This window comes from Phycodurus eques, chromosome 7, assembly GCF_024500275.1.
Source record: "Phycodurus eques isolate BA_2022a chromosome 7, UOR_Pequ_1.1, whole genome shotgun sequence".
NCBI classification, from domain to species: Eukaryota; Metazoa; Chordata; class Actinopteri; order Syngnathiformes; family Syngnathidae; genus Phycodurus; species Phycodurus eques.
Genome location: NC_084531.1, coordinates 7,074,896 through 7,310,428, shown reverse-complemented (window position 1 = coordinate 7,310,428; position 235,533 = coordinate 7,074,896). Strand labels below are relative to the sequence as shown.

General features: G+C 41.4%; 13 protein-coding genes across 21 annotated transcripts; 5 read left to right on the top strand and 8 right to left on the bottom strand.

The window, feature by feature from the left end:
- The first annotated feature begins 7,050 nt into the window (after positions 1–7,050).
- bace1 (beta-secretase 1) lies at positions 7,051–19,955 on the top strand. Of its 2 annotated transcripts, none has more exons than XM_061682530.1 (9): positions 7,051–7,811; positions 9,069–9,157; positions 14,811–15,027; positions 15,253–15,390; positions 15,472–15,606; positions 15,699–15,800; positions 16,419–16,568; positions 17,494–17,665; positions 18,250–19,955. In XM_061682530.1, exons 1-9 carry the CDS (start codon positions 7,497–7,499, stop codon positions 18,486–18,488), a joined length of 1,557 nt encoding a protein of 518 aa, XP_061538514.1. In that variant the 5' UTR covers positions 7,051–7,496; the 3' UTR covers positions 18,489–19,955. The 2 variants fall into 2 exon arrangements, with proteins under 2 accessions (XP_061538514.1, XP_061538515.1); XM_061682531.1 differs by having other exon boundaries at positions 17,494–17,695; positions 18,250–18,336.
- A 1,457-nt stretch (positions 19,956–21,412) lies between these two features.
- pcsk7 (proprotein convertase subtilisin/kexin type 7) lies at positions 21,413–43,640 on the top strand. The gene is made up of 17 exons (XM_061681401.1): positions 21,413–21,550; positions 23,859–24,139; positions 28,919–29,149; positions 29,431–29,565; positions 30,552–30,717; positions 30,811–30,901; positions 31,022–31,076; positions 33,365–33,503; positions 33,602–33,702; positions 35,610–35,777; positions 36,276–36,380; positions 36,459–36,561; positions 38,313–38,469; positions 38,589–38,683; positions 38,792–38,897; positions 40,874–40,991; positions 42,427–43,640. Exons 2-17 carry the CDS (start codon positions 23,918–23,920, stop codon positions 42,700–42,702), a joined length of 2,268 nt encoding a protein of 755 aa, XP_061537385.1. The 5' UTR covers positions 21,413–21,550; positions 23,859–23,917; the 3' UTR covers positions 42,703–43,640.
- Positions 43,641–45,229: 1,589 nt separating this feature from the next.
- Positions 45,230–49,119, bottom strand: tagln (transgelin). Of its 2 annotated transcripts, XM_061681402.1 has the most exons (6): positions 48,910–49,119; positions 47,788–47,830; positions 46,909–47,097; positions 46,585–46,756; positions 46,034–46,136; positions 45,230–45,921 (listed from the first exon to the last, which is right to left on the bottom strand). In XM_061681402.1, the coding sequence occupies exons 2-6, from the start codon at positions 47,797–47,799 to the stop codon at positions 45,783–45,785; spliced, it is 615 nt and encodes a 204-aa protein (XP_061537386.1). In that variant the 5' UTR covers positions 47,800–47,830; positions 48,910–49,119; the 3' UTR covers positions 45,230–45,782. The 2 variants fall into 2 exon arrangements, with proteins under 2 accessions (XP_061537386.1, XP_061537388.1); XM_061681404.1 differs by lacking the exon at positions 47,788–47,830 and having other exon boundaries at positions 48,910–49,117.
- An 11,767-nt stretch (positions 49,120–60,886) lies between these two features.
- Positions 60,887–68,951, bottom strand: ftr86 (finTRIM family, member 86). 3 transcript variants are annotated; one of them, XM_061681524.1, is made up of 12 exons: positions 68,899–68,951; positions 66,824–67,394; positions 66,641–66,736; positions 66,197–66,430; positions 65,913–66,075; positions 65,752–65,841; positions 65,626–65,673; positions 65,433–65,465; positions 64,921–64,971; positions 63,797–63,865; positions 63,500–63,702; positions 60,887–61,514 (listed from the first exon to the last, which is right to left on the bottom strand). In XM_061681524.1, exons 2-12 carry the CDS (start codon positions 67,331–67,333, stop codon positions 61,179–61,181), a joined length of 1,833 nt encoding a protein of 610 aa, XP_061537508.1. In that variant the 5' UTR covers positions 67,334–67,394; positions 68,899–68,951; the 3' UTR covers positions 60,887–61,178. The 3 variants fall into 3 exon arrangements, with proteins under 3 accessions (XP_061537508.1, XP_061537510.1, XP_061537509.1); XM_061681526.1 differs by having other exon boundaries at positions 63,500–63,669; XM_061681525.1 differs by lacking the exon at positions 68,899–68,951 and having other exon boundaries at positions 66,824–67,431.
- Positions 68,469–74,831, top strand: nudt8 (nudix (nucleoside diphosphate linked moiety X)-type motif 8). Its single transcript, XM_061682160.1, has 5 exons — positions 68,469–68,566; positions 69,854–70,561; positions 70,636–70,768; positions 73,802–73,879; positions 74,081–74,831. Exons 1-5 carry the CDS (start codon positions 68,469–68,471, stop codon positions 74,273–74,275), a joined length of 1,212 nt encoding a protein of 403 aa, XP_061538144.1. The 3' UTR covers positions 74,276–74,831.
- On the bottom strand, positions 73,531–86,013 carry mfrp (membrane frizzled-related protein). Its single transcript, XM_061681527.1, is given in 14 exon segments — positions 73,531–75,543; positions 75,648–75,823; positions 76,020–76,140; positions 76,142–76,155; positions 76,568–76,698; positions 77,966–78,114; positions 78,210–78,286; positions 79,472–79,597; positions 79,737–79,867; positions 80,984–81,203; positions 81,302–81,460; positions 84,377–84,514; positions 84,761–84,869; positions 85,766–86,013. Coding segments are annotated over 14 exon segments (1,830 nt in total). The 5' UTR covers positions 85,820–86,013; the 3' UTR covers positions 73,531–75,318.
- Positions 86,014–87,396: 1,383 nt separating this feature from the next.
- On the bottom strand, positions 87,397–90,545 carry LOC133405306 (uncharacterized). Its single transcript, XM_061682159.1, has 3 exons — positions 90,540–90,545; positions 89,216–89,681; positions 87,397–88,875 (listed from the first exon to the last, which is right to left on the bottom strand). The coding sequence occupies exons 1-3, from the start codon at positions 90,543–90,545 to the stop codon at positions 88,373–88,375; spliced, it is 975 nt and encodes a 324-aa protein (XP_061538143.1). The 3' UTR covers positions 87,397–88,372.
- pnkp (polynucleotide kinase 3'-phosphatase) lies at positions 90,490–99,547 on the bottom strand. 2 transcript variants are annotated; one of them, XM_061681685.1, is made up of 17 exons: positions 99,315–99,547; positions 98,999–99,045; positions 98,462–98,737; positions 98,079–98,393; positions 97,744–97,823; positions 97,601–97,658; positions 97,360–97,467; positions 96,828–96,899; positions 96,591–96,639; positions 95,462–95,532; positions 95,232–95,324; positions 94,972–95,068; positions 94,824–94,885; positions 91,600–91,709; positions 91,151–91,238; positions 90,990–91,057; positions 90,490–90,874 (listed from the first exon to the last, which is right to left on the bottom strand). In XM_061681685.1, the coding sequence occupies exons 1-17, from the start codon at positions 99,433–99,435 to the stop codon at positions 90,754–90,756; spliced, it is 1,836 nt and encodes a 611-aa protein (XP_061537669.1). In that variant the 5' UTR covers positions 99,436–99,547; the 3' UTR covers positions 90,490–90,753. The 2 variants fall into 2 exon arrangements, with proteins under 2 accessions (XP_061537669.1, XP_061537670.1); XM_061681686.1 differs by having other exon boundaries at positions 98,999–99,040.
- Positions 99,548–99,929: 382 nt separating this feature from the next.
- zgc:162193 (TRPM8 channel-associated factor homolog) lies at positions 99,930–107,430 on the top strand. Its single transcript, XM_061682330.1, is given in 13 exon segments — positions 99,930–100,427; positions 100,605–101,261; positions 102,576–102,792; positions 102,925–103,216; positions 103,321–103,622; positions 103,767–103,941; positions 104,034–104,128; positions 104,893–105,103; positions 105,759–105,995; positions 106,267–106,490; positions 106,573–106,686; positions 106,820–107,017; positions 107,019–107,430. Coding segments are annotated over 12 exon segments (2,751 nt in total). The 5' UTR covers positions 99,930–100,427; positions 100,605–100,620; the 3' UTR covers positions 107,064–107,430.
- A 4,220-nt stretch (positions 107,431–111,650) lies between these two features.
- Positions 111,651–113,967, bottom strand: si:dkey-243k1.3 (endonuclease domain-containing 1 protein-like). The gene is made up of 5 exons (XM_061682158.1): positions 113,890–113,967; positions 113,688–113,788; positions 113,342–113,456; positions 112,646–112,802; positions 111,651–112,043 (listed from the first exon to the last, which is right to left on the bottom strand). Exons 1-5 carry the CDS (start codon positions 113,965–113,967, stop codon positions 111,652–111,654), a joined length of 843 nt encoding a protein of 280 aa, XP_061538142.1. The 3' UTR covers position 111,651.
- An 8,320-nt stretch (positions 113,968–122,287) lies between these two features.
- On the bottom strand, positions 122,288–171,327 carry dpf1 (double PHD fingers 1). 3 transcript variants are annotated; one of them, XM_061682503.1, is made up of 12 exons: positions 171,200–171,327; positions 160,175–160,204; positions 159,335–159,495; positions 158,681–158,788; positions 158,388–158,515; positions 156,418–156,507; positions 155,569–155,647; positions 155,333–155,464; positions 132,594–132,713; positions 128,263–128,375; positions 127,212–127,293; positions 122,288–126,102 (listed from the first exon to the last, which is right to left on the bottom strand). In XM_061682503.1, exons 1-12 carry the CDS (start codon positions 171,310–171,312, stop codon positions 126,032–126,034), a joined length of 1,227 nt encoding a protein of 408 aa, XP_061538487.1. In that variant the 5' UTR covers positions 171,313–171,327; the 3' UTR covers positions 122,288–126,031. The 3 variants fall into 3 exon arrangements, with proteins under 3 accessions (XP_061538487.1, XP_061538485.1, XP_061538486.1); XM_061682501.1 differs by having other exon boundaries at positions 158,681–158,794; positions 171,200–171,271; XM_061682502.1 differs by having other exon boundaries at positions 158,388–158,476; positions 158,681–158,794; positions 171,200–171,271.
- Positions 171,328–173,517: 2,190 nt separating this feature from the next.
- si:ch211-11n16.2 (zinc finger FYVE domain-containing protein 1) lies at positions 173,518–186,592 on the top strand. Of its 2 annotated transcripts, XM_061681453.1 has the most exons (12): positions 173,518–173,727; positions 174,880–175,161; positions 175,512–175,734; positions 176,928–177,145; positions 177,274–177,380; positions 181,266–181,374; positions 181,493–181,590; positions 181,655–181,772; positions 182,614–182,784; positions 184,057–184,249; positions 185,162–185,260; positions 185,406–186,592. In XM_061681453.1, exons 1-12 carry the CDS (start codon positions 173,611–173,613, stop codon positions 185,636–185,638), a joined length of 1,968 nt encoding a protein of 655 aa, XP_061537437.1. In that variant the 5' UTR covers positions 173,518–173,610; the 3' UTR covers positions 185,639–186,592. The 2 variants fall into 2 exon arrangements, with proteins under 2 accessions (XP_061537437.1, XP_061537438.1); XM_061681454.1 differs by lacking the exons at positions 173,518–173,727; positions 175,512–175,734 and having other exon boundaries at positions 175,080–175,161.
- A 5,005-nt stretch (positions 186,593–191,597) lies between these two features.
- numbl (NUMB like endocytic adaptor protein) lies at positions 191,598–225,968 on the bottom strand. The gene is given in 12 exon segments (XM_061682480.1): positions 191,598–195,251; positions 195,253–195,527; positions 195,618–195,753; positions 195,755–195,798; positions 196,255–196,506; positions 198,438–198,606; positions 198,608–198,646; positions 200,401–200,541; positions 202,902–202,976; positions 203,897–203,971; positions 207,798–207,948; positions 225,816–225,968. Coding segments are annotated over 12 exon segments (2,253 nt in total). The 5' UTR covers positions 225,857–225,968; the 3' UTR covers positions 191,598–194,396.
- Positions 225,969–235,533: the final 9,565 nt, after the last annotated feature.

Genomic DNA, 235,533 nt, shown 5'->3' with positions numbered 1-235,533 from the left:
CGGGCGTGCTGGAGCCTACCCCAGCTGTCATTGGGCAGGAGGCGGGGTACACCCTGAACTGGTTGCCAGCCAATCGCAGGGCACATAGAAACAAACAACCATTCGCACTCACAGTCATGCCTACAGGGCAATTTAGAGTCTCCAATTAATGCATGTTTTTGGTATGTGGAAGGAAACCGCAGTGAGTGCCCGGAGAAAACCCACACAGGCATGGGGAGAACATGCAAACTCCTCACAGGCGGGGCCGGGGATTGAACCAGGGTCCTCAGAACTGTGAGGCTGACGCTCTAACCAGTCGTCCACCGTGCCGCCGTTTATCTTTCCAGTGTAACAATATTGTTTTTTGGTGATTGATAGAAGAAGAATAGTTCTTCTGGGGAGCGGGAGAAAATGAGGATGTCGTCCAGGTGAACAAAAACGAACTGGTTTAACATGTCACGGAGAATGTCATTGATGAAGGCTTGGAAGACTGCAGGGGCATTGGTTAATCCGAATGGCATGACTAAATATTCAAAGTGTCCGAGAGGGGTATTGAAAGCGGTCTTCCATTCATCCCCCTCTCGGATACGGATGCATTGGCAGGCATTACGTATGTCCAATTTGGTGAATATTTGAGCATTGCACAGGGGTTCAAATGGCGGGTCAATGAGGGGTAGTGTTGATTTGTTTTTAATGGTGATGCCATTGAGTCCACGGTAATCTAGGCAGGGGCGGAGAGTGGTGTCTTTTTTCTCAAAAAAGAAAAAGCCGGCCCCAACCGGACACGAGGAAGGGCGAATGAGTCTAAAAGCCAGGGAATCACGGATGTAGTTCTCCATCATCTTTTTCTCCGGGCGGGGGAGATTGAAGAGATGGCTGTAGGGAAGAGGGGCTCCCGGCAGGAGATTTATTGCACAGTCGTAAGGGTGGTGGGGTAATGGGGGGGCGCGGGGACGACGACACCGGAGCGAGATCATGATACTCTTCAGGGACTCGGGAGAGGTCAACGGGGATGGCAGATGGTGGTGGGTTTCCAGAGGGTGGGATAGCAGACAGCAGGCAATGTGAATAGCAGTGAGGGCTCCATCCAGTTATTGACAAGTGTGTCCAGTCTATGGCGGGGTTATGTTGTTTAAGCCAGGGAATTCCGAGGAGTAACGGGGTCCCAGGGGAAGGGATAACGAAAACAGAAATATTTTCGCGGTGATTGCCAGAAATAAGCAAGGTGAGTGGCAATGTTTGGTGGGTGACAGGGGATGTGACTCGGCTATGCAGGGCTGTGACCTTTTTGGGAGATGAGAGTGGTTGGGGAGGTAGTTGGAGCTGATGTGCTATACCTTTGTGAATAAACTTATTGTCTACACCGTAATCTATTCGGGCTACTATGGGTGTGTTGTGAGTGGAATTTAGGATGCAAGCAGGGACGATCATACGGGAGGGACAGCTAGAGGAAATTGTGGTCTTTTTGGCCACAAGGGACATGTGATGATGAAATGACCTGATTTTCTGCAATAAATGCACAGCCGCTGGATGACACAACGCTGACGTTCCTGGGGTCAAGTTGGGTGTTACCAATTTGCGTGGGCTTATCAGGTGTAGTGGGGGGTGACGAAGGGGCAGTCGGAGGTGCAGAAGGCGTATGAGATGCTGAAAACGCAGTGCTCACAGTGGGAGTGAGTTTATGCGCTCGGACCCCCCTCTCTCGTGCTCTCTCTTGCAGTCTGTTATCTATGCGGATGGCGAGTGCTATAAGAGCCTCGAGAGAGGAGGGCTCGTCCCCGGCAGCGAGCTCATCTTTGAGTTCCTCAGAAAGTCCGTACAGAAAATTTCCCCTAACCGCAGCGTCATCCCACCCGCATTCACCTGCAAGTATCCTGAATTCAATGGAATACGCAGCGACGGAACTAGCATCCTGAGTGAGCGTAAGGAGGCGGCGGGTGGCTTCTCTGCCCTGAACGGGGTGATCGAATACTTTTTTAAGTTCAGCGGAAAACGAATCGAATGACTGGAGTACCAGGGAAGAGTTGTGCCATAACGAGGTGCAACCTTGGATTGTTTGGTGGGATAACTGTACAATTGAAGATTGAAAACTAGTGAGCATTTAAAAAGGAACTGGCTACATGCAGCGAGGTCCCCAGAGTAGGGCTTGGGCGGAGGGACATGAGATTCTTTGTACTGGAGGCGGGGTGGCTCGGAGGCTGCGGGCTCGGAAGGAGTACTTACTGGAGAGTGAGAGGGCGTGAAACGACACCCAGGCTCCAACAGAAGAACTGCAGGATGGCTCATGACATGTCTTGTGAAATGATCCTAAAAGATGATTATCCTTAAGTCTGATGTGTGTTAAGAGTGGGTTTCTCCCGATTAGAGAGTCCAAAATGGGTCGGGCCTGATAGCCTTACTTATTGAAGGTGTTCAATATTTACGACCAAAAATCTTTATGCGTGTAGGGAAAGCCGAGTCATGACGCCGTGAACTGTGACGTGGAACAGAATGTCGCCAATCAAGAAGCGCCCCGACTCAGGTACAAAGTAACGACCATAAATAAAAACAAGCAAATTCCTTCCCGATGAGGTTTTTTTTTTTTTTTTTGTATAAAAGTGGGTTCACCAGACAGCAAGAAGTATTTTCCAATGCAAGTCTTTGTCTTCTCATCTCCGTTTTTTTTTAGACCACGTGATCATGCAAGATTCCGAGATCGGTGGCAGAACATATGATGCAATGTGTTGAGATTATTGGACCACACCACACACAATATGACCAAAACTTTTAAATACATAATTTTTGTTGTCTTTATGCGTGGACTGTAACCGATTTAAAAATATATATAGTTTAAGTAAGTTTTTGTGGAAAGCACTGTGAAACAATGATGTATTGTGCGAGAGGTGAGCTAACCAGAGGAGCAAGCCACTTCCTGCATTATCTTGTTTGGTTGCCATTTCCAGTCCAACAAGGAAAATATTTTTCCCAGTGATAGGAGAAGGAGAAAGAAAGAAATGGGAAAATATCTGAGGATGAAAGAACTTCCAAAAGATGAGTTACCAAAATACTGTTGTCATATCCACAACCAGGCAAAACATCACTTACAGGTAGTCAGGGTGGTGACATCCGTACTTTCTACCAAAGTAATATTTTCACAAAAGTAACTCTATGTCCTCTTTGCTCTCTGAGGTTATGCAGACAGCCTATATAGAGGTCATCGTTGATCACAAAGCTGTGATTAATGAGCTCATAAATCCACAACATGACCTGGTCTATTGACAAACTTGTTCTTTATTAGAGTAAGCACCCCCAGGCTGAAAACCTTCAACGCCACCAAATATTAGGCAAACACACGCGCGTGCACACACACACACACACGCATGCAAATCGTGAAGACAAAATAACAATAAACTAACCTCTAGTTATTGTATTCAGTTTTAAATAATTAGTGACTGTACAATTATTGTGGGGATGAAACTCCAAAATTCCAAATGAAGAATGGAAGCAATGTGTTTCTGTCTTTATCTGTTCACACTAAGTAACTATAAGCTAATTTGAAAGTTAATAATGTGTTATAAGGCAACATTTATTCTTTGGGCTGAATCAAATAGGAGTTAACGTGAGCACGACTTGCTAAGTGCATATTTGTGATTTTATTTTATTTTTTTGCTAAAATGTGTTTAATTTGCACACTCTAATAATGACAGGTCTTGGGGCTACATTCATGTGTGTCCATGTCAGTGGCATTAAGTGTATTATAATGGGATTAGGAAGACGTTGTAGTCCCCAGTGAGAGTCCCAGGATGTATAAAACCTGCTTGCACTCCTGATGCTGCCGCCACTCTCTCACAAATGTTGGGATGTGCATTTGTGGCCCTGGACTTGGAGGGCGATTACCATTTTTAACCCAATGCTACACTGCTTTGGAAATCTGCTTTTGCTCTCTGTTGGTCTTGATGTAAGGAGAGGAGCTACAAGAGGAGCACAAAAAAATTCAAAAAAATTATACAGTATACAATACTGACTAAGCTTCAAAAGAATGTCTTCTGAGACAAGGAATGGTAAGTATAAACAAACAAACAAACAAACCATATATTCATGTGATGATAATTAACAAGCATTTTCTCTTTTCAGGTTCATCGCTGCCTCTGAGCTGTAAATTATCTTCAGTGCGTTGCACAAATGGTCCATCACTATTGAGCATTAAGGTCCCACCAGTCAATAGAATCAGAGTTCAGCTGGAGATGCATGCACTTTGGCAGCAGTTTGACCAGCTAGGCACCGAAATGATTATCACCAAAGCTGGAAGGTAACAGTTATACTTGTTGCTTCTGTCTAAAATCCCCTGTGATCCCTTTTCTGTTCCAAAACGGCAGGAGGATGTTTCCAACATTCCAGGTACGACTCTCAGGAATGGATCCTGGTGCTCAATATGTTCTGCTCATGGATTTTATTCCTGTTGATGATAAAAGATACAGGTAAACCTCAAACAAGAAATATCGACGGTGACTGAGAATAGTAATGATTCTAGCCTGCTCTTCTACAAATTCACTTGTATTATTATGAGTTTTATTATGTATATTGTGTGTGTGTGTGTGTGTGTGTGTGTGTGTGTGTGTGTGTGTGTGTGTGCGCGCGCGTTTGTCAGATATGCGTTCCACAGCTCATCCTGGTTGGTGGCAGGTCGAGCAGATATTGCAGCTCCAAGCCGGATGCACTTTCACCCAGACTCACCAGCTCGTGGAGCCCAGTGGATGAAGCAGACCGTGTCCTTTGACACGCTCAAGATGACCAACAACCTGCTTGATGACAATGGATACGTCAGTTCGTGTCATTGTGTTTACAAGGTTAAAAAGGTTGAGTAAAACCATAAAAGTCTATGTTCAAGATGATTTTCTCCTTTTCACTGGCAGATGATATTGAATTCTATGCATCGCTACCAGCCACGCTTCCATGTAGTGTATGTAGATACAGCACCCAACAGCCATTTAAATGCACACAGAAACTTTTGCTCCTTCTCCTTCCCTGAGACGCGCTTCATGGCAGTCACTGCCTATCAAAACCACAGGGTAGGAAAACCAGGACAGGTTTGGAATATAACATTTCCCAGGATTATGCTTTTTTTTGCCTTCTGTTACTGACGAATCCAATCTATCTTTCTGACAGATCACTCAGCTGAAGATAGCGAGCAATCCATTTGCTAAAGGCTTCAGAACAACAGACACACAGGATTGGTTCGTGACAGTGCATAATTAAAACAGAGTATAATTTGCCTCATCAAGAAGATGTCAGATGAATGCTTTATGTAAACACAGGGGGAACATTTCCAAGTCTCTTGGAGTGTGGTATCCACCAGAGGACAGGACTGAGCACAATGTCACCAAACCAGTAAGGGAAAGGGGCTTAACAGAGTCGACCGGTGAGTGTAATCAGAGGTGGGTCGTAACGCGTAACATTTACTCAGTTACATTTACTCAAGTAACATTTTGGATAAATTATCCTTGTCAGAGTAGTTTGAATGCACCATACTTTTTACTTTTACTCGCGTATTTATGTTAAGAAGAATCGATACTTTTTACTTTTACTTGAGTCATATTATTCTAAAGTAACAGTACTCTTACTTGAGTACAATATTTGGCTACTCTAGCCACCTCTGAGTGTAATAATGTATTTCTATATACTGTACATGGCTTTACTAACATAATATTTGAGAATAATATGATACATATAATCCTTCATCCTGATGTTTTCATAATTTAATTTCATCGTTAATTAATTCCTTGTTTTCAAACTTAATAGACAACAACAATTGTTCCTGCATTTTCAGCACAGGAGGTCTCGCATTTGATGGAGCAGAGTGGACAGTTTTGCAACTTCACAGACACAGCGGTCGGAAGCAACAATGGACACATTGCTTTTGGAACACCAGCTTCCTTCCTCAACCCCTTACCTTCATACTGGGAACGTGCCGGATCATCTCAGAGCAACAGCCTGTTGTAGAGAAAGAGATCAATGACTGTCACATAGTTAGTTGGACCTTTGCCAACATCCTGTTGTAGCATTAAAATTCAGCTGTATGGTATCATGGTATTGCCGTGACCAGTGGTGGGAAGTAACAAACTACAAATACTTACTACTATTATGTTACTGTAGTTGAGCAAAATTTTCAGGTATCTGTACTTCACTTGACTGTTTACTTTTTACTTTGAATCCCTACATTTGAGAAGAGATATCTGTACTTTCATTCTCCTTGTCAAAATAGGCTCATTACTTTTTTTGTCATGGTCAGTCTTGATTGATTGAGATCTTGGGGCCTTATAAGGTGGGGAAAAAAGAGGCACAGTAACACATGGAGGAATGTGAACAAGGGAGAATTAACGACGATGGCACCAGACCCGGAGAAGCAAGATATTCCACATCCATAGCTCTAGTTAAGAGAATTGTTTAATGCTCTTAGCTACAAGAATGTTTTTTTCACAAATGTGTTGTTTCTTGTGCCAGCCTAAAAATAACACAAGTTTATAGGCGTTCAGATATTCGCTGTCCAATTGGAGAAAAAGTCCACATATAAGTAAAGTGTTTGTTGTTGTCCTTCTTCTTGGCCAATTAAGCATTTTTGTTCATCAGGTCACAATGTTAGCAAAGCTATGGGAGGATCTCTCTTAAACATGTGATGTAATGTATTTTTCTTCTCCGAATGAGCACTAGGCCTTTGCTGTTAAGTCAATAAAAGAGGGAAACGAATTTGTGTGCAGACCTTTTCCAAGTTATCCAAATGGATATTTTATATCATTGGGATGGGCTCTAGCAGACTGGAGACCCTAATAAGGATATGCGATATGGAAAATGGATGAATGGATGGATAATAAAAGTACACGAGCAGGGCACATAGACAAAAAAAACAAACATTCCCACGTTAAGGAGTTTTCTATTAACCTAACACGCATGTTTTTAACCATTTTAGGATCACGGGTGACCTGGAGCCTATTGCCTGACTTTGAGCGAGATAACGTTTATTTGGAAAATGTATTTTTATTTTGAAAATTGTCGCAGGAAGTAAGTGCTCCTTCCCACCCACCCCCCAGTGGTAGGTGATGCTGGGACTTTCGGGGCTGAAGATGCAGTAGGGCGGATGGAGGAAGACCGGTAGGTGGGTTGGAAGAAAAAAGACCAACAAGATGAGCGACTCGGTAAGGAGCGCGGATGCGAATGTGTCAGCCTCCTTGTTATATGCAGCGATGGTAGAAAAGCCACAGGCCTTCGATTGTTGCTTCCCCGGAGCTGGGCCGTAACACCGAGGCTCGGCTGAGGATGAAGTCCACCGTTGAATACGAATTTGAGTAGTGTGAAGAAGATAGCTCCCTGTCTCTATTTTACGTCAGTACACCAAGGCAGAGCACGGTGAATTGTGTCATGGGTTTAGCCGGTCGCCATCTCCACTCTCCCGTGTCGCCGTAAACCGCACTTCAAATTGAACGGAAACCACCCGTCATCATCATCATCATCAACATCATCTCGAAGTCGCAGTGTGTTCCAACATGTACGCGTCGAGAGTACAACCTCGCCTGTTGCCAGCGTTTGTGGCGTGGGCCATACTGTGTCAGCTAGGCGGCGGCCAGTCGGCGCCGGACGCCTCGGGCCTGCCTCTAGCTATTCGCTTGCCTCTCAGCCAAGCAGCTCGCACCGAACCGTCGCCGCCTCTCGAGCGCGGTCACGCGAGGAGGCTGAGTGGTCGCCGGCGGAGGGGAGTCACAGCCAGCGGCATCAGCTTCGTGGACATGATCGACAACCTGCGCGGAAAGTCCGGGCAGGGCTACTACGTGGAGATGGCGGTGGGCTCTCCTCCCCAAAAGGTAACGCGCTAGCACTACACCACACGACTTTGCAGCGATACCAAACTCGTTTTCGTCTCGTGAACGAAAATGAGTATGGCTTTAAAAATTCAGCTGAATTGATTTACATGATATACAGCATTATCAGACAGCTCGTTTAATGACAATTTAACGTATGCTTTATTAGCCTTTTTTAAATTATTATTTTTTTATTCACAAAATTTATATATTGGTTCCGATTTGAAGTGGACTGGTACGGCGCATTTGTTTCGCACACGAAAAAAAGAGGATCTGAAGCGCGCATGCGAATGAAGTTGAATAAAGACGCAGTTGAACACTGTCCTGCCGTGTTGGAAGAAAGCAGAAATACATCACAACTAACTCATAACTGTAACCCGCTGCGTATCATTTTCCTGTTTTACCTATTTCCCAAATATTAACAAAGTTGTAATTATTTGTAATTCGTTAATTAATAACACTCATTACATTAAAAGGTACATCTCTGGATAACAAAGCTCCAAAACGTTTTTGAAGTTGTTATTATGGGGTGTTGTATGTAGAATTTTATGGGGAAAAAATTATTTAATCATTTTGGAATAAGGCTACAACATAATAAATTAATATAATAATAATAATATAGCATACACTACATCTAATATACCAATGATGCTGATGTTTCATGTAACTTTCATTCAGTAACTGTTTTATCTGACTGCAAAATATGATACTCACATCGAGATGGTGACTGAGGAGGAGCCGAATCAAGAGACTGGTAGTTGAATGGAAAACCTGAGAGGGCTAGAGGGTTCAACTGGAGAAAGAAGGGAAGGACATTTAAGGCAACAGGAAGCTCAGCTCAGTAAGCTGAGCTCAACAGCTCAGGACATTATAGAAGAGAACAAACTAGACAGTGGTGTTGGAGGTGATGAGTACACACAAGTGCAGAAAAAGAGAAGTTGGGACTGATATACTGTATACTTTTATTGTGCCAAATAGACAAGTACAAGTTGCAGGCAGATTGGAAAGAATAAATACAGAAAAAGTAGTAATATACTACTGTACCATTACTAAGACATGACTAACAAAGGTACATTGCTGTCTCGTAATGTTCTATGCCGTCAATAGGGTAAAGAATTACAATATGTTACATTTGAAAAGAAGAAAAAGAAAATATATATAATATAATGTACCTACTTTTGTGGTATATGAGCATATTTGAACATTAATAACAATAAAGATTTCAATTCTTATTCTAGTTTTTTTCTCTTGACTCACTAGCTGAACATCCTGGTGGATACAGGAAGCAGCAACTTTGCTGTTGGGGCAGCTGCTCATCCATTCCTGCGCAGATACTACCGTCGCTCACTGTGAGTACAGAAAAAATCTGCGGTAGGAATACACAATTTCTTGCATTATTTTTTATTCGTTGTACTCTACTGCATTGCTTGGTGATAGGGCCTTAAAATGTAATCTCCGATGAATTAATATATTTTTCAATAGATTTTTTTTGCCCCTTTGCTCAAAGAAAAATCTAATGACAATGACATTGAAAACAAGTTTTATTCTTTGTATCCCCCCCCCGGCATTTATATTAGCAATTGCTCCTGCTACCAAACAAGCTAAAACAATTTTTTTTCTGTGCATCAACTTCCACAATAATGGACATTAATATTTTTTGGTGAAAAATCATGTGAAAAAAAATCCCCTTTGTCAAACCATGATCCTTAATAAATTAATATTTTAAATATATAACAATTTAATATTATAAAATGAGCTGTCAAATTGCATGGATACACCCTCAAGCTCTCTCATGGTCTTTTCTCATGTATAGTTGTCCAGGTGAGGCAGCCAACTCACGCATAATATTTGAGGCATGGAAGCAAATGCCTCGCGTCTAAAGTTTCCAACATAAATCACTGCTTTTGCAATGCATACAGTAAATGTCTTTGGGTTTTGCTATGTTCAGTATGATTGACTCTGTGATTGCCTTCCACCAGGCTCCTTTCTTGTGACCCGGAACACAATGTTAACATGATTCTGCTCATGTTGTCTGTTTTTAGCAGGATTTGAAGTTGCTAGTCACTATCAGAAAAATACTTGCTGCAGGGGTTAGAAAAGTCCATAAAGCTAGAGCTTGAACTTAGAACTTGGACTCGCCGTTAAAATCCCCAATCACTATTCGCATTGACAGTAGCGAATGACTCGCAAATCGCAATCAAATCTCCCTGTACTAGTGTTGCACCAGGTACCGATACCAGTACCATACCGAGGTATTTTAAGGTTAAAAAATAGCACGATAGCAGTTATTTATTTATTTATTTTTTAGTTTATGTTTAGTTTTTAGTACCGGTAGTTAAATAAATAAATAAAAAATACTTATGCGACAGCGCTCAATTCATACGGTGTCTTAAAGGCCATTACACAAAAAGCCGACAGTCTGCCAATGACTGCCTGTCTTCCGATAAATTGTGGGCGTGCGAATGTGTGGGACCCGGGAGAATGAAATGGCTTCTAACTGCCGACTACTTTCCTGCGGACAAGTTACCATGCGTTCTCCTTAGCCACCGGGATGTAACCTCAGAGTCCCCAGCTCACAAGGCTATGTGAGCAAAGTCAGTGTAACTTAACAGTGAATTATCCTGCGCTGTTAGGGAAACTCTGCATTCAATGCACATGAGAGTCAGTGTTACCGGCAGGAGATCGATAGGATCGATAGCATGGGACGTCTTAGCACGGGTGTGCTTCGCACGGAAGCCCAGCTTGGAGCACTCCAACCCGGACACAGGTTGCATTTGTCGTCATCAATGACTGGAAATCGGGGAGTTCAAGAAGAATAAAAATCCACAAAAGGAAAAGCACTTATTATCCAAGTGGAGCCAAAAGGTCCACTTTTTGAATGTCGTGGCCCCGTGCGCAGTGAAAAATAGTACTGCACCGAGTGGGTGCACAATGTATTGTTTACATTGTGCAAAATCAGCCATCCATCCATTTTCTGAGCCGCTTCTCCTCACTAGGGTCGCGGGCGTGCTGGAGTCTATCCCAGCTGTCATCGGGCAGGAGGCGGGGTACACCCTGAACTGGTTGCCAGCCAATCACAGGGCACATAGAAACAAACAACCGTTCGCACTCACAGTCATGCCTACGGGCAATTTAGAGTCTCCAATTAATGCATGTTTTTGGGATGTGGGAGGAAACCGGAGTGCCTGGAGAAAACCCACGCAGGCACGGGGAGAACATGCAAACTCCACACAGGCGGGGGACGGGAATTGAACCCCGCACCTCAGAACTGTGAGGCTGACGCCCTAACCAGTTGTCCACCGTGCCGCCTGTGCAAAATCAAATGCAGTCAAATGCAAGAATACTGCACACTAAAAGCTTGAATAAAAAGCTTGAAAGCTTGAAATACACAGTATTAAATAGGAGTAAAGTATGTATAACTATAGAAAGAGAAATAGTTAATATAGTAATGGAAAAAATATTAGACCCCTTGTTTCTTCAGTTTCTTGTTCGTTTTTAACGCCAGGTGCAACTAAAGGTAGCTTTGTTTAGACACAGTGGCGAGCCCAGCTCACCCAAAGTTGACCCTATGAATTCGTTCTAAAATTTTATTTGAAAAAACATACATGAAGAAAAAAAATCTGTTGTGATAACACATGCTTTGGCGTTGACAAAAAAGTAATCATCGTAAAAATAGGTTGAGAAATGAGCAAGTTATGACTTAATTTCAATGTCCATGCATTGGCCTTTGAAGGGAACATCAACCTATCCAACATGGCTGTGACGTAGCCACGTCGGTTAGCTGGGCTGCTACAGCGCGCTGCGAATAGTCTTCAAATCTATGGTCTGAACAGCTATACACATTTCCAGCTGTGTTAACGCTAATGACCAGGTAACGCTTGATTTACAGCCCTGACACAATCGATGTATGAAATGACAGTTGACCGCACGGATTCATACGTGGTGTTTTGACATACCCTGCAAAAACTCAAAATCTTAACCAAGAATACAGTAGTTTATTTCAAGTCAAAACTAATTAGAATTAAGTGCATCACGTAAAAAAAAAAAAATTAAAACAAATTGCCAGTGGAGTATATAAAAAACTTACTCCCTTGGCAAACTGTTTGTCTTCTTATTTCAAGTAAAAAGGAGCTTGAAACAAGTGTAAATTGTCTAGAAGCAAGGTGATAAGTCTTGTTTTTTTTAGATTTTGAGTTTTTGCAGTAGTGGGTGTTTATTTTCAGTTTAAAAAAAAAAACGCTGGCAGTATCAGGTCGCTTTTATTGCCATAACTACATGTGCTGAATCTAATTAAATGCTAGTTTACGACAGGACATCTTATGAAGTACTGTTTGCAAATGTCTGCTTTTCAATACCCCTCCTGGAAGCCGTCACCTTATCGTGGTGGAGGGGTTTGTGTGTCCCAATGATCCTAGGAGCTAAGTTGTCTGGGGCTTCACGCCCCTGGTAGGGTCACCCATGGCAAACAGGTACTAGGTGAGGGACCAGACAAAGCATGGTTCCAAAAACCCCAATGAAGAAAGAAAAAAATGGATCGAGGTTTCCCTTGCCCGGACGCGGGTAACTGGGGCCCCCCTCTGGAGCCAGGCCTGGAGGTGGGGCTCGAAGCCGAGCGCCTGGTGGCCGGGCCTGCACCCATGGGGCCCGGCCGGGCATAGCCCGAAAGGGTAACATGGGTCCCCTTTCCCATGGGCTCACCACCTGTGGGAGGGGCCATAGGGGCCGGGTGCCGTGCGAGCTGGGCGGTGGCCGAAGGCAGGGACCTTGGCGATCCGATCCCCGGCTACAGAAGCTGGCTCTAGGGACGTGGAATGTCACCTCTCTGGCAGGGAAGGAGCCTGAGCTGGTGTGTGAGGACGAGACGTTCCGACTAGATATGGTCGGACTCGCCTCCACACACAGCTTGGGCTCTGGTACCAGTCCTATCCAGAGGGGTTGGACTCTCTTCCAATCTGGAGTTGCCCACGGTGAGAGGCGTCGAGCAGGTGTGGGTATACTTATTGCCCCCTGGCTCGGCGCCTGTACGTTGGGGTTCACCCCGGTGGACGAGAGGGTAGCCTCCCTCCGCCTTCGGGTGGGTGGACGGGTCCTAAGTGTTGTTTGTGCCTATGCACCAAACAGCAGTTCAGAGTACCCACCCTGTCCTTGGAGGGGGTGCTGGAGAGCGCTCCCGCTAGGGACTCCATCGTTCTGCTGGGGGACTTCAATGCTCACGTGGGCAATGGCAGTGAGACCTGGAAGGGTGTGATTGGGAGGAACCCCCACCCCCCTGATCAGAGCCCGAGTGGTGTTCTCTTATTGGACTTCTGTGCTCATCACGGATTGTCCATAACGAACACCATGTTCAAGCATAAGGGTGTCCACATGTTCAATTGGCACCAGGACACCCTTGGTCGCAGTTCGATGATCGACTTTGTGGTCGTGTCATCGGACTTGCCGCCGCATGTCTTGGACACTCGGGTGAAGAGAGGGGCGGAGCTGTCAACCGATCACCACCTGGTGGTGAGTTGGGTCCGATGGTGGGGGAAGATGCCGGTCCGACGTGACAGGCCCAAAGTTATTGTGAGGGTCTGCTGGAAATGTCTGGCAGAATCCCCTGTCAACTCCCACCTCCGACAGAACTCATGTTCCGGGGGAGGCGGTGGAGATCGAGCCCACGCCTCCATTGCTGAGGCGGCCGACCGGAGCTGTGGCCGTAAGGTGGTCGGTGCCTGTCGTGGCGGCAATCCCCGAACCCGTTGGTGGACACCAACGATGAGGGATGCCGTCAAGCTGAAGAAGGAGTCCTATCTGGCCTTTTTGGCCTGTGGGACTCCTGAGACAGCTGATGGGTACCGGCTGGCCAAGCGGTATGCAGGTTTGCTGGCCGGTGAAGCAAAAACCCGGGCGTGGAAGGAGTATGGTGTCAACGTCTGTGTAAACGTCCCTGATTATTGCTCAAATTCTCATAAAATAATAATAAATAGTAGCGTTGAGACATTGCAAGCATTTTCTGTTTATGGTAAATTGAACAATAGTTAAATAAACTATTATCCTTGACTTCTGATTTCAAAACTAGGTAGTCATCCATTAGTTGTGTGAATGTAATTATGAGGTAACTACATATTTATATGAAAAAATGTACCGGCATTACCAGATAGCTGGCAACCCTTTATTGCTCAGTGACTGTTTTTTTGTCAATTTCTTTATGTCTCAAAAGTGTTCTCTGTCAATTGACTGTCTGTTGTTGTACTAGAGCGGCTCCAACTACCGGAGACAAATTCCTTGTGTGTTTTTTGGACATACTTGGCAAATAAAGATGATTCTGATTCTGATTCTGATCTGCCATGATAAATGAATCTTGCATTACATTATCCAATGCATCTGCTGCGGTCGCAGTCTGTCATGATCCGCGCAGCTACCCACGGCAATAGGACGCCTCGTTTCGCGACGCTTTTTGCCTCGGGGGAGAGCACTGCTATTCGTGAGACTACTGAACTCCATGAACTCTGGCTACAACTGTCCATATGCGCATGCACAATTAGTCAAAATGGCGACAGAAGTAAACAAAAGTATTGCAGCTCTTCTCAGAATAAAATACGTACTTAGATCTGTTTTCATTTAACTGCGAAAATTATTATTTGGGATTTATTTTTTCATTGGAATTTGCTCGTCAATCCAAATTCCTACTGATTCGTTCATAGCACAAATAAATATAGTGACAAAGGCGGTGATTGTGCAACACTGACCTTTGATTGGGCTTTCCTGCTTGGTTTGCACCCATGTTGCTATTGAAAGCAGTCCACATTAGTGGGAATGTGCTTTGAACTATGAAGGCCACAAAAAAAAAATTCTGGAAAGAAAAAAATACAAACCCAAATTAATCTCAGATTGATTAATCGACCAGCCCTACTTCAACTGTCTTAATTTTGTTTGCATGGCTTACAGTACACACTGCTCCAGTCCATGCACTTGATGAACATCGGTAAATATACAGTATACTGTATCTCTGTGCATTCACAGCTCGACCTCTTACCGTGACCTTGGAAGGAGCGTGTATGTTCCCTATACCCAAGGTCGATGGGAAGGCGAGTTGGGTACCGATCTAGTTTCTGTTCCACACGGTCCTAATGCCACGCTCTGTGCCAACATAGCTGCAATCACCCAATCTGATCACTTTTTCATCAATGGATCCAACTGGGAAGGAATCCTTGGACTGGCCTATGCAGATATCGCACGGGTATGGGCTCTTATCATTAATTTTCCTTAATGTTGATCCAGGAAATTGGGTCAATTATCCATTCTCCCTTTTTATAGACTATGGCCGCAAAGTGCTTTATTAAGGCAGGAACAAGCAGCAGTTTACTGCTGCCTTGATATCTTTTGCAATGAATACTATATATTAAAACAAAGACTAAAATGTAAAACATTTTGCAAGTAAATTTCTACATATGTCTTTCTTCAGCCTGACGAGCGATTAGAGCCTTTCTTTGACTCCCTGGTTCGCCAGACGCCTGTCCCCAACCTCTTCTCTCTCCAGCTTTGTGGTGCTGGCTTTACCCAAAACTACTCTCTTGGCAGCACTACTGTTGGAGGCAGCATGGTGAGAGATACGCAGTGATACAAACACTACATCATCTAGTACCAGATGCATGGCCAACACAGTATAACATTTACTCTTTAGATCATTGGAGGCATAGATACATCCCTGTATGTGGGCGAGCTTTGGTATACTCCCATCCGTAGGGAGTGGTACTATGAGGTCATTATTGTGCGTATTGAGGTGAATGGACAGGACCTCAACATGGACTGTAAGGAGGTATGATGCCTGCATTAAGTCAAGATACAAGTATGTAGTAGTGTGCTGCTGATTGTAAAAGCTATGATTTGTGATTTTCCTCTCCTTGGCAGTATAACTACGATAAGAGCATTGTGGACAGTGGCACCACCAACCTTCGACTGCCCAGAAAAGTCTTCCAGGCTGCTGTCAAGGCTATTGAAGCAGCTTCCTCAGTCAGTCCCGTGTTATTGAATTTGTCTACAGATTGGTGTGAAATTCTGATTCTGATTCAGATTAGGAAATTGAAGGGAAAAACTGATAAATGAGCTGACCTACAGACTGAATTCAGCTGGTTTCTTGCATATGACACTGGTAGAGTTCCTTGTTTTGATGACTTAGTTGCTGGACACTAATGCACTTTATATAATGTTAATTAATCCCCTGTCTATATGCATCATAACACCTTAATATCATTCCTTTGTTATCAGGCACTCGGATTAAAGCAGATGATAGCATTATTTTGTTCAATTTTGATATATTTTCTCCCATTTTAGAAAATGTTTGGAAAGGTTTTCAATTTCTAAAGTATATTTTTAATGTTTTATGAATTATTTAGTTGAATTCAGTCAGATTTTATGTAATAGTTCTTAAATGTACATTTTACCAGTCAAATGTTTGTACATGTAGCATAATAGTGTGTACAAACGTTTTATGGGTACTGTAGAAGGTTGAATTTACAGTAGATGCTTTCAAATAGTATTATTACAGGTGTCTTCCTTTTCTGCTCCTGCCTCTACTATGTACTTAAGAAGATCAAATTGATTGTCCATGTTTCCTGACCTGTATTTCAGACAGAACAGTTTCCATCTGGTTTCTGGCTTGGTGAACAGCTGGTGTGTTGGCAGGCCGGCACTACACCCTGGCACATCTTCCCAGTCATCTCTCTCTATCTGATGAGTGAAAACCGTAACCAGTCCTTTAGAATCTCCATTCTGCCGCAGGTAAAGATACCGAACAGTTGTCTTCACCACATGTGGCCTCTGCTCTTGTATCTCTGAAAGTTAAAACAACTGATGCCTACCTCATAGGAAGGGTAATAAAATAATACTTCTGTTTTAACACTGTATTTGGGATCACGACAAAAGTATGGTACCACAGACCCAGTGGCCAGACCCACTGGTGTCTCCTGATTGGTCAACAGAAAATTGCAATTTTTGTGACAACAGGAGTGGAATGAGAAATACGCATGACATGCCGTTTCTCAAACAAATCTTGTCCGCTTGTAATAAATGGGAACATGCAAACAAAAAATGCTGCATGTCCTCTATTGTTATTCTTTGTTCACTTGTTGTGTTTTTCTTCTTTGTTGAATTCTATGTATGTTTACTCTTTGTGGATTGGTATGAGGCGGCACGGTAGGCCGACTGGTTAGAGCGTCAGCCTCACAGTTCTGAGGACCCAGGTTCAATCCCCGGCCCCGCCTGTGTGGAGTTTGCATGTTCTCCCCGTGCCTGCGTGGGTTTTTCTCCGGGCACTCCGGTTTCCTCCCACATCCCAAAAACATGCATTAATTGGAGACTCTAAATTGCCCGTAGGCATGACTGTGAGTGCGAATGGTTGTTTGTTTGTATGTGCCCTGCGATTGGCTGACAACCAGTTCAGGGTGTACCCCGCCTCCTGCCCGATGACAGCTGGGATAGGCTCCAGCATGCCCGCGACCCTAGTGAGGAGAAGCGGCTCAGAAAATGGATGGATGGATGGATGGATGGATTGGTATGACGTCACGCTAATGTAACTGACACAGCTATACCTCTTCCACTCTCCAAACTTTGCTGTGGACATTCAAGCCACATCGCTGTTAACTGTTCAGTGTTCTACTTTATAGAAATATCATTAGAGACATTTTTGTCTTTGTGTTCCATACAGCAATACCTCCGGCCAGTTGAGGATGTAGCTTCGGCTCAGGAAGACTGCTATAAGTTTGCCATGTCTCCATCTAGCACTGGCACAGTGATGGGGGCAGTTATTATGGAAGGCTTCTATGTGGTGTTTGATCGAGAGAAGAGTCTAATCGGTTTTGCTGTCAGCACCTGTCACGGTGAGTAAGACAGGATGGATTCATGTGGAGGTGAGGGCTTGAAAGAGAATGGATTTTTATTTTTTAAAGGATAAGCGGTTGGGAAAATGGATGGATGGATGCTCAACCTTAGCCTGTCAGGGATGCTCATTGTATACCCAATCATGACACTCACCTGTTTCCAATTAACCTGTTGACCTGTGGATTGTTGCAAGCAGGTGTTTTTGAGCATTGCTCAACTTTCCCAGTCTTTTGTCGCCACTGTCCCAGCTTTTTTAGGAACATAGTGCAGGCATCAAATTCAAAATAAGAGAATATTTGCAAAAAAAAAACAATAACGTTCATCAGTTTGAGCATTAAATATCTTCTCTCTGTAGTGTATTCAATTGATTATAAGTTGAAAATCATTTACAAATCGTTGTAGTCTGTTTTTATTCACGTTTTACCCAGTGTCCCAACTTCATTGGAATTGGGTTTTCTAAATCTTATACATATGCAATCAGAAATCAGGAAAGGGGCAAAAGCTTTTCCCCGGCACTGTATGTCAAATAAGCTTTTTTATTTTTTTCTCCTAATAACATGCCACCCATTTCTACCATTTCCAGTTCATGATGAGTTTCGCACAACCTCTGTGGAAGGCCCGTTCTATGGTATCGACTTGGAGGACTGTGGCTACAACATCCCCCAGACAGACGAGTCCACTCTTATGACTATTGCCTACATCATGGCGGGTATCTGTGCTCTATTTATGCTGCCATTGTGTCTCATGGTGTGCCAGTGGCGCTTTGCTCGCTGCCTTCACCCACATGGGGACTTCTCTGATGACATATCACTTCTTAAGTGAACTGGAGGACTCCTGGAATCATGGAGCCCTCAACTTGAAACATAGAAAAGGAATGGAATGTGTACAATGTTACAATGTAAAATATTTTCCAGCAATATAATCTGGAAAATAGATGCAGATATGAAGTAAATACACAGTACGATAACACATATTTTGACTCCTGCTTCTGGTACCTGGACTGCTCCATTTTTATTGTACTTTGAAATGTTATGGGTGGTTGTCATGGTGATGCAGCTGCGAAGATAAACTGCTGTTACTTATAACTGAAGGCTGTCTGTAAGCCAAAGCAAAAATAATTGAAGACGCAATTGTGAGAAAAATAAGGAATTTGAAAGATATGACCTACGATAAGACACAGACCTGTGATGGCAAAAATTATCTTACTCTCATGTGGCACTTTTTACGCATACTGAAGGGATTATCTCGAACAAATAGAATAGTTCCCGTCTCATGCAGGCTATTATGCAGATCCGACCTATGATATGAACAGAAGCCAAAAAGGGAAACAAATAGCATTCAGTAGCTATTATATATCAATTTATAATAAATACTTAATTAGAAACAGATATTTATTAGATTTGAAACCCAAGCGAAAAATAATAATGCTTTATACAATGATTTGACTGGGATGTTTACAGAGTCGAGCAAGCCATAATTGACATTGTGCACAATGGCATGACTATGTGTGGTTTTGGTGTGTTTTTAGATCTACTGTTAGTTGATTATGGTGAAAAGCAATGAGATGTGAGCATGTTTGCGTGTGTGTGCGTTCTCGCGTGTAGCTGTACTCGTGAAAAGTATTCAGATAGATATAATGAAAATTACACGACTGAAAATTATATAATAGTGTATATTAATAATTTTATTATTATTAATAACACTATTTCACACACTCCACCAAAGAATTCTTATGACAAACTGAAAACTTAAAAAGTCTAATTATATCACCTTGTAATCTGTTTTGCTTGAAACTACTGAACACCAGGTCAGTATCTGATGTCACTTGTTATATTGTAAGCTCAAGTGTCTATTGTACATAAACTTTGTTTTCAGATCTTCAGTTTGTGCTGAAATACTTTGTTATTGTTGCAAAGAAAATCTGAAGTATTGCACATCATCGATACTGTTTCTGAAATGTCATAATCTAAAACCTATAGGGCTTTTTTCATTACACAGACCCAGCCCAACTCAATTCAGAACGTTTTTTAAGAGGCTGGAAAACCAGCTCAAAATGTTATGAATGACTCGAGTTCAGCTACCGGCATACTGTACCCCCATGTTCTAATAAAGTACAGATTCTGTCATAGTTATTTATTTATTTATTTTTGTTTTTGCACTACAAGAAAAGTATGTGCAGGCACAGCATATGGTAAGCTCCAGAAATATGCAAATGTTTCAAATATATATACAAAGTGTTGGAAGTGATGATATTTTAAATTAAAGTCTTGTGGCATCCTTACCCAAATACATTTTATCCCTGAATATGTGTGTCACCTCTCATTGTGTATGTACTTGTAATAACATTTTTGTCGTGCACAGTGCAACTAGTCCATCAAAATATAAAAACGCGTATTTCGATGTAAACTCAGACCTGTGAAGGCACAGAAACATTTACAACTTCTGGACAATGGACTACACGTAGATTCAAATTATATTAACGAAATAATTATGAACTGTTGCATTTTGTAGGTTTCCTAAATTCCCAGAATACAACAATTTTACTGAATTATAACATTATTAGTTAATAAAAATTAACTAATTTTGGATTTTTTTTTTTTTTTTAATTATTTTCAACCCACATGTTAGAATAGGAAGATGACACACCCCTTTAGACTTGCATACCTACGGCAACGCCATCTTGAACCAGGACTCCCCAGCCGTTTCTTTCATTCACTTTGAGTCTGTTTGGCTCCAATAAATTAACCCTAACTCATTGAATTCTTAACGATTTTGACACATATCGGTTTGTAAAAAATATCAGAGATGTAGTTATGATACAAGAGGTGGGTAATTTAATAATTGCGGCTTTTACAAGAAATTGCTTTGTTTACAGTCAAGCAGCACCTGAAGTACGAAGATGCCGGAGTATTGTGTGGCTTAAGGTTCCACAAATGAGTGCAATGCAGAGAGCAAAGCATGGAAAATTACCTTTTACAAAAACGTTTGACCATTACATCTGTCCATCTTTGTCCTGAAAAAGCAATTTGAGTGCAACTCAATTGTAATTAGTGTCCACCAGAGAGTGAAAGATACAGCCCTCTCCAAAAGTGTTGGAGCGGCAAGGTCATGTGCTTTGTTTTTGTTGTATGCTGAAGACATTTGGGTTTCAGATCAAAAGATGAATATGAGACAAAAGTAAAGAATTCCAGCTTTTATTTCCTGGTATTCACATCTAGATGTGTTAAACAACTCAGGACAGAACACATTTTGTTTGAAGCCACCCACTTTTCAAGTGAGCAAAAAGTAATGGAGCTTGTGACTGATGGTTGTTGCTAGTTGCTCAGCTGTTGACATTTAGATTGATTGCTTAAACATTAGATAGTGCTTGTTTTTGGCTTTGTGTTTCAACTGTGAAAACTGCATTTTCTGTTAAGCAAACATTTGGACCAGAAAGCTGTCTGTGGGAGAAAGCAAATCATTTTGAAGCTGAGAGAAGAGGGAAATCGATTCAAGCTATTGCACAAACATTGGGCATAGCCAATAAAACAATTTGGAGTGTCCTGAAAACGAAAGAAAGCTTCGTTGAGAATTGAGCAAGTTACGGCATATTTTCAATGTCTATGCATTGTCTTTGACGGTAACGTCAACCTCCCCAACGTAGCCGTTGGTACGTCACGTTAGCCGTGACGTATATATGTTTTGGCCAATCAGGGGACGCGTATGACGTTTACTTGCGACGCACATCCGTATGTCGTGTCGTCAGACGTACAAGTAGCGACCTGTTCAGTGTGTTCACAGATTGCGGAATTGACTAACACAATTGATCATTTGAGTACATCATCAGGGTACAGTACTCATACATTTCACCAGAAACACATGAGAGGAAGGAGTTGGATTTTAAGGTATTTGACGATATAGCTTTTAAATTGTAATTTACAGTGACTACTCGTTTATGGGTTGAAAGACAAGGAAATGGACGCCGCTTTTACACTCATACGCTCGACGATTTCACTGTTTTTCTACAGCATGCTGATAAACTTCCGCACTTGTATCGGTATTTACCGAACACCAGCTTCCTTATCGCAGTTAGCTGTCTAACTTGCTTGTTGTCTTACTTGTCTTCCGAGCATAAACCAAATATAGCAACGGCTAAATTGGGAGCTAGATATGCTCGCTTGTAGCTTCAAAACTCCAAAAGATAACGGTGTCAAAACACGTTTTTGAACATATCCTGTGTCTCTAGTTGTATATGAGAAATTATATTTTAAAGTACCACGTGTTTTTGGAGCGTGTGCTTGTTAGATTAACCAATATATATTGAGTCCATATACTGTTACTGTTGAACGACTCGAATTCTGGTGAATGTCATTTGACTTATGAGATACTCTTTCAAAAAAATGTGAATATCATTGAAAATTGTATTTATTTCCATTCAAAACGTTAAACTTTCATAGATTGTAGATTCCGGGCCCACAATTCAAACAATTTCAAGTATTTATTTGTTTTTAAAATAATTTGGGCTTCCAGCTCATAAAACCCACAAAATCAGGAATTAAAAAAAATAGAATACTGTGAAGAAATCAACCCAAATTTGGCTGGCCATAAATGTTTTAAACTGTCACACACTAATCATTTACTAAACTCAAAGCACCTGCACAGGTTTCTGCAGGTGTCATTAAATTGCTTCAGTTTGGTTCAATTGTCTCAGTTGGGTTCAATATAGGGAAGACTGCAGACTTGACAATTGGCCAGAAGACCATCACTGATAGCCTCCATAGGATGGGAAAGCCACAAAAATTCATTGCTAAGGAGGCTGGCTGTTCACAGAGTGCTGTGTCCAAGCATATCAAAAGAAAGTCGAGTGGAAGGACAAAATGTGGCAGGAGAAGATGCACCAGCAAAATAGATGACCATGGGCTTCAGCGGATTATCAAACAGAGAAGATTCAAGAATCTAGCAGAGATCCACAAAGAGTGGAATGAGGCGGGAATCACAGCTTCAAAAACCACCACATTCCAACTCATCCGGGAGATGGGCTACAACTGTCGGGTTTCCTCGGGTCAAGCCACTTCTGAGCCTGAGCCGACGTAGGAAGCGTCTCAACTGGACCAAGGAGAAGGACTGGACTGTTGGCCAGTGGTCCAAGGTCCTCTTTTCCGATTGAAAGTACAGTGTGTCTTTCATTCGGGAATCAAGGTCCAAGGGTTGGGAGGAAGACTGGTGAAGAACAGAACCCCAGCTGCTTGAGGTCTAGTGTGAAATATCCACAGTCTTGGTTTGGGGTGCAATGTCCAGTGCAGTTGTTGGTAAACTGCTTTCTTAAATCCAAGGTCACCACAACAGTCTATCAGAGTGTTTTAGAGTACTTCATTATTCCTTCTGCTGAGGATCTGTATGGCGATGCAGGACCTGGCCCCTGCCCATACTGCCAGAAGCACCAAAACCTGCTTTGATGCCCATGCCATCACAGTGCTTGACTGCCCAGCCAACTTGCCGGATCTAAACCCCATTGAGACTCTATGGGGTGTTAACAAGAGGAAAATGAGGCACCAGACCCAAAAACAAACTCACAGCATGCATCAAGGAAATTTGGGCTTCCATAACTGCCAGGCAATGCCACAGGCTGATTGCCCCAATGCCAGGGCACATCGAGGCAGTGATTAAAGTAAACGGATTCCCAACCAAGTAGTGAAGATTAACATATCCTTTTGAATGCACCGTATTTTGATTTAATGTAACCCTAATTTCTTGCTTATATTTTTCTCCAAAAACTGAAATTATTTCTCATTTCTATTTTTTTTTTTTAATTCCGTATTTTGTGGGTTTTATGAGCTGGAAACCCAAATTATGTAAAAATAAACAAATACTTAAAATTGTTTAAATTGTGGGCCCTGAATCTATAATCTATGAAAGTTTCACTTTTTGAATGGAATTATTGAAATCAACTTTTCCATGATATTCTAATTTATTGGAAAGGGTCTCTCGTACAGACACTGGACGGACTATACAGCATGATGCAAAGAGGCTAAAATGTGACATTAACATGTTTTTCATGTTAATGTCACATTAGTATAACCCCTCTTAAGTGGGGTTGAATTTGTTTAGTCAACCTCTGAATGCATTATGATAGTTTGTATGCTGATCCAGCCCTTATTTAGAGATTGCCACTGACCGGGACTTTTGTCTTTTCTCTTTTTTCCTCACATCTAGCTTGTGATTCAGATGAGGAGGGCTTGTCCGTTTGGCCCTTGTGGTCATCCCCTGTTGTGATGGCGTCTCTCCATTTTACCACATTACTTTTCCTCCTCTTTCTCTTCTCTTTTGGTCTTTTACTTGTGACTCATCTGCCATCTGTCGCCCCGTCATTTCCTTATCCCCAGTCACCTTCATCACCGTCCTGCGATCCAGGTCAGTCATGGGCTGTCCGGCTCCATGCTGACACACATCATGAGGATCAACATTCTGAGGAACTTGATATAATTGCAAACCAGGTACTGTTTCAATATAATGACAGTGCAATGCCAACTAACTGTTGTCTGCTGCTAATTAGGGAATACTTAAACAGTGGTGTGAAAAAGTGTTTGCCCATTAATGATTTCTTATTTTTTGCACGTTTGTCACACTTAAATGTTTCCCATCATCAAACAAATTATAAGTACAAATATTAAAGACAACATAAGTAAACACAAAATGCAGTTTTTAAATGTTTTTTATTAAGGGAGAAAAAATCCAAACCTACATGGCCTTGTGTTAAAAGGTTATGGCCACCCTAAGCAGCATCGACAAGCATTTGCAATAACTTGCAATGAGTCTCTTACAGCCCTTTGGAGGAATTGTGCCCCACTCAACTTCACAGAATTGTTCTAATTCTGCCACACTGCCTTTGGAGCATGAACTGCCTTTTTAAGGTCGTGCCACAGCATCTCAATAGGATTCAGGACTTTGACTAGGCCGCTACAAAGTCTTCATTTTATTTTTCTTCAGCCATTCAGAGGTGGACTTGCTGGTGTTTTATGGATAATTTTCCTGCTGCAGTTCGTTTCAGCTTGAGGTCACGGACAGATGGCTAGACAATCTCCTTTTTAGGATTTTTTTTGGTAGCCAGCAGAATTTCTGGTTCCCTTTATCACAGTCTTCCAGGTCCTGAAACAGCTACAGCCCATCAAACTGCCACAACCATATTTTACTGTTATGATGTTCTTTTTCAGAAATGCGGTGTTACTTTTACGCGCGATGTAATGGGGGACACACTTTCCAAAAAGTTCAACTTTTGTCTCGTCAGATCAGAGTATTTTCCCAAAAGTCTTGGGGAGAATCAAGATGTCCATCCATCCCTCCATTTTCTGAACTGCTTCTCCGCACTAAGGTCACGGGCGTGCTGGAGCCTATCCCAGCTATCATCGGGCAGGAGGCGGGGTACACCCTGAACTGGTTGCCAGCCAATCGCAGGGCACATACAAACACAACCATTCGCACTCACATTCACACCTACGGGCAATTTTAGAGTCTCCAATTCATGCATGTTTTTGGGATGTGGGAGGAAACCGGAGTGCCCGGAGAAAACCCACGCAGGCACGGGGAGAACATGCAAACTCCACACAGGCGGGGCCGGGGATTGAACCCTGGGCCTCAGAACTTTAAGGCTGACGCTCTAACCAGTCGGCTACCGTGCCGCCGCATCAAGATGTCTTCTGGCAAATCTTGTCTTTGAAATCTGCAGTGCAGGCCGTTTTTGCCCGATCTCTTTCCCATGGTGGAGTCATGAACGCTGACCTTAACTGAGGCAAGTGAGCCCTGCAGTTCTTTGGATATTGTTGTGGAATCTTTTGTGACCTCTTGGATGGGTTGTTGTTGCACTCTTTGGGTAATTTTTGTATGCTGGCTACTTCTGGGAAGTTTCACCACTGTTCTATGTTTTGTCCATTTGAGGATGATGGCTCTCACTGTGGTTTGCTGGAATCCCAAATCTTTAGAAATTGCTTTACAACCTTTTCCACACTGATATATCTCAATTACTTTTTTTCAGAATGTCTTTACATCATCAGAATCAGAATCATCTTTATTTGCCAAGTATGTCCAAAACACACAAGGAATTTGTCTCCGGTAGTTGGAGCCGCCCTAGTACAACAAACAGTCAATTTACAGAACACTTTGGGGACATAAAGACATTGACAAAAAACAATTGTGCAAAAAGATGCAGAGTCCTCTAGCACTTAGAGCAGTTCGAACGACTAATATTGCAATAGTCCGGTGCAATGACCATTGTGCAAAGGGCGCTGAGACTTCGAGTGTATGCGGTTTAAAGTGACGAGTAGTGCGATCATCTGGGACAATGTCGGTTGTGCAAATGTTACAGATACTCCTCAATCAGTGTGCAAATGGAGCAGATGCTACTCTGGCATGGCATGATGTCTAGGTTTTGGGGATCTTTTGGTCTACTTTGTCGGGCAGCTCCTATTTAAGTGATTTCTTAAGAACAGGTCTGGCAGTATCAGGCCTGGGTGTGGTGAGATAAATTGAACTCTAGTATGATAAACTACAGTTATGTTTTAACAGGGGCATGTGGCAGACATGCTCCTGTGGAGCCACAGTGACTCCCCCGCAACTTGATAAGCTGCATTCTTCCAAGCCGTCCTGCTGTCCAAGACAGCCATTAAAAGACCTTAACCTAATTAGCAGCTTCCTGTCAAATCTTGATTCCCGTCTTCAAAAGAGTCCTTTCCTTCTTTTGAAGATGGCGACCAAAAGGTTGGGGGATCCTCTCTCCAATAAGAACAAGCTGGGACAGATCGACAATGGAACGCAAATACAGCAATGAACTATTTGCTTAATATTCAAACATGCACGCAAGGCACCACCGAATGCCCAATAGTAACAATTGTTGTAACATGGGCGTTCCCCCCCCCCCCCCCCCCCACACTGGTGTTTGAGAACTACTGACTGCGATGTGGGCTTCCATTGAGGGCTTTCTATAACTGAAGATAAAATGTCTGTTTTGATATTTCACGGATGCTCCAGAAATATTCCAAATGTATGCCTTGATGTCTGTGTCAGTGTGTCAACTTTACAGGTGCAGCTGTGAGATTTTGAGAACTGTTTGTCTTGATTTGAAGCCCAACGGCATGAAGTGTTTCATTGAACCATAAGCAGTTGATTTCCCAAGACTAAAATTAAAAAATCATTCTATATGCTTGATCTATTAGTAAGCGTACAGAGTTGGGAGTGTTTTAATGATTTTTAAACCCGTATTATGGGTCAAAATTGTAGACTAGATTCAAGCTGATGGGTGTGGTCTTTCTCCAGTTTCCTCAGTCTTCTTGGACACGCCTCCTGAATATTTAACATTTGACTCCCGCTTCTTCGCTCTCTCTTGTGTCTTACCCCCTTGTATCCTGTTTCTCTGCTGGTCCTGGTGGCTAATTTCTCCAGCCACCGGGAGGAGGGGGGGCTTCGGCCAACCCCCTCACCCTTTCTTTTCTTTTGTCCTCCGGCCACCACGTGCGCCCACCTCAACTAAGCCGATGGCGTTTTCGATCAAAGAAGCTGGCCATGCGGCTTCAATTGTTTTTCCTAGCGCACTCGGTCGGGGGAGCCTCAGCAAGCAACTACTGGCATCCCATACTGGTCACGCACGCAGCTGAGAGCAGGAGCTGGGCCCGCCACCAGTTCAATCGGCAGGAAAGTTATGAGCGCAGCCCGAGGGGACTACAAATTTTCTTCCTCTGCCACTTTTGTTTTTGTTTTATTTTTATGCATCCTTTTTCTTCCACTAAACCTGCTTCATTTTCCTCCTGAGATGCAAGGAAGAAAAGATCATCCCCACAGACCAACGAACCTACGGTCATGACTACCACAACATGCGTTGCTAGGCTGTACAATATTATTGCCTATTAATTTTGGGGAAATTGGTAGCTTCACACAAAATCCCAACTTTGCTCTCGCTTTGACTCAACGCACTAAACGCTCACATTTACTTTAGCCCCGCAACATACGATGCTCTATTTCCCTTTTCGTATGCGTGTTTTTCTTTATTTCACCATTATTTTCTTTCTGTAGTTAGAACTGTCTGTGTTTACATATAGGTCCCTCCTATATTTCATTAAATATTCTATAAAATACGACTCTTAGCTGTGTTTTGAGTTTAATAATGAAGCCTGTGTACTCTCTGACTCGTATTTCATAAAATGTAGCAACCTTTGTATTATGAGACTGATAACTGGTTTCTCGTCGCTTTTCCTACATGTTACACCTATAAACAGAGATGTGGTGCCCTTTTCGAGACAAAATTACTTTGATTCTGACTCTACACGTCAATCGGACTAAACCGGAAGTGAACGAAGACGGTCACCTTCGATGAATTTCTTTATTTCTACAGCAGTCACTTTTTCATACAGGCCCATGTCGATTAGGATTTGTTTCTCTCTTTATAATAAAAAACTTAATTTAAAAAAGAAAAATGCATTTTGTGTTTACTTGTGTTGTTTTTGACTAATATATTTAAATTTGTTTGATGATGGGAAACATTCAAGTGTGACAAACATGCAAAAAAGAATCGGGAAGGGGGCAAACACTTTCTCACCACTGTATGTGTGATGTTTTGAACAGCTACAAAGGCATATTTATTGAGCATTTTTCAGTGGGTGATATGAGATAATCAGTATGTCATATTCGAACATTGTGGCACATTATTAGGACACCGTTTTACATACGTGTAGAGGGGAAACGCACAATATGAGTGTTTGAGGTTACAGGTATGTGCGTTGGAACACATGCTTGCCAAGAGATGGAAACTACACAGATTCCTTTTGTTCTTTATTAAATAATAAATAGTAATTTAGAAAAGTATTGGAAGCATTCTATAGCATGCAGCACCTACATCTTTCCGGCTTTTATTTTGCCAGCACTACACCATTATTTTCCTGCAGCATGTTTTAGGCCAAAATCAATACACATTCAAAATAAGACGACCACATCCACTACCACAGCAAGAAAATGGTTCATGGTGCAAGGCAAAGAAACGTCGACATCATCTGCCTGCTCATTCCTGTAAATTATTGGTCAGGAGTAGATTTAACAGGACGCTGTACTTGGAGTGTTACACCAAAGTCATTATTAACTGGAAATCACAGTTCTCTAACTTTTCGGACTTAATTTTTTTACTTTATAGTTTGACGTGTGATATTGTCTCACATCACCAATTAGCAGCTGCAGTGGTTTTAATTTGGGGTGAGTTGCATTTGTACTTCTGATCTGTACTTTCACCATTCTAGGTAGCAAGACAGGCTGGGCTGCGCAACCAGGGCCAGATTGGACAGTTAGAAGGCCACTACTTACTGTGCTCTTCTCAAGCTGGTGATAATGTTTGGAGGAATAGTCTCCACCCTGGGAATGTGCTAGCAAGCCACCCTAATGTCCTTTGGTACTCCCAGGAGCGAGTGCTCAGTCGTTCGAAAAGATCTATGGCTTTCAATGACCCACGATACCCTAAACAGTGGCACCTGGTGAGGCTGTATAATATAGTATATATGCATCTTACTGTGTGATACTGTGTTCTGTGCATCTTACTGTGTGATACTGTGTTCTGTATAAATAAATTAGCAATGTGCTTGCTATACAAAGGGAAATTTTAAATGCTTGTAGTGCAAAGTACAACTTGTTTGAAAAGGCACAGATAAAAACCCTTAGTATATGTACATTATTAGCTCAGCTTGTCTTCAAACAAAACCTATTCCTTGATTAAATGAATCTCTCTCACCTTTTACATGATATGCTTGTATTGAAGCACAATGATGTAAACAAGGGCATGGACATCAATGTGACCGGGATATGGGAGCGCAACATTACTGGCGTGGGAGTTACTGTGGTGGTGGTAGATGACGGGGTACAACACACCCATCAAGACCTAAAACCCAATTATGTGAGTAACTGTTAATTCATTCCTTTAACAACAGTCACTGCAATTTCATTTCAGTCCGATTGCTAAATGAAAGTTACTTTTTACTATCAAGGTGGACATCAAACTCCCATCTTTGAATGACTTATTCTATGCATCAAATTAAAAAAAATTGCATTTTGCAGCTTTTGAGATGATTTTGTTGCTGCATTTTTCCTCAGCATAATGCTTTATTTTTTCTTGAGGCATGTTTGCAATAATAGGTCAGAGTTTATTTTCCTTGGACAGAGTGCCATTCTAGTTGTGATTGTGTCATTAAGATGCTGGCCAATTAGAATATAGATAGAATGATATAAATACTGCATATGAGCTACCTATCATAGAAGCAATAGTCACACATGAACACGCAGCATGTAGGTTATGCTACAGTTATATTTTGGCAAAATGGGAAGCATAATATTAAGTGATTACATAATTATACAATGATGAATTATAATACAGTGCATCCAGTTTGTACATATGTAAGCATAATATTGCATATTGAAAGTCAGATTTGAACAATGAATACAAATTGAGAGGTGTAAATATGGTATGGTATCAATTTATTATCAACACACAGAGGGCTGAATTTTCTTTTGAAGAGACCACTGTCACAAGAAAAAGAGAAACAAAACAAATAATCATAAACTTAAAAGACATTCAACATACATGCATACATACATGCTTTGTTGTATGAAGCGGTTAAAGAAGAGGTCCGGAGCCTTCCTCCCCCAGTTGATCATAGATTTTGCGATCACAGCGTACATGCTGTCACTCCCGTTCGCCACAAGCAAGTAGATTGTAATATAAACAATGTATAGTACGCATGTTAACATGCATGAAATTGATTCTACAGTGTACATATATGTGTAACATTTATTGCACAGTGTCCAGAAGTACTTTTCTCAGTTGTTTCATAAGAATATTCAAATGAATCGCATCAATTTACCCAAATTGATTTAATGTTATAGAGTCCAGAGGGCAGCTATGATCTGAACTCCAATGACCCCGACCCTATGCCCCACCCAGACGTGCACAGTGACAACCACCATGGGACTCGATGTGCCGGCGAGATCGCTGCTGTTCCAAACAACAGCTTTTGTGCTGTGGGGGTGGCGTATGGCAGTAAGGTGGCAGGTAAACAGTAGAAATATAATTTGTGGTAAATGCTCCATTTGAATGTGTTGAGTGAGGTATGTAGGTTGAAACATCGATCTTTTGCAACCCCAGGTATAAGGGTCCTGGACGGCCCACTGACTGATAGCCTGGAGGCCATAGCCTTCAACAAACACTATCAAGTCAACGACATCTACAGCTGCAGGTAGCACACGTGTGTCACTGTGACCCTTTTGTCAAATTTGTCTCTCTTGTCTTAAATGTAATTTTAAAACTAATGAATCCATCACACACTGTGGACGTGGTGTAAATTGTGTCTTCCTAGTTGGGGTCCTGATGATGATGGACACACAGTGGATGGGCCTCATCCCTTGGGCAAGGTAAGAATGTTCAAATATTAGGATTATTAGTTGTTCTGTTCCTGCTACTGTATATGTACTGCATCTTATATATGTCACCCAAGCTTTTATTTATGTTTTGTGATTAACTATTTATCTTTCACTGATGTACATAGTTGCCCTGGCACCAGGCATTACACCTTTCTTTCATAATTTTATACCTTGTTTTGTTCTTTTTGTTAATTTATCCATCCATTTTCTACCGCTTATCCGAGGTCGAGTCGTGGGGGCAGTAGCTTTAGCGGGGACGCCCAGACTTCCCTCTCCCCAGCCTCTTCATCCAGCTCTTCCGGGGGGATCCCAAGGCGTTCACAGGCCAGCCGAGAGACGTAGTCTCTCCAGCGTGTCCTGGGTCGTCCCCGGGGTCTCCTCCCGATAGGACGTGCCCGGAACACCTCACCAGGGAGGCGTTCGGGAGGCATCCGGATCGGATGCCACAGCCACCTCATCTGGCTCCTCCCGCAGTGGCTTTACTCTGAGATCATCCCCGATGACCGAGCTTCTCACCCTATCTCTAAGGGAGAGCCCAGACACCCTGCGGAGGAAACTCATTTCGGCCGCTTGTATCCGGGATCTTGTTCTTTCGGTCACGACCCACAGCTCGTGACCGTAGGTGACGGTAGGAACGTAGATCGACCGGTAAATTGAGAGCTTCGCCTTTTGCCTTAGCTCCTTCTTTACCACAATGGACCGATACAAAGTCCGCATCACTGCAGACGCGTGTGGTTTTCGTCCTGGCTGTGGTACAGTGGACCAGCTCTACACCCTCGGCAGGGTCCTCGAGGGTGCATGGGAGTTCATCCAACCAGTCTACATGTGTTTTGTGGACTTTGAGAAGGCGTTCGACCGTGTCTCTTGGGGAGTCCTGTGGGGGATGCTTCGGGAGTATGGGGTTCCGAACCCCCTGATACGGGTTGTTCGGTCCCTGTACGACTTTTCTTAGGCAGCGTCTTCCTCTTAAAAATCACCATAGGTAGCAGTTTCTGTCCATTACCATGGCAACCAAGCACAACAGTAAAAGGAGACTTCTCGTGCCCCGTTGTGCGTATCGCTACCGTGGTGGCCCCCTTCTTCTCTACAGTGTGGTTCACCGGGATGTCGAAAGTGAGCGGCACCTCGTCCATGTTGGTGATGTGGTTGGGCTGGATGTGTTTGTCTGCAATCTTTTTACTGCAGTAGGAGCGGAAGATGGCCAGGTTTTCCTTGTAATCCGCCGGGAGTTGCTGCGCCACGGTAGTCCTTGCCCGGATGGATGGATGGCGCCGTTTCATAAAACGAAAGCACCAAGATGGACCTCCTTGAAAATGTTTGATTTTCATTTCTTCTGCAAGCATCATTGCCCTCAGTCGAATGGTGACTGTAGAGACGCTTCTCCCGGCTGGTCTTTGATCATTAATCCATTGCTCAAGTTGGTCTCCCAACTCGGGCCACCTCTCCTTGTTTCCGCGGAAACTCCGCTTCGTCTTCTTGACTTGGCGAAGCTCGTTTTCCTGCTTCCTCCACTTGCGAACCATGGATTCGTTTACCTAGAATTCTCTCGCGGCTGCTCGATTCCCATGTTCCTCCGTGTAACTGATAGCTTGCAGTTTAAACTGTGCTTCGTAAGCGTGTCTCTTCGTAGGTGCCATTTTCGGGGGTCGTTAGCCAAACCGATGTTGTTTTGCACAATGCACATACCGGCGCTATATACCTACTGGGGGCGTGCCTTTAGCGTCCTCAGTCACGCGCACCCTTCCCCCTTTGCGTCCGCAAGCAGTCCTCAGCCACGTCCGCTTTTCCTCTGTATAAGCAGCGGGTCGTCAAGAAATGCTCCCAGTCAGTTAAGTGGAGCGGGTTATTTATGGTCGGGAAAATACGTTAATCTAGTTGTACTGGTTTACTCTAATTTGAAGGAGTTTTTAAACCAGATTTTCTAAACACAAAAATGTTGCCTAAAAAGGCTTTTTTTTTTTTTTGACCCACATGATTTTTGGAAATCTTGTCACTTTGCTATTCAAAATCAAATCAAATTCAAAGTGAGATGTGGACCAGCTTCCCAAAACTGGTTGTGATCAGGATTTTGAGGTTTAACTGTAATGGAAGATGAGTAGATAAATGTGAGGGGATGGCTGGTCATTTTGATACAGTGCACTGTTATTTTTCTCCCGCAGAGGGCAATACATCTCAACATTTACTCTGCCAGCTTTTGTGTGTTTTCACAGCTTCCGTTTTATCTTGGCTGTATAAAGGAACAGTCAGTATAGTTGAATTAAATCCAGTTTTCTTCACAGGCTGCACTTCAGCACGGGGTCATTGCAGGAAGACGTGGTTTTGGAAGCATCTTTGTGGTTGCCAGTGGGAATGGAGGTCAATTCAATGATAATTGCAACTATGACGGTTATGCCAACTCCATCTATACCATCACCATTGGTAAAGTAGATTTTTCAGTGTACATCTTTGAAGTGTACATTTACATTGTCCCAGGTGTGTCTGTTACTAATGGTTATATTAAACTGTCTCTGATGCAGGAGCTGTTGACGAGAATGGTAGGATGCCCTTTTACGCTGAAGAGTGTGCATCCATGTTGGCTGTTACTTTTAGCAGCGGGGGGAACAAGCTGAGGAGCATTGTAAGTCTTACTCGATAACAAAAAAGCATGCACCAAGTAACAGTTGAGTTTGATAATTTCATGAGCCCATGATACGATTGATAAACATTGTGGTGTGAAAACACAGCTGACAACTAATAGCTATTTCAATCGACTTAAAATCTGAAACAATTGATTGAGAAAAAGTTTGGTGTGTTAAGCTTGTTCGCTGTATTTTTAGCAGTCACCACATTACCAATACAGTCAGTTTAGCATTTATTGTAAATACTTCAGATGCTGATTAGGTGTGTAGAAAGTAGCTATTTTATTTGGTGCTGTTTGTCCTTTGTCACTATGGAAACAGTTTGGATGAGGAATGTCTTTGCCTGAGGAAAAAGATATTTGTCAAAATTGCCTTTCCCTAGAGGAGACTGAGCCACAAGTGCACTCATAGTCTAAGTTTTTACCTCACACTGGCATTTTCTAATTTAACTGTTGGACCCAATCGGAATTGACACAGGAATGGATGTCTTCCCAAATCTATAACTGTGATTGAAATAAAAAAGGCTGTATTCACATATACAAAGAATTATATATGTTAGGATTCTATAATAACTGGCCACATTACAGGAAGGAGGCTTACAAAGGAGTATCTGGTAAAAGTGATGTCTGTGCACTTTTAAACCTTGTTGTCCATTTTGGATTTAGGTCTTTTTGAGCGTATCATTTTTTGATAATTGACAGGTTCCGTCCTGATTAAGTTAAATTAACTAACACCTTCTTTGTTTGCATAGAATGCAATGATAGAGTTGTGTTTTTGTGTAACTACTTAGGTTGCCTTGTTGAACAACAACAAACATAGCACTGGAATTAGCAGCCTGAAACCTTCAACAGCTTGAACAGCTGTTAGGGAAGAGTGTTTACTCTTCATGTAAACACCAAGAGTGCTCAGAATTCCTCCCTCTATCAAATAGCCTGTTGTTAACTGCACACCACCAAGATGAAAATGGTTTCAGCTTTTTACAATAAATTGACTGTCGGGGTAATATATCAGAAGTTAGTTTAGCTCTCATACTATACACTACATAGACAAAAGCATTGCAATCTGAGAACTGAGAGTGGAAGAAAAAGTTGATTTGACCTCCCGTTTTCTGCCATTACAGTTTCCATTTTTCATTTTTGGGGTCACTGATGTTCAGTGACAGGACCGCACAATTGCTGTTGTAGTTCATTCATCCTGGAGGTGTTTAATGGAGTTGGCGTAAAAGTTGGCAAGAGTTGCACTCTGATCCCTTATTTATTAGGAGTTGCGTCCCATTACTTTCGTGTATATTTTGATGGATACACTCCTGATCATAAAGTTAGTTTCTCTCACTGACCCCCTGATACAGTAAGTGTACTTTATGGCTCTTTATTTTTACTTGGACACATTTCTGTTCTTGGCATGCTTTCTTCTTAAAAGCTAGACCTCCTGAATGTTGTTCAATCAGTATGATCATCTACAGACCTTTAGGGATGGTTGTTTGTCCAGGAAAGAACCCAATAACTTCTGAATCTTAGTCGATAATGTCAAAAGTAAAATGTGCTCCGCTTACCACAGTTGTCAATCGATCTTCAAACTTTTAGGAGTCCTTGTTGAGTACTTCAGTTAACAGTACATCTTTAAACTCTCTGGAGATAAGGCTTTTTGTTCAAGCAATAACTACTGAGTCTTTATACTGTAATGCAATCCCATTAAAGATGCACAGATCTGTGACAAAAGCTGTTGAGTTGTTAAGTCACTGCTGAGAACGGACAGTGGGTGATTTGGGTGGTCTGTGATGGATATAGATAGAAAGGCTGCTTCTCTGAGTTTCTGTTTGGTCGCAGAGCTGTTACCACTGCTTCACCATTTATACCATACAAGGATCTTCATGGTATATATAGCATCAACCCATCTGTCTCTGTAGGTAACATCGGACTGGTCCATGCAGCAGGGAAGAGGCTGTACAGAGGGCCACACTGGCACATCTGCTGCCGCCCCCCTGGCAGCCGGGATGGTGGCCCTCATGCTGCAGGTCCGACCCTGCCTCAGCTGGAGGGACGTCCAGCACATAATCACCTTCACTGCCACCAAGGTAAACCCTCTGATGCCTTGTGCCACTCTAAGCAATACTGTATATCAGTGGAGAGTATTTATAAACAGGCATGTGCACAGACAGGTCTTCAAGTAAAAAAAAACGGCACCCAATCGCCAAAAAGATTCATGTATTTAAGAAATAAAACAGTAGTATATATTTAACTTTTTCACAATCAACACAGTAAATAATACATCTATTAAATAAGGAGCTAACCATTAACAAATGTCAGTTTTTTTGTGATAGACAAACATTTTTCCACTATTAGTTAACCTGTACGGCTCAATTGGGGCGGGGGTGGGGCGGGTTGATGACATAGTGTTTTTAATAGTGATGAATGAAGGGAGGGGGGAAAGGCTGCAGCCAAAACTCTACTTCTTTGTCCTCTGCAAAAGGGCAGGTTCTAAAGCACCACCTTGTAGCTATGTCTGCACATGCCTCTTTGTAATTGTATATTTCTGCATGAGAATAAAATGGTAACCTTGACTGTTATAACAGTGTGACAACAGTTCAGACTGGAGGGAGAACGGAGCAGGTTTCCATCACAGCCATCAGCATGGTTTCGGACTCCTCAATGCATGGAAACTCGTTAATGCAGCCAAGGTACAGCAACCACTGTGTATTTTTTTAATAATTGTTCAACCAAGGAAATGCATATTATTGTTCTGCTGTGGTTTACAGGTGTGGGAGCCAGTGCCATTTCTTGTGTCCTATCAAAGCTCAGTAATAGAGAAGAAAGTGTCCATTCCATTATATCCCAGGGAGCTGGTTCACACCTGGACAGGTACAGTAATGTGTGGCTGCACTGTTCTTTCTCAGCTCTGCATTTGGTGTTTAACTACTACACTGCACCATGTAGCCACCTCCCTCCTGTCCCTCCTTTATTCTCATCAGTCTGACTTGGCCTCCATATAAGGCAATGTTCTGCTGTTTGTGTGTTGAGGCGTCCACATTTACTTACTGAGCCACATGCCCATATTGCCTTTGTGTCTTTGTTCTCTTATCTCTTACTTTTGTGCATTTGTAGGTCAGAAAGTCTGTTTATTTATTTGTTCTTTGTATGCTTGTGGATTGTATACTCAGATCCCCTCATGTTATTGCTTAATTTTTCCCATATTGATCTTGGTGTGATCTAATTGTACCAGAACCATTTCCTATCTCATATCTTTTCCTCCCCCCCTCAACTGTCTGTACTGTCACACATTTATGGGCTTTTAGTGGTCAGGCCCACTGCCAGAGGGCGCTGCGTGTTCAGCATTAGGTCTCATATATTACACATTTACCTCGACACTTGAATTATTATTTGTTCTCTAAACCTTCTCAAATTGAATCAGTGGAAAATATAACTGTGTATGTCTACAATGTTAATTTGTCTCCTATCTATGCCATATTAATCACACCCCTGCATTTGTTTACATATCCCGAGCCGCTTACCTTCTTGAAAATTTCTACCCATTGACTCGAAGTCTATACCTATGTTTATACTCTCCATCAAATCATGTCCTTCGCAAGCCCCAGGGTGTTTGCAACCTTACATGGTCAAAGACCAGATTAGCTTGTTAGTTGTCATCGTGAAGGAAGTAGTAACTTTTAAGAGACAGTCTTCCTCTCATTCTTGGGCGACGGCTGTGTAGCGTTTGAGGCACAATCCGGATTGTCACAAATAATTAATTAACAGCCGATCCAAATGCAGTGTGTAAAATGTAAATTTAAAAAGAATTACATTGTTTGCAATTCTTTTCATTTTAATACCAACTGATTGTGGCATATACAGTAAAGTGGCACTGTGGGTTTCTGGGTTTCTTGAGTTTGGTTGCCTGTGAAGTTGTTGACTGCTCTTTTTGTGTTTGTAGAGTGATGTATACTAATGATACAAAAGATATAAAACAACTTGTATTTTTCTTTATGCCCATAGCATTTCATGTTATCCAGCGTGAATTGCAAAAGATGAAATGCTCACTTAATGGGAATTGTTGTAATTAATCTTTTGAGAATGAACCTTCATTACACGCTTAGATCTGTATTCATTTTGATGGGTGTACAGTTATGAGTAGGCATACATGAAATTTGACCCTTAACCTCTCAACTGTGAGCCAGATGTGGCACATTTGTCATTGAAGAACAAACATACAGTATAAATATAGCAACCTTTTCCATCGGTTGCAAAATGCCTTTGAATCTCGGAAATACTATTTTTACAATTGTAGTTTTCCTAATGGTATTACCTGACTGATTTCCCCTAGTAAGCGTGTCAAATTCCCTCAGAGCGACGGTTACAAAGCATACCAAATGTATAATAATACATAAAAAATGTTTTACATACTGTATGTGCTCCAGTGGTTGGATATTGTTGTGTGCGAATCACAAACTCGTAATGTATTGTGGGACACATTGTTAATGGGCACTGAAATTAGTAACATTGACTTAGAATGTAAACAAATCAGGGCCTTGATTTTGGTACGTACAATAGCACATATAGCTGTACAGTATGTTGAGAAGGAATGACACCCACTTTCTGTCCAATTCCCCCCTCAGTCACTGCTGCTGACTTGGCACTGTCCGGGATGCAGACACTGGAGCATGTGGCCGTTACCGTGACAATAAACCACCCTTGTCGTGGCAACCTGGAAATTGTGTTGTTCTGTCCCAGCGGGATTCCATCAGTCATTGGGGCTCGACGGGCTATTGACAGGTGACCCTCCCACCCCCCTTTGCAACAACACTCACATATTTTGAATACTGTACATGAGTAGAGCATCTAAACCATACCAAATTAATGTTGTGGTCTGCCTGTGCTTCTTTCACACACAGAGACTCTGGAGGGTACCGGGACTGGACCTTTTCCACTGTGCGTTGCTGGGGAGAGAGTGCTCACGGCCAGTACCACCTCAAGATATCTGACCATAGTAAGCTGTGGCTGCGCAAGTCTCACACGCTCTGGATTGCACACAATTTTGTTGCTCCGTGTAATGAGCTACTTCCTTTCACAATGACCAATCTCTGTGCTCGTCTAGAGGAACCATTGTCTCAACAATGTGCCAACATGGGGGAGTTAAAGCAGTGGAAGTTGACTCTGTATGGATCTTCTATGACCTTCAAGGAAGTCAAGGACAGACAAATGTAAGACAAAGGCATTTCTTATCAGCTAAAATAATTGGAATTAAATTGTACATCTTTTAACTTAATCCCCATAATAAAAAGTGTACAAAGCTTGTTTCTACTCTGCAAAGAACTAAGAGACCAAGAAGAATTCCAATATACAGTGGTTGACATAATAAGTACTTCCCCTTGGAAAATTCAGCTTGGATGCATGGATGCTTTTTTTCATCCTGTGAGGGGCAAAGAGATTGTCACAGCAGCAATATTCACCATCACACCAACTAAAAATAATAGATTTAAAAAAAAATCAAAAACAGCATTTGAAGGTGACCCTCAAATAGCGGTAGCTACATATTATAAATTTCTTAGTCAGCACTAAAACTTTCTGAATTTCTTGCAAATTAAAATGTATTCATCTCAAATCTAGACATTCATTAGCATGTACCTTTGCAATATTGCAAAACTAAATATGATGTACAAAATATTGACTGTGAAAGGAAACTCAAGGTTTTCTAACAAGTCTGTTGGGGTTTACACATTCATGTTGAGCATTATACAATACATATATATTTTAGTGCAACTGTTGCAGTGAAGTTTTGTTGACTTAACTTTATTGAGCACTTAAAAAAACAACGGTTTGGATTATTTAAATGTAAATACCGCCTCCTGAAGTCAGTCACGTAAAGCAATGATGTTTTGATCATTAATTGAGGGTTGCTCAGTTCATAAACTACATAATTCATTGCCACAAAACGTTGTGGAGAGCGCAGAGCACAGCATTGTCTACCCATTGAATTTTATTGTTGCGAATCCAGATAAAGTTGTGGATTGAATAATAATCGTACCCCCCTCACCCCAGGTGGAATCTAGGGGTTTAAAAAAATTTATTACCGTATGTTAATCAAGCTGAACATTATCTTTGCACTTAAGGGAGTGGCCTGTCAGTGTGTAGGGAACAATAAAGCAAACGGATCATTTGAAAAATGTAACTTAAATGTTTGAAATAAACTCCTGAAATCAATGAAATGTTCTATGATATTCAATTTTGTTGAGATGCACGTATATACAGTCCAGGATTATAAACAATTGAGGAATACCTGGCTATGGCCACAGTTTTATTTTATATTCACCTTCCTGCTGTTTAAGTCACATTAATAGGACAACCAACGGCACAGATCAGCCTCGAATTAAAATGGCACTGTTTGTCCATTTATCATTTACCATTTATCCTCCAACATAGGCTTGTATATAGTGTGTTCAGCCGGGGTTCAGCTGTCATACTCTCCTTCGTTTATCATAAACGCCGTATTTGGCAACAGCTCTAGTGCGGCTGCTGCCGCCATTCAATGTTTACTTCGCAGCTGGTGAGTGCACGAGGTGGGTTCAGAGACACTGCTTCAATGGGAGTGAATGTGTTCTGTGGTAATACAGTACATAATTTAAATATTCATTACTGGGAAAATGATTTGTATCAGGTCTAGGGGAGGCGGGCTCCTCAAATGAAGAAATTATTAACAAAACTACTCTGCAAAGAAAAATATATATTTCGAGCCTTGTAAGGTGTGTGTGTGGGGGGGGGGGGGGGGAGGGGGGGGACATGTACTGTATGTGTTTAAATACATATGTACATGTTTACAAATGTAAGTGATCACGTATGTGCTCATTAAGGTGAGTAAATCATTTTTATTGGAAGGTGTACGAAAATGGACCGCTAAGCCTTTTTTGGAACGTGATGCAGGCATCACATTCAAAATGAGTGCATTTTTGTACAAAACCACAATAGTTTATCAGTTTGAACATGAAATATCTTGTCTTTGTAGTACATTTTGTTGAATATAGATTGAAAACAATTTGGAAATCATTGTATTCTATTTTTATTTACTTTTTACACAATGTCCCAACTTCACTGGAATTGGGGTTTGTATTTATTATGAGTGTTTCTCTTCTCTGACTTGCATGGATTATGTTTTACTGACCACTTGTCCTATAAATGACAGGTTGGTGGAGGATGCCATGAGTGGCAAATATCTGGACAGCAGCTTCTCTTTGCCTTGCTCCCCAGGCCTTGATATTCCATCAGAGATTATCAGTCCATTCAGCTCTTGCAGCCTTAGGGTAAGTTTCCTCAAAATCTGATGTTTACACTGTCCTTTCTTGGACCCAACCTCTGTGACATTTCCACCTAAGCTCCATCAAGAGGTGACGGGGTCTTTAGTTCTTAAATTTCAGTGTCTCTTTGGAACGTACTCAGAGAATATCAACGTTCTCAATGACATGAACGTTGACTTGTCTCAACTGAGTTTTCTTAACTATTGGAGAACATTTTATAGTGATAGATTTTCAAGGCTTGAAATATGTTTTATTCGTTGAGGAGTTTTAGTAATAACTTATTGATTTGAGGAGCAAATTCCAAATTTTGTGGAGCAATGTTTTGCAGGTTAATCACACAGGGACCCGAAGCAAGGGTTTTATTAGTAGAATGAAGGGCTGCAGCTACAGAATGTTTTAGTACTTGAGTATCCTATTGAAAATTCTATCGAACAATCGATTATTTGGTTAACTATATTTGTACTTGGTTAAAGAACAATTATGAATACATGAGAAAATTATACCCGTCACTTAATAACGAACGAGCAATCGGTTTCCTTTTTTTACATCATGTTTTATTTCTTAAATTCACATTTGTGAATAAAAGGTGAAGTATTAATTTCAAAAAAGGCATGAACAGCCTTTGTGAAACTTCACTTAAGCAACTAGCATAGTAGGTTCATGGCTGTGAGTTTATGAGCTTAGACCAGCTGACTAGGTATAAGACAAATATTCTTTATACTACTCAAAGTTTTGGAAGTGTTCAATTTGTTCAAACTAAAATTAAAACACTTCAAGAGGAAATCGATATTTCCTTCATTTGAATTCCCCCAAACCCTCCTCTGTTTGGGTACATGACCCATTTTACTCTTATTCCACTCTGACCACCTTTGCAATGTTTTTCACCTACATGACTCAAAGCGTTGCCACTCACATATCAGATGGTAGTACACACTGCCCAAATGTCACACAGGGCTCACGTTATGTTAATAAGGTAGATAAACGTTAATCTTATTAATTTGCACTACGTTAATTTTACCGTGTCTCGGGTTTTATGACGCGGCTTCATATGGGGGTCTTTGGCAGAGCGCAATGTCTGTGTTCCTCATGGGTGCTCGCCTTGCATTTCAATATGAAATGCTCCTACACATTCATCATTTGCTGTCTTTTACTTTCGTATTTTTCGTCTCAATTCCGCTTCTCCGTCTTCTTGCGCTACCAACCAAGCTTTGTTGACTATATATATATTTTTTATTTTGTAGTAATATTAGGGGTTGTAATGTATAGGTAGGCCATTTGATTGTTTTTACTTTTCACTTCTCAAAGCCTACACAATGTCATTGCATGATGACAGTTAGTCAAGTTTAGTGTTGCTTCATGGAGTAGCTTTAAAATGCAATCACAGGTCTGCCTGCCGGATGTGCTCTTCATATTTCTGTCTCTTGACTTACATCTTCCCCAGTTCCTGCTCTTGCTCGGCTGCTTTGCTCTGTTCTCGTCTCTCTACTACATACTGGAGGCCGCCATAGCCCACCTGGACCTCAGAAGCCTCAAATGCCTGTCCTGGAAGGAAACGGGTCACAGATTCAGGAAAGGTCGTCGAGGGAGAGGAGTGGAGGAGGCATTGGATGAAGAGAATGGAGAGGAAGAGGAGCCGGAGTCTGGAGTAGAACTACATGCAGTGCTGGACTCTGAGGCCAAAGTGCCACTTATTAATGGAGACATGCTGTCAACATAACAGAGCTTGGTAGGACAAAAGTGCTCTTTGGCTGTCTCAGGCTTCCATCCCAACATCCTCACCCACCCAGGTCACTGGAGTTTGTCTTACCGTGTTGTGTTGAAAGGTCAAGTGGTAAATTGTGGATTGAACTGTGAATGAAGTTCACCGTGGAGCATCGTGCACCACATGTGCTTCAAACGTCAGGCCTTCAATTAACGTCTTTTTCGAGCGGGTGTGTCTGTGCAGCTAACCCTCCCAAATATTTGAGAGAAAACCTAAAGGATTTCAAGGCTCAGTAAAACGATTTGTGCTACAGAAGAATGAGCTACTGTTGGTAAGGAATGTAATGTATGCACTTTATAAAGGTCACAATCTGATGTGAGTGAGAGCGTGCGCATGTGTGTGTGAGAGCGTGCGCACGTGTGTGAGAGCGCGCGCATGAGTGTGTGTGTGTGTGTCTGCGCGCACGCACGTGCGTGTGTGTGTGTGCGCGCGCATGCGTGAAGCAATTGTCAACTCGGTCTTCCTCTGAAGTGGCCTCAATTTAAAATTCCACTATGGTAAAGGCATATTTAAGGAATAACATTGTATTTTTGACACAGGATGATTTGCATTTGACATTAAAGCCCCAGAGTCCTACCTGTGTGTTACAACCAACTACTGAAAAAACTTGACATTTAAGTTGTGAAATATACACAACTACTGTATATTTGTATTGAAGGGTTATGTATTGTGGAATATTCACAACTATTTTTATTGAAGTGTTACATATAAAATATGCCTTATACACGGGACACAATTTGCGCTGCCTGTAAAACAATTGTTTTTATACCAAATGTTTTTCTCTACTGCAGTACAGTGAAAGAGTGGAGTTGCAAGTTGTGTTTTGCTATGCAAGTCAGATAATGTTGATAAAGGGTGATTAAATTTTTTTTTTTTTCTCGTTGTGGATTCTGTGATATATAATCATTTTTAAACCACAAACTATTATGATGATAATGGGATGGGAAAAAGTTTTTTTTTTTTTTTTTTTTTTTTTTTTTTTATAAATACTGAATTTTGCTTTGCACTTCACCACCACTGCAAAGAACATGATAGCACCACTTCATTACCAATAGACAAATGGACTTCAGACCTTCAAACGCATAACGAGCAAACAATTTGTATCCACGTTTTTCTTCCACGTCTAAAATACAGTTAACTGAAAACAAGATACTAGTAACGCGCTACATTTACTTCGTTACATGTACTCAACATTTTCCATAAACTGTACTTGTCAGTGTATTTTAAATGCACCGTACTTTTTACTTTTACTTATGTGAAGGATCGATACTTTTACTCCGTTACAATGATCAACATGCCGTTCGCTAATTTTATTTCTTCGTTCTTGCGTGTGCGTGTCTCTTTTTAGACTCCATCTTCGACTTCCGCATTGGGCGCCCATTGCGCCAATCAAACGGCATCACTAATGTCATTTGACTCCAATTCACCAATCTGATGATACAAGGCAGTAACATGACCGCGCACATAACCTAGCCAATATAGCCAATCAAAACGAATCATTTTGAGGGTTGGGGGGGAATAAAAAATTTGCCCTATCCCAATGGTGTCGGACATACACACACACAATAAGTCTCTCCAGCAAACAGCTTCTTCATGAAGTAATTTAAGCCAATACAGCAAATAATGTTTCAGTGGGGCCTAATGTACATGTTGGTTTTTGGGGAGTTAAAAATTTAAATGGTGGCAGCTGTGTGTCGACTCCCATATATAGTTTTTTTTAATTTAATTTGATGTTCATGCTCTTGATTTAAAAAAATATATATATCTGAAGTTACAATTTACTCATTACTTGAGTTTCTTTCCCATTGAGTATACTATCTTACTCTTAGGTAAATATTTGGATGACGTTTTACTTGTCATATTCTAAACTAACAGTACTCTTAATTGAGTACAATATTTGGCTGCTCTACCCACCTCTAGATAATACACAATGCACTTCGCTGCAAATAAATGCACCTAATGGGCTTCCAAAAATTATTAATTGGAAAGATTGCACAAATCATTTCTAAAACATTGGTATAACCTGATTACACAAGATTCAAATTTAGAAAAACTCACAGCTTCCATAAAAGACCAACAAATATAATAGCATGCATCCAAATTGATCCATTATTCATTTTTTTTTTTTTCTTTTACTTTTTTTCTTCATCTTCTTTCCACAAAGACTTCAGTACCCTCCAATGTTCCTACTCCCCTAGCACAACATGATCCACCACCTCGTCCTTTGTTTTGTACAATATATTCTTTGACCTGTTTTGTGCCTCCCCAAGGTTGGCTTGTTTTTTATTTATTTATTTATTTATTTACTTTTTTGTTATTGCCCCTTATCCCATACTTTTTTTTTTTTGTGCTTGTCAAATTTTCTTGTTTTGTGCATAAATGTTCATTAAAATAACCAACAACCTAAATAATTAGCCCTTTGTGGCAGATGCTACCAATCTACCCTTGGTGTTGCACAAATCACACAGCTTTTGCACACATGTACTTCCAAGTCATTATTAATATGAAAATGTACAAAACATATTAATGCTGATACAGCAGGCATAGATAGTGGGAGGTATGGATCCTTTTTTTCAAAGTGAATATCGAAATTTCCCCACGACGATAGTGTTGCCATACACAGTATCGTTGGTAACGTTTTTCTTCTTGAGACCAAATCCAAGATAATTCTATACAATGAAATTTGCAATAATGTTGCAGAACTCAACAGCTCAGTTTGTCACATAATCTGATTCCCCCCCTAGCAGTATGTCATTTGTACATTGACTGCTTTTTATAAACTGAATATAACTTAACTTTATAAACTGAGTTACAGAACAGCGCAAGGTGAGGCTCTGCGAAAGTCAGCAGTGTGGTTTGTGTCAAGAGTCGAGACTTGGGGTAGTTAATTAGAAAGTAGATATGCTATGAAGCAGCTAGGGGTTATTGAATTCTAAAGATTTTTTGAAGAACCTTTTTACCAAAGGCCAGTAAACACTGGCTCTCTGATGGTGCAATGGGCATCAGGTTGATGTAATTTCTATTGCTCGGGGATTTTAGAGAATTTGTCTTTGCCTTCCGTAGCTCATGCCTTCCTGACTGGCTCCCTTGTTCGACCCCATCTGGAGACCAATCACATTTTTGCCCGCCTTCATCTGATCATCTGAAAATTCTCGCTTGTTCTCCTGTGCTTTCCTGCAAGGCACATATAAATATAAAAATGAACGTTACTACTAAAAACATAAAAATTAACGTTACTACTCCTTGAGTATGTAAAAAGGATGAATAATATTACAAAGAGACTCACTTGAAGAACCAGTTTGGGTCACCCTGGTATGTGCCCTCATCCTTGGTAACGGCCAAGCTGCCAAGAGCTGACAGGGTCCTCTGCACTGCTGCCAGGTCCTTACCTGCCCACAAACACCACCACGATTTCCTCTGTTACATATGGCTCTAAGTGTACAGTCGAGTCTTACAATTCAAAATTTGACGAAAATCCTCAAGAAAACAAAAGCCACTGCACACAAAGCCTAAGTGCTTACTTATACTAACAGTGGTTACTTATACTATACCATAATATACTATACGATATTGTACTGTACTGTGCTAAATAAATGTTACTATATTGTATCACGACAGCTAAGAATTGTTTAAAAGCAATTGATGGTGGTAGTTTGACCTTGGAGTGGATTCACTCAATGACCATAATTTCCTATGGGAAAAATATAGGATCACATATTGCGTTGGAGTGTAGCCTTTCCATTCCATTTTCATACTTTAACAAATAAAATGTTAAAAGGTTGTGAGCCCTATAGCAATGTTTACAGTAACAGAGAAGTGAAAGCAAACACATCTAACCTTCCCAGAGGTCCACAGTCTGGAACATGTCAGTCTTGGTGACACCATACTTCTCAGCTGCATTGAGGAACTGAGAGATCTGCTCCATCTGTTTGAAGGCCATGGTTGAGCTCTGGATCTTCTTCACAGGTTTGTCTCCAGGAAAAAGACTGTTGATCAATTCACCTAGGACCTGAACCGAAGGGAGGTTATGACAAGTAACAGAGTGAAAATATGGAGGTAAAAAGACAGAAAGATCATTATGGTCAATATTCCTCACAAGTGGGTTACTTATGGAACATGCAGGTACACCTAAAAATCCAGTAATATATGAAGGGCACTCACACAGCCGTCTTTCAGCCAGGCCTGGAATCCAGCTTTGCCTGACTCTGGCCTCCCGACGCCAGATCCACACTGACGGCTGATCCACTCCACCAGAATCTGTTCCAGCTCCTGGTCATACTTGCTCTCGATCTTATCCTGAACCTGCCGGCTCATGCCGTAGGATGGACCTTTGTTTGCCATGCCAACTCCCTGGTGACATGGAATAGGTAAATCGGGAATTAGAAATGGGACAAAATGTGGAAATGACATACGCGTGATGTATTACTGCAATGTTCTGTATTTTCGAGTGGAACCTTGCCTGGAGCAGTGTGCTCAACATTCACAAGCAGAATTCACTTTTATTAGATTATTGCCCAGACCTCAAAGTACTTTGTGAAGTTCTGATTTATTGTGCATTCAATTTGGGTTTCAGGCATTACAAGCAAATGCTAACATCTTCTTTTTCAACCTGTAATTTGAAAGCTCAAACATGCAAAGGTGACGGTACTCATACAACAATACCAACAAATATAACTACCATATACGTCCATACAAACATCTTTGACATGCATGTCACAAGCGTGTAATGAAGCAAAGATGCTCAGCTGCTCAAGTGGATCTCCTGTTTCTCAGTAGAGTGACATTAACAGCATAGAGTCCATACTGCACACCATTTTGTCTTACTTGACGACTAAGGCAGCGTGGTGTACAAAGGGAGCTCTAAATCAGCCATCTTTGCAAGTTTCTTTTTTGTCATAGAGACCCATCATCACTCGTTGCTCTCTGCCAACATACACACACACGCAGAGTATGCTTGCTTGCCAGTGTTTTTCATTGCTACTGTATTGCTTTTTGCGCAAAACCCATATCAAGGTGCCGTCAGTGTCTGCACCATCCAACCTTTGCTGCCATCTTGACGTCAGGTCACTTCACCTTCCTGCTCCTGGGAAGGTTGAAAATTCAAATTTATTTGGGAGTAGAATAAGTCAATTAGCGTCTCTTTTTGTGGTTTTGTGTGTGTGTTTGCGCGTGCTGGGAGGGATATTGTTATGCTTGTGCTCGAGGCCTTAAGTCAAGATGACCTGCGCAAACAATCTTTGGTGCGGTCTGGCTGCATCCCCAAATACTAGACATATCCCAGAAAGCACATCAGTTTTACAGGGGCGTGTGGTACAACTTTAGTGAGTATGTTAAATGGCCTGCTTATAATTCCCAATGTGGTGCATCCCACAACTAGGACGTTTGCCACTTTCTATTCTTTCCTCTTCCCTCCCGCGCATACAGCTGTGTTTTCCTGCTGTGGTTAGCTGCTGCCATGGTCGAGTCTGCCAACAGCCAGGACAGGAAACCATTATTTCCAGCTGTGGCAACAGTGGCACTCTGTGGGGAGTCTGGGGGCATTGCGTCATGCAGCCCAGTGTGTTTAACAGAGGATGTAATAATCCACTAAAATGTTGACAGTTGAGCTCGTGAGCGTTGGCTTTTTTGTCCTTCACTGCTTTGTTCCAACTGCAGACAAAACTTGTGTTGGTGGAGAGCATTTTCTTGATTTCATTGTTAAGAGTATTCTAGTTGTTTTAAAATACAGTGCTGTCTGTCTAAACTGCGTACTGTACTGTAGTTGACAGTCTAATTCCAGGACTATTTTATATGAAAACTAGTTTGTAGTCACCGGCAGTTTAAAGTTAAAGAAGAAGAGGAAATTACCAAATTGCATTTTTGAATAAGTGCATGTCTGCTTGCCCCGCATGTAAACTACTAGTCTGCGTCTTCATTAAGGTCATTAAGGTCATGTAAACACCAAGAAGGTACATACGCTGCTTGTAACAGAGGATAATTGCATTCAACAGCAAACACACTGGGCAAAATACAACAGTCAGATCAGTTAAGAAAATAGTCACATTGCACAGCTGTATCTCTGTGTATTTGATAAAGAGGTCAAAAGGTCATTAATTGCATCTCAATGAAATGTGTGAGCTCTAAAATTTGACAACAGAGGAATAAAATTCAATGTATACTCACTGTGAGGGAATAGATCTGTTCTCTGCTGGTTGAAGCTGAAGCGGACTGTGGAGATTTTCTTTGTGGGGACTTCCCTCCTTAAAAATGCTGGCTAAAAAGGGGCAGACGATTTAATGACAGTAACATCTGAGAGTGTGGGTGTGGTGGACGGACGGCGTATCGAGGGGAAATAGGAGGCCCCGATGGGAAGGGGGAAAAAAAGGAAAGTTCATCCTAAAAAGGGCATGGCCTTTAGCAGCTCCCTGCCACTGCTTCCCACTGCATCAGCGCAGTTAAAAAGCCCAGCCTTATTTGGGAAGAGCTCCTCTATGCAAAGCACAGGCAGCAGCCCCGCAGTGCCAGGTTGCTCTACGGGAATTCTCCAAATACTTTCACCACATCCCTCATCATTTGGAATGGTCGCATGAGGGAGCTGGAAAAACAACGAAGTAATAATATGTGCACACTATGTCTTGTTAATCTAAATGGAGAACAAAACGGACTTTTTTTTTTTTAATACAGAAAGTGCTGGAAGGGAAATATTTCCAAGAGTTGAAAGTGTGTGTGTTTGTGGGCGTCTGTTCAAAGGCCAAAATGTCTTTTCCACTTACATTCCATTGCAGAGATGTCTTTGCACCGCTCTCTGACACCCCCCCCCGCCCCCACCACCTGCCAAAAAAAAGGGAAAAAAATGAGTAATGAGGGGGTTGAGCCAATAAGGTTGCAGTTGGAGTACACTCTGGACTGACCAGCTTCACAGGGCCATAGAGACAGAAAACCATTCACATTTACATCAACAGGAAATTCAGTGTCTTCGGTGAATCTAACACGCATGCTTTGGGAATGTGGGGGTAAACCTGAAGTACTCATTTTAACCTAAGCAATGTTAAAAGTGTCTTGTTTTTTCTAATCAGAGCCTTCACCTACAAATGCTTGTATGGAATTGCAGTTCATCCAAGCCCGAATAATCTTTTTGTGCGATGTGTGATTGGTTCTCTGTGTTTGAAATGCATTCACAGCGCTTCACTTTTTTCACATTTTGAATAATCACGTGCATTTATCTCTTTATTTTTCATAAATTTGCAAACGTTTCCATTTTGGAATGAGGTTGTAACATAATAAGATGTGGAAAAAGTGAAGCACTGTGACAACTTTCCAGATCCACTGTAACAAATATAATGGAAAAACCAAAAGACCCCTGCTGCTTTTTTATTATAAAACCATCCATACAAATGCAGAGACAGTTGTGTAATATGAGGGGGGGATTCTTTGTGCTCCCACACAGAACATATCAGGTAAACGACAAGAGCTGTAAGTGCCTTGCGCTTGAGCCAGCATGCCTATTCCGTAAACAAGCACAGTGCAGCTCAGCTCCTAGCAAGCAGATGTCACATATGAAAAACAGCCTCCTAGAATCTTCAGGTGGAGCAAAGCAGTAACTAGTTCCATTATTAGGGTTTTTATAGCATAATAATCACACTGTTAAAAATGTTATTGTTGCACTTGCCTGCCTTCCAAAAAAGAAAACACAATATTAATGTTGCACTCTCCTAAAGAGAAGATTTAAACTGTCGATGTTTCATTTTAAATGCCATGTAATCGGTTCGTGCTTCCGCAAATGTTGAGCTGTTCTGAATGTGAACTGAACCATGATCTTAAAACCAAGGTAGTGTACGTACCAAAATGGGATTTTCGGCATATGGTTACACCCTTAGCTAATATACATTGCACTTGGTACCCGTTCTATCAGTGGGGATTTACCTCATTTATAAACAGTTTTGCACTGACCAACCATTTAGAGGATGGGAAAAGGCCAATTTGAAATCTGATTGTTTAATGAAACTGCGCCATTGTTAATGAAGTTGAAGTTACATGGGGCAACACTACTGATTCTGAATGCCCTGGGCAGATTACATTGGCATGGCTGCACATTGAGGCTGAAATCTGATTGGACATATAATCCCAAATCTACATACGACATATACTGAAAGCAGTACAGCCAAGAGAAATGAGAATGAACTGTTGGGATGCCATTTTAGAGTATATTATAAATGAAGGTCGGCGCTTATGATAGTGTTTCAGTCGACAGAGAAGGCCTTCCTGGTCCTGTCGTCCACCACTGGGCTGCACCGTTATAACCTTTACCCACCAGGACAACCGTAACTATGATGAACAGCAATAATAGTCAAATGTTTAGATCCAAACATATCTAAATGATAACAGGTAAACAAAATACCATCCATCCACACTGCTGCTGCTTATACAGTTCTTATTCGTTCAGGTCTATCACGCAAACCTACCACAGATGACAGAACACAGGTCAGGCTAAGGACAAGTGTTTTATATGGGGAAAAAAATGGTGGATCATGGGCTAAAGGGACATGCGCATAGACTACGTATGTGGTACTGTAATTGTAACTCTGTTTTACTGCCTAATGTAAATCAGTGTTGCAAACTGCACAGACAAAAACTTTAACCGTCCTTTGATTATTATCTACATCAAAAACATTTCATGGGTCAAGGTGACCTGCTTCATTTATTTTTATTTTTATTATTTTTTTAATAGCTTTTAAAGGCTATTTTGGCCTAGTTCAGGCGATCTGAAGCCGATCCAGTCTGATTTGATACCCTACAGCCACAGGGTACATTGAGACCGACAGCTTTCAAATAACTATGCGGTCAGTGTACAGTACACACACAGTTTAGTAAATTAGTCATTGTTACATTCTATTAAAAATAAAAGTGTCAGAAACAAAAACTGCTGACTGAATCTGGTGGGGAACTGAGCCCCCTTGCCCTGGATTACAAATGAATATTCCTAGTTTGTAACCCCATTTGCCCTGTGTCAGCCAATCAGCTCCTTACCTAGGTAAGGAGCTGATTGGCTGACAGTAATGCTGCAATACAGTAATGCTGAAAACTTGCTTTGGGATGGTTGGTTTTCTGCTTCAAAATACTGTGGTGTGTATGTACCCTCTTAAAAGGATTGTACTTCACATTTAAACTCAGAAGACTTTATCGATCCCTATGGCACAATTAATTGCCTATAGATGCCACAAGATGGCGGCAAAGTACCACACCTATTAAACTATTATACTAACGTTGTGTTCATCCATCCATCCATTTTCTGAGCCGCTTCTCCTCACTCGGGTCGCGGGCGTGCCGGAGCCTATCCCAGCTGTCATCGGGCAGGAGGCGGGGTACACCCTGAACTGGTTGCCAGCCAATTCGCAGGGCACATACAAACAAACAAACAACCATGCGCACTCACATTCACACCTACGGGCAATTTAGAGTCTCCAATTAATGCATGTTTTTGGGATGTGGGAGGAAACCGGAGTGCCCGGAGAAAACCCACGCAGTCACGGGGAGAACATGCAAACTCCACACAGGCGGGGCCGGGGATTGAACCCGGGTCCTCAGAAACCAGTCGTCCACCGTGCCGCCCGTTGTGTTCATTTATTACACAAATTTGTGTTTTGCGGGCATTCCAAGCAAAGAACGTAAGTGCCTACATATATAAGTACACAAATGTATCTATCACCCTCAAAGAGGCAACTCCGATTTTTATTCAGATTGAGCACAAAAATAATCTCATACAGAGGCATACGGAATGTAACCAGTAAAGGTATTTAACTCGAGATGTTTACATAGTTTCCTCCCAGATTCCAGCTCCATGTAGACCTGATCGCCTCTCTGCATCTCTACCGTGAGAGTCTAAGAAAGCACATAACACGCAAAGGTTGCATAATTAACACGTTTCTTTCATCATGCTAGATCAATATCACTAATTACCTGGGTACCACTGTCTTGTCCGTCCTCTCGATTGTCCTCCCAAATGCTTGTCGTCACCTCCCCATTCGTCATCATCTGGACCTATGAGAAAACACCAACCAAAAAAGTCAACCAATAAAATTCATTCAGTAATAAGATATTTATGTTTACTTTGTCGTTAGTTCAGTTCCACAAACGAGTAGACCGTGTAGGAGAAGACATAAACTCCATCATGTGGTGCAGTGAAGAAACCTGCAGGAGAAGCTCAAGAGTTAGAGAAAGGGGAGCAACAAAACTGGAAATACCAAAAAATGAAGAAAGAAAGAAATGATAAGAAAGATGTTTTTCCTACCTAAGGAAGGGTTGTATCCATTGCCATCATTTAGAGTGACCATAGTGTAAGGCCCAAAGCAGCTAATAACAGAACTAATGAATAGTGTTGGGTCCATATTCGCTTTGAAGGCAACCTTTATGGCAGCTGAGGGGAAACAGAGAGGAATTCGTAACCTTCTGTCCCATAATCAGATCAATAAAACCGCAGTTTTGGTACATTTGATCCAATCAATTTAATGGTTAAATCGCCCACTTTGTTCTTCAACATTCTGATGTCACCCCACAAAGATGTCATCCTCTTAAAAGTGTCATCCTCTATTTGGAACATGTCGTTGGCTGCGCAACAGCAGCCGCGCTGACGATTAAAAGCGCAGTCGCATTCCAACTTGTCACAAGTCAAGGGTTCTTGCAGATTTACTTAGACAGGACGGAGAGGAGGACAGAAGGTCAGATGCTTATTTGAAAGCACTCGTTTGGTAAATTCCTCTGAGAAAATGTTCCAGTCCCAGGCCCAAACCTTTGGGACAACCTTGCAATCTCATATGAACTCATACACAAGCTGTAAAAACTAAAAGGTTCCATAGGAATAATAATGTTCATTGTGTATTTGTAATATTTAAAAACACGTTTACAGTTTAGACCTGTACTGCATTGGCTGGCGACCAGTTCAGGGTGTACCCCGCCTGGGATAGGCTCCAGCACGCCCGCGACCCTAGTGAGGACAAGCGGTGAAGAAAATGGATGGCTGGATGGATGGACGGATGCATCGTACTGAATTTGTCAAGTTTTGTTCTCAGGTGTACAGTTCTGCACCACTACAAAGTACAACCACAACAATAAACAGATGGTCAAACAAATACATCTACTTACTAATAATTAAAAGGAAGCAAATTCATGTCATCGTTTTGGATGCAGTAATACCTACAGTGTATGGGTCATTCCTGGATATTGTTGCCTCTACCATCCCCATAAAAAGACTATTAATATTTGATTTAAAGTAAATGTTTTGTTTGTAAACATTTCATCATAATTTGTGGTCTTCCTTCTCATATTCACACCAGGGCCGTTGCTATAGTCCTATTTTAGGGGGGGCTGAAGAACAAAACTTCGATATCCCCCCAATTAATTATTCATTAATAATACTCATTGTAATACTAATTAGGGCTGTCAATAAATTATTTTGAATAAGATTACTCACACTTTGAAATTGTGATAAATCATGATTAATCAAGGAATTACTTGCGTGCAGAATTTAAAATAACTTTAAAATAGACCCCGGTATTTTGACACAAAATAGATTTCTTTTAAAAATGTCATCTACGAACATGTTTTCAATGTTTTACTTGAATGTTGATTCATTCATTCATCTTCTGTACCGCTTCTCCTCACAAGGGTCGCGGGCGTGCTGGAGCCCATCCCAGCAACATTCGGGCGAGAGGCGGGGTACGCCCTGAACCGGTCGCCAGCCAATTGCAGGGCACATAGAAACAAACAACCATTGGCACTTACATTCACACCTACAGGCAATTTAGAGTCGCCAATTAACCTACCATGCATGGTTTTATGATATGGGAGGAAACCAGAGTACCTGGAGAAAACCTATGCAGGCACCGGGAGAACATGCAAACTCCACACAGACGCGGCCGGATTTGAACCCGGGTCCTCAGAACTGTGAGAGAGATGTGTTAACCAGTCGGTACAGAAAATGGACGGATGGATGGATAATTCATTGATATGGGTTCACAGTCATAAGGTCCCTCCGAGGGAAGTCCCAACTACAACGTGGCCCCTGACAAAAATTTGTTTGACACACTTGGCCTAGTGAGAACAAAGTGGCCATTTTGAACAATTCTGCAATGATATTGCAAACAAAGTGCCGATGAACAGCAATAGGTAATGTACTAAACACATCCATAAACATTTGTCATCGATTAGATGAGCAGTTACCCCAAGATAATTGCGGTTCCACACGTAAGTGCAATAGTCCTCGCTATCCATCCATCCATTTTCTGAGCCGCTTCTCCTCACTCGGGTCGCTGGAGCCTATCCCAGCTGTCATCGGGCAGGAGGCGGGGTACACCCTGAACTGGTGCACAGCCAATAGCAGGGCACATAGGAACAAACAACCATTCGCACTCACAGTCATGCCTACGGGCAATTTAGAGTCTCCAATTAATGCATGTTTTTGGGATGTGGGAGGAAACCGGCGTGCCCGGCGAAAACCCACGCAGGCACGGGGAGAACATGCAAACTCCACACAGGCGGGGCCGGGGATTGAACCCGGGTCCTCAGAAGTGTGAGGGTGACGCTCTAACCAGTCGGCCACCGTGCCATTTTAATCCCTATGAATACTTCGAAGACCTCCTTAATTCCACCAACACGTCTTCCCATGAAGAAGCAGAGTCTGGGGACTCTGAGGTGGGTTCTTCTATCTCTGCGGTTGAGGTCACCGAGGTGGTTAAAAAGCTCCTCGGTGGCAGGGCCACAGGGGTGGATGAGATCCGCCCTGAGTACCTAAAGGCTCTATATGTTGTGAGGCTGTCCTGGTTGTCTCTGCAACATCGCATGGACATCAGGGACAGTGGCTCTGGATTCGCAGCCCGGGAGTGTGATCCCCCTTTTTAACAAGAGGGACCAGACGGTGTGTTCCAACTATAGGGGATCACATTCCTTGGCCTCCCTGGTAAGGTTTATTCAGGGGTTCTGGAGGGGAGGGTCCATCGGGAAGTCGAATCTCAGATTCAGGAGGAGCAGAGTGGTTTTCGTCCTGGCCGTGGAACAGTGAACCAGCTCTACACCCTCAGATCCTCGAGGGTGGATGGGAGTTCGGTCAACCAGTCTACATGTAGTCTGGGCTTCCCTGCTTAAGCTGATGTCCCCGTGACCCACCTTGGATAAGTGGAGGAAAAAAGACGGATGGGCGTGGGGGGTACGTCGGGGTGGCTCCGCCTATGCCCTGCAATTGGCTGATATCCAGTCCAGGGTGTACCCCGGCTCTCATCTCAAGTCAGCTGGGATAGGCTCCAGCACACCCGCGACCCTAATGAGGATAAGCAGTATAGAAAGTAGATGGAAGAAATAAGGTAGTGATACCACCAGTGGTACGGGGGCTCCCTCTAGTGTTACATGAAATAATCATTGGATTAAATGTTGAATTCGTGCATAATGTTACAGTGACTTAAAAAAAAGTCAAGTACAGTTCAATTGTAGTACAATACAGTTGCATTTAATTTTTTAGGACTGTTTGTTTTCAGACTTTTTTTCAACATTTTTTTATTGAAGGCGATACATGGAGAGCTAAGTATTTTTTAAATGGTACTTGATGTGAAAAGTTTGAGAACTGCTGAACTAATGGGTTATGTGTATACTGTTGTTGTTGTTGTTTTTTTTTTTTTAAGAATAATGGCAGCAAAAAGTATAACACACACAAAAAAGCACCTAAGCAGTACAAAATGGATGCATGCAACGTATTCTAATTTCCCCCCCCCCCCCCCCCCCCCCCCCGGTTTGTCATTTGTGTGTATATTTTCTTCATTTGTATAACTAACATATTTTATTCAAAAGAAATGACCCTCGGTACTGTAACACACAATATTTTCTAATGCAAATAGACCACTGTACTTATGACTTTGCTGCACACTGAGGTGTGGCCACTGATTGGTGTAATTGCAATGTGTATTATAACTTGAACCTGTCCCCACCTGTCTTTTTGCCAAAGAAGCAATACAAATGCAATACATATTCTAGCGTGAATAAATACAATAAACTTACTGTTGGTGATCTTCTTTGTTCTGAAAGGTTATGTTCTGCAAGTGTTTGAAACTGACTCCTGGTCAAGGTTACGTTTTGTCATTTAGGTGATTCTCTCCTTTTGAGAAGGGCAACGAAACAAGCGCCACCTCTTCAATGTCACATGTGGTCACATAAAACTGATGCTCCACTTCTTCAATACACTTCCCTCATCAGCAGAGTTCAGTGCATGGTTTTACTTTACAAATGTCTGAAAGGGTGCTATTTAGTCACTCGGCCCCCTACCATTATTCGGAGGGGGTGTGGTTACCACCCTACCAGACAAATGATATATTGAACATTGTTTTTTGACCTACAGGAACAATGGTGTCCAAACAAGAGGGCAAATTTGCAAAAAGGAGCTGAGTAATAAGTCTTATCAATAGAGGCTCAGATGTCCCTCGAATACATAGTATCAGCTAATTCTCATGCTGAAATGAATACAATCATACAGCATCCTGTGAGGCTGATGTGTTAACCAGTTAAGTTGTTTCATTGTGTGGTTATCATGAAATGTGAAAGACACAAGCACCATCATTGACCATCTTTTGCTGCAATCAACCATGTGACTCATGTATAATATCTAACCTTGTTCGTTATGTTGGTCAAGTGACCGAACTAGACGGAGAGTAATTTTTGATTTGATTTGAAAAACACTCAAAACATGTTCCATCATTAACAGTTAAATTGTGAGCTATCTGTTACATCATTTAAAATATAAAGAAAGTTGAAAAATTATCCCATTAAAAAAAAAAAAAAAAAAAATGTATAATTTATTTATGTACAGGATGCACTGTGACATGTATTTGTATCACAACATCCTATGTAAATAAAGCTTCAAATTCAGATCCGGCCCACTGTCATTTTATGTGTTCTGTGAAGGTTTGCCACAATTTTTCAAAAGTAGCCATAAAAATGATAATAACCAAATGCAGGGGCAATTATGTCATGTGGTAGATGATTAATACGGGTCCCACACAGAACGTATCGGGACAAGAATGGTTGTAGTCCGTCAACCAGGGGTGACCAACATTGTACATGCAGGCACCGCGTAGCCCTCGAGCACCACATGAGTAGGCTGCAGGTCTGTTCCAAAAAATAAGATCACCAGTGATGTGACACTGTAATTTCCTAAGAATGTTGGAGAAGTGATCATTTGAAAATGTAAACACATTTAGAGATAAAGTGTTGCATATTGATATGTATGTTTCCTACCTTGTTAAATCATTGCTGATAATTGTATGAGAAATCAATAACTTGGTCAGTGTCTTCACATAGATGAATATTAATATTTAAAGAAAACATGAAGGTTATTTGAACAACTATGCTACTTCAGAAATATGTTTCAAACTGGTAGCCCTTCCCATGAATCAGTACCCTAAAATTTGCTCTCACTCTCATAAACCCAGTAAAAGTGACTAGTGTCATCACAAAGGAAGCACCCACTTGGTAGATTGACAGCCACCTTGTCCCCAGCCGACAGGTGGATGGCCACAGCAATTGAGGCACTATCTTCTTGGTCTTGTTTATTTTTCTCTTTTGGACCTGCCACCACTTGACCGTTGACTTGCAAGACTGGCACAGGCTGCCAGGCTGTTACCAGGGGAACCGGCATCGCTGTAGACAGCATCGCGAGGAGCAGTGAAGACTCCAGTGGCCGCATTGTAGCCCATTCCCAAGTTGACCAAAACTTGTTGGTAGGCGTTGAGCTCGTCGTCACGGAAGGGTCTGAAGCAGCTCAAAGAATCACTGTTAGTTAGAGCCACAGAGAAGGCACTGCGGCTCGCAGCAAGGAGACATTTTGGATAAATGAGTACTCCTAGTCATTGGGGAAAAGTGTTTTATTTCCTTTTGATCAGTCCATCTTTCTGACCTCTGATACTGTTGAGGGTGTTTTTTGGTTCTTACTAACTACACCTCCAGCTCGTTGGCGCTGGTGTTAAAGAACTCCTGCATCCTGTGTATCTGTTGCTGCCTCATGCAGCAGCCACACATCACCTTGTCTGTCACGCACTCACACACACACATGCAAAGCAGGTTGAAGACAGGTTAATCTTGACTGTAAGAAGAGTTTCACCATTTTCATAGAATCTTACCTTCCTCTTGGCTGGCACTGTCCTCTTCGGATGTTCCTGGACCGAACCAGGCAAAACGACTGTCAGAACTAACTCGCCCCAGAATACATAGGAATATAGTAGCTGGAAGACAGCAAGTGTGTAATATTACTCTCCAAGTAAGTTATCACATCATTGCCTCAATTTTTTAGTCACCAATTTCAAGCAAACCCTGTTTCTGCTCTTTTGATGGAACAAACTGTGAATACTTATCTCCTTTAAAAGAAATCAAGTCAGATCCATTTTAAGAGATGCTCATACTATATAATTCCATCTGGTCTCACCTTGCATGATGCCTGCTGTTTTGTACGGTCCTGTTATTCATAACACACTTACATAGAGTCTTTGTTTTGAAGTTATACAGCATGTCAGATTGTACAACCTCTTTTGGCCTCTGTGGAGTCTGCGCACCACCCTCGACACAGCAACTTGTCTTTTTAAGCAACAGTGACACATGCTAATTCAGCATTTCTCAAACTGGTTTGCAACATGGTTGGGTTTCAAGTAAATACATTTTATTGCAGAAGCATCTTGCATGCTTTCATATCAAGGGTGGGCCAAGATGCCAAGTGAGAAACTCAACAGTTGTCGAGAGCCACATCAAAATTCCAAGCTCAATTGTGTTCAATATTAATTTAAAGGAGACATTATGAATGATGAAGGATGTGAAAGCAGTGATGGGTACGTTTGGCACTCAGGAGAGGAAGATTAAGAAAGACAATGGAGAACAGAGAACCATGTAGTGGAAGCCGAGAAAGGAAGAGTGTTGTGCGGCTTTTCGAGAAGAGGTGAGACAGGCTCTCTGTGGACAGGAGGAGCTTCCAGAAGACTGGACCACGACAGCAAAGGTGATGAAAAAGACAGACAGGAGAGTACTTGGTGTATCTTCTGGTAAGAAAGGAGAGAAGGAAACTTGGTGGTGGAACGTCACAGTACAGGACATCATACAAGGTAAGAACTGGGACACTGAGAGGGCAGAGGGGAGGGGACAAAAATACATTGAGATGCGATGTAGGGCGAAGGTAGAGGTGGCAAAGCCCAAACAAGAGGCATATGATTACATGAGTGCCAGGTTGGACACTAAAGAAGGAGAGAACGATCTATACAGTTTGGCTAGACAGAAGGATAGAGGTGGGAAGGATGTGCAGCAGGTTAGGGTGATTAAGGATAGAGATGGAAATGTGTTGACTGGTGCCAATAGTGTGCTGGATAGATGGAAAGAATGCTTTGAGGAGTTGATAAATGAGGAAAATGAGAGAGGAGGAAGAGTAGAGGAGCCAAGTGTGGTGGACCAGGAAGAGGCAATGATTAGTAAGGGGGGAGCTAGAAAGGCATTACAGAGGATGGAAAATGGAAAGGCAGTTGGTCGTGATGACATTCCTGCGGAGGTATGGAAGCATCTAGAAGCAGTGGCCGTGGAGTTTTTGACCAGGTTGTTCAAGTGAATTTTAGAGGATGAGAAGACGCCGCAGGTATGGGCAGAGTTGTGTGAACTATGGAAGAATAAAGTTCATTACAACTTTGACAATGACATTATGAGAAAGAGTAGTGGAGGCTAGATTCAGGACAAAACTGAGTATCTGTGAGAAACGGTATGGTTCCATGACTAGTAGAAAGAGGTCCACAGACGCATTATTTGCTTTGTGGGTGTTGATGGAGAAGTACAGAGAACGCCAAGAGAGAGCTGCATTGTGTCTCTGGAGAGCTAGAGAAAGCCTATGAAAGGGGGTATGCTAACAAAAATATCTCAAAATCATCACATATGACAATTGTAATCTTTAGTACAGATTTTTGCAAGATTCATGGAAGTTGACTCTTGATTTGCTTTTGTGAGTCATAAAATGCAGCGGCAGGCCAGATCAGGCCCGCAGGCCCAGAGTTTGATGTGTAAGCACCAACTTTGAAATAAAACCACTGGACTTATTTTTAGATTTTATTTCCACTTTATTACTACCTCACGAGGGAGCAGGCCATATAATGACCTGGTCTACTCTATATTGGAAAAATAATTACAATTCTAGGAGGTCAGACATGATCTCATATGGCATTCGAAACATGTTGTCCTATTTTATACACTCTAATGTGATCTTTTAGCACTACCATGCAAAAAGAGTCATGTTTGTAGCATTACCATGAATATCAAGCAGTACTGACGAGGTGTATTTGCTTTTGAATGTTTATTATAACTTTTTATTTTTATTACATGAATTAGAAGTGTGGAAAAAAATCTCATTGCAAACAATTGAAAGCTAACCAAAGTACAGATACTTCATTTGTATTTCAATCCAACTGGCAGACTGTTACAGTAGCACCAACTCCACTCCAGAACCGGAATCCTGGGTACAGTGGACCGCTGAACTGGGTCTCGTGTCTGTGGATGAGGTGTGCCTGGTCGTTGGTGATGCGATAAAATGCCAAAATGCCTGCATGCTGGTCTAGATAAGTGCCAATCCGTTTGGCTTTGGGCGAGCCCAGGAGTTTTTCCTGGCCATTGTGCCAAAAGGAAAAACTGGACCCAGACCAGTACAAGCTCCAGGAAAGGGGATTGTGGCCCAAACGGCTTTTATCATCAGAAGACTGGCGATCCATGTCCTTGTATGCCACTCCAATTGTAATCTGGATAATGAGAAAGGGGAAATTCTAGTGACATTTTTTTTCTTGCAAATGTAATTGTTTATATTTATTACCGCCAACATGAACAAAAGGTTTGAAGAACATCACTTGCACAGAAAAAAACTGCAAATGCAACATTTTAATGAGCATCTAAATAAAAACATTAAGAGGAATTAATGCCATCATTTTGCAAGATGACATGTCACAATGGAAACGTTCCCTCGCCCCAGAATACAAATTGTAACATCCCATCCCTATTCCAAAAGTCATCCTCTATAAATTTTAAGCAGCAGCCTGCTAACTATTCACTCTTGTTTTTTAGATAATATTTTTAATAGGCTTTAGACAATCAGGATTTTTGGGGCAGAGTTTAAAAAAAAAAAACGATAACCGATCACTGATCCGATCATAAGATGGAGGAATGTGTCCATTTAAATTACCTGTTCATTTACTTTATATACTTGTGTACTTAATTGCTCAAAAAATTATATTGAAATAATGTCTTTGTTTTTCTATTAATGCAAGTGAGGCATAGTGACAGACAGAACAAATGAATGGTCTTCTATTAGATGGCAGGAAGTAAATACAGTAATTAATGTATCCACTTTTTGTGACATTTTTGTTTGTTGGTGTGCCGTGAGATTTTTCAATTGTAAAATATGTTCCTTGGCTCCATAAAGGGTGGAAACCACTGCTCTCGTCAGATCGTGTATTTTAATCAGCCAGGTCAAACCAACATTACATGACAGAACTAATGGGTGCTAACTTATTGTAATTAAATTATCCATCCTTCCATTTTCTGAGCCGCTTCTCCTCACTAGGGTCGCGGGGGTGCTGGAGCCTATCCCAGCTGTCATCGGGCAGGAGGCAGGGTACACCCTGAACTGGTTGCCAGCCAATCGCACGGGCACATAGGAACAAACAACCATTCGCACTCACAGTCATGCCTACGGGCAATTTAGAGTCTCCAATTCATACATGTTTTTGGGATGTGGGAGGAAACCGGAAACCGAAACCGGAGAAAATCCACGCAGGCACGGGGAGAACATGCAAACTCCACACAGGCGGGGCCGGGGATTGAACCCGGGTCCTCAGAACTGTGAGGCTGACGCTCTAACCAGTCGGCCACCGTGCCGCCGTAATTAAATTATTTTTAATTAAATTAATTCACCCACACCAAAACTTTAGAGCAGGATTCAACAGAACGGCGGCATGTTTACATCCAACGGTTCGTACATTTTATTGCCTGCTTGTGAGCCGTATCGTATTGAAACATACATCAAGCAAGGCTTAAACGAACGTCCTCTCCTGTCCTGAGCACCGGTGACCACCGATACACGTTTTCCCCCATTTTGTCCTTACAATACAGTTGGCTCGCTCCACTTTTGTTGTCGTCACCACGGTAACGAGTGTATCCGGTCGCATTTGAGTTGACAAGATAAAGCCCAATGATCGTAAAAAATGGGATGCGGTGGTATCAGAATACAAGATTTTATTGCAGTTGTCTGACATAGTGCAATCGTGAAAGAGCAAATGTGTCGTAGTCTGATCCGGGCATTACGTGTTGTCTGTCACCGACGTGTTGTCTGTACCACACCGCCGTTTTTTTTTTTTTTTTTTTTATTTTTATAAATAACTTCATTGGGCGTGAGATATTTATAGTACTACATCAAAAAGCACTCGACAAGGCTAAAAATAAACTAGCTTTTGGATTCAAATATACTGTGCATGCAGAGTAATGTCTTTTGCGGAGTCGATCAATGACGTCATTGATCGGATCGGGGAATTATAACATTAAAGCCGATCAGCATAAAATGCGAAATATCGGCCAATACCGATCAGCCCGATAAAATCGGTGTAAAGTCTAATTTTTAATAGTTGAACCTTGGAAGTCTAAATACTGCATTTCTCTTCTCTCCCCCACAATGAAATTCCTAACAGTGTGGGAAGAGTTTGTGCTTGCTGATGTGTAGTGCAAGTAGGATCACCTTCTGGCCAGTCCACTCCACCTCCCAGTAGTAAGGGCTGCCTCCCAGTGGCTCTCTGCAGAGAAGCTGTCGCCAATAGTGGAAGCGTTCCGGGTAGTCCACCGGGTTCAGGTTCTCTGCACGCAACGTGGCCTTATGGCCGCCATCTGACAGCCGTATATGCCGATACACTGTGTTGGGGTCAATGGTGGGCTCAAAGCGAACTCAAAGGAGAAAATACATTTTAGCAAAGACACTAGAACCACTTAAAGGCTTTCACAATTTACAGTATATATTCCTGAAATAAAATTGACTCACATTTCAGCAATTCTTCCCTCATCTTTGGTTCTGGGCTCACAAGTCCCACTGTTGTTACAGGCTTGGGTGCTAAAGACAAGAACAGGAAGAATAGGGTAAATGCACTGGATATGTAAATTTTCCTCGTTGTAAAGGCACGTTGTTACTAGCCTTTACACGATCAGGGTTTTTGGGGCCAATCACCGATCAGCAAGCTTAAAAAAACGATAACCGATCACCGATCCGATCACAAGATGGAACAATGTGTCCATTTACATGACTTGTTCATTTATTGTATATACTTGTGTACTTTATGACATGTTCATTGATTGTATATACTTTTGTACTTTACCCTGAGTACTGTATCCGTCCATCCATCCATCAATCCATTTTCTGTACCGCTTATCCTCACTAGGTTCGCGGGCGTGCTGGAGCCCATCCCAGCTAAAAAAAAGACCTCTAGGGGGCATTCAAGGTTTGTCCACTGACATAAGTTTAGGTCAGATCGACATTACAACATGACAGAAATAATGGCCGCTAACTTACTGTAATTAAATTACTTCAATAAATACTGTTCATGACATGCTTACTCTAATTTTCTTACTCTCCCGGCTATATGGACGGGTCTTGTCCAGAGTTTGCGTCCGTTTGGCTTTTCCTTTTGTTTTTTTTCCCCCCACACTGTGTTGCTTGAACGCGGCATGCGCCTCCTTGTGTACATTCTTCAGGTGCCCGATCAAATTTGTGTTGAATCGTTTAGATGACGTTCCCCACAACGTACTTCAGTTGTGCACAGACTGCAAATAACTTGCGTGTTGTTTGTCTGAGACACCGCAAAATAGTCCCACACCGATGACGTGTTTTTTTTTAACCGACAAAATTGAAAGAAAGTTTATTGGCCGTCAGATAGATACAGTACTGTGCCGCAAGATGCGTGGCAAGGCTAAAAATAAAATAGCTTTTGGATTAATAAACGACGGCGACGCGGAGTTAAATGTCTTGTGCGCAGTCGATCGATGACCTCATTGATCGGATCGACGAATTATGACATGAAAGCCGATCAGCATAAAATGCTAATTAGCGGCCGATACCAATCACACCGATCAGATTGGCGTAAAGTCTAGTTGTTACACATTGTTAGTCACCTTGTGGTTGACGCTGAGGGAATGGTGGCGCTGAAGCTTCATTGGCAGAGACTGAATAAATTGAAGACATCATTGACGTTCAGTAGCAATGAAGAAAACCATCACAAATGTGTATAAACATCCTCCTGTTTGTAATGTCATGTTCCTATCCCTTCTTTAAAAAAATGTAGCTCTACATAAAAATTGCCTCGGCTAGAAGAAAATGGAATTAAAAAGGAAAATGATTAAAATAAATAAATAAATAATAATAAATGTAAAACAAGAGTTCCCCCCCCGCCCCCTTTCTGCTGCTTAGCCTTACAGTGATCATGAGCAACAAACAAAAACTATTCATGGCTACTAGTAGTAATGTTGTATGCCAACTTCTGTGACTAATATTTAAATAATTGAATTAAGTTATTGCCAAGTCATTTTCACCGCAAAAAAATGGAATGAATGAAACAATGCCAATAGTCAGCATGTTAACCTCTTAAGTACTACTATAAACTCAACCAATGTTTGTCATTTCTCACCTAGTGGAGGTAGATGTGAAGACTTGGGTGACACTGCATTCCATAATATTTGGAATGAAAAAATATAAATTATTAGCAGACAGTAACATGGTTCGTGTCTAATAAAAATAAAAAAAAATTTTAAAAAAAACAGTTGGTCTTACTTGTCAAGAGTGTACATGATAATCAAGTACACAGCTTGATTATCACTTACCTGAGGGCCGTGGCAAGGGTAAAGGTATAGGATGTTGCGTCTCATAAACTACAGGAACAAAATTGTAAACAAAACAGTTTACTATGTAATGTAATATTAATAGACAATTGTGTTAAGTTACTTTACCTGTGTTTTGCACAGTAGAAAGGCCATTAACTGGGATAATGTTTTGTGCTGTGGCACCTTCACTTCTCAAGACTGTAGGGCCCTCATTCACTGCAGAGATAAAAGCATACTTAGTATCAAAGCAGGCCAGGAAAGAGGGTGGAAAACTAAACCAAACTGACCTAAAGTGACAAGTTTGGCAAGACTTGATTTGCAGAGCTCCTTTATTGACTCTTGCAGCTCCTTTAAGGCTGAGCAGACGTTCACTATCACCACTTCCTCATTGCTCATTATTGTCTCCTGTCTGGCACCAGTTGGACCTGCCAGCTCCACTGTGAGGAAATTCTGAACAAATAAATTGATCACACAATATAAGAATAATTACATGTGCCCATAACAATAATCAGCTCTCTCCAAAATGTTATTGAAATATGTATCAGCGATATTGCACTTCACACTCTACTACCTTTAAGAAGCAGATGTGGTCCTGCATGTCTCCCAGCCTGCTCAGCTCCTCTCCCTTCCAGTGAAGCTGGACCATCTCCTGCTCCAGTCTGTGGATACGGCCCTGAATGTGGCTGCCAAAAGACCGCTCATGTGTGCCGAGAAGCTCACCAACTTGAGTGCCGGTGAGAGTAATGACCTTCACAAGTTCGGAAAACAAATCCAGTCTCTCTTCCTGCAGAGACTGGACCAAAGCCTAAAAATAGAGGGAAGATAAAGTTTACAACATCCATCCATCCATTTTGTATACCACTCATACTGTATGCATGTTTTATGTCATGGAAAGCACAAAAGCCTCCCCCAGCAGACTTTAGGCGAAAGGTGGATCACACCCTTGATAACAGACAGAGCAACCCAAGGATGATAAATTTGTCTCAAAATATATACACATTAGAATGACTCATACCTTATGTTGACGGGCAACATTTGGGAGTTCCTTTAGTGTCTTCTCTGTCTCCTGGCCTCGCCTCTCCACCTCTGCTTGCATCTGAGTGAGTTCCTTCTATAAAAGAAGATGCACACCATCTTTTGTCTAGTACGGCAGTTGAAGAAATGCACATTAAAAAGTATGCTGTTAATTTACACATACTTGTCTCTCCTTCCTCTCATCTTCAGGCTTGAGAACACAGTGCCCTTTGTGTTCCTGCTGACAACACACCTCACACACACACTCCCTGTCGTCATGGCAAAACAGATCCAAAGGCTGGTTATGTTGAGGACAGGGTCTGGCAGATACGGTGGGAAGCTGAGGGTATACACTGCCTTGCCGCGGTCCGATTTGTGGAAGAAGCTCCAGGTAGATTGGTTCGGATGATGGAGCAGAGGAGACAGCTGTAGAGGGATTTGGATTGAGACGATTGCTCCTAAGCTTCTCCATGGCTTCCACTAGGACTGTGCTCTTTGCCAGGGAGGGTCGCGGCTTGAAGATCTGCCTGCACTGTGGGCAGCTGTACTGGCCCTTGCTGTTCCCTTTGTCCCAGTGACTCTGGATACAAGTCAAACAGTAAGAATGTCCACAGGGTAGAGTTGCTGGGTCTTTCAGGGTCTCCAGGCATACGGAGCAGACAAAAGCGTCCTCTTCAGACCAGGCTGAGGCCATGATGGGTTTGATGGGAGCAGGAAGTTTACTTGCCAAGGTCAGAACTGAACCCAACTGTTCCCTAAGCGTGACAAAACACACCGTATTACAGTGAGATTTAAAATACCAAGGCGTGTGATTCACATGCTGCTTAGAAACTGTAGCAGGTTCGACTCAGAATGAAACTGGTAAAACCTGTTCATGGGAGTTTCTCTCTTGAAATGGTCCCGTTTCTTTCTGACATTCAATTTGTTTGCAGGAATAAATTAAATGCTAATCCTAGGCCTTTAAAAAAAAAACTTATTTTAGTATCACCAATGATACAAATGGCAACCAATGCAGAGTCTTTAACACATTTTGTCACAAAAACATAGTCTGACTCTTTCTTTGGTAACACCACTTGAGCATTTTATCATGAGCACAGCACTGTTATTTTAACTTCTGTGTGTACCCCGCCTCTCGCCCGAAGATAGCTGGGATAGGCTCCAGCACACCCACGACCCGCGTGATGATTTCAAAACCAACAAATATTGTCTATATGTGATGAATGAAGCGATTATACATTTGTAACTTTGCACAATCCTAACAGCCCTATCTGAGGGAAACCCTAACTCTTAACTACAATGTGGCCTGTGATGAAAATTAATCCGACACCCCCACTTTACATAACCTGATAAAGATCCATTTTAAATCAGTTTATGGCACCTTGAGTAATTGTTGGTCCCACTCTCTGGAACTCTGCTACTTCTTTTAAACTGTAATGTCTTGATCAGAAAGTCCAGTGAAAATGGGGGTTTATTCTTGTTATGCCTGTAGTGGATATTCTTTTTTGTTATTTGTAAAGCCTATTGTCATAGCACATTTATCATCATAACGCTTCCGGAAATAAGATCTAATCCCCTCCGATGACCACCCGAAGAGCCATCATTTGCACTTTTTAGTTGTATTTGTGGTTGCAATGCAAAGACTGCACCCATCCACAAGGGCTGCCGTTGTGACCAGTGCCCGTACCAACACCATGTCATCCAATTTACCGTTCTTTCCCCATAGTATTATCATTACTTATGCCGTATGAAATGAGCTATGTAAATATAGTTGACTTGACTTGAATTTGAAAATGGTGTAAAGCAAGTTTTTGCGTCATGACTGCGCAGTGATGGCAACCGTGACGACCACGAACGCCATCTTGACTCCTGGCAGGCTGGCAGCCAGCTCGCCGGGCGGCAGGCTAACGCTAGCGATTCAACTTTCAAGGTGAGTTTCTTTAAAAGTACATTCTTCTCGAGGGACTGTTTAATTGTTGTCCACTGTTCCGCCTTATGTAGCGTATAACAACCTTCTACACGTAACCTTACGTATGGAACGACTTCCAACACATTTGTATTGCGCTAACGCGTTGTCCAACTAGCTGACAACTAACATTACTTTGATTCGAGTCAGTAATAGTAACACTGTAATTGATTAGGAATATACAAACCGACACAGTTGTGTGTACACGTCCACATTAAATACACGAATTGGGTGCATTTTCTGGCTGTGTAACGCAAACCCCAGAGCTCCTGCTACTCCCGAGTGTTTTAACTCACCATTTCGGCTTGACATGCAATCAGCCCGGGTCCTTAGCAGCTGAAGAGGTTGTTTCATCTTTTTAAATGATGGCTAGGCACTCCCTAGTTCGCTTGACAAAAAAAGAAAAGTAACGAGCCTATTTTAGCAACGTAGACTAGAAAGTACTGTACACGTATCTGTTTTTAAAAGGAAAATAAACTCTCAAGTGCAGTACAGCTACCTGAAAAATCTGCTGAAGTATAGTAACAAAGTATTTGTACTGCATTTCGTTTCTTCCCACCACTGTCAATCAAGAGTAGATTTGTCAGTGGAGGTGGTGTGAAGGTTTAATCACTTATAATTATAATTATTCAGACAACAATGCTAAAAAAATAAATAATGTAGCTCTAATAGTAAAAGTCTTGGAATGTGGGGAGTGTAACCATATTACTAGCATTAAGCAGAGGAAAAGAAACTACAGGATTCCCTTCGTAGCAACAAGGGAAATCTAAAATATGAAATAACAATATAAATTATAGAGGGCTAAATCAAATGGTAGACTTTTAGATCACACTACAATATATTGTCAGATTGCACAGCTGTACTCTAGTCTCAACTGTGAGACAGATGTGCAAACCACGATCACACCATCCTGGTCAAGCTTGAGAAAGTTCAAAGTTTTTACAAGCATGCTCCCTCACGACCATTTGCTCAAAATTGAACAGAAATGGGGGAAATGATCGGAGAAAAAGAGCCAATCCAGGTCATGAAATTCCAGATGATTTTAAAATGTAGGCATAAAAAGTCTGGGGCGGAGGAAGGGAACATCTATTTAAATAATAGATACCCTATTACCCTATTTAAATAAATAGCTATGATTGTTACATTAAATGGCTTTGATGTGAACTCACACCTCTTTATCATAACTTGCTTTACTAACCAGTGCTTGCTTTAACTTCTGTCTTTTTTTGTAATTTTATTTTATTTTTTTAGAATGTTTCGGGGTTCACGGCTGGTGATCAGGTCTTGTCCATTAAGGCCAATGCTGCGACTGAATGAGTGCAACTATGCACGCGCTCGATGGCATCGAAACGGATCGAGGCATGAAACCGTTAATGGAAGGAGGTCATTCTCCACAGAGACTGCATCCTGTCCAACAAAGAATTTTCTTTTTAACTTAAACTGTGAAAAGCAAAAGGCCTCATTACAATACCTGAAATCCAAAGATCCCAGGAAGTCCCCTTGGAAGCACCCCAAAACTGTGAACACTCAGGACTGTTTATCAAACACAACTTGCCGTCCACCTCAGAGAAAATTCTTGGATATTTGTCATCCTTCACACAGTTTAAACAATACAATTTACTCCCATAATATCTGTTACAGAAAAACCTTTGTTAGTTGGTTAGAAAATGTCCACAGTAGAGCACAAGCCTACAGCCTCACTTCTCACCAAACCAGAGCAGTTGATGGAGCTTGGAGTGAGTGTCTAACACTGGAAAATGAAAATAGGTGTCGCCGGAACCTGGTCCCCAATTTGAGGATGTATGATGCGGAGAAAGGGAGAAAAACTCAGAGCCAAGGAAAGAATCAGGGAAGATGGGCATCCATTCTGGTGTCTCTCTGCAGTGTAGGGGGACAACCAGCATTTCTCTTCACACTGCGCTCCAGCATGTTGAAAGGTAGACACAAAGGAGATGTCAGGTTAGTAGCGCCATGTGTGAAATATTCAGCACACTTCTTTGTGAGTGTGTGTTCTCATTTCCGCATTTGTGTAGCTTTGCAGGAGGAAAGAGTGATCCATCAGACTGTGATGTGGTGGCCACTGCGCTGAGGGAGGCCCGAGAGGAGCTTGGTGTTAATGTGTCAAACGAAAGTGTATGGGGTGTCCTCAAACCCCTTCGGGACACGGTGAGTTTAGGATGAGTGAGATTAAATTGACCAGATTTAGATCGCTGTGGGACACTCAGGGCCAAAAACAGAAAACAGCTTGTACCCACAGGCTGTTGAAACTGAAAAAAAAAAAAGGTTTATCTAATCTATCTATGCCCCACAATGGGAGCTCAGAATCAGTCTTGTAATGTAATGGAGTACAAATACTGTACTTTGTTACTGTTCTTCAGTAGAATTTTCACACATCTGTACTTTATTTTTATTATATATATTTTTGAATACTTATACATCCAATCTAAGTACTGTACATTTAATATCAGTAAATTAAATTTGTTCCTTGAGAACAGCAAATGTCAATTATTTACTTACTTATTACTTTTACTCAAGTAATATTCTTCAATATGACTAACTTTTACCTAAGGTATTTTATACAGTACTTTATACAATCCCTGGTTAAAAAAAACAAAAAATACAGTCCCCTCCATAAGTATGGAATGGCAAGGTCAATTCTTTTGTGCTTGTTGTATACTGAAGGCATTTGGGTTTCAGATCAAAAGATGAATATGAGACACAAGTTCAGAATTCCAGCTTTTATTTAATGGTATCTACATCCAGAAGTGTTAAACAACTCAGGACAGAGCTTCTTTTATTTGAAGCCACCCACTTTTCAAGTGAGCAAAACTATTGGAACATGTGACTGAAGGGTGTCTAGTTGCTCATGTGTTGCCTTTTAGATTGATTGTTTAAACATCAGAGTGCTTATTTTTGGCTTTAGGTTTCACCTGTGAAGACTGCATTTGCTGTTAAGCAAACATGAAGACCAAAGCGCTATATGGGAGAAAAGCAAAGCATTTTGTCTGCAGGACGATTATTTACATGTTTAATTTTGGAGAAAAAAGGCAAATCATGGATGTTCCACAAAACTATTTTTATTCAACATACCACGCTTCTGGCTTTAAGAAAGCCTGTGATAACAAATAAAATTGTCCTCAGTCACCTTTTTTTTTTTTTAGCAAGTAGAGGGGAAAAAATATGGAATTGCTCAATTCTGAGGAAAAAATGATGGAATCAGCTTGTAATTTTCAATTCCAAAACAAACCTCTACGTTAGATTGAATCTAATTAGTCAGCAGCTAAATAAGAGTGCTCACACCTTGGAGAGCTGTTGCACCAAGTGGATTGACACGAATCATGGCTCAAACAAACACACGAGAGGTGTCAGTTGAAACGAGAGAGAATTATAAAACTTCAAAAAGGTAAAACATCACGGAATGTTATAAAAGATGTTGGTTGTTGCCAGTCAGCAGAGTCTAAAATCTGGACCAAATACCAAAATGGGAAGGTTGTAAAAGGGAGGCATCCTTCTAGACCAAGGAAGACCTCAAACTGTTGGGTTAGAAAACTTAAAGCAGTGTCTACAAAATGCACAACAAAACATATTAGAAGAAGAAGAAGAATCACCTTTTATTGTCATGAACATGCATGCATGCACACGAAATTTGTTCTCTGCATTTAACCCATCACAGTGAACACATACACGTTAGTGGAACACACTGGAGCAGGGGGCAGCTGAAGCGCCCGGGGAGCATTTCGGGGTATCAGTGTCTTGCTCAAGGACACCACAGCCGTGAGTCCGGGGGATGTTGGCGGGTGGTCCAGTCGGGGTCTTAAACCTAGGTCCCCCACGGTGGCAAGTGATGATATTAACCTTAACCAAATGGGCGGAAACTAGAGTCAAACGCCTGTGACCGAACTGTTCATAAACCGCCTATAGGAAATGGGATTTACAAACAGAAAAGCCATATGAGAGACCTAAACAGAAGAAAAATAAGGTGATAGTCGGGTAAAGAAATGCAATAATGGACTGTGGATGACTGGATGAAAGTGATATTCAGTGATGAAATCTGCATTGGTCAAGGTGATGATGCTGGAACTTTTGTTTGGTGGTCCAATGAGATTTATGAAGATGACTGCCTGAAGAAAACATGCAAATTTCCACAGTCATTGATGATATTGGGCTGCATGTCAGGTAAAGGCACAAGGGGAGATGGCAGTCATGACATCTCCGAGAAAGTTTACATAGTGATTTGGGAAATTTTTCTGATTCCATCGATTGAAAGGATGTTTGCGATGACCTAATTTTTCAAGTTGATATTGCCATAGAGCAAAACCTGTTAAAACCTTCCTTCAAGAAAGATATAATATCAGTGTCATAGGGCCCTGTACTTTGCATTCATTCCTTTTTCCTTCTGATGTTGGAAGACAACAGGAAACAACCCTGTTTTTGTTTTGTTTTGATATATGTAAACAAAAAGTGGGAAACGAGTTGTCTCCAGTTTCTTGTTTGAAAATTGGACATTGAAAAATGGGAAACCGGCCTTTTATATGATTTTGTATGATGTGTTTATTTAACTCAAATCAGGAAATAAAATACAACCGAGACTCTAAATTGCCTGTAGGCATGACTGTGAGTGCGAATGGTTGTTTGTTTCTATGTGCCCTGCGATTGGCTGGCAACCAGTTCAGGGTGTACCCCGCCTCCTGCCCGATGACAGCTGGGATAGGCTCCAGCACGCCCGCGACCCTAGTGAGGAAAAGCGGCTTAGAAAATGGATGGATGGAAAATACAACCGTAATTGTTTTCCTCAAGCTTGTTTTGTGCGGCTTTAAAGCTTCATACGTAGTATGGAGTCGCAGCAGCAGTAGAAGAAGAAAGTCTTTGTCTCCCCGATTCCAGAATTTTTCCTTCAGAATTAACCGATTCAATATTTTTTTCCTCCACTTGCTCTTTTAAAAAAAAATTTTTGTGTGTTTCTTAAAACTAGAAGTATTTTCTATTAAGTATTTTTGAACAAAACATTTTTTTATGGAACATCTGTGATACGCCTTTTTTTCCCCCTCCAAAATAAAAAATTTAAATGAGCATCCTCCAGGAGCGGTGATTCCATAATTTATGTCAGTGTTTTTTTATAATGTATGAGTACTGAAGTAAATTGACTTTTCTACCGTATTCTAATTTACTGAGATGTACCTTTATTTTATTTTTCCTTAGTCAGGGATGTTGGTGGCTCCGGTGCTGGCTAACGTAGGTCGTCTTGAGGAGCTGTCCTTCAAACCAAACCCAGGAGAGGTAAAGTCATTGTGTGTTGCTGCCGAATGAATAGCCCCATCTGGCTCTTCTGTACAATATAATACTTATTTTTACTCGTTAAATGTCATCCACACTGCTGCACAAGTGTCTTATACTCCCATCTAACCTGTGAAGCAACATCCACACGACTCTTGTGGTAATTTCAAATTTTAAGAGATTCTCTTTTTCTCTGGTTCTCAGGTGGAGGAGATTTTTAGTTTGTCTTTGTCCCATTTGTGTGACCCTCAAAACCGTCGGTACACGCACTTTCGCACAGGGGACAAGTATGGATACACACTCCCAGTGTTTTGTAATGGGAAGCATCGTGTGTGGGGCCTGACCGCCGTTGCCTTAGATCACACACTAAAACTTCTTATCCCATCACATTTGCAGTGAAGCCCATTGATTGTGTGGCTCAGAGTTCATATTTGCTAATGTGCAATCAAGAAGAACATTTTCTTTCTTTTCTTTAATTCAAGTGGAGAGCTTTTGTATCAATACTACTACAGTTTTATGAGTTGTTACACATCTTGTTTTAGGTCACCTTCTGACTGACGGAATTGAATGAATTGATTAAATTAGTTCTCATGGGGTTTACAGACTATGAGCTAACCAGAGAATTTTTAATATTTAATTTACCCATATTATGTTTTTACCTCACTCAACATCAAACCGGTACTTTTTAACACAACATATATCACAATGTGGTCTGTTGAAGGACAAATGTATTAAAGATCATCTGAACATTTTCTTCCTGTAGTTTTTACTCCTCGTTCACTATTACCAAGGCAGTATCGTAAAGGGTGCTCATAGACATACTGGACTTTTATTGCAGTTAGATCCAGCTGATATAATCATCAGCATATCAGTTGATATTCAATTTAAATTTAATTTATTTAATTTGGATGATCTATCTTTTTACCCTCTGCCAAAATTACTTAGTGCTTTTTTTTTTTTTTACATAGTGCTTTACCTCATTAGTGACCAATCTCATTTTGCACTATATTGATGGGTTATTCCATGTAAAGTATTAGAACTGATATTGGTGAACATAGATGATAACCCAATATTAGTCTTTCAATACATAATTCAGCTCTGTACAGCACTTTGTTTCAGCTGAAGTTGAATTTTAAAGAGCTGTATAGGTAAAATTGAGTAAATTCTATTTAGAATTTTTGTTTGGTTTGGCAGAAATAAAATCAAACATAGTCAACCCACTATTAAAACACAACTCAGTGATTTTGATGTTTTCTTGCACCTTTCACCATGACAGTTGCTTTTTGGAAGGTTGCTGTTATTGAGATGTTCACTGGCCTCCTGGCCAGCAAATTACAATATTAGAAGTGCTGGAATGCTCGAGGGCTTTTCTAGTCAATTGAAATCTGTCAGTCTTTTTTTTTTTTTTTTTTTAAATTTCCAAGACACTTTTTTTGTGGCAATCAGGGTAGTGAGCACTCCATGGGGTCCAGTGTGTCGGGCAGGAGGTGGCAGTTGAAGGGCCAGCTGAAGGAGAAAAGGTCCAAGGCTTGGCTGCACTGCTGCTCAGCCGAGGAGCAGACAGCGCGGCACGGCTGCAGGACGCCTCCGCGAGGGCTGCACTGTGGCAAGAACATCCCACAAATGAGTCTCCGCAAGGGCTCGAAGCAGGCCAGTTCCATCAGGACCTTTGACCACAGAGGAATGAGTTATTCATTGAACTTTAAGTCATGACTGGAGCCCATTTTCCCAAAAAGAATGTAATGAGAGGGTAACGGTATTGACACTATACCCTGTACTGTCGCAGTAGTGTGGTAGCTTCTCTCTGATCAGCGATGGAGAGCCATATGTTGGGGAATGAGGTGAGGTTGTAGCTGAGACCCAGACACATCTCCACCTCTATGGATTCGCACGTGGAACCTGGTGGCATCAAGAAAATGGCATATTCCAGTCGAGTATTGACCTCTGCTAAAAAAAAAAAAAAAAAAAAAGGTCAGGGCCCATGTTTTTGCTATCCACTCCCTAGAAAGAAGCATATATCTTTTGTGTGAAAGGTGACAAAACGGCTCCATTTATTCTCTTGTCCATGGCTGCAGAAATAACAAAAAAGCTTTGAGTGACGGTCACACCCTCTGATTGGGGGTCAGACATTGCATTTACTCACTGAAGGGAGGGTAAGTGGAGTTGCCACAGTCTTGTTCATCTGCTCCATCGGGGCAGTCGTTCCAGCCGTCACACAACCACTGTGAATGAAGACACTCGCCGTTGCTGCAGGCAAACTGTCCTCGGTCCACATGTCCCTTTTAAGCAGCAAAGGACACCACAAAAGGGCACAGGAGGAGGGTATAGAAGGAAGAGATAAGTGTTCAACAAATTGAGTCACAATGGCACCTTATGCAGATCAGTAGAATTGCATCTGTAAAATATGAGTGATGAGCACATTGCCTTTGATTTGGAAGCATGCACCACTCACAAAAAGTGAGGGATATTTGACTTTAGAGTGAAATTTAAGGAAGAACCTAAAATGAACTCTTAACCTTTAGAGGACCTGTAAATTATATAGTACATTTTCAGTTCAAAAAAATAAAGTCCAATAGCCTTAATTTTATGAGTAGTGAGCAGCAGCACAGAACAGCATTGAATATAAAAGTTAACCAGTGTGAAAACCCATCTTAATGTATACAAAATATTATCTTGAGAGGAATAACTCACTATCCCGCAGAGACATGGACTGATACGTCGCGTTAAAGCCGCTGTCAGTCACTCCCTCGTCAGCCGCAAACAGCACAGTCATGTGCTGGCCGGACGAGGTCAGGTCTGGTGGGCGGGTGGTGCCACAAAACCTGAGACAGAAACCATAGAATTTGCCGCAGGCTACCAGAACGATTGCAGCGAAAGTTACAGTTCACAAAAATCAGATAAGTGAAACATGCACCTAATGTGCATTATGGGGACAAAAGTTTTGAGTCAAACTTCTTTTATCAACTGGGTTGGGCAAGACCCCATAGAATAAGGTTCAGCTTACCCTTAAGAAATTTTGGACTATTGTATTCTTCCAACTTTGTGGGAAGCGTTTAGGGAAGATCCTTTTCTGTTCCAGCACGTTTTCCAAACACCTTTGAGATGAACGAGAACAAAAATTTGGAGCCAGCAGAACCTGTCTCAGGTCCAACATAGATTTGACCTCAGAATTATGTTCTGGAAATGTCTGGCATGCAGGCTCGCTCGAGTAGTACTTGAAAGAATCACTGAATTAAATGTCCAAACTGTGCATAATATTACAGTGGTTGAAACTTTTTTTATTTATTTTTTAAAATCCAATACAGTACATTTGTTAAGTACAGTTAACGTGTACAGTATTTAATACATTTGCATTTAATCTTTTAGAAGTGTTTGCTTTCAAACATTTATTTAGGTTAAATTTTTTTAAAACTTTTATGTGCCATACATTTGTATTAGATCGGTATTTAAGCTTTTTTTTTTTTTTTTTTTTCATTTACCTATACTTCAGCGCAGTGTTAATGTTCAAACTGAGCATAATGATACAGTGGCTAAAAATAAGGAATAAAACATCTGTCTCATTTATGATGAACACTTGGGCCTACTATGCTACTGTATTTTAATGTTGGTCATTATAGTGGCACTGGGAGAGCCAAGCATTTTTTGAGGGGGGTACATGGTTTAAAAAGTTTGAGAACCACTATTCAATATAACAGTGTCAAAGTCAAGACGTGCGGGTTAAATCTGGCCCTCCACGTCATTTTAAGTAGCCCGCAAAAGCTTTCTTGGACTTGTGTTTCACACTGTACAAATTGTTACTGTTGCACTTGTCTGCATCCTTCATTTCCTAAAACGACAAACTATTGATGTAATGTTGCACTTTCCCAAATAAAAAAAATAAGATGTTGATGCTTAATTTTGAAATTCATTAAATCTGTTCCTGTTTACACAAAAGATCAGCAGTTTGTTTTTCATTTTTTCCTTCATGCACCAAATAAGAACCGAACCACGTATTAACAACCAAACATCATTACAAATTGTAATGGCCAGGAATCCCAACACTTCTGTCCACATAATATATTCCAATATTAAAACCAAAGTATGTCTTACCTTCCCAGAACTCTTCCAGCTCCAATGTTGTCGCTGTCATGCACCTCCACATAGTCGAACTCACACACATCTTGTGTCTCCAGGCTGAAGTTATTGAAGCGCAGCATGATGACGTGACCCTCCTCAACAGATATGTGCCATACACAAAACTAATGGCAAACGAGGGGACACAAGATGGAAATAAAATTGTCCTTTCATGGTTTGTTTAGAGTATGGTAACAGCAGACAATGGTTGTGAATGTACCTGCTGGTGAGGGTATGGCCTGGGGTGGTTTGGACTTGCCAGGAAGCCGTATGACCCAATTTTCTGCCCGCCGCATTCTGTGGGTGAACAGAACAGTTATACACTCATTGCCACCATTCTCAGGGCCCCATGACTGACAGGGGGCAGAGAAAATTGTATTTTAAATTTGGTTTTGCAGTAGTGTGAAGGGCGCCCTTGATTACTTCTGACAAGGAGTTCATGCTTTTGGTTGCATGTGTGTGGGTTTGTGTGTTATGACAAGTCCAGTAAAATACTGTGCAAAAGTCTTGGGCAACACTAGCTTTGCTGTTTAATGGATTTTTTTCCCTTACAGTGTATATTATATAGTAGGAAAGATTCAGTACAGTGTGTGGGTGTTAACAATGACATCAATTAAAGCCTTTCAATTTAAGTGGGGAGTTTTTTTTTCTGATATCTGCAGTATATTTTAGCCTCCAACAATTTTTCACTTTCTAGTTACATTCTCAAAGGGTTTTTTTGTCATCTCAGAAAAAAAGTGAAACAACGTACTGATTATCCAAGAGCTCTTCCAATATATACACACTACTGACAAGAAAAGCTCAGACAGTAAGAGAGAGAGGAATCTGATGCCACCCAAGGACCTTTGTACAATACTGTTTGTGAAAATGGAACAATTTTAATCAGATTTTGCGGCGTCCTGGAACATCCAATTATCCCACCCGTCTGTCTTGTGCAGAGTCGCCATAAAATTTATGGAGATGATCCAGATTGTTTTGTTTATCACCAAGATTATGCAAAAACTACTTTGCTACCAACTGTATTTTTTTTTTTTTACAGGGGTGGCGGCGCATGGGAAATGTTTGTTCTTGTCTGAGTGTGACTTTAATGGGACAGTTCAGGAATTTGTAGGTATTGTTACTGTTACTGAATTTGTAGTATTGTTACTGTGCAAAAGTCGTAGGACAGCAATTTTGTTTTAGTGTTGTCTTTGCACAAAGATAGTATGCTACAAATGGAAGCAAGGTATTCAGTGCTCTTTTTGGTGCAGTTTTGAAGCCTTCATTACCTCATTTATGAAAAACTTTTTTTAGACTCTGATGGTCAATAGAATATATTTTTCTGTCTCTCTCTGCTATACAGAAGGTGGGAACGTGGACAAAATGGTGCTTACTCAGATTAGAATTCTGGTACTCTGCGACACAAACGTTATCTTCTCAGCGTGTGTATTAAATTGAAATATAAATACATTTTAAAAAAGTGTTTATTTCATAATCTCTCACCACTGTGTTTATGGCTGCAGTTGGCCTCATCTTTCTGGTCATGGCAGTTTGGTTGACCGTCACACACAGACACGGGCAGCAGGCAGCGTCCACTGTCGCACATGAACTCTTCTCTGGAGCAACTTTCTGAGAAACAAACACACAAAGCACACAGATGGACATTACCAGATGGACACTGGCACACGCACATAATGTATACAGACAGGTAACAAACTAAAGGAAGGCTTTTCCTTTAGTTTGTCATCCATGCACACAAACCACTGACTGTGCCCAGGTGTGAAGGCCCTGTACTGAGCTGTGAAGCCATTGCCTGCAATGCTGCCATCAGAGTGGAAGGTCACCCATACGGTGCTGCTGTTTGTGTTGACTGTTGGTGGAGCGACGGCGCCACAGAACCTGCATAAGAGACAAATTGAGAATTTCAAAATCAATTCACCTTTTTACACCTAAATTTCAGCCAAGTCAAAGCCTAACATTAAACCATAAAAAGAAAAAGAAACAATTCTCTTCAGGAACATCAGTAAATAATTATCATTTGACCTATTAATCATGAAATAATAATGTGCCTTACAATTGTTTACACGCCCCCGCCATCCACCCCCCTCCCAGTAAATTAGAAGATGAATGGATAAAAACATACATTTAGCATTAGCTTCTACATACTGGTGTATTAACCATTACAGAAACAAACATACAAACAAACAAGAAAAACATTTTGCCAATCACCAATGCTGCTAAGTTAGGGTGGCTATGGCATAACGTACATTGGTTGGTACATTTGTTCAACACTACTACTACTGTATAGCAGTGATGGGAGGATAGAGGGCCAGTAAGGCCTTCTTTGCCGGACTACACTATAACAAACACTGACCAACATCCATCCATCCATTTTCTGAGCCGCTTCTCCTCACTCGGGTCGCGGGCGTGCTGTAGCCTATCCCAGCCATCATCGGGAAGGAGGCGGGGTACACCCTGAACTGGTTGCCAGCCAATCGCAGGGCACATTTAAGCAAACAAACAACCAACCATTCGCACTCACATTCACACCTACGGGCAATTTAGAGTCTCCAATTAATGCATGTTTTTGGGATGTGGGAGGAAACCGGAGTGCCCGGAGAAAACCCAAGCAGGCACGGGGAGAACATGCAAATTCCACACAGGCGGGGCCGGGGATTGAACCCTGGTCCTCAGAACTATGAGGCTGACGCTCTAACCAGTCGTCCACCGTGCCGCCCAACTGACCAACATTGATAATCTAAATTCTAATATTTGTTTCATGAAATTGTATTAAATTATTCCCAAAGGTCTATTTTCTTCATTTTGTAACATTTCTCTTGGCTGCACAGCACTTCCAGTACATGGACGTGGATGTTCACTTGTTGGTCCAATCAGATTTCAGACTTTAAGTGCTGCCATGTCGAGCTAATCGGCCAAGGGCATTCAGAATCAGTGCTTGAGTTATATTATTGTAGTACTGTATTGTGTATCTGTCAATTGGGAAGGTCCACTAACCTTGTGACCATGGAGCTGTGCTCTAAGTGGTCTTGCACCTCCAGCCAGTCAAACAAACAGGGATATGGACCCTCCACATTCAAAGAGGACACATGGATCTGAATTAAGTGAGGGGGTGTGGTTTGGATCACCCACACACACAAAATGTTGGGGGGATAGGAGCCAGGATGATTCGGTGAGCTGAAAAAGCCTTCGGAATCAGTCAAAACTCCGCCGCAGGCTGAGAGAAAAAATAATCATTTGTCTGCTCCATAACTGGAAATGTTAACAGCCTCAGATAATTAAAAGATGTCAGCAGGCATATAGTTTGTGTCGTACGTGTTTCAGTCGTGGGGGTGGTAACGGGGCGGGGTACTGCCGTACTGTCCTGCTGGCTTCTGTTTGCAGGAATTGTGGGTAATTCTCCACCCCCTGCACTGAACAGGTCTGAAGGGCTGGTAGACAACAACTGCTCCTCAAACTCTTGACCTTTAATCTCTACATCCAGAACAGAATCTAATATGAGATTTGAAGTCTTCTACATAATGTCATGATATAATCAATTTCAATAACACCCTTACCTGCAAAATACTCTTGCTACTGCTGTTCATTAATGTTTTAATGATACAAAATGTAGGCAAAGCAATCATTTGGGTAGGCAACAGACCAGGAAATTATACTATACTCTCTCTTACTGACTGATGTACTATTTTAAAAATTCTAATTTATCTTCCTGTGTCAATGTAATCACACTATTTGTGATGCATTATAAAACTTCACAGTCTCAACAACTCCTTTGGATGATTTACCGGTCACTTCACTCCAGAAACATTCATGTATTCATAGGGCTCACTCATTACAGCTTCATCACTGGGAGAAAAAAGAACGTATAACATATAACGTCACTCCTATAGTGTTTGAATGAAAAACTAGGGCCTGGCTAACAAACAGTCACAAAAATGTGACGATAAGTATTTCTGGACAAAGTCGTTTTCATTCATTTTGAAATTGATAACAGTTCTGTAACAGATACAAAGTATTTAGTTATATACTGAAAAACTATTAAAAGTTTTAAATACTTTTATATGACAATGATTTAAATTAGCAAGAAAAGTATTTGCAGTAAAGTATTTAGAATTTTGACTCTTCTCGGGCTACTGCTTCCCAGCCAAATACTGTATGTATTCATTCGTCTTCTGAACTGCTTATCCTCACAAGGGTTGCAGGCGTGCTGGAGCCTTTCCCAGCTATCTTCGGGCGAGAGGCGGGGTACACCCTGAACTGGTTGCTAGCCAATCACAGGGCACATACTGTAGAAACAAACCATTCGTACTCACATTCACACCTATGGGCAATTTGGAGTCTTCAATTAACCTACCACACATGTTTTTGGGATGTGGGAGGAAACCGGAGTGCCCGGAGAAAACCCACCCAGGCACGGGGAGAACATGCAAATTCAACACAGGCGGGGCCGGGATTTGAACACCGGTCCTCAGAACTGTGAGGCAGATGTGCTAACCAGTCGTCCACCGTGCTGTCAGCCAAATATGTATAAAAAATTATTATAACTCCTTATTACAACAATGTAGAAGCACAGACCCCTTGCAGAATTGCCACTATCACTAAATACAGTAATGTGTCAGTAGGCCACCACCCAATGAAAGGTTTATGCCATAAATTAACAGTGTTGGTAAACAAAACCCAAAACCAAAATATTCTTTTGTATCTATGATTTAATTGAAGCTCTATACTGAAATGATGCTAAAATATAATCAACATTGCTGTCCAAGAATTTTTGATTTTTTTTGTATACAACCCCAATTCCAATGAAGTTGGGACGTTGTGTTAAACATAAATAAAAATAGAATACAATGATTTGCAAGTCATGTTCAACCTATTTTTAATTGAATACACTACAAATACAAGATATTTAATGTTCATCATCGATGGTCCCTAATATCATCAAAAGGTTCAGAGAATCTGGAGAAATCACTGCATGTAAGCGGCAAGGCCGAAAACCAACATTGAATGCCCGTGACCTTCGATTCCTCAGGCGGTACTGCATCAAAAACCAACATCAATGTGTAAAGGATATCACCACGTGAGCTCAGGAACACTTCAGAAAACCAATGTCAGTCAATACAGTTCGGCGCTACATCTGTAAGTGCATCTTGAAACTCTACTATGCAAAGCAAAAGCCATTTATGAACAACACCCAGAAACACCGCCAGCTTCTCTGGGGCCGACCTCATCGAAGATGGACTGATGCAAAGTGGAAAAGTGTTCTGTGGTCCGACGAGTCCACATTTCAAATAGTTTTGGGAAAATGTGAACGTCGTGTCCTCCGGGCCAAAGAGGAAAAGAACCATCCGGACTGTTATGGACGCAAAGTTCAAAAGCCAGCATTTGTGATGGTATGGGGCTGTGTTAGTGCCAATGACATGGGTAACTTACACATCTGTGAAGGCACCATTAATGCTGAAAGGTACATACACGTTTCGGACAAACAGATGCTGCCATCCAAGCAATGTCTTTTTCATGGACGCCCCTGCTTATTTCTGCAAGACAATGCCAAACCACATTCTGCACGTGTTACAACAGCGTGGCTTCGTAGTAAAAGAGTGTGGGTACTATACTGGCCTGCCTGCAGTCCAGACCTGTCTCCCATTGAAAAGTTGTGGCGCATTATGAAGCGTAAAATACGACAATGGAGACCCCGGACTGTTGAACAGGTGAAGCTGTACATCAAGCAAGAATGGGAAAGACAATTAGTGTCCTCAGTTCCCAAACGTTTATTGAATGTTGTTAAAAGAAAAGGTGATGTAACACAGTGGTAAACATGACCGTGTCCCAGCTTTTTTGGAACATGCTGCAGCCATAAAATTCCAAGTTAATGATTATCTGCTAAAAACAATCAAGTTTATCAGTGTGAACATTAAATAGCTTGTCTTTGTAGTGTATTCAATTAAATATAGGCTGAACATGATTTGCAAATCATTGTATTCTGTTTTTATTTATGTTTAACACAACATCCCAACTTCATTGGAATTGGGGTTGTAATTCTCCCATATACCGTGTGTGTGTGTCAGATTATAGTTATATACTTAAATTCCAACAGAAAATGAGTTTTGGTTGTCGAATAGTATGCTTGATTGTGAGCTGGGTCGATTTTGGATAGAGTAAGGTGAATTCAGTTTGAAATTCCTCATTCTTGTTGAAAAAGGGAAAACACTGAGAAGTCACTGAAAATCAAAGAGTCCGATTAAAGCACTTGATGCTGCTGGATGTTCTCTGTGACAAATAAGCAGCGGCGGTCTGATGAATTTGTTCAGGTCTGTATACTGTATATGATATGTTTGTGATCAGGTTCTATTTTATTGTACTCTTGTATTTTCAGAAGAGGCAGAGACTCACGTGTGAGGATGAGGGCCAATGTCAGGCCGAGAGCTGCAACCAGGAGCGCGGCAGCAGCAGAGACCGCCAGCTTCCCCCAGCCGCAACCTGCACCCCGAAATAGAACAACACACACCACAAAGAGACCCCACCCTCGGCCTGAATGTTTACACGTAAACATTAATAGGGGCACGTGGAAAGACATTTGGAAGCATGCACTCGTACTAAAAATCATCTTGTACAATTCACAGATACTATTTGAACAACATTGCTCAGGAGATTCACGTTAGTACAGTCACTTGCGACTCTCAAACTGCTGTCATCTGTTTGTATGCTGAAATACTCTGCAGCTGCTATTTGATGCCCATGACACATTGTATTCATTGATTGCACTTGCAAACCTACCAGTTGTTGGTGGTTTGATTGGCTCAGGGGTGGATGAGGTCATTGGAAATCCCTCCACGCGCTCCTCTCGCTCCAGCTCCAGCTCAAAGGCAGGATTGCAGAACACATTCTGGACAAAGAACGGAAGAAGAAAAAAAAAAAAATAATATATATATATATATATATATATATATACATACACACTTGCGCGCACACACTTGAGACAATGGTTACATCTGCAATGTTATTATTGGATCTGATAAAGGGCTTGTGTCATGTTGTCACCATCAGAGAAGAACTGCAAGAACTTTCTAATAACTTGCTTATCTAAAGTAGCTAAAACAGGAAATCTATGTTGGCACCACTGCAAAGTACATTCAAAATAAGAAAAATGAACCGTTAAGTCAATATCTCTCTTAGTTTGATCGTCAGTAACGGGGCATTATTATGCTTATGAAGGAAGGATTTTTGATGCAGCTTATTGGCAGCTCGTTCAGAGGTGCAGAGAGTTTCCACTGTGCTCATTATTGTAAACACAGTCGTACATACATGAGGAAGCCCCTGGACCATTTATATCCAGTACTTGTTAGAAAAAGGAAAACTGTCTTTTTTGTTGTTGTTGTACTTGCTGTGTATGATCCTACACTGCATGCCAACTTCCAAAAATAAGGTAGTGTCACGGACAGTACACAACATAAAGTCAATTTAGTGATTTGGATTGCAAACACTGAACTACAACTGGTATAACAGTCTACTCTTCAGTGTTTTCCGCCATACGACTTTACTAATGCATATTTGCTATCAGACATGAATTCTCACCAAGGAAGGGCATATTCTACTGAAAATGTTGACCAATGCCAAATCATCAATAAATGACAAAGGTAGAGGAATATATCCCAACCAACTAAGCAGATAACAATTGACATTTTATAACAATAAAAGGTTAACTACATAATGATGATAAACGTTCTTATGTTACTTTGTCTTAAAGCAAGTACAACCACCATCATGATTGACCTTTCTCACCTTGTAAATGTCTGAGGCATCAGAGTCAATGACTACTTGGCTGAGATCAGACATCTTTGACCCACTGCTCCACTGTTAGCCAACCCAGAAGAACTCCATGCATCCATTAGAAAATGTTAATTAGTCCAAGTGGAGAGCTCCACTGATGTGAGACCTATAATGTGCAATAGAACAGTACTATGTTGTAAATATCCAAATAGGAATGTATTAAAAAATAATAATAGTAATAATCTGTTGGCCTCCAAAATATCTGCACTTCTCCTGGTTTGTGATGTTGTCAACGCTCACAAAATACTTGAAAAAAACTCTTTCCTCGTGTTGAACAAAGCCGAGTCAGCTGAGGACTAAGCCCTGAAGGAGGGGGCCCAGAAAGGTGGGGCTCCTCGTTCAAGTCCACTAATCCTCGGCTATTACTGATTTTCTACACTAACCTGTTTTATTCATTGGGGGGAGAATTGCAAGCTTAAATTCCCCATTGAGGAGATGTGGATAGAAGCATTTCTTATAAACCAAATCAATGTACATGACATGTACTCTTGGGCAATCATCTCAATGTCAGTCAGTTTATAAGCAAACCTCTTCCAAGGCGTTGTCACATAGAATCGGTCTTTAGGGGTCCCAGGGAGAAGAAACTAGTTTTCTTCTGAGACCTTCCAAAGAGGGGCGGCTTAAGGACACAAAGCAGGGAAAGAGAAGATCTGAATCTCAAGACGATATCCACGTCAGACCAATGATTCTGTCCTCAATCTCAAAACAATGTCCATTACAGACCAAATTAGTAATTGGAAACAAAGAGCTGCGTTTCTTCATAGTCTTCAATCTTAGTGTGGAAGTGGAACAAGGTAATTCTTCTGTGCTCACCTTGACGTGTTCATTTGTACATGTAGTTTTCACAGTGTTTGATGGGACCAATATGCATATAAAGTACATCTATAAACATGTGTGTCCACTGAGCTGAGGGACAGCTACAAAGAGGGTTTGAGTCAGCGCAGTAAAAGTACTCCAATCATCATTCTGAAGAGAGCTCGCGTTAAAATGTCACGAAAGAGACAAAAACAACTTTTGACCACAAAAATAAAAAAGCATTATAAAATACTTATAAACTGTGTACCGTACGTTCATGTCAAATTTAAAGCAACGGAGTTCCTCTCATACGTGCTTTACTGGAGGAAAATGTTGGGACACACCAATATTAATTAAATAGTTCACATAAGCACTCCAAAATCGTGTGTTCCAGAATAGTGGACACAGTCCCATCTGCACAGAAGCGACCAACTCCATATTTTCTTCTACAAGTAGATGTAATGGTCATGATAAGCTGTCCCAATACTTCAAAAATATCTTGGTTAAACCTCTCACCCTGCCTTCACACTTGTGCACCCGAATTTCAACATCAGAGCCTTTTAACACAGAAATGCAGCAGAATTCTATGAATAAAATGTAACTGTAGGACACCTGAATAAATGCATCCCCCTCTCCTGGAAGGTTAGGTGATGTGCTTGTGTCATGAACTGGAGTACACGTGTGTGCGCAGAAAATCGGCTACTACCAAACAAGGAGATCTTTGTCTTTTTGGAACTGCTTTTGCGGAGAAACAAATGTTTCCATGGAGAGTTTTTAATCACACACGGCAAAAAAACAACATCGCAAATCACCGGTCGGAACATGATGTCATACATGTGGAACAACCTCAAAGTGCAGGAGAGCAGACGTGTAATCATTTGATTCAAAGCCATTCTTCAAGAGCCATTTGAGGTATACAATCGTTAACATTTTTCATGCAGTAGGCCAACAACGAAAAAAGACCAGCAACATAAATGTGTTCTGGCTCGTATTCCCAACTAGGCTGAAACCTTAAAGGTTTTGCAGCTTAGCAAAAAAATAAAAAAATAAATTAAAACCCATAACATTCAGACAATTAAGGTGCTTTTCTGGAGTAAAAAGGAAACAAGTCAGCACGAAGCCGCAGGGATGTACTGGCAAGTGTGTGACACCTCATCAGTCACATGTTTTGTCTCTGATTGGTTGTATTTCCTCAGGCGTGGTGGGGTGACTGACAAGCTCGGTCGTCCTGGAGGGGCTTCGAGAAAACCCACTGCTTCTTCCGCATTGACAGGAGCCAGGTGAGGTTGCTCAGGCATCAAGGTAGGATGCCTCTCCCTTCTGAAGTGTTCCGGGCACAACCCACTGAGAGGAGGCCCCGGGGAAGACAGGACATGCTGGAGAAATGGTCTCCTGGCAACGTCTTGGGACACCCCTGGGAGAGCTGGAGAAGCGGCTGGGGAGATGGAAGTCAGGGCTTCTCCGCTTACGTTGCTGCCCCCGCAACCCGACCGCGGACAAGCGGGAAAACAAATGGATGGATGGACGGACGGTGGATTCTTGCAAATCAAATTGTCAATACTGTAGAGGTACAACATGGGCCATGGAGGGCTGATGATTTCATAGATCATTTTAATCATGTACTACGGTTAGGTCACACTGTCAGTTTTAATAAATATGACAGTGTTTGTGTTTTTCTTAAATTGCAAACTTCCCCTTTTAGCTGTCAGAGCACGGAAAACCCGGCCAAAATCTTAAAACAATGCTCATAGTGAAATTGCCCGGCTACGTATTTTTTGTCAAAATTGTTTCGTCCAATGGAGTTTTACGTTTTCGCAGGTTACGCTGTGGTTCACGTGAGCGTAATTCACATTCAGCTCCTCCTGCGCCCTCCACTTCCTCTTCATTTCCTGGCAGCTCAGTTGAGGGGCCACTGGAACAGAAGGACCTCTGGGTCCCGACTGTCCGTACCCCGTCTTCTATCACTCTTGTCAGGACATGGATGGCTGTCGTCAGGTCAGACACGGCACTGACCAGTTGCCTGGTCTGCGCAACGATGGCCTGAGTGTCCCGTCTGGACGCACGCATCACAGAGGACACAGCTCTCACCTCGTGTACAATGGACTGCAAACCATTTTGAAGTGCTGCAGACTGATTTTTCTGTTGCTGCAGCAACTCCTTGTCAATGTCCTCATAAGGTGCATGATTTTGGGGCTCTGCAGCAGTGTCAATTGGTGACTTTGGCTGACTTGAGTGCGGTGAGGATTCTGGAATTTCTAATGCAGACTCTGAAAAAAAACAAAACAATCGTCTTTTTACAGATCGTAAGGAAAACGGCATTGAAAATGTTGACTTATTTTGTTGTGACTCATGACTGCACAAAACTAACGTTTGTGTGCACCATGTTATTGAGTTGAGTCGTTTTGTTTTTCAACAATAAAAATACATGCTGCAGACTATCATTTTTCTATGTATGCCTACACAACTTGGGCAAACGGAAAACTCAGCGGTCTGTAATGCTGTGAAATAAAAACCACAGACTAATTTTGTAAATGAAATGAGGTGCACATTTATTGAAAAGATAACACATCATTTAAGGTAATAAATTGTTTGTTACCACGGACCCACCTTTGCGTTCAGTTTTTGATTGAAGGATGTCAAACTCCTCGATTCCAATGATGTTCTCATCGCAGAAGGTTAACTGCAACTGCTCCTCAATGGCAGACAGCGGTATGTCTTCCGCCGGTCCCCCAGCTGTTTTCTTTGCAGGCGTCTTATTCTGAGCCATTTTTTCCTTTGTTCTTCTTCGGATATCTTGCCACCTTTTCTTAACCTCATCTGGCGTTCTCCTTGTTTTACCCACGGCATTGACTTTCTTACAGATTGTCTCCCATATAGCATTTCTACGGGATATATTCAGATTTCTTTCCTGTAACTCACCAATATGTTTGTTTGCCTCTTCCACCAACACCGCCAACTCCCTCACTCCAAACTTCATTTTGCGCTTGCGGTTCTCTAATAGATTTTCCATGCTGGAAACTATTAGAGCGACCTGAGGCGCAAACCCGAAAGCGGTAAGAAAGCATCTATGTCGCTAACTTGTACATAAACTAGACTCCTTTTTCTTCTTCGGATATTATTTCTTCTTCATCTAGATTTATACGTCCTCTTTTCTTTTTTACACAGCGCCCCTAGTGTTCACACTGAGGCACCACAAACGCTCTTCACCACTACTTGCTGTTGCAAACAGCGCGCGCAATCTGAGTGAGTTAACATGCAATTTAACACCTGCTGTTTGAGATTTTATTAAATCAGGAATATAAGTAAGAAATTAAATAAAAGTAGATTACACGGAAAACTCCCCCCAAAAAACAACGAGCACAATTGGTTAGATTAAAATGAAATCTGAAGTGATGACGTGTTAGTGGAAAAGCCAAACCACCAATTGATATTTCCCCACCTTTTTGACCCACTTTGAATCAAACTCAAATTGCACATTATTATTTTTTTTAAATTCTTGTTGAGCTAGCCAATCAACATTACATAAATTAAAAAAAATACATTCCAATAATTTTGGGGAAGGCAGCAGCCGCGTAAAAGCTAAATTATGTTTGGTGGGCATCGTGGTAACAAAATCCGAGCTAGCTATTGGCTCGGCATTATATGGACTGAGTGTCCAGTCGCTTACTTGCATGTAATGGGGCCAACTTCAACATGGCAATTTCAGCTGGCCAACAAATAGGATGTTAAAGTGTATCTATGATTCTTAATTTTTGCGGTATTCTGATGAAAATATGTCACAGTTGTGTAACTGAGAGACCCGGGAACTGTTTCAATTGTGGAAAAGATGTCTCTTCAAAGCAAAAATGAAAAAGCACCTTTGCCCATAGACTACAAGTGTGTTGTACTGTTCTCTTTATTGCAAGTCGAAGTGTGATATCAAAACTCTCACAGCCATGTTGTAATACACAGTTTTAAGAAATTATTCACAACATTATGAAAATGTTCATTTTGCGCACTTCACTGCTAAACTTAATGTAAAGGTGAATAAGAAACCTTACCAATTTGTCTCAGTTGTGTCTTGCTTGCTGGCACAATTTCACCTCTCAAAGCTTAACCATTTAGAATAATTATTCTTACATAGTTCATCAACGTGATTGGGACCATCAGCCTTCAGTGAACTGTCGGAACAAGATTTCTGATTGGCTGTCTTTAAAGTTAGGGACAAAGTGGATATTGAGAATCTCGGAGAATCCCTCGGAGAGAGCCGGTGCCACAAAGTGTTTCCTGCTCATCACGAGAAAGACAGAGCAATAGTATAGTGCAACATATGCAAAACCAAAATGCAAAGACTGGACTAAAAGAGAACTAAAGGTAATTGTTCTTGGGTGATGTTACTCACTTGTAGCTTTGGAAAATCATGTCGTTAACTTTCATATGTTTGCTGTCTGAGGGCACCATCTCACGGAACTGATAAGAAAAATAACAACAATGCATTCTGAAAGAAAATGTAACCATTTCATCAACAGAATACCTGTGACAGTGCATAAAGATGAATCATACTCTATTGTTGTGTTTGGCTTGTTCCAGAGTGGCTGAGAAGTGAAAACAGCGACAGGACATGCCTGCTGCCTTGGCCACATCCACATAACTGGAAGAGAAAAACAGAATCAGAGCTTAGACAAACACAAAAATGATTCATTCAATATTCATTGAACCGGGGCATCCAGGAATAACAGAATTCTGGTGCAGCCAATATAAAACAAAAGTATTATGTCTGTGGATACCATGTGCAGGAAAAGATGAAATATTTTTAACATTTTACATTTTAAGATGAACTTTTTAAACCACTGGTTTACATCATATCTTAAAGTAATACAGAGAACTCCCCACCTGCAGAAGATACAGTACATTCGTCTCTCATCTTGCATTTTTTTTTAAAAATAACTGAAGCCTTCAATTGAAGTATGGATAAATATATCCCAGTATTTTAAGAAAAACACGTGGTCTACCGTTTGCGGGACTCGAGGTCAGGATTGGTGTTGTCTATGGCGACGCTGCGGCCCTCCTTCAGAGCACGCTCACATGCCGCCACACAGCTCTGCCATGAACCAAGCACATCCTGAAGAAGAGACAAAAAATTTAAAAAAAGCTCATCACATGCCAGAGACTTTAAATGTCCCAGACTTCTATCACATCAAGAGCTGTTATTGCAGTGAAAATGTGGAATTTGGCTCCGGCCCCACACCCTGCCATCTTCCTATCAAGACACGTGATTCCAATTTCCAGAGCTCCTTTCAATTGGATGGCAATGGGCAGCAGTAGGGTTTTGTAATTTGAAATATTTTCAACTTGTGTTAAAATCATATTAATTCTAAACCTTGTACTTTATCCTTGGGTATATGATGTTCTTTTATAATGTCCCTTCATAGACATTTATGACTGTCCTATTCATGCTTTAGACCTGGCTGCGCTGAAATCTCCGTTTCAAAATTCATGGCTTGCCTCATAGTGGCCCTAAATATAAGATGTCCCACTGTTCAAGTATTTTGCATTGCCTGGAAGAGCGAGAAGGGACGATAAAGAGGTGGTTACAGAGTGAGCAGGGAGAAACTAAGGCTCGACAAAAGTTGCTCACGATTTCACCCCAAAAGGGATCTCACGATTTGTTTGTAACTATTCTCCCTCTGGCGGCATGGTGGACGACTGGTTAGAGCGTCAGCCTCACAGTTCTGAGGACCGGGGTTCGATCCCCGGCCCCGCCTGTGTGGAGTTTGCATGTTCTTCCCGTGCCTGCGTGGGTTTTCTCCGGGCACTCCAGTTTCCTCCCACATCCCAAAAACATGCATGAATTGTACACACTAAATTGCCCATAGGTGTGAATGTGAGTGCGAATGGTTGTTTGTTTCTATGTGCCCTGCGATTGGCTGGCAACCAGTTCGAGGTGTACCCCGCCTCCTGCCCGATGATAGCTGGGATAGGCTCCAGCACGCCCGCGACCCTAGTGAGGAGAAGCGGTGAAGAAAATGGATGGATGGATGGATGGATATTCTCCCTCTATCCTTAGACTTAGGTGGGCGACTCAGATTTATAGTTTAGAAGACATACAGGTATTTGGGAGACTTTTATCCCTCTCCTTTCCTCCTTACAGTTGGAAACGTGTAAGAACAGTTCCCTCACTGTTGCTACTTGTAACTGCTTGCGGAGAATATTGAGACGTGTTGGGGAAAGTGAGGGAATGTCTGTCCCCCGGGAGACGTGTAATCTCCACACTTTTGTAACCTTTTTGCTTTTTACTAATGAACTGTAATTGTGATCACAACATCTGGCGCTCCAAGTCCTAGTTTTTTACAGATATTTCAGAGGGCGTAAAAGACTCCTCTCAGAGAAGGTTCCTCTGGTCTAAGGTTATCTTATCACCAATTTCCGGCATTAAGTTTGACTGTGAATCGTCTCCGCGGACATCCTCCCGCCGGATTTGAGGCTGAACGTGACCCGGCAGCAGGGGGCCTCTGACGCCATTTGCTGAACTCTCAAATCACATCTGCAAATCACTGAGGACCTTCCTAAATTAACAAAGCTGGTAAGTCATTCATTTTTTGCTCAACAGTAGCTCATCTGTCAGGACTTGGTTTTTGGAAGCAAAGGTCCACAGTTCAAGTCCTGCTGCAGACAAAATTAATTGCAACTAGTTGGATGTTAGTCTGCATCCTGACTGCTGTTATCATGTCCACGAGCAAGTGCCCCTCCAAGACAATTATGCCACGCTAACTAATACTGGAGTCTGCCTGCTGTGACCGCCTTCTTCCAAACCCACAAGACCAGTTGAAAACCTTCCAGGACATCTTCTGCTTGAGACTGTTGACCTGACACCTAACTAAGCTTCAGCTTCTTCATAGAAGACACACGTTTCCTCATGGAATTTACTGAAACTTGATTGAATCCATTTTTCCCTTTACAGTTGAGGCTGCTGCCCCTGCGACCCGACCTCGGATAAGCGGAGGAAAATTAATGAATGAATGAATGCTGTGGGTGTCTTGTCTTGTGGGTCAGTAGCACCTTGTGTATGTTTTTCAGACTTCAGGACAGGCTGTTCTACAAAGTAATAAAGATACTTGTAAAGATAGGGTTGAATAATTGTGAAATGGCATACTATTAACTGAAAGTGACATTCTGTGTTGAATTTGGAGATACGGCTTGTAATGTTAGTTGTGTTGAGATATTTAAATTACGTTTTTTGTTATGTCATTGCAAACTATTTGCGTGTGTATGAAGATGGTCCTCGGTTACTTCCTATGGCGGCGACGTTAACTTGAATGTGTACGTAAATCAGAACACGCTGTAGTCTATCACTAACTTATGCTAACTAACACAGTAGTAAGTAATACATGAGAAGCACTTACTACGTGACGTCAGCCGTGCAGCGGGTTAAACATGCTCACAGTCCGGACTACAGACGAAGTTGAAAGTTCTCACTTTTCATTGTAAATATTATTATTTAAGATATGTATTGTAAGTCATTCAGTGAGCCAGTCCTTGCGCTCCATGACAGATTTATGACCGCACACTTCAGTATGAATAATTAACCCACAATAATTTGCACGCTTAACACGACAGTAAAACTGTATTCTTAAGGTGTAAGTAAAAAAGTAACAACAATCAAATACACTTTTTACTAAGGGAAATAACAAAAATAGTGTGGCGATAGTGAAATTGTGCATTTCTTTGCACTTTTATGCTACTGTACATGTGCATTGTAGAATCAACAATCACCTCCCAATTGTTTTCTTCTGTTTTTTTTTAATTAATGGTCTGCGTGAATGGTTAAGTCCAATTGAATAGCTGTATCGCATTTTGTTCGCGTCACCAGCCACAAATTCATACTTGGCGAGAGACATTGATGACTCACAAGTAACTATTGTTGTTTTTAAGAAGTAAACTGAAGTCTAATTACTTTCCTTGGAAAAATAATACTATATTATAATATATAATAATAATAATAATAATATATTACTTTGCTCGTTACTTTGCTCGTTACTCAAAATGTTAGCATTTTGGAGTAACGCGTTACCGACATCTCAGGTAGCTACATTAGCTGCGAAGTCACGCAGTTCGGAACCTCAAATTATTGTATGAAGTAAACCGAGGACCCCTGTAAATATAATTTACCACAAGGATTGAGGATCATTTTTATTGCAACTCTATATAACCACATTGAGGGTTTGTGACTACTCACCCTGTTGACGTAGGCATAACCCTTTGGGACAATATGGGTTTGGAAGAATGTGGACTTGCCCGCTGAAAAGTAAAAACAAGCAATTAGGAGGATGTTGTTGAGTGATACACGCAAGACACACTGAGGATCACTCGGACCATTTACATACATGCGGGGAAACCCACGGCCACAATGACTTCTATCTTGCTCAAGGTGAGAGACGCAGACGGCGGGTCATACAGCCTGGCGGTGGAGTCAAGTTTTCTCTATGAATTCACATTTCAATTTCAAACAGAAATCTAGACAATTTGGATATTGCAGTATATATGGTATTGTGTGCCACGCAGTCAGACAGTGAAGTCGAGTAACTCAAAAACATTTTGATTCACGCATTAAGTCTTCAGATTGCAGTACGTAATTTTCACTCACAGGGTCAAATTGTGGTAGACTATATGAGGCGCTCTTCCAGCCCAGGAAGTACTCCTCTGGTGTGTGGAATTGCAAGCTGAGATTCAGAGCAAACTGCAGACGTGAAAAATACATTGAGTGATACAACATATTGCTATATTTTAGTCACCTATGCATGAATTTGTCAGGTGTTTTTTTTTTTAATGGGGGAAAAAAAACACACACTTAAGTATAGTACAAAGAGGTCTAACCAGTCGGTCACTGCAGGAGAAGTCCTTCTTCTTCTTCCCTGGAGCCCAGTTCTCAGGTCTACCTGCAGCATCTTCGGGGGAAAAGCAGATGATACAGTACTTTTGCTACACACACTCCAATATGCAATGCATCTTATAATACTATAACCGTCTCATAGTCTGAGATGTTTTAACCTGGAACATTTTGAAACAGTTTAACATAATTTTGCTTTTTATTACATGAAAATGAAATGTATTGAATGAAATGTGGACTTTTTTGTTCCAGTGCTTTCCCTACAGTTGTGAAGTCCAATTTACCAGAGCCAATATGGTAAATACAACTCTTTAAATGTGCATTTGTCAACAAAAAATGTACACTCAGTAACATTATCATTGATGCTAGCACTAACATGACAAACATGGTGTCCATAAAATTGATGATCCAGAGTCCCCATGGCTATAAGAGGGATCCCTTTCTCCTTAGAATGACTTTTTCAATAAAATTATTTTTAAGCCTCTGATTTCTTAAAGGTTAATTAGTGATATCCATGCAGCACGGTGGACGACTGGTTAGCACATCTGCCTCATAGTTCAGAGGACCGGGGTTCAAATCCTGTCCCCCGCCTGTGTGGGGTTTACCCGTTTTCCCCGTGCCTGCGTGGGTTTTCTCCGGGCGCTCCGGTTTCCTCCCACATCCCAAAAACATGCATGGTAGGTTGATTGAAAACTCTAAATTGCCCTTCGGTGTGAATGTGTGCGCGAATGGTTGTTTGTTTATATGTGCCCTGCGATTGACTTGCGACCAGTTCACGGTGTACCCCGCCTCTCGCCCGGAGTCAGCTGGGATAGGCTCCAGCATACGAGGATAAAGCACTACAGGAAATGGATGAATGGATAGTGATATCCAGTATTTTTGTTGTATGATGCAATAGTAATACAAATGGAAGAATGTAGTTAAAGGTGCCATATTTGGGCTATTTAAACCTCCATAGAGTGACTCTCTAACATGGACAGTATAAAGTCTCGATTTAATTAAAAAAACACCTTGGTTTTGTTATACTAGTGTCCAGAAAAGTATTTTTTATTATTGTAATGCATTGTTATTATTGTCACGCAGAAAAAGGTTTAAAAACTTCCTATACAGACTCACCTCCAACATAAAAACTTTGTGTGTTGTCCACATGAACACCATCATTGGCCTGTGTAGGAACAACACAAAATACAACAAATAACATGTGGTTGTGTTTACATTCCACTCACTTTAAGTCAAATGGTTTAAGGCTGCCACACAATATTGATCTGAGTTGTTGCAAGACATGCTTTAACTTCTACCTCAGAATAAATAATTTATGTGCTTTTCGTCTGAATGAGCTGTACCAAAATGTACCTTTTCACACAAGTGATTCCACATTCCCACTGCTGGTTTCCTGTAGATTCCCGGACCAGCTGCTACAAACACCTTTGAAACAGACCACAATCCACACATCAGCTTTGTGTATACTAAAACGAGAGAGCAAATTTTGACTACACATTTGCACAATATGAAAATTCATCTAATTTGGATTCAGGATATATTCAGAAAGCTGATTATACTTTATTTACACAAACAGCCGAAATGTACAAGCAACAATACTATTCCAAGATTAACTACACCCAAACAATATCAACCACAATTTGATGTTCAAAAAGGAAGGAAATTGAGAGGGTAAAAGGGGGTTCAATATGGTACAAGACAAGTATGCCCAAATAAAGTGGTCCGTAAAGGATGTATACCAACTGGCCACAATATTATGCACATTTATGGAATCTAATAATAATCGAACAATTATCTTTGTAAATGCATAATCTTTTGATAAATGCTCTTTATTTACAGTATATTGTTTCCTTTGCCATTCAAAAGTCATGAACTCAACCCATACCTGTACAGGTAGCTGTAGTGTGGTCAGGATGTCCTCCACTTTCGACTTGAAGACTTCTGGCCTCAGTTTTCCTCTAGCGATTCCCATCTGGTTTGTGAAAAAGACCACCTAGAGGAAGAGAAAAGGGGAATAAGAAAACAAACCAATACAACAACTGATTGTTTAAATAGGCTTTAATGTCTATGTCTTGTTTACAGTATATCTAATATCATAACAGTATGTCAAGTTTTGCTCCTCCCACCTTGTATCCTTTCTTAATTAAGCTGGCCAGACGTGGCTGAATTTCAGGGTAGAGAATTCTGTTAACGGTACACACAAATAAGACAAAACACAGGATGGGACAAGATACACTTGGATTTTGGGGCATCAGAGAAACAGACGTACTTCCAGTCATCCGGTGCAGTGGGAAAAACTTTGCCAGACTTAGTAGTGATAATGCAGCCATCTATGTCAAACCCAGCAATCTGGAGAAGACATTGCAATCGTTACTATAATTAATAATACCTCCACAATAGCATTAAATACCACCATGCGTCTTGATAGTTGGGGAAAAAAAAACTAAAGTCCATTATGATTTGGCAACCGACTCTAAACATTTAATAGCGAGACAATTGTATTAAATAATTAATTAAAAAATATGTTACATTTCATTTGTTGAATAATTCCACTGTTGTTATACTCATAAATGAATAAACAAACTTTTAAGGTTGGTGGCCCACCTTGTCACTTCCTCTGACGCCTCCTGCAGTATAAAGCATGAGATTGCCAATTTGCTGCCAAACGCTGTTTACACAGGCTGAGGAGGTAGAAGAAGATGATGATGATGATGATGCAGGCTGGGCGCTCTTGTTATATTTCTGACTCATGGCCATCTCTGCCAACTCCTGGAGCTGCTTGAGCTTTTCTTCTACTCGTTTCTCATCCTCATTTTCACTCGCCTCCTCCTTATTCCTTCCACTAGAGGCCTCCTCATCCCCTCTCTGGCGCTTTGCATCAGGATGCCCTCTCTCTGGGCTAAGTGGCCTTTTTGAAGACTAGACAGAGATGGCAGTCACAAATCTGCCTCTAAAATGCAGTTAAATAAGTAAGCAAATTAATTTACCTTCATGGGAGAGGTATGAAAGAAATCCTTCATACTGCGCTTAGGTAGACTCCAAGGTGACCTTTTTTCATTCCCGTTCTTCCCACCTTTTGATTTGTTTGTATCTTTGAGCCCTCCTTGTACCGTACTGGAAGCAGCTCGAGCCGAGCTCGAGGTGAAGCACAGTTGAAATGGGTATTGCTGGTTGACCAGGTAGAGGGTGCCCCCATGACTGAGTTTACCAGACTGCCCACGGCCAAGCTTCTCACCCTCCAGGAAACTTGGATTGGGACCAAGCTGTTAAAGAATAAGAATACTCGTGTTGTAGATTGTATACGGTTATCAAATGTACAACATGTAGGGTAGATCAAGACAATACAATCAAATATACCATCACTTGTTTCGACATGACGACACCTGAGGCGAAGATAAATATTAACTTTGCTGTCTTACAAGAGAGGAGGATCTTTATTTTTTTTTTTTTTTTAAAGAATAACAAAGCTACAGCTGACTACTTAATAGGGCAGGTACATAACGCTAAAGCGTTTGTTTTCCTACCTGAGTGACAACCACATCCTGGTCTTCAAAGCAAGCCACCACCTTCACTGGAACAAACACAGAAGATTGTCACAACCACACAAAATCACACAACAAAGGTTGATGATATTTTCAAATCGTATAATATTTGTGTGTTAAGAGAAACAAATGCAAGTTTGCGGAAGCGGCACATAATTACAGTCCACATTCAATATTGTTGCGAGTGTCGATCAGGCAGACTTTAAAACAACCACGTCTAATACTGTGATACACAACAAAATATCTATTTGAACAGCAGTGTGGTGGAAGCATTTAAACGCGTGAGTGTTGAATTCACCCTGGTGTCTCGAACACTTCTTGTCGACGACTCTGGTGTCGGGACCCCGACCCAACAGCAAGGCTCGCCCATCCTCCAGAAGGACCCGAGCCCCTGATGAACTAACCAGAACGCAGGACATTGCAGCAACACAACCTTAAAGTAACAACTAAAGTCGTGAATATCTGGAAGACAATGTTTTATTTTCACTTGGAACGGTATCTTAATTTCGGCAGAACTTATTGGTCTCTCTGTTGGGCTTTTTTTTTTTTTTTTTTACCCTCAGTCCCTCAGCGTAATAGGACCGTCTTGAAACGTGGTAAATTTGAAGGTTCCGGTCACGCCAAAGTTTTCCGGGATTCCAAGTCGAAAAGAATCTGGCTAAACTATTTGGTTTACATTAATTTTCTATCTTTCTCACGTGTCAGCCATCGTTATAAATATTTAAACTATACGCTATATTTTTGTAAAACGACCTTTGTTTTTTTATAAACTGCGCAGAGATTCGCGCTTCTGTTCGAGATTCATGTATCTGACTCCCATAATGATCGACTGACTTCCTTTCTCTTTAACAGGGAAGACAAGTGGATCAAGATAGCTAAGTAAGTTGAGTTGAGTAGTTTCATGTTTCCCTTTTTTTAGGATTAGAGCGTTTAACCTTGAGCTATACGAGCAGGTTATAGCCTATTTCATAACTTTTGGTGACGGCATTCACACAACACTGCACAATATACCTTAATATACAAAAATTGTAAGGTCATGATTAACCGTTTTGTCACTGTGATAGAGGCATTAATTTAACAAGACTCTATTGTTGATGCAGAGCTCGCACTGAAGGGCTTTTTGCAAATGTTGTATTTGGACTAATAGTGTTGGACTGTTTTGGATTACATGACATCAATATGGGAGTGGATGAGCAAGTTTACCGGGGCGTATCCCATGAAGAGTAAAAGATCAAACTCGGAAGAATCCTGATAGACACGTTATCATCTGTTTTGTCCAATAGTGTTTGTTCTTGGTCTTTGTCAAAAGTCTTGGTTATTCTCACTGCTGTCCCGCCTCTGTTCTGTTGCTTTCGTATACAGTACACATTTGCCTAGTGTCAGTTCCTAGACTTCAGGTGCGAGCTCTCAGGTAAATATATGACATTGTGATAACATGTAGACTTCGGAGTCACTCGGTAGAGAACAACTAATTTAGTCCTCTGAAATGTTTCTACTTGATGGGATGTAAGGTTTAACAATATCTTTCACTCATTTATGGTAATTTTGTTTTGAATTCACACTCTTTTCTCTTTGCACTTAATTGCAGTTATTCACTTTACACCATGTCGACTCAACAACATCTCCGTGAGGGAGACTATTTGTCCCTGATGAGAGGCTTGAGAGAGGTGGACCTCCGTGGCTCTTTTGTTCCCAGTGCCCTAGTACTGACTGGAGAACATGCATTTCCTTTGGTGATGAACAGCCAAGGCGAGGTCCTGATGGCTGCCTCCCAGTATGGCTCTGGAAGAATTGTGGTCCTGGGACATGTGGCGTACTTGACAACATTTTCCACTCTGGTAGAAAATGCAGTGATTTGGCTGAGAGGAGATAGCTCACGCAACCTGTCAGTGGGGGTCAACAAAAGCATTAAAGCAGTGGCTGATAATCTCAGCAGATCCAGCTTCCAAATTGAAGTTGTGGGGGCATTCCAAAAGAATATGGATGTTGGTGTTTATGTAACAGACACCTATAACTTGAATATAGATGGGAAGGACCTGGTGGCATTTCTGAAAAATGGCGGAGGAGTGTTGATTGGAGGGGAAGCGTGGAGTTGGGCCGCAGACCACCCGAAGGAGAACACATTGCTTCGGTTTGGAGGGAATAAAGTGTCTGGTGTGGCTGGGATCTACTTCTCTGAACATCCGGGTGAAGCTGAATTGTTGCCTGTCTATCCTCAGATTCCAGCCTCATGGATGCGAGTGGTGTATGTAAATTTTAATGTTATTTAACTGTAAGATATATATGACATTGATCTCTTACTTCTGGATTCACACTATTATTAATAATATACTATTACATTTTACAACTTTCCAGTCTGAATATTTTATTATACTTTTACAATTATGATTCTTTCCATAATTATCCTTGATTGAGCTTTACTGTTTACATTTGTAAGTGAAGTAGTGCAGTGTATGTTCATAGCTCAGATTACTATGGAATAGGCACGTACAGTATATTTGTTGTACTATATATACAATTATACTGTGCAACTATGTTAGTTCTGGTGTGCTTCAGTCACGTCCGTCGACATTTTGGGGCAAGGTGCTCTTGCCAAAAAAGGACACCCATTGCAAAAATGATTCATACAATTCAGAAAAAACAGGAGGAAACTGCATTCTAAATTATTATACAAATTATATTTTTTCTCAGATTTTCCTAAGTAGTAGATACAAATGACAGTCAGCATAATTTTCAACTCATCATCTGTCAGAAATGTTTTTAAAATGTTTTTGAACAAACCTGCCAATTATAACAGTATTTTTTTTAAAATACAAAACTTAAAATGTGCTGTTCAAAATCATTACGCACAACAGAATTTTTAGGTTTTAAAGAACTGTGAATAGTCATTTTTGGAATTTGCAGCATTAGGAGGTCATATTTAAATACAATCTAAAGCTATTTCAATTAAAAACATGTCAAGTTACATTTTTGACATAGGACCCCTTATTTTATAGCAGCTTCACAAGTCTTACATCCATTAAACTTGTGACTTTTTGGAGAGTTGCTGCTTGAATTTCTTTTGAGATGGATCTTTGTCATGCTTGAAGATGATTTTGTTTTATGAAAGCACGTTTTTTTCTTTTGGTACCAAGGAAGAAAGTGGTCAGTCAGAAAGTCCGCACACTTTTCAGAGGTCATTTTCACACCTTCAGGGGTCCTAAAACCTGTCAAATGTCTTGAAACTCTGTTATGCGTAATAATTTGTTCAAATGACAGGTTTTGATAGGAGGAGGACGGTGGCTGATGACAAGGCAGAAGCATATGTACAATTCTCCCAGGGACTCAAATAAATGTTGGTTAGATTTATAAACACTTTAGGTGAAATTGATGACAGAGAGGATAGTTTTTTCTTTGAAATATTGATGAAGAAAAAAATGGGATGCACCAAAAAGGGCACCTTTCTGGCTCAGGGCAAAAAGACAGGTGCTTGAGCACCACCTAGTGGCTATCTGTGCACATGCCTGGTTGTCTTTGTTTCAATCGGCTACTTAAACCTTTCGTTGTTCTTAAAATGCAGACTGGGTAAGGAGTTTGAGGGCGACCTGGAGTTCTTACTTCAGGGAATATCTGAGTTTGACATTACGGGCGGTGCGATTGCTTCTGAGATTCTGATTCACGGACGGCTCGCCTTCCCTATCGGAAAGACAGAAGATGGCCGGCCATTTCTGGCAGCCTCCTATTATGGGCTTGGACGCATTATTCTTGTGAGCCATGAAGGGTTTCTGGGACGAGAGGTAACGTTAATAAAAACATGGATCATGTCAGTGCTGTGTATTACCATGCGTCATTTCAAATAAATAGAGTTGTGTGCTGATCTGCCAAATGTTGTTATGTGATGAATACACTTTTTGTTCGGTTTATCACAGGAGCTGGCTCCATTTTGGACCAATGCTATTCACTGGTTGGATGATGGCCGACGTGGCACTGTTGGCGTCCTGCAACATAACGCCCTTGACGTTCTCAAGAAATCCGGGTTTAAGTGTGAGAAGAGCGACTTCAGGAAAGACCTGAGTGTGTTTGTATGTTCAGCCTACAGTGAAAAACATGCACAGGAGATCCAGAACTTTGTGGCGGAGGGAGGAGGCCTGCTGATTGGTGGCCATGCTTGGTACTGGTCACAGCAACACAGTGGCCAAAACCCACTCACAGAGTTCTCAGGTATTACACTCACCGTAAGAGTGATGATGTTTTTCTCAGCTCCTGTTGTAGTACTGTATATGATACATGCAGAACATCCTAAATGACACTGGTTGTCATGGCAGGGAACAAGATCCTGAACAAAATGGGCTTGAGCTTGTTGAGTGGAACCATTCGGGGAGGTCGCTTCAAAGCCCCTGTACCCAGCCAGACTTCCAAAGACACCTACCACTTCCGCCACCTTCTACAACGCTTTGCTGCTCATGTAACTGAGGGAGAGGATCTTACCAAGCATGAGGAGCAATGCCTTAAAAAGCTTGGCAAGGACTGCGCCGCCTTCCTAAAAATGAATGCCCACGATCGCTGTTCATACGCTCAGGTCCTGTCCACCCTTACGCATGTCGTGAAGAAATCTGGCATGCCACAGGTAGGTAGACAACATAAAGCTCAGTGGGTCAATCAGGTCCTTGGTTGCTGATGTTGGTTGACATATAGATGTAATTCTATACTGCAAATGGATAGTGCTTTCGTGTACTACATTTACCCAGCATTCCAATGTTCATTTTTTAAGGTGTGTGACACCTGCCCAGTGAAAAGTCCCAAAGACCATCTTCTGCTCAATGTGGGCTCAGAGGTTTATAAGGCTTGCCCCAATCCTGACAGCCTGCTGCCTTACCTCATCGAGCAGATCCCCTTGTTGCCTGTTGTCTATAATCACAGGATTCCATTGAATGTCAACACAGCAGGTTAGGCCTTATTGTTTGCCCATGTGAAGGTTCAACCTATATACAGTGCTATATTATATTGACAAGATTGTGTGTTTCACTTTATGTATCAGAAAGTGAAGAGTGGATCAGTACTGGTCTCTACCTCTCTCACGGTATGAAGACCTACATAGCAATGCCTCCACAGATTGTCAACAAAGGATGGAAGGTATGGCACACAAATATATGCAAATGATTATTATTATGATGTATTGTATTTCTGTTCATTTATGCTGCATCTCTTCCAGTGGCCCTATGCTCAAATCACTGTAATGCAGCAGCTTAATACTATGAACATCCAAGAATGCCTAAATTGACCTTGCTTTGTACACTGGGGAACAGAAACAGCCTTCTCCAAACTTTGTGCACAACGTTCAAGGCATTCAATTGTCCCAATTTGATGGAGAATTCCGAACTGAATTAGGGCTAAGCCCAACACCTACTTGATTGATGATTAAAATAACATCAAGCTGTGAAAACAGTTGTCAGTTAATATTTTTAAAAGACTGAACAGGTTCAGGGTTTGAATCTTGACTCAGGCCCTCCTGTGTGGAGTTTGCACATTTCCTCATGCTTGTGTAGGTTCCCCCCCAGATACTGCAGCTTCCTCCCACGTACCAAAAACAAGCGTGTTATGTTCATTGAGGACTGTAAATTGATTACATTGATTTTATTGTAAAGGACCCTAGTGAGGATAAGCAGTGTCGAAAATGGATGGATGGATGGTAATGCCCTGCAATTGACCAGATACCAGTCTAGCGTGTACCCCGCCTCTCACCCAAAGTCGGCTGGGATAAATTCAGCTCACCCGATACCCTGATAAAGACAAGCGCTACAGAAAATGAATAGATGGATTTACAGTACATAAGGAATTGCAGCTTGCATTGCTTCAGAATATTGTTTGTAAAAATCATCATTTCTGTTCCACCACAGGTCCAAATCGGTTGTCAAACAGACTATCTTAAGGCTGCCGAGCTGAAGAGAGCGCCCAGTGTTCATGAGCAATTTCCTATCAACACTGAGATGTTGCAGGTGTGGAATTTGTGGGGAGGTCTCATCTACTTGGTGGCCCCACCTAAAACCAAAATGGGAGGGTTAGAGGTCATAGTGCAGGTAGCTGTGCCGGCACCTTATTATAAATCTGGTGAGTATGATGTGATTGGTCTTCTCTGACTTCAGGGTTTTTTTTCTACTTGTGTGTCCTTATACCAATGATTCCCAACCAGTGTGCCGTGGCACATTACTGTGCCTTGAGAACTCTACAGGTGTGCCGTGGGAAATGATCAAATTTCATTTAATTGGTCAGAAAATTATTCTTTGCAAAAACTAATGGATCATTGCTCATCTGTCCATGCCAGCGATGTAGAGTGACAGACAGAACAAATAAATACTTTTCAATCAGATTGCAGAAAGTACATATTTGACAGGTGTATCCATTTTTTGTAGCGTTTTAGTTTGTAGGTGCGCTGTGAAATTTTTCAAATATAAAATATGTGCCTTGGCCCAATAAAGGTTGAATATCACTGAATATATCACTAAAACATTAAGTATAGCGGTAACTGTGTATGCCTCACCAACAATTGGCTGGCATGCACATTATAAAGTTTACAGTCACTTCTGCCAGTCCTTGTGAACAGCTTGTTCACATTTTTACAAGACGATACAAATATCCTACCCACATCCAAGAAGATCAATATTTCATGTACTTTTTTACCATGATACCATGAGGCAGTTTAAAAATGTTAAGCCTACTGTAGTTGGAAAACATAATATATACAGTATCCCTCTGCTCTTTTCAGGTGTGACAACACCAGGCGATTGGGCCATGCTGCGAACAGCTCCTTCCCCTTGGGCAGAGTTGGAGTTTGAAAATGTCGTACTCACTGTACCATCAGATGTCATTCGGAATCTGGATCAACCAGATTCGCTGGCAACAATCTGGGACACGATTATGAGAGGCATTGCTGACCTGGCTGCCAAACCACACAAATTTCCCCGCAAAGAACGCTTTGTAGCAGATGTGCAGATTTCTAATGGTATTTATGTTTGTTAACGGCCGTAAATGTTGTATAACGTGTTTCAAACACTATACTGGAACTGCCCTTCCATAACACTCTGGGACATAACTTACATAACCGTCCGTTTTATGGAGTCTATCCAAAACATAATATGGCTGTAAACCAGGAAGAGCGAGAAAAACATTTTGTGAAATAACTTTATGGACTCTTTTATAATGTTGATGTTAACTTTCACTTGACGAGAGAGTTGCGAAATACAGCATTGGCATTATTTTTTCTCTCTCTTCAGGTTGGATGCACTCTGGTTACCCCGTCATGATGCACAAGGCCTCAGCAAATGAACTGGTCAACATTAAGAATGCCAAGACTAAAGGCCTGTGGGGCCCAATCCACGAGCTCGGTCACAACCAGCAGAGAGATTGCTGGGAGTTCCGGCCACATACCACAGAGTGCACATGCAACCTTTGGTCAGTGTATGTACATGAGGAGGTGTTAGGGGTCAAAAAGGAAAAGGTGAACAAATTGTTCTTCTTTGACTGGGCAATATGATAGGATTATGGTGTTTTACATTCACATCATTGGTTCTTCAATACAGGCTCATGGAGATGTCACCCCAGAAAAAAGAAAGAGTCGATTGGAGCAATTTGTAAAAGAGGGCCGGCCACTCAGCAAGTGGGAGATATGGGTGGCTCTTGAAACATACTTGCAGGTAACAAACAGGGACCTCACTTTGTGAATTGCTTAAAGAATAAAAAGGCCCATGTGACTGTGAGATTTAAACACACCAGTTACACCTCATTCAGAACTGATGATGATGATGAATGAAACGTGCCCTTTCACAGCTCCAGGAAAGATTTGGCTGGGATGCCTTCAAGAGGGTGTTTGCCGCTTACCACATGCTAAGCAGTTATCCAAAGGACAATAACGGAAAGATGAACCTGTACGCAGAGACCTTCTCCAAAACTGTGGGAATGAACCTGTGTGGATTCTTTAAGGCCTGGAGCTGGCCCATAGAGAGAGCTACTGAGGAGAAACTATCCAACCTTACCTAGCTGGGTGGACCACCCCATGGTACAGTTTGGTTGAACGTTTGACTGCTAATGATTGGAGTGCAGAAAGCAAGGTTAAATGTGTCAAACTTAGTTTTTCCCCCCCCGTTTTTTTTCCATTGTGTTGCCATTTGTGTTGGTGTTGCACTACTTACAAACAACAAAAGTCAATAAAATTATTTAGTCTACGAAAAAGAAATTCTCACAGATGAACTTTTATTTTTCATATCAGGGTAGAAAAACAATGAAACTTTGGTTTATTAAAACACTTAAAAGAGTAATGAATCGTAAAATCAATTGTGAATAACCTAGTCGGGTTTTAAATGCATTTGAATGTATTGTGTATTTGTTCCCTGTTTTTGCTGTTCATGAAAAAAAGGACCAATAAACATCTACAAAAGCTATATTTGAATAAAAATTTGCTTCTTCGTTTTAGAAGTACAACATGGATGAGTGTAAATTTGTGTGGTTGTGTCTGTATGATTATTAGTGTAAGATTGCTGAATATCATCACCAAAATATTTTGTATTTTAGTTTATTGCAGGCAAAACTTACAGCGATTATAATGTCTGAATTTAATTCAAACTATTTTTTGCCTAATGCAAAATGATAATAGGGAAGTCCGACCTTCATCTACGGCTTTTAATAATTGACCGGTTATGTGAGAGTTTAGCAGTGAGCTGCAGTGAGCCGAATAAGAAAACCAAGGATCCACTGAAAGCATCTACAGCACTGGCATCCAATAAATCTAAGTGTAGGATCATGACAACGAGGATTAAAAAAAAAAAAAAAAAAAAAAAGGTTGGAATACGAACTGCACATAAAAAATTGTGAACAGCAATAATACTGGAGGCAGACATAGTTAAAGCTAAAGTACAGTTTAACAGTCAGTTGTTGTAAAAACAAAGGGCATTGTTGTCTTCTTTTCATCTGAAATCAGCTGGGGTGGGCTCCAGCTCCCTCCGACCCTGAACAGGATAAGTGGTATCGAAAATGGATGGATATTGCATGGCTATTTAGGTTACATCCGCTGGGAAAGATGTAAATGCTGGTGTGCTCACAGAACACATTTCAATGAATTAAATGTTATGACTAATCATTTAGGCTCAAAAGAATAAATCATTTGCCGTCGCAGGTGTCGTTATAATAACTCAATCAAAGAAGGCAGTCATTAACTTGGCAATGTAATGAGTATACAGGTTGAGCAGCATTTCAAGTTCCCCATCACAAATGTGTACTGTAGGTGTGGCGCAAGTACTTAAAGCAAGAGCATGGATAACAAGAAACTTGTTAAGGTTGTATTCATGTTCTTCCCGTGCCTGCGTGGGTTTTCTCCGGGCACTCCGGTTTCCTCCCACATCCCCAAGAAAGCATATTTAGGCAATTTGGGAAGCAGGAAAATAACATGTCAACTCCGCTCAGGAAGCTCAGAGCCGAGAATCGAACCCAAACCTCAGAACTGTGAGACATACGTGCTAACCGCTAATGCACCAAGATGACATTTAGAAACATAAATATATATATATATATTTCTTTTACTACATTCGGTCAGTTGTTCATTCAAAGTGCAAAAGTTCCTTTAAACAGCTGCCTTCCTTGAAATTATGATTGGCTGGCATCCTGTTCCATCCTCAATACTGTGATATCAGAGCTCATTTTGAAATGGTCAATAATAAACATCCGGAATAAAACAAGCACTGCAAATGAACGTGCCTTCTGGTTTGATTGCACTCGTCCCGTCGAGGATCACATCCTCGTTGTCGTCCCATTACACCTAAACAAAGGCACCACGTCACATAGTGTACATATATTACATACATGTGAGAGTTCATTGTGGTAGTTGTGTTCAAAATTCAACAGACAAGCCGGCGAACACTAGCCAACGTCACAAACGCTTGCGGGGCTACTTTGCGTCCATAGCACACAGGTCCACAGTTGAACAAATATTATGACTATGACTCGTAATGACACTCCTCAAATCAGCAATGCTAAATACATTTGCTCGCATGCAGTTAGCAGTCCAGCCGTCTTGAAAGCTGAAGGAGATGCTTCACTGGCATTCCTTCAACGGCTCTGCACTCCAAAGCGACAAGTTCAACTTCAACACGCTCTCTGTGACGTCACCGGTCAGTCGACTCACTTGGGAAAGTGGACATATTTGAAGGTTTTAGGGGACAGAATAGTTGCTGACGCTTAAAAAGCAGACGGGGCATTTGGAGAATGTCTTCGTGGACGAGCTCGGAGTCTTCAGCCTCATCTGTTTCTTCAAGTAAGTGCACATGGATGCATCTCTGCTAGCGTTTGCTGCAGCCCATTAAAAAAAAAAAAAAAAAAATATTCATTCAATATTTCAAAGAAAATCTACACTCTCAGGCTTCAATTTTACCCAAAGCGTTTTGAAATGTGACAAGCATTTATTTGAGTCCTTGGGACAATTGTTCATACAGTATGCTCGTGCCTTCCAAAAAGCTGCCATTTGAACAGGGGTGTGTTAACTTTTTATATCCACTCTAGCCTACTTCACCTCCATTGTTAAAAGTTGTATTATTGACCGTGTTGATAATGTTAACAGAACAAAATCCATGTTAAAAAAAAAAATACTCGATTTTTTTTGTATGAATCATTTTTGCGATGTGTGCCCTTTTTTTTTTTTTGGCTAGAGTACTTGCCCCCTAAAAGGTCTGCGCACATGACTGTCAAGCGGTATAGAAAATGGTTGGCTGATTATTAACAATAATAATAATTGTTGTTATTATTATTTATGATTATTATTGTAAAAAACTTTCTACTCTCAAATCAGTTTTCAATCATTATATTGTGTCAATTATCAACAGAGAGGGACTTTACATATTGAGCCGGTCCAGAACCGCACTTCTCTCAGACTTGACTACTGACTTGACAGCGGTGTCCTGTCCGTACTTGTTTTGCAGTGAAAGTGACTAGACCCGAAGTCAAGATTGGCAAGGTTTTGTACAGCAAGTCCAACGCTTACTCTGTCCTGGAATTCATCGGCGAAGGCTGCTACGGGAAAGTAGCGGTGTGCAAAAATCTGGACACGTCGGAGACGGTGGCTATTAAGATCTTGAAGAATGACGCTGCTGTCAAACAGGACACTGAGAAAGAGCTGTCGATGCTGAAGATGGTCAGTGTCCTGGACGTAGATAGCGCCAACGTGGTCAAGTTCTTTGAGCAGTTTGAGCACGAGGGAAACATCTGCTTGGTGTTTGAGGTATTGGACTGCGATCTCATCAATCTGCTGGAAGAGCGACAACGTCAGCCATTGTCTCTGGACGAAATCCGTGTCATTGCCCATCAGCTGCTGGTGGCCTTGGTCACCCTGAAGAGTGTCGGTATCCTGCATACTGACATCAAACCTGACAACATTATGATTGTTAATAGGAAAGAACAGCCCTTGAAGGTAAAACTGATTGACTTTGGCAATGCGCTTCCAGCATCCAAAATTAAGCAAGGGTTGGAGATTCAACCAGTAGGATATCGAGCTCCAGAAATTACCCTCGGCCTCCCTTACAATGAGAACATAGATGTCTGGAGCGTTGGCTGCATCATGGCCTTCCTCTTCCTGCCTGGAAATTTATTCGCTGTCAACTGTGAATATCAAATGATGAAGCATATCATCTGCGTTCTGGGCCAGCCAGACGACCACCTGCTTCATGCTGGGAAATACACTGAGAACTATTTCACGGAAGATAAGGAGGTTGGAGCTTCTCAATATAGGCTCAAGACACCTGAGGAGTTTGAAGCAGCGAACAATGAGAAACTCAAAAAGCAGGATTGTTGCAGAGAGCTTCCCAAACCCCTAGAAGATCTGATTCAGTTGCCGCTTGAGGAAGAGATTGCCGAGGGGGAGCTTGAGAAAAGGAAGGCTTTCTTGGACCTGCTCAAACAGATGTTGCATCTTGACGGGCGTCGGAGAATCTCTGCCTCACAAGCATTGCAGCATCCGTTCATCACAATGGCCCACCAGGCCGGCAGTGGCAGCTGGAGTCCTCCGACAAAGAAAGACGTCTCCCTTGATCAACAACGAACCCCTTCCTCAGACGCAAAGGCCGACTTTGAGTCTAACAAGAGCATGTTAAAGAGGATTCGCAAATTCCTACGCCGAGTGACCACTGCATTCTATCGCATACTTGACTGATTCCAGATTTGCATAGCTTTTACAATTAGCAAATGCTTTAGTTTATGTTAAGAATGAAATTGTGATTCAACAAATAGAGATGTTTAATTCATATCTTTACAAGTAGTTGTTATTGTTTTCTGCTGAGGTGATTTTGTACCTAATGTGTGAGTCATCTGATTACAGGTTGAATCGGAACCTTGATGGCCCAGGCATTTATTTGCACTGCGAGCAATGTCTAACAAAGGGCTACTTCCACAGATGATATTTCCCTATTGAAAAAATCAACAGTTACAGTACATATCAACAGTGGGAAAGAACACATGAATAAACTTGAACGCTCGTCTTTATTCATTTGTTATTAAGCTGATGCACAGCCTCAAGACTGTAAACGGGAATGATAAACCATTCCGTTTTGCCATTTTACAAAAATATTTCCTTACAATTTGCATTCATCTTTGGTATAATCCATCAAATATAAATCCTCAAATCAACTTTTGCAGCTATTGTGGAAAAGCTCTCCTACTGGATGATTTGAAAACTGCTGCAGGAACTCTTCAAACTCATTCAATGAGAGTTTCTCGACCCAGTTATCCTCTGTGTTCCTGGCTGCAGCGGCGCCCCCTTGAATGGGCCTGTCATTGTTGTCCACACAGCAGTAAGCATTCCACAGGTAGTCTGGGATGTTGACACGCCTCACATTGTTCTTGACAATCCAATTGCCCGCCGAAGGGACTGCCCCCACCAAAACGTAGGCCTTAGAGCATCTTTCGCGGAAAAGATCATTAAGCCGAGACTCGTGGATTCTCCATGCGTTCTGGTTTAGTTTGGGGTTCTGAGGAACCACATTGGTGAGGGTGAAAGTGGCATTGCGGCCAGGAACTGGCAGACGAGTGGAAAGGAATAAAAAAAGCGGTAGCAATTAATGCTTGAGAAGACAATTACATAATCCAGCAAATATACTGTATTATATTAACGTGCTTAGCACCAGTGGCAGTTCTACACCAATTAAACATGCACCCAGACACATTATAAGTTCTAAAGTGCTTCACTGTATTTATTTATTCATGGTATTTATTAATTGTATTAGTTGTATTTTTATTGTATTGAGTTCATTCTTTCATTGTATTCTAAAGCCTGACTAGGGACTAAGAATACGTAGTTGAAGTCAACACTTGATGCCCTATTACATTGACACAATGTAGTACAATACAAATCTTAATGACAGTACTGCATTGTAACTTAGGAAAGTAGACCAAAGGGAGGTCGAGGCACATTGTTCAGGCACTTCGAACCGCCACTGCTTAACACGTCTGCCTCACTGTCGAGAGGTTCTGAGTATTTGCATGTTACAACCGGTACAGAAAATGGATGGATGACAGCAGCAATTACGTCATAAGGTACTAAATATATTGTTGGTGTCGACTGGGGCTGCTGAAAAAAATAGATGCTGCTTTACATCAACGTTAGTTGAGTTTGCTTACCTGCATGGTGTCCATTGGGATTGAGGTGACCTCGGTCATAGCCAGAGTGTGTGTAGTCCTCATTGAGAGCCTGTCTCTCCCCCAGGTAGATCCCAGGGTGGTCTCTCCCCAGCCAGTAACCATCCTTCATCTCTGCTTGCCATGCTGTATTTACCAGCTAGAAGAACATCAGAAAGTCCTCTTGAGGCAAATGACACGCCAAACAATTCTACATTCATTAGCTGTAGGGTCATCAACATGGTGCCCCCAAGGACCACATGAATTGCCTGCAGGCCTGTTAAAAAAATGGCACACCAGTGATGGGACTTTGTGATTTGCTAGGAATGTTGTAGAAGTGACCGTTTGAAAATGTTTATATAGAGATTTGTAGAAATAAAGTGTTGCATATTAATATTTACATTCTCTTTTGCCTCCCTTGTAAAATTATTGTTGAGCATTCATGTGAGAAATCGTTCACGTGATCAGTCTTCACGTTGATAAATATCATTATTAATAATAACATAATTTAAGGAACATTTGTTATTTCAGAGGTATGTATATCCAACTGGTAGCTTTTCCGAGTTGCAGTTGCAAAAGGGTTGGAGACCTCTGCATTCGCTGTACTAAAACCATGTGTTGGTATTATTAAAAGATAAATATTTTATTTACAGCACTTTGTATCATTACTGTATTATAATTTTTCAACGTGGTACCAACCTGAGGCTCTACAAACCACCTTCTCTCCCGACCACCGCCATTGCTCGGCTGGAACACGTATGCTGAGTAAACTGCTATACGATGGTTTGTGTCATACAGTGTGGCAAAGTGGTACCTGGAAGTGTAAAGTTAGTTGTCACCAATGTATTTTTTACATACAGTACCAGTCAAGAATTTGGACACACTTGCTTATGGTTTTAAAGAGAAGTTGTCTCCAAAATATCGAACCAACTTATTTTGGATGAGTTTGGTGTGGAAGAAGTTGTCCAGGCCATTACCTCATCACCAACAAACACATTTGGGTGAAGGTAGAACAGAAATGGTGTACTGTCCCAAAACTTTTTACCGGTTGGCAAATCGCTGACAGAGACGAGCGGTTCCCGGTTTTGAAGCCCCCCATCCTGGTATTTTGCTTTTGTAGAAATACTTCAAGCATTCGGGCACATTCTGGGGCAAAACATGGATGCAGACAATTACAGGAAGAACAAATCTGTTTAAAGTATGTAGTTAAATGCTTCATTTTCCAGAAATGTACACAGGAAACAAACCTCAAATTGTTCCACAAGGTCTGCATGAACAAAAAATAGGAGCAACAGAAGAGTGCACAGAGTTGCCAAGGTATCCATTTTGAGTTTCTGAGAGTGAAGAGAATAAAACATGAGAAAGATTCAGCCAATATTTTTTTTACTGTGCTGTTTGTGCGTGTATTTCCACTCACCACGCTGCCACAGTGTTCACCGAGGAGAGCCGAGAGTCTTACATTTATATATATATATGACTTCACGTCACCTTTCACCTTTGCTAACCTTGTTTATCTCAACTTAAGCCAACACGTGAGGCTGTAGTGTGTCATTGTGTGTGTTCGCTGACACTAACATTAGGGGGACATGAATTTCAACTAGGTTCATATAAAGAAAATATTATTATATAAATATTTTAATAATGTTTTTGCAGTTATGGTTGAGGTATGATATAGTATATATGTGTCACAACTCATAAGTATTTAATAGCTGTCTATGACAACAGTGAAAATTATTATGGCATTACAAAATTAAAGTTTTTCTTATTATTTAGATGGTTTAAAATGAATAATTTCTTGCCTAATATAGCCTCTTATGCAAAACATTTTCAGGCTAACTGATAATTCATTGGAGGTTTTACACTGTTGGGTGATGACATAATATTTCAGTCATGGAGTACTGAAACAGATGTGTCAGAGTGGAATAAAAACATTCATAACAAGTGCGTTTGGAAGCTTTACTTACAAATTTGCACATGGCACCTCTAGGTTATCGTCACATGTTGTTTTTCCCACGATCGCAGCGCAGGTGGTGCATGCTAACATCGCTCAAAACTCTTGCCCTTACTTGAACCTTACATTTACATACACTGACTTTAAAAAAACGAAAACATTGCAAAAGGCTATTTATACTTTTCTACTGTCATCAAAGGTTTTGTAAAAATATACTGTATATTTCCCATGTGCTTAACGTTCTGTAATGGACCACCGTGTTTCTTTTAATGATTGTTAGTTTGTCAATTCTGGTATTGGAAAAAGTCATCTTTCTTTTTTTCTTTTTTAATTAGGATGGCAATATTTTCTCATAACAAGAGCTGTCTTTTAGTTTTTTTTCTTGCGAGAAGGACAGGTTGCACAGAGAAAATAGAAAGAAGGAAATATAACATGATTTCTGAGTAACACAGCAGCTGCTGCCACACACACTAAACATGTCGCCTTGTCACCCCAATCGTACAATTGTTCACAGTGACTTGAAATGGGGAGTACAAAACAACCTTGAGTCACGAGCAACATGCTGCTTCACCAAATCTAAACATTATTATCAGATCAAAGTAGCAAAAAATAAAAATAAATAAATAAACAAGCTAACAAAACAACAACAAAAACGTTTTTCCCAAATAAAACACATTTTTGTTGTTGCAGCGAGTTGGTCGGCATGTGAGGGTCATCAGGCAATCTGGCATTTGTTCTCCTGTTGTCTTGTTCAGCCACGCTTGTGCGGCTTGCTTTAGCTGCTGTTTCGTCTCTACCGTGTTTAGTATAGACAACCATAACATTAGATATGCTATCTTATTTCTTTCTTCCTTTTTTAAGTTTTATGTACAGATGTCAACTTTGTCAGAATCAGAGGTGAGGACTAGAGTCACATGACTTGGACTTGAGTCAGAGCCGAGTCATATGAATTTGATGACTTTAGACTTGACAATATGCAACTCGACTTGGACTTGAACACCAATGACTCGCGACTTCACTTGGACTTGAATGCATTGACTTGACCAAAGCACTGAGAAACCAATACTTTGTGGCTTCGCTTTCCATTTTTCTTTGTGTGCAACTTAGTGTTTTACTACAATACGACATGGTAAGTGTCAACGTACGTATTGCTGAAGGTCTTAATGATTATTTACTGAGTCAAAGCGTCTCACAGAACTACTGTTAATTTTTGTTGTTGTTGTCATGTAACAGAGGACGGTCAGAAATTGACCAAGACGTCATTCTTTCACACACTACCAAAAGTAATGGTTTCATTAAAAACAAAAACAGTACAACATAAAACAACAATAAATGGGACAGCTAAATAAGGTATACATTCCAGGAACCGCTGTGAACATACACAGAAATGACAATGACATTTAATCTAACAAAAAGGACGTTAATTATTGCAAGAAAAAAAAAACATTCACGTTGCATTGTAGGAATTGCGCGGCTTGATGTCACGTATGCTTGTTTTTGTTAGCATTAGCAGCTAGCTTTGTGAGCGATCACGCAAATAGTTACACGGTGCTGGTTTAGTCAGTGTCGAGTTCGCAAGAGTCAGTCTTGTACTGTATTTGTTTTTTATTCACTTTATTTACCAATTGATCAGCACACAGCTACCGTCTATTCGACATGAAACTACAGTCTCCTTCCTGTCCTTTTCTTTGCCTCTTTTTGACGTAATAATTTTACATAGTGCCCCCTAGTGTTCCGACTGAGATACCCCAGTTGGATAAAATTGCACCTGTATAACAAGATGACAAAGTTGTGCTCCTCCTTTTTAAATTAATGCCTTATGTTTTTGATATTCACAAGAAATGCCAAGTTTAAACTGAAATCTATTCATATTTGTGTTTGAAATTGCCTCACTAGGAATGTTCGAAGACAAGGAAATGCAGTTTCTTGCTATATGCACGATGTGAATTTAAGAAAAATACTGTTCATTATCTCAAAGAGGAAACCAGTTGGTTGTTCATTTGTAAGTGCAATGTCTCTTATCCCCTTGTGTATTCATGATTGCTCTTTAACCAAGCAAATGTATATTTTATCCTTTTACGTGATTATTCCGATAGAATTGCTACTACATTTGCTGTTTTTAGTAGTAGGAGTAACTTGTCAGCAATTGAGCTGCCTGAAGTACACCTCAAATGCTGATAATAATATCACGGTTACAGATATCGGTATGATTCGAGCCTTGCTATGGACAAAATCAACTGCAACTCATTGTTGGAGAGATGCTAGTCTGCATCCTGATTGGTGAAGTACCATTGAGCAAGAAACCCAAGGCCGCCACCCAAACCAAAGCACCCAAATTCCTTCATGCCCACTTAGCTAAACACACACATTCAGTTTTCACCTGTGGATGTTGGCCCGGTCGTCAGCACTCTTTTACTCTCCCTCCAGTATAAGTCAAGTTTAATTTATTCAGTTGGTGACGGTCGTTTGAATTAAAAGTACCAACTGAAGGTTGAATAATGATGATCTGAAATGAAGCCAAACAGAGCCTTGGAGGTGAGACAAAACAAACACAAAGTAAACCAGGCTTTATGTAATCAGCCTTGCATTTTCCCATTACTCTGCTCTGTATTAATTTTTCAAATTTACTACTCAGCATAAATCTTACTGTGAGACATTAAGCAACAGGACATGATGTGACTGTTTTACGATTAAGGACGCGGAATAAATCAAATGTTTCATGATCCATATTGTTTTGATTGCAATTGTTTTCCATGTGTTAACACAATAAACAAGTAAGGGCAGGCAGATAATAAAGTGTAAATCCATGGCAATTAGTTTGAATGATAAAACTGTATTGTCTGATACTGAAAGCAGAGAGGAACAAAATTCTAAGAAAGAAAAATGAAATAAATATTGTATTTTCTAATGTAACTTATTTGTCCTAATCAATAGTTCCTGGTGAATTGTGGTTACTTGGCTTTAATAATGTGAACCCATCCATGCAGGCAGTGCATGCATGCACTGTGAAATGCTTTTTTTGCCTGAGGGAAAGAAAGTTGATGTTGCTTAAGTCTGCCTCTAGGTTGCAGTGTTGAATTGTGTTTTTCCACTTCACCTGCTTGTTCTTTTTCCCTTTTAAATTGACATTGCAGATTATTCAAGTCCTCCTCAACCCGAAAAATGTGCTTCACAAATTCATGATCCAGTCTGTTGGGCTGTGTTATCAAAATATATATTTATATTTTGATCAGATTTGAGGGTTTGGTTTCACAAAGCATTATATATAACAGGGGAAAAAAATAAAGTTACTCAATAGCTTAAAGAAACCTGTCAATTCACACGGTCCTCACACTTAAACCACAAATGTAAAATTCCAACAAACTGTTAATTAGCATGGAATATTTATTTGATTTGATTAACTTCAGTTGAGACAAAGATCACATTTCACTCAATAATTTACCAACTAAAGACTTTATGAGGAGAATGTGCACAAATGAATGTGTTCCATTACAAGAGTTTTATAAACATTACATCATGCTTAGTTTTATTTTGGATTTAACAAGAATTATTAATTGAACAAGTTTCATTATTGTGGCTGCAGTTTGCAGTAGTATGAAATTGCAAAGCCTCATACTGTAAATGGTTTAATATCTGTACTATACTTTGGTTACCTTATTTAGCTACCACAGAAAACTAAAACATAACATGAAACTAAACTTCCAAAAAGAATTGCAATGCTCACTTGCAGTTTTGTTTTTGTACAGTATGTACATATAAGTAAAAGAGAGAGAGAGAGAGAGAGAGAGAGAGAGAGAGAGAGAGAGAGAGAGAGAGGTTCTCGGTATCACCAAAACCACCCAAAGAAAACTGGCATGTTTATTGAGCCATTACAGTAACATTGCATCATCAGGAGAGCAAGCCATTTTCAACACTTTTAGTTGGTCAGTAGTTTATCTCTCTCTCTCTCTCTCTCTCTCTCTCTCTCTCTATATATATATATATATATATATATATATATATATATATATATATCCATCCATCCATTTTCTGAGCCGCTTCTCCTCACTATGGTTGCGGGCGTGCTGGAGCCTATCCCAGCTGTCATCGGGCAGGAGGCGGGGTACACCCTGAACTGGTTGCCTCTCTCTCTCTCTCTCTCTCTCTCTCTCTCTCTCTCTCTCTCTCTCTCTCTCTCTCTCTCTCATATGCTTGTTAGTAGAGTAGGTTAGGCCAATCGAGACATCGACTGAGTTGGTTTAGTCTCCACAAATGATAGTTAAGACACCTCCATGGTGCAATATAGAAATAGAAAACTGGTTATTTACTGATTAGCATACCATGCTGAGGCTAATCGCTCAGGAGCAATTTATCAAGCAAGTACACAGTGCTAAATAATTGGAGGCAGGGGAGCTATTTGCAGAGGTAGGAGTAAGTCACAATATGAGAGTTGCAAGCTTCAAGTCCCAAGTTATTGTGGCAAAAATTAAGAAAAGCCATCCTGACTACATTTAAAGCATGTCAAGTCAAGTCATTACTTGATATAAGCAATACGGAAGTCAGGTCAGTCACAAAATTGCTCACAACATATTCGCGTGATAATAAACAAAAAATGTCCACCAATTATAACACAAAAAGTGCATTTATACCCATCCATCCATCCATCCATTTTCTGAGCCGCTTCTCCTCACTCGGGTCGCGGGCGTGCTGGAGCCTATCCCAGCTGTCATCGGGCAGGAGGCGGGGTACACCCTGAACTGGTTGCCAGCCAATCGCAGGGCACATACAAACAAACAAACAACCATGCGCACTCACATTCACACCTACGAGCAATTTAGAGTCTCCAATTAATGCATGTTTTCGGGATGTGGGAGGAAACCGGAGTGCCCGGAGAAAACCCACACAGGCACGGGGGAGAACATGCAAACTCCACACAGGCGGAGCCGGGGATTGAACCCGGGTCCTCAGAACTGTGAGGCTGACGCTCTAACCAGTCGCCCACCGTGCCGCCGCATTTATACCCATAAATGTTAAATGAACAACAACTTAAAGTATTAAATTATGTGTGTCATACACATAATTTAGTGTCATACACGTCAACATTTTCATGTGTTTACAGCTACCAATGCAGTAATTTACTGTGATGATGAATCTTGAAATATTTTGTAGCTATATGGCAGTAAACATTCCTTCAAAAACAAGTCATGCTCTCTTGTAAATTGCTCATATTTTGTCATTTGTTGTAATATTAATTGGGCATTGCTTTACATCTAAATGTATGTCAGCATTGTAATAACTAGTTTTAGTCGAACAACAGTATATTAAAGGTGCATTTTCCCCCCATTTTGTGACACGATCCCGTAGAAGTCACGGCATTCGCCTATTCCACCTATGTGGCGTGCCGGTGATGTACAGTATATACATGTACATGTTATATATATATCCATCTACATGGACAACTAACTAAACATATTGTTTGACTGGCCAGCTGAGATGCATGGAATTCCTCCCTTATTAGTCAAGTTCTGGTGGTTTGGAGATTCGTCCATGTTTATTACGAGTTGTAATTTCAGTTTTTTTTAAAAACCCGTCAAAACAATTGAGAAACTCTGTAATACATCTGGCAGTGATTTTCAATTTTATGTTGATCATTAAGATGCATGCAGAATTTATTTAAAACTCAAAACCCGTTTTTCACATAAAAGCTGCATGATTCTAGATACCATTTTCCACAGAGGTATTGTACATTTGAATGGTGGACATGCTACTGTATTGCTCGCGATCAAAAAGAATCATTCTCCATTCATCTTATGTGAAACTAATAAATCAATGTATACAGCAAAGCTTCCTCATCCAGAAAGTATGCAATAAAACACAATTTACTTGCTTTAATGCAAGGCTATTAATATCTACAGTAGCCTAGTTTTAAAAGCATATGTTTATTTCCAGATTTTCTCACCATTATCAAATATGCAATTCAAAGAGAATTATTTTTAAAAAATAAAAATAAATCATGGTATTGAATTTCTTTTGTGTTCTCTTTCAATTTTTAAGCAATAGCTTCTCCGACTCCACTGAAGGCAGATGGCTTGACAGAAATCTGAAGACAGACAGAGGAAAGAGTAAGATTTCCATCCCAAACTGATGAAATCCCGCTCCCAAACGCACCCACCAATCTACAAACTGAAATACAAACCCCTCCTCTATCCATTTCTCTCATTGTCCAGCCTCATTCATATTTCACTTTTAAGTCATTTCATTTCAGATGTATTCATTTTCAATATACTTATGTATGAGTCTTACTCTTTCACCACACTGCCTCTCCCCTCGTTATTTTTAAATTCCTCTCTTCCTTCCTTTCTTTTTTCTTTCTCCATCCTCACCTTCCCCTATCACCACCCCCTGCCCAAGACCATCCCATTACAGTAATCCATCACTCCTCCATCAGCCACCATGCAAACAGGCCTCCTGGTTTCCATAGAAACCACCTCCCAGCCTAGCACCGCATTGCCCCTTTCTGATTGGTTGGCAAAGGATTGGCGGTCACAGTCTGTCTGGGAGATGTGGTAATTGGCTGGTAAATCACACACAGCACACACACGCACGCACGCACACACACACACGCACACACGGCCGCACAAATATTTTCATAGTTATCAAAGGGAAACTGAGGTCAGCATGATGAAGCTGAATATGGTGGCTTTAGGCTGTGTGTGCGCGTGCATGCTTGTGTGCGTGCGTGCGTGTTAGTGTGTGTGCGTGCGTGCGTGCGTGTTAGTGTGTGTAGGCACGTGAATGTGCTGCATTCACTCAGGCATGGGGTTTTCTGAGGTTTTGGAGCTGGTGGCAGGGGGCTGTTTGAGCTTGGAAGGTTTTAGAAAAGTTGGAGTCCGGCCAAATATTGAATGGAGGAAGTATTTAAGCATGTTTTCAAAGCCTATTTCATATTTTAAATACCTATATTTCCTCAAGGAAGCCTTTTGGTGTTTGACTAGTGGAAAGAGGCAGAGAAGGGAAAAGGAAATGGTTGATCAGCTCAACTACACCCTGCTGCTGTCGGGTCTGGCCAACACAGACACTGTGATGAATGTCTCGTCTGCAGGAGTACACAAAGAGCAAAAAGTGGACCTGCGCTGAATAGCAAAGCATGTTCTCTTCTGCAGTGGTTTTCAAGAGTCAATTGCAGGCCCTGATGTTGACCTTTTATAGGATTTCAAGTCAGCAATAGACAAGAACACTTCCATGGTACATATTTTTGAGCCGTTGTTTTTGGACATAATTAATGGTTACTCAGATACCTTTGGAAAATTTTGGAAAGACAAATTAATGTCCATCCATCCATTTTCTATACTGTTTGTTGCCATTAATGTTGTGAATGAGCTGCAGCCTATCCAAACTGACTTTAGGCAGGAAGCAGGGTATACTGGACTGGTCACTTGTCCATGGCACAGTGAAGAAGAAAGCAATGTGGAGCCACCAAATGTGACTTATTTGCAGCATGTTATCGAGAAAATGTTTTTGGGCATTTTAGTACCTGTTAGATGAAAAGATGGTCATCTGTTTGCCTACAATTATAATTTTCCCAAATTGAATAACTTACATTTACATGCTCCGAGTCTGAGCACAAAAAAATAAACGCAAGCATACAAAAACACAAATGGACAACACAGACATTATTTTTCAGTCTCATCATTTTAATGGAAAAAAACTGAGTCAAGGGAAGAAAAAGGGGAGAATGTTGAATTTACAGACAACGATTGCAGTGATGACAGCATGAGAATAAAAAGTGTCGAAGAAGATTGCATCTTCCGCTCGAGTTAGAAAAGACAAATTAAAACTTTTTATCTGGGGTTATTTACAGAAGACAATCAGATTGGGGGGAAATGATACAAAAATAACAAGTGCACTCACTCACACGCATACGTACAGTTCTTACAATGATCTTCTTTTTGGTGGAAAAATTAAAAAGTGCAAGCAAAATCACAGAATGGGAATTTACAAGAGAAGCCGAGAATGGCCGAAAAAGCATCAACTCTCTGACCTTGCCAGTCCACATTTTTAAATTGGGTAGCAGGATGCTTTAAGTTTCAATTTACAATAACATGATGCCCATATTACAAAATGGCTGCCTTATCCTTCTCACATCGTACAATCAAAAATGACTCTATCATTAAGTGCCAGGAAAACTTTCATTTTAAAGGCTTTTCAGTTACCATCATCTTCATCCATCCAAAAAATGCAAACATTACATCTCTTATCAATCAAACAATCAGTCAGCTCTTTGCACTCAAATGAAGATTTCACAACCCAGATGACTGCTTAGTGGATTTAACCAGGACATTATGACAGCCTGTGATCAGAGAAGTTAGTAGGATTTCCAACAAAAGTACAATTAGCATGATATAAAGGTAAAAACAAAAAAGTTTCCTCCAAAAATGTACAAATCCATTTGCCCAAATCCCTCGGACATGATGGCAGAACATTGTTTTCATGGCAACATGAAAGCATTTTCAGCACAGCTTGATGGCCATGTTTGCGTTGAATGGAAGCCTCTTTTTGCGGAGGTGTGGTTGCTGGAAATGTTTTAACAAAGTACAGTATGTAACGCTTTTGTACTCGTTCCTGCTAATTTCAAATGAAGCGCAGTGAGAGATCAAATGGACCAAGATTGTGGGAAAAGAAAGACCAAAGAATGCAGATAATTATAATAGGGTTATAGTTTTGTCTCTGCTTGTTCACAAATAAATAATCATTGACTATCAAATGTGAAATTTGAAACATTTCAGGCGTCATTCATGTAAACAAAATTACTTTGGCCATCACATACAGTACAGTGCAAAAGTCTCTACCATTTTTGTTGCCTTTTTTTTTTTTTAAACCTTTCTCATAGCAGTTAATTCGACAAAGTACAAGTAGGACAGATACTGGATTATGCAAAACAAAACCAAACTCTATAAAGGTGCAGATACAGGATTGCATTTTCACCATTTGAGTTTGTATGGCATCAATGCAGCCCCCTAGAATGATAGTGGCACTGCCGATTGGTTCGTTATTCCCCACAAACCCGGAAATTACCTAACTAATGAACAGACGCAAAAACAAAACACTAGTAAGGCGCTCATCACTGATCGTTCCTTGTTGTTATTTGTTACTTTTGTTGACTTTGGTGGCAGTCTGTGCTGTACTGAGTGACATCTGAGTTCTACACGCTGACTACAGCATTGCTAAAACGACAAATCTAATGATGGATTAAGACTTTTCCACAGTACTGTACATTAAAAATTATATTTCCCCTTTTCTCTCTTTTAAAAAGACATCTTGCATCTCAAAGATAAAAGATTATTGGAATGATGCATCCTCACTGGTTAAAATCACCCTCCTAAATTATATTCTGCATTATCTTTCATGTTAACCAGACATGTTGTCTCAGGATATTATTTTTCCTCAATAGTAGACTCCCTCAAAATATAAACTAGTTTGTATCTTCAATGAAACATTGTTTTTTTTTTTTTCTCTGGTTGAGTGACACATATGTACATGCTGGTTTTGGTGGTTTATTGTGCAGAGACAGAGAGAAACGAATGACATGAGGCTTCGCTGGAACTTTGATCACCGCGCCCAAAGATGTGTATGTTATGTTATGCTACTGTACATGTGTCAACGGTGCAAATGACTGTGACACACAGGCAGACATATTTTGATGCAAATACAGCTGGTCATAATGAGCTTGCAAACAAGTAAACTTAAGTTATAGGAGTGGTTGCTATTAATAAATACAGTCCAACTAAATATTTGATCATGTCATGCCATTATTTTAGGCAGAGTAAATTGAATAATGAAGACAAAAACTGTTTATCAAACTGATGTTCATTCCGCAGTTTGAGCTCCTATTGAGTGTGTTGTAAAAAAGAATAAAGAGGCAGCGGAATAAGACCACATATAATTAAAAATAAACACGTCTCACTTAAGAGCTGTTTATGGAATGGCTGGTAGACGATGTGTATCACAGTGAGAACTCCAAGACTCAGCCATTTGAATTTGGTTTTGCACATAAGTAGTACTTGAGCATTAACTTGTGACATTTCCTGGTTAAAAGAATTACTTTGTGTCACCTGCATCATTGCCGGAATGCTTGAACAGGAAAATGTTGGTTTTCCTCACATTCAAATTACCTCCCTCATACTCAACGACTCACATACAGAAGCTCCCACTGAGTGTGGAGCCAGCTACAATGACTGCGCACACAAGTGCGCGCACGCATGAACGCGCGTGCACACACACACACACACGCACACACACACGCACACACACAGTTTAAAACACGGCTAATTTGGCCAAAACAGCTCTTATCACAAAGACATTATTGCGATTTAAGTGTGCTTTCTTCTCCAGTTCAATTATAAACATTTCCCAAGCAATCAAAATTAAGACATGCAGATGAAACGTAATAACAATAAAAAAAGAATCATTAAAAAAGCCAGACAAACTGCGTTATCCACACAGCAACCGTACATTCGCAACACACTGACAATACACAAGCACGTGGTGATGTGTTGGCTTCACAGTCATTGTCTCACAGAAGTGGAAGATGTTTGGAGAGTTCCTAAGTCTAAACAGTCATTTCACACCCCAAATACAGTGTTTTATCAGAGACAGCTGATTTGAGAAGATCCACTCTCTTCTTTCACATGTTGATATTAACTGGACAATATAGGCCTTCATAATCCACTGTGAAATCATTTATGGGGTAAAGTGGTTTGAGCTCCACACGAGAAATTGTCTGCAAGAGTTTAGAATGATTCTGAATTCTGTACAATTATTGGAAACTGCTCGAGGAAGCAAGATCTTACTGAAGAAGTTCACTGCAGCGTAAGCCGTAAGCGTTCATTGTCCACAGTTGTCGCCCCGTTGTTATCCAGGGTCTTCCAAGCCACGTCCTCTGCTTTGCACCTTTCCATCTTGTTAATTCTCATTCACTACTTGAATGAGTTGCAACCAGAGATCATTAGGGCTCTGCTGAGGGCCCTTGAGGGGAGCCAGTGGAGTAGTATTCCTCTAAGTACCCTTGACAGGCTGGAGTGTGTGTCTTGTGAGCAAACCTATTGCCATCTCATGAATTCTTCTGCACCAGAGGAGGACAGAATGTGTGTGTTTTCTGTGTTTGTGTTTGTGTTTGTGTGTGTGGTGGAAGTCGATTCACATTCATTCACAGCAGACGAGTGTGAGTGACAAATGGACGTTGGAAGTTACAGTGTACGTAGCTCTCCTCGAATGATGTTCAGATGAAGTTCCTGGATCCTGTGCTGAGTCAAAGGTCCCAAGGTCAGAACGTAGAGGTTGACCGGTGCCTGTCGACAGGGCAGTCGAGGCTCAAACAGAGAGACAGAGGGCGACAGAGGGAATGTTTGGGACAGGGTGAAGGGCCAAGAAGATGAGGCACGCAGAGCTAGCTCTCCAGATTAATTGAGGGTGATGTAGGCTGAGGCCTTCTCCTTCAGTTGTCTCAAACACAGATGACAGCTCCAGCTTCCTGAAACACACACACACACACACACACACACACACCAATCATGAGTTCAATCATTGCTATTGTAAAGCCTTGTGGATTAATCCCTCATTCAGAGTGTTAAGTAATGCTGTAAATGAAAGTTTGATGTCACAGCATCACATTTGGGCTTGTGGTTAGCGGGTGGAAGGGATTTGACAAGTAGGTTAGTATGGGTTTGGGATTTGTGACATTAAGTAAGAACCAACTGTGCAGCATATGTAAAATAGGAGTTTTATTAAGTGAGACTTCATTAATAACTGCTGAATCCTAACCTTATAATACTGTGTGTAATCAAAAATAAAAGATGTGCAGCCGCAACATTTCAGACGGCAAGTGTTGCACTATAGTGACACTGCTTCTGCAATCAGCCAAGTAACGCCATGGAAACCGACTACTGTAAATTTGTACTACTTATTTCCATGACAACAGCATTCAAAATCCTCATCCAGTACGATAAGCCTATGAATGTGCCCTACAAGGCAACTGAAGAAAATGAACCTGCTAAATTTCAGTAATGTGTAAAATGAAAATAAAATGCATCTGCTTACTGAACATTGCATGGGTAAACAAGCACAGACTATATAAAAACATATGTCCTTAAAAATATAATGCTTTTGTTGACTCAGTTTTGTGGTGCTATACTAAGTTAACAATGTTCATTATTGTGGTATAGTTTGTGGTGTTAGAAATGTACTGTATCACAAATACAGGTATTTCTGGTATTTTATTAGCTTGTAATGTAACGTTGGGGAGGCAAAGATATTAGAAACATCTGAGCCCATATGCCTTTTCTTCATTGGCCTACAGGGCAGTTATGATTGACTCCTGCTAACTCTGCCTGGAAACCTTTGGTGGACAAACATGTGACATTAACTGTCAAAAGAATCTGAGCAATTCAGTTGAACTATGTTGTTGCCTTTGCTAGATAGTCAACATCTAATTTCAGCTGTAAAGTTTGTTAATAAATCATGAATGATTTTTGTTGTTGATTTATATTAGTGTCACTTGAAATTGGAATAATAAAAAAAGAATACATCCAACGCGTAGTAGGCTGGTATGAAGTAGGTTTGGTTAGTAAAGGTAATAGATACCTTCTGGAGGTTCAGACATAGGAGGGCTCAGACAGTACATGTGGTAGCCTCTGTCACAATCATCACAAAACAACAGCTGATCCTGGAACAGAAAAATAAATGCTCAATTCAACAGATAATTTAGAGACTCATTTATTAAGTTGAATTTCCTTGAATGGAAATACCTGGATATAAGAATGCAGTGCATGGTTTTAACATACATCCATTCTGGAATTTCAAGTTAAACATGGACTTTTGAAAAGTTTAATAAATATACGTTTATTCTACTAATCGGAAACATAATATTTCTGTTAATCATGAATGTACACTTTTACCAAAATGAAGTTATTATTATTATTAACATTATCAGCTCAGATTGTCACAGCTTTTGTGCTGACAAATATTAATGCCAGCAATATCTGACATGAAAAACCTGTGTGTGTGTGTGTGTGTGTGTGTGTGTGTGTGTGTGTGTGTGTGCATGTTTGTTTTTGTGGAGATGTCGTATGCATACACGCCACAAAATGAGAACATTTTGAATTATGAGGACACAGCCAGAGTCCTCAATGCAGACAATGCAGAAGTGTTTCTAGGGGTGGAGAAAGCTAAAATCCAAAGTTTCAGCACATGTCCCCATAAACCATATAAACCTGAATTTTGTGTATTACTGTGTATGAGACCACTGGCCCTAGAGCTGGGATGTGGCATTGCACCCCCTAATGATGACTCTATGTGTGTGTGTGTGTGTGTGTGTGTGCTTGCAGTCAAACGTGTTCATGAGGACAATGAACTATACAATGAAATGGCCTGCAATGTTTAGTACAATGCTGTACAGAATACAGTCAGTAATTACTATACCAGAAAGCTTTGTTGATTTTCTTCTGCAATCATAAAATAATATGTCCAGCAGGACCACACAACAGCAGGCCTTTCTGTTTGCACATGTGCACAGAGCAGGTGCAGTGGCATTCCAGTTGCTAGGCAAATGTTTAATTCTGAATAAATTACAAAACTGCAAAGCCCTTGCATTTAAAAACATTTTCCACTAATTTCTGATTGAGTGAAATCTTACGTCATTCTCAGAGGTGCCACACAGGCTGCAGGACTTGCACTCGATGCACTGCCAGCGATAAGTCCTCACTGCAGCTGTCATGTTCACTGTGAACTGCAGACAGGACGGGTGGCCTGGGTTCGCCACATGCACATACACACGCACGCACACACGCACACAGAGGCAGACAGACAGACACGCACACACACACCAGCACGCACATGCCCACATAATTTTCACCACTACTGTGTACTTTGAATGTTGCCAGCCCTCTATCCATTAATTGGATTACTTCTTGGAAGTGATTTATTCCGATTTAAGAGATGCTCAACAGTGTACTTGACGTGAACATCTTATTTAATTAGATAATGGAAATTATTTTCTATTAGCATCTTTGTTGCATTGTTTTAAACTGATTATATAATATGAAATTTTATGGAAAAAGTATTTTGTGAACAATGATCAGGGTATTTGGTAATAAAGCCAAAACATTACCACACTTAAGCCATTCTTTCAGTTACTAGAGACAGGCATTGCTGTCCAAATGCTATCTTTTTCATTCAACACTTTTCCATCTTACTGTATTTACTTTCATATTAGTTGACCTACTGTAAGGACTTCAATTAACAAAAAACAACAACAACAAAAACTAGTTCATCCATATTTCCTGCAATATTCTGGTTTGAAGAAAAGGACCATACCAGTGTTTTGCATGCTTTAACCTATACATTACAAAGCACGTACATCTTTTTGGTTTTATTTTTTATTTTTAGATAAAAAGAAACATTGAATGGGTAATATATACATAGATATACTGTACATAAAATAAAAAAAATACAGCAAATCTGTCAGATGCAATCTGTGCATTTATAAATACTTCAAGAATTTACAATGTTTTTAAAATTCACACAACTCAAGAAACAAATGGACTGATAAGATAATAAATAGACGAAATGGTACATGTAGTAGAGACAACATCATACTTGATTAGAATGCACAGCCTAAATTCACGGTAGAAAATCATTCAATCAGAAAAAGAACAATGGTTAATGGAAAATGCATGCAGCTTACAACATGATTGCAAACATTTATTTCTGTTTCCAGACAATAAGGTGAACCCAAAAATATGGTTAACTTTATTGTAAAAAAAACAAAAACAAAAACAAACATTGTAATCAGTGAACTATTTAGAATTTGGACAGGAATATTATGTTTTCATTCTGAGCATGTGTCATCATATTAATGAGATGCGTAGGATCTTCTTAGTTTCATTTCTTTTGATCGTAGCTCAATGCTATGTTTAATCGATAAGAACATGTGTTCCAAAGAAACCAACAAAACAAACATTTTCTACTCATCAGTACAATAAAGATGGTAAAAGGTACTGTTTGTCATATTTTGTTCATATTACTAAGCAATGAATCATTAATAAATGGAATCTGGTCCGATTGAAAACGACTTGATATTGGACAATACACAGAATAAAAATGCATAACTTCAGGACACAGTTGACTTTTTCAATTTCACCAATTTATTCATGTCCACTAACACATTAGCATCAGGAAAATCAGATTATGTTTTATGACGATAAAAAAATTGGTGAAATAGAGATGAATCAACTTCTATCTCTAAAGATCTCCGTGTCGGCTTCCAGGTCACCTTGGTGATTTAGATTTATCCTCTCATTGTCAGATGCATACAGCATTGATATATTGTTAAGGTCTTACATCTTAACAGACAGGTTTTTTTTTTTATGTATACTTTTGAGTTGGGCCTATTGCTCAACTATATTTACATCAAATCCCTAAGTTATGTCACTGGGAAATGCTAATACAATGGGAACATTTTAAATCAGCTTAACATGTCATCAGCAAGTGATGTGGCAAGTTAAATATAGTCAAATCATCACAATTGTTATTTATGGTGAGTTAATGCGACTTAGTTTTACTCTATACTGTAATTATTCAATATAGTGTTACTTATATGTATGTTTCTAAACTAGAAGAACGCCATGCTCTCAATGGATATACAGTGGGTACGGAAAGTATTCAGACACCCTTAAAATTTTCACTCTTTTTTTTTTTATATTGCAGCCATTTGCTAAAAACATTTAAGTTCATTATTTTCCACATTAATGTACACACAGCACCCCCTATTGACAGAAAAAAACGGAATTGTTGAAATTTTTGCAGATTTATTAAAAAAGAAGAACTGAAATATCACAGGCGGCACGGTGGACGACTGGTTAGAGCGTCAGCCTCACAGTTCTGAGGACCCGGGTTCAATCCCCGGCCCCGCCTGTGTGGAGTTTGCATGTTCTCCCCGTGCCTGCGTGGATTTTCTCCGGGAACTCCGGTTTCCTCCCACATCCCAAAAAATTGGAGACTCTAAATTGCCCGTAAGTGTGAATGTGAGTGCAAATGGTTGTTTGTTTGTATGTGCCCTGCGATTGGCTGGCAACCATTTCAGGGTGTACCCCGCCTCCTGCCCAATGACAGCTGGGATATGCTCCAGCACGCCCGCGACCCTAGTGAGGAGAAGCGGCTCAGAAAATGGATGGAAGAAATATCACACAGCCGTAAGTATTCAGACCCTTTGCTAGGTATATAGTAGAAGCACCCTTTTGTGCGAAAACAGCCATGAGTCTTTTTGGAAATTATGCCACAAGTTCTTCACACCTGGATTTGGGGATCCTCTGCCATTCCTACTTGCAGATACTCACGAGTTCCGTCAGGTTGGATGGTGAATGTTGGTGGGCAGCCATTCTCAGGTTTTTCCAGAGATGCTCAATTGGGTTTAAGTCAGGGCTCTGTCTGGGCCATTCAAAATCAGTCACGGAGTTGTTCTGAAGCCACTCCTTTTGTATTTTAGCTGTGTGCTTAGGGTCACTGTATTTTTTTAAGGTCAACCTTCGTCCCAGTCTCAGGTTCTGAGCACTCTGGAGAAGGTTTTCGTCCAGGATTTCCCTGTACTTGGCCGCATTCATCTTTTCTTTGATTGCAAACAGTCTCCCTGTCCCTGCAGCTGAAAAAAAAAGCATGATGCTGCCACCACCATGCTTCACTGTTGGGACTGTACTAGGCCGGTGATGAGCAGTGTCTGGTTTTCTCCACACATGCCACTTAGAATTAAGGCCAACAATTTATATCTTGGTCTCATCAGACCAGAGAATCTTATTTCTCGCCATCTTGGAGTCCTTCAGGTGTTTCATGAGGGCTTTCATGTGTCTTACACTGAGGAGAGGCTTCCATTGGGCCACTCTGCCATCAAGCCCCGACTGGTGGAGGGCTGCAGTGATGGTTGACTTTCTAGAACTTTCTCCCATCTCCCGACTGCATCTCTGCAGCTAAGCCACAGTGATCTTTGGGTTCTTCTTTACCTCTCTCACCAAGGCTCTTCTCCCCCAATTGCTCAGTTTGGCCGGATGGCCAGCTCGAGGAAGGGTTCTGATCATCCGAAACGTCTTCCATTTCAGGATTATGGAGGCCACTGTGCTCTTAGGAACCTTATGTGCAGCAGGAGCCTATCCCAGCTATCATCTGGCAGGAGGCGGGGTACACCCTGAACTGGTTGCCAGCCAATCGCATGGGCACATACAAACAAACAACATTCGCACTCACATTCACACCTACGTGCAATTTAGAGTCCCCAATTAATGCATGTTTTTTGGGATGTGGGAGGAAACCGGAGTGCCCGGAGAAAACCCACGCAGGCACGGGGAGAACATGCAAACTCCACACAGGCGGGACCGGGGATTGAACCCCGCTCCTCAGAAGGCTGTGAGGCTGACGCTCTAACCAGTCGGCCACCGTGCCGCCCTTACTGCTACTACTGTGTGATATTTCAGTTTTTCGTTTTTAATAAACAAGTAAAGAATTCAACAATTAAATTTTTTTGTAATCAATATGGAGTGCTGTGTGTATATTAATGATGAAATAATTAACTTAAATTATTTTAACAAATGGCTGCAATATAACAAAGAGTGACAAATTTAAGGGGGTCTGAAAACTTTCCGTACCCACTGTAATTTGTTGAGAAGAGACTGGCACTTTAAAAAAAATCTCTTCATGTTTGTTTTTATACTGTGGTGAAAAACATACGATGAGAGCCATTTGAGCGTGGAGGGTGACATTTTAATCTCTCCAACATTTTGCCGTACATGATTGGTTGAAGATGGGCTAAAAACATTGGTATGGTCCATCTTTAAATATTGAGACTTGTGTTTGTTTTATTTGCATGTAGTCTATAATAAAGACTATATGATGTTTCGATGAGCAAAGGGGGGCAAGTCACTGTGCATCAACAGAGGACCACCTTGGTCCTTCCAAACATCCCCTTCATCTTTGCCCTACCTGAGCGTCCACAGTCCGCACAGGAAATAAGGTCCTCAGGACAGCCAGTCTTCTTTGAGCCACCAAGGCAAAAGTCGCAGTATCCATTGGCGATTACCGAGCCATCCGCTGCTTTCTTGGCTGTTGGAAGGGGAAAGAAGAGACGGCGGATTAGGAAGCAGGTTGCTGCACAGTGGAAGAAGAGTACTCTAAAAGGAAAACTCAGTGTGCTTTAATGTTGAGCAAGCAAGCTCGTGGTGTCAGCTTCTTGACAGCACAACAGATTTGCGAAGAGAAAAGTCATTACAAAACAGAATGACTGGAAAAAACATGTCGTCTTCTGACAACAAAATGTCAACGTTAAAACATATACCTGTGAGATATGAAAGAAACTTCTCAGCAGGAGATATTTCTTTTTACTATTCTATCTTTTTGCTTTTGCAAGGACCGCACCTGGTTCACCAAATGTTTGGTTCAGCCTATAGGAGATGTCCTCGGAGGGACATTGGCACAGGGGCGCAATGTGTGTGTGCGTGAATGTGAGACAGGCAGACAGAGAGAGAGAGAGAGAGAGAGAGAGAGAGAGAGAGAGAGAGAGAGAGAGAGAGAGAGAGAGAGAGAGAGAGAGAGGGCGAGGAGGAGTGTCAGTGAACAGTGTCTCAAATGACACTGTTCCACACTGTTATTTACTGAAGAGTCACAAGTCAAGAGGATTGACTGGTGACCAGTCCAGGGTGTTTTCTGCCTTTTGCCCAAAATCAGCTGGGATAGGCTCCAGCTCCACACAATCCTGAACCCGATAAGTGGTGTAAATAGATGAAATGCATTATAACTGTGGCTCAGACTCGCCCTCTAAATCCAGAGTTGTAATTTGTGTTGACAGTCATGAATAACTTCCAAATCTGAGTTGAATCCTTGTACTATTCCGAAATGAAGACATATCATATAGTCAAACAAATGAAAAATCTAATTTGATTATTTGAAAACTATTAATTGAAGCAGAAAGAGAGTAGCTACGCTGACACGTTTGGGCTGCCGCTTCTGCCTCTGGAAAAGTTTTTCTTTTTAGTTTAAATTGGCTTACTTTAACCAAGATCCCTCACCATACCATGATCAAAGTTTGAACCAGATATAAATTCTTGCTGTCTGGGACCAGCTGCCTCCTCTCTAGCTAGCTTCTTAGCTTGCGCAGATCAACTTTCTCTCATTCATTCTACTGCAGTTGCCTCTTTTCCGGCTTCGGCTGTGGTGCTGCTATGAATATCCGTACAGTTCCTCGGGCTTGACTATCGGACGCCTCCTTATGCAGAAGTCTCGGTGGAGGGCTACGGCTATTTGCATCCGTTATCCATGATCACCTTAACTGCAAGAAATAACTACAATTGCACACATGCGCAGAAACTGGCATTTTGACTTAGAAACTAAGTCAAAATGCCATCGGTCATAAACATAGGCTAAGAATCATTAATTTTTTGAATGTTTTAGGTAAATGCAATGTGGCAGCAGTTGCAGCTCTTGTCAGAAAAATGTCATATGCTATTCTAAGATTTATTCTGATTCGAGTCCAAAAATTCTGATCCGATGATCGTTTTTCCACGCCCACTCGAATCCCAGTTCGAGTCACCACCGATTTGTGCACAGCCCTCGCTATAACTAAAAACTGACAAAATAATAGATGTCCTTCAGATTAAAAAAAAAAAATCATGAATATGAGCACTGAGCAGCCATGAATGTATTTACCTATTAAGGCTGAAATAATAATAATAAGATGCCGGCACAGTGGTTAGCACATTTGCCTCACATTTCTGGGGATCGGGGTCTAAATCCCGGCCCCGCCTGTGTGGAGTTTGCATGTTCTCCCCGTGCCTGGGTGTGTTTTCTCCGGGCACTCTGGTTTCCTCCCACATCCCAAAAACATGCATGGTAGGTTAAATGGAAACTCTAAATTGCCCGTAGGTGTGAATGTGAGTGTGAATGGTTGTTTGTTTCTATGTGCTCTGCTATTGGCTGGCGACCGATTCAGGGTGTACTCCGCCTCCCGCCCGAAGATAGCTGGGATAGGCTCCAGCACCCCGCGACCCGAGTGAGGATGAGCGGTAAAGAAAATGGATGGATGGATGGATGGATAATAATAATAATATAATCCAGTGCCTACATCTAGAGATAAAAGCCACCCAGCCCATACAATTTGGAAAATTTGATTATTGAGGAAAAAAATTTGTCTAAAGTCACTCAGAACCAGCTCACTTCAAATCATAAGCAATCATAAGCATACAAACATTTATTGCATTTTCTTTGGTGTTTTTGGTGCTTTTTTTTTTTTTTTAACAACACTTATTCCAAAATAGGGCTCAGTCCCAACAAGATATGTTAAGAGAAGACAAACTAGAAGTTCATTCCTTAGAGTTTAGCAGGGGTATCAAACTTATTTTTGTCAGGGGCCACATCGTAATTATTACTTCCATCAGAGGGCCATTATGACTGTGAACCCATATAAATGAATTATCATCTCATATACACATATACACAGATACAGGGGCTGAAATAAGTATTTTAACATGGCACCATTTTTCTCCTTAAATATACGTCCAAAGGTGCTATTGACCTGAAAATTTCACCAGATGTTCGGAACAACCCAAGTAATCCATACATACAAAGAAAGTAGAAAACAACAGCTCAAAAATTTAGTTGTGTGTAAAAATTTGAAATGACACAGGGAAAAAGTATTGAACACATGAAGAAAGGGAGGTGCAAAAAGGTATGGAAAGCCAAGACAACACCTAAGGCCTCATTGCCAAGGTGTGAGTCAAGACACATCTCATGATGGGTAAGAGCAAAGAGCTGTCTCAAGACCATCGGAAAGTAATTGTTACAAAACATAACGATGGCATTGGTTACAGGCGCATAGCTAAGCTTCTGAACCTTCCAGTGAGCACGGTTGGGACCATAATACGTAAGTGGAAAGCCAATCATACCACCATAAATTTGCCTCGATCAGGTGCTCCTCGCAAGACTTGTGACAGAGGAGTGCAAATAACAATCAGGAGTTGTCCAAGAGCCAAGGACCACCTGTGGAGAGCTTAAAAAAGACCTGGAATTAGCACATACTATTGTCACAAGGAAAACGGTGAGAAATGTACTCCTGATTGATGGATGGATAACTATTTTGAAACCAGAAGCCTCTAAAAACAATGATTATTGCATTTATTTTAAAAGGGTGGATTGGCAACAAAAAATGCTTGTAATATCTAAAAGTTATTACAAGTGAAGACAATTTGCAATTTTGATACATTTGCAAAAAACGACGCAAAGGATTTGCTTTCGAGTGCCACATAAAATAATGTGGCGGGCCGGATCTGGCCCCCGGGCCACCAGTTTGACACCAGCGGTTTAGAAGTTAATACCATCCATCCATCTATGTTCTACTTCTTAACTGGAGCAGGGTCGCGAGTGAGCTGGAGGCTATCCGAGTGTCTGTGGGTGAGAGGTGGGGTACACCCTGCCCTGGTCGCCAGTCAATCACAAGGCACATATAGACAAACAATGGTTCACACACACATTCACACCTATGGGTAATTTAGATTCTTCAATTAACCTAACATGCTGAATATTTTTAAGAATGTGGGATGAAACCGTAAACCTACGCAAGTACAGGGAGAACATGCAAACTCGCAAAAAAAAAGGCGAATGCGCTGGCCACTTTAATAAAATCATATTCCATCACTGCAGGTCATGCCTTCCTCTCATTGTATGTATGCAGGTTCTTTTGAGTTTTTATTTTATTTCCCCTCATTTTACCAAGTGTTGTGCGTTCTAACCCACTGCCTGTCTTATTCGTCTGGCACGCACCCAACACCAAATCATGTCCTCCAACCACAAGAGGGCACAGAACACTTGGTGTGACAAACTCACAAGCTCCACTGCAAAGCAGTCCAGCCGCCATGTCCACATCTAATTACATATATAGAGTCTTGACTACTGTTTTGCTGTTGTACGCTTTATACCATTAATGGAAGCAATCACATGACCTCTGCAGACTGTTTTTGCATGCGTGTTCTTGTGCATATGTGAAAAGACTCAATGGATGGCCCTTTTTAATCTATCAGCGGATTATATTTAGGAATGCACACAGACACACTCACACAACCAAAAAAGAAACCATTTGTCATGAAGAAAAGCAAAAGCTAAACCCAGAGACACGCAGATAGACAATAGCATGTGATTGTGTGTGCGTGTGTGCGCGCGCGCGTGTGTGTGCGTGTGTGTGTGTGTGTATGGGCAAGGGGTCATTAATCCCTCTATTCCAGGGAGGAATTTTGTTTGGCCGAAAGGGGATAGGGGGTGAGGAGAGGGTGATAATGTGATTGAAAAGAGGGTGAGAAGGGAAGGAGAAGCAAGAGGGGGATAGATTTGGTATTGTGCCTCACAGGGTCTAGCTTTAATCCTTGGAGGAGTACAATAATTTAAACTAGTCTCTGATCAGAACGAGAGTCCAAGAGAGAGACAAAGAACATGAAATGACTATAGAAATACTGCTGAAGAATTTAACAAGGTTGCACTGTACACACACTAAAACTAAACAAGCAAGCGCTAGTCGTAACTATAAAAAATGACTGCTATACTGTGCACTGTTAAATAACACAAGGGTCGGATCAAAACAGTATTACATACAATAAAATACAATTATAGTTAGAAGATGCCTGTTACCACAATGTACACAAATTTAAATCACCACAGCCTTAGTATAAGGATATTATTAAAGGCGGATTTGTAGAGTTCTTGTGGCCATGGCTTCTCACTGTTACCTTAAATTCATAAGACAGATAGACAAAATTTTAATAATCTTTTTGCCGGAGATACCATTATGAGAGCTTGGTTGCATCAGCTTTTCATTATGGGAAATATTACCTGCATTTCATCAAACCTGTGATGGAAGGAGATACATGAGGACCTGGTTTGTGTTTTAGTTGATTAAAAATGTGATTTTTCATATCATCACTTCATATATGAGTTAGTGTAATATTATCGCTGTCATCACCTTTAGTACAGCAGTATTGACAACCCATTAAGTTACAAGTGGAAATTGCAGTAATGACGAATATTTACTTGCGTCATATTTGCAAAACAATACTCAGACACGGCGTGTCAATTTTGGTAATTTAGTACAAACAAAAGCTAACATTTCATATTACAATACAAAATAGTCTATACAAGTACTGCACTTAATTGCCAGAGATACTAAAATTCGTGGCAAGGGGTGCATTTTGCTATAATCTATGTCACTTGGCTATATCTAATTTGACAAGCTTCCACTGTGTTATAATACTTGCAGTAGTAAATGTGTCAAATCCGTTGCTGCTGCTGTTAAAACTGCCTAATTAGAAGTTCCTGTTGCAATTTAGTTCAGATTTTACAGTAGAGCATGTTTATTATATTATTATTATTATTGTTTGTAGTTTGCATGCAGTGGTGCTGTCATACAGAGAGCTGTTTCTACTATTTTGGTTACCTTATTTTAGCTACATAAGAGCGAAAATGTTACAATGCATGCAAAAAGCAGACTACACCCTGGACCGGTCGCCATGCAATCACAGAACAGGCACTAAGGAATTTACATTTAAAAAAGTGTTTTCATACATTTAAACATTTTTGAATAAGTTTAATTGTGTCTAAAGCCTGTTGAATGGCTTTTACCTACCGTATTTCATTTCCATACCGCTTATCCTCACCTGGGTTGCGGGCATGCTGGAGCCTATCCCAGCTGACTTTGGGCGAGAGGCGGGGTACACCCTGATCTGGTTGACAGCCCTACGCAGAGTACATATTAACAAGCAACCATTCGCACTCACATTCACACCTACGGGCAATTTAGAGTCTTCAATCAACCTACCATGCATGTTTTTGAGATGTGGGAGCAAACGGGAGTAGCCGGAGAAAACCCACGCAGGCACGGGGAGAACATACAAACTCCACACAGGCGAGGCCGGATTTGAACCCGGGTCCTTAGAACTGTGAGGCAGATGTGCAAACCACCAGGATTCAGCAGGGTTTTACCTATATACAGTGGGCACGGAAAGTTTTCAGACCCCCTTAAATTTTTCACTCTTTGTTATATTGCAGGCATTTGTTAAAATAATTTATTGCAGGCATTTGTTAAAATAATTTAAGTTTTTTCCTCATTAATCTACACACAGCACCCATATTGACAGAAAAAAACTTAATTGTTGAAATTTCTTGCTGATTTATTAAAAAAGAAAAACTGAAATATCACACAGCCATACGTATTCAGACCCTTTGCTGTGACACTCATATATTTAACTCAGGTCCTGTCCATTTCTTCTGATCATCCTTGAGATGGTTCTACACCTTCATTGGAGTCCAGCTGTGTTTGATTATATTGATTGGACTTGATTAGAAAAGCCACACACCTGTCAATATAAGACCTTACAGTTCACAGTGCATGTCAGAGCAAATGAGCATCATGAGGTAAAAGGAACTGCCTGAAGAGCTCAGAGACAGAATTGTGGCAAGGCACAGATCTGGCCAAGGTTACACAACAAAAAAGTCTGCTGCACTTAAGGTTCCTAAGAGCACAGAGACCTCCATAATCCTGAAATGGAAGACTTTTGGGACGACCAGAACCCTTCAAAGAACTGGCCGTCCGGCCAAACTGAGCAATTGGGAGAGAAGAACCTTGGTGAGAGAGGTAAAGAAGAACCCAAAGATCACTGTGGCTTAGCTCCAGAGATGCAGTCGGGAGATCAGAATCAGAATCAGAATCAGAATCAGAATCAACTTTATTTGCCAAGTATGTCCAAAACACACAAGGAATTTGTCTCCGGTAGTTGGAGCCGCTCTAGTACAACAAACAGTCAATTTACAGAACACTTTGGGGACATAAAGACATTGACAAAAAACAATTGTGCAAAAAGATGCAGAGTCCTCTAGCACTTAGAGCAGTTCGAACGACTAATATTGCAATAGTCCGGTGCAATGACCATTGTGCAAAGGGCGCTGAGACTTCAAGGAGTGTATGCGGTTTAAAGTGACGAGTAGTGCGATCATCTGGGACAATGTTGGTTGTGCAAATGTTACAGATACTTACAGATGGGAGAAAGTCCTAGAAAGTCAACCATCACTGCAGCCCTCCACCAGTCGGGGCTTTATGGCAGAGTGGCCCGACGGAAGCCTCTCCTCAGTGCAAGACACATGAAAGCCCGCATGGAGTTTGCTTCAAAAAAACAAACTCTGAAGGACACCAAGATGTTGAGAAATAAGATTCTCTGGTCTGATGAGACCAAGATAGAAATTGTTGATCTTAATTCTAAGTGGCATGGTGGAGAAAACCAGGCACTGCTCATCACCTGTCCAATACAGTTCCAACAGTGAAGCATGGTGGTGGGTGGTTTTCAGCTGCAGGGACAGGGAGACTGGTTGCAATTGAAGAAAAGATAAATGCGGCCAAGTACAGGGATATCCTGGACGAAAACCTTCTCCAGAGTGCTCAGAACCTCAGACTGGGCCGAAGGTTCACCTTCAAAAAGACAATGACCCTAAGCACACAGCTAAAATACCGAAGGAGTGGCTTCAGAACAACTTTGTCACGGTTTTTGAATGGCCCAGTCAGAGCCCTGACTTAAACCCAATTGAGCAGCTCTGGAAAGACAGAATTGGAGAGGACCTGACAGAATTGGAGAGGACCTGAAACAATTGGAGAGGATCTGCTAGGACGAATGGCAGATGATCCCCAAATCCAGGTGTGGAAAAACCTGTTGCATTATTCCCAAAAAGACTCATGGCTGTATTAGCACAAAAGGGTGCATCTACTAAATGAGGAAAGGGTCTGAATACTTATGGCTGTGTGATATTTCAGGTTTTCTTTTTTAATAAATCTTCCAAAATTTCAACAATTCCGTTTTTGTTTCTGTCAATATGTCCACCGTGCCGCCAAGTATTTTGATGTCGAGGAAAATCAACACTTTTTTCTGTGCATTTATAAAGCTTTGTTGTGCATGCCTAGAGCTAAAGCAAACACAAGTTTGTTTTCTTTTTAAATCTATCACTTTTAACTCTGCTATGTTTTTATGTTTGTTTCCACTGATTGGGCCTCAGAATCCCTGATGGGATACGCTAGACAGACACATGAAGACATACAACTGAAACACATTCCGGCTACATTTCAACTGTCTCCGCGCAACAGTAATATATGTGCATCTGTGTGTATCTTTCCTCGCTTTTTGTATTCCAGCCTGCAAACGTGTCTGAAGACCGCAGGGCGTGAATCAGCAGGTCTTGGTGTATTTGAGTAAGTCAAGGCTGTCTGCTGGCATATAGCGGAGGGGAAAAAAAATTCTGTCAATGATTAAAAGCCTGTGGCCTTGTTTCAGAACCAGCCTGAAACCGCTGACATGCCTCTGCTGGCCATACGAAGGATGAAGAGTGATAGAGAAGAGAATTGTAAATGGGAATGAGCAAAAACATGAGGCAAAACAAACATAAAACAATATCCATTTCAGCACTTCCTCCTTAGCGCCACACATTCAGTGCTCCACTAGGCCTTTTTTTGTCTCCATCTTCCCTGCCTTTCCATTTGTTGTACCCCCATATCTCCCCTTCTCTAACTGACCCTCCTCTCCCTCCTCCGTCTCCACCTATTCCGCCCTCCCTTCTTCCAATTACCAGGAGGGGTATGAGCAGAACCACACACTTCACAGCTTTCAAGTGTTGGAGAGACATCCTCCTGGGAATTATCCAGCAAGCGATGAATCCACAAATACCACCCACCCCTTCCTTAATTCTCCCCCTCCTCCTTTCCCCCAACACCTACAATGCCTCACCCCATTCTTCTCTTTTTGTTGCTCTCTGACCCCATTGGCTTATTTCTTTTTTCCTCTACATGGCCCAATTGCCATGTATGATAATACACTTGATCATTCTTTTTTTCAAACTCCTCTTAATATCATGAACAATAGGATACTGTGTGTATATTATGTACCACGGTATGTTTGTACAGTATCTGTTTTATATTTTAAAAAATGTCATAGAGCAATTAAAATGTCAGATTTGTTGACTAACGTTTGACTTATACTAACATAAGGAAGACAGTTTGAATTTACATGATTTGTTTAGATGGAATTAGGGTACTAAGATAAAATCATGTTCCACCATTGTGTATATTCCACTCTATATTAAATATATTGAATGAAATGCTATATTAAGTGGATGTAATTTGATGGCATAAAAACAATCTATCCTATGATTAATTCAATATTGACTTAAGTGCAAGTCAGTCTTAAAAGATTGCTTGCGCTGAAGAAAAGAAAAACACTATAGGGAGTGAAAGAAAACTATGTTGAGTAAAATTGGGTAGGCTTGTTTTGATTTTATTTCTGCAAAAAGTAACGCATGAATGTAAAGTGAGTAGTTGAGAAATGATTCAGCCAATTTGACTCTGTCGTGAGGATACATTTTACTGTAATTTGACTGGGACCTAATGTTATCCGTTTTAGAGTAAACACTGTCTATATTCTGTGTTATTGTGTGATAGGTCAAGATGACCCTCCATGAGCACCTCACCCAAAAAATGTAATGCATTTGAGTAACGTGACACAAGTGAGCCGATGCTGCACACAGCTTTTCTGGGTGTATAATTTGGATCGTGACATAGATGGAAAGCTGCATTTGAGTGGTCTCGCATCACGTCTGAATAAGGTCTGAGTCTGCAATGTCACATTCACACCTGTGCTGCTCATGTGTAACAGCATCACCGAAGATGTACCATATTTTCTGGTGTTATCTCCAAGCAATGCCAGTCATCGAGACCATCTAAGTATCTAAGTGCTATACTAAGGCAACTAGACGTCATCACAACAATTTAAGACAAAATTATGCTTTTAATAAGTGAAACATTTATTTATGTCTGCTCTGCATACTCACTCATCACAACACAGTTGCAAGAAATATATGAACCTTTTGGAATGACCTGGATTTTCCGCATTAATTGGTCATGAACTGTGATTTGATCTTTATCTATGTGTCGTTGGCCTGTTGCATCACCTACTGCATCAACTTTCCCCCCACCAGACTTCCTAATTGGGATAAAGTTTTGATCTTGGCGTGGTGACCTTTCCCTCCCCCAGACATAGCAATGGGTGTTCTTTCCAAACAACAACATTCTGGTTTCATGTGTTTGCCAGTAGGGCTACAAAAACTCCAGTTGTTCTTTTGCCAACTTCAGACCTGTAGCAACGGTCTTTTGGCGGCAGTGGCCACCTCCGTGGGGTCTTCCAAATACGTCCTTTCTTCTTCAAGGTTTTACTTATTGTAGATTTGTAAACAAAGATATTTCTGTAAGTCTTTTAGCCGACATTCAAGGATTTTTTTTCTTTACCTCGTTGAGCATTCGGCACTGTGCTCTTGCAGGCATCTTTACAGGACAGCCACTCCTAGGGAGAGTAGCAACAGTGCTGAACTTCTTCCTCTCATAGCCAATCTGTCTGGAGTGATGAACATCAAAGCTTTTAGAGATACTTTTCTGACCCTTTTCCCGCTTCATGTAAGTTAACAATTGCAATTTCTCAGGGATTTCTGAGAGTTCTTTTGTGCGAGGCATGGTTCACATCAGGCAATGCTTCTCGACAATAGAAATCTAAAAAAAACTGGTGTATTTCTTGAATAGGGCGAGGGCAGCTTTAACCAACACGCCCAATCTTGTCGCATTGATTGGACCCAAGGTTGGCGGACTCCTGAGTCCGATTAGCACTCGGAGAAGTCATTAGCCTCGGGGTTCACATTCTGCACTTTGAATGTTGCCATGGCATGTCCAATAAAAACATGAAAACATGGAATTGTTTGTGGTGTATTAGTCTAAGCAAACTGTGCTAGTTTATGGTTGCGACCTATATTTTATGACCAATTGAAACAGAAGTTCAGGTAATTCCAAAGAGAGGCTTCACATCCTTTTTGTTCTTGCAACTGTAAGTCACACCGGTTTGTTCAAAATCAAATGATACCATCCCATCATTTCTCAAAGCAGTTAATTTACTGTCACTATTGATGTTTACATATATACAGTACAGCTCTGTAAAAAATGTAGAGACCACTGCAAAATGATCAGTTCCTCCGGTTTTGGTATGTAAAAGGTAGGTATATAGTTGAGTAAAATAATTAGTTTTTTTTGTTTTGTTTGTTGTATAAAAAACTGACAAACCTAACTTCAAAATTTCAGGTTGTCATTTAGCGCATTTATTTGCTGAGAATGAAAAAATGGTTAAGATACCAAAAAAAAAAAAGGTCCACAGTGTTTTTGGTCAATGAATTTTTTTCCCAGTAAAACACAGCAGAAAACATCCTGTTCAGGCTCACGGGTGAGCTTGTGCCTCTCCCCACTGACTTTGGGTAAGAGGAGAGCTACATCCTGGACCACAATACCTAACATATACAACGACCAGCTACACAATTTTGCACAGTGAAAAGATATCCTATATGATGTCATATAAAATATTCTTCCTTTACAAAACTGTTCAGTTATGATTAACGCTGTCAGGGAGGTATTAATTTAATAATATGTAATACATTGTTGTAGTTGTAATTTGCAGTGCTGTATAACTGTACTGCATCACAGTGAGAGGAGAGCTATTCCTATCAATCATGTAACAAATTAAGGCAACCAAAACATTAAATAATAGCAACCGCTGTCATCATGACCCAGTACAGTTCTATACCACAACAAACCATAATAATATAGATTTTCTTGAATGAATAGCTCTACATTCTGAGAGGTTTAATTTTAAATTGAGCAATTTCTATATTTTAAGGCAGGATACAGCAACAGTTCTTGTATTGGATTTCATAACACTGTGCAAGTGCTCATATAGTCGCTTTAAATGAATACCTCTCCGTCAATCAAAACTGATCATCACCATCTTCTTCATTGTAAAGGTAGATTAACTGTTGTATAGAATTGTGCAAAATTGTGCAACGGTACATGATGTTGTGGTCAGTGGGCTTATTAGCCACACCAAGAACTACAAACATAGCGAATGAAAGGATACGTTTAAACAAGAAATTCAAGCACATCTATGAGATCGTATCTATTCTTCGCAAATGTATTTGCCAAAACAGAGACAAATAATTACCGGTGAGGGGAACAATGAAACGTGGAGAAGACGATACGAACACCACAAAGGAGATTTTCAGTGACGGATGACACAAAGGGCAAAGCAGAATGGGGAGAATGGAAGAAAAAGAAGTGCAAGATGAGGTGGAGGTACAAAGAGGAGTGCAAGGAGGGGAGGTGGGGGAAAAAAGTGCTCTGGTTGTATCGGAGCAGCCGTGTGTGAAAGCACACACTCTGCAATCCTGTCTCCTCGCTGCTTAATGAGGAGAACCTTTAGGAGTAACGAAAAGTACAGTACACACACACACACACACACATCACTCACACACCACATACACACAGAAATTTACAACCGAGCCAATGCTTAATAACTTTTGCTGTCCAGTTTCGACCCCATCCCCCACTTTCTCTCTATCATGTGATGAATGAGGGTCCCTGTGCTCCTCGTCTGTCCAGCCACACACAGACACACACGCACACATAGAACACATTCCTGATGAAGATACAGTCATTTCTATTTAATTTTGAAAGGCACATACCATACAGGTGCAATGTTCCAGACACAATAGAGAAAATGCTTAAGGAGACATTTAGAGCTTTTCTTGGCAGACGAGAATGCAGTCGGATGGAAGCCGTCAGTCACAGATGAAAAGTCACCGCCTTTCTCCCTCATCCCTTCTTCCTCCCCTCTGCCTATGTACCCCATCCTCATCCTCTCCCTTCCTCTTTGCACTTTCATATGTTCTCATTATTGCTGTTGTTCTCTCTTCTCTGCTTGTGCTCATTTTCCCCTCTACTTTTCCCTTATTTTGCTGTACCCTACCTGCAAGAATGAAATTGGAATTCTGTCCTGTACAATAAATATGGCCATTTCTGTCCCTTCTCCACTGTAGCCATCAAACATAGCTCAACCCCCAATGTGCGCGCGCACACACACACGCGCGCGCATACTTTCACGCACTCAGCAGGTTGCGTAACTCCCAAAGATGTGTGGCTCTGGATGCATGCACTTGCGCGTGTGTGTGTGCGTGCGTGTGTGTTTGCGTGCATGCATGCGCGCGTGTAATTGCATGAGCGTGTACACTGCCGTGTGTGTGTGTGTACATGCAGAGAGTGTGTGCGTTTCGAACACCAGCGCATGCAGAGATGACATTGCAAAATAAGGAGGACAGAAGCCGGTTTGGAGCATAATAAAACTGGATCTATGCCCGCTCTGCAATCACACCGACTTGAAGGGATATACACAAATTGATAATATTCTACAATCTGCATTTATGAGCTCATTTAGTAAATAGCCACAGATGGGTGCAAAGATGTACTACAGCCTTGCAATTCAGACAAAAAAAAAATGTGTTCATGTGTTTTGTGTACTCTTTCTTGCTGTCCCTTGAAAACAACCACTTTGCCAGCTCAGGCTTCTATCCCCACAGTTAGAATACAAATTATAGATCCTATTTTGTTCCAGGGTGAAATAGCTTTGAATGTGTGCACAAAACTCACAACTCAGCCTTTCACATGACAAATTGTCATTTAGGTGGAAGAAAAAAAGTAATCTTTTGGAAATTTTGAGACACAGTTGTCTAAATGGGTGTTGTGAACAACAATGTCCTGAAAAGGTGGTGGTGCTTTTGGAACCCTGCTATTTGTATTGTTCTGGCTATTGCTGCTTATGCTAACTAGAGAAAAAAATGGTGTGGTGAGAATTTCTGTGACTTTTTATCAGTTAGAAATAACAACAGCTTTTAATAAAGAACAATATAATTTTCAATCAAACGTGCAACAATTTTTAAACAGATTTCTTGTTTTTTTTTGCAGTTTTATGACATTTCGTCGTAAAGACCCAGACAAGATCCCAACAGACAGAGATTGGTTGTGGGTGAGGGTGGATTTGGAAGGTGCTCTGGGGAGCTGCTATTATTCTCTGTTGGTGTGCGTGTGTGCGTGCGTGTGTGGTTGGGGAGCGTGGCATATCCAAGCATGGCCGACACAAGTGTGGAACCACAAAACAAACAGCCAGCAAGCCACAGCACAGCATCTTGAAACAGAATACCAAATGAAGCAGACTCCAATATTACCCTTCCTTCACCAGCCCAACACACTGGGGGAATCTATATGATGAATCATGAAGAGTTTTTTTTTGGGGGGGGGGGGGGGGGGGGATTTTTTGCTTTTCTTTCAGTCTCTACAGCTCAAACTGCTTCTTCTCTTTGTCTGCGTAGTCCTCTCTCTATCTCGCATTGCTTTCTTGATGTTATTTTTAATGAACTCCCCTCCTTATAATTTGGCTTTGTCCATCTCATCGTTTCTCACTCCCCTCTTCCATCCTCATTACACTTCTCCTATTTTGTTCCATTTCTCTCTCTCTCTCTCTCTCTCTCTCCGTCTCTCTATGACTCTCTCTCTTTTTTCAATGTACATAACAGTTTAGTCTTTAGGTGGGAGCCCTGGCGGTATCCATGGCAACCACATTGCTAGGCAACAGCCATTTCCCTTCCTCTCCCGAGCCAAGCAGCAGTGGCAACAATCAACCAATCAACAGCCGAGGATAAATCTGTGTACATGAAAGTTCTCAACATGTCCATGAAGACATTATAACATGGCAAATATGCTATGAACAGCATTTCTGTCACTTATATTAGTTGACCAGGAAATACCCTCAACCATGACGGGAAAGAATTCCCATTTGCCAAAGTCGGTGTTGGCTGGTCTGTGTTTGGCAATGTGTCTGCTACATGCGACAGATGCATGGAGCCGTGCGCAAATTTTAACTGCAAGTTGGTGGCTTGATGATGAAGTGCCAGCTGAACAACATAAGTACAAGTGATTAAAAGTTTGGACTCTGGACTTTTCAGAAAACAGCTTTTTAAATGTTTTTTTAATGATTGCTTATTGTGAAGTGAAACGGAACGATAGCCAATTAGGAAGTGACCGAAAGCTTGCATTCTCGCCGCACTGAAATAGCAGAGCAACTGCTTGTGTTTAGTGTTTCGTATAACTTGTTACCCAAGTCGAATGACAATAAAAAAGACAAGAGTTTGTAACCGCAATGTAGTTGACAGATAAGTTAACAGATGGCCTTGCTTGTTCTTCAACTACTACTACTACTACTACTACTACTGTTCTTGAATGTATGTATTTTTAATATTTGATGTGTAAAGTCCCTGAATAATAGCACAGAAATACATTTTTCATCTTTCTTATAGTTCTTTGTATTTATATTTTTTAAAAAGAAAAGTGTTCTTAAACACACCCTGCTGTAGTGTAGAAGTTTTGAATTCATGACCTGGGTTATGTTCTCTTTTATTCAACTATCCATCCATTTTCTGTACCGCTTATCCTCACCGGGGTCGCCAGCCAATCACAGGGCACATATAAACAAACAACCATTTATACTCACATTCACACCTTACGGGCAATTTAGAGTCTTCAATTAACCTACCATGCATGCTTTTTGGGATGTGGGAGGAAACCGGAGCACCCGGAGCAAACTCACGCAGGCAAGGGGTGAACATGCAAACTCCACACACGTGAGGCCAGGATTTGAACACCAGTCCTCAGAACGGTGAGGCAGATGTCCTAATCAGTCGTCCACAGTGCCGGCTGTATTCAACTATTTATTTTAATTTATGTAAAAATGGTAAGGACATTTTAGTTCAAATTTTGGACATTTTGTTTTGAATATTACAGTACAGTATTATCACGTGTGGCTTGACCAAACTCAATGAAAACAATTATTTGTGGCTCTTCAAAATTTGCATTTCTGTACCCTTGCTCTAGATTGCTGTACATTTATCGTTATGTGTGTGGTGTATATATTAGTAAATATGAATTAAAATCATTCATTTTCTGCCGAGAGTCCTGAAATCAGGTCATTCGAATTTCTCGATCTTATTCACGTCACTACCAAAGATCTCCGCCTCCCTCTCCGTTCCCGAGCCAGTGCTGTCAACATAACACGTGTGCTCTTAGCAGTGGATCTTCTACACAGAGGCAACCAATCAGAGGAAAGGGGGCGGTCTTTCCCAAGTATGGACAAAGCGGATACAAAACTAGGTCTATCAGTGGGGCCTTTTCTGAAGACTCGTATGACAAAACAGAGGTGTTTTTTTTAAATGAAATTGACACTTTTATACTAGATCCATGATAGAGTCACTATCAAATTAAGTCTAAATAGCCAAAACATGGGACTTTTAAAAATAAATTATTCCCAGCATAGCAAGCGTGTGTCACCTATTAACAAAAATGTAACCGTACAAGCTTTTTACCATGAAACTACATGTTGCTATGGAGACAGAAGAAAGTAAATAAAAGAGGAGTAAGAGAAGGAGATGTGTAATGGATACAGAGTGGCCGTCTTATCTTTGAGCTATCTTTGTATGGATGTCGGCTGATCAGAATCTTTAAACCGAAGGTCTGTAGACCCTGGGAGGAGACCATTTCGAGGCATGAAAAGAATCACAACAACAACGATGCTGAGTCGAAACAGAGAAACTCTGACCTTGAAAGAGCTCGATTACATTCAACACACATAGATGTACACACCTGCGCACATGTCCAGACACACGCACACACACACACACACACACACACACACACACACACACACACCACGATTGCTCCTTTAACACACGCACACAACTCAAGGCCAATGACCAGACAGCACACACTCAGAGTGATCCTGCTGTTCCACGCTGGTGTGCTGTCTGTCTGTCTGTCCATATGAAGTAGCCTGTGAATCTCCATTCTGAGACGTGGAGGACAGTATATAATGAGCCCCCTCCCCTTTGCATCATTATTCCCTTATCTACATCAATATTGTCCCACTCTAGTTGTCTTATGCCAGTTCAATGTTTCATTTTCTGTCCTTATCAACATATAGGCCTGCCTGCCTCTTGATTCCAACCAAACCAATTTTCAGTTGGACACTGAGCACACCCCCTAACCCCCTCCCCCCTCCCCGTCCTTATTCATCCACCTCTCGTCATCCACATTCTCCCATCTGTCTTCTCCTCTCAACCCTCTCGCCATCACATCAATGCCAACACACAGGCACATCCTTTCCTTTCCTCCTTCCATACCATTTCATTCTCGTCTACCCCTATTGTATTTGGGGTATGAGAAACCACAAAAAAAAAAAAAAAAAAAAAAAACATTTAGCACCAATGAATTTTTAATGATAAATGTGAGTAAATAGCATATTGCTGGCTTTCCAGGGGAAGGCAAAGATTCATTTGGGTGACGGATGCAGTGACACAAGCAATATGGTTAAGGGGACTCAGAGGAGGATGAGAAAGGTAACTTTGACAAAAAAGAATAAATGGCTAAAAAATAATTTAGATGAAAAAATTTGTTATTAAAAAATGGCAATAAAAAGACTTAAACCCAAATAAAACAGTTTTGTGATACATTATTACTTAAAGAATATTGCAGACAGTGCTATAGTATAGACAGCCTGAATAAAACATGAATGCAGTGCTGTTCTCATTCAGTGAAGCCATATTAATATTATTACATATGGGGGAGTACTATTAATATGTCGTGTGGTGTGGGTCCTCCACGACACTCACACGATCGGGGAGCCATAATGCTGCAACATTGACATGAATGCATGCACAAGCGAATAGTCTCCACGTTTGTATGACCCCACTCACCCACACACACACATACACATACACACACACACACACACACACACACACACACACACACACACACACGTATAGCCATCAAGACAGCTAAGCTTCCTTTATTTATTTCAGCAGCGAAGATTGCATTTTCAAAGACTTTATGTGTGTATACACGTGCATGTGCCTCTGTTCGTGCGTGTGTGTGTGTGTGTGTGTGTGTGTGATTACTGACTTTGGCAGGGAAGGATGGGGGATATTAAACGATTTAAATTCACAGACGTACACACCTCGACACCCAAACAGACAGATTTGCTCATGCACACACACAGGCCCAAACCCATGCATACACACTGGGCTAGTCTGTTCAGTCAGATAGGCCAATCAAACATTGTCTGCTGTCAATTAACTGAGAGGCATGCAACTCATTTTCAGTGGGAACATTCTTAGAGTGCAACATATTGTGCATGCGTAGGTAACGGCTGTACTCACTGGCCACCTGATTAGCTACACTTGCACAATCTAATGAGATCCAATACAAGAGTTGCCAGATCTTTCCTTTGTGTTTGTCATTTACTTTGCTGCATTCCTTCTGTCTCCCATACGGAATAGTACACTTTGTTAGATGTTTTTCATGCTCTTAGTTCTCCCTGTAAGTTCTGCCGTTTTCCTGGTATTGCTCCTTGCTGTACTTCCTGTCTGAACTTTGTTGATTGCTATTTTCCCTACTTTTTAGTCGAACTTTGTTGATTCTTTTTTACTTTTTGCTTACTCATTGGTAGCGCTTTGTTTTTCAGTCTTTCATTTTTGTACATGCCCGTGATCGATTAGTGGCACATTTGCCTGACTTCAGTGTAAACAATGTGTGTCCAATTCCCACTCAGTGATGGTGTGAATTTGAGAGTGTCACCCTTAGACTGACTGGCCACCTTTCCAGGGCAGACATGCCTTTCTGCTTTGTGGTTCAACCACTTGCATATCAACACATGTATAAGAGTGTAAATTTACTTTACGCGCAAAATAACGCAACACTCTCTCAACCTCTGTCAAGGAAAGTGAATACAACCTGAAGTGAACCGCTAAATCTAGCCAGTGTTGTCCCATGAAAATATATTATTAGACCTTACACCGATTTGTCGGGCTGATCGGTATCGGCCGATATTTAGCATTTTATGCTGCTCGGCTTTAATGTCATAATTCGCCAATCCGATCAATGACATCATTGATCGGCTCCGCAAAAGACATTAACGCTGCGTCGCCGTGTGCACAGTATAATTGAATCCAAAAGCGAGTTTATTTTTAGCCTTGTCAGAATCAGAATCATATTTATTTACCAAGTATGTCCAAAAAAACACACAAGGAATTTGTCTCTGGTAGTTGGAGCCGCTCTCGTACGACAACAGACAGTCAATTGACAGAGAACACTTTGAGACATAAAGACATTGACAAAAAACAGTCACTGAGCAATAAAGGGTTGCTAGTTGTCTGGTAATGTCTTTTGACATAGTACTGTAAATATCTGACAGCCAATGAAGTTATTTAAAACAATTTTTTTTTTTAAAACGTCGGCGGTGTGGAACAGACAACACGTCGGAGACAGGCAACATGTAATGCCCGGAGCAGACTACAAGACAAATTTGCTCTTTCATGATTGCACTGTCAGTCTACTGCAATAAAATCTTGTATTCCGATACCACCGCATCCCGTTTTTTACGATCATTGGGCTTTATCTTGTCAACTCAAATGCGACCGGATACACTCGTTACCGTGGCGCTGACAACAAGAGTGGAGCGCGCCGACTGTATTATAAAAACAAAATGGGGAAAAACGTGTGTTGGTGGTCACCGGTGCTCAGGACAGGAGAGGACGTTCGTTTAAGGCTTGCTTGATGTATGTTCACGTACTTTGAATACAATACGGCTCACAAGCAGGCAATAAAATGTTATGTAGCCTAGCAAGCTAGCGGTAGCACGAACGGTTGGATGTAAACATGCCGGCGTTCTGTCGAATCATACTCTAACGTTTTGGTGTGGGTGAAGTCCATCCATCCATTTTCTGAGCCGCTTATCCTCACTAGGGTCGTGGGAGTGCTGGACCCTATCCCAGCTATCATCGGGCAGGAGGCGGGGTACACCCGGAACTGGTTGCCAGCCTGGTTGCCAGCCAATCACACATATAAACAAATACGGCAGCAAAAAAAAAGCACCCAAAAACACCAAAGAAAAAGCAAGAAATGTTTTGATGCTTATGATTTGAAGTGAGCTGGTTATGAGTGACTTTAGACACATTTTTTCCTCAATAATCTAATTTTCCAAATTGTATGGGCTGGGTAGCTTTTATCTCTAGATGTTGCACTGGATTGTATTATTATTACTATGCATCCATCCATCCATTTTCTTTACCGCTCATCCTCACTCAGGTCGCGGGCTGCTGGAGCCTATCCCAGCTATCTTCGGGCGGGAGGCGGAGTACACCCTGAACCGGTCGCCAGCCAATTGCAGGGCACATAGAAACAAACAACCCTTCGCACACACATTCACACCTACGGGCAATTCAGAGTCTTCAATTAACCTACCATGCATGTTTTTAGGATGTGGGAGGAAACCGGAGTGCCCGGAGAAAACCTACGCAGGGACGGGGAGAACATGCAAACTCCACACAGGCGGGGTCGGGGATTGAACCCCGGACCTCAGAACTGTGAGGCAGATGCTCTAACCAGTCGTCCACCGTATCCATACATCCATCCATTTTCTGAGCTGCCTCTCCTCAATATTGTCGCGGGCGTGCTGGAGCCTATCCCAGCTATCATCAGGCAGGAGGCAGGGTAGACCCTGAACTGGTTGCCAGCCAATCGCAGGGCACATACAAACAAACAACCATTCGCACTCACATCCACACCTATGGGCAATTTAGAGTCTCCAATTCGTGCATGTTTTTGGGATGTGGGAGGAGAACGGAGGCGGCACGGTGGACGAATGGTTATAGCGTCAGCCTCACAGTTCTGAGGACCCTGGTCCAATCCCCGTGGGACCCTGCCTGTGTGGAGTTTGCATGTTCTTCCCGTGCCTGCGTGGGTTTTCTCCGGGCACTCCGGTTTCCTCCCACATCCCAAAAACATGTATTAATTGGAGACTCTAAATTGCCCGTAGGCATGACTGTGAGTGCGAATGGTTGTTTGTTTGTATGTGCCCTGCGATTGGCTGACAACCAGTTCAGGGTGTACCCCGCCTCCTGCCCGATGACAGCTGGAATAGGCTCCAGCACGCCCGCGACCCGAGTGAGGAGAAGCGGCTCAGAAAATGGATGGATGGATGGGAGGAGAACGGAGTGCCCGGAGAAAACCCACACAGGCACGGGGAGAACATGCAAACTCCACACAGGCGGGACCGGGGATTGAACCCCGCTACTCAGAACTGTGAGGCTGACGCTCTAGGTGAGTGAAGTAATTTAATTACAAATAAAGTAACTTAATTACAGTAAGTTAGCACCCATTAGTTCTGTCATGTAATGTTGGTTTGACCTGACTGATTAGAAAACACGATTTGACAAGTGCAGTGATTTCCAACCTTTATGGAGCCAAGGAACATATTTTACAATTGGAAAATCTCACGGCACTCCAACAAACAAAAATGTCACAAAAAGTGGATACATTAATTACTGTATGTACTTCCTGCCATCTAAAAGAAGACCATTCATTTGTTCCGTCTGTCACTATACCTCAGTGTCATAAACAGAGGACCAACGATAAATTATTTATTGTAAATATAATTTTTGGAGCAATTAAGTACACAAGTATATACAGTAAATTAACAGGTCATTTAAATGGACACATTCCTCCATCTTGTGATCGGATCGGTGATCGCTTATCGTTCTTTTAAACTCGCTCAGTGATCGGCCCCAAAAATCCTGATCATCTAAAGCCTATATATTATAGCTTATTTACAAAATTCTGAGGAGCGTACTCACTTCTGTGAGATAGTGTCGCTATATATATTGAGATAGTGTCGCTATAAGTGTTGAACAATCGGCATTAATTTTCTATGGCCCGTTCCACACTGCACTAAGCACAGCGCAGTGCAACATCGCCGCGACTGCTTAGTTAGCAGTGCAAAAACTGGGCTAGCTTGCGCCGGGGCGCTGCCATCCTTCATCCTAGCCCGCAGTAAACACCACGAAAACCAAATGCAGTATGAAAAGGCCTTCGGGAATACAGTTGAGCTATAGAGCAGAGGTCACCAACCTTTTTGAAGCTCAACGCTACTTCTTGGGTACTGAATTCATCTCAGCAACCAGTTTGATAGACACACTTCTGAAATAACAAACTATTTGGTGGTAAATCATCTCATCGTCATGGTACCTGTTGGCTTATGCCTACGAATGCTATGGTTTGGTCATGCGCTACAATGCTGACCTTCAAATCATGTATACGAGATATTTTTCAATTGTTTTCATTTCCAAATTCACACCAATGCAAGTGTAATCTAAAAAAAAGAGAGAGAATAGCGACTAAAAAGAAATAGATGCAGCTCACTGGTAAGTGTTGCGATTCTTGCTTTTTAAAAAGAATAGCAATGCAATTTTTTTTTGACACATCTCACTGGTGAGCTATTTTTAGAACAGGCCCACGGGCTACTTATGTGGTCCTTGGGGGTTCCATGTTGCTGACCCCTGAGCCAACTGACTGGACGAGAGGCAGAGTACAACTTGGAAAGATCAGCAGTCAGTTGCAGGGCACATACAGTAAAGACAAACAACCATCCACACTCACATTAAAACACACGGAGAATTTTGAGTGCTAAGTTAACCAAACATGGCTGTTTGTGAAATATAAGTGAAAGCTGGAGAAAACCCACAAAGACATGGGAAGAACAAGGAAACTCCACACAGGAAGGCCCGAGTCAAGATTCAAACCCAGAACCTCAGAACTTCAAGGTAGTTGTATTAACCACTAGGTGCTGCCCCATTGAACAATCTCATGTCATTAAAGAGATAAATTTAACAGTCATCAGCAGACTTACGCTTGTGGTTGTTTTTGCGCTGGAAGGGGAGTGTGTGCCTCTCTGAGTCTTCCTCGCCCTCTTCGTCAGCCAGATGTGTGTGAGTGTAATGGTAACTCAGTCCTGGGCGGTTCTTATAGCGCTTTCCACATACTGGAATACAAAAACAGATACACAAAGAAAAACATAGTAAATAGTGAGTCGGTTTTTGTAACTAAAACAAATAAAAATAAAACTGCTCTTCGTGCAATACTCACTGTCACAGACATAAGGCTTGTCTCTGTCTTCTATAGCAGGTGGCTCTTGTCGCTTTCTCATGCCACCAACCCCATAGGCCTGACACACACACACACACACACACACACACACGATTTAGGCAATGGGCATGTGAAATGGACAGAACATTTCTAACTTTCATACTTGCACAAACACATTAAAAGAGCGGAGCAACACAGTCATCACTCCACATGTCAACACACGAACATGTTTGCATTTTAATCATCTGCTCTGAGTGCAAAGTTTCACTTCCAGCAGGAGGGGACTGATGACACCTAGCAGGGGACCAACAGCTCCAATTAACAAGCATGGTGTCTCTGTGAAACAGTGTGCATGTGTATGTGATCATTTTCAAGACACATTGTTAATACTTGATTATATTCCCACAGGATCCCCCGAAAGAGAAGAAAGAAGCGGCAACTGAGTAGTCTCATCAAAGCCGTAAGACAAAAACGGGAAAATGACTTTTGTTTTTTTGCAAGTTAGACACTTCTTTTAGTAACAAAACTTAAGAAGGAATAGTTCTCAAGCATCCTTTGAATTGCTTTTTTTCACTCTAACTGCTTTCTGAGCTCACCTAGCTGACTTTGGGCGAGAGGGGCTGTACACACTGGATTGATCGCCACTCAATCTCATGGCACACATAAAGACACACAGCCAATCCTACTCAAATATCACACTGCACTGAGTGGGAATTTAACCCACACTGCCTGCACGGAATCAGGCAAGTGAACCACGGTCACCATCAGTGACCTAATTTTTCTTTCCATTTTCCTAACAAAAGAAAAAAAACTACACATTTTATATGACGAGGTGTCGAGATGCCCTACCCGTGCTTTGGTACGGTTCTTGCGTTTGGGAACATCTTCTTCCATCTCGTCCACCTCCAGCTCATGAGGGAAATCTCCAACAAGCAATTTCTGTAGGGGAAATAGAGAGTCTCCAGTAAAGGAACTCAAGAATACACACTGGTGGCGGCTGTCATAGTTGTGTGAGTCTGGGTCACTCACATAATGCACGATGAAAACGTGGGAACAGGAAAATAAATACAGTATTGTCCAAAAACAAAACATTAGATGTGTTGCATTATCAATGCTGTAATGCACGTACACCCTGTATAATTGCTGTAAGTGTCTAGTCAAACAACCAACATTTTTTTTTTCTTTTATTAATGATTATGTCTATTAGTTTCCAGAACTATCCTTCAAACACATAGTCGTACTTCCACCTTAGACTACACTTCCTCCCACTCACTTCGGACTGCCGAATGCTGTGGTTTTGTTTTATTGAAGTGTTGACAACCTTAGATTATATACTAATCCGTTATTTTCTCCATCTTTCCAGTAAACCAATAGTAACTCAAGTGTCCAGGTCAGCATATGGAAATATGTATTGCTTTAAAGACATTCAGGTTTGTGGAAACACGTTGTTTTACTTAGCTACACATTGTTACACACTGAGAGGAACATAAACGAGTCATAAATGTTATATTCTCCATCATTATGCGGACGTTTGGTGTGGTGCTGACTGGTGACAATGTCTGCTACAAAATATCAAAACATTAAACTGCACATGTACAGCAACCAGCAGTTGTGAATTTTCTACTGCTAAATTTTACTGTTGTCATTTGTTTGTGGTGCGGTTGTATAAAACATGTTGATTTGCTCATGGAAAAAGAAATGCCATACACAGTTGTCATCAGACATGGACTACTAGACTGTATACTAAGGGTTGTAATGACTCGCTGACTTGTCAATTTGACTAGTTTACTACTCCACAATGATGTTGAGCGTGACGTCGACTCGTCAGTAATCACATGGTTTGTGGGTTGAGGAGGAGGCAGAGTGGCTTGCAGCAACAGATTTCAATTGTCTTATATTTTTAAATGCTTTGGTAAATGAGGGAGAACCAGTTAAGGGCAAAACGCCAAGCTTGATAAGGATTTTGAACAAATTTTTGGCGCACACTCAAAGTGGAAGGAGAGCGTGGAACGTCCGCGAGACCCTCTTGTAATGTGTATGTACTGCGTAATTTTGGTGTATGATCTGTCTGTTGTCGGCGAATATAGATTATTGCAAAGCATTTCCTCTGGTGATTTTTCAAAATGTATTATACAGTAGTACTGTCCTGAAAAAAAATATCAATATGTCATCAGTGACTAGTTGACCTCAATTTTACATTTATCACATTAATGCTGAATTACAACTCTGAAGTTGTGTAACCCCCCAGCTAGTATATACTGTAACTAGAAAGTCACTCAGCAGAGTGCCTACCTCTGCCAATTTGGCTCATCTGTTAACAAAATTGGAGAATAAATTGTGGAGCACTGCATTGTTAGCAGACTACTTTTTGCCTCAAGGGGATAATGAACACTGATGCCAGTGACTCACAACATCACTGTATGTACACCTTTATCCAGACCCTCACAAAATCTAATGGTTTTTTTCCCCAAAGAAATTAAATTGGCCCATCCCAGCTGACTTGGCATGGACTGGTCGCCACTCAATCAAAGGCCACTCATAGAGATAGACAGCCTTTCAAACTCAACCCATCCCTAAAATGGAATTAACCCCACACTTTAAAAGTCAGCCACATGAACATAATACATAATCAGCAAATCCCCTCGATATTGTTTACTCAAAATCAGCATTATATTTTTGTATAATCCTTCCATTTCCAGTTTTGCAATGTTAAGATGATTGAGAAAGAAGTTATTAAAACAACAGCAACTGTTTAAACAAAGATGAAGAAAACCACAAATAACAAAACCAAAGACATATGGCAAACGGACACGCCTTACCTGACACTCGCTCATTGGCTCTTCCTCTTTTGTTTCTACCTTCTTGTCCAATGTGTCCCCGGCAAGCAGCGACTCCAACACAGGACCATCTGGAATACCCCCCTCCTTCTTTAGGGAGGCCTCATAGTCTGATAAGGAGCCATTGCAATGAGAACGCATGCATGCTAGCATTTTCTAACCAGAGCAAATAAAAATATAGTTTGACATTAACAATATTGCCTGATCCCTGCTCCAACAATAGAACTTCTAAAATACTGTACATTATTATCGATTTCATTTAATGTTCTCCTTACCAATCTTGAACTCAATCGGTACAAGCCGCGGGTCCTCCAGGATGTTTAACCGCCTCTTTTTGCGCCAGCACCGAGCGGGATATGTGTACAGCTGACCTGGTGCATGACCTGAAACTCAAAACACAAAAAACACAGCTCGCTTTTGAGACAACCAAAGTGTATACAACACAATAAGTGCACACACATTTGATGCACTTTGAAAGATTTGATGCATGTACGTATTACCATAACAATACATTTGGAGGTGTTTTACAATTTACATTTAAAAGTAGGCAGACACATCTTATAGTGTGTTACTGAGCAAACTGGCAAAAACACAACTGGCATAATGTAAAGACAGCTTGTCTTCTCACACACACACACACACACACACACACACACACACACACACACACACAAGTATGTCTCTCAGGGGTACTTTGTGCCAGTGGCGTATCATCGCCACAGGGGTATTTGTTTCTCTGCCAAAATACACTAATGTTAGAGAGAGTAAAGGAAGAGAAGGAGATGGGCCACTATGTAGGGGGTAAGAAACAAGGCGCCCCCGTTGAGGAAAAAAGGAACGACATTATGGAGGGGTGTTTGAATGGCACATGCAGCTAGCTGTCACCAGGTATGAAACAACCAAAGTCCCATACACATACAGACACCCACCTGGTCCACGGTGGTTCTTCTCCATCCAGATGTAACAGTTGCTCTGGGCCACGCCTGTCTGGGAGTCCAGGAAGGGGAGACGCATGGAGCGCTCAGCACACAGACGGGCATTGTAGCTGCGACAGTGTTCAATGGCCTCCTTGTAGAACTCTTCTCCAAGACTGGACCAGAAGAAAGAGGAGAGGAGGAAAGAAATGTGTCACTCTTAAACCAGGGGAGAGGTAAAGTCAGCAACAAAGTGCTAAAATAATCTTTGACACCTATGATAGATCAAAACTACAGCCAAAGCATTGACCGTTAAACAGAGAAAACTATGGTCACCGGTGACCAGTGGATAAAAGCAGAGGTTACCTGCCTTTTTTTCAGAAACCATATATTTCCCTTGTCACTGGGTTAAGAATTTGAATTAAGTAATTCAATTCCACAAGCTGCAAACGCAGTGCAGTAGATGTACTCTGCTGGGGAAGTGTTCCAAGCACTTAACGCGTTATCAGTGCGGAGGTTCATTGTTGTTCTTTTGGTGAAAGATCTACGCACTGAAGATGTCCTCCATTTTCACACAATCACTGGAGTCCTATTTTAGTGTTTCAGTCTCCAAAATAATGTTATCGTTAAAACGAATAGCGATGAATAAGTTTAAATTGGGGCCATTTAAATGGTCTCAATTGTTGAGGCAAGCTGTGGAATTGCACACTCCCATTAAAGTGCGGCAGATGAATTGGCAAGGACTCACAACAGTAACATTTTGCGCAATTGTGAAGAACCCTAATGCATTTTTATTTTTTTCACTCAATAATTTAGTCTGATTATCATTCAGTGCCATGTTGCTCTCTCTCTTACCTGTTCTTGATGACTGCACCTCCAGATTGCCTGTGGGGGAGAGAAGAAGAAGAAGAAGAACCCCAACAGATGCAGTATGAGTCATTTTTCCTCTCAACCCTATTTCTCTCTCTCCATTCCAATGTTGGTTTGACTTTTCACTCCTTCCCCCACTGCCTTGCGCCTTCGGCTTCTTCCTCCTCTATAAGTAAATCTTTATTTACTTTTACACCCTCTCAACATTTATTTTACATTCACACCTCCCTCTTTGTCTTTACAGTTAATCATTTCTCTTGTGTCTTCCTGCTGAGTGCAGACGCCAAGGTCACTCTACTCTACACACACTAGATACATGACACACAAGCAAAGTCAAAGCCTGAGTGAACCAACTGTTACTACTACTACTTAAACAGGTTTGTTGAACTTATGCTCCAAAATCAATAGAAAAGTCACCATACACTTTATTAGGTATGCCTACCCTATCTAATGAAATCAATATGCAAGTGCACAAGTGTAATGCAAAGGGTTGGTTGGTTTATTTGTTATGCAAACACTAAAATCTGTTTCATAACACAACCCTTCAAATGTTGGTCCATATGTGGATACAAATGTGGTTACAGGAAAGGTTGTATTTATTTGAGTAATGATGGAACTGTTCCCCTCCCCCTGAACACCCTTCTGTTTTCACCCTAATTCTTCAGTCTTACGACATCAACCACCCTACTATTTTTGCTACTTTTAACAATTACAGGAATGTATTTTCTGTTTTAACTGAAACAAATATGGTTTTGGGCCCACGATTCTAAATGACCCTTATGGTTTTATTGAATTAGGGTTGTTTTTATGCTGTCTTGTGATGTCTTTTAATGACAAGATTTTTTTTGTGGCACTGGGAGATACAGTAACAGGCTGTCAGGAGGACAAGAGATGTGTCTCTTTGATATTACAAATTTTTTTTGTAAAATACACATATTTACAAAAACTAGAAATTACAGATGGAGAACACCAAGCAGCCTGTATTATGAGACAAAAGAAACACTCAAACTTGCAATTCCCCTTATTGTTATTGTCTATTTCATTCTCTTTCAGAAATGCCTAGCATGGAAACGAGCTGATTATAGCTGTGCTTTATGTGGAGCTTTTCAGTTTTTGAGTTCAGGATGATAACATACTTGTGGAATTTTCCAAGTAAAGATTGTGATTGGGCAGCACAATGGACTAGTGGTGAGCACATCTGCCACACAGTTCTGGGGTTCGAATCTCAGCGTTGCTCTTTCTGTGTAGAATTTGCATGTGTTTCTCCAGGTACTTCAGGATCCATCCACATTCCAAAAAAACACTTCTCGCCGAAAGTCAGCTGGTATGGGCTCGGGCTCACATGCATCCTTAGTGTGTATTGAAAATCTATGGACGGATGGATGCATGGAGGGGAGACTGTGATTGTTCTTCTATTGCTGAATGTGTCGTACAGAGCGTACATTAAGTCAAGTGAAGGTCTATCCATTTACTGTCAAGAAAAGCACAGCAGTAAACATAATATTTCATAGAATTATAAAATGTAGGGCAACTAGTATAGCCTGACATCCTCACTTGGAGAAGATAACAAAAATGGTGTTTGTGGTTAAAAGGTCTGAGAAGATCCATTTCTCTGAGAAAGGAAAATATGGAGGAAGGGACACATCCCTTGTGTAAATATTATTATTCAAAATGTGGACACATTCAACTATCAGACGTAGCAGAGCAGATGCTGACAGTGTGTGTGTGTGTGTGTGTGTGTATATATGTGTGTGTTGCATCTTTAAAAACTACTGAGCTAATCCTGCAACCTCTCTGGCCAACACTGGGAATGTGACATTTAAAGGATGTGATCGGGGCAACAATATGTGGGGCAAAACGTGCCCATGTTTGTTAATATGTCACTGCAAATGAGCTGTTCACTGTCTGTTGAAGAGAATGCATTTTTACACGGCTGCTCTTGGTTGTGCGTATGAGCATTTGAGGATCTCATTGCAGTGTAGGACACTTTTAAGAGCTTGCTTCACTATTTTAATGCTGTGCCAATGATGATCCCAGTAGTCTCAAGCAAATGAGAAGAATGGCACATGATAGAGGCCTGTTCAAACAAATGAGCAATTAAAGCCAATAATTATCCTCATAGATACAAATATACCTATAAGTAAACAGCAATTTTTGTAATATTTTCAGGGGGGGGGGGCAACAATGAATAGAAGACTTGGCATTTAAAGCTTCACTGGTGACCAAAGTAAAATACCAGGGAGCGAGAGTGACTGAGTGGAAAAAAAGGAACACATTCAAAATGTAAAACAGGCCACCAAAGCGCTCCCCATCCACCACCTCCCTAAACACCCTCTCACTTCAAATCCTCTACCCTCCATCACTTTTCTCCCTGCTGTCCATAGAGCTACTGAAATAAGTTCCTTGATAATATTGTAAGTTGACAGCTGGGGAAAATAGCTTCCATCAACTTAGGTGCGCCCTGTTTTATAATATTGAGAGAGGGAAGCTGCATGACTGTTTGCGAGATTGAAGGCAGAAGGAGCCAAAGAAGCGGGAGCTGAGAGGGAAATGCCTTAAAGGAAGGCGATTTGATTAAAACAAAGAAGGAATGGATGGGTAGAATATAGACAGGCAAGGGCAAAGGAGATGGAGAAGAGTGACAGATGATGGACAAAAAGAAAGGATGGGAGCACGATCCCCTGTGAAATGCTCATTTTTCGGCAAGGACATCACTCACAGATAGCACTTTTTTATCTTTTATCCCATCATTAAAAAAAAGGCTTGGAAACACATTACAGGCACCATGAAACCCATCATTCAGGTGCAAATGGTCAGCAGTGCAGTATCGAGCAGCAGTCATTCAGCAGCGGTTGGAAAAAATAGTTGTAAATTGCTTTCTGGTGATCTGATTATCAGTAAATATTTTGTTTATTTTTCTGCATGAAAGTGTATCAAGAATACTTAAATTAAAAATTAAATTAAATAAATTAAATTTAAAATGTGATAAAGATTTTTGGGAAAAATACACTGCTAAAGTGGCACAAGACTGGAGAGTTCAAAACGCTACCATGCATAATGTTAGGTTAATGTTTTAAGCCAATTGTACACTAGCACACCTTTTTTGACAAGCTGGTCGAGTAAGTTAGTACATATTTGCAACAAATCAACACGAAACAAAAACGTTTTATGACTTATTAGTTGAAATAATCTGGATTGACATTCCCCACCGGGCACAACCTTTTATGACCGTGTTTCTTTTTGAGAATTCATGTCCAACGACCAGTCAATATTTGACTAAACTCAATCAGAAGGAAATAATGCAGCCCTATGGCGGGCACAAGCCAGTGCAAATTGTAGGCCATATCTCAAGCCGGGATAAATGCAGAGGGTTGCATCAGGAAGGGCATCTGTCTTAACTTTGCCAAACAAATATGAGCGTTGATCCAAAGAATTCCACACCAGACCAGTCGTGGCCCTGGCTAACGACGTCCACCACCGGCGCTGTTAACCTGCAGGACGACGGTGGAAATTCAGCTACTCTGGATCGAAGACGAACGAGAGGTGGAAAGGAGGTTATTAGGCAGAAAGAGAAGAGGAAAGCACAGAGCCCAGAACTGAATCTGGGAACTTTGAATGTTTTGACTATGACAGGAAAAGCTCTGGAGTTGGTTGACATGATGATTAGGAGAAAGGTTGATATATTGTGTGTCCAGGAGAGCAGGTGGAACGGGAGTTAGGCTAGAAGTTTAGGCACACGGTTAAAATTATTTTAGCAAGGTGTAGATGGGAAAAAGAATGGAAATGGCTGTGGTTAACACTTTCTTCCAGAAGTGGGAAGAACAATGGAAGAGTGGCGGTAGAAGCACGCAGGTGGATTACATCTTGTGCAGACGATGTAATCTGAAGGAGTTTACTGATTGTAAGGTAGTGGTAGAGAGAGTGTGGCTAGACAGCATAGGATGGTGGTGTGTAAGATGACTCTGGTGGTGGGGAGGAAGATTAAGAAGACAAAGGCAGCTGAGAAAGGAAGAGTGTTGTGCAGCTTTTAGAGAAGAGCTGTGACAGACTCTCGGTGGACAGGAGGAGCTCCCACAACACTGGACCCCAACAGCCAAGGTGATCAGAGAGACAGGCAGCAGCGTACTTTGAGTACCTTCTGGTAGGAAGAAGGAGACTTGGTGGTGGAACCTCAAAGTACAGGAAATCATACAAGGAAAGAGGTTAGCTCAGAAGAAGTGGGACACTGAGAGGACCGAGGAGAGGAGACAAGAACACATGGAGATGCGATGTAGGGTGAAAGTACAGGTGGCAGAGGCCAAACAAGAGGCATGTATGCCATGGTTGGATACTAAGGAAGGAGAGAAAGTTCTATATAGTTTGGCCAGACAGAGGGATAGAAATGGGAAGGATATAAAGCAGGTTAGGGTGATTAAGGATAGAGATAGAAAAGTGTTGACTGGTGCCAGGAGTGTGCATAGATACACAAGAATACTTTGAGGAGTTGATGAATAAGAAAAATGAGAGGGAAGGAAGAGGAGAAGAGGCAAGTGTGGTGGACCAGGAAATGGCAATGATTAGTAAGGGGGAAGTTAGAGAGGCAGGCTGTGGAGTTTTTGACCAGGTTGTTCAACAGAATTCTAGCGGGTGAGATGAGATGCCTGAGGAATGGAGGAAAAGTGTGCTGGTGTCCATTTTTAAGAACAAGGATGATGTGCAGATCTGTGGGAACGAGAGGAAGAAAGATGATGAGCCGCACAACGGAGTTATGCGAAGGTGTAGTGGAGGTTAGACTCAGGACTGAGGTGAGTAATTGCGAGCAACAGTCTGGTTTCATACCTAGAAAGAGTAGCACAGATGTATTATTTGAGGGTGTTGATGGAGACGGACAGAGAAGGTCAGAAGGAGCTACATTGTGTCTTTGTAGATCTAGAGAAAGCCTATGACAGAGTACCCAGAGATGAACTGTGGTCCTGCATGCGGATGTCTGGAGTGGCAGAGAAGTATGTTAGAATAGTACAGGATATGTACGAGGACAGGAGAACAGTGGTGAGGTGTGCTGTAGGTGTGACAGAGGAGATTAAGGTGGAGGTGGGACTGCATCAGGGATCAGCCCTGAGCCCCTTCCTGTTTGCAGTGGTGATGGATAAGCTGACAGATGAGGTTAGACTGGAATCCCCGTGGACCATGATGTTCGCAGACGACATTGTGATGTGCAGTGAAAGCAGGGAGCAGGTGGAGGAACAGTTAGAAAGATGGAGGCATGCACTGGAAAGCAGAGGAATGAAGATTAGCCGAAGTAAGACAGAATATATGTGCATGAATGAGAGGGGTGGTGGGGAAGAGTGAGGCTATAGGGAGAAGAGATAGCAAGGGTGGAGGACTTTAAATACTTGGGGTCAACCGTCCAGAGCAATGGTGAGTGTGGTAAGGAAGTGAAGAAACGGGTCCAAGCAGGTTGGAACGGGTGGAGGAAGATGTCAGGTGTGTTGTGTGACAAAAGAGTCTCTGCTAGGATGAAGAGCAAAGTTTACAAGACAGCGGTGAGGCCAGCCATGATGTACGGATTAGAGACAGTGGCACTGAAGAGACAACAGGAAGCAGAGCTGGAGGTGGCGGAAATGAAAATGTTGAGGTTCGCTCTCGGAGTGACCAGGTTGGGATAAAATTAGAAATGAGCTCATCAGAGGGAAAGCCAAGGTTAGATGTTTTGGAGACAAAGTTAGAGAGAGCAGACTTTGATGCTTTGGACATATCTGGAGGAGCGAGAGTGAGTATATTGGTAGAAGGATGATGACGATAGAGCTGCCAGGCAAGAGTGCTAAAGGAAGACCAAAGAGAAGGTTGATGGATGTAGTGAGTGCAGTTGGTGTTAGAGAGGAGGTTGCAGGAGATAGGCTTACATGGAAACGATGACACACCGTGGCGACACCTAACGGGACAAGCCGAAAGGAAAAGAAGAAGAATCAGAAGGAAATAGAAGCAAATATAACGTGGGTAGTAAAATGAAATACATGTTAATAGCAATGCTAATACAACTTTCTGTGCTACTGTTGTTGTCATGACATGAAATAAATACCGTATGGCCATTTTAGTGTATGGTAAAGTTTGTGCAATCTCTGCAGCAATGAGAGGAGTCCTGGCTGGTTTGCCGACACAACAGGCGACAACCTTAGCGACAGCCATTACAATGACAAAAATGCTAATTATCCTTATTATGAGGAAGTATACTGTATCATCATATGTTTTGAAGCTGTTATTTTACGGTCATATTTTAAAAATGTATTGTTGCTTTAATCCCTTGATTGATTTACTGAAGTTTGTGGTTTTCACGCAACATATTTAGCTTTTTTACCTATTTTGCTGGCCCTTTTTTCCCCACACCTGTGCTAGGCTAAACAGTTTATATTCACAGCAGCGCTTCTCTTCTCCAGCTGGTCATGCAGGATGCTGAGCGCACACACCACAGTGAGCCTCATCCAGAAACTAAACTAGTCATCAGACTACAGATTTTAGGAAGAAATGCCACAACCACATTCATTCATGCAAAAAAGAACCAAAAAACTGAAATGTCTTTTTTTCTGTATTTTAATTATTTATTTTCTATTTTCAGGATTAATTTGGATAATTGTATACAGAAACTCTAAAGTGTGATTACAAATACATTCAGCCTTGCAGTAATTAACTGACAACAAAAATGTCCAGACAGAAACAATTAACACTCAGCCGTTTACTCTTCAATGCATACTGTATACCGTGTGTCCTTGACATGTACTGTAGACCATGCACACACACTTCATTCAGTGCATTTGCAGAACCTAACGAGAGCCAATAAAATAACTCATTTTTAAATGAGAGTTGCTGGACGTATTCATTTTCCAATAAGTTTATTGTTGCGGTTGTAGTTTGTAGTGTTGTTGAACTCCAAAGCATCATACTGAGAGGTGTTTCTAATATTTTATCATTTATCATTTATTGTTTAAATATTTTAAACTAGTCACTCCACCAGGCCCACCCAGAGGAAGCTATTGTCTAATTTTATGGGCGAACTGCGATTTCCTGTCCAGCAGAAGCAGTCTGCTTCAGCCCAGTCCAATGTTTCATCCTCCCTTTCTCTGCATGACACACTGCCAACTGTATTTCCCGGTTAGAGCAATTAACACTTATTAGGTTGCGAAAGGGGAACACAGAGCTCCTCCTAGCGGTAGAACACGATCATTGGAGCTGCTCATGAGAAATATTAGGGAATCACTCACCCAACCCAAATTAGTGCATAGACAGTAAAAACAACAATGCCGAGATCGTAGCTCTTCAATTGTGGTTTGTGAAATAAGAACAGGAGTGTTAGTGGATTTTGTGATGTATAGTAGGTGTCTTCATGAAAACAGAGGGCAGAGCGCAAGCCTTTAGCAGGTTTATCACATCCTGGTGAGATGCTTTGTATATGGGCATGTGTAAAGGCATTATTTGAAAGCTTGCAAAACACTTGTGCCAATTCTGTCAAGTCTACACACCTGTTTCACCCACTCTTGTCCATCTGTGCACTTGCACAAAAAGTCCACTCGTATTGGCAAATCCTGGCCTAAGGAGCTTTGCGTGTATGCGGTGCTAGTGTGTTTGCAGTCAAGAAGTAATATCAGGCGGCCTTCTGTACTGTTCTTCCCCTCCCCCAACTCAGCCCTTCCATGGCTGAACTCAACAGATTAAACTATGCAATATCACTCGTACCAATCCACCAGCACTCCTCCTCCCCACCACCCTCAATTCAATTTCTTTTCCACTGTCCTCCACTTTCTCGCTCACTGAAATGACTGCTCTTTCTCTCTCTCTCTTGCCCATTAATATATACAACTCTTGCAGTATGTGAAATGACTTTCTAGTTTTAGTGCAGCATATGGGAGGCCTACGAAAAGGACATACAATGTATTTTGAGTGTGTATTTGTGTCATATTTTAACACGACCACAGTTTGAACATTTTAATTACAGTGTTGTGTAGCTCCCATTTGTGGGTGCGTTGGTCTTGAATCTGTGTAAAAAATAAATAAATAAAAACCGTAAAAAAAGAAAGTTCCTTTCCCTTTATGTGCACACTTGCGTGTGCCTCTTTTTGTGTGTGCACACGTGCATGAACAGTCACATTGCTGAGTGTAGCCCCATGCATGCATGCATATCTGGTCTTTCTGTGTGGGTGTATACAGCGCATAGCTATAGCTGCAGTGTGTATTAGGGGCAGTGCATCGGGGTAAGGCAATCTGCCTCTGAGCAGCTCCTTCAGGTGAGATTTATTGCCACTGCACTTGGCCTGTTATAATGGCGATTGACTCCTTATCCCTGTTTCTGGCCCAGTGTGCGCATGTGAGTGTGTTGGTGGTGATTTCTTAGTTTCACCCCCTCCCACCCTCAGAAAACACACCACCATCACCAGGAACTCCTCCCCTGTCTGCATCCCTGTTTAAAAGCTGCAGAGAGAAGCAGTGTTGGTGTTGACTCCACCCTTGAGAACTCTTGATCGGAAGGTGCACTGGACCCACACAAACATTGGGATTCATATAAAAATTGGATAGATTTTAGCAGCTCGTGACTCTCTTCTTCTACAAGCATACCTCTCAATTTCGACAACTAGTTTGAACTGCAAATTCCTGGATGGAAATCACTTAAGGTCCCAAAGCAAGGCAGTGGAGTTAACTGACTATCAGTTAGGTAGCACTGGAGAAATAGGTCATAGAGCTAAAAATACTCTCTTTCTCTCTATCCCTCTCTCATGGTCTTTCTCCATCCTGTCTTCAAAAAATACAAAATAAAGCTGAAGTAGAATCCAAATAAAGAGATGATGAAAGGAATAATTTTGAAAAAGAAATACCCTTAAAAAACATCAGACCTTAGACTTGCTCCCTTATGAATAGAGAGTAGGAACAGGAGAGAGTGTGCATGTGCACGTGTCTACAGATGAGCAAGTGAAGGAATGACGGGGAGATTGTAAGGGAAAATGAAGATGTAGAACTGGCTGCTCAGGCTGCGATTCAGCCATTACATGGGGGCTGTTTGCACACACAGGTAACTCATTTATTCACTCAGTTTAGCTAGGCAGGCAGGGCAAAAAAAACAAAAACAATCCTGATAATACCATAAACACACCCATGAAGCTACACAGGAATTAAAGATATGAGAGAATTTATTTACAAATTATTTAAAAAATTGTAGTGAATATTACCCGCAGTATTTGGGATGGACAGTAAACGAGGTCCTGCTAAAATGACAAGACTCAACATGCAAAGAAGTTTGATGGGGGGTGGGGGGGTTGTGGGTGAGACCATGGTGGAAAAAAAGGAGCGCAACAATCAGGAAATTTGGAAATATCAGGATAAAGAGGGATACAGAATGAGTGATGGATGGAGTAAATGATGAAGGTGGAGGGCCTGAATGTGGAAGAGGGTGAGCAGGGGTGATGGGAGGAGAAAGGGAGGAGTGTAGAGGGAAGCAGAAGAGCACAGAGAGAGAGAGAGAGAAAGAGAGAGAGGGTGAGATTACTGTATCTCTAATCCAAGAGAGAGAGGAAGCAGAGTGATTTTTTTTGGAATGTCCCCAGTCGATTGGAGCGAGTCACCTCTCCTCTGCTGATTTGTCTTCACACACAAATGGAGACTCCACGTACACAGCTCATTGGACACGGAAAACGAAATGAATTAGCAGCTCGGTGGCCGTTTCGGCCGCAAGCTAAACCTGCTACAGGACACACCTAGAAACTAGGTACTGTCATTTGATAAATTGTGTAAACCTGATGGACACTTTGTTCTTCACAAAAATATGTACAGAAGGAAAAATCAAAATGCATAGATAGAGATCTTTTTTTGTTTCTTTCAAGCAACTAGACTAACTTTCTTCTTGCACTCTCCCTTGTCTTATTTTGTCCATGCAGCCTTGCCCTCACATCAGCACCATAATGATACAGTATCTTCCACGTCAATCAGACAGATTTAAATGCACGTGACATCACGTGACGGTGGGTCAGATGTGACAGAGTGACCACCAGATAGGAGGAGGAGGAGGAAGGAGAAGCAGCTCTGACCTCGGGTTTGGTTCTTTTTTTTGGGGGGGGGGGGGGGGGCGAGAGAGAAACTCGAAACAGGCTATGGAGGCACCACACCACAGACGTCCTGCCGCGTGGCAGGAGAGTCGTTCAGGGATGCCTGCATCTGCACACAGACAGGATCCCGTACAAACCTTTGCAAATGCGGTGAGCAAAACAACTCGGATGAGTGAAAGGGCGGTGCTGAAGCTATTGTGTGTGTCGTCCCCCCCACCCACCCACCCACCCTGTTACCTCTCTGGATGGCAGCCCCGACAGATAGTAGCACACATCAGCCACCTTTTTGGCCGGGTGCCTAAGCGGGTATAGCAGGCGTCTGCATTCCGCTGCAGCCAGTCACGGCAAAACAAAAAGACACGGCGTCGTCAAAAGATTTAGCCTCAGAGGAACTTTCATCTCCTGGAGCACGGCGTTGGTAAATTGCAATATAAATGCAAGACGCGGTGCTGCAATTAGGCTTTGATTGTCGACTTCATTGTAATAAAACAACCTCGGCCAGTGTATTGCCAAAATACCGGGCACTGAAGGTAAAGCCTCAACCTTCCAATGCTACCTGCTTCCACTCTGTCCCCATCGCAGGTAGCGTAAAGCGATCTAAACTGTCTGCCCGCCTCTGAGCGTGATCTTGGCTGGCCACACTGGCAAGGGACATACCGGGTCACCCAAATCCAGCCCCCGGCATTCCTGCGTGTTCCCGCTGACATGCATGCACGCCGCTCCGTGAAAACACCGCACAATCAACCCGGAGCGCCGACAGCACACAGAAAGGCAACTTTTGTGCATTTTTGATTGTCTCGTCTCTATTTGTGCTGTGTGCGCGGCATGCGTAGAGGTGCTGGCAATCGTGCTGAGGGTGCAACGGGAAATGTAATTACACTGACAACGTTCACCAATAGGGGAAGAAAAAAGAAAAAGAAAAAAAAAGCGAATGTGTTGTACTTACGATTTGAGGTGGTTCTGTACCGCTGTGGCCATTTTGGTGTAGTAGGATAGAATGCAACGCCGCGGAGCCCGGTATTGTACATGTAATGTAGCAGCTTTTTCAATTTCATTCATTCTCTGGGGCTGCGGCTGGAAGGGCCGGCCAATGGGAGACGGGAGCGCATGCGACAGCGGAGGGGAAGTGTAGTTTTTTACGCACGTCGACGTGAAACATGTCCAGGAGCGATGCACTACAAGTACCGGCGTGGGTAGCGAGTTCGAGGATGCCGCGGTCCCGCCTTGGATCTGAAAGGGCAAAACCAGCCATCCACATCCCAATTTTGCAACACATACAGTTGCCGATGCCGAGGTGGGTTACATGACTGGGTCACGCTCCTGAACATTTGGCTAGTGCCTTTCTGTGGCTCTTTACATTTCATGGCCATACAAAGTTGTAGTGTTTATTGATAGATTATGGGTCGAAAGAAATCCATTTTAAAAAATGATATTGGCACTCTGGTGCATGTTCCTGCAAAAACGGAAGAGAAATTATGTCTACATAACCTTTTATGAAATCCTACACACAGACATTTGAATTATTCATGAAACGGGAACAATGAGAGGAGAGCTATAATTGATTCTTTTAGACTTTCACGATTGAGTTAGGCTGCATGGGACCTTCTCTTCTCTAACTACCAGCATCCACTTTCATAAAAGCAGTACATTGTTGTCATGATGCTTCTTTTTTCCACTTGAGAACATACATTTATTTTGGCCTTGGAAATGCTCCAAACACTTCCCCTACAATCTACAGGTAAGCATTTGTCTTATTAGCCAGAAGAATGTGCCTTGAACAATACAGTGAAGAAGTGTCCACAAACCTCACACAGGCACTGACTGTCGTAATACAAACTCACGCTCACTGCAGTTTATGCCCCAACTCAGGTTCACAGTGCCCTTATTCTTTTTTATGACTTTACCTTCTTTTATTTATCCTGTCTGTTAATGTAATTACGTTTTTTTTTTTAATGTAATTACGTTTTATTAACGCTGCTGTTGCTGTTGTTGTTGTTGTTATTTTTTTTTACTGTGCACGTGACAATAAGCATCTTGAATCTTGAAATGTGGGAATATCACATCATAAGAACAATTTAGAGTCTTAAATTTACCTACCATGCATGTTTTTGGAAACATGCGGAAAACCCGCACAAAGGCAGGGAGAACAAGCAAAATCCACACAAACTCCAGATTCTAATCTGGAGTTTCTAACCCACAACCTCAAAACAGTGAAGCAGATTTGCTAACCAATTGTTCACCACACCACCGAGACTTGAACAATTAACTGTAATGCCAACATGAAGACTGTGTAAAAAATGAGAATGGGCAGATATTCCTAAGGATGCTCAGATCCTTCAATGTGTGCAGAAAGATTTTGGAGATCTTCGACAAGGCGGTGGAAGTAAATGTCATTTACTTTGCAGTTGTGTGCTGGAGGAGTACCATCAGTGCCAGGGGCAGCCAACGGATTAATAAACTCATTAGGAAAGCTGGTGGGAAAGCTGGGACTGAAGACAGCGACGTTTGAGTCCATGAGGGACGAGAGATCACTGAGCAGACATCTCTCCATCATGGACAATCATTCTCATTCTTCTCCATGATGCTGCCACAAACAAGATGTTAGATCAACTTTTAGACCATTCACTTTTCATTTACTGTATGTAACAACTACTCCACATTGTGTGAGATAATACTTCCTGGATATAAATATAATATGAAAATAAATGCTACACATATTACATACGCTCACAAAAAAAATATTATCACTACAGTACCTCTCAAATTTGCACTCAGTGTTCAAATGTGACTGTAGCATATTTTTGTTAATATACCCATTTTAATCCCGCAAGGGGAAATTCAACTAGCAGTCTGCTGTATACAACTAGCAGTCTGCACACTACACAGAAAACTGGAAGAAAAAACACATGCAGGTGTACAAGGAGAGATTTCAGAGTGAAAGGGACGTACAAAAACTCCTGCACTACTAGTTCCCATTTTTTTATGGTAACTTGCACTTTAAAAAAACCTTTTACTTAAGTTAAGGAGATGAAACGGTAAACACCAGTGTATTTTTGCAGTATCTGTATTTCTGAGTGTGAGTACTTCTGACACCTCTGATTATAGGTATAATATTACACCTATAGTGCACCTACAGGCAGATATCTGGACAAATCCTTAGTTGGAATTCTTGCTTTCAGCCACCTAGGTGGCATACATGTACTAGCAAGTGAACCGACGTAGTGAGTCATCGCCTGCGTACACATTGGCTCCCCCCCTCGCCCTCAGCGTCCACGCGCTGGTGTTTTGATTGACGCCAGTAGTCGGGCTTCAACTTCAGTTTGCCATCAACATGTATTATTAACCCCTTCAATAACGATGTCTGAAGTAATGATGACAGCAATGGAGGAACTCTCACTGTGTCCCATGAAAGCAGAGGAGCTTGCCGACGGTGTACGGAGCTTCCTGCTGGTGAACGAACAGGAAAACCTGCAGGTGAAGTTAGCTAACAATTAGCTGCTAAGCTAAGAAGCCAAAGTGAAAACAACTCGCAAGGTTTTTTGTCAAACGCACGGTTTTGGCCAAATACATTCCTCTGAAGATTGTTATGGTTTGTGACAGTCACTCCGTCAAGCTGAACTGCGCACTGTGTTGTGGCTATGACGATTCGGGGAAAGTCTTTAACAGCGACTTTGTTCTGAAAAATAGAAACTAGTGAGTCATCCAGTCCCCACACGAACCGTTCGGGGATCATTCTGTTTCGGACAGCGATTACACTAATCTGAATGTCACTATATCCATCTCACAATTTCTATTCACATGGTTTTGTTTAATGCTTTGGTTGACAGATTGATTTGCTGAAGCTGAATGGTACTGATGGAAAACTTTTTTTTTTTTCTTGGCGACTTTATGAATAGGGGCAGATGGCCCAAAAGCAAAGAAATGTAACCCACAGTGGATTTCAATCTTAGATCTGAGATTTATATCAGCAATTGAAAGTTTGGACAAATTATGATGTTGTACGGTAGCTCCAGACCAATCTAGACTTCTGAAAACATTATCACGATACGGTACAAGAGATTAACAGTTCATCTTGTTTCCCCCCACGGGTATTTACATCTATGTCAGATACACAAGATTGCACTATTTGGAACAAAACACCACATCTTAGGGGAGCGAGTCTTGTAACAGATAGACTTAAAATAGATGAAAGAGAGAGAGGGTTTAAGTCTGGAGATTGACTTGGCTGGTCTTCAACCTTCCCCTTCTTGCCACAAATGTCCTCTGGTTGGTTTGGTAGTGTGGGGTAATTATCTTGCTGCATTTTTTGGCAGACCAAATGTCCATTTTGCTGTCGTTATGTTGCTCGAATCTGAAACTTGAGTGTAGAACATAAGCTCTATTTATTAGATAGATGGATAACTTGAAGTGAAAGCTGAAGTGTCATTTTCCTGTTTAATATTCATCTTCTGAGGTTTTCAATCTAGAGGCAAAATGAAATCATTGACCTCATGTTCCAATACTTTTGGAAGGGAGTGTATATATGATTGTACTGTTCAAATTGACGACGCTTTCATTGAAACCACAGCTGTACAGTCCTGTCCCAGTCTAACTTTACAATAGCGTCATTCCCTATTTTCCCTCCAGGTCCGCAATGAGTCGGATTTTGTTGAAAGGCTCAAATGTGCGGATGTGGGAGGTGTCAAAGTTGTGTCCATCTTTGGGAACACAGGGGACGGCAAGTCACACACCCTGAACCACATCCTGTTCAATGGCGAGAGTGTGTTTTTTACCTCCAAGTCCTCTAGCTCCTGTACAGTAGGTGTGTGGGCCGCTTATGACCCCTCCCTCAGCCTGGTTGCCCTGGATACCGAAGGCTTGTTGGGAGCAGCTGCCAATCAAAACCAGAGAATGAGGCTTCTGCTAAAGGTAATTGTAACTGAGTGCTTAATGCTTTTACATCAAAATGTTAAATGTTAGTTTTGTCAGGCATAGTTCACTGACGTGTAAACAGGGTTCATTGGTGATATATACAGACCTGCCACAAAATTATGACCATTTGAGCAATCTAATGAGATCTAATACAAGAGCTGTATCAAAGGTACTGACTTTACAACGATAACACTGTACAGTTTGGTTACTCCATTTACCTCCACAAGAGTCCAAATCAATAGTATTTCAGGTTATTTACATCAGTTTTTGTTGTACTTACGTTGTTGTCCTTTGGCTTGCATCGTAATTGATCAGTAGAATAGTTCCTTTCATGTCCACTCTTCCAGGTCCTGGCAGTGTCAGATATAGTAATCTATCGAACGCGAGCAGAGCGCCTGCACAATGACATGTTCCAGTTCCTGAGCAGTGCGTCAGGGGCCTATTTGAAACACTTCACCCCAGAACTCAGGGCCCTGTCCAGCCGCTGCGGTCTGGACGTGCCCCTCTCGTGTCTTGGGCCTGCTGTTATTGTCTTTCAGGAGACGACACACACACAGCTGCTGGGCCATGGTAAACAGTTAGACATATTTTATTTCCACTATTAAGATACATTGGAAAGGCATAATATATGGCTACGTTCACACTGTGGGGCATGAAGCCCAATTCAATTATTTTTTGTTAAAAAGTGTGACCTTTTTATTTAGTCGTTCATGTTAAAAAAAAAAAACACTGTGACTTCTACTGTGGACGGAATGAGTGTGGCGTCAGGTGCATGCTCACAAAACAGGACGTCACCTTGCACATGCATGCAAACACGAGTTGTTGTGTTTACGGAAATAAATATGGCCCCTCGCGTAGGTCTTGGCATGACACATTTGTCATTTTCAAATTTCAAACTTTTTGTGCAACCGCAGCCAACGTTTTCTTATATTAATCAGTTGTAAAGCATCTTCTTTTCGCCACTGATTGTTTTCCGCTCCTTTTCTGCCATTGCTTTTGTGGCACGTCTGTTTTGTCGAACAATTGTGAAAACAGTTGTTTTTGTCACATTTTGATGACGTTTAGGTTTGATGAGCGCCCCGTGAGCGTCCATATTGCATTTGCGTCGGATACATATTCGATTTATATCCACATATGAAAGAGGTTTGGGTCAGATATAAAAAAATCGCAGTTGTACTGTTCACATGGACATGAAAAATATCAGATACTTGTCACATTGGGCAAAAAAAATTGGAATTGACCTGCAGCGTGAACACAGCCTAAGAAATACCGGTACTTCAAGCTGACTGCTTTTATAATGCAGTTCATCTGTATTGCAATAATGTTCATCAAAACTGAATATTATTACCTCTGCCAAGGAAGAACCCATGACATTTTGGAACAAATCCAGATAAAAATGCACAATTTTAGTTGAATTGCACAGTCCTGTGTATTCCGAATGTGTTATGTCATTCTCCTCCATTAACCAGGAAATAGCCTGCTCCGTAAGAGACACAAATGGAGTACAGCGCGCCACAATTATTCACTTATTCTTTGTTTGTTTTTGACGTTTAAGTTATGACAGTGTTCCTCTACCTTAGAATGAAAAACGGAATGACCTTGTTGTCTTACACCCTCCATGTTCAACCAGGAAGTGCCCTGGAATATATGGATGAACAAGTGAACACTATAAGAAAAATGTCCACTTCTGTTAACAGTTCAACCTTGGTGTGTGCTCTATTAAGCGTAATTGTACTGACATCATATGTTGTCGTGTGGTTAAGATTCAAAGGTAGCTGGTCATGCTGACATGCAGCTCCAGAGGCGGTTTCATGACCTGGGCTTGGGGACTGATGCCTTCAGCTCGGTACAGTACATTGGTACTCAAACTGTCACGCCTCCGACTGACTACAGCGGACTGCTGGAAGCCCTCAGACAGCAAGTGCAAAACACTCACACACGTTCGCCCCGCCACCCTGGCATAGTGTTCCACGCTTTGGAAGTAAGAAGTGCACGTTGGTGTAATAATACAGATCCAACAAACACAAACAGTACCACATGTATTCCCAGTTATTTGTTGTTTTCCTCTATTCTCAGCAATGTTATGTTTTTCAATGTATGTGTACTTAGGCCCTCAGTGAACGGTTCTGTGGTGACCTGTCAGATGGAAAGCTGAATCTGTACACGTTCTTCCCAGATGAGTACTTTACCTGCTCTGCTCTTTGCCTGAGTTGCAAGTAAGTCGGTCATGACTTTTCCTTCCTGGAAGAAACCATTTCAAGACTCTCCTTGTACAATTGTCAAACAGGTCTATAAAGCCATACAGTGGATAGAAAAAGTACAAACATCCCTGTTCAAATGCCAGGTTTTTGTGATTAAAAAAAAAAAAAGAGACCAAGACCAGTCCAAAGTTTTTCCACCATTAATATGACCTTTAACCTGTACGACTTAAAATCTTTTAGAGAGGGGCAGTAAAAATAAACAACTGAGACAATGTAGTGGGACAAGTGTGCACACTTGTTCCATCACATTGTCCTGTGGTTGTTGTGTTGAGTTGGGCAAATGCTGAGGACAGACTAACTGGGACCATGTACTCTGTGTCCAACACTTTAATCAATACTCGAATTTTTTCCTGTGTCAAAAATGTGTCTAAGTTTCTTCTAAGATCAAAATTTTACGAAGTGTTTTGAAGCCACAAGATTGCCTAAATCCAACAAGAGACAGACGAGTGACATATAGCAAAACAATTTATTCAATTTTTTTTTTAATCATAAATACATTTTTGAGCGTCCCCTGGGAGAACACGGACTTACGGTGAGCTGACTACAGACTTTCATACATGAAATTATGTTTTTCGGGACAATAGGCGTCTCTCTTGATTATTAGTAGGATTGACATCATGCCTGGACTTGTTTACCAGTGTAAGTTGAACAGGACTTTGTATTTTGCTTTTGTTTTCCCACTGCTACTGATAAAAAAAATGTAATTAGGCCCTGCACCTGTGTGGGAATCTTGTTTTTACCGATGGTCTAACTAGATGTTGACAGGATGTATTTTTTATTTTTATTTTTTTTTGTCTTGGTGACTCAATCTAAACCTATAATTGGCTGTGTGCAGGGTTAAAATTCCAACTGTGTGCATTGATAAGTTTTCATAATTGGCCAGCTGTCTAATCGTGGGAATCTGCACTTGGCTCAATTCCGTGCAGCAGGTGACCCAATTTGCTATATTCCTTTATGCCTAGGATTGGCCTTGACGCGTACAGCTACAAATGCACAATAGTTATATGAAATCAAAAGATTAATAAAAGTTCAAATAAGGCAAGTTGAAATAGTTTTATAAAAGTCAATACCCGTGATGTTTTTGAACGTTTAAAATGATTGTGTTATGTGCTTATAAGACCTTTATTTCGTTCCCGCTTTCAAAGTAGAAAGCATTAAAGCTGCGGCACAACAGAAGCAGCAAGTAGCCTATGGAATGTAAACGGTGACTGATTGTTCGCTACTTGCGCGGTGTGGTCTCATGTTTTCGTTGGTTCATGTGGTCCTTTCACAACGCAATGACTTTTCATTCCAATTCATTGTTGTCAACATGCGGAAGTTAATAAAGGAGCAAGGATGTGCATCTTTCTTGGTTCATGAAAAGACAACATTAATATAAAGAAGACACCACAGTGTGCAGACTTTTTACAACCACTCTATATACAGTATATGGATCACAGGTTGTGCTAGACTTTTTGGGGATGGACACTTAAATTTAGTAATTTACCAGAATTAAACAATATAGCTCAACTACTGGACATCATGTCCCTTCCAAAAATTTGGAACAATGAGACCATTTCCTATTTTCCTTGGACTGAAAATATTTTAACATGAAATAGTATGAGAAAAGAGGTTATGATTATTTATTTCAGTATTTGATTATTTACCTGTAGCACTGTTTAAAGGATCGACCACAAGACATTTGTTAGAACCTACATCAGGCTTCGCGTTCGCTACCTCACCAATGACTAATTGACACAGGATGTGGCGATGCGAATATTGCTCACGTTTGCCACCCTGGCGAATCAAAATTGCCTGCGTCAAAACTCAAAACCCTTTCCTGATAAAAGTTAAAGTGAGCGTGCTCATTCTGCCTTGTATAAACGGTGTTAATGGTTTAGTTTTCCCTTCGCTTCGTAAAATGCTTCAATCCGCTGTTCAGCCACTGCTGGCTATAAGCAGTCCGCCTCACGGGCTTTCCCACCAGCTGCAGGGAGCGGCGCATCAGGGAAGACAAGATGCTTCAATTTGCCGCTTGGCGCCAAATTGAAGCATGCATATTTATTACCGCGACGTGTGTTTGAAGTGTCGACGGTCAGTGTATACTGGAATTCACATTAGTTCTGTTGTGTTGGTCATACTATAGAGTAATTTCTTTTTTGTGTTTACTGAAGATAACAAACTTCCTCCCTAAAAATCGCATGCTAAATCGCAATCGCAGTATTTGTTTAAAAGAACCTACCGCCCTAAAAAAAAACACCTCAGAATTAAGAGTATTTTCCAAAATTGTTCAGCCTTACTCCTGATTGATGACTAGGCAGTTTTAATTGGGTGCACATTGTTAAAGCTTACTGCGATTGGCTGGCAACCAGTTCAGGGTGCACCCCGCCTCCTGCCCGATGACAGCTGGGATAGGCTCCAGCACGCCCGCGACCCTAGTGAGGAGAAGCGGCTCAGAAAATGGATGGATGGATGGATGGATGTTAAGGCTTACCGGCTTCACAGTGAAGAGGACTAGCTAAGTGTGGCTAAAGGTTTAGCCACATAAACATATGTGATGTTATGGCTAACTACACACAAGTTTGGCAAGGAGATTTTTGTAGTGTTTAGCCACATTTGCTAAGAGGTTTTATGACTCAGTGCCAACCCTGCTACATTATTTTCAAAGAAGCAAAATGATTGGAATATGTTGAATGTTACATTATTCAATTATCTTATTGCATTGATCAAGCATTACATGTAATTGCATATATTTCTACTCTTCAGTTTTGGGTTTCTTCTCTACATTTGTAATTTGTAACCAGAGGTGCACTGAGAAACAAGAAACCCGAAAATGTTTACAGTGGTACCAATTAGGTGGAGCACAATGTGTTCCAGAATGCCGGTCTACCTCCAGTGTGTTTTTAGGGAAAAAAGGATGGAAACAATGGAATTACAGTAATCTCTCCTTTATTGTGGGGGTTTGGTTCCAGGCAATACACCAATAGGTGAAATCCCCAAAGCAGTGACCACTTTTTTTTTAATTTTTATTTTTTTAATTTTTTTTATTTAAACATTTTAAAGCTGTATGAAGCTCCCCAGACTCTTATTAATCTTCCCCACACGCCTGTTAACCTCTACCATATTCTAACGCTATACTCTTAAATACCTTTTAAATTCTTAAACATATATTAATGAACGGTAATACTGTACACTATGTGCCTTGTATTCCTTGTTATATGAGCTTTAATGAATTTTTTTTTCTTTTTTTACCGTTTCACTGTTTTAGGCCAGGAAGTTTTTATTTTACCACCCAAAACAATGACAACATGCACTCAAAATCCTGCAATGTAACAAATTATGCACAATAAGAATATGAAAAAAAAATCCTCAGTGCACTGAATCCACAATAGGTAAACTGCAATATAACACTGTAGCACTAATCTGTTCTAGGGTCTGTCACCATCTTGAAAGCTTTTTGACTACACTTGCAAAAAAGAATGACTAGATGGCCTGAAGGTGTAAAGATAAGTTAGCCACTGTTAAACATGTTGAAATCTTGGTGCACTTTGGTTATACTTTGGTTCATCATGTGAATAAATTCATAATCACATCATCATGAGTAACATATCAGAGATTTTACATGTTTATCAGTGTGTTAGTAGTTTCTAGTGGTGTAGAACTGCACTACATCATACTTGGAAGTGTTTCTATTATGTTTGTTATTTATCTCTATTAAAATCAATCAATTACGTAGTTTGAGCACATACAGTGTTGTTATGTATGTGGCCCTTGCACTAGCTGACTTGAAGAATAGCTCGAGTGTAAAACAAAAAACTGCTGTGTTGGTCTGAATCATGTGGTGTTTTGTGTGGCCTCCAGTATTCGCTGCAAGAATGGAATGAACCATCTACGAGACAGGGTCCCGCACATGGCAGATGGACTATGCCAGTATGCACACCAGTACAACAACAAAGTCCTTATCTGTAAGGTATGATCAGCTCCCGACATCTATATCTTTAAGCCAGTTTAGATGAACTGAACGGAATCTTGTTTTGATTATATTAAATGGTTTAGATTTTAATCGGATTCTTGTGTCATTTCGCCAGAGGTGCTATGAAGGTGGCAGAGAGGTGACAGTTATGCCTAAAACCTCTGCGTCCTCGGACAACACATGGTTTGGTCTTGCCAAGTTTGCCTGGTCGGGGTAGGTTCCCGTTTTCATTTCTCTTCATCCACTCCTTTTTGTTGATTGTCTGCTTCCTTCTTAGCTATGTGTTAGAGTGTGCCAGCTGTGGCGTCATCTACCGCAGCAGACAGTATTGGGTAGGGAACCAGGACCCTGAGAGCAGTGTGGTGCGTTCTGAGGTCAAACACGTTTGGGAGGGTGTAAGTACTCCATAGTTTCTTCATGTAATGCAAGATGGGATTTTAAAACACTTTAAACCCTTTTACAATTTTCTGTCCTCCAAGGATTTCTGTAAAAGTAGCCTTGTAGTAAAAAATGTATTGGCGAATGGTGACACTTGATAAAACAGTTCAACTCATATTTTTTTTAACAAAACCATTGAAAAGGATCGGTCCCAAGACAGCCAAGATAACTGAAGTTCATGAAAGGTCAAACTTGAAAATGATTCTTCTTTGCTGAGTAAAACATTTTCAGCAAAAAATAACACGATATTTCAGAGGTAAGGTAATTCTCCTTCTTCCGCGGGGTTATGTTCCAAAAACTGCTTTGAAAAGTGAAAATCTGTGAATAATGGATACCTCCTCCCCCGCTCACTCACACACAAATGCATTTGGCTAGTTTATATAGCTTTATCCTATATTCCCCTCCCACACCCTTTAAGCACATACTAAACCAAAAAAAACAAAACGAATACAAATATGTACTGTATGTACATTTTAAAGACAGTGTTTTGTATTATTTCCCAGTGAAGATATAATACTTGAGTGAAAGCGAAGGGGATTGTTAATACTCACATTGGCAGTGGCTGTTTGGTACACTGCATTTTTGCGTACCACAGGAAAGGAACTCTCTCCCTTAGGACTTCAGAGCGGAGTATTTACAGCTCTGCAGAAGAATAAAATTCAATAAAAACAATACGTGGCTGCCGCAAAGTCTACATCGGGATATAGCAGGCATTACTGTAGTCGATAATCAGCGCTCCCTATTTTACACATGCCTGTAAACCTGAACCTTTGTCTTCCACATGCTGTCTCCTTCCAGTCGGACACCTTCCTTACCAACCACCAGAATGCGGCCCAGAGGGTCCTGGATGGGATGAACTACGTGATCCAGTCAGTTTCCGAGTACAGCACCGGCCCCACCAAAGCTGTCGCCGCCTGGGTCACTGACCAGGTGGCGCCGCCGTACTGGAGACCCAACACAGAGATTACTGTAAGTGCAGTACAAATTTTATAGTATTTAATTTTAAGTTGTAGAAAGACAATTGCCATTTGTACCATAAGGTAGTGCTGGGCGTTATGACCAAAAATGTGTATCACAACATTTTTCAAAATTCTAACAGTTTCACGGTATATGTCGGTATTTATTTTTTATGTATAATCGGGTGTTCACAACATTTTCTACTGGTTGAGAGAGGTATCACTGCTGTAGATTGCCTTAGGATGGATGAGTGAATATTGTAGAGTAATTCCACACTAGTAAAACCGATACAAAAAGTATTGCAATGATTATACTTTTGCTTCAAGTTCAAGCCCAGGTACATTACACAGTATTCAAATCGATCCAGATGGGACGGGTGATATATATATATATATATATTTATTTTTGTATATTTCCCGCTATTTTAATTGTCTGTGAAGCACTCTGGGTTGCATCTTTTAACGTATGAAAACTGCTATATCCATAAAATTTGATTGATTGATTGAGCTGTTTATCGAACAAGTCAAACCGTTTTGGAGGCTGGAACGGATTAATGGCATTTCAATTTCATTGAGGTTTGATATATGAGTTTCACAAGGTTGGTCACAAAACAAATTAAATCACTGTACTTGTACTGCATATCTTCCATCCATCCATCCATCCATTTTCTTAACCGCTTCTCCTCACTAGGGTCGCAGGCTGCTGGAGCCTATCCCAACTATCTTCGGGCGGGAGGTGGGGTACAACCTGAACCAGTCGTCAGCCAATCGCAGGGCACATAGAAACAAACAACCATTCGCACTCACATTCACGCCTATGGGCAATTTAGAGTCTTCAATCAACCTACCATGCATGTTTTTGAGATGTGGGAGGAAACCGGAGTGCCCGGAAAAAACCCACCCAGGCACGGGGAGAACATGCAAACAGAACTGTCAGGCAGATGTGGTAACCAGCCGTCCACTGTGCTACTGCATATCTTAAACTGATTATTTCATGGTGTATTTATTTATTTAATTTTGACACTTGTAGTCATCCATAGTTGTCAGGGTAGAGATGATTTAAGGTCATGAATGAAATTACAGGCACATTTCTAAGTAATAAGACAGTGTGTCTTTAATATCAGTAAAACTGTTTATTTCCCCCCCCCCCACCCCCCTTTTTGATTATAAACTGTGTGTTTCAACCCATCTTAACAGTGACAGTTGATGCCATACAACCCAGGCTGATTGAGCAGCAGTGTTCCTTAACAGTTGTACTGTCCTCCTTCGCCTTTGTGCCCGTTAGGCTTGTCATGGCTGTCACAAAGCGTTTGAGGAGGCGGAGCGTAAGCACCACTGTCGGTCATGTGGCGAGGGTTTCTGCCACCTGTGTTCCAGCCATAGGATGCCAGTGCCAGAGAGGGGGTGGGGCAGCAGCCCTGTCAGGGTGTGTATGGCCTGCTACCGTCAGGGAGGACCACCCGAAACCAGCATTCAGGGTAAGACATGAACGGGTGTTGATAGTTTTGTAGGTAAATAAAAGTTGCAGTTACAAAGGACAGTTTTTGAGCCATTTGTTTGTTTTTAGTATTTGCAATTATTGATAAAGTTCATTTGCATTCCACTTTTTTCATGTTTATTGAGAACATTACAGAACTGTACTGCATAAGACGTGTCTCTAATACAACCCCAATTCCAATGAAGTTGGGACGTTGTGTTAAGCATAAATAAAAACAGAATACAATGATTTGCAAATCATGTTCAACCTGTATTTAATTGAATACACTACAAAGACAAGATATTTAATGTTCAAACTGATGAACTTTATTGTTTTTAGCAAATAATCATTAACTTGGAATTTTATGGCTGCAACATGTTCCAAAAAACCTGTGACAGGTGGCAAAAAAGACAAAGTTGAGGAATGCTCATCAAACACCTGTTTGGAACATTCCACAGGTGAACAAGCTAATTGGGAACAGGTGGGTGCCATGATTGGGTATAAAAGGAGCTTCCCTGAATTGCTCAAAGCAAAGATGGGGGCGAGGTTCACCTCTTTGTGAACAAGTGCGTGAGAAAATAGTCGAACAGTTTAAAGACAATGTTCCTCAGCGTACAATTGAAAGGAATTTAGGGATTTCATCATCTACGGTCCATAATATCATCAAGAGGTTAGTAGCAAAATACCCACAGTACACCCTTGATCAGTATTTTCAAATAAAACACAACACATACACATTTACTATTATTGTATCTTTGTTACATCTTAAATATTTATTTCTAAAATATTTCTCTTCGGACATTTATATTATTTAAGTGGTGATTATAAGTCTGTTTGCTGCTGAGCTATAAATATGATTGAAAGCTGTTTTGTGTGTGTGTGTATTTTACTTTGCCCCCATCTTTTCATATAGTGTGTAAAGCGGAGCCTCGTGGTCTCATCGCTCGCAGGGTGGCGGAGGTGGCTCAGTCCACCTTAGACATCGTCAGCACCGCTGTGGACTACCCACTCTGTGAGTTTCTTCAAGTCAAGTAACAGTAATCATTACATTTTTCAAAATACTTGCTATTTCAAATATTAGAGCATATTTGTATATTAACACTAAAAGTATGAATGAAGTAACCTACATACAATATTTCCCACGTGGCTCTGTGTAGGCTTTGTCAAGGATGTGGCTCGACCAGACTACTGGGTGCCCGACCAGGACATCACCCAGTGCCACCAGTGCTCGAAAGTCTTCACTCCAGTCATGTCCAAGCACCACTGCAGAGCCTGTGGTCAGGGGGTGTGCGGCCCATGCTCCACACATATGAAGCCTGTACCCTCAAGAGGCTGGGACCACCCAGTGCGAGTGTGTGACAACTGCAACGCGAGCACCGATATGCTCTAAACTACGGCTGTCAGTCTCAAATCAAATTAAATGACAGTCTACTGTTCCAAAGAAGGCTTGCTATCAGGTGCCAGCCGAAGATCGGATTTTTATCTCTTCTGCCTCCAGCATCTGATTCTGCGTCATGTAGTAGCAAAACTGATCAGAGATCAGTAGTCGTCTTTACTACAGGTTTCAGCTGCTTTGAGTTGTCTCCTCTAAAATATGACAACAGCTGGAAGCCCTGCACTAAGTGACCTGTGGAACAAAAGTGGAGAACAAATGAACCAGTGGAAGATTTTCAACCACTGTAGTAGTAATCTCTTTTGCAAACGTTCACATTTGATCTCACGAGGTTCCAAATCATTGGAGGGGATTTTATTGTTAATTCATTAAACATCTGCCTGACATTGATTACCTTGAACGTTAAGAGGATTGATGGAGGTAAACACAGTTTAAGGCACCTTTCAAAAAAGGGTGATTTTGTGTAATACCCATGACAATGTTTGTCTGTGCATGTGTCTCTTTGCAATAAGTGTTTGAGATCACCCTGTATACACAAAGAAGTGAGGTTGGTATCGAATTCCAGATTCACATATCACTCTTAAGCTTGCAGGCACACTATGGGAAAATATACAGTATGTAACGTCTGTTGATAGTCAACATTCCAATATGTGAAATACCCTTCTGAGCAAGTGACCTCTCGCTGAGACTCACCAGACTGGAACATTTGGTTATTCTGATTCTTCAATTGACTCATTAAGTGTGTGTGTTTACTTTCCAGACTCCAAAAAACAGCTCTTAAATTGTGACTGCCCAAACTTGGACATTTCAGCCCACTTCTAACTTGAGAAATCATCTTGCAGTACTATTGTTGTTTTGGTAGTGGATATGGCAACATTAGCCCTATCCTATAGTGCCGCACGCACACACACAATGAAGTCATTGAAGTGAATAAAGCAAATAATGTTTCTGTCGGGCCCAATGCATGAGTTGTTGGTTTTTGGCCAGTTAAAAATTTAAATGGTGGCAGGTGTCTGTCGACTCCCATAAAAAAAAATAAAAATAAAAAAATAAAAAATCAGAAGTTACAAGTTACTCTCTATTTGAGTAGTTTTTTCATTGAGTACTTTCTTACTCAAGTAAATATTTGGATGACTACTTTTTACTTTTACTTGAGTCATATTAAAGTAACAGTACTCTGACTTGAGTACAATATTTGGCTACTCTACCCACCTGTGAGTATATGTAAGTACAGCATATCTATGCATATGTTGTCTCTTTCTCATAACTGTGCAAGACAGTCATCTAATAATCGTGTAATCTTCAGAGAGATAATTTCCTGTTATCCAGGCTCAGAAGAGCCACCACAACTGATCTGGAGGAGTCTTAAGTCAACACGGTCGACTATTGTATTATTGCTTGCTGGGTCATGGGTGTAATGCTCAATATGTTACACATGGGGGCGCCACAAGAATAGAAATATTTTCTCGCTAGTGAGTTGATGTCGCCAACTGTCCAATGTCCTGGGTGAATCCCAGCAGGGTTCTTTCTGTGAGGATGACGTCCACTACTTGCAAGTACAGAAATACTTAATTATGCAACTTGACTGCTATCTGTCAGTTATTTATGTGAACAGAGTCTAAACAAGATCAATAACAACTACAGCTTTAAGCTAAAATGTATCACGTATTGACGTCGTAATAGTTGGTAATTTTGACAGTTTGTGTTATGCCACACACACAATGCATCCCAACTATAAAAGAGCTTTCACTGATAATATACAATTTACAAAGCAAAAAGTTCTATCTTGGTCTCATCAGACCAGATAATCTTATTTCTCACCATCTTGGAGTCCTTCAGGTGTTTTTTTTTTCCAGCAAACTCCATGCAGGCTTTCATGTGCACTGAGGAGAGGCTTCCATCGGGCCACTCTGCCATAAAGCCCCGACTGGTGGAGGGTTGCAGTGATGCTTGACTTTCTAGAACTTTCTCCCGACTGCCTCTCTGGAGCTCAGCCACAGTCATCTTTGGGTTCTTCTTTACCTCTCTTCTCCCCCGATTGTTCAGTTTGGCCGGACGGCCAGCTCTAGGAAGGGTTTTGGTCGTCCCAAACGTCTTCCATTTAAGGATTATGGAGGCCATTGTGCTCTTAGGAACCTTAAGTGCAGCAGAATGTTTTTGTAACCTTGGCCAGATATGTGCCTTGCCACAATTCTCTCTGAGCTCTTCAGGCAGCACAATTGGGGTTGTACATGATGCATGGATGTGCACAAAAAAAAAAAAACCTGAAAAGTAATCATCCCAAAGAAGCTAACAATGAGGCTTGCCTCCAATAACTCAAATTATCAAATCACAAGATAATATTGGAGAAAGAATGTATTATCTACAGGAGTAGGTGTTTCCGTACTATGGGTACAACAAAAACTCTTGAACTTTTGAATTATTGCAAACTAAGAAAGTTTAAATAGGCACTTTGTTTTACTGTTTATTATTCACTATTTAAATAATAAATATAAAATAGGCCAATATAGTTTTTAAATAAAAAAAAATTTTTCACACTGTTATGCGAGAGTGATTGTTCTGCTGCTTTAAAAACCTGTACAGATGATTAAATGATGTCTGACAAAAAAAAAAAAAAAAAAAACTATTTCATGGCCAGCTGTCGCACACACACATACACATGCGTGCACACGCGTACACACACACTAGTTTGTCAGACTGCGTCACTTCTACTACATCAACATGACATCCTGTGCTTTGCTGCTGCAACCAGCTGTGGGCCAAACAATTGGAAAGCTGTGGACTAACCATGAGCGAGAACATGCAATTAATCACTGTAATTACTTCCTCCTATAGTTTAGAGAGGGCATTGACACTGCCAACATTTAATTTGTGCAATTAACGACTGTTTGAGACAAAGACTGTATATATGCTAAACTGGTCTCGTTAACATTTATCCATCCATCCATCCATCCATTTTCTGAGGCGCTTCCCCTCACTAGGGTCACGGGCGTGCTGGAGCCTATCCCAGCTATCATCGGGCAGGAGGCGAGGTACACCCTGAACTGGTTTCCAGCCAATCGCAGGGCACATACAAACAAACAACCATTCGCACTCACATGCACACCTACGGGCAATTTAGAGTTGTCAATTAACCTACCACGCAGTTTTGGGGATGTGAGAGGAAACCGGAGTGCCCTGAGAAAACCCACGCAGGCACGGGGAGAACATGCAAACTCCACACAGGCGGGGCCGGGGATTGAACCCCGGTCCTCAGAACTGTGAGGCAGACGGTCTAACCAGTCGTCCACCGTGCTGCTCATTAACATTTAGTTCCAGTTATTTAAAAAAAACAAAAAACATGGCCATGTATTCATATATTAGAGAGAGAGAGACACACGACTGCGACTGTGCTCACCACCGTTCATCCCCCTTGAGTCCTCAGACATGTTTCTAGCTGCTATCATTACTGCAGGCACTGTAAGTGATATGTATGGAAGTACATTTTGCAGACAGCAACACTTTCCAGATGTTATGAATTAGTTTCTGGCTATGTAGCCATGGCAACTGAGCCTCTCCTGCCTCCAATGTAGGCTACAGTATTATATCCATCTTCAAGCCACAGTGTTATACTGTATTCCCTGTGCATCTGCACCATGGCAGAACAACATGTTTGCTTGTTTGTTTACTTTTTAAACGGTTGACGAGGTATTATTTTTAGTTATTACTCGGGATGGGAATCAAAAATCAGTTATTTTTGAGAACTGGTTCCCAATAATTCAATTCCTAGGAATTGTATGTTTGCTTTGCTGACGATTCTGTTATATGTATATATATGGTATATATGTTGTCTGTTATATATCTTTAGAGACTGAGACAGACAGAGCGGAGTGGTTGAGAGCAACCAGGCCAAGATCCTGTGGGACTTCCAGATCATGACCGACAAATTAGTAATGGAGAACCAGACTGACATAATGGTGGCGGATAAACATCAGAAGACAGCAATCGTGATAGATGAAGGAATCCCGAGTGATAGCAACATTTGGAAAAGGGAACACGAAAAGCTGGAGAAACACCAAGGACTGAAGGAAGAACTAGAGAAAATGTGGATAGTGAAAGCAATACTGGCGCCTGCAGTGATTGGGGCACTGGGGGTCAGTGCCCCCAAACTGGGAGGATGAGATACCAGGAACAACATCCGACATCTCTGTCCAGAAGAGCGCAATACTGGGAACAGCTGAGATCCTGCGCAGTCCCCAAAAGCTCCCAGGCCTCTGGTAGAGGACCCGAGCTCGAAGGAGATACCGCCCGGGTGAGCGAGAAAACAATCTATATATTACATAAATACACTGAAGTGTCACAATAAGTATGCATTTTGCATTGATTATTGTTGTACAATTGCTCTCCTTCATACATATGTATAACAAGCTTTGTCAAAAAGGTTCCAGGACTGGTGTCACAAAGGATTTTCAATCCCCCCAAAATTCCCCCTTTTTTGAGAATCCCCCACAGAGTATGATATCCTTTCCCAGCCTTCTCTGCCACACCTTGGTGCACCCTTGGAGGGATTCTTCCTCCGCAGCATCACGGCCATCTTGATGTTGTCCAGCACAGCGATGTTCTTCTCGACCAGGAAGTGTCGGCTGCTCAGGCCAATGTGAGCAGGCGCGTTGTCATGATGAAGCAGCTACGAGTTGTCCTGCCACAACTCTCGCCTCATCTCACGGACTGAACGAAGCAAACAAGACGTGCTGGTTGATCGTCCAGTCCACAACAAAAGGGAAACTGGTAGTTTGGGTTTGAAATATAGTATATGTTTTGTGACACTCCATGTATTTTGGTTACCTTATTTATATGCAGGACAGGGGCTAATATTAGACTACTAAATTTCTTGTCAATTTGCTTTGTAATATTTTGGTGCTTTTAAATGCTGCAATTTCTGGTATGAATTGCATAGTCATCTGAATGATCATGTTGAGGCAACGATGGATTCGGCTCCTCTAGAAAATGACAAACAAAAATACATGCATTCACTGAAGTTGCAATATAAAAAGAGCTGTGCTTTTCCCTTCTTTGACTAGATTGCAACACAGTCCTATTCACTGACTCAGTCATTAGATCAGAGGACAATAGCTGGGTGAGACTTACTGCTACCACAGCTAAAGAGTTCAGTGTGTGTATGCGTGTACATTTGCTCCATTTCTCACGGCCCTCGGGGAGAAAAGGGGCTCTGTCTTGTTCCATCCGCAGCGTGGGTATTGCTCAGCCCTTTTGACTCAAAGACAGGCAGCACTGGTTGCATCCTGTCAGGGTCTGGTTACCATCGTTTATTGGTAACGCATTATATACTGCTCTACAGTTTCTTGTAATATGTAATTGGCATGCACTCATGGATTTACATGAGACTAAATTATCCATCTCCCAAGTCTATCTACAGATGCTTTTTTTAAATGTGTTTTTCAGACATTTCAAAGTAATATATACTGTAAAAGCATCCATACAGGATACAGAAAAACGTGGAAGTCTGAAGTCAAACAAAACCGGTGACATTGAATCTCCCGAGACTTCAGCTCAGTTAACATCTAGGATCAATTCCACAAGCATGTTTGGATTTTATACCATCGATGGAAGAAGAAGTGATATGCTAATCATAAAGGAATGAATAGAGAGGGTTTAGCTGCTCAGTACAATATAAACAATACAATTCATTAATTGCTCGATCAACTAAATGTAAACGAACCTATTATACATTACCCAATACTTATTGCAGCAATATTTATCTTTAATTTAGTTATTCAGATTTAAATTAGTTGTCCTTGGATGTCATTGAAAATCTCACGCTTCAATGGGAGAATGTAAGAAGCCTCATTAGCAAATGTTTACCCCAAAGCATCATTCGAGAAATGTGTATAGAGGGGAGTAAACACACAAACTACAAAGATGAACAGGTATTGTATTATATTACTTTATTCATCTTTTGTACAATGTAATTACAATACAAATATGTAGGTTTAAATACAAAACTCTGTAAATAAAGATTAAAAATAAACTCCACAGTTTTCTTTTTTGTTACCATCACTATACTAATTTTACAATCAAGTTCATGAGGTTATTTAGTTTGCTTTGTTGCAATAACCTACATACAGTATAATTTAGAGGGTGTGTAAACAAGATTCCAGTGAAAGAATATATTTTCAGTGAACAATAAAATAGGATCTTGTTTCATATATTCGGATTTGTTTGATCTTGTTCCATACATTTGGATTTGTTCGGTGAGAACTAATAAGATGTCAGAAAACAAAGCACCTGATATTGGGAACTTCTCGTCATGTATCTATTTTTAGAAGGCAGCCTATCAAAAAGCATCACTGCCTCACTGAAAGATACTTTATAAATTAATCATACTTAAACAAGCACGGAACATTGTCAGCTACTCTTCGTATAACTGTACTCCCACTGATTTGGAGCACCTGAAAAAGTCCCTCATTAAAAATATTTCTTCCTCCAAGCGCCAAGCTTTTTCCAAGGATTGATGACCTTACTGGAGTTTCAGGTTCTCACTTGTTTGATAAATCGTACTTCTCAGACTGTAAATAAGGAATAGGCTTTACTTGTAAAAAGTAAATGCTGATGATTCCGAGATGGAGGCGGCAGACAGTCTGTTTTGTGGGCAAGGTGACAAAAGTGACTTTGTCCTCTAATATCTTTCACGCACTCTTGTTCCCTCTCTTATTTTGTCTCTATCCTGTTATCTCCATTTCATTCCTTTATTGTACGCCATCCTCTCGCCTTAATATTGCTACGTTCTCTCCTTCGGCCTTTCACATACACACTGTTTGACCTTGTAAATTCTACGGTTATTTAATGTGGATTGCGTGCAATAGAATTACAACAGTGTTGCCAGTAAGTTACTGTAAAAACCCTATGAAATGCCTAACAGTGCAGTTTATCCTTCGTCTGGTCTCATTATTATTCTTTTACCTCTGTCTCTTTCATCATCAGCTCCACATTTTGTGAAGAACCATTACGACTGACTGTTATAGTGAACACTCTACCCTGTATTTAAACACATTATTGTATATTGGAAGGTAGCGCATCGCATTTGAGTTTTCGGTAAAAGGTGGATGGCTACTCTGAAGTGTCTGTCTGGATATTTTGCAGTGCCCTGGAAATGTCTTCCAGAGTTAAAGTGAAGTTCTATTGATTTGTCTGGAAAAAGCAAAGTGCCCACTGTACGGGTAGGAGCATCATGCCACTATATACACTTGGGAGACAACATGATACATTTCCTTCCTGGGTATTCGGTTCCTGTTACATGACTACATTTCCCACAATGCCCAGACACTCTATTGAAGCCCAACCTGGGTGTTCCTGTTTGTTTCTCTAGTCTAAGCGTTCAACAAAAATAAATATATGGGATACAATTATCTTAAGGAAACACTTAAATGTTTTGAATTTAAGTAAATATAACTTTTTAACATAAAAAAGTACAATGAAGACAATCATTTTGGCAATGAATCACTACTATAGGTCAGTGGTACCTTTTAGGTAAAGTGGCTATAAAAAGTCCACACACCCCTGTTCAAATTCCAGGGTCTTGTGATATATATATAAAAAAAAAAAATGAGCCCAAGATAAATCATTTCAAAACTTCCACTATTGATGAGACCTATATTACGTGTACAAAAGGGGAAGTAAAAATAAATAATGTGGTATGGTCCAATGAAACCAAGCTTAAAATGTTTGACTTGTAATTCTGCAAGGTATGTTTGGTGCAAACACAACACTGCTCATCAGAAAAGAAAAGCATACCTACAGTACAGCATGATGGCGGCAGCATCATGCTTTGGATAATTATGCTTTCATAATTCTTTCCACCTTAGTCAAGGTTGAGGGGATTATGAACAGTTCCAAACACCAGTCAGGGCAACCACAAAACCTTCAGGCTTCTGTCAGAGAGTAAAAAATGTGGTGTAGTTGTGTGCTAACTCCCATTTAACATGAATTTGAATGTGATTGGTTAACTCTGAACAGCCACATCCGCAAGAGAAAATGCACACCACGCACGTGTGCAACCAACCACATCTTATTTTAACTTCCCCTCTCGAAAATATTTTTTTCATCAATTGAATTGTACAGGTTATAGGCCACATTAATGGTGGAAAAAGTTTTCATACGATTTATCTTGGTCTCGTTTTTGGATACCACAAAAGCATGGCATTTGAACAGGGGGGTGTAGACATTTTACTGTATATTCACTGCATATACAACCCTGTCTCAATTCACGATTCTGCCATGAACAACAGCATCAGTCTGGTCATCGGTCAAACGAGGAATTCTTGTGTTTCTTCACAATGATTCCTCACCACAACAAAAACTGCCAAAATCAGTCAATAGGATTGGAATGCATCGCCGTCACTTTTAAAGGAAAGCAACCACTGAGCGTGTCGCAGAGTGACACAGTCAGCGTGCCAAGGGACTTGCAGCCGACAAAGAAAGAAAAGGCGGAGTACAGACATGAAGGCCGGAAAGATGCGGAAATGAGGTGATGTGGCAGAATTTAGATCATCACATGATCCGTTGAGACGTGAAAAGCTTCCAGCGGCAGCCCAGCAATCTGTAAAGCTCTAATTGGAGCCTCAAGAAAGCAACAACATTAGGTGTAGATAGTCCATGAGAGAGCTTTTTGTAGTATGCTAGGCTGCCACAACATTTCAGATCCTGCATTCCATTCAAAGCAAGGATGCTTGAATTAGCACCCAGATTTCTCCCCACCTTAGAGCTCAATCTCAAAGGTCTTCTGCAGGTTGTTCGAAAATGGGTTGGCTGCTGCTGCTGCTGCTGGACTTTTGCTTCCAGGTGCCTGAGCTGCTGATTTGGTGTTGGTGCTCTCAAGTGCCGCCCACTTGGCCTCAAAACGATCATCATCTTGGGAATTAGTGGTCACAGGAGCGATCAGCTGGCTGCCTTCTGGTGGCCAGCTACTAGTGCTGCCACCATTCCCACCGTTGTTAGAGTTGCCATTCTGAAGGAGCGCTGAGGCGCTGCTGTGCGTCGGGAGACCATTTAGGGCTGTCGAAAGTGGAGGAGTGGGAACGGGGAATGGTGTGGAAAACCCTCCAGTGGGCACTCCCGAGTAAGGGTGGTGGATGCTGCCGGTTCCGAGGGTGCCCACTTTGGGCCCTCCGACTCCGGACCCAACGGCACCTCCGGTGGCAGATGAGCCAGTGGCTGTGCAGAAGACATTGGCCACCATTTGTGATGGTGTGATTCCTACGACGGGTACGCTGACATTGGGATAGGTCATACTGCTAGCTAAGCCTGGCATGTAGGTTTGCATGGGAACAAAAGCCGGTTGGACAGGCTGGCTGGCGAACATCCCCACAGGAGCCGAAGTAGCATCGAAGGCCAAAGGAAAGGGCTGCATGACGCATGGGAGGGAGCCTCCGGGCCCAGAGAGGGAGGGCTGGATCATAGGGGCTCCTGACATGCTTGGACCAGACATTGTGGGGATGGACATTGAAGGCAATGACATAGGGGGGCTAGAAATTGGAGGGCCAGGTATTAAGGGGACCGAGGATATGGACATAGGTTGAAGGGGCATTGGTGCCTGAGCTGAGAGAGCAGAAGGTGCCTGCAATGAGGGCTTTGGACATGGTACCAAGTGACACTGAGATAGTGGACACCGGAGCCAAACCCGTTATCTGCTGACTTGATACAGAGGGTGGTCCCGGGATGGTGGGGATGGTGGGACCTGGTGGGGGTGTCTGCTGGGACCTGACTGCCTTGGAGACCTCTTCTAGCCATCTTTCCGCCTCAGAGGGTGTACGTTTGTGTCCACTCTGCATCACTGCTGACACTGGAGGAGGAGAGTGGAGAAGAGGGTCTGGCTGAACCCAAGACGTAGCTAAATGGATAAAGTTGAAGGATTTAGGGCACTTATGCAAATAAATGAAAGAGAAATCTACTTCGCATGATTTAATATACTGCTTGTTACCCTGAATCGGCGCTGGTGGAGGAGGCAGCGCTGGAGGCACGACGCAGGTTGGCAGTCCACTCGCAGATGAACTAGGGTTGGAGAAAGGGTCCTCAGATGGCTTAGTGAAGGAGGTGTTGATCTGGCTACACAGGCGCATTAATCTCTCCCTCACCAGACAAACTCATGTCCACCTCTAGTACTAGCGAGAAAGGACCACAGGGAAGAGGGAGGATGAAAATGAGGAAGAGTGTGGGAGAGATAAACCAGGGGATGAGGAGAATTGGAATCTAAATAAAGACGTAAAACCTTTTTTTGGCCAAAATATTACCTCATTTGAAATGATGTCTGGAAAACTGTTCTATTTTACAATTATTTCATTCATATTCATTTAACAAATACATTATTCTTTTTCATTGTTTTTGTTTTGTACATCCAAATGTTTTCCCCCACACAGAATAAAGTAGTAATAGGAGGCAATGTTAAATCATAGTACATAGTGAACTTTGCCCTGATATAGTTTTACCATAAGTACATAGATTATGGCTGACATTTTAATATTTTTGATTCCAATAACCATTAGCAAAGAAAAGCCTTGAAATGGAGGCACATCTTACTAAATACTACTGTTTTTAACTGGAAGAACCTTCCAACTCACCAGCGTTCTTGGCCTCAAAGTCAGTCTTGCGTTGCAGTGTTGATGGCAGGTCATTGAGGCGGAGGGACAGCTGTCGCTTGAAGGGAGAGTTCTTCTGACTGAGAGCTGGAAATCCCCGGAACGAGCCTTGACGCACGAGTTGCTCGATGGGTGCGTGGCGGCGGGGGATGGCGTGAGGCCCACCAGGTTCTGCTGCGCCCTCAGGTGGGGAGGCACTACCAGGGGGCATGGCTGCATGAACAGAAGGCTGGTCTGGAGGAAGGAGAGTGGAAAATGAGTCAATGAAAGTTTTTCCAATGACCACACCAATAGGTACACATTAGTCGGACAAATTTCGGTTGTATGTAAGAGGGAAACGGTTCTCGGCATATGAGGCATTGCGGTTATACAGTGTACTGCAGCAAACCATGATAACAAACACACCGTGAATACAGTGGAACCCTGATTTACAAACACCTCAATGTTCAAACTATTCCATTTAAAAACTCCAGACCAAACAAAAATGTTGCACGAACCTTGTCACAGTGTGCAAACGTTTCATTCAGCCTTGGCGACTGAAATGTTTCGGCCGAAAATGGCCCGAAAGTGCATTGTAATAAAACGGCCGAAATAACATTGCCGCTAGCTCTTAGCTGTGCCGCGGCCAACGCATGAGTGTGTACACTGAATACTTAAGAAAACTTATTAACAAGCAATGCCAGTAGGTCTTTGCTGACTATCCAGTTGAATTGACTGGGATGTCACTATATTACTTACAACTTAGACAGTTTGATAATGACATAGTGCACCATAAATTAGCCATAAATGTTACAGTTAAATAACACTTACATTCAACAAGCTAGTGGTAAGATAAACACACATTAACAACAAAGATGAACGTCTTAATTACGGCAATAATTCAAATTTGGATGTAGCAATGAATTGTGGGAACTGTGAGGCTTTGCCATCGTCATACTAGCGGCTACTAGCCCAAACTGGGGCGTCTCAACCTCGCTGCTTTCCGATTTTAGGGTGATGAGAATGCTTGTTGTTGCATCCTCTTTTGTACCGCCCCAGCTACCTACGACCTACAGCTAACGCAGCTAAATAGAATTCCGAGCCGTAGAGGCAAATGTGCACCTTGCATCTGTTGTCAACGCAGCAAAAGTCACGAAACATAAACAAGTAACTGATTCGCTATCACGGAGGGCAGAGGATAAGACGCTAATATTTGCTAAGCTATCACATGAGGTGGCAAAACGTAAGTGATTGGGTGGTACAGTACACTTGTCACATAGATCAGTCTGGAACTGCGTTAAAGCAGAGATTTGCCAACGTTGAAGAGCAAAATAGCAGGCAAATTAGTGTGTTTATAGAGAAACATAGACTGGGGTAGTGGAGAGGAGGGTCCGTCGGAAAGTCAAATCTCAGATTCAGGAGGAGCAGTGTGGTTTTCGTCCTGGCCGTGGAACAGTGGACCAGGTCTACACCCTCAGCAGGGTCCTCGAGGGTGCATGGGAGTTCGCCCAATCAGTCTACATGTGTTTTGTGGACTTGGAGAAGGCGTTCGACCGCATCCCTCAGAGAGTCCTGTGGGGGGGTGCTTCGGGAATATGGGGTACCAAACCCACTGATACGGACTGTTCGGTCCCTGTACGACCGGTGTCAGAGTTTGGTTTGCATTGTCGACAGTAAGGCGGATTCGTTTACGGCGAGGGTTGGACTCTGTCACGCCTGCCCGTTGTCGCCGATTCTGTTCATAACGTTTATGGACAGAATCTCTAGGCACAGCCGAGGCGTAGGGGGGTCCGGTTTGGTGACCCCCCCTCGGATAAGCGGGCCTCGACCTCGGATAAGCGGGAGAAAATGGATGGATGGATGGTGGCTTACAAGTAAAACAAAACCCCAAATTGACTATCTCATATAAAACAATCAAAAGGTTAGAAATATGGTATGAATAAATAAAGTATTTTGCTATATTTAATGAATCTGTATCTTATATGAGTTTAATTCTTTTAATTTTACTACTGAAATAAATGAATTATTCTATAAGTTATTGAGATGCACCTGTATGTCCTGTATTAGATTGTTGATTGTGCGTCAGTTGTGGCCAGTGTGTGTATCTCTGGAAGCTTTGATAGATTAGTCTTAATCTATCAAAGCGAGATAAGTATCGTCACTCCGTATGTTTGCCGGGACCTCACCTTTGTTCTTATCCTGCAGTTTGTCATCTCGTTCACTACCGCTGCCGTGCTGACTGCAGGCTGAGTTAGCGCGGAAGGAGCCCTCTCGTACAAATGATGTACGGCTGGCATCGAAAGATGCCGTAACGCCGCACTCCTTCTCTCTACGCTGTTTCCTCTCCAGACAGGCAGGCAAAGGCACAGCCCACCGCATGGCTCAGTCTCTCTCCCTGATGCAGCATAAATAAAAACATTAAAAACGATTACAATCCCAGATGTGTTACTCATCGTTAGATTTCATCCAGTGTGATTCAACAGTCATACTCCGACATACAATACAATTGACATCATGAGTATCGGATTACGCTATAATTATCCCACTTCGATGCTCATGTTGTTTATTTAACTTTTAAGATTCCCTGTGGTAATCATCCAATCAGATTACACTCATCTTTTTCCCACAAAATGTCCCACTGTGGTAGCCAAACTCACAACAAGATCGTTCAGTTAAAAATAAGAAGACATGGAGAGTGTGTGGTGGAAATAGAGACAGACGGAGATGGACAGCTCTACAGGCTCCTGCCTAATCATCTTAACTGTGCCAGTGCTCTACTCCCTTCTGTTCACACTAGTAATCCATCTCGTAGTCGAAATTGCTCGGCAGTGTTGAAACGGCAGTGTTAAAACGTGGCATGGGTTCACATTTTATTCTTCATCTCATCTCATCTCTTGTTGTGGTCCTTTTTATTCCCACAGTGTTCCACTAAATTTCAGTGAAATGTTAGAAAACCAGTGGGGAACAATGCCAGACTTTTTTAAAACAGTAAACGGGGTGGCTATCGACTCAACTCCTTATTTATTAATTCAATGGTATGTGTCGACCGAGACACGTTGATTTGTGACTGAGAATTTGAAGGAGAGTGTGTATTTGACCGACATGATCAGTTTCAGTTCATTTTTCAGTTCATGTGTCAGTTCCTATCAATAACACGGTGCAAATTGTTACCTGCTTCTGTTTCCGAATATCACTTTACACGTAACTGAACAGTGTACCTGAAGCAGACAAGTGTGAGCGCTCTGAATTCACTTGCTGAATGGATGTAAGACCATGGCTGATGTGTAGTTTATTACTCCATCCATCCATTTCCCATACCGCTAGTTGTCACTAGGGTTACGACTCACGAGTGTGTCTGAGACAATCCCAGCTGACTTAAAGCAAAAGGCAGGGTACATCCTGGACTGGTTGCCAGTCAATAGCAGGGCAGATAAATACACATTTTTATTATTAAAAGGAAAACAAAAGCAAAAACTTCTATATTAGTCATGTCTTTCCAACCCAAGTCTCTTTGTTGGATTATTTACAAAATAAAGTTATGAGTTTAGTTTTGTATGCTACTTTGGGAGGCTACAGAATTAATTGGAGGGAAAGCATTTTTTGGTTACATATCATACAGACAAACCATTGTACCGTGTCATGTTTTTCATCTTTGTTGAATTCACTGGCGATTAACACGCTGTCCTGCTGCTATTATTTCACGCTATTTACAGAGCTCATGCAGTTAACAGCATCCTGCCGACACAGCCGCATTTACCAAATTAGGATGCAGTGTACCAATTTGGTGGGAACGTGGCTATAGTAAAGGTAATTACAGATACGCAGTGGCTCCAGCTGTGCTTTATTATTTTTTCTGAGGGAAAACAAGTAGGTGTCTATTTTAATTGTTCAAATTGACGACTTGAAACATGTTGTTTATTAGAGTAGAAGCCTTAATTTGGAAACTCGAACGAGAAACCAAAGATTCTTGCTGAACAAATGTACTTTAAAAGCCTTCATTGATTTTTTGGGGCGGGGGTCTTAGTGGAAGGAGATTAGTCAAAAGTAATAGCAGACTAAAAGTTTTACACGGCTTTAAAAATCAAAGAATAATTGTAGAATAGATAAAGTCAGATGGAGAGAGAGAAAGAAGCTTGCAGGTTCCCTCACCGAGTCTTTGAGAGCCATGAAGCAGTGGCACATCCAACGTCTGGTGGTGCCGTCTCTGCAGATATAGGAGAACGCCTTGTCATAATTTCGATCAGGAGCACAGAAGGAGACTTTCTCTATGGTCTGGTCCACAATGAGGTCCTAGAAGAATGAGAGAGAAAAAAAAGACAATAGATAACCCGCTATTTCCGAGCCGACAAGGCCTTTTCAGTCCCACCTATAAAAGTCAGCAACAACACATTATTGACACTGGGCCCTCTTTAAATATCTGGGATGTTTGCGCCACTCGCCTTTCCTTCTATGAAAACTTTATTCAGGCTGCCTCAGTGTCTACAGATGAGACATGAAGGGGGGCATCACTTCCTTCTTGTATATTTAGGGGGGCCGAGCTCACCTCGTTGACACTCCAAAAACAAAAAAGGGAAGCGCAACACAAGAGCCGAGAGGCAGATGAAAGGGACAAAGGAAGACAGAAGGGCTCACACACGCATCCACTCGCATCCTTTTTGGCCTCAGAAAACAAAGAAAGGGGTCGAAGATGGGCGGGGGGAGGGAGCTAGAGAGAGAGAGGGCGGATGCGGGGGAGAGAAAAGAAAAGTGGATAAAGAGAAGGATGAATAACAGGCCATTCATTGCAGCCAGTGAGTGAATGCAGGGAGCTGCTGGTACCAAGGTGAAAGGCAGGGCAGAGCAATGTGTCTTCTTTTCAGACAACTGACTGTGGTCATGTGATGTCTGCTTTGGAGTCAATGTGCAACAAATACTACAGTACAACACACAGGCACACACCTCCATAAAGTGCAGGAAAAAGTCAATCAAGTAAGTCAGTGATATGCCCACTGGGTGTGCGCATGCGTGCGTATGTGCGTACATGTGATTCATGACCGCAAGGAAGAAAAAGGCATGGCGACGTGTGACGGTGTGTGTCTCATCTATCTACAGAAAAGGATTTGAACTTTGCTTTCTATTAGTGCATCATGAAGGTCAAGCCTCAAACACGCAGTGCACTCAGTCTGCGTTTCACAACTTCGTCATTGACTGAGACTGACACAGAGAGGAAAGGTCATGAAGAGCCACAGGGAGACCAAAGTGGGAGGGATATCAATGTATACTACTGGATATCATACAAAAATAGGTGATCCAAGTTCTCTGTGGCAGTGGCAGCTGATTTGTATTTTATTTTTTTTAATTATTCTAGATTGGATTGCATTAGGAGGATGACTTGGTGTTTTGTTGAGCATAACAATCAGAATTAAATTATACAATAATCACACAACAATGTGTGCAAATCCCTAATCCGGTTGGGTCTGTTATTTAATTGTTAAAAATTGTGAAGAGTACAATACTGTACAGATATTTACCACAACACTTTCTGACAACCATTTATTGTGATGCCAACCACAGCGATATATTGTGGGGCAAGACACAAATGTGTCACTTCCGTCCAAATGGGAAGAAGATTGTATTGTTCTTGTGATATGTGTATAAACAAACAAGAAACAACAAAATGTTGGATCCCCAATATTGTTATTCTTTTCTTTTCTTTTTTTTAATCTTTACACGATAGTCTTTCAATAGACTACCCTCCACTGATGAGGAAACAACAGCTCATCTATCTGATTCTGATTCTACAATAGCTGCTGCCTTTTTTTTTTGAAAGTCATATTTATTGAAACCATACAATAATGTTTCTCTCGAGTAAAAAGAAACATTTATTATTTATCATGCAGGGAGTTGGGTTGGAGGAAAAAAAAGATTTATATTGAGAGTAAGCTCATAAAAGTGAAAGGATTTGTAATTTTGCAGATGTATTGTATAGTTCCATTGCCCACTCTCGGACATATTTGGCTCAGAGCATAAGAAGCACACACAGAGGTGGTGTTATTGAAGCGAAGCCGGGGGGTTGTTGGAGATGTGACGTTGTGTGTGTGTGGTTTTCCAACAATACGAAAAGAAGGCACGTAAGGGGCTTCTCCATTGAACTCGCGCTCTCCTTTATTCTCTGCAGCTCTTTACTCTGATCTACTTTTAAAAGAGTTCCCGGTGAGCTGCACTCACACAAGGAGGCGGCCTCTCAGTCAACAGACATTCCCCAAGTGCAAGTTCATGTCTGAGCTCCTCCTCCCCCCTGATCACCTTTGGAACGCCGCGAGGACCAAGACGGTGTTCAGAATTATTATTATTATTATTACAGCTCCAAGTATGATGTGTGCAGCGTAGCTTCTAGACTGTAACGTATAACTGCAAACTATAACCGCAATAATAGACAGTAAAAGATTACCTCGCTGATAGTTAATCCAAAATGAGTGTCTTTGAAAAGGTGGAATTTTCATTTCAGTGGACCGAATAAAGGTTGATTTTAAATGTGATGGACAGTCGAGAGTAACATGTTTGGTTCTCTCAGTCAAGCAAACTAATGCGAATGGCTGTAAGGTCACGTTTATTTTGGTTGTAAGAGAATTGATGTGGGTACAAAAACGACAACTTAAAAACATGCTTACCTTCGTTTTATCATCCACCACCCTGAGTCCATCAGCTGACACCCACAACACTGCCTTCACTGTCTTTTTCCCGCTCTGCAAGGACCAAAAAAAAACATGGAAGAGAATGAATCCTGCACAGCCTTACAGGATGGTTACACAGTTAATTGTCATTCTTGTCATGATGTATCATAAGCCAGTATTAGCATGTCAAGTTACTTGCCATACTCATGATGTCAAATTACAGTACATCACAGGGTGGTGGTTGGAAGAGTGGAGGAGGGCCATAAAAATATGCAGTCAGAAAATATATTTTACAAGGGAGGGACCCAAACCTTATAACACATGGGCCAACTCAGCCTAGGTTGGACCTTAAAATACTCAATTGGACTTTCAAAAGAGTCTGTGGGATTTGGAACGTGTGAATCGGGGAAACAGAAAGAGAGCACGAAAAAATTATCTTTGAACCATTGTGTCGTCGCCTACCGCCCCAGTTACTGCATAATCCCAAAGAGAGTAAAGGAACAGAAAAAGATAGGAAGCAATTTATGGAAGCTGAAGTTGAAGAAGGCTAAATGAGGAGGTGGGCGAGGGATTTAATAACTGGAAAATAGTGCTGGAAAATAAATATTTAGTACACTATTATTATGTGTGTATCAAACATACAGTATGTTTCCTGGTTGTGGATCAGCAGAAATAAACTAGGAAGTTACAACATGACAACAACACACTCCACATCTCCAAACAAGGCTCAGCAAATGTTTGCCTCCGTAGGTATCTATCAAGTGGGTCACGATAGCCGTGCTGTATGTCATCATTAGAAATGGTTTGATGTCAACGCTACACATGATTTTTATTTGTGCCAGTGTGGCATAGTGTACACATTTTCTGCTCTGCTGACACCTGCAGGAACAGCAAAGCAAAGGTAACTGCAGAGAGTATTGAATGTCTGTGTGTGTGTGTGTGTGCGTGCGTGCATGTACATATATATGTATATGTAGTGTACGTATACTCACAATTTTAAGCTTTTTCACCGCCTCCTCGCACACATGCATCCCTCGAGACTCCTCCACCTCCACCAAACCCAGGTACTGAAGACCAAAGGATGATGTTATTTTGAAATACATTTCACTGTTCTCAATCCCTGTTATTAGAATCAAAAAGTCCATTGAAAGCGAGGACGAAATGGAAATGATAAAAGGAACCATCATCAGGACCCATTCACTCTTTCTATTGCTGGCATATTATGTTGGAACTGATGACAGGACAGAGAGGGAGGCAGGATTGGAGTCATTTGTAACAAGAAGAATTCTTGTCTCTCTGGTGCGTGCTCCTACTGTATATGAGAAGCCTAGAAGGTACACAATTACATCATCTATGACAGCGACAGGTCAGCTCCAGCAAAGCCACAACGCCCCTGAATGTCTTTCGGACATTCAGTTTAATTTCTCAGTGAATATAATAAGTCATGGCAGACTAAGCATGAAAAAATAAACAACCAAGGGAATCAAATGTCCTCTGCTAAAAATCCTGACTTCAAATAAAATAAAAAATGTAAATACAGTTTACTGTATATATGAATATGATACCTGCCAATGTTACTGCAGTGTAAGCAGGCAGCTCAGATAATTGGTGTTATCGCAAGCATGACCTCATCGAAATGTATTCACCGATCGAAAGTGTATACGCAGATACATCTACCCAAACACACCACAGAGGCTGTCTTCTATTTAAGTCAGTCCAGGCCAAACTAAACGATGCATAATGTTTATCAATATAATGTTTATTTACTTTAAAGTCATTGCCTGATGTTGTCACTTCTGACTGATTTCCATGTGGTGTGGGAGTGTGGAATCAAAAAGATGCTGTAGTTGTAGCCACTGTAGCGGACATGCCACGCAAAACATGCCGCCCGGCACCGCAGCCTCGCACTACCGCCGCTCCCCGTAGACGATAGAGGCTGGCGAGACGCAACGTCACACGAAGACGCTAAACGAATCAGCCGACATAAACCATCAAAAACAAGACACAGACATTTGCTTTGCCATGCCGACGCCAAGTGAATCACGGCTGCCTGGCGCTTCAAAGCGGGGACCCAAGGATGCCGAGTTCGCCCCCGGACGCTAAGTTAATGAACTCCCGGCCAGTCGAATAATTGCGCCAACAAAGGCGCCTCCACCCTGTTGAGTCCCGCCACTTGGGAGTTGGAACAGGCAACAGCGACACCCACGGGCGACGGAACGACACTACAGACATGGGTTCATAGGACAGTCTGTGACTCGACTGGGAGTTAATATTTTAAGAACTTTGCATGAACGCCACTCGTGACTGTATTGATGCAAACCTGAATGTCTAACGTCGAATCTGTTGTCAACTGAACCAGATGAAATGTTTCACCCCACACCACAAATGTCACATGGGAAATAGTAATGTTCTCCACACCACACAACATTTGAAACATTCATTACAGGTATGAAAGAGCATGCGCGTGGAACAATGCAAGTTGAGGAAATGGTCTCGTTATCTTAAATCCAATAATTAATTGTTTTATTCCACTGGTTTTACACCACAAAATAATCCTAAAATGGAAAAACAACACCAAAAGGCAGTCCAGCCCCTCTGTGCTCGTGAAGGTGGTACCCTTTTTGTCCCGCTCCAGCCATAAAAGGGGCCGGAGCTGGGATCAGTTGGGAAGTTTTTTGGGAGCTTTGGTGGAGAGGTTTTTCCTTTGGTCTCACCCGACCAACTCGCCGACGACCGGGCCAGGCAGGACGCCCGCCTCACCCGAGGTGGCAAGGACACATCGGACCATCCCCGCCTGCAGAGAATCCTGCAAGCGCTCCGAGCTACCCTGTTTGGGGGCCCGAGCTTAGTCCGGGGGAACGGAGGCGGACGCAACGCGCCCGCTCCGAACATTTTGCAAACAGAGACACCCGAGAGATGTCCTGCCTGGACTGGTCTACTAAAAGTACAGATTACTGCATATTGGGTTTATATTAATGAGACCACGAGTCCTCAGCTATATGCATTCACTACACGTCCATTCTGCTCATCTCACGTCACAAATCCCTTTCTTTGTCAATGTTCGTCTGTACCTTGTTTGTTTTGTGTTTGTCTGTGTTTTATCCTGTAGAACCCCCTTTTTATTATTACATTTCCTAGAAAATTCACCACTTACATTGATTGTGTGTGTGACTGCGTTCGGAATGAAACCTCTGGAAAGTCTAGAACTCAAGGTTTCTAAAGTGTAGCCACCTTCCGATAAGAGACTGATGAAAAAGATTTGTCGTCATTTCGCCTCAAGTTAAACTTGTAAAAATATGACATGGTGCCCCTCATATTTATTAAATATCTTGATTTATAACGTCGTAATTTTAAATTACGATAACCCGGAAGTGACGCAGGCGCCGCTTCCAACTCGCCACAACACTAAATTTGAAGTGGTTATCAAGACCTGCAGTGAAAATGTTGCCACTCTTTAAGTGGGACAGTTTTAACCAAATATCTTGTTCTTATCAAAGGTCTGTTTTTGAGAGCAAAAACGCTTTTGAGAAGAGATCTCAAGTGTTAATTAAGAAAACAAACAAGGTATCATTGTTTCCCTCTTAACAATGAAAGGAGGACATGTGCGTGAGAGTGCGTTTTATTCGTTCATGAATTGCAGTGTTGAGTGTGTGCCGCTCAAGATAATAAGCTTGATAATTCTTCTACAGTGAAGTGTACATTTACTGGAACCAGCAGGGTCATTCCTCCACAAGTCTGTAGAAGATTAAGAGTACAGTAGAAGAATATTAAAAATACATGTATGAGTGGGACCATGGGAACAAGCAGTTGGTGTGTACTGCCTACAGTCCTTTTTGCAGCTGCATGTGAACAGGCGTCGTTTTATTAATGTTGTCTGTATGTTCAACAAGAACCTCCATCTTTGACTCGATTGTTCTTTCGTACAAGGCTTGTTCATTATGTGCCCCTTTTATCTGATTGTATGACTCTCAGCTCATATCTCCTTGAGTCTCTCCATCCCTTTTCCATGTTCCCATCTCCCAAACAGTCATTTCATCCAGTCTCCTCAATCCATAAATCAATAAATGTCATTGTTGCTCCAGCTCTTCTCTCTTGTGGAGTAGGTTATCAGTCTAAGAGACTATTGCTTCTGTGTATGCGATCGATTGCAAAATGGGAAAACAGGCCTGTGCTTTTCTCATTGGCAAAATAATAAGGTCCCTATTTTCCATAGGTTAGTTATGCATGGATAAATAGTAGAAGAGTCAACCCACTCAACCTAAGTCTAAAGATTTAGATTTGGCCATCATGTCGCTTTTGACATTGTCATGTATCTCAGCATAAAAAACAAACAAATGATCAGTCATATTTAGAAATAAATATTGTACACTTTTCACTTTCTGTCGTGAATACAAAAATACTGACTGCAGAAAATGAAGATAAAGAATGGCAAGGAAAAAAAAAATTACACTGATTTTTGATGATGGGGATTAAGAATTTTAGGGCTAAATATCATGGGTATAACATCCATTTTCTGAGCCGCTTCTCCTCACTAGGGTCACGGGCGTGCTGGAGCCTACCCCAGCTGTCATCGGGCAGGAGGCGGGGTACACCCTGAACTGGTTGCCAGCCAATCGCAGGGCACATACAAACAAACAACCAGTCACACTCACTGTCACACCTACGGGCAATTTAGAGTCTCCAATTAATGCATGTCTTTGGGATGTGGGAGGAAACCGGAGTGCCCGGAGAAAACCCACGCAGGCACGGGGAGAACATGCAAACTCCACACAGGCGGGGCCGGGGATTGAACCCGGGTCCTCAGAACTGTGAGGCTGACGCTCTAAACAGTCGGCCACCGTGCCGCCTCACGGGTATAACATAATACAAAAATCGGGGCTTAGGAAGGCTTACCCGGACAGAGAAGTTACATTTGCCTTTGCGTACAGCCTCCTCGTCTGCCTGCCACTGATGTGGTCTGCTGGCCTCGGGGACGTAGGTGGGCTTCTTCCTCCTCAGGCTCTGACGAAGCTTGTTCATCTCCGGGGTTACGTGCTCCCTGGTACTGGGGACATAGAGAGAGAAACTAGTTTATGTTACTGTTACAAGTAAAACACACAAGTTGAATATTTTCAATTTGCACAGAAGAGAAAACAATGCGGAAAAACATACGATTATTCTCTGCATTATGACAATTAAACAAAACACTAATGAACTAATATTTCATATTGTTAAGTTTAAAATTACAAGGAAAAACCATCGACTACATGATCCATTTCATCAGGTTTAGCTTTGTTAAACCACTCAGGTGAATTTCAGTGGCTCACTGTACATTTCATGTCATCACGCTGTTGTATTTTGTAGCGTTGTAAAACTCCAGTGCTTCATAAAGACGCGCTTGTCAAATAACATATTTGGGGTATAATATAGCTGTATGAAAGAGGTACATATCGGAAACAGCTTTCAGTATGGTGCAGTGCTTAATTTTTGCATACGTACTTGACCATATTGATCAAAACGGAGCCTTGTTATCTGAGTAAAAGCAACTTTTTTATTCGGTCCTTGTATTGGATCTCATTACATTGTGCAGATGTACCGATTAATGAGTCCGCTGGGCGTAACGAACAGCAAAGCTTCCACATGCTTTCGTCATTCGGACTGTGCACATCCTAATCAACACAGACGCTTGTCTATAAACACTATTCTGTCTGTGTTGTTTAATTGGAGCATTGCAATGCTAATTTCCCGGCACAATGAAACATGACACCATTCAAACGCGGCCTGCTTAAAAGGGGTAATTACTGTTTTCATTCCGTCACAGTCACATTTGTCACAGGAGAGGCAAACATTTGAGTGTCTCTAGCCTACTGCTGAAATATAATGGCTCTTTGCAGCATCACGGTTACAGTATTTATGCTAATGGATTTACATTGCTGTTACTGTCTAGTATCTGTGTTTTTGGTATAACAGTTCAAAAGAGACACTCAGTGCGGTGTAACCATGCACATCACATCACATACAGTACAGATGTCTAACAAAAACTTTTAACACTTCCCATGATGAAAAGTTGGTCGTGTTTTTCTTTTTCATAGAAAAGCTACACATTAAAGTCATTCAGTAATCCATTCATCTTCATATCCTGAGTTTAAAGGATCAGAGACACAAGCCGCAATGTTTTCTTACCGTCTGTTTGCCCCAGAAACGGGCGTGCTGGCTACAACAGGGTGTGAAATTGCACAACCCCGACACCGAAGGCATATAATGTCCATAAAGTATCAAATCTGCAGACTGAGGAGAAGAGAAAACCCCTTCTGCTACACACATGGGGTCTGGGTGCTAATTCAGATATACGTCGTATATGCACACTCAGACACGTCACTTCTAATAACCACTGCTACAGCAGTGGTAATGACTGGCGTGCCGGAAGCGTGTGTAAATTTACACTCGTTCTCACTTCACAGGCGTGTGTGTAATGTGGATTACTGATATGCAACGGCTGCAAAACAGCTTGAGTGGCATTACTCATTCCTGGCATGTGAGACATGCGCTCTGTGCCAAGAATGGACACACACTGACATACACTCCCTCAACGTGCACACATGCCGCAGCTTGTGCCATTCATTTCTGGGAACGGTACCAAGCACCAGAGCGTGTTCAAGTAGGGTGAAAGAAAGGAGGCGCTCGCCGGGAAGATCCCACAGTACTGCCCACATATTGGGCTAGGTGGGAGTGGATGAGCTGTGGTGAACCGATTACACTTTCTTGTACGCTAAACTATCGAGAGCGATGTACCAGAATTGACGAAAAGCCACACCAGAAGGAGAAAGTGTGAAGAAAGCAAATGGAGGAGAGAATGTGCCTTTCTTCATGGATAAAATCATCTACAGTAGTTCCGTAATGATGTCAGGAAGCATTTAACAATCAAGGATTTAAGAACACATGACAACCACTGAGAATTCAGAGACAGTCAATTTAAAAGCCCAACAAGCGAAGAAAGTTCAGGTACTTAAAACAACAAGGACAATAACAACAAAACAAAAATCAGGCCTACCACATAAGGCAGCAAACAGGTGGCACGAAAGGAAATACAACTCACTTTTAGATCAGTACTCTGAAGAAGTCAGGATTAGTTTTAAGTTAGTTAGTTAGTTAGTTTTTAATAGACAAAGGCATGGTAAACTACAAATGTATGCTTGGAGACAACCAGATTGAGTCCCACCTGGGATAATTCAATTGTTTATGATAATGCACACATATTTGCATCACAAAAGTTGCTCGACACAACAATCAGGCTCTGATAAAGTCAGCTCAAATTAAACGGAAACTCTAAACACTCTTTTGATTGACATTGAATAAATGAGAAAAGAGATGAGACGCACACAAAATCTGAGATCATCTGTGAATGGCAAATGCGTTTCCTCCTTACCAAGAACTTGTAACAATAACTACCTCAATTTAAAGTTTCACATTCCTCATACTACACTGAGAAAAACTCAAATGTATTTTATTTTCACAAGAGTGGTTATTGCTGGGAGAGGCATTCATCGGTCAATCCTGCTTCGACACTTTCTGAGTGGCGTTCGCCTGTTTTTGCCATGCCCGCTTACGTTTTTGTCCAAACACAAAAACCATTAAGTATTTTAGTAGGTTTGAAATACACTGTTTTCTCTGTCCTGTGCTAGTCCTTACATTTGTCATCTTCTTAGTGGACCTGAGGTTTGTAACTGTCTTACCTCTGGTTATTTCACAACTCCAACCCACATTAGATGCAGTGTTGTCAAAAAGGATTTGCCCCTTCTCAAATTCTTTTTTCTTTTTTCTTTTTTATTTTTTTGCATAGTCTCCCCACTTTAATGTTTAAGATCGTCAAACAAATGTAAATATCAGACAAAGATAACCCAAGTCAACATAAAATGCAGATTTTAAATGGTTATTTTATTTATTAAGGAAAATAATCTACCTGGTCCTGGGTGAAAAGGTAATTGCCTCCCTTGGTAAATCATGAATTAACTGTACCTAATCACATTTAATGGAAAGCCAAGTTAATTTTCACTGACCGAACCCAATCCGGATTACCTCCAGACAATTCAATCAAGAATTCACTGACTTATTCACTTAGAACCTGTCTGACTAAATGAAGTCGGGCAAAAGATCTCAAAAAGCTGCAACAAAATGCCACGATCCAAAGAAATTTAAAAGCAGATGATAAATAAAGTAATTGCCATCTATCATTCTGTAAGGGGTTACAAAGCCATTTCTAAATCTTTAGGACTCCAACAAACCACACTGAGCGCCATTATCCACAAATGGAGAAAACAATAAACAGTGTCAAACCTTCCCAGGATTGGCCAGCCGACAAAAATTACCCCATGAGCACAGCGACGACTCATCCAGGAGGTTACAAAGGAACCCAGGACAACATCTGCAGAACTGCAAGCCTTCCCTGCCTCAGTAAAGGTCAGACTGTTCATGACTCAACAATAAGGAAGAGATGGCATCCATGGCAGAGTTCCAAGGCGAAAACCACTGCTCATTAAAAAGAACATAAAGGCTCATCTTACTTTTGCAAAGAAACCTCTGAATGATTCCCGAGACATTTGGGAGAATATTCTATGGACCAATATGACGAAAGTGGAACTTTTTTGAAGGTGGGTGTCTCGTTACATGTGGCATAATGTAACACAGCATTTCAGAAAAAGAACATTATAACAAGTCAATCATGGTGGTGGTAGTGTGCTGGTCTGGAGCTTCTTCGCTACTGTAGGACCTGGATGACTTGATGTGATTGATGGAATACTGAATTTTGATCTTTACCAGAAAATGCTGAAGGAGAATGTTCAGTTCATGTTTGTGACCTCAAGTTGAAGTGCACCTGGGTCCTGCAGCAGGATAACGATCCAAAACACACCAGCAAGTTAACGTCTGAATGGCTTTTAAAAAAATAACAATAATAAAAAAGGTTTTGGAGTGGCCAAGTCAAAGTCCAGACTTGAATATGATTGATAAGGTTGTTCTTAAAATCTTAAAAAGGGCGTTCATGCTTGAAATCCCTCCAGTGTTGCTGAATTACAACAATTGTGCAAGGAATAGTGGGCCAAAATATCTCCACAGAGATGCGAAAGACTAATTGCTAGGGGGGGGAGAATTTGAGAAGGGGGCAAATACTTATTCACAGCACAGTAGAAAGTGTGGCCACACAGAAGTTAAAGAAGCTCATACCGATTTTTCTGAGCATCACGTTGCGAAATAAGGAACAATGTTGTCGTAAACTGCCTTTACGAGAGAGTCGCTGGAGACCCACCGGGGTGGAGACGTTACTGGGCATGGAACTTGTAAACGCCTCTCATAGTTGTGACCTAACCCTGTAAACAAGAACCATATGCGCAACTTTTTGAAGCAGCGAAAAGAACGTACATTGAAGCGTGAAGAAATAAAAAGGTCCAAATGAAGAACATTCAAGTCATAAAGCCATCAGCACCTTTGAGTAGACTACACAATCCGGAGGCTTGATGCCAAAAGAAAACAGCAATTTCCCGTCCAAACATCTGCAATACATTAGCTCACGCTACTTCTACAGCGTTGATATATTACATAGAATCTGAAGTCTCTTCACCCTAGCTGACCACTCATGGACCTCACAACAGCCCCCAAAAAAACAACCAATAAACACAAGCTGAAGTATAAAAAGATGACTGGAAATCTCAATCCATTTTGTGATCCTGTTCAGGGTCACCAGAGCGGCTGGCCGCCAGTCAGTCACAGGGCAAGTGTGGAGAGCACATTGAGTGGGATTTGATGGCATGCCAGATGTATATAATATTTCTTCTCACTTTCAATCATGATACATACTAGTATGTAATTGGTATGTGCATATGCGTGTGCATGTTTGTGTGTATTACGTTTGTATAATCTGTACTAAGACAACATGACCTCATGTGTTCCCAGCTGTGTTTAGTGGTCACCAGATGGGATTCTGATTGATATCTTTGGCTGGACTCCCTTCCCTTTCTCCTTCTCTCTCACATGCATAGACACACATGCGCACACAGGCACACACACACACTGGATTTCTCCGTAATCCAGATGTTTTCTGTTCAACAGCAATTTTGGGAAAATAGGACATACTCCTCCCTTACACTTCTTCAAAACCACGTGGTAGCGAAACCCACCTCATGAGAAGCAAGAAAGACGAAGACACATGCGTGCATGTGTGCGTGTGTGTGTGTGTGTGTGTGTGTGTGTGTGTGTGCATGCAAAGTTGAGTATGACTCGGAAAAACAAACAAACAGCAACTATTTCAGGATACGTAAAAAGCAAAATCTGTTTGACATTTGTTTTCCAACTTGGTCTTTGACTACTTTGTAATAATGATGACAAACAACAGTAACACTTTTTCGTATCATGCAGATTGCATTTCAGTCAAATGACAAAACAAAATAATTGGTAACAGCATATAGCTAAACAAATTGAAAACAGGCAAATACAGCGGCTGACATTCGTATTTAACACATTTTTCTCACGAAATGTACTTCCAAATGTGCTATTGACCTCAAAATTTCACCAGATTTTAGGAACAACCCAAAATATCCATAGATACAAAGAAAGTAGAACAAATAAGATCAGAAATTAAGTAGTGTGTAAAAACGTGAAATGACAAAAAGGAAAAAGTATTGAACACCTGATGAAAGGGAGGTGCAAAAAGGCATGGAAAGCCAAGACAACACCTAAAATCTATCAATAATCAAACCCTTGTCAGTGCAAATGAATATCAGCTGGTTCAGTACTAATTGATGGCCTACATAAAGGTCTCATTGCACACACACACACACTCGCACACACACACACACACACCACGACTAAAAATGTATCTACTGTATCTCCATGGCCTTTGACACCCATTTATTTTTTTGGTCATTTAATAAAAAATCTTATTGATTTTACTCCTCATTTTTTGACTCACATTTACGTCTTTAAAATTTCTTTACTCACCGACCTTTGTATTTTATGTGACCTTCTTTGCCTTTGGTGTTATTTATTTATTGCTTTGTACAGACAGCACTTGGGTGCTCTGTGCTTGCTTTTAACGTGCTTAACAAAGTTGGATTGGATTAGATTGGATTCTCAGGGCATTGAATCGATCAGTGGACCGTTCTGGTTGTCTTAGAACACGGGTGTCTAATAAATTTTAGTTCGCGGACCACATTCACCCCAATTGGATGTCAAGTGGGCCGGACCAGTATATCTGTGGCCTTATAAGCTAAAAATAACAAAACAAAAAAATTAACCATATTTTGAGTGCACTTAATTACAATTTCATTTGGGAAACAAAATCACATTTATTGATTGGTATCTAGTTGCAAATCTTGTTTCAAATGATATGAGCAATCTCAAATGTCATAAAAATTAGTGCAATTTCAACATCAGTGTTTTCATTTACAGTTGCAACTTACAAATCACAGTAGATCTATAAACTGTATGTACCTCATATAAATGTGTCTGTGTCTGTCTGTGTGTGTGTGTGTGCGTGTGTGTGTGTGCGTGTGTGTGTGTGTGTGTGTGTGTGTGTGTAATGCTGAATTATTTATTTAGAAATCATTTTAAATTTACATACATTTCCACAACCATCTGGACATCTTTAAGAGCTCAACTGACCCATCAGACCACACAAACTAGTGTGGGAACTTTTCAGAATGAAAGTGTGGTTATCCTCCTGCCTTGTAAATGTATACAGGCATATTGACAGAGTGAAACTAAAAAATGAAGACAAAATAATTGTATTCCATCCATCCATCCATCCATTTTCTGAGCAGCTTCTCCTCACGCGGGTCGCGGGCGTGCTGGAGCCTATCCCAGCTATCATCGGGCAGGAGGCGGGGTACACCCTGAACTGGTTGCCAACCAATCGCAGAATAATTGTATTATTTTTTATTATTAGGGACATACAGTGGGTACGGAAAGTATTCAGAACCCCTTAATTTTTTCACTCTTTTTTATATCGCAGCCATTTGCTAAAATCATTTGAGTTCATTTTTTCCCACATTAATGTACACACAACACCCCATATTGACAGAAAAAAAGCGAAATTGTTGAAATTTTTGCAGATTTATTAAAAAAGAAAAACTGAAATATCACACAGCCATAACTATTCAGACCCTTTGCTCAGTATTTAGTAGAAGCACCCTTTTGAGCTAATACAGCCATGAGTCTTTTTGGAAATGTCTTTTTGGGAACTTTTTGGTTTAAGTCAGGGCTCTGCCTGGGCCATTCAAAAACAGTCACAGAGTTGTTCTGAAGCCACTCCGCTTAGGGTCATTGTCTTTTTTGAAGGTGAACCTTCAGCCCAGTCTGAGGTCCTGAGCACTCTGGAGAAGGTTTTCATCCAGGATATTACTGTACTTGGCCTCATTCATCTTTTCTTCGATTGCAACCAGTCGTCCTGTGCCTGCAGCTGAAAAACACCCCCACAGCATGATGCTGCCACCACCATGCTTCACTGTTGGGACTGTATTGGACAGGTGATGAGCAGTGCCTCGTTTTCTCCACACATACCGCTTAGAATTAAGGCCAAAAAGTTTTATCTTGGTCAGACAAGATAATCTTATTTCTCACCATCTTGGAGTCCATCAGGTGTTTTTTAGTAAACTCAATGCGGGCTTTCATGTGCCTTGCACTGAGGAGAGGATCCCGTCGTGCCAGTCTGCCATGAAGCCCCGATTGGTGGAGGGCTGACTTTCTAGAACTTTCTCCCATCTCCCGACTGCATCTCTGGAGCTCAGCCACAGTGATCTTTGGGTTCTTCTTTACCTCTCTCACCAAGGCTCTTCTCCCCCAATTGCTCAGTTTGGCCGGACGGCCAGCTCTAGAAGGTTTCTGGTCGTCCAAAACATCTTACATTTAAGGATTAAATAACCAGCAGAATTTTTTTTGTAACCTTGGCCAGATCTGTGCCTTGCCACAATTCTGTCTCCCAACCATTTTTTATCTGAGCTTTAAACCCTATTTTTTGTTTTAAAAAAGTCATTTTTACCCAAGCCAGGACTAAAGGAGATGGCACAATGCTGATTTTAGCCTGTTAGCTCCTCTAACATCTTGCTGTATTTTTCAACAATAGATTTTTAAAAATTCTTTTATTAAGTGTCTACCGTATACATTCCTGCGCTGGCCCAGTCTAGTGGCACACCGCAAATGACGTAGAAGGAAATGACGGCATAGAAACGAGGCATTTTGCCGAGCAATATGGGTGGAGCGCGGTTGTAAAAAGTTGACTAAAAATATTACTTTAGCATAAAATAGACATACAAGAATTACTGTGTAAACAAAAACAATAATAAAAATTGCTGCAAATGAACATCTACCTCTTTTCGAGGAGCCGTTGCCTGCCTGCAGCTATGTGGGTGGTCACGACCCACTACTCCTCTCGGCCTTACTGATAAGTTTTTATTGCTTTTGTTAATCCTTATCTCATTTCTTTTAACGTGTGTGTAAGCTGACTTGCTAGTGACCCAGCGATATGGTTTGCGAGAACTTTTATCCACTTGATTATAACTTTGAGTGTCGGAACGCTGCTGCTGCTTCACCACCTGTCATGACATGGAGATGTTCTCACTGCGGGTTGCCACAACATCCTTAATCTCCCTACGGACATCGATCGTCAGTGACATACAGCTGAGGTCCGGAGACGTGACACGAAAAGCATGATCGAGATGGTAAATGAGGAAAAAGAGCAGGACAACAAACGAAAAACATCTACCACATCCGTGAAGTGTCCCGCCCACCCCCGCCGTACATTGAGCCATTGGATTGGTGGATGCGCGTATGAGGCTGCAAAAATAGTATGTTGTACTTTATCACATTTATTAAACCAGAAAAAGATAGATTCATAGTTGGAAGAAGTGGGTTGCACGGCCAGTGAGAGGCACAAACGTACGTACATATACCGCCCATGTACATTTTGGCCACAGGCTAACTTTTTTATCCACAGGTACATTATAAATGACGGTTTTTATTTATGTTTAACACAACGTCCCAACTTCATTGGAATTGGGCTTGTAAGTGTCTATATGTATAAATTAACTAAAACTTGCCAGACGGGCAGAACAATACCCGCGGGACCGACTGGACCCACTGACAGACCAGTTCTGGCCGGCAAGCCGTAGGTTTGACACGCCTGTTTTAGAAGCTGTTTCTCCTCTCGTCGGGGCAGGCCTTCATCAGTTCATGCAACAGGCTAGGGTTGGAAAGTCCACAACAGTCCAGTTGTGATCGATTCAACGCCCTGAGAATGAAATGACCTGGATGAATGAAAATATTCACAGGCATTGGATTGGCTTGGATACACACTGTCTATATATACATATCAAACACTCAACACTCCCAACTCACAGTACCCCTATTCTCCCATGAAGAGGAACAAAGTCAACAACAAACTGAAGCAATAATAAATGTATTACAGACACTAAACAAGCAATCCACAATGAATTCCAAAGTAATCAAAAGCATAAATGCTCAACATATACTGTAATTATAACAAGTAAGCATAACAAAAATCAACAAAGTTAGTAAGACATCCCAAAAAAGGTAAATACTGGACATTCATATTGGTCAGAATCTTACTCCTCTTCTGTATCATAAGCTCTGTGTAGGAACCCCTGCAACGAAGCGCAAGCATGACACACAAACAAATGCTATACTTTACCAATAAAAATATTTGCGGTTCAACTAAAACTATGACAAGTATTTTTTTTTTTTAAATCCTCCTCTTTGTATAAAGTGTTTCAGAGGCAATGAACGGACCGGGCACATCATCCACTCATTCTCACACACGCAAGCGCGCACAAGTGGACACATACACCTGACCCAGTTTCTGGGGCCTGCAGACTTCCACTGACACAGAGTAACCCGGATAAGGACACTACAATTCATGCAAAATTATGTCCCTCTGTTTATCTGTCTCATTCTGTCTGTCGCTTGCCCTCTCTGTCACTGGTTCCCCCCCCCCACACACACACTTACATAAACACACTTTTAGACAACAGGTGGAGTGTGGATTCAACATTTTGGGAAAAAAAGAAATAATAGAGTGTGATGATGTAGATATAAATGAGGCCACTTGTGTTAAGAATGAAGTCTGACCCAGGACAGGGTGGCCTTATTCATTGCCTGTGCATGCGTGTGTGTGTGTGTGTGTTTGTGTGACAGAGAGATGGTTCAGGCTACATGCTGCTGAGAATCAGATCAGCATACCTTGTGGGAAATAACGCTTCTGTATTGGCAAGACCAAGTTACAGATTTACTGTACAAATACCACAAGTGCACATAGTTGAACACAAAAAAAAAACTGTCACACCAAAGATCGACTATAAACTTAGTCTCAGCTTGATTTTGTAATTTCTAGTCTGAAACCCTCAAACTTGACTAATAATGTGAGACTCAAGTGAAGCATGCAGTATACAGTAAAGTAACTTAAAGGTCTCGCATTTTGGCTATTTAGACCTCCATAGAGTGACTCGCTAACATGGACTAAGTATAATAAAGTGTCAATGTCATTAAAAAAAAAAAACACCTTGGTTTTGTCATACAAGTGTCCAGAAAAGGCCCCTCTAACAGCTACGTCTGTTTTATATATATATATTTTGTATCTGTTTTGTATCTGCTTTGTCCATATTTGGCTTGTCTCTGATTGGTTGCCTCTGTGTAGAAGACCCAACCCTCACTACTTGTGAGAGCACACGTTTGTTATGTTGACAGCGCTGGGAGAGATAGGCGCAGAGAGATAGGCGGCGATCTTCGCCAGTGACGTAGATAAGCTTGAGAAATTCGAATGACCTGATTTCAGGCCTCGCGGCAGAAAAAAATCAGGGGAACTCAGGAATGCATGGACGATTTTAATTCCTATTTCAAATGTTTACTGAGGCACCACAGAGACAATATTACATCCAAGATACTAGAGAAAGTTACTTTGGCAAAATATGTCCCCTTTAACTAAAAATTACTGGAAAGTGAATGGACTAGCAGCTCAGTGTTAAAATCCTATAACATAATTCAGTCAGAAGTAGGACAGTGTCCTAAAAACAATATCATAACACAAAATGCACTCTGTAATCGTCAGTCTCTGTGAAAGAGCCAAACAGCCGCGTGACTGAACATTTCCAGGTCAATATTATCGCTGCACAGTCCCACAAATCACTCAGTCACAATCCTCAATTGCTCTCGAGCAACAGCACAATAAGATCAAGAGACTGTATTACAGTAGGTGTGTGAGTGCACGCATGCTGCTGACTGATGTAAATTGACAGCTGAAGCTGACCCATGTGCCTAACCATCAGCCTGGCACACAGTATGACTGCTGTCTCTGTCATTCTCTCTCGCAAACACGCACCCACCCACCCACCCACCCACCCACCCACACACACACACACACACACACACGCACACACACACACACACACAAGCATAGTGTCCTTCCTCACTGCCTTCCATATTGTGTTTCACAGGAGTTGTTGGGTGTGGTAAGGTATTACAGAAAGCTCACCTTAGTCCATTAGCGGGTGCTCATCTTGCATAATACCGTAACTTCTCATGTATAATGCGCACTCATGTATAATACGCAACCCCAAAGTTGACCTCAAAATTCTGGAAAATCCTTCTACCTATGTATAATGCATTTTTACAATGCATGATTTTGCTTCTACCCATATGATTAAAACGAAGTATTATCTGTATTTTATTTTTTTTCAAAGAATTATTCTGTACTTAAGCACTTTATTTGAGCATGCAATCCTTTTTTTTAATTTACTTGCTCTTATTTTGAAATTCACAGCCCTACTTTTATTTAGTAAATTTGAAAACACACAGTTGTGCTTATATGTTTGATTACCCCGGCAGAATTTGTAAGATGGGTACAATTCTTGAAAGAAAACATGAAGGACCAGGCGAAAAACATTTAATTTTATTTTAATGGGATTCAAATTAAACCGTCAAGCATTTCAGAAAAGCATTATCATTCAGCAAAACATAACCATAAAGAAATTCATGATGGTTGTTGTTCAGTCATATTTAAAAAAAAATAATAAAAATTCACAAATTCTGCCAGGGTATGTAAATGTATCAGCGCAACTGTACATATATGCAGTCACACGTAGTACCTCTGTCATATTGGAATGAAAGTGTGGGCCACACCTTTTTTATATCCACTAGGTGGCGGTGGAATTTTGGAATGAAAGTGTACAGCTTTTTCATAACCACTAGATGGCGGCATACATTTATGTGAATGGTTTTTTCCATTTGCCCCAATACCTATGTATAATGCGCACGATTAACTTTTGACAATTTTTGGGAGGGGGGAAATGCGCATTATATACACGAGAAATTACGGTAAGTTTTAAATTGTCCCTTATAGTGACAAAAGCTGCAATGCATTTTGGGAATGTGGAGTGTCATCACAATACAATTTGTTGTCTGCCATACCAATCAACTATAAGAAAATATTTTTTTTTCCAACCCAGAAGATATGGTTTACAGGTGGATGTACTACTTTCTGACTATTAAATAATGATTTGTTTTAATTATTATGATTATAATTCAATTTCATTCAAACATCTCATGACACAAATGTGTATAAATGCAAACAAAACAGATACATAAGAACAAGTAAAGCAGTCCAAAACAATATAAGGAGTTTATTAAATGTGCTCTAGAATTAGTGTTAAATAAAATCATGACTGAGTGTGATTCTGGTTTTATCCAATTTCTCTTTTTCCAATGGGATCTTAAAACAAAATCACAGTCAGTCAGACAAGTAGTCCACATTCATTTGTACTTTCATGTTATTCAGGCCGATATACCAAATAAAAATGTCACAAAAGGTATGCATACTGAAATAAGTAAGATCTCGACTCAATTTACCCACAAATTGACTGCCTCAGTGTGAAATCTGGGCCTGTTTAATACAAAGTTGATTCACAGGAAGCATGACTTTCCTGCATGTCACTGGCATAGATGAGGAAAGATACAGTATATTGCTAAAAGTATTCTTTCACCTGCCTTGACTCACATAAGATCTGAAGTGGCATCCCCTTCTTAATCAATAGGGTTTAAAATGACATCAGTCCACCTTTTACAGCAATAACAGCTTTCACTCTTCTGAAAAGGGTGTCCACAAGGATCAAGAGTGTATGTAGGCAATGTTTGATCATTATTCTATTCGCAGATTTGTGAGGTCACACATTGATGTTGGACGAAAAGGCATGGCTCTCGGTCTGCACTCTCATTCATCCCAAAGGTGTTCTTTCAGGTTGGTGTCAGGACTCTGTGAAGACCACTCAAGTTCATCCCTATCAAACTCTCTCATCCATGTCTTTATGCTACTTGATTTGTGCATTGGTGCACAGTCATGTTCAAAAAGGAAGGGACCATCCCCAAACTATTCCCACAAAGTTGGGATCAATGATTTGTCTAATAGCTCTTGGTATGCTGAATCCTTAAGAGTTCCTATCACTGGAACTAAAGAGGCAATATTTTGGACAATTCCATGCTCCCAACTTTGTGGGAACAGTTCTTCAATTTCTAACACGGCTGTGCACCAGTGCACAAAGCAACGTCCTTAAAGACATGGATGAGAGAGTTTGGTGTGGATGAACTTAACTGGCCTGCACGGAGTCCTGTCATTAACCCGATAGAACACCTTTGAAATGAATTAGAGCGGAGTCTGAGAGCCACGACTTCTCGTCCAACATTAGTGTGTGACCTCAAAAGATGTGCCTCTGGAAGAATGGTTAAAAGTTCCCATAAACACACTCCTAAACCTTCGTGGGCAGTCTTTCCAGAAGAGTTGAAGCTGTTAAACCTGCAAAGGGTGCACCGACGTCATATAATTTAACCCTATGGATTAGGAATGGGACGTCACTAATGTTCATATGTGAGTCAAGGCAGGTGAGCGAATACTTCGGCAAAATAGTGTACATAATAACTTTTTGGGCAAATTAAGTGAAATTGGATAATTCATATCATATATTATTCAATCATATATGGTACATGCATAGGAGACAACATGTATCTATTAGGTTTTTCATTTTTGTATTTTAAATTGTAACAGTTAAATCATTTTAAATGGTACCATATACTGTATTTTAAATTCTGCGATTGGCTGGCAACCAGGTGTACTCGTTCCCGATGATAGCTGGGATAGGCTCCAGCACCCCCGCGAACCTTGTGAGGATAAGCGGCTCAGAAAATGGATGAATGGATGTATTTTAAATTGGTTGACGTGAACTTACACTGTAGATTAAATAAAAATGGTTAAAAAAAATCAATGCTACCTGATTTCTTTTGTACACATCGGCATTGGAGGGGGCATCTTACAAAATCTCGCCTGCAGGGTTCCCAAATGGCTAGGCCCGATTGTGTTTGGGTGTGTCCAAGCGAACAAAGGAAGGTCCATAAATGCATAATTGAATGAATTTAGTGTTGAAGAACTAGCATAAAACAGCTCTGAGATTAACAAGAACAAATATAGTGATCCATCTCATCCAACGCACCACGATCAAAGTGCAGGCCGGCCTGTTAATGCTTATCGCGCTCACTAAGCTGCAATCTGTAACACAACAATGGATGAGCCTGAAAGACACTGGAAATGTGCCGGGAAAACTTAATTGAGTCAGGAAGAGGAGTGGCTATTTAATATGCAGCGATGTTATTGCAGGTTAGGCTTAGTCAGTTACATTTACTTGGGTAACTTTTGGAAAAAAATTAATTGTCAGAGTATATTCAATGCAACATACTTTTAAACCATACTCAAGCATTTATATAAAGAAAGAACGCTGCTCCCACTCAATTCCATTAAGTTCTATTGCATGCACTACTTTTGATAGTGTAATCTGGTTATTTTTACCGGTGCCTGCGTATCTCTTTGCCTTCTCATCATACTGCACAATATATCACTATCACTATTGCATGACTCACGTCCTTCTGCTGACGTCTTTACCTTTTTATTATTGTGCGTTGCATGCTCCGCAATGTGATGTGCTGTGCGAGGAGGACTTGCATGCGAGCTCCTGCTGGTAGGCGATGTTAGCTGTTTTCAAACCGTTATAAGGCACTATGCCATAGATGATTTTGTTACCTACTGTTAAGTGAGTCAAACAAAGAGTGAGTGAGTGGAACAAAGAGGGAACTGGTGAGTCAGTTGAATTGCTCGTGTTGGCATGCTAGCGCTAGCCGTAGCTTGTGGTCGCTAACCAACTACAGTATATCGGGAACGGGACTCGGACAGTTGTTGTTTTAGTGTTGGCGTTAACATCGCTTTTTCTTTCAAATGATATGTGGCTTATAGTAATTAAATATTAGCACTGTGATTTCCAGTTTTAACAAATTAAAGTTTTTTGTTTCCTGGCTCATGGATTTACCTGCAAATTAGCCCACGAATTGAATTTACACGTTTATAGTGCTACAGTACTGTGCATTGTTAATTATTGTGCAGTATTTATTGAATATTTTTTTGGGAGTATATTCAGATTGTCTATTGAACCTTAAATGTACGTAGTCAGATTTATTTGTGAGCCAATGGAGTTACATAATATTCCTACAAAGTTACTGATTAGAATGCTGCAATAAGAGACATGAGATCAACCCACAGTTTTCAAAGTGAATCATTTATGCGAAGACTGGCCAAAATAACGGTGTGCAATTCACAGTCGGAAGAGGCAGAACATCCCTGGCCTGACATTCAATCCATGTTCAGTTTAGAGACAATGAAAAAAAAACACCTATGTCATGCCATCTCTGTCTGGTGAGCCTACTGTGCTGAGTGTAAACAAAAAAAAGTTCATTTCAGACCATTTGGTTTTGCTAAATTCTCCTTAATGTCATTTTAAAATTGATATAATATATTGTTTTAATACAAGTGACATTGTTGGGCAATATCTGAAGTTGCAAATTCCTATTTTTTTTTCTTGTTCATGTGCTGATTAAGAAAAAGAATTAGACATTACTCACCAGTTAGTACTTGAGTAGTTTTTTCACTTAGTACTTATTAACTATTAATTAATTATTTGGAGGACTAGTTTTTACTTTTACTTGAGTCATATTTTTCAATATTTTTCTTATTTTCTTTAATCAATCACATACTGTAGCTCTCACAACCATGCCGAAGGTGCCACTGACCTCCAAAATTTAGAAACACCAACATGAACAACAACATTCGGAACTGACCAACATTCACTGACCCCAGACTGTCACTTGTGACATAACCCAGTACATTACATTATCTTTCGCATTACAGAGAAGTTGCTTGAGCTCCACTTTATGCCCCGGATCAAGGTCCGATTTATGAAACATCACATCACACTAATGACCTTCAAATCAACCTTACTGTACATGTTTTAGTCTGTCGTGAAAACTGGAGGACCCAGAGAAAAACACACACACACATGGGCAGAACATGCAAAAACCACACAGAGATGGTCCAAGCTAGGAGCAAATGTGTTATCTCTTTCATTTGAGGCAAAAGTTCTAACCACCGTGCCACAATAATACCCAGGTCAGTTTTTATTGGGTCACCAACTATCAATGTAGAATGCTGTATGCTATTTTAATGGAAGAGCCGTGACGAAGTGGTTGAGATCGACGCCTGCCACCGAGGGGATCCCCGTTCAAGTCACGACCAGCAGAAGAATGTGGGCCAAAAAGTGTGGACAGAGCTAGACAGGATGCGCAACGGACTATCAATGCCCCATGACAAAGATACCCTGAACTGCTCCCTGGGTGCTAAAGAAGCACCCTGACTTTTTGGGGAGTAAGTTTGAACCATATTTTGATCAAGTCTTGAGCTGAAAAAGGAAAACAGTGTATGTGAAAAATATTCAGACAAAGTTGGCAGCCTTAGTACACTCTAAGAGAATTTCCAGGCCACCCAAAATACGTCAGAGGTTACCTCATAGTTCTGCATCTTTGGGAAAACAACTGCACTAATAGAAAGCTTTCCACATTTACACCGTTTTTCTTCAACATATTTGTATTCAAAATGTCTGAACATCTCGCCTACAGCCAAACTGTGAACATCAACCTCTAAAGCTTTTTGTTTTTCTCTTCAGCCTAGTTTTAGTGCCTGCTTGTCCAGATTTATACGTACATACATGCCCTCGTCTCTCTCTTCATTTTCACTCTTTTTCTCTCCTTTTCAAACTCAACTTTCACACCCCTCCCTCTCGTTTCTGTCCTGTTGAGTCTGCAGCTCGCTTTTCTTCATTTGTCCTCATTTCACTCATTAGGTTTTCTCACTCTACGCCTTGTTCTTTCTATGTTTCACAAAACACATTCGAGCTGTTCCTCTCTGCTGCCTATTCATGAGGACAGCGGGAAAAGGGAGAAAAGAAAGTCTTGAAACTCCCGGGAATTAAGCAAATCCTCCAGGCTTCACGACATGATTGAAAACATATCTTCTGCTGTGGAAAAGGTATGCATGCCAAATGCCCGTGTACCGCTCTCTATATGTGGATAACCATGCTCCTAAACATAAAAAAGCATGTGTTCAACACAGAACAAATATGTTGTTTGTCTGCATACATGTCGCATGTTTAATCTCTTCCATATGGGCATGTGGTTGGTGCATCTGCTAAGGCTATTATCCACAATGAGCCCTGTGGACAAAGGCTAGACTAGACCTATTATCAGTTTGGCAGGGTCTGAAAATGACACTGTCGCCAATAACACAGCAGCCATCAGGAAAAATATCTAATTTGCTCGTGACCTCTATAGAGCTCAGAGAAATGGAATGTAGTAGTGATTGCTAGCTCAGCAGTGACCCAGTTTAGAGTCAAAACACAGTTGAAAATCAAATCCATATATGCAGGAGAACGTAAATGGGAGTATAAGGTGATGAACCTTTCCAGTTTCTGCGCAAAACCTAACATAACATTCATGCCCTCTGTGACTCACCTGGGTTCGATGGCATCCCCTATCTCACCACAAGAACTCATCGTAACAGAGAAGAGCGCAGATGTGAGAAGCCGAGGTTTTGATACGAGGGACTGTGGCAGCAACAGCAGCGCAAGAAAAAGATGAGCGAAGGAGAGTGAGTGTGTGTGATGATATCGCCACTCAGACTGAGGAGCAGGGATGAGAGCGAGCGCAGCGCCAGAGAGAACCACACCTCTTCTTAAGAGATTAACTTGGAAAAGGAGCCTTTGCACACACATACAGATACATGCAAAGGGACGCGACCCGAACACAATCAGGATTGCCCACGATCCACATGAGCGTCTGTTGTACAGATGCACAGAAACAAACAAATAATGCACAAGTGTGCATGCTCACAGCTGCGCTATAAATAAATGATAAATCAATGTCTGCTCCAAATCCCGGCAGTGGGGAAATACTGGAGAGGCGGGATAAAAAAAGAGAAATAAGAGGAGGGGAGTGGTGGCAAAGAGAGTGATGGTAGGTGCTGACACAGTTTTCTGCACTTCATCTGCTCTTGGCGTACTGGTCAAGAGTACACAACAGGAGAAGGTAAGATGAGGGGCTGGCACTTGAGGATAAGCGCTGGAGGTGGAACTGCACCAGGTCAAAAGGAAGAAGCGCCTGGATTCCTTTATAGGGTGCTGGAGGGGAAGTCAACAGTAATACAACCAGTAAGAGCATCACTTCTTCTAAAATGAACCAAATGGATTAAACTTGAACTCAAGTAGCTCAAGTATTTATGCAATCTCTGCAATTAGCCAAGGTTTGATACTAGGCAAATACTAATAACACAATTTAGCTAAGCTGAAATACCAAAGAGACAAATTACTTGAACGAATGTTCATGAACAAGTTCATATTTTGTGCGAACGTGAACTCAACTTAGTTCATATCTGCTTGATGAACGTAACCAAGAACATGCTCATTCTGGCGTCAAAGAACGGTTTTTGAACGAAAAGTAAATTTTCATTCAAGAGTGCCAGGTTTTGTTAGGGACTTCCAGGACAAACCCGTCTGAACACACTATATATGATCCTTCATATGTCGGCGGATGAACGCTATATTTGGCAACCAATTCAATGCAGCTGCGACTTGCCGGCCATGAAAAGCAGCGGTGGAGCGTTCAGAGACACGGCGATAATGGGACTGAATGTGTTCTTCTGTGGTTCTTTTGTAATGCAGTACATAATTGTAAAAATTGATGACTAAAAAAAAAATTATTTGTATCAGAATGCTTTAGTTAAAACTCTACGATCACTGTCATGATGTGGAATTTATTTAGTTTTGTAATGTAAGAATATATTAAATAAAATACTTTGAATACAGACAGCCAGAGCTGCAAGGATTGCAAAGTTATGAATGTCCTTTCACCTTCGTTCCTGTCATACTGTGTTGCGTGTTTTTGTTTGCACATTAAGCACAAAAGTTCTGTTTTTCGTTTAATTATTTGTTTAAAAAAACAAAAAAAGACTATTCAAGCAAGTTTTTACTCATGTTTTTGAGATTGTAGGGTGAAGACTGGGAAAATGGAATGCTAGTATTTAAGGGGAATAGCCCATCAGCATAATATCGAGAAGAAGAAAAAAAGAACGATGAACAAGTTCATTCTTGGAATGGTGAATTTAGTCCAACATTTTTAATTTTGAACTATGAACTGAACTAGTTCATTTTTGGAATGGTGAATTGACCTTTGGACTAGTTTGCATTGAAAATTAACTTTCCCAACACTACCTATAATTAATACAGCACAGCATGTCATAGCAATCCCCAGATACCATGCAACTATTAACTCAATTTAGGAACCTTAGTAGTGCTTTGAGGCAATGCAGCCCGGGGGCATAAGCCAGGGCAAACTGTAGGCCAGTCCCAACCCTGGATAAATGCAGAGGGTTGCGTCAGGAAGAGCATCCGGCTTAAAACTTTGCCAAACAAATAAAGAAAGAATAAGAATAAAGAATTCCAAACCGGATCGGTCGTGGCCCGGGTTAACAACTTCTGTCCTGGCACCGTTAACCTGCAGGGCGCCGATTGAAATTCAGCTACTGTGGGTCGAAGACGAAGGAGAGGTGGAAAGTGGGTTTTTGGGCAGAAAGAGAAAAGGAAAGCACAGACCCTATAATTGAATGTGGGGACTTTGAATGTTGGGACTATGACAGGAAAATATTGGGAGTTGGTTGACATGATGAGTAGGAGAAAGGTTGATATATGGTGTGTCCAGGAGACCAGGTGGAAAGGCAGTAAGGCTAGAAGTTTAGGAGTAGGGATTAAAATGTTTAACCAAGGTGTAGATGGGAAGAGAAATGGAGTCGGGGTTATTTTAAAGGAAGATTTAGCTAAGAATGTCTTGGAGGTGAAGAGTGTATCAGATCGCGTGATGAGACTGAAACTTGAAATTGAGGGTATTATGCATAATGTGATTAGTGGCTATGCCCCACAGGTAGGATGTGACCTAGAGGTGAAAGAGAAATTCTGGAAGGAGCTAGACGAAGTAGTTCTGAGCATCCCAGACAGAGAGAGAGTCGTGATTGGTGCAGATTGTAAAGGACGTGTTGGTGAAGGAAACAGGGGTGATGAAGAAGTGATGGGTAAGTACGGCATCCAGGAAAGGAACTTGGAGGGACAGATGGTGGTATAAAAAAAAAAGGAAGGATGGAAATGGCTGTAGTCAAAACGGTTTTCCAGAAGAGGACCTGGGCCAGTCGTCGGCAAGTTGGTCGGGAGAGACAAAAAGCTAACCAGAGAACATAGCTCTGGCCTTTTTATGGCCGAAGTGAACCAGAAGGAGGTGGTTTACCCCCTCCTGCCTTCTTTTATCACCTTCGGGACCAAAGGGGGATCTGGACTGCCTCTGAGTGTTAATTTCCCATTTTGTTATTATGTTGTGGTTTAAAACCAGTGGAATAAAATATTCATGATTGGATTTGAGATAACGAGACCATTTTCCCGCTTTGCATTGTCCCATGTTCATCCTCTTTAATACCTGTAATGAATGTTTCAAATGTTATGTTATGTTGTTGAGAACAGTACTATTTTCAATGTGGCATTTGTGTGGTGTGGATTGAAACATTTCATCTGGTTCAGTTGACAACAGATTCAATGTTAGACATTCAAGTTTCCAGCAATACAGTCACTAGTGGCGTTCATGTAAAGTTCTTAAAATATTATCTACCAGCCAAGTCTGGTACAGACTATGTTTCCTGAACCCGTGTCTGTAGTGCCGTTCCGTCGCCTGTGGGTGTTGCTGTTGCCTGTTCAAACTCCCAAATGGCGCGGTACCCAACAGAGTGGAGGCGCCTTTGTTGGTGAAATCCTCTGGGCTGCCTGGCGGGGGCTAAATTAATTAACTTGGCGTCCTAGGGGCGAACTCAGTATCTTTGGTCTCCGCTTTGAAGCTCCGGGGCCGAGTAATTCCCTTAGCGTCGGCATGCCAAAACAAATGTCTGTGTCTTGTTTCTGTTGATTATGACTGTTGATTCATTTAGCGTACGGATGTGAATTTACGTCTCGCCACTCCGCGGTCGTTTATCTCGGTGGGAAGAGCGAGTCTCGCCGGAGACTGGGGTGCTGGGGGTCAGCTTTTCATGGCGTGTCCGCTACACAATGTAATCTGAAGGAGGTTACTGACTGTAAGGTAGTGGTAGGGGAGAGTGTGACTGGACAGCATAGGATGGTGGTGTGTAAGATGACTATGGTGGTGGGGAGGAAGATTAAGAAGACAAAGGCAGAGCAGGGAACCATGTGCGGCTTTTCAGGAAGAGGTGAGACAGGCTGTAGGTGGACAGGAGGACCTTCCAGAAGACTAGACCAGTACAGCCAAGGTGATCAGAGAGACAGGCAGGAGAATACTTGGTGTATCTTCTGGCAGGAGAAGGGAGAAGGAGACTTGGTGGTCGAACCTCAAAGTACAGGAAATCACACAAGAGGTGAACTAAGAAGAAGTGTGACGCTGAGAGGACCGAGGAGAGGAGAAAGGAATACATTGAGATGCGACGTATGATGACATGTATGCCAGGTTGGACACTAAAGAAGGAGAAAAGGATCTATACAGGTTGGACAGACAGAGGGATGGAGATGGGTAGGATGAGCAAGCAGGTTAGGGGGATTAAGGATGGAGATGGAAATGTGTTGACTGGTGCCAGTAGTGTGCTGGATAGATGGAAAGAATACTTTGAGGAGTTGATGAATGAGGAAAATGAGAGAGAAGGAAGCATAGAGGAGCCAAGTGCAGTGGACTAGGAAGTGGCATAGATTAGTAAGGGGGAAGCTCCAAAGGCATTAAATAGGATGAAAATTGGAAAGGCAGTTGGTCCTGATGACATTCCTCTGGAGGTATGGAAGCATCTAGGAGAGGTGATTGTGGAGTTTTTGACCAGCTTGTTCGACAGAATTCTAGCGGGTGAGAAGATGCCTGAGTAATGGAGGAAAAGTGTGCTGGTGCCCATTTTTAAGAACAAGGATGATGTGCAGAGCTGTGGGAACTATAGAGGAATAAAGGTGATGAGCCACACGATGAAGTTATGGGAAAGAGTAGTGGAGGCTAGACTCAGGACAGATGTGAGTATTTGCGAGCAACAGTATGGTTTCATGCCAAGAAAGAGTACAGCGAAGGTCAGCAGGAGCTACATTGTGTCTTTGTGAATCTAGAGAAAGCCTATGACAGAGTACCCTGAGAGGAACTGTGGTACTCCATGCAGAAGTCTAGAGTGACAGAGAAGTATGTTAGAATAACACAGGACATGTATGAGGGTAGCAGAACAGTGGTGAGGTGTGTTGTAGGTGTGACAGAGGAGTTTAAAGTGGAGGTGGGACTGCATCAGGGATCAGCCCTGAGCCCTTTCCTGTTTGCAGTGGTGATGGATAGGCTGACAGATGAGGTTAGACTGGAATCCCCTTGGACCATGATGTTCGCAGACAACATTGTGATCTGCAGTGAAAGCAGGAATCAGGTGGAGGAACAATTAGAAATATGGAGGCATGTACTGGAAAGGAGAGGAATGAAGATCAGCATATCACAATATTTACAATTACATATTTTTTATGTGATATTTTTTAACTATTGAAACAAACCTTTTTTGGAACTGTAAAATATTTAAACTCAAACAATTCCAATACAGTATAGGAATTTTCCCACAATTACTAAAAAAATGCCACTTAATTACATATTATAATTACTTAGTCTTTTTCTCTGTATTTCTGACTGTGATTATCAGGTCTCTCTATTCCTTTCTACTGCACTCCTCCATCAATTAAATGTACAGACACTAGGAAGATGAGGGTGAGAAAGAGACATCTAAAAATAAGCAGAGAGGGGAAGACAAAGCTGTTGCAGAAGACAAGTTTTAAACAAATGATGATGAGTGCTACCATTTTGAATAGATGTTTTAAAAAAGTGACGTTTTTATGCACACATTCATTCGGAGTGTGTGTATATCAGTTTCCTGGAAAGACAATAACTGATATGAAATAAAACTATAAATACTCCTGAAGGATTTCTGGTACTGACAGACATGACAGTGTCAACCAATGTTCAACAACTTTATTATTTCTCCACACATTCATCATTGGTAAACACGATTTTGCGGTGAAAAACTAACATAAATATACAATCCTATCACATACTGTACTATAATTACATGCGACTCAAGAACGCAACATTAAGACTTGATATGCTTGGTTACCATCAGGCTTTCACCAACAATCCAATATCCACTGGCCCTGAGCTTTTTCAATGTTTGGCCATGGCCCTGATGTTGAATTCTCTTGTGACAGTCATCCAGTATCAATTGCAAGACAATAATTTCCCTCGGCAGAATCACTGAATGCTTTAGCTTAAATTACTCAGAAGATCTTCTCAAGATGCCCTCCAAACCTGAGCAGTCGATCTTCTAATGCCTGGATCAGACTACAAGACAAATTTGGTCTTTCACAATTGCATTACGTCAGACTATTGCCATAAAATGCTTCCGTATCTCGATCAGACAGTGGCAGCACTACACGGCATGTATTCCGATACCACCGCATCCCATCTTTTACGAACACTGGGGTTTATTTTCTCAAATCAAAGACTGTCGGGGAGGCAGGACCACAAAACGTGTCACTGGGCAACGTGACTGGATACACTCTTTACCGTGGCGACGACAACAACAATAGATCATGCCAATGTATTGTGTGGGGGGAAAAATAACAAAATGAGGAAAAACACATGGTGGTCGTCACTGGTGCTCAGGAGAGGACGTTCATTCAAGGATTGATTGAGGTATTTCACGTACTTTTAATATGATAAGGCTCGCAAGCAGGCAACAAAACGTTATGTAACCTAGCAAGCTAGTGCTACCACTAATAGTTGTAGGTAAACATGCCGGCGTTCTGTCGAACCATGCTCTAAAGCTTCGGTAAACACTGGTTTGTGCGCGTGAATAAATGTTTACAACAGTGTGCAAGTATGTTGACAACGGCAAGCATGGGAGACGTGTGCCGGTCACAATACGCAATCCTATTGGTCAAGGTGCACTGTCGGAGAGTTCTCGTTGCCATGTCACATTACACAGATGTCCCCCCAAAAAAAATCACATATGCTAGACTTTTCATTTTGTAGGGCCAAATCGTTGGTCGTGGATTATGTCACACTACAAAAGGTTTTGTCGTTCTCGACAAAATATGTGCGTCCCAATCTAGGAAATCGCTCGCGATGGCTAATCAGGCCAATATCGGGGCTAAAATCCTGTAGTCTGATCTAGACAGTCCAGTACCAGGGAGCTCTTTTGCTTCGCCAAGAAGGGGAGTCCATCCCTTTGCTTTCTCACGTATACGAATACAATTCTGCCTCAGAAAGATTCATTGTGTAGTGTAGGCTGTTGTTAGTTTGATACTCTCTTCTGAGTGGTTTCTGCTCACTTTAAATCCAGCCTCTCTTTGACAGTTCACTATTGAATCTCAGTTTTTCAGCAGTTTTTGGCAACATTGCCAACCCTTTTGGCAACCATAGCACATCTTGCTGTCTGGGATGAACTACTTTTCTTTCTGAGACATGGTTTTTAAATTTTTTTTCCATTTGTAGATGATGTTTTTTTCTTCACAGTAGGCACACACTAGTTGTCATTTTCTCTCTTCATCTCAAACAAGACAAGTCTTTGTCTTGTTGGTCAGTGCGTTTTGTTTTATGAGATACCTTTGCAGATGTCACCAGGGTGTTGACCTTGACATTTCCTCTCTCTCTCTGAGATTTCATCTCCGCCTTTTAGTGCTTGAAGGGAGGCAATCGGGTTGCATGCAATGCATGCCTCTTCTGCTATGAAGTCTGGAAATTCCTCTGAATATAGCTTTCTTTCATCCAGTTCTTTAGTGACATGGCAATTCTATTTGTCAGGAAGTTTATGTAACAACTTCTGATTTTCATTAACAGATGTCTAGAACCTTCAGATCTTGCACATGGGGCGTTGCATTCTTGCAGGAGATGAGGAAATCACTGAAGACCCTTCTCTAGAGGGATTCCTTTTCCTCAAACTTTGGCCAGCTGCTTAGTTTTCCCATGAATTCTCTCTATACTATGAAGGAGTGGCCATAGTGTTTGTTCAAGGTTTCCCATGCCAGTGTGTAGGTTTCCTCATCACTTCTGTGGAAGACTTCTTCTAGGAGACTGAGTGCTTCTTCATATATGTATTTCTTCAGGAAGTGCAGTCTATGTGCTGGGTCTATGCAGTTTCCTTAAATCAACGCCTTGAAGAAGTTGCTCTATTCAGTAAACGACATTGGGTTTCCGTTAAATACCAATGGCTTTGGTGCTCGGAGTTTAATCATTGCCAGGGTTTCTTTTAACACTTGAGCCAATATGATCTCATTTGTTCTTGTTTTTTGTTTAATTGCAGTACAAGGAGGGACTGAGGTGTTTTGGGTAACATCAATGCATACAGTACTGTTCCGTTGTTGTGGAAGCTTATTTTGAGGTTGAGTTAGGCACTACCGAGCAATGCAAACTAGAACTAGCAGACATTCCAACAGCTTCTTCCCTCTTGCAATCAACTTCCTAAACACCTAACCTACAATTCCATTACAACATGCTGGCAATTTTTTTACTTGCGTTTGTGGTCACATTTCTGTGGGGCCAATTATACATTACTCGTGCACTCACTGTAGTAGTCTCACCACGCTGCACTATTTGCATATCTGTTGTTGACCAATACTGGTCACTCATGCCAGAGTAGCATCTGCTCCATTTGCACACTGATTGAGGAGTATCTGCAACATTTGCACAATCAACATTGTCCCAGATTATCACACTACTCGCTTGAAGTCTCGGCGCCCTTTGCACAATGGTCATTGCACTGGACTATTGCAATATTAGTCTTTCAAACTGCTCTAAGTGCTAGAGGACTCTGCATCTTTTTGCACAATTGTCAAAAAAAAAAAAATGTACCTGCATTACCAGATAACTAGCAACCCTTTACTGCTCAGTGACTGTTTTTGTCAATCTCTTTATGTCTCAAACGTGTTCACTGTCAATTGACTGTCTGTTGCCGTACTAGAGCGGCTCCAACTACCGGAGACAAATTCCTTGTGTGTTTTTTTGGACATACTTGGCAAATAAAGATTATTCTGATTCTGATTCTGAGTTGATTACAATTATATTATTCTCCATTTCAGCATTCCATTTAGATACTTATTCAGTATAAACATTGTATTCTGGCTCCATTTCTCATGCACGCACACACACATGCATGCACACTTCCTCCCCATCATGTGTGCGTGAAACAATGGCCTGGTAGGAATACTCAATCTGACTTGATTTGAGTAAATGAGCAACACACAGTCAAGTGCAGACATGCATAGAACCTTCATATTGTTATAGTGCTATCACACCTACTTTTTAAAAATCTACAAATCAAAGTAGGGAAAGAGCACTCAGCTATTGTTTCGTTGATAATCAGCTATTGTTTCGTTGATGATCGGTCAATCGAACTCTCAGTGGATTGATTTATTGCTTCTTAAGAACGAGATTGCGCATGAATTGATTGATTGAATTGATTGATTGCATCAAAGCAATTTAGTCTCTAGGATCGGTCATGTGACTGCCTTGTGCTGTCTGATTGGTGAATTGGAGTTACTAGTGTTCACGTTGGATTGGCGCAACGGCGCCCTATGCGGAAGTAAAAATAGATTAGATTACGCACGCAATGCATAAATCAAAGTAGCGAGCAGCATGTCAATCATTATAACAGAGTAAAAGTATTGATTTTTCTTCACATAAATGCAGGTACTCAAGTAAAAAGTATGGTGCATTTAAACTACTCTCAAAAGTACAATTTATCCAAAATGTTTCTTGAGGAAATGTAATGCAGCAAATGTAGCGCGTTACTACCCCCCTATGGGTATAAGGAAAATGAAAAAAATCTTTATCCATCCATCCATTTTCTGAGCCGCTTCACCTCACTAGGGTCGCGGGCGTGCTGGAGCCTATCCCAGCTATCATCAGGCAGGAGGCGGGGTACACCCTGAACTGGTTGCCAGCCAATCGCAGGGCTTATACAAACAAATAACCATTTGCACTCACATTCACACCTGCGGGCAATTTAGAGTTGTCAATTAACCTACCAAGCATGTTTTTGGGATGTTTAACATTGTATAAATGTACTGTATACTGCCACCTGGGGGTTGTGAAAAAGGTGTACACTTTCATTCACATTTACACATTTATCACA

Bases quoted from the DNA above. Each gene is read 5' to 3' on its own strand.
- nudt8 (XM_061682160.1), top strand. From the start codon at position 68,469: ATGGCAACCGTGACGACCACGAACGCCATCTTGACTCCTGGCAGGCTG. The intron at 68,567-69,853 runs GTGAGTTTCTTT...TTATTTTTTTAG, and splicing joins CTAGCGATTCAACTTTCAAG to AATGTTTCGGGGTTCACGGC. The intron at 70,769-73,801 runs GTGAGTTTAGGA...ATTTTTCCTTAG, and splicing joins TCAAACCCCTTCGGGACACG to TCAGGGATGTTGGTGGCTCC.
- si:ch211-11n16.2 (XM_061681453.1), top strand. From the start codon at position 173,611: ATGTCTGAAGTAATGATGACAGCAATGGAGGAACTCTCACTGTGTCCC. The intron at 175,162-175,511 runs GTAATTGTAACT...CCACTCTTCCAG, and splicing joins GAATGAGGCTTCTGCTAAAG to GTCCTGGCAGTGTCAGATAT. The intron at 177,381-181,265 runs GTAAGTCGGTCA...TGTGGCCTCCAG, and splicing joins GCTCTTTGCCTGAGTTGCAA to TATTCGCTGCAAGAATGGAA.
- bace1 (XM_061682530.1), top strand. From the start codon at position 7,497: ATGTACGCGTCGAGAGTACAACCTCGCCTGTTGCCAGCGTTTGTGGCG. The intron at 9,158-14,810 runs GTGAGTACAGAA...GTGCATTCACAG, and splicing joins AGATACTACCGTCGCTCACT to CTCGACCTCTTACCGTGACC. The intron at 15,028-15,252 runs GTATGGGCTCTT...GTCTTTCTTCAG, and splicing joins CCTATGCAGATATCGCACGG to CCTGACGAGCGATTAGAGCC.
- si:dkey-243k1.3 (XM_061682158.1), bottom strand. From the start codon at position 113,967: ATGGATACCTTGGCAACTCTGTGCACTCTTCTGTTGCTCCTATTTTTT. The intron at 113,789-113,889 runs GTTTGTTTCCTG...GTTTTGCCCCAG, and splicing joins ACCTTGTGGAACAATTTGAG to AATGTGCCCGAATGCTTGAA. The intron at 112,044-112,645 runs GTAAGCAAACTC...CTCGTCTGCCAG, and splicing joins TCCCAATGGACACCATGCAG to TTCCTGGCCGCAATGCCACT.
- LOC133405306 (XM_061682159.1), bottom strand. The intron at 88,876-89,215 runs GTGGGTCCGTGG...GTTTTTTTTCAG, and splicing joins ATCAAAAACTGAACGCAAAG to AGTCTGCATTAGAAATTCCA.
- tagln (XM_061681402.1), bottom strand. The intron at 46,757-46,908 runs GTGAGTGCCCTT...CCTTCGGTTCAG, and splicing joins CCTGGCTGAAAGACGGCTGT to GTCCTAGGTGAATTGATCAA. The intron at 46,137-46,584 runs GTTAGATGTGTT...GTTTGTGGGCAG, and splicing joins GACTGTGGACCTCTGGGAAG to GTAAGGACCTGGCAGCAGTG.
- ftr86 (XM_061681524.1), bottom strand. From the start codon at position 67,333: ATGGCCTCAGCCTGGTCTGAAGAGGACGCTTTTGTCTGCTCCGTATGC. The intron at 66,431-66,640 runs GTATGAGTCATT...CTCTATTTTTAG, and splicing joins ATGTTGCCCGTCAACATAAG to GCTTTGGTCCAGTCTCTGCA. The intron at 66,076-66,196 runs GTAGTAGAGTGT...TTATTTGTTCAG, and splicing joins ACCACATCTGCTTCTTAAAG to AATTTCCTCACAGTGGAGCT.
- dpf1 (XM_061682503.1), bottom strand. From the start codon at position 171,312: ATGAATGAAATTGAAAAAGCTGCTACATTACATGTACAATACCGGGCT. The intron at 158,789-159,334 runs GTGGGTGTCTGT...TTTGAGTTTCAG, and splicing joins GAAGAACCACCGTGGACCAG to GTCATGCACCAGGTCAGCTG. The intron at 155,648-156,417 runs GTAGGGCATCTC...TGTGTGTGTCAG, and splicing joins AGAACCGTACCAAAGCACGG to GCCTATGGGGTTGGTGGCAT.
- pcsk7 (XM_061681401.1), top strand. From the start codon at position 23,918: ATGGCGTCTCTCCATTTTACCACATTACTTTTCCTCCTCTTTCTCTTC. The intron at 30,718-30,810 runs GTAAACAGTAGA...TTGCAACCCCAG, and splicing joins GTATGGCAGTAAGGTGGCAG to GTATAAGGGTCCTGGACGGC. The intron at 33,703-35,609 runs GTAAGTCTTACT...CTGTCTCTGTAG, and splicing joins GGAACAAGCTGAGGAGCATT to GTAACATCGGACTGGTCCAT.
- pnkp (XM_061681685.1), bottom strand. From the start codon at position 99,435: ATGTCCTGCGTTCTGGTTAGTTCATCAGGGGCTCGGGTCCTTCTGGAG. The intron at 97,824-98,078 runs GTGGGCCACCAA...TGTCTTCTCCAG, and splicing joins GCGTCAGAGGAAGTGACAAG to ATTGCTGGGTTTGACATAGA. The intron at 96,640-96,827 runs GTACATTTTGGT...GTTCCTACACAG, and splicing joins GGAATCACTTGTGTGAAAAG to GCCAATGATGGTGTTCATGT.